The sequence below is a fragment of the Wyeomyia smithii genome, chromosome 3 (genome assembly GCF_029784165.1).
Source record: "Wyeomyia smithii strain HCP4-BCI-WySm-NY-G18 chromosome 3, ASM2978416v1, whole genome shotgun sequence".
Taxonomy (NCBI): domain Eukaryota; kingdom Metazoa; phylum Arthropoda; class Insecta; order Diptera; family Culicidae; genus Wyeomyia; species Wyeomyia smithii.
The window spans coordinates 101,831,621-102,100,664 of record NC_073696.1 but is presented as its reverse complement, the minus strand read 5'-3'; the positions used below and the strand labels follow the sequence as shown (position 1 = coordinate 102,100,664).

Below are 269,044 nucleotides of genomic sequence, written 5' to 3'. Positions count from 1 at the left end.
CCCAGGACTGATCGTGAACTGGAGGGTAGACGATGGCTACACCTATAGTGACCACCAGTCGGTCTGCTATAGCGTAGTCCAGAACGTGAGGCGGCAGGCGACGGGTAGAGCCAATACTCCGACCGTCCGCGGGTGGAAGACATCGCATTTCGATGCCGAGGTATTTGCAGAAGCAATGAGAAGAGAGCGCGAGGGGGGCAGTTGGCTCCGCCCGAGTGTTGGCCAATTAGTTGCCACATTATCGCGGGCGTGCGACGCCACCATGCCTAGGACCCGCCAACCTAGGAATGGTAAGTCACCGGTATACTGGTGGACCGACGCGATAGCGGACCTCCGTAGCGCGTGCCTCCGTGCAAGACGGATGTTGCAACGTGCACGTACCGATGCACAGAGGGTAGAGCGCCGTGTAGTATTCGGATCTGCAAGATCGGCGCTTAAAAGTGCGATAAAGGCGAGCAAAAGGGCCTGCTTCGATAGGTTATGCGCGAGTGCCAATACGAATCCGTGGGGCAACGCCTACAGAGTCGTAATGGCGAAGACCAAAGGCGTGTTGGCGCCTGCAGAGCGATCACCAGCGATGCTGGAGCGCATCATCGAGGGACTCTTTCCACGACACGAGCCAAATCCTTGGCCTCCGGTTGCTGAGTCTCACGTCCGACGTTCCAGTATCTCAGACACAGACCAGGGATGGTCGGCCAACCTGCCGGGCATCCAATCCGTGAGAGACGGCAGCCGTGCAGAGGTTGTGGAGGAGGTAAGGGTTACGAATGAGGAACTCATCGTGATCGCCAACTCCCTAAAGGTGAGCAAGGCACCGGGACCGGATGGAATCCCGAACTTGGCCATCAGGACGGCCATGAAAGTGGCCCCCGATTTATTTCGAGCAGTCATGCAGAAGTGCCTGGATGACTGCCTCTTTCCGGACAGGTGGAAGCGACAGAGATTGGTGCTGTTGCCGAAGGCTGGGAAACCGCCAGGGGACCCATCGGCATACAGACCTATCTGTCTGCTGGACACTACGGGCAAGGTGCTTGAGAGGATTATCCTCAACAGACTGGTGAAGTACACAGAGGGTGTAAACGGTCTGGCAAGTAACCAGTTCGGCTTCCGGAAAGGTAGATCCACGCTGGATGCTATTCTCTCTGTCACCAAGACGGCAGAGGTAGCACTCCAGCGTAAGAGTTGGGGCATTCGCTATTGCGCAATCGTCACGCTTGACGTGAAGAATGCATTCAATAGCGCCAGTTGGGACTCCATAGCGCTCGCGCTTAGGAGCATCTACGTACCGGTGTCGTTGTACAAGATTTTGGAAAATTATTTCCAGAATCGGGTACTAGTTTACAACACGGAGGAGGGTCAAAAGTGCGTCCCAATCACCGCAGGGGTACCGCAAGGTTCCATCCTGGGCCCGGTGTTGTGGAATGTCATGTATGACGGGGTGTTGAAACTAAAGTTCCCTGTAGGGGTTGTGATCGTCGGTTTCGCAGACGACATCACGCTAGAGGTCTACGGCGAGTCGATCGAAGAGGTCGAGTTGACGGCCGCGCACTGCATACGCAAGGTCGAAGACTGGATGCACTCTAGGAAACTGGAGTTAGCACACCATAAAACGGAGGTTACGGTTGTGAACAACCGCAAATTAGAGCAACAGGCGGTGGTCAGAGTCGGTGACTGCACCATTACCTCAAGGCGTTCCTTGAAGCATCGGCCGATGCAAGCCGGAAAGTGGCCACCTGGGTCCCCGCTGGACCCTTTCGGAGGCGAATTACCTCATATATATATATATACATATATATATATATATATATATATATATATATTTTTTTTTTTTTTTTTTTTTTTTTTTTTTTTCAGGTGGAGGGGAAATTTGCATCCAAACCCCGGAGGTGACCAACCTCAGGGAGTGTGGGGTTGGTTTGAATCAGTGACCGGACCCACTAAAACCACTCCAGTCTCCAGCCCATAATACTCCCCGGGACCACCGCTAGGTATTGCTTCGGGGAGCGGCTTTTGTGCTCTGTGCACCCTCTTGGTTCTTTAGGTCTCTTTGCTAACTTAGCTAACTAACCTGGAGACTGGCCGTTAGCTAACACTGGCGTGTCGGTGGTCAACCTGTCGCCTGTTTTGCAATTCTAAAACTTTTTGAGAGGTAGCTGTACAAACCGCCCTCCAAATGTTTGGGTCTTTACACATCCTCCGAACTAGGTTGTCCGGAGTGGTGTCTGGCCCGCTCACTACACTACTATATATATATATATATATATATATATATATATATATATATATATATATATATATATATATATATATATATATATATATATATATATATATATATATATATATATATATATATATATATATATATATATATATATATATATATATATATATATATATATATATATATATATTTCGCCTTTCGCCTCGAACAGTCATCGGGCGCGGACGCGTTTGCTTTTCGCTCCGCAATTAACTTGTATAGTATACATTTTTTTTTGTTTTTTTTTCACACCTTGACAACGTCGCGTGCTTTTTGCTGACCATCCGTGTCGTAACTCTTCCGCTTAGTGTATTAACGTGAAGAACCATACCGTGCGGTGTAAATTCGTGCAGCATAAACGACGGCCGCTTTCTTTGGAAGTGCGAGTTCTGCAGTAGAACTTACCATGCTGCGTGTATCGGCGTACAACGACACCGCGAACTTTTCATCACATCTTATATGGCGCCATTGTGTACGGAATGTCAAGAAATTCTCCGGAAGGAAGCTGACGTACGGAAGCTGCTTCATCAACAGGAGCAGCTTGTGGAGGCAATACATCGACAGACGGACGCCAATCATCGAATTGCCGCGGATATGGAAAAATTCTGCTTAGTGTCAGAATTGTTCGACAATATTGAGCACCTGCTTAATGATGTCAAAGAAACTTTGTCAGCGATTAACAAAAGCAATCAAAACATGTGCAGTGCGGTCGGGCAGCACATCAAGTCGTGTGACAATAAATTGCACACGACATTGACCGGCATCAGCGAGTCGTTTTCAAAAAATACATAAATATTTTGACGAACGGCTCTCAAGCCTGACTAGCAATTTTATTAGTTCAATCGCAGAGGCTGATTCATTGAAACCTCATACAAATAACGACTCAAAACTTACTGAAATACTCGAGGAGGTGAAAATTGTCTCAGGGACTGTCTCCAATCTTCAGGTGACCAACACATGCAGTGCAAAACCTCAAAAAAATCTTCAGGAAGAACTAGCTGAAAAATCTTTCTACCCGAAAGCGGACCATACATCTCCAGGATGGAGATTTCTGGGTAACAAATGGCAATGTAAGCAGGACTGGTCCACTTACGATGCCAAGCAACGGTCTCGAAGACTACAAGAAAAAGCTGCCGAAAAAGCCAAAAGAAACCGTAAAAAAGAAAACAACAAATCACTCATACCAGCAAACAAAACAACCAGCACAGCGGTACGGAAAACTATCAACGCATCAACGCATCAGACAAAGAATTACTAGCCACAGCAAAAGTTCAATTCGCCGGGCCACCCTCATCAACCGACCATCCGATAGCTGCACTTTCTGCTCCAAAACTCATCAACTTCAGGAAAGGAGAAACTATCAACCCGTATCGATCTGAAAAAGGTACAACACAGAAAAAGCTACTTCACAGTCAGAACCGGAAAATACTGCTATGCTGCTAGATCCTATGCGTCCACCGATTGTCAGACTAACGAAGCAATCCGCTGCTGGTGACTAACGCTATCTGAAAGCACGGCTACAGTACACGGATACGGTACGAACTTTCCTTGCTTTCCTGCATGATCAGCCAATAACAGTATGCATTCGAGGAATCACCAAAATTAGTGCATCGGTGATGCTGGCAGCTGAAGGACTACCATCTGACTTAAACCTGCCATGTGAAATTTTCCTGGACGTACATGAAAAACTGGGAATATCACGCGATGACGCTTTAGCAGACCTGCAGTCTCATCGGACATCGTTATCCAGTGAACGAACACACCGCCTACAACAACTAAGGGAAAGCACCGAAAAATTTTACAAACCGAGTTTTCGGAAATAACGACCCCTTTCGATGAGAAAGAAGAAGACTTACAGGTAACACTCACCAACCCTCAAACATCGTCAACCACCATATCTCCAAAAATTTCTTCACCAACACAAAATGCGACTGAAAGTTTGGTTTATTGTCAAAATTTCAATCGCATGCAAGGCCCAGCCAAAATGAAACAAATTTACAACAATCTTTTAGGCTCATCCTTTTCAGTCATATTGGCGACTGAAACAAACTGGGATGAAAGTGTCAAAGGTGAAGAACATTTTGGAAATATGTTTAATGTATTCAGGAATGACAGGAATCTTCAAGAATCCGAAAAGAAGTCAGGCGGAGGAGTCCTCATAGCGGTCTCTGTGAATTTTAATTCAGAAACTGTTGCTGCACCTAAATTCAAAGAATTCGAGCACATTTGGATAAAATCGCACATAGCAGGTGAAACACACGTATTCGCCTCTGTGTACTTTCCTCCACATAACGCTAATAAAACTACGTATGAAAAGTTTTTTAATTGCGCAGAAAAAAAAATTTCTGAACTACCTCCAGAAGTGAAATTTCACATCTATGGGGACTTCAATCAAAACACCGCTGACTTCATCTTGGACCCTGAAAACGAAAGCATCCTACTCCCAGTCGTTGGAGATAACATCACTTTGCACTTTATGTTTGACGAAATTGCTAAACTAGGTTTGAACCAGATTAGCCATGTAAGAAACCGTGAAAATTGCTATTTGGACCTACTCTTAACGAATATCCATGAAGATTTCTGTGTGACCGAATCAGTTAACCCACTGTGGAAAAACGAAAAGTTTCACACAGCAATTGAATATTCTTTATTTTTACATGAATATCAAAGACCCAACGACTGTGAGTATGAGGAAGTCCTTGATTTCAAACTCGCGAACTATGCAAATATTAAAAACAATTTAAACTGTGTCAATTGGCAACAAATTTTCAGAGATGAAGGAAATGTCGAATCATCTGTTAGCGTCTTTTACAAAGTTCTGTACAACATCATCTCTCAAGAGATTCCGTTGAAGAAAAAACGACGCCACGCTAACACTGAACATCCAGTCTGGTTTAACAAACAAATAAAAAATTTAAAAAACCGCAAACAAAAAGCCCACAAAATTTTCAAAAAACACAATAGCAGTGAAAATCTAGCAATTTACTTGGAAATATGTGATCAACTGAACTTTGCAATCAGTGATGCATTTGAATAATTCAATGCAAAAACTGAACTAGAAATTAAGTCTTGTCCAAAGAACTTCTTCAATTACGTTAAAACAAAACTAAAATCAGACAATTTTCCATCAATAATGCAACTCGATGAACATGTTGGTGATAACTCGGAGAAAAATTGCAATCTCTTTGCAAAATTTTTCCAGGAAATCTATACCACATTTTCCGAAGAAAATCGCGACCGCGATTATTTTGCATTTTATCCATAATATCCAAGAAACGTTGGTGTCAACCAACTTCAGGTACAGGATGTTTTGCAGGGTCTGAGAAATTTAGACCCTTCCAAAGGACCTGGACCTGACGGAATACTTCCAGCACTCATGAATAATCTGTCGAAGGAACTTACATCTCCTTTGTTCTGGTTGTTCAATATGTCGTTGGAAACTGGAGTCTTCCCAAATATATGGAAAAGCACATTTTTAGTGCCTATTTTCAAATCTGGGCATAAATCTGACATACGTAATTATCGTGGAATCGCTATTATCTCTCGCATTCCTAAACTCTTTGAGGCAATTGTCAATGAAAAGATATTTGCTCAAGTCAAAAATCGAATAACTGACAAACAACACTGCTTCTTTAAAGGCCGCTCTACATCCACAAATTTACTTGAATTCGTAGATTACTCATTGAATGCAATGGATAATGGGAACCATGTTGAAGCTCTTTATACAGACTTTAGCAAAGCATTTGATCGTATTGACATACCAATGCTACTTTTTAAACTGCAAAAAATTGGAATTGTGTCTGGTCTCCTGAAGTGGCTTGAATCATATTTAACAAACAGGCAACAAATAATAGAATTTAATGGAAAAAAGTCAAATCCAATTCAAGTTACTTCAGGTGTTCCCCAAGGCTCCCACTTAGGACTACTTCTTTTTATTTTGTACGTAAACGACATTTCCTTCATCCTCAAAAATATTAAAGTTCTAATATATGCCGCCGACATGAAGCTGTTTTTGTGAATAAAAAATCAAGAAGACATCAACGTATTTCAGAATGAAATCCACACATTTTACATCTGGTGTAAGAAAAGCCTACTTGAAGTAAATGTAAAAAAATGCAATGTAATATCCTTTAGCAGAAAATTAACAACGCCCAAAATTGTAATTGCATTAGGGGATCAGAATGTGAAGAAATGTGATAAAGTTAGGGATTTAGGAATAATCTTAGATTCTAAACTTAATTTCATCGACCACTATAACACTATCATACACAAGGCAAACAACATGTTAAAGTTTATCAAACGCTTCTGCTACAATTTTCAAGACCCGTACACTATCAAAACTTTGTATATTGCCTATGTGAGGTCAATACTGGAATACTGTAGCAGTGTGTGGTCTCCTCGTCCTGGCGTACATGAAGAAAGAATAGAATCAGTACAAAAGCAATTTCTACTATATGCTCTTCGTAAGCTAGGTTGGACCGCACACCGTCTTCCGTCATATGAAGCACGCTGCATGTTGATTGACATTCAAACATTAAAAGAACGGCGAGAGTACGCGATGGCTTCATTTGTAAACGATATCGTTTCGCAGAACGTTGACTCAGCAGTAAAACTTTCCAAATTGAACTTTTATGCACCCATTCGACAACTTCGACACCGTAGTTTATTTGCTCTTAACCATCATCGTACGGAATACGCAAAAAATGGACCTATAAATAGTATGATGAATTCTTATAATCAACACTGCGAAGCCATTGACTTTACGATGTCCCGGTATAAACTGAAACAGTATTTCAAGTCCTTGAGGCTGAGGACACAAAATTAATTTGTTTTATGTTCGTGTATAGTTTAGAAATTATTAGGGGTCTTCACATCGAGCTCGTATACGAATACCCAGCGGTAAACTGTGTATCTTCCATTACTCGTCAATGGAGGTGATTTTTTTTACGGCTGGGTATTTGTTTACGAGCTCTACATGAATACCCATTTTGTAACCAGTCTACATTTATGATTGACGAAATAAATAAATAAATAAATAAATATATATATATATATATATATATATATATATATATATATATATATATATATATATATATATATATATATATATATATATATATATCTATATATATATACAAAGGAGATGTAAGTTCCTTTGAGCTCTACATGAATACCCATATTGTAACCAGTCTACATTTATGATTGACGAAATAAATAAATATATATATATATATATATATATATATATATATATATATATATATATATATATATATATATATATGTATATATATATATATATATATATATATATATATATATATATATATATATATATATATATATATATATATATATATATATATATATCTATATATATATATATATATATATATATATATATATATATATATATATATATATATATATATATATATATATATATATATATATATATATATATTTATATATATATATATATATATATATATATATATATATATATTTATATATATATATATATATATATATATATATATATATATATATATATATAACTTGCTATTCACAAGCTTTCAATCCCAGCAAACCATCGCTAATAAAAGTTGCACATTCTCACGCAGCGTTGCCAACCCTCCAGTTTTTCCTAAATATCTCCAGTTTTTTTGAAGATCGTCAGCGAAACAGTTGAAGGTTGAATATTTCCAGTTTTTTTGAAAATTGTTCCAGTTTTATCCAGTTTTCTGTTCATCACCACATTTTTTGAACTCATTCCCATTACATGTATGGTCTTTTCAGTATTTTGTGCATACATACGCCTCGGTTGTAAGATTTTATTCGAAATCTACTCAATTTCAAGTACGCCAGTGACTATAATCTCCATGTGTAAACAATTTTCGTTCCAGCCTTGTTGGTTACATGCAATAATACGGTGCAGCATTTTTGAACCGAAAATCAAATAAATTTATGTAAAAGCTTCAAATTTATATATCCAGTTTTCTCCAGTTTTTTATTTTGAATTCTTCCAGCTTTTTATAAAAAAAGGTTGGCATCCCTGTTCTCACGCATACAAGAGACAACTTATAGCATTGTTTCGGTATTGCCTGCTTAAGGTGGAGCGAGCAACATATAGCGAGAGTTTCACGAAAGAATCGTAAACGATTGCACTCGAGAGATCGCAACGATTCTTTCAAATCTTGGTTGCTTGCAGGCGTAATTCGGCTACTCCACGTCGTGCTTTCACCGTGATATACCGCGATGGTTCTTAGTGATTTCCGTAAGCATTGATGATACCTACTTGCTCCGGTAAGCAAACAGTTGAACGCAATCTAACGTTCATTTGGATTCATAATCTTGTATCACTGGCGATAATATCTCAAAGATTCTCGCGATACCGTTGAATGCAAGTGAACTTGGATACAATAAACACTATCGTGTTTGTATCATTCAGTCTCCTTCTATGGTATTCGGAACTCTTATAAGCGAAAAACAATCAGCAGCGTTTCTATGGAAAACTTGTACGCGAGTGGAAACAATTGAACGATACCTGATGAATCAAAGAACACATTTGCATGAAATATTGCTGGTGAGTGAAAATTTCCATGCTTGGCTGGCAATAAGATCTTACTAGGGGGGGGGGGGGAGCAAAAAATCTTACGATGTCTTACAATGGAGGGAGGGGGGGTTGAAAAAGTAGAAAAATATGCTTACGTAAAAAAGTTCGTTTCTGTGTTTTTATTTATTGATAATAAAAATGTAAATCAACGAAGAACAGTAAACAGACCTATTAAAATCCACTCTATTTTGGTTTTGTTTAATTTAGTGTTAAAATAAAGCAATGATCTGTGGAACAGTAAAGTAAAGACCAGACTTTAAATTAAACTTCGAAAAGTAACGAAAAATTGAATAAATTAAAGCGTGAATTAACTTAAAGTGACTCAAAATTACATAAAAAACAGAGCAAGCAAACAAAGAGTAAGTCCCAAATTAGGGGCCATCCACATACCACGTGGACAGCTTTGGGAGGAGGGGGGTGGTTGACTAATGTCCACGGTCCATACATTTTTTTAAAATTTATATGGGCAGTTGTCCACTAAGGGAGGAGGGGGGGGGGGGGAATTAACGTGGGTTTGCAACCAAAAACGTCTAAAGGATCATTCAAATAATACATAACGCGCTCAGGGGTGGGGGTGTATTCAGCGAAGCGTTATATTGCATGTGGCAAACATGTAGAATTGCGTTTCATGGGGGTGGGTGGGTATTGAAAATTGTCAAATTCTGCGTTATGTAATATTTGAATGGTTCCTAAGTGATTATATAGACTTAGTCGAAAAACCCCTCCGCCATTCGAAAGATCCGGAATGACCGTCGAAGAGGACAATTTCAAATACTGGTTCTAGAGCGTCTCGGTTTTTCTAAAGGCCTTCTTGCTGGTTTACCTTACGAGGATTTTTGAATTAACGTGGTTTTTTTTCGTGGAATTTTGAATTAACGCGGTTTTCTTCACGCGGATTTTCAAAATTAATGCGGTTTTTTTTACGGGGAATTTCGAATTAACGCGGATTTTGTACACCATTTTTTTCACGAGGCACGTATCCCCCGCGTGAAAAAAACCTGACTGTACCTCAAAAACTGTTCACGTTAGATGGTTTCTCAAAGATTTATAATAAGAATAATTATTCCTAATTATAAAAATAGTTAATCTAAGACGTAGTATATCGTCTACGTCTGTGTATAATTGGATCTGTTTGGCAAAGTTATAAGCTATGTTTAGCCTAAATCGTCAATCTTTTAAGACAAATAACCTAAAAACAACAAATAACATAATAAATTGATGACTGCGAGCTAAAATTGTGATTTGTATGACTTTAAAGTTCGAAGGGCTTTTTGTCACTCTCAAGTTATCGTGAAACAGGGCGCATATATCGTCAGTTAAATTTATGATTGGCACAATTCAATTTTTTTTTTAATTTTTGGTGGCAAACCATGCCTCAAAAACCCATTCCAAAATTTGCAAAAAATCAGGAGTTATAAGTTGGTTTTGCACCTCGAATATCACAGAAAAGATGAAGAAATAGGTTTCAACTTGTACAACTTGCTTATAATATGTACATAATAGACCCAAAAATGTTCGTTAAGAACGGGAAGCCATGCAATTTGAAGTATTGCTGGCAATGAAAAAAGAAATTTTTCGACATAAATCTACCTACCTAATTTAATCTACCAGTTATGGCATGAATCAGTTATGGCCTATGGAGTTTAAATGGGGTATTGCCCTAACTGGTACCATTGCGCTTATGCGATATAGCTATAACTGGAGCACTTGCCAAAACTGGCTCACCTACCCTATACATTTCAATGTTGGAAGGATTTGTATGCTACTTTATCTTGTTTAATAACTAAACAAAAAATAAAAGCACAGACTAACAGACATAACATTTTGAACAAATTATCGATCAATCCATCGTTCGGATGATAACAGTAGTTTATGTAAGTAACACTAGCACCACCTACTGCCGTGTTCGCGCTGCGTCTAATATTTCGACAACAGCGCTAGCGTACGTGCATGTGTCAAATTGGGAACTAAGAAAAATGTATGAGATAACATGACAGCGCTTCAGACGGCGTTGTGGCGCGACGACTGTTATTTGAATGAAAATTTGAAATGATCGTTTTTTGTGGCGATGGAGCTTGGTTTCAGTGTTAAGTCTGTTACAGACTTGTAATAAAAGGGTTTACACAATATGTTTTTCATTCGATCCTGCTACTGCTTTTGAACCGAAGTTCGTGCATTGTTCGGAAAAACATAGCTTTTACCCGAATATCTCCACGAATGTACATAACAAAAAATATTGATAGTTTACTCACAGACAAACAGATGTGCCCTTTCGAAGAAAAAATCTTAAAAACCTACGTCTTTCTTCGAAACGTTTTTTTTATGCTCCACCATGTGAGCTCACTACCTTCTAACAAATTTTCGTAAAAACGGATTTTGTTTTTGCTTATAGCGACACTCGCTTCATTACTGATGATTCTTGTCTTTGCCAATGAGTGTACACACTTGCTTATAATGACACTAACGGCAATTTCGCCAACTAAACAAAACTTTGAAATAATCGTTATTTTTTTGGACGAAGAAATTATCATCGTGTGGCACGTTTGTTTGCCTGTGTATTTACTATAGGTCATTATAAGAACTGACAAACAGGTGTCACTGAACCTGCAGATCAACTTTTATGTGCGGTACGTCGGCGGTTCAGTGCTTCCTGTCAAAATTTCATTCATGAATTAAACTTTGAGAAGTCCCGTAAAATGGTCTATACACATAGATGTAGACGCAGTATAGAAAAATAAACAGTTTTTCGAGACACCATCTAACGTGGATAATTTTTAAAGTACAAGTTATTTTTGTGTAATTGATTCTTGTTTGAATTGAACTATTTTTGTTCTAGATAGGGGAACTGCTCCATTATTCATCTCATTAAGCCGATATTCACGAAGAATGCACGGATTAAACAACAAATTTTCATGAAATCATTGAACAAATAAACAAAATACGCTTACGTGCTCTTATAGAATCGTTCAGTATCGTATATTTAGTAAACTTAGCTATATTTATCCTGAATTTTGTAAAACAAACCATTTTGCACAACGCTTCCATATCCATTTCAAAACTTAAGGGGTTAAATACCTTTTTGGTTTTCAAAAAACCGAAAAAAAAATTATTGCTTTATCTTCAAATACAACATCTTGAGAACATTTTCACAAATTTTCATAAAGATCTGAGCAATAGGAAGAAAGTTAGAGCGATCTGCAGCGCGCCTCGCCACGGCCGCATAAGCTAAACTTAAAACTTTACACGCAATTATCTCGGAATAGTGTTTTCCGAAAAATGAATTTGCCGTGATCCTGATTGCGGGAAAACTACTGAACCGATTTCCTTCATCTTTTTTTTTAATTTTCGTTATTAAATTCGCCGGTCCTTGAACGATCGCTTTTTGAAACATACAGTTACATTTTGCCGCAAAAAAAATTTAATGCAATTTTTAGCGCTCAAAAGGTGCAAATATGAGTTTTTTAATTTCAGTTGACCCGCTGAGTCTCTATCAGGATCACCGCAAGCCTCTGCAAAAAAAATAGTGTTTCGGGGAAACGGCCATTACTCCAGTAATAATTGGTATATCTCAAAATCAAACGTATTTTGTTGTTGTTGATAAACTGTACTTTCAGAAAAATACCACTTTGATACAATGAAAATGGTGCTATGCACTTAAAAATAAATTCAAACTTCCCTCATTTTTTTCGACCAAGAAGGTATATAACCCCTTAAATCACTGCTCAATTATTCATCTCACGACGCCCCCATATTCATCACACTGCAATTCGCTGTTAATCATGAATAAATCACATTATCATGAATGAACGTAGCCTCAGCCCGTCGTAGTAGTTACCTAGATATCCGCTGTAGTTGTTTACGTGCAAATATTGTAACCTAGGTAACCATTGCAGTGCTGCCCATTTATGTCAATTATGTCGGAATAATTTAACATTTTCAGTATGATTTTTTCATATTAGTAGAAACTGATTTGGCAACTTTTTATTTTCTTCAAGGCAGTGAAAACAGATGGAAATACATACAGTTGAAATTTAGGAATTGTAGAAATCCATCTCATATGTTTCTGCTAATTCAAGCTGGTTTTAGAAATTTGAGGTGAACGTTTCAAAGATTAAAGTATTCTTAGTGTAGTGAGTGATTTTGTTTAGTGATTAAAATAAAAGTGGGCCGCTAGTGATGAGAAAAACTTTGGTTGGCTGCTAAACGAGTCCCGTTGTAGCCGCACAGAACAATGCGCGGATTTTGTTTTCTGAGGTAGGTGGTTGAAATAAATGAGTTTTCGAGTGCAGATGCCTGACTATTATATCAAATTAGAGCTTTTAAGTGAGTTTTTCAGGATTTTTCTTAATGAGAAATCTAAAGTGAACTGAGAAGAATCCATTCCATGGATTAGCAGATTGGTTTAAGAAGAAAATAAGCGCTTTTTCCTGTTTTCAATTGTGTTTACATGTTGAATGAGATGAATACACGGGCTGAGATGAATAATGGAGCAGTTCCCCTATAAGGTTTTAATTAGTCTAGTTTTAGAATTCCAGTGTAAATTGAGGTGTTAAATAAGGTTTTTTGGTTCAGGCTGAAAATTTGCCATTTTACCTGGGTTTTTTTAATCCGAACAATTGGCCGATGGTCCTGATACAGCTCAAATCTTCCAGGAAGGTCGTCAATGGGCATATGTTGCTTACAAAACAATACCTATTATGATTTACGTCTGTATTTTATTTTATAATAACGGTATTTGGAACACCGTGGTAAAATGTGGAAATGCCGATAGGTCAGGCGTGTCGCGATTTATGCGAATAATTATTTAAAAAATGACATAAAATGGTCAAGTAAACCTTGAATTAGTTGAAAGCGGTACTCTGAGCAGTCAGACGTCTACGAGAATCAGCTAGTCACCACCAGGGGTGCCACATTTATATCTGTATTTTTCTTCGAAAATATCTGTATATCTGTATCTCGGGCCAAATAATATGTATTAAAAATCTGTATCGAGCACACTAAGAATGTTGGATAGAAAAATTGTTACTCACAGAATATATTTAAACAAATTCAGGATTACTAGCCCCTGTCCCAGCTCATGACTTCGTGGCTCAGCAGACAAATCCATACATTCTGCATATTCATGGCCATTCGACGATTATCAGACGACCATCCATGCAAATGATCTCTAACGGAATCATAAATTTACCATCCCGCCTAGTGGTGTCCAACATCTCAGATCAAGTTAAGTCATTTGTTTCAATGAATCTTCCGTTAAAAAAGTTTGTTTTAAGCGTGCGAAATTCGTTATTCAACCGTTGTCGGTCAGTTGCTGATACGAATTTGGGGAATTGACGCATCAAATCGTTTAAATTTTCCAATTTTACGAACGATTTAAGATTATCTAAAGCTGCCGTTTTTACAACAGGATCGGTGAAATCGCACCTCTTTGCAATTTGTTTCACGAACTTTGCTTAGAAATCCCGACAAACATTTTTAATCATTAGTTTTCGCGTTGCGTCCAAGTCACATCCCACTTATTCTGCATCGATACCAACATAATCCTGATGTTTTTTTTCTACAAAACTTTGCAAATCGTATAATCAAATTTTAACTTTGAAATTGATTTTCAGTTCGTCGGAATAACAAAAAAATCTGTAAAATCTGTATTTTTGGGAATATTCTGTAATTCTGTTATACAGATTCTGTATTGCTTATTTAGTTAAAAAATCTGTAAAATACAGAAAAATCTGTATATGTGGCATCCCTGGTCACCAACAGGAGACGCACTCATTAAAACGAGGCTGTGGCGAAAAACCTTTGAAAATGGGGGCGGAATGAATGGGTGAACCGGTGAAGAGCGCCAAAAATTATTCGTCAATCATCTTTGGATTTGACTTACGTACAGAAACTCGAGGAGAAAGGTTGTACGGAAAACTGAATTAAAATAGAAGCGATATTGGCCATTGTGGGCTAAAATTACAAAAAAAAATTGAAAGCGGATAAAATTAGATAAAAGAGAAGTTCGGAAAATGAAGTAAAGTCATCGTGAAAAAAAAAGTCTGATCAGGACCTCATGTTCCTTTATGAAGGTTGCTTGAATCCAGCACTGTAACTTGGAGAATTACCTTGGCGGTTGGAGTGAACCTGTTCCACGGAGCGTCAGGATATTCTTTGGACCAGAAAGGAGAGTGGCAATGATCGCTTAGCGGTGGTGAAGAGAGGAAGGAGGAATTCAAAACAGTGAAGGGACGAGAGAGAAATTAGAGATTATCGGATTCGAGTTTGAAAATGATTGACAGTGTCGGGTACGGGTCGTGTTCGGGTTTGGGGGAAAAAATTCGGGTTCGGATCAGATTCGGGTTTGAAGATGTCGGGTTCAGATCGAGCTTGGGTTTGAAAACCCAAAAATCTTTAGAATCACGGGTTCGGGTTTCATAGAAATAAAATTTTCGGGTTCGGGCCTGGTTTTGGCTTCAACCGAAAAAAAAATCCTTTGGGTCGGGTACGGGTTTGAAAAACATCTCTAGTAGGATACAGAAAGTAAGAAAGTAGGAGTGCAGATAGACGAATAAGGCGGCATCCATAAATCACGTAACGCTCATAGGGGGGAGGGGTAGTATCCTTGGGCGTTACGATTTGTTACACATGGAAGGGGGGGAGGAAAGTTTAATGTTACGTAACAAAAAATGTCTGGAGAGACTCTCCAAAAACGAGTATTTTTATCAAGCAAATCCTTTCACAGCGCACAATGGTCCAGAAACCGAATTTAGTGGAAAATTTGGGTCTAGAGCTCTATAGCAACATTTTAGAGAAAAAGTTTCTTCTACAAAGTTGTTACATATGATAAATCGCTCATTGAAAAGTTATCAAAAATTAGGGTGACCAACATTTTCGTTGCAATCAAGTATCTAACTTTTTTATCTTTGTAGATAGAAGAAAAATTTGTTCTACAATGTAATAGCTCCATTAATTTTAAGTAACTTTGTAAAAAAAGTTTTTCTCTATCTTTGAAAACAACCGATTTATATTGAAAAAACATATTTTACGCTGTAACTTTTTTATTTCAAGTTTCATCTCAAAACTGTCTTTGAACGACTTTTAGAGCTTTTTAAGAGAAACAATTTGCAATGCTGACATCGTAATTATCTCAATTTTACTCAAAGTTATTATTATTTTTCATCAAAAAATATGCGTTTTTCATTTGTATGTCATTCATTTTGGGGCAAACATAAAAAATATCTCTTGGTCTCATTTTGAAGGGCATACTTGACTCTCTAAATGGAGGAACTTTTAGACATATGTTATTTTTTAAATTTGAGTAAATTCAATTTAAAAACAAGCCGAAAATTTCAATAATTTTATACATTATGCATATAAAAGCACCCAGATTTATTTTTGGTATTTTTTCTTATAGCTAGATGTAATTACCTTTAATTTGACCGAAAAAGATCGAAAATCGATCAACTGGTTCAAGGGTAATGATTTTTTTTTAAATAACATACATCGAATATAGCCGTTTTTTATGGTCACCCTATTTCGGAGCTGGTCCCCTTAACAACCCAACGAAACAATACGGGTTTGATTATTTTCAACATAGATGCATCCCTGCGATTTTGAGCACAATTGAAGCACTTTGCGTGATCAACTGCGAAATAGGGTGACCATAAAAAACGACTGTGTTCGATGTATTTAATTATAAAAAAATTCATAACTTTTGAACCAGTTGATCGATTTTCGATCTTTTTAGGTCAAATTAAAGGTGATTACGTCTAGTTATAAGAAAAAATACCAAAAAATAAATCTGGGTGCTTTTATTTGCATAATGTATAAAATTATTGAAATTTTCGGCTTGTTTTTAAATTGAATTTACTCAAATTTAAAAAATAACATATTTCTAAAAGTTCCTCCATTTATAGAGTCAAGTATGTCCTTCAAAATGAGACCAAGAGATATTTTTTATGTTTGCCCCAAAATGAATGACATACAAATGAAAAACTCATATTTTTTGATAAAAAATAATAATAACTTTGAGTAAAATTGAGATATTTACGACGTCAGCGTTGCAAATTGCTTATTTTGAAAAGCTCTAAAAGTCGTTCAAAGACAGTTTTGAGATGAAACTTGAAAAAAAAAAACATGATTGCATCGAAAATGTTGGTCACCCTGATTTTTGATAACTTTTCAATGAGCGCCTATCATATTTAACAACTTTGTAGAAGAAAGTTTTTCTCTAAAATGTTGCTATAGAGCTCTAGACTATCCCTTTTCATATCCCTTAATAATACCCATAAAAATATAAACTTCACAATTGGAAAAGAACTTAACAAGAGACTCCCTTTCTTGGACGTCGTTGTAGTCAGAAAGTCTACGGACTTGGAATTTGAAATTTATCGGAAACCCACGAATACAAAACGGGTAATACCTAACACTTCAAACCATCCCTTCCAGCATAAAATGGCATCCTTCCATCATATGATCCACCGCATGGAAACTTTACCTCTAAGTGAAGTAGCCAAGCAAAAGGAACTGGAATATATTTTCGAAATTGCTAAACTTAATGGCTACAATGAAAGTATCATTCAAGCCATTGTTGATAAAAAGAAGCGTGCTCAAATTCGGAAATCTTTTACAACACTCACCCCAATAACAGATGATCTGAAAAGGGTAGCCGTTGAATATGACGTTAACTTGACACGCCCACTTCGTTCAAAATTTAGGAAATTTGGGATGGATATTGTCTACACTAGTAGAAATACCCAACTCAGAACAAAATTGGGGCCTACCAAAGACCCTATTGATACCCTGAACAAAGCTGGAATTTATAAAATTGCATGCAGTCACTGTGACATGGTTTACATTGGACAAACTAAACGTAACCTAGGGATACGTTTCAAAGAACATTTCGCAGAAGTGACAAAAGCAAGTAATGTTTCAAAAAATGCCCCACCACACCTTTTCAAATCAAAAGTGGCTGAACATATTTTTAACGAGGAACATCCACTAACTTCGGATAACATTCACCTCCTACGCCCCGTTAATAATTTATGGAAATTAGACGTAGCTGAAAGTTTAGAAATTTATAAACAACACTCATGCACGCTTCTCAACAAAGACGCAGGTAATCACCCCTCATGGCTATTCAATCTGCTTCCCAAAAACCCCAGACATGGTACGGTAAACAATCGACCGCATGATTCCCTACCTAACTCCAATTAAGAGTGCTAAATTTTCATTTTTACCTACTAGGGGTAAGCGGGGTAAGATCGCCACCTTAAGCGATTTTGTTAATAGAAAAAAAAGTTGCGGCTGCAATTTCATTTTTTCTTCGCTAAGAGGTTCTTCTATTCAATACCTGCATTCAAAACATGAAGACTGAAATACTTATGCATATTTTCCAGCTTTTTTTTTTTCAATTTTGAAAAGTCATTGAAAATGTGCAGATCTATTTCATGCGGGGTAAGCCCGCCCACCAGCGGGGTAATGTCTCCCACCATTTTTTGAGGATAACAAATATTTTTAGAACCAAAACGGTTGATTTTATCGGTATAGTGTCTTTGGCAAAGTTGTAGATGGTATTTTTTTTTCTTTTTTAAAAAAATATACACTGTGAAAAATCTGAAAAAAATCTAAGTTTTAACTTTGTTTTATTTTTTGATTATCCAATTTCAAAACAATGTTTAGGTAACTTTTCGTGGTTTTCAAAATAAATATATTTTTCATAATTTTTCAATATATTCAATTTATAATATACCTGTCTTAAAGCTTAAAATAAATACTCATTAATCCTGTCTGTATGATTTTTTTGAAGACTTATTATGTATAGAGTAACATAAAAAAATCATAAAAATCTTAAAATTTATAAAAAAAAAATAACAAGTGTTATTTTTTTTATAAATTTTAAAATTTTTATGTTTTTATGTTTATGTTTTTTGTGAGCTATTAATATTTCTATTACTCCAAACAACAATCAAATTTTAGCTTACCTTTTGTAGATTTTGCAGGCAAAAACATGTTTTTTGAACTTTTAAAAAATTTGATTTTTGGTTCTATTTTTTATCATTTCTTTGAAATTTTTTACTGTGTATACTTTTTTCGTAAGGAGAAAACTACTATTTTTAACTCTGCCGGAGACGTCATACCGATCGAATAAACCGTCCTGGCTCTAAAATTATTTTTGTTCATTAATACCATTTTACACAAGATTTCTTTTTTCAGAAATAAGTCTTGTTAAAAAAAAGCTTCAACCAAATTGAAAACGGTCGATTAACATCGTTGTCTTATGTGGCTTGAAATTACTTTACTGATCCTGTAAAGTTCCCCTTTGTAGTGTCGAGGCATTTGGGTCTTGAAGTAAAACAACAAACAGTTGTATACGTGGCGGCTTTACCCCCAGTGGAACGTTTTCATATTCCACCGAAAAAGTAATCAAAATTACATGATTACTCACAACTTTCGATATTTACGAAAAAAGACAGGTTCAGGCAAGCGATTAAACGTATATTCACAAACAAAACAATAGATTTTCAGACAGAAAAACCTTAAGTCCCGTTGCCGCAAAACAATAGCGCATTGACTGGTTGCCAGCTAAAAGGTTGTTTTTGATTATTTCTGTGACCGTTCGCGCACTATCAAAACAGAAAGGGGTGCAAAATGTTATGTAATTATACTGTAAAAGACACGTTAAAGAAATTTTTCAATTATCATAAAACTTGGTAGTAAAACTACAGTGGGCGGTCTTACCCTGTTTACCCCTACAAATAAAAAAAAGGATTTACGCTTTGCTCTTTACCAGTCCACAAAAGCACTGAGGAAGACTGTATGTCACAGTCGAAATATATATTTGCGCGGACTGAATTTCAATATTTATTTCCAAAAAAATTTCTAGTAGAGTAAAACGGAAACCGATAACTATTTCTTTGATTTCTCAATCACTCTGCTAAGACGCTCGGTATAGATTTTCTAAAAAAATTCTTCCTATTATTGCAACATTTCGGTATAACGACAGTCCCTTGCGATGTCGCTATAAAGGGATTCGACTGTACATGAAAGATAGGGGTTCACGAGAAGACAGCGCTAACCTCCCACCCCGAGTTCAAGTTGGTGGTGATGAAATCGAGGTGGTCGACGAGTTCGTGTCTGGACTTACTGGTCACTGCCGACAACGACACCAGCAGTGCAATTTGGCAAGAAATCGTGCATACTTTGGTTTGGAAGACGCTTAAGTAGAATTCGCCCCGCACCAAGTTGACCATCTACGAGATGCTGATCAGACTGGTAGTCCTCTACGGGCATGAGACATGAACTATGCTTGTGGATGACCAACGCGCCCTTGCGGTCTTCGAGCGGGAGGTGTTGCGTACCATTTTCGGTAGACTGCAGATGGACTACGGAACGTGGAGAAGGCATATGAAACACGAACTGCAGAAGCTATTTGGGGAGCCATCTATCATCCACACCGCTAAGATTGGCAGGTTGCGGTGGGCTGGGCATGTTGTAAAGATGTCGGATGACAGCTCGGTTTAGATGGTCCTTACAACCAATCCGTCATGGACGAAGCGGAGAGGTGCACAGCGGGTAAGGTGGATCGATCAGGTGGAAGACGGTCTGCGGACCCTACGCAGACTGCCGAGCTGGCGAACTGCATTCATGGACCGAGCGGAATGGAAATGACTCCTACGTACAGCGAATGCCACACCAAGGCTTGGGACTAGTATTTGGAAAGGTAATGGTCTCGAGATACATGCTTGTCTAACAAGCCAGTTGTCGTTGGTTCGAATGTACACGAATGTCCACGCTTGTCCCCTTCCGTGGGAGGGGTAACGGAATGACCAAGTGGACACGAAATATAAAAAAATGGTAATCTGCCAAAAAAAATTGGCTTATGATGAAAATTCTACAGATATTTCGGTTTTGTTTAAAAATGTTATTGTGAAAGCCTTTCGTTTCGTTTCGAAATAATAGACAATAAAAACTTTACTACCCAGTATTTCATAAGTCAAAAGGGTTTAAACTAAACTGAGTCAAGCTTAAAAGTGAATTCTTCCAGAACACATACAAATTTTGATTACAGAAAAACGAGAATATTATAAAATTTGACAATTTTATTTTCCAGTTCAGATTAACGATAGCAGTTACAATTTTTATTGAAAATAATTGGAATAGCTCAGAATCAAGTACTCTCCTACTTAACGTGGAATTTTAGTTTCTTCGAAAAGGTACATATTTTCGCGTTTGTTTCGACCTTAAAAAATACTGCCTACGAACAAAAGCAATAATTAGTATTGTAGTAAAAACGTTATTTAACAAGTGGATTAAGTTGTGTGATCTGAAAAATAGGAGTATTTATAAATCTAGTAAATAAAGTAGTGTGTTTTACAAAAATTTAAGGAAAGAACTGAATATTTCGAAAGTTCGTTTGTAGTTAGCGTAGACGATATTCTGCGACTCGTAGTTTTCAACTGGGTTACATTGTGTGATTCCTCCAAATAACAGTGAGGAAATAAGTTTATCATACGTGCAATTGTGTTTTTCCGATTCGGGCTCATTGGAATAATTTTTGCTTGAATAAGCAGCACCAGATTCGAGATCGTCATCATCTTCATCAGTGCCGAATGTTGTTGGATACATAAATCGGTAATGCTTTCTGTTGACCGTAGATCCTAATTTCACAGCAGGTGAAAAGAACTGCACTACCGAAGGTGCAGAATAATCGGGTTTAGTGTGATGTGGTTCATACTTCGAATTGTTATTGGCGTAGTCATTGCCAAACTGCTTGGCAGCTTCCAATGCCATCTGTAATGAACATTGACAGTCTTCGAGGGAGAGTACTACCGACTGCGATTCAGGTTGAAGCCCCGAGCAGTTACTCAATAGCGAAGAGTCGGTTCCAGCGGCTGTTCCAGGTGTACATTCCGATGAAGAATGAGCCATTGATTGAGTTGGATCGCTGCGAAACAGAACATTTCCAGGTACGTTTATATTACTAGCTAGAAAAAAGGCCCCGGCAATCGTCATCACGCTGGCTGTATAGCTAAAAGCGATAACCGTACTGTAGTTGAGAATTTGTTTAGCCAATGCCAGCGTCGGAAGGAAGTTGATAAGCTCGGTGTAGGTTAGCCAACCTCTATTGAGACCCTGCCGTTTGGCAAGAACTTTCTCCACTGATTTGAGCTTCTCAAAAAAGTCTTGATTTGAAACATAAACATTCCAACCCTGCAAAAGGTAAAAAGTTGTAGAACTGTGTGTAGGGCTTTTATGAATATACTTACCATAGCATCGAGAAACTCTAACTCCAGTTCTTTAATATGATCGATGGACATATTGCCTGACTCGGCCCATACGCTTAGATAAATATCCTCATCGTAACCACAGTAAAACTTCGTAGAAACCATCTGAAAACCAGATTTATTTTTAGTAATAATTATAAATTAAAAAAAAAACGTCCTTTCCCAAAACACAAAGCAAAAATATACTATCAGTTATCAATAGTATAGTTACACATACCAGCACGAATTCGAGTTGCTTTCACAAGAGAAAGTGATTGATTAGACAGATAAACCTTTTGCTGTTTTAACTGATACACGTGCCACTATATAAGTGAAGCTTGACTTGTTTTCGTTTCGCGATTTGCAGTAAAGTATTCACAAAGACCTTTCGAATTATATGACGAGATAGGACGCGTACGGAAGCTTTTGTGATTATGCCGTCAAAAGCGACAGAAATATTAAATTCAAAGCCAAATCCGGTTTGCCACTAGCTACAAGATTGAAAAATGATAATTTTCTTCTATCACTGTGCAATAATATTGTCAGCGATTTACGTCAAATCAGTCACGTTTACATGAAAATTTTACAAGAAATCAATTCCTAATAACAGGAGCGCCAACTAACGTATGTTAGATAATAAGCGTTGATGATTACAAAGTCCAACTTACCATTGACACAATGAACAGCTCGGAAGGCGTAATTCGTCTAGCATAAGCCGGATCAAGGGTGTTTAGCCGATCCAGATAGATCATCGCCAGGATGAGAGAGCATGGAGTGACAGTCAAATTCCCAACCGTAACGAAATTTAGCCGACTCAGTGAATGGCCCCTATGCGATTCGGAGAAAATGTCGGCCGCATAGTCTGCTAAGGGTCGGCTGATTTTTGTACATTTGACAGTCGATGAGCCATAGTAGAGCGTTTTCTTAATGCGATTCAGGAATTCTTCATGCTCCGTCGCCTATAGAAATGAGCGTATGACATTTAACACCAATAAAATAAACCGCGGTTGATAGAACGTTGAAAACCACATAACATACTGAAGCAGATGTTTCTGGTTTGCTACGTAGTTTCCTTTTAAGGCATCACATTCACACTGACCTTATTGTCGGAGAGGTTTAAGGCGGATTGCTCGAATTCGATCATGTTTTCCCAAGTGTAGTTACTGCAGAAACATCACTAACCAATATTTATCGACAAAAGCGATATTAAAAGTTTATAATTTCGGCTGATCGTTGTGAAAGAAACTTTTACTAGATAAAAATACGCCACTCCGCAACTCGTGTTTTTTTTCGCTGTAACCGAGTTGAAATCACCACACTCTTCCGCTGTTATCTGATTACCTCAATCATACTGACGGTCAGAGCTGCCAGCTTTGTTTTGTCAAAATCCTGCTCTACTAAATTCAGGGGGAATCTATCTGTCAAATATCGTGAAACCGTGACCAACACATTTGGCAATTTTGTCGTTTTGATCGAAGTAAAATGGAACGTTCTCTTTTAACAAAACTCGAGAAATCACGAAAAACTTTTATTAATTAAGCGTTCCGTAGTGAAATTTTGGGACAGCAACAAGTTTTTGACAAAAATTGATGATGTTTTATCGTCACATTGGTAATTTATCAAACGTCATGGACCAACAAACTTCATGGACCAGAGTTGATCTGCGATAACGCACACATATATGAAATTTGACAGCGGTGAATCCCCCCTGACTAAATTTGAACTCATTTAAGAACAACTTTATTACTTATTATAAATATTGCCAATATGTATGCAGGTTTCTTTCGCCGTTCGATAAACAAATAAAATGTTATTGAGCTGCTGGAAAAATTATAACAAATACTCCTGTAATGCAAAATCTGCAAAATGAACTTCTCAGGTACTATATGAATCTGAATATCTGGCAATCTGGCCGATGGTCTGTCATTTGACATATAAAGGTTTCTCATTCCTTCATTCAATTGATGATGAATCGATGAACAGTATGCAACCCTCTGACATTGGCATCGCAGAGCAAATTTTTTCTAATAAATTGAGTTGATTAATTATAGGTACCAATTTGAATCATTTCAATATATGACCTGAAAGAACTGCTTTTTCTGAGCAAAACGTGATTTCGAAAAACTTTCTCCGCTGTCCTTCTGTTTTCAAATCACGAATTAATACCGCTCAAAATTCACTCGAAATCCATTGCATGACCGTTCGCCCACTTGCCTTAGGGGCCGTTCAATAATTACGTTAACAAATAGGGGAAAATGGGGGGTGTGCAATTTTCTTACATTATCTTATCATGATTATCTTACGTGAGGAAAACATTGATAATGCAGCTGTTTAAAAATTCATAATAGGAACGGTTGGACGATTAACTCGAATTAAGGGCAGAAGAGGAAACGAAGTATTGTGCTTGCTTCAGGGTGAGAAAACTGGAGCTCAAGACGTGGAGTGGATTAATGCAAAGGATATTGGTGCAGGAGAGACAACTGAGGTTATTGAGTTTCCTGAAGGTTTGGGCCATGCTGAGATCCATCCATCCATGAGTTTACCGTCAATGATGAGTAAGTTCATACTAATCTTTATTGATTTTAAGATGTTACTGTTTTGTTTTAACCTCTAATTCAGAAAATTTATGTTATGTTTACTTCTTTCAAACCATGGCTTGAATAAAAGCCCTTATTGATCTCTAATAGTGTATTTATAAACAAGATCAACTTAATAAACGCTATAACACATCAAGAAAACGCCTGCTTCTCACTACAGATTATTCTGGAACTCTGGGCATAATGGCTCAATTCCCGCCGATGTGTTGGTGGTTGGAGTCGTCTGGTGGGAGGTTGTGATTTGGTATGCCGACGTATAAAAATTTATATATGCTGGTAGTAAGATCTTACTAAGGGGAGGGAAGGTATCAAAAAATCTTACGATGTCTTACAAGTGATGGAGGGGGGTTTGAAAAATGAAAAAAATATGCTTACGTAATTATTGAACGGCCCGTTACCAATCAGCTCCAGGCCAAAGTTTCCCTGACTGTTCAAAGAAGTCGTCTCCATTCAATTTGGTTCATTTCATAACCCAAAAATAATATGTGACATCATGGGCCCTCGGTGGGTTTGAAATGGGAACGAACCCAAAATTATGTCGCATACAAACCGAGTGCAGTAGCATAGTCACATCCAAGGCCTGCTTCAAACGTTAACATCTAGACGAACTCAATGGTCAATGGTGGGCAAAATGGCTCTTTTCTAAGAGCTATGCTGAATAGTAAGCCTATACATAAGAGATAAGACATGCTGCTCAGCGTTATGGTAAATATCACATCAAAACGGGCGAGCTGTTTGCTTTTTTATGGCCCGTAATCACTTTACTAACTACCGACTCATAGCTCCCAAAGATTAACGTACCTACGGGTTGACTTGTGTTGTTTCGTAAACTTTCACTTTCTAACGAATCAGCAGTTGAGGCACAGAGAACAGACGTTCATCTTATTTTCAGAAGATGTGTAAAAACTTGCAACCGTCATTTAACAGTAAGTGGTAATGCTCCCGCTATGTGGCGCTCGCGTCACCTAAAAACCAACCACAGATATCGATAAAATATCGATACAGCAATATTAATGCAGTGCAACTGGGGCACCACAAGACAGATGTCGTTAGTGTATTAATGTATTTGGATTCGAATTTTTACACACGATTTTCAAATTTCTTTATATGAACATGAATGTCTGTTCTCTGTGGTTGAGGTGCGCTCAAAGAACCGTGGTTCATTTTTTGAGTCGCGCGAAAAAAATAATATCAAAAAAACCTTAAAAGTTGCAGTAATTGTACATAGTTATACCATAATAAATACATCAATTTTACATTAAATATCACTGTTCAGAACAATAAAAAACATTGTTGTTGTCATTTTTACCATGAAAAAGGGGTGTTGTTATGTATCTTAACAGCATTTTTTCAGGCATTTTCCCCATATATTGAGAAGTCACTAACAATGTTTTTCATGGTAAAAATATTGTCGGTGGTAGATGCAACAACGAAAAACGTTGTTAACTAGGTAATGATAAAAATCGTTTTCAAGCTTACAGTAAACATACCATGTCTTTGCCTTTCTGGTTCAAAAGTTATGGGAAGAAACGTGTTCTCGAGACTTTTTAATCTCACTCATGTTTCTCAGAGATGGCTGGACCGATTTTCATAAAATCGGTGTCAAATGGAAGGTCTAGTTGCCCCATAAGACCCTATTGATTTTTCTGCAATCGGATTATTACTTTGTCTGTTATGTTTAGAAATGTGAAATCCAGCTATGAAAAGTAAAATATTTACAAGACTATTTAAACTCACTCACTTTTCTCAGAGATGGCTTCACCGATTTTCACTAAATTAGTGTCGAATGAGAGGTCCAGCTGCCTCATAACATCCTATTGAATTTAACTATAATCGGACTGTAACTTCGTCTGTAATGTATCGATATGTGAAAGTCACGAAACTTCATTATCTCAGAAACTACACAACCGATTTGAACAATATTGATATCAGATGAGCGGGCTAGTTAAGGGTTAACTGATGAATTATGATTGAACAAGTGGTTTCATAATTCGGCTGCTCTATACGTTCTCATTTCATTCGATTATAAGCGAACTTAAGCAACCGTTATATATTAAATTGTTGAAACAACGAGTCTATTATCTCAAAGATTACACGACTTTTTCAACATAACTAGCGTCATACGTACGAGTTATCTCTTAAACTTACAAACAACTAACTTATGAAGTTGATATGTGGTACAAAAGTTATGAAACGAAAAGAAATTCAAAGACTATTTAAAACTATACCTGCTTTGATCAATATACGTGGACTCAACATAATTTAAATGCGGTTTCGTATTATTTAAACGTTCCATGTATCGCTCGTGATGAAATTCCCAGCAAACAATTTTGTTGATTTACAGCTTAATAAGCTATTATTCAGTGGATTTCGGCTGATCTATAGCTTAACAAGCTGTTATACAACAAAATTGTTTGTTGGGTTGTTAGAAATTAAAAGTCATTTCTTTTATTTCGCTATTTCTTAAGCACTAACATTACGTCAAATTTCATATTTTATACTTCAATTACAACATCAATATTTCAGAACCCAAAGAGTGAATATACTCTTATTGGATTGAAGCGTCCATGTAAATCTATATTTACAAATAATAAGTTTGAATGAGAAAGGCTGGGTATGACCGCTAGGTGGGTTGATTTAGGTTTTTTGGTTACAATAAAAAACATTGTCCGTTCACTGTTCTCACCGCAAAATACATCGTATATTTTTTCGGGCGTTCATTCGTTCGCTCTTTCCTATGAACCGGTTCATATGAACGGCTCGTATATTTGTGGCCAGTTCGCCCATCTTTAGGTCACATAATATATTTTTACAAAGAAGCTGGCACCTCTGATTCGCACGACATTCCGTCAAAATAAAACGAAGTGCTTATCTTGTTTACAACGTCGTTGTGTCCCCGAAAACAACTTTCTCTTAGAAAATGATGCGTATTACCAGTTTATTTAGCAATATTTATAAAGCTGTAAGTATTGCATATTTCTATTCTTCAGAGAAATACCTTAAGTACCCTCGTTGCAGAAACGATCGCTGCATACGTCGAGCAGCAACCTTCTCAATTTAGTTCCCATCGTTGTGGAGCAAACCGGCCGGGGGGAACGGGCATATGACATATTTTCAAGACTGCTGAAAGAACGCATCATTTGCTTAATGGGACCAATCCACGATGACCTCAGCTCCCTGATAGTGGCACAACTACTTTTCCTTCAATCAGAAAATGGTAACAAACCCATTCACATGTACATAAATTCACCGGGAGGTAGCGTGACGGCCGGCTTGGCAATCTATGACACTATGCAATATGTAAAACCTCCTGTTGCCACCTGGTGTGTTGGTCAGGCATGCTCCATGGGGTCATTGTTACTTGCGGCCGGTTCACCCGGTATGCGTCACTCACTGCCAAACGCAAGAATCATGATTCATCAACCCTCCGGTGGGGCGCAAGGTCAAGCGACGGATATACAAATACAAGCCGAGGAAATTCTCAAATTAAAAAGACAGCTCACGGAAATTTACGCCAAACATACGAATACGGCAGCGGATGTGTTATACGCTAAAATGGAACGAGATACGTTCCTCAATCCAGAAGAAGCTCAAAAGCTAGGAATCATTGATACTGTGTTAGAGCATCCGCCATCCTCAACAGAAGAGTCCTCGTGATTATGCTCAATTGACTATAATAGGGGTATATATAATTCCAGAATAAAACAGAGTTGTTTTTAGAATTCCGCACATGTAATTTTGCATTACTGAAGGTCGGCGAAATTTAAATTTATTAAATGTTGCATATCAAATGGCAATTTGCATATTAAAATCAATCATGACTTTCTTACCCAACTCACGATACACTGTGCATATAAACAGAATATATCCTTTTTAATTTTACCCTTCGACACTAACTTAATGCTTGCCGTCCAGCGATATCCTTCTAAGCGAAAGTTTGTAAAAAAGCTTAAATCGATGACTGAATCCCTAAATTCGTAAACGCCCGGTTTGAGTGGACAGTGAAAACGGGGTTCCACGCTATTGAAGAATAAAGCAAAGACGCCCTTCTCGTCATTGAGATAAGTGCAAATCCGTGGAAGTGTAAACTTGTTGAAGGGTTCACAGTTTTTCATATCCAGTGTGCAGCGATTCGAAATGATTATAAGCTGTGAGACAATAGAATGGGTTACTAATCAGTGCCGAACACCTCTCACCATCTGGATTGTCTTACATCAATTGGCTCTTCGATGACTTCTTTGATGATGAAGTTGCCGTAAAAGTTAGCTTTGTTACTACTGATGGAGTAGTTCCAGCCATTAGGAAATACGATGGAATAGTCGTCGGTGTTGGGCGTGACGCACGTGGCTACCTTCTCTCCTCGAAATTCTTTGACCCGCTGACGCAAGTGGTTTTCGTCAATGAACATCCAAAGATTAATATTAAATAGTTATACAAATTACCGCACAATAGTCAGATTCAATGAGTAGAAGTAGAACTAACGTTATTTGTGTAGAGCACTTGAACATGTTTCTGGATCGAAACTAATAGCGAAACTAACGGCTATTCGACGAAATATGTTCGCTTTTAAGCGGTACAAAAGTTCATGATGCGCAAAAATTGATGATTATTTTAATTGTGCATTTTTCGTCATACTAATGTGCAAAGGAAGAAAATTAAGAGTTTTAAATTAAGCGTTTTTTCAATAGACCCATGCAATGTTTTACTGTTTGATTTAAACATTCGACGTTGCTTCCGTATAAAACAATAGAATGTAGATAGGCGTATGAAACTGGTGATACCGACCAGTTAGGTATCGTAAACAAGTTTAAACGTATTAACAGTTTACGCACTGAACTCTGGATCTGGTTCTCCGTCAATTTACTTGGTTCATGATTGATTTTTTTCCTTGTCAAAATAATTTTCAAAATTTGACTTTATTTTATCAGAATCGTTCACTGACACCACCTACAAAAACCTTTTCTTGACTCCTGTTAGCGACACTAAAAATAGGGTTTTACCAAATTTTGAGCCCACTGCCGGCCCGTAGTTTATCCCCCACGCGCTTTGCATTGCATCGGCCCTGCATCCCTCGCGGAAACGGTAACTGGGTTGCAGATAAGTCCAGTATGGCAGCCGTATGGACTACGAGCAGGTTCCCGGTTCAGGAGGTTGTTTCAACCTCAAACGAAGGGAACGCGGTTGACAAGGTGAACGGATTGTTTCACTGCAGTTGGTCTCTGCCACGTTGGTCTACCGAAAGGTTCACCCAGATGGTCGACCCAGATGGTTATCCATGGAGCTAACAGGCCTAACACCGTTGGTGGAGACGAGCGATTTCATCACTTGGCCTGTTGAGTGGGGAAGTCACTCTACGAACCAGAGGGGTCAGAGCCTGTTGGAGGCTCTTTCAAAGCTCAACTTAGATTCGGCCAACGTTGGGACCAAATGTACATATAGCAGAAATGGTGCGGAGTTGATCATCGATGTGACGTTCTCCATCCCAGGACTGATCACGAACTGGAAGGTAGACGGCTACACCGCAATAGCGATAGCGACCACCAGTCGGTTTGCTACAGTGTAGACAACAACGCGAGGTGGCAAGTGACGGGTAGAACCAACACACGTACCGTCCGCGACTTGAAGACATCGCATTTCGAAGAGGCAATGACAAGAGAGCGCGATGGAGGCAATTGCCTGCAGAGTGTTCACGAGTGTATCATCGGTGGACTCTCCACGCCACGAAACCAGCTCTTGAACTTCGGCAATCGAGTCTCACGTCCAAAGTTCCAGCATTTCAAACACGGACCAGGGATGGTCGGCCAACCTGCCGAAATTCCAATCCGTGAGCGACGCCGGCCTTGTCCAGATCGAGAGAGAGGTAAGGATTACGAATGATCACCAACTCCCTGAAGGTGAGCAAAGCACCGGGACCAGATGGAATCCCTAACCTTGCAATCAGGTTTGCGATAAAAACGGTTCCCGGGCTATTTCGGGCAGTCATGCAGAGGTGCCTGAATGACTGCCTCTTCCCAGAGAGGTGGAAGCGGCAGAGATTGGTCTTTCTGCCTGCTGGACACTGCGGGCAAGGTGCTTGAGAGGATTATCCTCTACAGACTTGTGAAGTACACGGAGGGTGTAAGCGGTCTGACAAATAACTAGTTCGGTTTCCGGAAGGGCGGGTCCACGCTGGATGCTATCCTCTCCGTTCGACGGCGAAGGTAGCATTCCAGCGCAAGAGAACGGGCCTGCGCTATTGCGCAATCGTCACGCTTGACGTGAAGAATGCATTCAATAGCGCCAATTGGGACTACACAGCGCTTGCACTCAGGAGCATTTATGTCTGAAAGTTACTTCCAGAATCGAGTTTTTGTTTACAACACGGAGGAGGGACAGAAGTGCGTCCCAATTACCGCAGGAGTTCCGCAGAAACCTATCCTGGTAGCGGTGTTTTGGAATGTCATGTATGACGGGGTGTTGAAACTCAAGTTCCCTGCAGGGGTTGTGATCTTTGCAGACGACATAACGCTAGAGGTCTACGGCGAGTCGATCGAAGAGGTCAAGTTGACGGCCGCGCACAGTATACGCAAGATAAACTTACACGGTACCTACAGGCTACCGTATCATACGATGCAATCTGCGTCCTGTCCGGCATGATGCCTATCAGCATAGGAGGACGGACGCAGAATGCTTCGACCAACGTGACACAAGGGGCGTACGACTTACCAGAAGATCATTCTCGATGATCAGATGGCAGCAGGAATGATACAATTCCGCAAAGGGTAAATGGACGCATCGACTTATTCCGATGGTTTCCACATGGGTCGGAAGGCGCAATGGAAAAGTTAACTTCCACCTGACACAGATCCCCATGTGCCCCGAGGAAGAACAACCTAGTTCGGAGGATGTGTGAAGACCCGAACATCTGGAAGCGGTTTTTGCAGCCGCCTCTCATATAGTCCTAGACTTATTTGCAAACAAATTTTCTTCAGTATTCTCGGAAGCTGAAACACTCGAGCTCTCCTGGGCCCGACGGAATTCCTGCCACTTTGCTAAAAAAACTGTATTTTACCTCTTCTAGTGCCCCTGTCACCATGGGCGTAGCCAGAATTTCAAATAGGGGGGGGGCAAGCTCTCCAAAATTTTAGAAGTAAAAAAATGGTACACTAAGGTCGCTTTTTACGCGGCTTTTTACGTGGATTCCGAAATTTACGCTTTTTTTTACGCGGATTCCGGAATTCGCGTTTTTTTTTTTACGCGGCACGTATCCCCCGCGTAAAAAGCGACTTTAATGTGTTTTGAAAAATAGAATAAATACTAGTCTATAGTGATTGTTACATCAAGGCAACCAGTGAAAAGTTGTCCTTGACATCAGAGTGGAAAATTTGATAATTCTTTGTCCAACCTCAAATATAAATAGATGTTCTTTACTAAAAACTCTTAAGTTCATTTAAACCTTTGGACACATTATTTTGGCGACGAGGATCTCAAGAATCCACGAGCATGGCAGAAGATAGAGTTGATCAGCAGCCGCAACCGAGACTTCAAGATATGATTCACAAGATGGCCCAAATTTTACAGCGGATAGCGGTCCAGCAGCAGCATCAGTATCAAAACCCGGAGCAGATTTTGGAGTCCCTCTCTTCGAACATCATCGAGTTTGTCTTCGACGAAGAAAACGGAGTTACGTTCGGACGTTGTTGTTTAACCACTACCAGGACCTCTTCGAGAACGATGCAGGCCAGCTGAATGATGCGGCGAAGGTACGTTTACTTCTTCGGAAGCTGGACACCCATTCGCACAGCCGCTATCTCAGCTACATCCTGTCAAAGCTTCCCAAGGATGTGATTGAAGACACAGTCAAGATTCTCAATAAAATCCTCGGGCATCAAACGTCAAACGTTCCGGAAGCGGTTTATGTGTCTCTTCACGATTAATGTTGACCATCTACCGATGAACCCTCAGCAAGCAGAGAGCACTCAACCACTGTTCAAATATTGTTGACCTCAGCCAGGTTTTCACCCGACGTAATGTGCTGAACGAGCGTTCAATCGTGCATGTTTCCATGGTAGAACAAGTGCAATTTTAACTGCTTTCTCAGTCGCAGGGAAGAAAGAACGGACTTTAGCTAGCAGGTCTATGAGATCCAACTCTGCCAAGTTCTTACGACCTGCTTTCATGCTGCTGCAATGTTGATACAAAACTTTCACCTCTCCAACAAAATTGTCAACTTCATAAAAAATTACGAATTTTTCGGTTTTGCGCTTGAACTCTTCCAACGACATGCGTATTACGTTAGCGGGGTGCAGCAAGGACAACGCGTAGGCAGGTGCACTATCTTCATCGAACCGTGTTTCCAGTCAGGTTACAAGAGAATCAAGGTAAGGAATTGGCACAGCTCGGTTCCATACACTAAGCTAGTTGATGCAGGCGGATTTGCCGGTACTTTTACCGCTGCAATATCCTTGGTGGATCAACTGAAAAACCTGTGCAATTACACGCAACATAGCGCAGACATTTCAATCAATTATTTTTGAACTACCTGATACTTTACACAGATGTTTCTATGGGCTAAAGATGTCGTTTTGTGCTCTTAGAGTTATTGAAAACAAAATTCTGCACCAATGTCAACATTTAGGGGGGGCAACGGCCCCCCCTCTGGCTACGCCTATGCCTGTCACATTTGTTTCGCATATCACTGGCGAGTGGTAATTTTCCAAGCGGCTGGAAGCAGGCTTATATGTTTCCCGTGCACAAAAAAGGCGACAGGTTGAACGTGGAAAATTACAGAGGGATATCAGCTCTTTGTGCTGTATCGAAATTGTTTGAGCCGGTCATCATACAACCTATCTTTTCACATTGTCAGCACGCCATATCAGATGATCAGCACGGTTTTCTACCAAAACGCTCTACCGCCACAAATTTACTTTGTTTTACCGGCTACGTGGTCGAGAGCTTCAACGAACGGTCGCAGACAGACGCGATTTATACCGATCTTTCCGCTGCTTTCGATAAAGTTAATCATCGGATTACTGTCGCAAAGTTGGAACGCTATGGCTTCAGCGGCAGTCTATTGAGCTGGATAGAATCCTATTTAACGGGTCGAACAATCAGCGTTAAGCTTGGAGACGAACTCTTCAATTTCTTCCCTGCAACATCTGGAGTCGCTCAAGGTAGTCACTTGGGACCACTGATCTTTCTGCTGTATATCAACGACGTTAATAATTCGCTACGAGGCCCACGCCTTTCATTCGCAGACGACTTGAAATTATTTTTCAAAATTGTTAACACCTCAGACGCATCCTCTCTTCAGCAGCAATTAAATTTATTTGGGAATTGGTGTGCAATTAATCGTATGACGCTGAACCCCTCCAAATGCTCGGTTATAACCTTCACTCCAAGTTCGGCGTGAAACTGCTCGTGCTTTGACTGTGTCTAACGTGCTGACAGCACGGATCGATTGCCCTGACATTCTACGCCAGATCAATATAAATGCTCCATCCAAAACCCTGCGGAGAGTACCTGCAATGCACCTACCTTTTCGTCGTACAAACTACAGCTCCAATAGTGCAATCATTGGCCTTCAACGAGCGTTCAACAAAGTTTCGTCAATGTTGCTATGTTTAGACAATTGTTGTATTAATGTTTAGTGTAGTTAATTAGTCACCATTTGGACAATATATGTCTGTTGGTTGAGAGCAAATAAATAAATAAATAAACTTGCAAAGCAGGCGACAAGATGACCACCGACGCGCCAGTGTTCAGGTTAGGTAGCTAATTAGTTGGGAGACTTGATAACTGTCTGAGGCTTATCAACTTTACCGCGGCCAGAGGAATAGCTATATGTAGCTCATATTTTCCACCTAGATACCTAGATGCATGCAAATCGAGAAGCCTGCTCCCAGATCGATCACGTACTGATTGACGGTTGTCGTTTGTAAGACCCGCGGACGGTTTTTGAACGCGATGAAATCTCTTACAGAGAGGATGATGTGTTTTAACATACAACGGCTGAATGCATATGGCGTGGCAGAAGAATACGCCAGAGAGCTGGATCAACGGATCGCAGAACAACAGGAGGAACGAGACAACTTTGCTAGAAACGACGTAAGAAGCTACTACAGAACAGTCAACAGAGTCAGAAACAAGAATTTCTCATTGCTGGGGATTTGTAATGACAAGGACGGCAACCTGCTTACGAATAAACCGACTGTTGCGGCTAAATGGACAGAAGCACTTCAGACACTATTGAACGGTGAGAAGCAAGATGAGCAGAGCAGGAACAGGATAAGAAAGGATGTTGGGAAGGATGGTATCCCGGCCGAACTTCTAACAGCGGGAACCGAGCTGCTGTACCACACGATCCACCAGATCACACTGAATATCTAGGTGGATGAACAAACGCCGACTGACTGGTTGGAAGCCCTCATAAGCCCAATATACAAGCAGGGCCATCGACTGAATTGTAGAAGCTGTCGGACATTACGTTGCTCAACTCCGCGTGCAAAGTGCTCTTCCATATCTTGTTCTACAAATTAAGACTGTTAACGGACTCTTTCGTTGGCTACGAGGCTGGTTTTTCAACAGGTATAGACCCTAGGTAGGTTGGAGCTGTTAGTTTATCTTGATACGCTTGTGACAACGAAATGAGCCATAAAATGAAATGACGAGTTGCAGCTACGAACAGGGTTTTCTACGGACTACGTAACCAGCTAAAGTCCCGCCGATCCCGTGGCCCTTTACGGACGTGAAGCATGGAAGCTGAAGCAAGCTAATCGACAAGTGCTCGAAGTTTTTGAGCGTGAAACTCTGCAATGGATCGGCTTAACATTAATTGGGATTACATGATTTTATTCGCGTATTGTGTCTTTTGAAAAAAAAAAATGAATATAAAAGCAAAAACTTTCAGTTAAGCTCGTCATGCTTATGAAGTTCTTTATTATTTTTACTCAGTATGACAATTTAGTTTGCAATACAAAATTTGTCCTGTTTCATGACTTTCTCGCCCATCTCACATAAACTTGGGTATACAAGCAGTATATTTCCTTCTTTGGTTTTTCCGCTGAAATAAATTTTACGCTAGCCGTCCAGCGGTATCCTTCGATGGGCAAATTCGATATGAAATTCAGATTCATGATCGATTTTTCGAACTCGTAAGCACCGGGCTTGATCGGGCATCGAAAGTCCGGCTTTATTCCAGCAAGAAATGTAGTTAAGTAGTCCCTCTGGTTGATGTGGGAGCAAATTTTATTCAGCGTTAACTTGTTGAAGGGTTCACAGTTTTTCATGTCCAGCGTGCAACGATTCGCAGCGATTATGAGCTATGAATGAGGGAAAAAAATGTCAATGATTCGCACCTCACGTCTGTCGTTATCAATTTTACTTCCAGCGGATCCTGAATAGTTTCCTTGACGATGAAGCTGCCATGAAAGTGAACCTTATTGCCTTCTACAGTAAAATTCCATCCATTTGGGGACTCCAATAGATACTTGTCGGTAGTTGGGGTTGCACAGGTGGCCACTTTTTCCGCGATATACTCTCTGACGCGCTGGCATTCGAGGAGTGAGTAAATGTTATCAAATGTTAGCTAGCTAATAAACCAAACAAAATCACCGCGCAGTAGTAAGGTTCTATGAGTAGTGCAACTAAAATTGTTATGATGTAACAAACAGTAGGTTTGAGCATGGTTAGAAAGTTCAGCACAATCAGAAACTGATTGTGATGCAAATCCAAAACCTGCTCTTATATCTTTCGAAAAGTACTGATGCGTAAATACTGATGAGCGTTTTAATTACGCAATTTAGAGTGGAACAAAGGTATGAGCTATCAATAAACGTGGCTATCAGCGATGCGTAGGTTCGAGTTTAATTCGATTTAGACCACTATTCTGAACTGTTCTATACAATATTTGTATCCGGGTTCATTATTTAATTTTTTTGCTATAGTTGAAGGCAGAATGTGAAATGTGCAGGAATAATTAAACTGTATAGTTATTTCGCACTGAATAGTAAGTCTATATTAAAACAGTCACTTATTCACCTTTTTATTCTCATTTTAGAAATAAAAACACGCAAGCTTCCACACTTGTTAAGAGTTTTAATATTTATTCCATTATTACATTATCGCAAGTTTAGTATGCCACGTCTTTTCCGCCAATCACTAGAATCGGTTAGTTTGATTTTGTGTTTTTGTATCGTCAGTTTTAAAATGTTAGTTCAATTCTGTTTGAGTTTAACATTGCCTGTAGCTGTTGCTGCTGCAGAAGCTACTAAATAGTTGGTTGCTGTTGTCATTTGCTAAATGAACACACGGTACAATATGTTAATACTAAATAATGTTGCTTGGTTTGATCAATGCTTTGCAAAACCCGCATAATTACTAAAATTCCTGCCTCTAGTCTGTTGCTTTTCCGTTGAACGGTGAATGCTTTTTTTGTTGTCATGGAAGAACCGCATACAGTCAATTCATTCTACTATTCTACGTTATACTTAATACACGTATATATTTCATCGAAGAAAATTCTATGACTGATAAAAAATTATCTGTTACAAGCGACTGCTTTTCTACTTAAGTGAACATTTTTTCGAAATTTTGTAGTGTTTTTTATCTGTATCAACGATTCTACGATTCGATTCACGAGCACTACGACAAATAGTGGTATATAAAATAGATTTCTCTCAAAGAGTGTCAAACATGCCGAAATAGTTTTTTGTTTGTTTCCCAATAATTTACTCTATATATCTAAATCCGAGTTTTAGTTTTAACAGTAGGTGAGCATCTAATAGTTTCTTCTATTTGTAAGGCAGGGTGATATAAGAACGGGGTGTTTGTAGAACTAGATATTTGTTTTATTACTGCAGATGAGGACCCGCTTAGGAATGGAACCACAGTTTGTGGTTTGAGTGGTGGTTAGAACAAATATATTTCACGACTGCAGTCGCTGGTATTATAGGAAGCGTTGGTTTCAGATAGATTGTAAGCACCTCTTTCTGGTGTGACTGAGTTGAAACGATCAAATTGCAAGCCTGGCAAGTATTCTGAATTTTTGTTATTTTGTTTCCCGCAGAATCAGTAGAAAAAAAACTAAATCATTAGCGCTGGGAAAGGGATGAGAAATGAGGAACTTTACGCAAACTTATCTTAGTTCCATAGTTTTTTTCAACTCATTTTTCTGTTTCGACAAGATCAGCCAAGTTTATATTCCTTGATACCACAGACCCACTTTAAACTTTCAACATACCTCTGATTATTTAAATTATTTTTTGTCGAAAACAAAAAAAAAATAAAATTTACATATTTTTATAGAATAGTCAATAAAGTTTAAGATAGGACTATTTAATCGATTATTCTGTCTGTAAAAATATGTGAATTTTCTTGCAATGTATGAACAACATATAGAAGAAATATAGTTTATTTCAACTATGCAATTTACCGATTTTATCAAACTCACAAACCTTGGTAAATTGGCGTGAAATCCCTCGAATCAAGCAACAAGTGTTTATGACATTTACTTATGAGCACCTTAGTGGATTGTATAACTATATGATTTTCGTTATATTGTATATAGTTTTGGTGATTACATCTCAGTGTTTGTTGGTGTGCAGAAAAGCTCAACTCCTTTTTTTCTTCATTTGTTATTTCATTTTTTATCCCCGAGCAAGTAATACAAACTCCACGGCTAATATGAAAAAAAAGTTCGGTCCCTCTTGACGTATTAGGTGATGCTCGTCTTATTGAACTTGGAGATTCCTTTTTCGTAATTCAAATTTTTCGTATAGTTTCTCGATTTAATAATCCCACTCCCCGTCAATGACTTTCATATCTTGAAGAAATTTGGAAACAAAAAGGTTAGTGATCTTAACAATCACTTTGTTTTTGGTGTTTTATTTCTACAATATAATGGTCGGCTTTCTAAGTTTCAACAGTTTTTTCTTCCTGTTATGTTGAATAATATCTACCAAGCGGCAAAAAATGGTAATGATAACCGATTGAAAAATATTCAACAGCTCTACATCTACGGAAGAAGTGCGGTAGAGTTAATGGAGGCGCATGGTTTTTTATCAACAGGTAATAATAGTAGCATATAACTTTTAATATCAATTAATGGAAACAAACAGCTAGTTTGAGCACCTCTTGATAGCTTAAACGATACTTTTACTCGCTTCTAAAATTTGGATCAGTTTCATTTCTAATATGTACAATCACCTGCTGGCAACGCACAACTAAACCTAAAGTGTGCATAATAAATAACAATACATATCTAGGTAATTAGAACTCGAGTTAAAAGAGTGGCAGAGAACAACTGCGTATGTATACACTACATAGATTGAACAGATTATTTACATAATTTTATTATTGCGAACCGTAACTAAGTGCCGGCTAATCTACCAAGTTAACGTAACAAGTGGCCGTTTGTCGTTTCGTGTAAAACTTTAATCGATGAATCAGCAGTGCTAGAATAAATGACTAAATTCGAAGTTACCACTCTCCCTGCTCAGTGTAGCGCATGGAGAAGTACTTCACTTTGCAGCATCTGTGGTTTCGGATATTTTCTCCGTTTTGTCCTCCTTCGATTTTCCATCCTTCTCATCGTCACTTCTGAACAAAAGCGGACACATTCCCAACAGACAGCCGATGGTTATGCCTATGACACGTCCCTAACAAAATAAATATAATTAATAAAACCATATTATTCTGTTTGTCGAACAGTAGAATGGTCTCTATGGGAACCATTCAACAATTTAATCTTACCATATTGGCCGCTTGTCGGCTAGACTTCATCTCCAGCTGGATGGGGGATAGTTTCGGTGGATTAACGCCACTCATTTCCGCCAGCTTTTCCACGTAGAATGCCGAACCGATGCCAATCACGTCGCTAATTGTGTTACCCAAAGCGGCTGCTGCCATCGTCGAGAGGCACATAAACATACCAAGCGTATGCTCGATGTAGTCTCCCTGCCGAGAGAGAAACAATATTGGGATTTAATTTAATTGCATTCCGTGGGGTTGATCCACCAGCAGCAGACTAAGTAGGATTTGCAGAGAAGTGCATTGTGCATCGAAGATTGACGCGATGGAAATTTTCGAATATTCAGGGTTGATCGAAAAAGGTAGTATTTTGCATCACGATGATTGAAATGAATTATATAATGAATGCTTTGCACTTTTTTACTCATTGAGGCTTGGCGCTTCAATGTAAACTTATACAGCAAAAAATTGAGGTAATCTTTTCAAATATATACCCGATCCAAAAAAATAACGTTGCAACCCCGCAATTGAGGTCAGAGTCCAACATTTATTAGGTTATATCACATCTTCTACATTGATGTGAATTGCATAGTGCCATGTTTTTTTTTCTGCATGACCACTATCAAATGATTACACATACTTTCCGATCATAGTTTCTCACCAAAACGAGATTAACTCGAACGATACACGCTACCAATCGGAAAAGGCAACGAATAGGGTAACGGAGGTATTTTGGCCAGCTTTGGGAAGTGTTCGCACAGTTCATTACAAACAAACACAATTTTCCAACATAAATACTGCCGCTCATAGCAAGTCCGTCCCATTTGCGTTTTGGTGCTGATGAGAAAACAGCAATTAAAAATCGTAACACTTTAAGTGAAATTTTGCACTCAAATGCTTTTTCAATCTAAACCATCAACAGAATTTAGTACTGCAATGACAATCTAACACTTTTGCATCATAAAACTTGCATAAACACCGAAATTTGATAAAAATTTTTTGATAATCATAAGCTGGGACTCACATGCGATTACTTTTAGAGTACGTAGCCAGAATGATAGCAAGTCAGTCCCATAGCCAGCTACGACCGGTGATGAAAAACAAACTACTGCAAATCGATGGCGGTGCTATAGCTTGTGTTTGGAATGAATCCATCGCTGGTCAATTCATAAATGACCTTCTCTCGTGCTTCAATAAACAAGTTTTTTGTGAGAAGCATAACACAATGTACCAACTGCTCAAAATAAAATTAGATTTTGTTTTTACATTTGATACTACTGATAAATTCGAAATTAGTTTATGTGTAGGAACTTGTTCTAAATTTTCCTGAGAGCGGTCACACGTTCGTGACGGCGGACAGCTTCCACGTAGCAGTGGAAGCAAATATGAAAGAACACCTATAGGAAAATGTTTGCTTCGTTAAAAACAGCTAAGTAGCGTACTGAAGTATTTGAAATTACTGACAAATTCTTCAAAACGAAATTCACGCCAATTATTGAATAATTCTTGCCCACGTCTTTTCATAAAATACGGATAAAATACGAAAACTAGTATTTAATAGAGAATAATAATTAATAGAGAATGCTTTAACTAACAATACAGTGACACACCTGAAGCGTTCACTGTCAACAAACAACAGCTGAAAAAAGCTACTGGTGGAAACTTTGTCTTGAAGAAAACATTGTACTATCACCTAGAGCCACACGATGTAGAACGCGTAAAATTCAATCAAACCTCCTATCGAATATCATTTGGTACACCCAATTCTAAACCTGAAGACCATACGTTGTGGTAAATATCACATTTTTCATAATCATTATTGGCTGTGGGGTTAAATTGCAAAGATTTTAGCAATGGGACCGACTTGCGATCACTTTTGCTATGGGACAAACCGACTTGCTATTTTTTTCATAGTTCCTCAGAACAAAGTATTCAAAAATATTTGTTTCATCGAAAGTAGATATAAAAAGGAATTGATTCCATAAATAAACTCAAAATTGACAAAAATGCAATTGGGACGGACTTGCCATGAGCGGCAGAATACCTACTCTATTATACTATTGTTAATAGCTAAGTGTCTATTTTAATATACACCGTTCAACAATGCAATATAATGAAAAATATCCTAGAAATATCAAAATTTCTACGAAGTACTAAAAACATATTTTGGTCCATCAAATTTTTATCATGGCCCACCTTTATATCTACAGACGTGTATGGAAATAGTTCGGACAAATTATAATTAAGATCATCATCGGTATTTTTAGAGCAAAAATAGTGGGTTTGAGGAGAGTATCCTTCTGCTGTGAATTTCTGTAAATTTTAGGCATCTAAAAATGAAATGATTTGGCTTATAGCGGTTTTACAGGCATTCTCAACCAATTTCATATCGTTAATTGTGATAAATTATGAAGTAATTACCTGTAAATTGTCACAAGCTTCTTCTTTGTTCACGTGCAACGGCCGAACGGTAATCAAAGAGGTGTCAAAACTTGGCATGGCGAAAATATGTTTGCTTCAGAAAAAGGCAAACATATTTCGGCCATGCGTTTAACCACTTTTTCAACTTTTTCCAACATGTTAGAGTATACAAACTGTTTCTATGGCATTTTATTGATGTTACTACAACAACGAGTTGTTTCAAAAGCATACATATTTGTTACAATAGCTTCCGGACGTTGACTTGTATATTACCACTTCCTCTTGACTTTGGGTTGACTCAGCCATGACTTTGAATATGTATGAACTAATTCCAAAATAACACTACCTAAAGCCAGTTTTTCGCCGAAAATTATAGTGCAGTATTATTCTTAGGTGTGTTATTCAATGTTGCATGCATAGTTTTCTAATGTTCATTGAATTTATCAGATAAAATGCGTAAAATGTTACCGGGTGGGCCAAAATATGCATGTGGGCCAAAATACCCCCGTTACCCTAGTAGCACAAAAGCGAAACAATCCTGAATTATTTACAGCCTTCTCACAGGCATCCTTTCAGATGAACATGTAGGTAAGGATTCGCTGGGAATTCTGCTACCGGATATACGATAAATATCAAATATCTACTACGTACTTACCGCTATAATCATGGTGAAATTATCCAGGAAACCGAATCCGATGAACGGTAGAGCATTTACGAGTCCCACTGTAAGCAAGATAAGTGAAATTCGAACGGATAAGTTACGACATACAATTCCCAGCTGTATATAGTATATCTAGTTTAGTTTATATCTAGTTTATCATTTCCTTCAGCTGTAAAAAAGTACGAGCAAAACTTAGATACTAACATTCCGCTGTCGGAACTTGACCTTTCTGTTTATTGGACACACACTTGTGCAGCCAACAGAACCCTTTACTTCAATAAGTTTTTTTTTGTTTTGCTTTCAGAAACTGTTTCACGTTTGGCTTACTAAAGCAGGTATTAGACGACGCAAATATTTGCTATTTTTGGTACGATTTTTATTTGCACAAAATAAAATCTGTATTGAAAAATAGCAAATATTTGTTTCGTCTAATAACTGCTTAAGAACAAGCAAAACAGTTTGGTTCATTTGCTTCTTTGTGGGCGAATAGCTACGCTATTTGTTTTGGTTAATGGGTCAGCAGATAGCGGCACTAATTTTTCATTGGCGGTGTTCAGCATTGCTTTTGCGAATAAGAGACGAACGAATTAAATCGGTGCACGATTATTTCCTGTACTTTTCTGTGCTTCATTATCACGCTATTACCACACTCAACAGCAACATTATTCAATATAATGAACCTGGTTGATTTAGGCTAGTTTGAAAACAGCCTTACCAAGCATGTTGAGTGCGTCATATCAGAAGTATGTTGAACATTCAAAACGTTGTTTTCAAACAGTAAAAATTCAAAAACTCTACGCTTCTATACATCAGCTACACATTTGAAAAGTTTATTCACGGCACAAAAATACATAATTCCCATACAAGGTACAAACATCGACTATTTTTACTCAATTAGATTAGTTAGATAGAACCGCGCCTCAAACTTTTTAAACTGGTTATGGTTAGTCAAGCAAATAATTCGAGAAAAATCCATTCGGCATTAAAAATGTACTAGTAGTATACAGAAGAGTTACAAGCGTGTAGTGTGAAATTTCCATTTGAGGGCTAACACTACTTCAATCTTCAACTTCTAAACTTCAATGGTTTCATCAACCTAATATTAAAAAGACTGAATAAGCAGTTTAATGAAGCGTTGTTATTTGTAGTTCTTATTTATTCAAAAACAATGAAACATTCATGTAAAATGAAAAAAAAAAATTTTTTCTCTGATTCGGTTATATATAGTGAAAAAAAAACCCGGAGACTATATATAATCGAGTCCGATTTGTATTAACAATTAGATGATTGACGATTATCAGGGGCGACTCGTCCATAGGTGCAACCTGTGCAATGCACATGGGGGCTTCAGGCAAAAATGAATCTAAAATCCAAATTCATGCTCTTATTTTTTAGTTTTATTTTTAAATAGTAACAAAGGGAATTACTTGCTTTTATTCGCGGATAAAATTGTAATTACTTCCCAAACTCTGATTTTCAGAATTTTTAGTTGAACAGGTAGGTTCAACAGTCACGAGTCGCTCCTGATGATTATACAAAAATTAAGTCGGAAAGGTTTGATTAATTGGTATGATGTCTTTGACAAAGTTGTAGACTATATTTATTCCGTTCAAAATAAAAAAAAAACGAAACGCAAAGCATACTTGTCAAAATTCTCATAAAAAAAACAAAAATAATAAATTTATTATTCTTAAAAGCTCGCTTTTCAATCTGATTTTTTCCCACGAAAACTACATAATGTAAGCTGAACATTGATAATAAGTTATTATAAGTTGTAATAACTGTTTGAACTTGGAGAAATAAAAAATAAAAAAAAAGTGAAACTTTTTAATTGTTTTTCCGTATAATTTTTTTTTTTCAACATAAAAACTTTTATCTACATTTATGCCAAAAATACCATACCGATCAAACAAACCGTTTTGGCTCCAAACATTTTTTTTTATTAATTATAGACACTCGGCGCAAGAAATACTCCTAGAATTAGATTTCCCGTTTGCACAAAGGATTTTGTACTGACATATGAATCTAACCTACAAAGTTTTCGTGAAAAAAGTTCAGATTGTCGAAAAATTATTTCTTTAGATAATTTTCAAAATATTTTCATGTGTTTTTTTTATATTTTTTTCTGACGATGTATATTTTTTCTGAAAGGACAGTATTACTATCTACAACTTAGCTGAAGACATCATGTGTCCCAAGCAGGGGAAAAATGTACCGAGCGATGACATTTTTTTGATGACATCAGAGAGCGTCACTCTATGACAAAGCTGGTATTGGAAAAATAAAGACAGCCGACAGATAAAATATATTGCGACTATAACATTACCGGCTAGTTTCCCATACACGAATGTTTTTTTCTTTGCTGTACACCTTATTCCCATATCAACGATAGCATGTGTGGTTATATATAACATTCGGTATGCGATACACACATCCTTCATTGCACAGCCGCTCTATTGGCGAGTTTGCTTCTCTTTGCACTAGTCAGCCTATACACCAGAGAGACGCCGAGACACTCACCGTTAAGGCAACTGTCAACATCAAAACGGGCGAGCTGTATAATTTTGCATTGCCGTTATCCGTTTTGATGTTGACAGTTGCCTTAACGGTGAGTGTCTTGGCGTCTCTCTGGTGTATAGGCTGACTACTTTGCACGAAGGCTGTCGGTGAGTTGCCGAGCAGTCCTTACGCTTCTTCTTCCCACAGCCTTTTTTAACAGCCGTCACCCGACATCCATCATAGGCAAATAGAAAAAGAGAGGGAAAATGTCTCCGGTGGATTCGGTCTGTTACCGACACGCGTTGTTTGTGTAGTGCGGACACGACCGTCTGTATAAAAACAGCTTCTTCTCTTTTCTACATTCGCAAACACCGAAAACATCCTCAAATAATACCGAATCGAAACACGGAGCACATTTTTCGTTTCCTTTTGTTAAGCTCTGTTGCCAATACATTCTCAATGTAACTATCGGACTGCCAGCACGACAGGTATCACGAACAAACAGCAACAGGAAAGAAAACCCTTAGCAGACAGTGAAAAAAGCCTGTATCATTGACATGCCTGGTCCCAAGTACCTGCTGCAAAATTCATATATATATATATATATATATATATATATATATATATATATATATATATATATATATATATATATATATATATATATATATATATATATATATATATATATATATATATATATGTATATATATATATATATATATATATATATATATATATATATATATATATATATATATATATATATATATATATATATATATATATATATATATATATATAAATATATATATATATATATATATATATATATATATATATATATATATATATATATATATATATATATATATATATATTATATATATATATATATATATATATATATATATATATATATATATATATATATATATATATATATATATATATATATATATATATATATATAAATATATTTATATATATATATACTAGCTGACCCGGCAAACTTCGTCCCGCCTATTTTAGTGTTTAATTTAATAATTTTAAACATTTCAAACTTATTGATTCCTTGCGATTGGATTATATCGTTTAAAAATAATTGGTTTATCGGAATGGCAACATCCTCAACTTTTGGCTTTTGTACATGACCTCTATTCCGGATATCTATTGGGTTCATTTCAGTTATTTTCGTTGTTTTCCAGAAACTGAAAGTGGTCATCTTCTAACTCAAAATGGTGTCCAGGGCCAATGCTTGGCTTCTTTACATCATTTCGATTACGGACTTATCCATATGTAGTAGTATTCGGTTATTTTCGGCTGTTTCCCAGAAGTTGCCAGTTTTCAATTCAAACTGTTGTCTAAGGTCAATTTATAGCTTCTTGTATCATTCTGGATCCGGTGATCCGGAACTGCAGCCACAAATCGACCTCAGACAAAATTTCGAATTGTAAGATGGCGACTTCCGGTGCCTGGAAAACAGCCGAAAATGACCAAATAACACCCAATATGAGTGTTTCTTCAACCAGATTGACGCTAAGAGGCCAAAAATTGTCTCCTAATGCCAATGTGAAATCCAAGATGGCGACTTCCGGTTTCTGAAAATCAGCGGCAAATGACCAAATACCACCCAATATGGGTATTTCTGGGATTGTTATGATACACTGAAGCCACAAACCGACCTCTAACAACAATTTGAATTGTAAGATGGCGACTTCCGGTGTCTGGAAAACAGCCGAAAATGACCAAATACCACCCAATATGCATATTTCCGGGATTGTTATGATGCACTGAAGTCACAAATCGACCTCAGACAACATTTTGAATTGTAAGATGGCAACTTCCGGTGTCTGGAAAACAGCCGAAAATGATCAAATACCACTTAATATGAGCGTTTCTTTAACCAGATTGACGCACGTAGGCCAGAAATTGTTCCCAAATGCCATTTTGAAATTCAAGATGGCGACCTCCGGTTCCCGAAAAACAGCGGCAAATGACCAAATACCACCCAATATGGGTATTTCCGGGATTGCTATGATGCACTGAAGCCACAAATCGACCACTGAAGCCAAAAATCGACCTCAGACAATATTTTGGATTGTAAGATGGCGACTTCCGTTGTCTGGAAAACAGCCTAAAATGATCAAATACCACTCAATATGAGCGTTTCTTTAACCAGATTGACGCACGGAGGGCCGAAATTGTTTTTAAATCCAAGATGGCGACTTCCGGTGTCTGGGAAACAGCCTAAAGTGACCAAATACCACCCAATATGAGTATCTCTGGAACTAGAATGAAGCTGAAAATTGACCTCAGACACCATTATGAATTGTAAGATGGCAACTTCCGGTTTCTAAAAAACAGCCAAAAATGGCCGATTTCCATACAAAATAAGTATCTTCGGAACCAGAATGATACACAGGAGCTAGCATCGACCACACCATTTTGAATTCGAAGATGGTGACCTCCGGTTTCTGGAAAAACAGCCGAAAATGACCAAATAACACCCAATATGGGTGTTTCTTAAACCAGAATGACGCTCAGTGGCCAGAAATTGTCTCCAAATGCCATTTAAAAATCTAAGATGGCGACTTACGGTTCCGGATCACCGGATCCAGAATGATACAAGAAGCTATAAATTGACCTTAGACAACAGTTTGAATTGAAAACTGGCAACTTCTGGGAAACAGCCGAAAATAACCGAATACTACTACATATGGATAAGTCCGTAATCGAAATGATGTAAAGAAGCCAAGCATTGGCCCTGGACACCATTTTGAGTTAGAAGATGACCACTTTCAGTTTCTGGAAAACAACGAAAATAACTGAAATCGAGTCTCCGGATAATCGAGTCCGACCTGTACTTGTTACCTCTAAAAACATTCACATACCAAATTTGGTTGTATTTGGTTGATTGGTTCTCGAGCTGTGCGATATTCGTATTTTATTTGCATGGGACCCCTCCCTTGTAGAAGAGGGAGGGGTGTCAAACCATTATGGATATATTTGTTACCCCTAAAAACATCGACCTACCAAATTTGGTTCTATTTACTTGGATAGTTCTCGAGATGTGCAGAAATTTGTGTTTCATTTGTATGGGACCCCTTCCTTCCAGAAGAGGGAAGGGTGTCGAACCAACATGGACATATTTGTTACTCCTGAAAACATCCACATGCCAAATTTGGTTCCATTTGCTTGGTTAGTTTTCGAGATGTGCAGAAATTTGTGTTTCATTTGTATGGAACCCCTCCCTTGCAGAAGGGGGAGGGGTCTCGAACTATCTTAGTCACCTTTCCCGGCCCCTAAAAGCCCTATATCAAAATTTCACGCCGATCGGTTCGGTAGTTTCCAAGCCTAAATGAATCAGACAGACAGACAGAGCTGCTTTTATATATATATATATATATATATATATATATATATATATATATATATATATATATATATATATATATATATATATATATATATATATATATATATATATATATATATATATATATATATATATATATATATATATATATATATATATATATATAGTGAATTAGTGGATGAACTATTCGTAGGAATATAATGAAATGTTTTATAATTCAATAATTTATTAGAGTGGCAATGCAAAATTTGACCTTCAAATTACGTTTAGCAGTATAGTTCAAATGCTTTGCCTTCTCGAAAAAACTCTTCATGCAAAATTTTAGCTCAATCGGACTTTGGTCAGAAGAACCTAAAAACCTAAAAACGGTTTCTCGCTCTATTTCCCTATTCCTCTATTTCCCTATTCCTCTCTCTCTATCTCCCTTTTTTTCTCTCTCTATCTCCTTTTCTTTCTTTCTCTATCTCCCTCTTTTTCTCTCTCTATCTCCCTATCTTTTTCTCCCTCTTTATCTATTTTTGACGTGGGACTACGTCTTTGTTTTCTTTACTGGTATGCATTCTGTGAAAATGAAAATGAAACTGGCAAATGTTGCGTCGGATTTCAAAAGATAAAAACAGCATAACCACATGATGGATAACAATAACCAATATGTTGTTGGATAGATAAAATGTTCAACAATTTTGTAATACGCTATTAATCATTATTTTTTCGTTGCAAAGCGGTAAAAATCGATAAAAAGTGTCAAGGACAAATTTACGCGAACAATGAACCAATCACATGCGAGCATTCCTAGCACAGACGACATGAATAGACACCAGCCATTGCCTGTAATATTCTCTGTATCAATATTCAGAAAAAAAATCGGCAGAGTCTGCCCGTTCCAATAGGTCAATTTATGTTTGCTTCCATGAGCCTAGACTAATTTGATGTCTCGAAGGTAAAGGGTTTCCGAAAAGTTTGAAAAAAAGGGTTGCCTTTTCTTTAACAATTTCTAAACCTCCTGTTAGAGCGTTATGAAACCGATGTCTTGAAAGGAAACATGCTGGTAAAAGCAACAGTACCGTAGTGTATATGTGGAGCAGAGCGCAGCTTGTATGAACTTTACAAATTATATGATATACTCATATTAGCTGTCTTCGTAATACAGTGAATGTAATTGTTGGCAAATGAAACAAGCTTGTGAAGCAAAACTTTAACTTCGTTGTATTTGTTAAAAGTTGTTTGCACACAAAATAAACATTACAGACACAATATCACCAAGCGTGAATAAAGTTCTTTCGAGCGTTATTAAACATATTCCTGAAAAAATGAAGGGGAAGCTAAGAATTAAAATACGTAAATCACTGGACAAACGAATTAATTCTATCTGTAATTACAGTGTTTAGTCCCACGTCACCATTTCATACAACCTTAGGCCTGTATACCTTAAAATATTTATTTTATCTCTTTCTCTCTCTCTCTCTCTTCCCCTTTCTTTCTCTCTCTTCCTCCTTCTCTTTCTCTCTTCCACTCTCTCCCCCTCTCTCTATCTCTTTTTCTTCCTCTCTCTCTCTTTCTCTTTCTCTCTCTCTTTCTCTTTCTTGCTCACTCTCTCTTCCTCTCTCTCTTTTTTTTTCATTCTCTCTTTCTCTCTCTTTTTTTCTCTCTCTCTCAACTTGCCTCTGTCTTCAATGTTGTCAGATTCACATTTCCCCATTCTGGAAGAAATTTCTGACCACTGAACGGTTTCATTTATTTCAAAGGATAATATAAATGTAAACTAGCGCGGCAATGCGTTGTATGAAAAATTGAATTTAAAGAACCGACTATGTGCATTTTGTTTATTTGCTCGAAAAAATAACCTATGCAAAATTTCAGCTTAATCAGACATGATTTAGGGGTGCCTCAAAGCACTTACAATTTCAGTGTTTTGATTCTCGAAAATTAACATTTCTAATAGAAAATTGTGTTTAAGATGCCTAATAAACATCAAAATGATTTACATGTGGTTTGGTAAATCATTTTAACGTTTATTAGGCGTTTTGAACCAGATTTTTTATTAGGGATGTCCATTTTCGAGGGTCACAACATCAAAAATTTGAACACTTTGAGGCACCCCTAAATCATGTCCGATTGAGCTGAAATTTTACACAGATCATTTTTCTAGATCAATAAACAAAATGTACATGGTCGGTGAGACAAGATCATTTTCGCTGCCACCCTAATGGAAGCGTTACGTAATTATTAGTGCTTATTTCCACACCTACTGCCTAATTCAGCAATCCACCCCTGTTTTCTTGATCCGTATATGACTTATGGACTGCCACGGTGCTCCCACATCTAAACATATAAAAATGCAGCTCTGTCTGTCCGTCTGTCTGATCCATATAGGCTTGGAAACTACTTCACCGTGAAACTTTGTATATGGGTTTTTTTTTGTGTGTGAAAAATCTGTATATATGGGGGTTTTAGGGGTCGAGAAAGGTGACTAAGATAGTTCAAGACCACTCCCTCTTCTGGAAGGTAGTGGTCCCATACAAATGAAATACAATTATATGCACATCTCGAAAACTAACCCAGTAAAAGGAACCAAATTTGGCATGTGGATGTTTTTAGTAGTAACAAATATGCCCACATTGGTTTGACACCCTTCCCTTTTTCTGGAAGGGAGGGGTTCCATACAAATGAAACACAAATTTCTGCACATCTCAAAAACTAACCCAGTAAAAGGAACCAATTTTGCCAGGTGGATATTTTTAGGGGTAATAAATATATCAATAATAGTTTGACACCCCTCCCACTTTTATAAGGGAGGGGTTCCATACAAATGAAACACAAATTTATGCACATCTGAAGAACTAACCAAGTAAATGGAACCAAATTTGGCAGACGGATGTTTTTAGGGGTAACATATATATCCCAAAAGGTTTGACACCCCTCCCTCTTCTATAGGGGAGGGGTCTTATACGAATGAAACACAAATTTCGCACAGCTCGAGAACCAATCAACCAACTGTAACCAAATTTGGCAGCTGAATATTTTTAGGGGTAACAAACATATCCATAATGTTTCGACACCCCTCCTAAGTAACAACATTGGTTATAGCAGAATTTTTTAGCGTTTGATACAACCAAAACATAAAACCTTCAATGCCGACCACGCAGTTATAATAACCCACTAACAACAGCTATAAACACGTGTCATGACTAGTTGGCCCAGCTTTATTGAAGTTATCAAAACTTGATATGCGCTCCGTCATAGAACCAGATGTTTTTTACAACATCATGTGCTTGTCGTAGAATGGCTCCGGAATTTTAACTGCGATGAATTTTCCTAATTAAGTGTAATGCATTGAATTTTATCTTGGTTTTATTTTTCGATGAAAGTTTTCCGACTGTGTCGCGAAAAAAGAATTGTGTAAATCGTTGTGTTTCCATATCAACTGACTATTGAATATGTTATTGTCCTTAAAATCGTTTTCATTCAGGTAAAACACATGCCGTGAAAATTTATTGGTGAAACCGTCCACGAATTTTATCGTGGATACTACTCGCCGCTGAAATTCTGTAGAAAATCAATGTTTATTCAGTACTGAACTCATCCACGATCTGTTGCATTTTGTAAAATGTACGCCTTTATCAGAGTTTCGGAATCGGCAATATAGTAAAAGACGAACATGCTATGCAACGCTATCTACATACATGTGCAAATAGATGTAGATGAAACATAAACTTACGGCCCGTATAAATGCAATTAATAGTTTACCATTTGAAATAATTTATAATTTGCTGAAGAAAAGATGTTAAATAGGTTAAATTAATAACAAAAGTCATTATTCAATTCAAACCTGATCATAAACGTCTGTGCTTAGCGTACTAAAGAAACAATTTCAAAATTTCCAGAGGTTTATTCCTCCAGACATATGTTAATTAGTTGCAACCTGTCACATTCTCAAAATGTCTTAATATAATTTTATTTCCTGTTTTACGTTACTTTATGTTATATCAAAACCAGCAGCTGTTTCAAGAAATTTATTATTTCGCATTCAAACTTTAAAATTTTATAAAGGAAGTAGCTAGTTCGTTTTAAAACCCCGAAACTTTATCGAGCGTCGACTGCTGTGTACAAGCATCTCAATGTAAACTGGAGTTGCCGGTTATACAAGTTTATCGGTATTTCACTAAAGCTGTAATGCCGGTACAAATGTAATGCGTAAAATGAATCCATTTCAAAAAAAAATACTATCTTAGAACGTCTGTAATCAATATATATATATATATATATATATATATATATATATATATATATATATATATATATATATATATATATATATATATATATATATATATATATATATATATAATTTTTTTCGTTATTATCTGTGAAACTCCGGCGAAAGAAGAAACAGACATTTATAATTCTATATCCGGTAACAGCCTAGTTCCCTGAAGAAACCTGGCTACTCTGCTGAATGAACAGTTATTTTTCTTGACAACACGTTGACGAATGCGGGAGAATTTTGCACAAGTAAGTATGTTGTTCGAGATAATTAATTTTGTGTTGACAGCATTTACATTTTAGAATGCCTTTCAAAATTGTTCAAACTTGCGAAGAAGGAGAACTATGCCTAAGCATTGTACCTTCCGCCTGGGAAAGAGATGGTGTCTTATGGTGGCCGAAAACAACAGGTGTTGCAAAACTGCTGCGAGACAAGAATTCACATCCTACTTCGAAGTGGCAAACGATGCAATGCATCAAAAAACGGGTTTGCCGTTCAAGGGCAGAGGCTGAATCTGAACTCAACAAAATGGAGGCACTTTCGGACACTGAGACGGAAATGACGCTTACAGTTCCTGCTAAGCAAATACCCAAAAACATTGCATCGAACCTGAACATAACGAAGCGCGAACCAATAAATTTCATGAGTTTGTAACACTTCCGGGAAGAACCGAGTCCGTAGAGGATGTTGTCGAAAATACCGTGGTAAGTCAAACAAAAATATATTACAGGACATAAAACCCAGTTTTCTTTTAGGCTACAGAACTGCAACTGACAGATGAACACATCCAAAATGTTGTGTTTATTTCACAGTTAGATCAGTTATCTGGAAGCGATACACTCTTAGTGGAGTCCATTCAAGATAATCATCTAAAGTCGCTATCAGTGGAAACAGTTGCAACCAATCAAGCTAATATTATGGAAAATTTGACAAAAAATTTTTCTTGTCTCGCTCACATAAAGACAAGCATGGACTATCTCAACGAGAGAGTTTCACAAATTGATATGTTCACTCGTGAAAAGGCACCGCAGCGTGCACGATGGCTCGACCAGATCGAAAAAGACTTACGGGTGATGAGACGCCTGAGTAACTGGCAAAAAACAGCCCAAAACCGAGCAACATGGCGATAACTCTGAAGTACAACCCGAAGATTTGCTATTGCCTATTGACTCATTGAATATATTGGATGAACTTGAGCAAAATTTGAAGGATCAGGCAGTAGTGGCTAAATACATAACAACTCTGAGCCACATTTGTGGTACAAGTGGTAGAGAGAATGGTATAGACTGTTGCTATCGTCTCATCGACAACTTTATAACTCGACAGTTTCTGACAACTTGTACCTGCACAGGTATATCACGAGATAATAACGAAGCAGAAATGCTGAATGGAGAGTCTGATCGACAGTTGAAAGTTCCATTCGTAATGTACAAGAATATTCGCTGCCTGTTTTTGAAGCTTATTTAGCAAGCTGATAATAGCTTTACGGCGATTAAATGCGACGAGTTTTTTAAACGTGTGCTCAAAAACAGCAAGCAACGACTGTTGTCCAAAACAGTATCCAAACACAAGAACCGCCAAAAAAACTTTAAATACAAAGTTCGTCATGAGGAAAAATGAAAACCATACCAGTTAATACATGAATTTGCTTTGATTTTAAAATTTGATTTTGTATTCTTTGACTTTGTATTTTAGGAGAAGATATATTTTATGTTCTGATTTTTCATTTGATATGCAGAGAAAATAAAATTAACCTTTAAACGTTATAACGTTCTGTACTGTCTCTAAAAAGTCTACACTTCAATCCCCAAAAATATCCCCAACAAATTTGCTTTAACGTGAAATTTCTGACTCGAGTATATTTTATATTTGGAATAGATGAAACAATGTTGGGTACCGTTAGTTTGAATATCTTTTCACCCGCTTATGTTCTTCTCGATGCAATCATTTTACCGTTCTTTTAACATAATCATCATCTTAAAATCTCAGTCATTCGCAGGAATAACAGTTTTCAAAGAGATTTAAAAATACTTTTAATCTACTTGAAGGTTTACGATGGGCTTCGCGAAATCCAATGTAAATCTCAGATGGAAATTATGTTGTAGTTTTTTTTACTAGTTTTAAGAAAGTCTACAGTACCCTCTGAAATCTGACGTTAATGCTAAAGAAATCTAGTTTTGTTCTAAGGGCATTGATCGGTTTTATAGAATAACTGTACACTTAATTTCATGACTGACAATATAAAATATCTATAAGAAAGTAACAAATCCCGCAGGCATTTCAATTGTTACTTGGGCTCCTTATTCTGTAAGGGAGGGGTTCCACACAAATGCACATCTCGAGAAATAATCAAGTAAATGGAACCAAATTTGGCATGTGGAAGTTCTTGGGAGCAAGAAATATTTTCATGGTGATTCAACACGCCCCCTCCACTTCTTGATGGGAGGGCACTTATACGAATCAAATACAAATATCTATGGTGGTTTTTCACTCCCCCGGAAGGTGAGGTAGGATTCCCATACAAACTAAACAGAAATTTCAACCAGGTTTCCCGAAAAACAGCTTAAAATGATCGAGTCGATGCACAGAAGCCAAAACTCGACTCCAGATGCCATTGCACAATGGTCCAGAAACCAAATTTAGGGGGAAATTTGGGTCTAGAGCTCTATAGTTGTTACATATGATAAAAACGCTTATTAAAAAATTATCAAAAATGAGGGTGACCAACATTTTCAATGCAAAAAAGTATCTAACCTTTTTAACTTAGTAGATAGGAGAAAAATTGGTTCTACAATGTTATAGCTCCATTAATTTTAAGTAACTTTGTAAAAAAAAAGTTTTTCTCTATCTTTGAAAACAACCGATTTATATTGAAAAAACACATTTTACCCTCTAACTTTTCTGTTTCAAGTTTTATCTCAGAACTGTCTTTGAACGGCCTTTAGAGCTTTCTAAGAGAAACAATTTGCAATTTCTAAGAGAAACAATTTGCAATTTTCATCAAAAATATGCGTTTTTCATTTGGATGTCATTCTTTTTGGGCAAACATAAAAAATACCTCTTGGTCTCATTTTTAAGGGCATACTTGACTCTATAAATGGAGGAATTTTCAAAAATATGTTATTTTTTTAATTCGAGTAAATTCAATTTAAAAACAAGACGAAAATTTTAATAATTTTATACATTATGCAAATAAATGCACCCAGATTTATTTTTTGGTATTTTTTCTTATAACTAGACGTAATTACCCTAATTTGACCCGAAAAGGACGAAAATCGATCAACTGGTTCAAAAGTTATGATTTTTTTTAAATAAAATACATCGAATATAGCCGTTTTTTATGGTCACCCTATTTCGGGGCTAGTTCCCTTAACAACCCAACGAAACAATACGGGTTTGATTTTCAACATAGATGCATCCCAGCGATTTTGAGCACAATTGAAGCACTTTGCGAGACCAACTTCGAAATAGGGTGACCGTAAAAAACGAATGTGTTCAATGTATTTATATTTAAAAAAATTCATAACTTTTGAACCAGTTGATCGATTTTCAATCTTTTTGGATCCAATTGAAGGTAATCATTCCTACTTATGAGAAAAAATACCAAAAAATAAATCTGGGTATTTTTATATGCATAATGTATAAAATTATTGAAATTTTTGTCTTGTTTTTAAATTGAATTTACTCATATTTAAAAAATAACATATTTATCAAAATTCCTCCATTTATAGAGTAAAAGTATGCCCTTCAAAATGAGACCAAGAGATATTTTTTATGTTTGCCCAAAAAGAATGACATACAAATGAAAATCGCATATTTTTTGATGAAAAATATTAATAACTTTCTTATTTTTAATGACTATAATGCAAGTCAAGCTATTTTTATTTCTATTTCAAGCAGTAAATGTGGAGCCGACGATTGAAAAATGTACTAACTGGGAAAATAGTTATTTAGAAATTTACGAAAAATATAGTCGTGATATAGACGTATAAGTCGGCCTTTCTAAATAGCTATTTTGTATCGCTTGTACACTTTATCGCACGTCATCATTTACTCAGTAGAGAGTATTGTTTGGTGGCTGGCTTTTGTTTCGTAACTCTCACGTCGCAGTGGGGTTTACTGCATCAGTAAGAGACCGAAAAGCGCCAGTCTGTTGCCGTCTCTACCAACGGCAACATCTTGACGTGTTGGTCCGTAATATTAATAACTTTGAGTAAAATTGAGATATTTACGATATCAGCATTGCAAATTGTTTCTCTTAAAAAGCTCTAAAAGTCGTTCAAAGACAGTTTTGAGATGAAACTTGAAACAAAAAAGTTAGAGGGTAAAATGTGTTTTTTTTTTCAATATAAATCGATTGTTTTCAAAGATAGAGAAAAACTTTTTTTTTACAAAGTTACTCAAAATCAACTGAGCTATAACATCGTAGAACAAATTTTTCTTCTATCTACAAAGATAAAAAAGTTAGATACTTTTTGCATGGAAAATGTTGGTCACCCTAATTTTTGATAATTTTTCAATAAGCGCTTTACCATATGTAACAACTTTGTAGAAGACAGTTTTTCTCTAAAATGTTGATATAGAGCTCTAGACCCAAATTTCCCCCTGAATTTGGTTTCTGGACCATTGTGCATTGTTCAATTTAAGGAGTTATATACCTTTTTAGTTTTCAAAAAACCGAGAAAAATTTTATTGCATTATCTTCAAATACAACATCTTGAGAACATTTTCACAAATTTTCATAAAGATCTGAGCAATAGGAAGAAAGTTAGAGCGATTTTCAGCGCGCCTCGCCACGGCCGCCTAAGCTGAGCTTGAAACTTTACACGCGATTATCTCGGAATAGTATTTTCCGAAAAATGACTTTGCCGTGATCCTGATTGCGGGAAAACTACTGAACCGATTTCCTTCATCGCTTTTTGAAACACACAGCTACATTTTGCTACAAAAAAAATTTTAATGCAATTTTTGGCGCTCAAAACGTGCATTTTTTTGGGAAAAACGTTCCCGTTTGCACTGAAAACAAAATACTCATAAAAGCGATCGTTCAAGGACCCGGCACTTTTCTAAACTAATGAAATAATATGAGTTTTTTTTTATTTCGGTTGACCCGCTGAGTCTCTATCAGGATCACCGCAAGCCTCTGCAAAAAAGTAGCGTTTCGGGGAAACGGCCATTACTCCAGTAATAGTTGGTATATCTCAAAATCAAACGTATTTTTTTGTTGTTGATAAACTGATTGATAAACCCCTTTGATGCAATGAAAATGGTGCTATGCATCAAAAAATAGATTCAAACTTCCCTCATTTTTCTCGACCAAAAAGGTATATAACCCCTTAAGATGAAAACTTCCGGTTTCTATCCGGAATATGTCTCCAAATACCATTTTGAAATCCATGATAACGACTTCCGGTGTCTGGAAAACAGCCGAAGATGAACAAATACCACCCAATATGGGTGTTTCTTTAACCAGAATGACGCTCAGAGGCCAGAAATTGTCTCCAAATATCATTGTGAAATCCAAGATGGCGACTTCCGATTTCTGCAAACAGCGGCAAATGACCAAATACTACCCAATATTTCCTGAATTGTTATGATGCACTGGATCCAAAAATCGACCTGAGACAACATTTTGAATTGTAAGATGGCAACTTTCTGAAAATCAGCCAGAAATGGTCGATTTCCACCCAATATGAGTATCTCCGGAACCAGAGTGATGCACAGAAGCTGAAAATCGACCACAGACATCATTTTGAATTCGACGAAGGCGACTTCCAGTGTCTGAAAAACAGTCGATAATGACCATGTACCATTCAATATGAATGTTTTCGGAACCAGATTGACGCCCAGAGGTCAGAAATTGATTTCACAAGTCATTTTGAAGTCCAAGATGACGATTTTCGTTTTCTGGAAAACAGCCTAAAGTGACCAAATACTACTCAATATGAGTTTCCCTGGAACCACAATGATGCAAGAAGCTAGAAATTGACCTCACACAGCATTATGAGTTGTAAGATGGCAACTACCGGTTTCTGAGAAACAGCCGAAAATGACCAAATAACACTCAATATGGATGTTTCATAAACCAGAATGACGCTGAGGAGCCCGAAATTGTTTTCCAATGCCATTTTGAAATCCAAGATGGCGACAGCCTAAAGTGACCAAATACCACCCATGAGTATCCCTGGAACCAGAATGATGCAAGGAGTTAAAAATTGACCTCAAACACCATTTTGAATTGTAAGATGGCAACTTCTGGGAAGCAGCCTGACCCTGGACACCATTTTGAATTCAAGGACTGAATAACACCCAATACGGGTATGTACAGAATCCAAAAGTCGAGGATATCAGAATGACAATGATAAAACCAATAATTTCAAACGATTTGTCCTTTGACTTTGATCATATCCTATTACCGATTCGTCGTGCATTTGCAGACTATAAGCAAATCGCAAAGAGTTAATGAATTTGGAATATTTAAAATTATTTAGTTAAACACAAAAATGGGCGGGACGAAGCTCGTCGGGTCAGCTAGTACTGTTATAAATAAAACGCCAGTTTATTCGTTTTCTAGACAATTTTTAAAAAAATCGTTGGTAGCATTTTTGAGCTATGTACATTTTATGTTAAAATGACCGATAGTTTTAGGAAATTCATACAAACTCAACCAGTAATTGATCTTAGTCTCTCAGATTTCAACGGTTCTTTGCAGGTTCAGATATTTTACCTATCTATAAGCAATTTGCATAAGCAAAAAACAAGCCTAAGTAACTTAAGAACAAATGTCCCTTTCAAAACGGTACGTCGGGTAGTCTAATCCTAAACATATGATAATCAAAGTGATATTCAGATAATCAGAGTGCCATAAAAACATACAAAAGTTCAAGGTCAAAATGCTACTGATACAACGAAATTTCCTTGATTGAGCTTGAGCTTGGCGACCGCACATTTCGTAGTTGCTACTCGATGATCGATCTGAGCTAGTAAACTTGCACGGAGAACCACGTACATGGCAACTTGGGATTAATTTACCATCTTCAACAATTCACAATAGCACATAACGGCGCCGCTCACGTCCTTACGGTCGTTAAGATGAAGAAGAAGTTCGTAAGGAAGAAGTTGTAGTGATCGTTATTGTCTGAGACCGAGTTTACTCCTGCATCTCCACGACTGCGACGGAGAGGAAGCGTTGCGTCACCGTGGTAAGTGACGAAATCGAACGATGTTGCGCGCGAAATTAACCATTACGAAGGCGAACGATAAGTATTTTTTTTGTCGAAAACTTAGGACTGTGGAAGTTTTTTTTGAACAACGCACAGTACATGAGTTTAAATAAGTATTCTTGAAGGAATTTTAAGAGCGAATACTAAATTTCCGGTAAGTGGTGCCCAACACTGCATTTGCTCAGAACCAGAGATTAATGAATTAAAATTATACACGTTTATTTACACGTACAGGCCTCTATGTTCTTTATAATAATGTTGATCTTAAGCTCATCAATGAAAATTGTCACTTCAAAATCTTCGAAAAAACATCAACGAAAAAAATCAACCGTAATTGCAGTTATTCAGGCGCTATTCGGGTGCTGGAGAGAATTCCCTGCAAAACAGACCTGCTTGAAATAGGGAGGTTCGGGGTGATTGGAATAGTGTCCCTCGATGGGGAACTTCAATTGATTATTGTTGATGTTCGGTTTTAGAATCTAAAAACAATTGCTGACAGAGAAAAAGGTAAGAAACAATTTGATATACTTATTTTTGTATTTTACCCTAGGGGCCATCCACATACCACGTGGACAGCTTGGGGGGGGGGGGTTGGGTAACGTCCACGGTCCATACATTTTTTTTTAGAATTTATATGGGTAGTTGTCAAGGGAGGGGGAGGGGGGGTTCAAAATCGTTAAAAATATGTCCACGTGGTAAGTGGATGGCCCCTTACAGGTTTCGAGTATTTCGACTCAATACACATGTGGCTCCTTAAGCTGCTTAAAATATGTTCCCTACACTAGTTTCGAAATAGCTTTCTTGTAACTGTTGGAATTGTTCATAAACTTTTATAAGAGTAAAGCGCATAGCTGTATTGCAAATTTAAAATTAAATTTTCAATGCTCAGAGCAACTGCTTGGGATGTTACCACTTGCTGATAAAACATATCTAAACACGATTTCCAAATCCGCACAAGTGATTTCGGATGTGTATATATCAACAAATCTCTTCTTTATGAAATGTTAATCAAATCAGGGATTGTGTTCCTGTAAAAGGAGCCCTACAATAATGTTATTTAAAATAAAGATCACTACCACGATATTCTATTAGCGTTCACCCCCATTTTTGGTATAACCTTAAAGAGCAAACTCATACGTTGAAGATTCTTTAAGTAATGGATTAGGGCTTGCCACTATAAGCAATGGAGTCTAACGGCACTTTCTAGCATTGTTTTTTTTTCTGAACAGCCTGAGTGCAAACAACGACCGACGAATTGTACGTTTGCTGCTGCGTAACATAAAGCACAGTACTATATAGAATTGGCGCAAATAAGCTTACAATTCAATCTCTGTTAAAATACCATTTTCAGCCCATTCCAGAGTTTTCGCAAAACGAAAACCAAAAGAAAACGAGCTTCATTGCGAGTTACGCTGATATGGATGACGATGATACTGTAGAAGCATTGACGCAATTGAGCTTTAAGCATGCATAAACTCCTTCGGTACTAGTACTTGTTGGAAGGTGCTGTGACTGTGATAGAAGTGCACTCGACTGTACCTACATTCCGCTCTGGATACGCTGGGAAAACAGTAACGATGTCTACCCGTTCCATGTCATCGGGTGGGTGGGTAGCACGCGGGACGAGTTGGGATGGACAGGATTACTCGTTTAAACATTTTTCACCAAAAGCAAACATTATGATAAGCATCTGGGAACTGATTCCAGAGGTTAAATGTTAGGATTCAGGAAGTGATTTCGCGGCTTCTGCCCGAAGGGACTTTTGGGAATGGTAACGTCATCGTCAGCGTACGTATGTTTTTACAGCGTAGCGAAAAATATACCATTACTTTCGTGGTCTTTAGAAAAAGCCACGCCATGCTTTCATTAGGGCATACTGGCTCTGTCGCTGTCGGAGGGTTACATTCAACGGATGCCATTCTCAGCTGTGTCGAGCTGCCTCCGACTTTCAACATACGTTAAAGTTTTGTATTTATTTATGTTATGAAAACTGTGTTTTGCTTATGTGTGTGTACCGAAGTCAGGATATACGGTGGGTAAAAAATTACCTTCAGCTCTTTGTGGTTTTTCGCGTGTAGGTGGGTTTAAGAAGTTTACTTTTGGAACAACATACATTGTTACAAGTTAAATAAGTTTAGACTGAATAGCAACTACCTATGTCACTTAAAGCCACAGTGATAAGCTCGAAAGTACAAAATCAGTTTAAATCTATTGTAATGTTTAGTATGTTTTTTTTTTGTTCATCTATAATTTATTTGACACGGCACAAATACAATTTAATGTTTAACGGCGCCAATTATATCTGGTAGCTTACTTTCTAAAGTATCTTAATAACTAAAAGCAAATTTTTTATCCTCGCTGCCGACTACGAGCTGAAACTAAATCTAACTTAAAGCAATAATATTTTGCATTAAAAGCACTGGTTTGCTGTCTGATGGTTTTCATTGCCATAGGTAAGCAGCATATTGAATTTGTTCCGCTGCTGGGTCAAGATATTACGGACTGGCAAATTGGGTTGTCTCCCTCGGGCCTTGAGAGTATCATGCGGGTCTGATTGCTGTTTCCGGATCCGGGGTCTCAACGTGTTCTTGTCGTTAGGTTGGATGTAGGCGGAAGGGGATAGGACTAAACTGGGGCGTGGATGGATTTCAGGAAAACGTATATAAGGGACATGTAGGATAGGTCACGGCTCGCCAAGACATCACGAACAGGAACAGCCGACTGCCTACCTTCGGCCTGCAGGGAAGCTATTAATTCAGACCTGGCGTCACGGTGTACAGGGCATGACCAAACAACGTGCTCTATGTCGTGATAACCTTCACCACAGGCACAGACACCACTCTCTCCGAGCCCAACACGACGGAGATGCGCGTCAAATCTATAGTGATTGGACATAAGCCGGGACATCACGCAAATGAAATCCTGACCTACATCCAACCCCTTGAACCACGAGTTCGTCGACACCTTGGGGATTATGGAATGTAACCACCTTCCCAGTTCCCCTCTGGTCCAAGCATTTTGCCAACTGATGATCGTATTCTGACGTACAAATGAGAAAAATTCATTAAAGGCAATTGGTCTTTCATAAATTCCACCGTTTGTTGCGCCCACCTTAGCCAAAGAGTCCGCTTTCTCATAGCCCGGTATCGAGCAGTGAGAAGGGACCCACGCTAAGGTAATCTGATACGATTTTTCGGATGTTCCCGTATTTTCCCCAGGAAATACGGAGAGTGCTTAACATCTTTCATCGATCGGAGAGCCTCAATGGAACTGAGACTGTCCGTAAAGATGAAATAATGGTCCGTGGGCATTTTTTCGATAATCTCTAGGGTGTACTGAATTGCAGCTAATTCTGCGACGTAAACAGAAGCAGGATTATCGAGTTTATGGGAGACGGTTAAATTGTTATTGAAAATACCGAAGCCAGTGGACCCATCAAGAAGTAATCCGTCAGTGTAGAACATATTGTCGCAGTTGATGTTTCGATATTTATTGGAAAAAAATCACAGGAAGGTTGTATGCAAAGCCACGACCGCAAGGTTGAAGTAGAATACTTTTGCAAGAAAGATAACCCCGTTACTTGCGTGTCAGTCATTTTTTCTAGTAAATAAACGTTGACCGTTCATTGGCAGTATTGTAATTTCTCTTTGTTTGATATTATGAATGAAGTTTATTGAATATTTTTAAAATTTTGCGCAAATGAGAAGTTGAAGTACTGCCAAATTTCAATATGCACATTTAATACGACATCATTAAACGGGAACGGAACAAAAGCTACAGTTATGCAGAACGCGAATGGCGGCGCTATGCGATTCGCCTTACCGTGATGAAATGTACAGCTCTTTTTACGACGAAGTAGAGCTATACATTTCAACACATTTCGTCTTGCCGAATCACATCGCGCCGACATTTGCGTTCTGCATACTCGTAGCCAACCACTAAGCGACGCATACGTAGTCAGAGTATGCATGTGGATTAAGATAATTAACTTTGGATTATAGCGCAAAACGAGAAAATATTAACTCTTCAAATATTCATTTGTGTTCTTCAAATTTCAGTTGTTCAATTTAATATCTGATGAAATCTTTGTTTAATATCTGATGAAGCCTCTTATATAGGCCAAATAATGGGAAAGCAATCGTATAACGACCAATCAGAGGTCGAATTTTGTGTTTTGACAAGGCTTAAGAATTTTCAATAGTACAATAGTACGAATAATAAAATTGCAATTTCCTGCATTTGGTAGGAATCTTAGAAGATTTTCTAATCGATTGCTGCAATAACGAAGGAAATCCATCGAAAACTAACCGATTTATTAGCATTTGAAATTGGACATATTTTTCACTTTTTTCGGTTTTAGATTTTCATTTCACATCCCTATGTAGCCGAACTTCCCGAGAGAAGTATTCTACTTCAAAATGCACTCGTAGTCTCTTACCCGAGAATAATAAAACACTTCCAAGAAATGTTGCACTAGTGAAAAGACAATTTCCACGTGTTGTAATGTGCTGGAGCACGAAATCTATGTCTGTGATAGGGAACCTTCACGTTCACGAGGCATGACTGGAGAAACGCGTCCAATAATGCGGTAAAATTTTTAATGTCTTTTTGTGCAAATTATTGTACTCATACAAAAACCTGTTTTGAATTGGATGAATTTTTAGTGAATAAACGTTAACCGTTTGTTATTCAAAGTTGGTCATGCTGATCGCAGCCTTTACGCTGCCCCTACAGTGGGGGGTTTACTAAATAAAGTGAAAATTAGACAACTACAACAGAATTTGATTGCATCCCGCACAGAATGTCTGCTTGTGTTGATGCCAGAAAATTATTAACCTTCAATTATTTTTTTATTTGCCTTCAAAAAAGCATTTTGCTGTTCAAAATCAGTTGCTAATTACAACCTTTGAGCTGCCCTAACATTGGGGGAATTAAGATACACGGACAACATGCACTGTGGAAGCTATTTCACACTCAGTAAATTAGACGGGTGCGACAAATTTAAATTGCTAGGATGCAACACAGAATGCTTGCTTGCGTTGATAAAAATTATTAACTTTCAATGACTTGTTTATTTGCCTTCAAAAAGGCATTTTGATTTTCAAAATTGGATTTCCTGATGGCAATCTTCATGCTGCCCCAACACGGGGGGAATAATGGCTGTCTGGCGACACACGCTGAGAAAAACCGCGCTGCTCCTGAGACGTGGTGACCAACCACAGGGCTATTGCTGCTGCAAAGGAAGGACGACTGCTGTTGTCGCTGTACACACGCTGAGAAAAACTGCGCTGCTCCTGAGACGTGGTGACCAACCACAGGGCTAGTGCTGCTGCTAAGGAAGGACGACTGCTGTTGTCGCTGTCTGATGCTACGCTATGCATAGCCATGCCACAGTTGTGGCCGCTATACGCTGGCCTAACTGCTGAACAACTGCAACACTATCCGTAGCCATGCCACAGTTGTGGCCGCCATTGGTATCCACTGTACCTGCATCTGCTGGCCCTGCTGATATCGATGGTGAGATCCGCTGGAACTGCTACGCTTATCCACAGCCATGCCACAGTTGTGGCCGCTTTCCGCTATCGATGGTACCCACTGCTCGCTCCCGCTGCTGCTAAGGGAGGACTGCTGTCGTCGCTGTTCAGAACTGTTATGAGCGGCTCCGGCTGAAACAGGCTCTTATATAGGCCAAATAGCATGTTTTCAATTGCAAGGTATATGATTTTGTCGACCGTGCTTGGGAAGCAAGCATATAACGACCAATCAGGGGTCGAAATTTTCGTTTTGACAAGGCTTGACTATTTTCAATAGTATAATAGTGTGAATAATAAAATTACAATTATCTTGTTTTGGGAAGAATCTTAGAAGATTTTCCAATCTATTGCTGCAAGAACGAAGGAAATACATCGAATACTAACCGATTTATTAGCATTTGAAATTGGACATATTTTTCACTTTTTTCGGTTTTAGATTTTCATTTCACATCCCTATGTAGCCGAACTTCCTGAGAGAAGTATTCTACTTCAAAATTTTGGGGATCTGCTGCACGCGTAAATGATCCGGGATTCCACGAGTTTCTTCTATCATGGATGTATCGAAAAACACAGTAGAATCAGAAGTATTTGATAAGTCGACACGATTTGGAATATTCGAAGAAGGGTTAATATTTTGAGACATGTGATTGAAATACAATGTCATAAAACGGGTTTGAGAATTAAGTTCGATTAACCTTTCAAAATTTTCAATCACAGGACGGTTCAAGACCTTACATTTGATAAGAATACGAGAAGACAGGCTCCAGAAGCGGTTTTTCAATGGTAGTACTCCAGCTGAGACTTCCAAACTCATCGTATGGGTCGACTGCATGCAACCCAAGGCGATACGCAAACAACGATATTGTATTCGCTCCAGTTTGATCAAATGTGTGTTTGCTGCGGAGCGGAAGCAGAAACACCCGTACTCAATGACAGACAATATCGTTGTTTGGTAAAGCCTTATAAGGTCTCCTGGGTGGGCTCCCCACCATTGTCCGGTTATTGTACGAAGAAAATTCACTCTTTGTTGACATTTTTTCATCAGATACCTCACGTGACAACCCCAGGTGCCTTTAGAGTCGAACCAGACACCAAGATATTTGTGTACCAAAACCTGAGAAATCGTTTTACCCATTAATTGTGTTTGAAGCTGAGCAGGTTCATGCTTCCTAGAAAAAAACTATTATCTCAGTCTTCTCCGGAGAGAATTCGATACCTAGCTGTAAAGCCCAAGCAGACAAATTGTCCAAGGTATCTTGCAATGGTCCTTGCAATCGGCAGCTTTGGCTCCTGTAACAGAGATTACACTGTCGTCTGCAAGTTGTCTTATCGTGCATGAATTTGCCAGACATTCGTCGATGTCATTTACATAAAAGTTGTAAAGAAGGGGGCTTAAACATGAGCCCTGGGGAAGATCCATGTAGCTAATGCAAAAAGTTGCCAAATCGCCGTGCGTAAAATGCATATGCTTTTCGGACAACAAATTGTGCAAAAAATTGTTCAAAATTGGAGAAAATCCTTGTCGGTGAAGTTTACCCGAAAGACTGTCAATAGAAACGGAATCAAAAGCCCCCTTAATGTCCAAGAACGCAGACGCCATTTGTTCTTTGCGAGCATACGCCAGCTGAATATCTGTTGAGAGCAACGCAAGACAATCATTCGTACCTTTGGCACGGCGGAAGCCAAATTGAGTATCTAATAGTAGACAATTTGATTCGACCCAGTGGTCTAAACGACGGAGTATCATTTTTTTCATCTATTTCCGGATACAGGATAGCATTGCAATCGGCCTATAAGAGTTGTGATCAGAAGCTGGTTTCCCTGGTTTTTGGATGGCGATCACCTTCACTTGCCTCCAATCCTGCGGTACAATGTTTTGTTCCAGGAACTTATTGAACAAGTTCAACAAGCGCCTCTTGGCATTGCATTTGATTCTAGTTGAATTTGATTCTATCTAACCCAGGCGCGTTATTGTTACAGGACAGGAGGGCAACTGAAAATTCTGCCATCGTAAAAGGTGATTCTATCGCGTCGTGACCCGGAGACGTACCGCGAACAAAGTTTTGCGCAGGAACAGAGTCCGGACATACTTACCTGGCAAAATCAAATATCCACCGACTTGAAGACTCCTCGCTTTCGTTGACCGTTACGCGATTCCGCATTCTTCGGGCTGTGTTCCAAAGAGTGCTCATCGATGTCTCCCTCGACGTCTCGTTCACGAACCGACGCCAATATCCGCGTTTCTTTGCTTTAGCCAGGCTTTTAAGCTTGGTATCAAGCTCCGAATACCGTATATAGTCGCCAGGTATACCTCGCTTCTGGAAGGCCAAAAACGCGTCGGATCTTTGCGTGTAGACATCGGAGCACTCTTTGTCCCACCACGGAGTTGGAGGCCGCTCTTTGATCGTTACGCCGGGATATTTCTTCGTTTGGGCTTGCAACGCGGCGTCGAGAATCAAGCCCGTGAGGATGTTGTATTCTTCAAGTGGTGGATGATGTTGAATCGACTCGACCGCTTTTGAAATCATTCCCTCGTATAACTTCCAATCGACATTCCGTGTGAGGTCATACGGAATGTCAATTGGTCGCAAGCGAGTTGACCCGTTAGTAATTGAAATAAGAATAGGCAAATGGTCGCTACCGTGAGGATCGAGGATTACCTTCCATGTGCAATCCAATCGTAGCGACGTCGAACATAAGGATAGATCCAAAGCGCTTGGGCGCGCTGGAGGTTTCGGGATACGTGTCATTTCACCGTTGTTCAAAATAGTCATGTCGAAGTCATCGCAAAGGTTATAGATTAAAGAGGAGCGGTTATCATTGTAGGGGGAACCCCAAGCCACACCATGAGAGTTGAAGTCTCCCAAAATCAAACGTGGCGAGGGAAGAAGTTCTATTAAATCAAAGAGCAACTGTTGCCCAACCTGTGCTCTGGGAGGAATATATATTGAGGCAATACAAAGCTCTTTACCTTGTATTGTCATTTGACATGCGACAACTTCGATGCCTGGAATCGAGGGGAGGTTAATACGATAGAAAGAATAGCACTTTTTAATCCCTAAAAGTACTCTTCCATATGGGGTGCCTCGATCAAGGCGAATAATATTAAAATCATGGAAGTTGAGATCAATATTTGAAGTAAGCCAAGTTTCACAAAGGGAAAATGCATCGAATTTGTTTTTATTTATCAAAACTTTAAATGAATCCATTTTTGGAAAAATACTTCTACAATTCCACTGTAAGACAGAGATAGAATCCTTCATATATGCAGTTGAATTAGGCATCGAAGGATACAATCGCTGCAAGGAGGGGCCATTGGACAGTCAACTGCTTCAAAAATGTTCTAGCTGTTGGGAGGAATGCTGTAAGAAAAACTTTAATTGGATCGGGTATATTGAAATTTTCAAAAATCCAGTCCACAATGTCAGAGAATTTCACAAATCCAGAGTTTGTGTCATCAACTGGATGTGCAAAAGGAACAACTGGGGTTTTAGAAGTTCCTGGCAGTGCTGGGAACTCCTTCTGGGATTTTAAATTTGCAAGCCCAGGAGGAGTTTGCTTCGGTTTTTCCGCAGCACTGTTTGGTTTGTTTGTAACTTTCATTTCACTTTGGGAAATCTTAGGACCTTTTCGGGGAAGTTTAAAAGAGGAAATATTTTTCCTCTTTCTAGACGCCCCAGGATTGGCATAAGATGTCCCCGCTGGTGAATCGTCAGAATCGGTTTCATCAGAGGACAACAGATCAAAGGGGTTCGATGTTATGGTAGAAGTGGTCACGGTCTTCTTCAGCATCTCAGCGTAAGATCGCTTTGAACGCTCCTTAAGTGACCGCTTGATTTTATCTCTGCGCTGCATGTACACCGGGCATGTGGAGAGCTCATGCTGATTTTCCCCGCATTGAATACATTTTTCAGCATTTACACTGCAAGAATCGTCCGCATGAGTTTCTCCACACTTGCTACATCGTGCCTTATTGCAGCAGTAGGCGGCTGTGTGGCCTAGCTGCTTGCAATTGGTGCAATTCATAACACGGGATACATACAATCGCACAGGCAGACGAACCCGATCGATCGAGACGTGGCTAGGGAGAGCAGATCCGGCAAACGTAACACGAAACGAGTCTGACGGAGTGTACACTTTTGTGCCGTTGACAAGAGACACAGACCGCAATTGCTTGCAATCTATGATCTTTACTTTTACGTCGTGACACAAAGCATTTTTAAAGCAGCCAAAACCGCTTGCCAAAATACACTCGACCGACAGACTCGAATCGGTTATGACACCGTCGATCTCCACGTCTCGTGCGGGTATATAAACGCGATACTCGCGTGTGAAAAGCTCGGAGCGAGCAATAGCGTTGGCCTGTTCAAGGTCGCTGACCACGACACGGAGCTTGTTGGGTCTGACCTTGGAGATTTCGGTCACGGCCTGTACCACTTCGTCAGGTTATTCGAAATCTGCAGGATGTTCAACGGTTTCGATTTCGGTCCTGCTTTTGGCCGAAAGAAAACAGTTAAGCTGCCCTGAGATCCGTCCGGGTAAAGCCTGGGGCGAGTGGGGACTAGAGAATTAACAGAGGAAGGGTTGGCAGGAGGGACAGGGTCGGAGGGGCTCGGGGATGGTGGCGCGGGAGGCGAGGGATCTACATCCATCGCGCTAAATCTAGCGCACTAGCGCCGACAGAACACGTACCTCTTTACTTCTTCCTTTCAGCAGGGTTGGTTGTCCAATCGGTCGAAGCTGCAGCCGTTACAGCCAGCAGCACCAATACAGCAGCTCCAAACAGCCACCAGCAGCGAGCCGGGTGTGAGATCACTCTGCACAGCGACACAACTCGCTGTCAACTGTTGGCTTCTCCTTTTCCTCTTTTGTGTTCTTAATGATGATGATGATGGTCCCGCCACATACCCCTACAAAGGTTTGAGCTGGACGATTTATCTATAGATAATTAATGTAATCACAATTTCAATCAGTTATACAAAAAAAACGAACTGATTCCATTTCCAGATATAAACTTCTTCAAAAACTGTTTACTTGATTCACATCGGTAAAGACGTGAATTGCTGTAGAGCAACACAAAGCTAGCACAGGGTTTTCATGACCTTCAGTCAGACTAACCACAACTACTTCATGTATATTCTCTAAGCATTCAAATAACAATTAAGTTTAAATTGTAAAAGAATCTATTTATATCTGACTTCCGCGCGCGAGGCTCAAACTTATGTAGACACTTTCTATTATTTTTTAAGCTACAACAACATAAAGGAAAAAAAAATCCATCATCACCACCGCGACGAACACAGTAGTTTTGTCATTATATGTTAAAAAAAGATCCAATATAAAATATAAATAAAATTTTACAACACAATCATATCCGTTCGTATAAAACTTCGTCAGTTACAGGCTTCAATTAAACAATCAATAAATAAGAGGTTTAAAAAATAAATATTTCATCCAAAATAAATCCGTTGTTTAAACTTCGTCATATAAACTCTCGTCATTGTTAAAAGCTTTTAAATTTCGTTCTGTACAACAGAAACTTTCACGTGTGAAATACATTGTCTCTTGAACTCCGCAAGTGTTGGTGCACGTTTAACATGTCTTGGCATCGAATTGAAAAAAATTATACCTTTATAAAATAATGAATTCTGTGAAGCTCTGGTTAAAAAGAAAGGTGTTCTTATTTCATCCGCGTTTCTAGTGTTATATCTATGAAAATCACTTCCTCTTTCAATTCGATCACACAAATATTGAGGTAGCAAACCATTAATTATTTTAAAAATGAACACCATAGACAAATAAACAATTCGTTGCTTCACGGATAACCATTGCAAAGCGTCCAACATAAAATCAGAGGAAGTTAATCTATCACAATTTAAAATCAAACGCATAATTCTATTCTGCAAACGCTTTAACCTCAATAATTGTGTGTTATTGGCCAAATACAAAAAGGTAGGGCAAAAATCCAAATGGGGCGAGATGATTGACTTGTATAGCTGTATTTTACTACTAATTGTTAATTCGTTTTTCAAACGGCATAATATTCCATACTTCTTGGCAATTTTCTTGATAACATTGTCAATGTGAGCGTTGAACTTTAGGTTGTCATCAATAATCACGCCAAGATATTTAATCTCCCGAACGCGACCAATTGTCTCATTATCTATTATAACAGAGACATCGTCATTTACCACGGTGCGCGAGAAAATCATAAATTTAGTTTTATCAATATTCAATTTCAATTGCTTATACTTCAGCCATCTGCTTAGAGAACGTAAATCTTCATTCAAGTGTGAAACAGCTTCTTCTAAATTTTTAGCTGCAATGAACAACACGGTGTCATCGGCAAAAAGATTTATGTCACAGGAACGTAAAACTCGCCGCATGTCATTTATATACATAATAAATAAAAGGGGCCCTAATACACTTCCCTGTGGAACTCCAAGATCATTCTCCACGGGACCAGATACAGAATCATTAAAAACAGTCCGTTGAGTTCTGTCAGACAAATAGCTTTCAAACCATCTGATACAGAAGATACAGAATCATTAAAAACAGTCCGTTGAGTTCTGTCAGACAAATAGCTTTCAAACCATCTGAATGCAGTACTCGAAATTCCAAAGCGCTTGATTGTGTTCAACAATAAGGGCCTAGAAATTGTTTCAAAAGCGCGTTGCAGATCCAAAAATACAGCAACTATTGTGTCTCTATTTTCTAAGTTATCTTTCCATTTTGCAAGAACTAAATTCAACGCGGTTTCACACGAATGGCCTTCCCGGTAGCCAGATTGTTCCGGAATTAATAACGAGTTACTATTTAAATATTCTAACAGCTGACCTTTAACAACAAGTTCCAATATCTTTTCTAACGTGTGTAACATATTGAGGGGACGAAACTCTTCGGCTTTAATCGTTCCAGCAACCTTTTGAATCGGAACAACCAACGATTCTTTCCACACTTTAGGCACGTGCCCAGTTAGCAATGATTCATTAATAAGGTTCAGCAGAGTGTGACCAATAACATTAAAGCAATCTTGAATAACCCTAGCATTTACATTGTCTACGCCAGCCGTTTTACCTAATGAAAAACAAATATTTTTAAGGTCATCCATTGTGATTGGGTGAAAACCATCAAATCTACTATTAACGTCAGTCGGCTGTTTTATTTCATCCGGTTCATCGACCAGTTCAATTGATTGATTGATCAATGAAACACTATTGATGAAATAATCATTAAACTTACTAGCAATTATTTGTTCTGTTTGTTCTAATGTGCCATCAAAAGTTATGGACCGCGGTTTACAATTACTAGGTTTTAATAAAGATTTCAAAATTTTCCATAACTCTTTGCTGTTGTTTTGATGCTGAGTAATCTTTCTCTGGATATATTCACAACGCGTCTTTTTTAACGCTTGTGAATATTTATTACGCGCGATTGTGTACTCATTCCAATGACTCTGACTATTTGATCTACAAAACTTTTTGTACAATTTATCCCTCTTGCGCTTAAGACGCAAAAGATCCAAATTGTACCAGCTGTTCGCGTTCTTTAAGGTTACAAATTTATGTTCAACTAATTGATTCGTACACGTTTTCAAAATACTAGTAATAACAGCTGCAGAATCATCTAAATTACCGGACGCGATTGGAAAATCCAAGCTTCTTTCAACAAGATTCGAAACAGCCTGTTTCGAATATTTTCTCCAGCATCTCAATTTTTTTAAATCATTTTTCTCACTCAAGTTGTCTAATACAGTGATCACTAATGTCGCATGATCGGTTATTTTCATATCAGAATCCGTTACTGAACAAATGGAATCCAAATTGGAATAAACATGATCAATCAAAGCTCTACTTCGCTGGGAAATACGTGTAAATTCATTAACGCTTTGTTTTAAATTGAAAGATTCTACTAAACGCTTCAAATGTTTCGAATTTGTATTATCTCGCCAGTTGATATTAAAATCGCCAGTCAATATATTCAGTTTACTATAATCGAGAAATTCATCAAGCCAATTTTCCAATATTTCAAGGAAACGGTGATCACTAGCATTGGGAGAATGATACAAAACACCAAAATTACCCACCTTCATACCACGTACTACTGTTATGCCCAAGAACCAATTGCCATCCTTCGCTTCGTTTCGGCAAAGCTCGAATTGAACTGATTCTCTGACATAAATAGCAACACCGCCAGTTTGTCTAGAATGTGATAAACAAGCAGCCACATTATATCCAGGAATACTATATTGATCATATGCTTCAATATCGACAATATGAGTCTCTGATAAGAACACTAAAAGTGGACGTTTATCTTCAACAATCTGACGTAATGCAACGTAGTTTGTTGTCAACCCCGCAATATTCAAATACAAAAATTCAAACTTATTCACATTTTTCTTGGAACTTGTTTGCTATTTATTGAAACACAAGCTGCTTTTCTTTTGATTGAATAATCTTTTATATATCAAGCATTCTGAACTAAATGCGGCATGGTTGACGTCCAAATTCATGTTACGCTCTGTATTCGCCTATGAACAATTAACGCATTTCAAAACAGTAGACGTGCATTCAGATGTTTTGTGTTTTAGGCTACACCTGGAACACGTATCACAATTTTTGCAATCCATGCTCTTGTGCCCAAATTCTCCACATTTGAAGCATCTCAAAACATTTACCGCGGGAAATACTAAGCACCGATCAAATTCTTCATTTACTTGCTTAGCAGATAACAAGCTGTTATACGTTTCCAAATCAACCTCTATTACCGCGCTATACTTGTTATACCGAAAGCGTGGATTTTCATACGAGTTTATTACTTTTACATCATTAATTTTGATACCTTCATTTTGACTCTTTAAAAAGTCAATGAAAACATCAGGAGAAAGATTCTCGCTCATGCCCACTATTTTCAATCTCGGCACCGACGTGGGAACAACAGCACTGTAGTTTTCACCCAGATTGCTTTCAATGCCATTTTTCAACTTATCAATATTTTCGCCAACAGCGCATTCAACAATAATGGAACCATCTTTACCGTTCATAAAATTACTCACTTTGTGTGTTTTTGGATCTAATTTTGTTTTCAAAAACTTCCGAGTTTCCTCGCAAGCTTGTTTGGACTCTTTCGGTTTGATCACAATGACCGGACGAGTCTTATGTTTAACGGGCTTAAAACCATCATTAATATTATTATTATTACTAGTACTCGTTTTAATACTTTTACGGTGACCCTTCACGACTTGCGCAAAAGTCACGCCGTCATCAAAAACATCATCACTATTATCGTCATCAATTCTACGCTTTTTGCCGATTTGGTCCGATTTAGAAGGAACCGTCCCATTCCGCGCGAGGGCATCATTAATTGCAGCTTTATTTTGACGCGTATTTAATTACAAAACCGAATTGTTCAATTTATCAAATTTCTCACAAAATAATTTTTCAAGAGATTCATTTACATTTAATCTCAACTGTTCCATACCGAAATTCAACGCGCTGTTTATCTGGGCCGATATTTGATCCCGCATTTCAATGACCGAATCAGAGAGAGAAGATAATTTCTTCATCTCTTCTTCAATACGCTTGATGTCCGGTATCAAATGTTGCCCACCACAACACTGGTTTGATAAACATTCGTCACACTTGAAGCAAAGATTATCATTATCTGTAACTATCTTTGCCGTTGCATTGGTGAGTCCAGTACACTTGTAGTGAAACAAACGTGCACAGTTGAAGCCCACACATTTCAACGGCAAATCCGATAGGACAATTGCCGTACCACAGCCAGAGCAAATCATCGCACACAACACACGTTAACACGGGACGCTATACCAATAGACATGCAGAGAAACAAGAGACAGAGGCAAAAAAATGATCGCCACCACCGCTGCTTTGAAAGCGTCGGGGGGGGATTTTATTTTAACAAACTTTAACGCGAACTTGCTGCTTAAAGCAACTGTTCTTGTACTTAGCCTTTTGTAGATTCACTACCGACACACGTTAGAATATATCTACCGTGAATCACTTCACTATTTCACACGTAAATTAACAATTATATATCACCACAAAATAACATCAACTACTCTGTTCGCCATCAAAAGAGGTTTAATGTTGAGATTCTCGTCCACTGCTGTAGCACAAATCACTTAGCAGCCAAATCGGCTTACGCACCAGCAAACAGCCACGATGCGAAACAGTTGCACAAAGGCGGGCGACCTTGAACCTTCACTCGACCAGGCAAACAAAGCTAACACTTGCTCACGCGTCTTTTGTTTTCTATTCTATCGGAGCGTCCGATACTGATGCGTGTTCGGCACAGAATGATTAGTATAGACCGTTCCGATAATTATAAATACACTTACGATCAACCGTCATTTCAAATAACGTGCAGTATTCAACCAAACGTTGGATGCGTCCTGTTTTTTTTTTCCTCATCTATAGTTTATTTGACACGGCACAAATACAATTCAATGTTTAACGGCGCCAATTATATCTGGTAGCTTACTTTCTAAAGTATCTTAATAACTAAGAGCAAATTTTTTATCCTCGCTGCCGACTACGAGCTGAAACTAAATCTAACTTAAGCTAGAATGTTTTGCATGAAAAGCACTGATTTGTTGTTTGATGGTTTTCCATCGCCATAGGTAAGCAGCATATTGAATATGTTCCGCTGCTGGGCCAAGATATTACGGACTGGCATATTGGGTTGTCTCCCTCGGGGCCTGAGAGTATCGTGCGGGTCTAGTTGCTGATTCCGGATCCGGGGTCTTAACGTGTTCTTGTCGTTTGGTTGAATGTAGGCGGAAGGGGATAGGACTAAACTGGGGCGTGGATGAATTTCAGGAAAACGTATATAAGGGACATGTAGGATAGGTCACGGCTTGCCAAGACATCACGAACAGGAACAGCCGACTGCCTACCTTCGGCCTGCAGGGAAGCTATTAATCTAGACCTGGCGTCACGGTATACAGGGCATGACCAAACAACGTGCTCTATGTCGTGATAACCTTCACCACAGGCACAGATACCCAGAGCCGGATTTACGATTGTGGGGGCCCGGGGCCCAGTTTTCAGTGGGGGCCCCAAAATAAAATAAACCCGTTTTTTTATCGTACGAGTTAAAAACATTTATTTGTTATTGAAAAGTTACCAAAAATTTGCTAGATTTTTTTTTACGAGTTTTTTTTGCAGAGAACTTATTGATTGAATAATCAACATTCAGCTTCTTCAGAATATTGTACTCTCAACTTAACAATGCTAAGTTTGACAGCCTTCCACGCTTCATAGTCGTACGCAACCTATTTTCAATCGATTTCATCTTCGAAAAAGACCTTTCTCCAGTTGCGTTCGAGATCATTAGGCTCAAATAAATCCTTAAATAAAATAATTTTTGCAAGGCACTAACGAGTTTTTGATTTTTTTCTTCATGTAATCATCATTTTTGAGCTCCACTTTGATATACGCGAGGTTTTGTGGTGACAGCTCATTTTGAATAAATATAATAATAAATTCGGTTCTTGCTCACTGTTTATAGCTAGATCTAACTGATTTGGACCAGAGATGCCAGATGTTTTCGAAAGATGTCTGCAACTGCTCGAAATCCGGAAATTTTTTCTTGATACCTTAAAAAAACCTGCCGCAATTTGAAAAAAAATGCGATCCGCAGGCAAAAATTTGCACACAAATCGAGTAAGACTGCGCAAATATAAGGCTACGCTGGCAATAATTCACAGAAACTAGGAAAAAACTACACACATCTGCAGGTCAATAAAATCTGTACACGGACTCTGAACATTTGCATTTTACAACGCAAATCTGGTATCCCTGATTCGGACAAGTAAACTTATTTTCGGAATCAACAGCAATGCATTAAAAAAACTTGTGGATTATGTTTTTTTTTTCCTGCTTGATCTCCCATGCGCGCTGGTTCGATTCAAATGGTGTGTTAATGTGTGTAATTCCAAGAGAATCGAGGGTCTTGGATGTAGTTGTGATATTGGCGCTCGCGAAAAAATAACACTGAAGAAAAGTTTCAAATTGAATGGTCTGTTCAAATTTTCTTGCTGTAAATTGAACTTTTGATTGAATCTCATCTTTGATAGTGAAAAGAACTTTTTCTCGTTTTGTGGGGGCCCCAAAAATGTGGGGGCCCGGGGCCTGGGCCCCCTGGGCCCCCCCTTAAATCCGGCTCTGCAGATACCACTCTCCCCGAGCCCAACACGACGGAGATGCGCGTCAAATCTATAGTGATTGGACATAAGCCGGGACATCACGCAAATGAAATCCCGACCTACATCCAACCCCTTGAACCACGGGTTCGTCGATACCTTGGGGATTATGGAATGTAACCACCTTCCCAGTTCCCCCTTGGTCCAAGAATTTTGCCAACTGATGATCGTATTCTGACGTACAAATGCGAAAAATTCATTAAAGGCAATTGGTCTTTCATAAATATCACCGTTTGTTGCGCCCACCTTAGCCAAAGAGTCCGCTTTCTCATTACCCGGTATCGAGCAGTGAGAAGGGACCCACGCTAAGGTAATCTGATACGATTTTTCGGATAAAGCACTCAGATGTTCCCGTATTTTCCCCAGGAAATACGGAGAGTGCTTAACATCTTTCATCGATCGGAGAGCCTCAATGGAACTGAGACTGTCCGTAAAGATGAAATAATGGTCCGTGGGCAATTTTTCGATAATCCCTAGGGTGTACTGAATTGCAGCTAATTCTGCGACGTAAACAGAAGCAGGATTATCGAGCTTATGGGAGACGGTTAAATTGTTATTGAAGATACCGAAGCCAGTGGACCCATCAAGAAGTGATCCGTCAGTGTAGTACATATTGTCGCAGTTGATGTTTCGATATTTATTGGAAAAAATTTTGGGGATCTGCTGCACGCGTAAATGATCCGGGATTCCACGAGTTTCTTCTATCATGGATGTATCGAAAAACACAGTAGAATCAGAAGTATTTGATAAGTCGACACGATTTGGAATATTCGAAGAAGGGTTAATATTTTGGGACATGTGATTGAAATACAATGTCATAAAACGGGTTTGAGAATTAAGTTCGATTAACCTTTCAAAATTTTCAATCACGGGACGGTTCAAGACCTCACATTTGATAAGAATACGAGAAGACAGGCTCCAGAAGCGGTTTTTCAATGGTAGTACTCCAGCTAAGACCTCCAAACTCATCGTATGGGTCGACTGCATGCAACCTAAGGCGATACGCAAACAACGATATTGTATTCGCTCCAGTTTGATCAAATGTGTGTTTGCTGCGGAGCGGAAGCAGAAACACCCGTATTCAATAACAGACAATATCGTTGTTTGGTAAAGCCTTATAAGGTCTCCTGGGTGGGCTCCCCACCATTGTCCGGTTATTGTACGAAGAAAATTCACTCTTTGTTGACATTTTTTCATCAGATACCTCACGTGACAACCCCAGGTGCCTTTAGAGTCGAACCAGACACCAAGATATTTGTGTACCAAAACCTGAGAAATCGTTTTACCCATTAATTGTGTTTGAAGCTGAGCAGGTTCATGCTTCCTAGAAAAAACTACTATCTCAGTCTTCTCCGGAGAGAATTCGATACCTAGCTGTAAAGCCCAAGCAGACAAATTGTCCAAGGTATCTTGCAATGGTCCTTGCAAATCGGCAGCTTTGGCTCCTGTAACAGAGATTACACTGTCGTCTGCAAGTTGTCTTATCGTGCATGAGTTTGCCAGACATTCGTCGATGTCATTTACATAAAAGTTGTAAAGAAGGGGGCTTAAACATGAACCCTGGGGAAGACCCATGTAGCTAATGCGAAAAGTTGCCAAATCGCCGTGCGTAAAATGCATGTGCTTTTCGGACAACAAATTGTGCAAAAAATTGTTCAAAATTGGAGAAAATCCTTGTCGGTGAAGTTTACCCGAAAGAATGTCAATAGAAACGGAATCAAAAGCCCCCTTAATGTCCAAGAACGCAGACGCCATTTGTTCTTTGCGAGCATACGCCAGCTGAATATCTGTTGAAAGCAACGCAAGACAATCATTCGTCCCTTTGGCACGGCGGAAGCCAAATTGAGTATCTGATAGTAGACCATTTGATTCGACCCAATGGTCTAAACGACGGAGTATCATTTTTTCCATCAATTTCCGGATACAGGATAGCATTGCAATCGGCCTATAAGAGTTGTGATCAGAAGCTGGTTTCCCTGGTTTTTGGATGGCGATCACCTTCACTTGCCTCCAATCCTGCGGTACAATATTTTGCTCCAGGAACTTATTGAACAAGTTCAACAAGCGCCTCTTGGCATTGCCGGGTAGATTCTTCAACAAGTTGAATTTGATTCGTATCTAACCCAGGCGCGTTATTGTTACAGGACAGGAGGGCAACTGAAAATTCTGCCATCGTAAAAGGTGATTCAATCGCGTCGTGGCCCGGAGACGCATCGCGAACAATGTTTTGCTCAGGAACAGAGTCCGGACATACTTTCCTGGCAAAATCAAATATCCACCTACTTGAAGACTCCTCGCTTTCGTTGACCGTTACGCGATTCCGCATTCTTCGGGCTGTGTTCCAAAGAGTGCTCATTGATGTCTCCCTCGACGTCTCGTTTACGAACCGACGCCAATATCCGCGTTTCTTTGCCTTAGTCAAGCTTTTAAACTTGGTATCAAGCTCCGAATAACGTTTAAAGTCGTCGGCATCGTCTGTATCCCGGAAGGTCAGATACGCGTCGGATCTTTGCGTGTAGACATCGGAGCACTCTTGGTCCCACCACGGAGTGGGAGGCCGTTCTTTGATCGTCACGCCGGGATATTTCTTCGTTTGGGCTTGCAACGCGGCGTCGAGAATCAAGCCCGCGCGGAGGTTGTATTCTTCAAGTGGTGGATGATGTTGAATCGACTCGACCGCTTTTGAAATCATTTCCTCGTATAACTTCCAATCGACATTCCGTGTGAGGTCATACGGAATGTCAATTGGTCGCATGCGAGTTGACCCGTTATTATTTGAAATAAGAATAGGCAAATGGTCGCTACCGTGAGGATCAAGGATTACCTTCCATGTGCAATAGACTGGGACACAGTTGTATGGGAAAAAAGCGTTGGTGTAATTTTTTCGCTCCAATGCACTTTTCGTGTTCCTTATGGGTCCTGTAACAACTGTGTAACTTTTCAGATCGATCGGTGGAACCCCTGATTTGCGCCCGATTTTTAAAGTTTCCATACGATTATATATGGGAAAATCCACTTTTTCAAAACTTATCCTCTAGAAATTCCCGGTTGGCTCCTAAAAATATACCAATACATGATATTTGTAGGAAATTTTCCTGGGAATAATTCTTTTGAAGACTGTAAGGCGCTACAAAATTTGTAGAAAAAGTTATTCACCTTAAACTGATCGAATGTCTGACGAACGGCTCAACATTGAATTTTTCCAGCAACGCTGCTGCAGCATGCTGCTGTTGCAAACTCAACAACGTGATGAGAAACAGTTTCGCGTAGAATTAAGCTTGAAAGCGTGATTTTTTGCTCATAGTATCTTCGGAGAAAATGCTTAGAATATCAATCCCTATATTTGATAGTATTCGTTGTGTGATTCATACCCCTAAAAGTGAGAAATCAGCTTTCTAAACACCCCTACGTAGTGAAAAACATTTTCGTGTGGGATTAAGCTTGAAGGTATGATATTTTGCTCACGTTATCTTCATTATCGGAGAGCTTGCTTAAAATATTAATTATTAAGTTTTAATGTAGATTGATTACTCCCCCTAAAAAAGGGAAGTAAACTTTCTAAACACCCACCTCGTGTGACAACTTGGGTTCTGGTGCCAATTCAATAGATCATACCCTGGTGTCTTTCAGAAAGGAGTTTGGTAGATACATAGCTACAACTTGCGCAGATACATGGCCAGCAGGTCACTACGAACCAATGAGGTATACACAGGTGAGGAAAAAGAAGACATTCGTCTGTTCTAGTAGCGAAAAAAGGTAAACAGAAGCAAAAAAAACTTAAGAAGGCAAAACAACTTGAGAATGCTAAAGTCTTAGTAAAGGCTGATAACATTCAGAAAAACTCTACACTTTCTAACTTTGTAACAAAGGCAACGAAACGATTTTTCGAATTCATGAAAATCTCAACGGACTTTTTTAAAGAAAAACCTGAAAAATGGCTATCAAATAAAAAATATCTGGAAGCACAAGAACGCGTGAAGGCAATTGCAGTAGTGAATGATTTTGCAGAAAGGGCCGTGAAGCTTGTCAGCGACTACAACAACAAAATAACAAAAGATCCCGATCAACAGAATTATTTGCTACAAGTTGTCGAATCCCACAGACAACAAAAGCCTCTGAAATATTGAAAGGTGATAACTTTTTTGTTGAATTTTTGTATATGTTTTAATCAATATAAATTGCAATAATTATCAGTAATAAAAAATTAAGTTGGAGCCAAAGATGTTCCCATTTACAACAGACAGCGGTTTGCAATCAACACGGGGAGCTAAAGAAAAACTTTGAAAACCTACCCTTTTCCAGTTGTTTCGGATCTTTCAGCGGCCCACCTTGGTGCCCGCTCAACCAACATCCCGCCCAAAGATCAATACTCTCTTTTTCTCTTTTTCAATAGACTTCATTTACCGTGGTTCGTAGTGACCTGCTAGCCATGTATCTGCACAAATTGTAGCTATGTATCTACCAAACTCTTTTCTGAAAGACACCAGAGTCACACGACGTGGGTGTTTAGAAAGTTTACTTCCCTCTTCTAGGGGGAGTAATCAGTCTACATTAAAACTTAATAATTAATATTTTAAGCAAGCTCTCCGATAATGAAGATAACGAGAGCAAAATATCATACCTTCAAGCTTAATCCCATACGAAAATGTTTTTCACTACGTAGGGGTGTTTAGAAAGCTGATTTCTCACTTTTAGGGGTATGAATCACACAACGAATACTATCAAATATAGGGATTGATATTCTAAGCATTTTCTCCGAAGATACTATGAGCAAAAAATCACGCTTTCAAGCTTAATTCTACGCGAAACTGTTTCTCATCACGTTGTTGAGTTTGCAACAGCAGCATGCTGCAGCAGTGTTGCTGGAAAAATTCAATGTTGAGCCGTTCGTCAGACATTCGATCAGTTTAAGGTGAATAACTTTTTCTACAAATTTTGTAGCGCCTTACAGTCTTCAGAAGAATTATTCCCAGGAAAATTTCCTACAAATATCATGTATTGGTATATTTTTAGGAGCCAACTGGAAATTTCTAGAGGATAAGTTTTAAAAAGGTGGATTTTCCCATATAAAATCGTATGGAAACTTTAAAAATCGGGCGCAAATCAGGAGTTCCACCGATCGATCTGAAAAGTTACACAGTTGTTACAGGACCTATAAGGAACACGAAAAGTGCATTGGAGCTAGTACTTATTTTTTGTCCCACCCTAATGTGCAATCCAACCGTAGCGACGTCGAACATAAGGATAGATCCAAAGCGCTTGGGCGCGCTGGAGGTTTCGGGATACGTGTCATTTCACCGTTGTTTAGAATAGTCATGTCGAAGTCATCGCAAAGGTTATAGATTAAAGAGGAGCGGTTATCATTGTATGGGGAACCCCAAGCCACGCCATGAGAGTTGAAGTCTCTCAAAATCAAACGTGGCGAGGGAAGAAGTTCTATTAAATCAAAGAGCAGCCGTTGCCCAACCTGTGCTCTGGGAGGAATATATATTGAGGCAATACAAAGCTCTTTACCTTGTATTGTCATTTGACATGCGACAACTTCGATGCCTGGAATCGAGGGGAGGTTAATACGATAGAAAGAATAGCACTTTTTAATCCCTAAAAGTACTCCTCCATATGGGGTGTCTCGATCAAGGCGAATAATATTAAAATCATGGAAGCTGAGATCAATATTTGAAGTAAGCCAAGTTTCACAAAGGGAAAATGCATCGCATTTGTTTTTATTTATCAAAACTTTAAACGAATCAATTTTTGGTAAAATACTTCTACAATTCCACTGTAAGACAGAGATAGTATCCTTCATATACGCAGTTGAATTAGGCATCGAAGGATACAATCGCTGCAAGGAGGGGCCATTGGGCAGTCAACTGCTTCAAAAATGATCTAACTGTTGGGAGGAATGCTGTAAGAAAAATTTTAATTGGATCGGGTACATTGAAATTTTCAAAAATCCAGTCCACAATGTCAGAGAATTTCACTAATCCAGAGTTTGTTTCATCAACTGGATGTGCAAAAGGAACAACTGGGGTTTTAGATGTTCCTGGCAGTGCTGGGAACTCCTTCTGGGACTTTAAATTTGCAAGCCCAGGAGGAGTTTGCTTCGGTTTTTCCGCAGCACTGTTTGGTTTGTTCGTACTTTTCATTACACTTTGGGAAATCTTAGGACCTTTACGGGGAAGTTTAGGAGAAGAAACATTTTTCCTCTTCCTAGACTCCCCAGGATTGGCATAAGATGTTCCCGCTGATGAATCGTCAGAATCGGTTTCATCAGAGGGCAACAGATCAAAGGGGTTCGATGTTATGGTAGAAGTGGTCACGGTCTTCTTCAGCATCTCAGCGTAAGAACGCTTTGAACGCTCCTTAAGTGACCGCTTGATTTTATCTCTGCGCTGCATGTACACCGGGCATGTGGAGAGCTCATGCTGGTTTTCCCCACAGTGAATACATTTTTCAGCATTAACACTGCAAGAATCTTCCGCATGAGTCTCCCCACACTTGCTACATCGTGCCTTATTGCAGCAGTAGGCGGCTGTGTGGCCTAACTGCTTGCAATTGGTGCAATTCATAACACGGGGTACATACAATCGCACAGGCAGACGAACCCGGTCGATCGAGACGTGGCTAGGGAGTGCAGATCCGGCAAACGTAACGCGAAACGAGTCTGACGGAGTGTAAACTTTTTTTCCGCCGACGAGAGACATGGACCGCAATTGCTTACAATCCAAAATCTTCGCCTGTGTTTCGGTATTTTTGAAGCAACCGGTTGCGCTTTTTAGGATACACTCGACAGACAGACTCGAATCGGTTATGACACCGTCGATCTCCACGTCTCGTGCGGGTATGTAGACGCGATACTCGCGTGTGAAGAGCTCAGAGCAAGCGATAGCATTGGCCTGTGCCAGATCACTGACCACGACACGGAGCTTGTTAGGTCGGACCTTGGAAATTTCGGTCACGGCCTTGTACCCCTTCGTCAGGTCTTTAGCAATTTGCAGTATGTTTAAACGCTTTGAATTCACTCCTGCCTTTGGATGAAAATAAACAGTATAGCTGCCCTGTTGAGATCCGTCCGGGTAAAGCCTGGGGCGAGGGGGGACTGGAGAATGAACAGGGGAGGGGGTAACAGAAGGGTCAGGGTCAGGGGGGTTCGGGGATGGTGGCACGGGAGGCGAGGGATCTATATCCATTGCGCTAAATGTAGCGCACTAGCGCACTAGCGCCGACAAGAACACGTACCTCTTTACTTCTTCCTTCCAGCAGTGGTTGTCCGATCGTTCGAAGCTGCACCCAAAGCAGCCAACAGCACCAGTACAGCAGCACCAATACAGCCACCAGCAGTGAGCCGGGTGTGAGATCACTCAGCACAGCGACACGGACTCGACTGTCAACTGATGGGCTTGGATTAAAAAGATCTATTCACGGTGCACAGATCAAAACTGCAGCTGGTATTTTGCACCAATACAGCCAAAGTTGTGAGCCGGGTACAGAACGTATCGACACAACTCACAATCTAGTTGGCCTTTAGCGCGAATAATACACTCTTTTGTTTGGCTATTCGTACACACGGACCGGATTGTAATAGAACGACCACTTTGCACGTCCGTTTCTAACGAGTGTTCGACGCGGAATGGATGCGTCCTGTTGTTTACATCCAAAAGAAACAGATGCTGTCATTTTTTCTAATATTTAGTGCGAAATTATGAAAATGCGTGGCCTTTCTCCCGAGCAAAGAAAGCGAATTGTGCACAAATGGGGCACCGTGAGTGGTCTTTCTATAAGAAAATTAGCCAGAGAAGAAGGTATAAGTGTCGGAGCAGTTCAAACCGCATTGCGGAAGTATTGTGAAGAGTGCACATTTACTGATGCCCCAAGACGTAGTAAAAAACCCGGGCCTGTTGATCCCACAATGGACAAAAAGGTTAAGGAATACTACAAGCGGCATCCTTCAGTATCAGTACGAGATGTGGCGAGAAAGCTTGAAACCTCGGCGAATAACGTTATGCGTGCCAAGGGAAGAATGGGTCTGCAGACCCGTCGGAAGCAGAAGCAGCCAAAACGAAATCCAAAACAAGCTGAATCTGTGAAACCGAGAGCTCGGAAGCTTTATGACAAACTTCTGACCAAAAAAATGGGGTGTGTTATCATGGATGACGAAACCTACATAAAACTGGACTATAAGACTCTGCCAGGACCGCAATTTTATACATCACCGAAGGGAATGGACGTCCCTGGACCAGTGAAAGCCATTTACACCGAAAAATTCGGCAAGAAGGTTGAATGGTTTGGCAGGTCATTTGTGAATGTGGGAAAATATCTCGTCCATTCATTACGAATGACACAATTAATGGTAAAATTTACGTGAAAGAGTGTTTGCAGAAAAGGTTGTTTCCCATGGTCAAACAGCATAACAACCCTCCAATCTTTTGGCCCGATCTTGCTTTCTGCCATTACTCTAAGGATGCACTAGGGTGGTATAAAACAAATAATGTCACATGAGTCCCAAAGGAGATGAATCCTCCAAACTGCCCTGAAATTCGCCATATTGAAACTTTTTGGGCTTTGACCAAGGCGAAGCTGAGGAAATATGTCAAACCAGCGGACAATGTTGAAAAATTTAAAAAAGATTGGCTTAGAGTGGTAAAAATGGTCGGAGAACACACTGTGCAAAAGCTTATGAGTAGTGTTAAGAGAAAAGTTAGAGAACTCGCGTATCCTACGAAAAATAATCCCAACTTGAATTGAAACTGGAAAGAAAACACTTATTATCTATATTTTAGAATAAAATGACCCGAAAAATCCTGTATTTTTTGTTTTATTCAAGAAAGAAGATGTATTTATAATTTTCGGAACAGTCTATATGTTATTCGATATATTTCGAGATGTCCAATTATCGACAATCTAAGATTATGCTATGCTTAACGAACTCTTAACAAGTGAATCCTTATATATACCGTTCCTCATTACAAGCAACTTATATGACAGCGGAAATTGCAATAAACGTTAGTTTTAATTTTTTTTGCAACGAAAATCGCCATAAATAAATCACCTGTCGAAGCTATGTTACGGTGCTGCTAAATTTTGCTAATAAACTTTTTGCAGATTGGATAATTCAACATTTGCTCAAGTGTTGTACTTCGCTAGAAGGAACATTTTCAAGCGCTCGCGCTTGCAAGCTACTTATAAATGGGTACATCACATAGGGTAAGGAACGGATTAATCGGGATTCCAATGTTCTCATCAGTCCAAGAAGACGAGCCGATACAATTTTAATTACGGGAACGAAACTTCTGATTAATTATTGTTCACCACGGAAAAATCGTTGAACGAAAAAAATATTTAAAATACGTTCGGGGAGATTAGAATAGTCTCTCCCGATTGGGAATTTCAATCGATTATTTGTTATCAGATATTTAGAATCGTATGATAACTGCTGAAAAGATTTGTGAACAAATTGATATAACTAAGCTAGAATTTCACCTTACAAATCTTGAGTATTTCGTCTCAATGCAGAGGAGACTGCATAAACAAATTAATCCCATACCCTAGTTGTATTTGACGAATAATGTGCAATCCTGAGTTGGGCCAAACTTTATCTCAACTTTACCGTACGTTGATGTAATGACTACGGGAAACGTTTTGAACTTTGAACAAGTGTTATATATCACAGTGCCAGCATCAACTTTGAGAGTGAGTGAACTAAAAATCTCAACAATCCGGGAAAACCTTCCACGAGCTTAAGAAGGATTTATTCAGCTTCAATCAAGCTACTGTAGAGGCGTACCAGTTTTACAGCTGAGTAAAAAATAAAATGAAGTTTCTGAAGTAGCCTTAGAGCGTTTTAGTAGTGCATTGGAATACAATGTATATTTGTATACATGTATACATACATTGTTGATAATGTATATTTATTGCAGCGAAAATGACTTGGAAATTTGTTAAACCATATTAGTAAATAAAGCAGATCCTGGTGAAATGAGCAAGTCACCACAATTCAATATATAATATGAAAACATTCCGAGAGTTTATCGCTTTTTTTACTATGGAACAAAACCATTCTTTGAGATAAACTCGCGAAAGTAAAGCTATCACTTCAAACGAACTTTAAAATTACCTTCTCTATAACTGCAGTTTGTCACCAGTTCAATTGAAGGTTTTCAATTTAATAACACAATTTAACAATTTTCCATTGTTTTCACTCTGATCTAAGTTCAAAACTTAAGGCTCAAGATTAATTTGAGCTATCTGACGCCCGATTCAAAATACTCAATAATATACAGTAAATTTGGCTTTTTTTATTTTTTGATACTAGGTTTAGCTTAGTTTGACTGTTATTTTTAGCAGTACTTTAAAAACATCTTATTATTTTTTTATTCCGGCCATTTTAAACATTTCTTGCTTATAGCATAGTACGACTTCGTACGACTGAAACGACTTCGATCGGAAAGATCAATATTTAGAAAAACATATCTAGAAGTGTGGATATTCCCGATATTGCTTCTTCCTCCGTCTGAATATATTGGTAATATATCAAATCTATTCCGCTAGTACACCGCTCAAGCCAAGACCATTTCCTGGCTTATGTAGCACTCCCAGTTGGACGGTGCAATAACCTAAATAATGTCGCATCCATATCAAAAGTTGAACCATGATACATATAAGCTTCGTGAGGCTAATTGCACGCCGGACTTCGAGGCGCCAGTCATTTGTCAGATACGAGCAGGTGGCAGCACATTGAGCGAATAAAAAGTTTTATTTCAATGACATTTTATTCTGTTTCGTCGTAAAAGCTTTACTAAGAGAGGCTTCCAAAAATTGCACACCATTTGTTTTTTTTTTCGCCGTTTGTGTAAAAAATAAAAATAAAATTTAACAGCCATTTATCGGTACAGTGTAATCGCGAGGTGTTACTGAAGAGATGTTGAATAATATTTGAACCTCACAAAAAATTCAATCTTTCACAATTTCTGGCGAATTAGCATAAAAGCTTTTATCGCTTGGTGTTATTAAGCAACTATTTTCTTCTCGATTCAATTTCAATGCAACCAACAAAACCGATTTTTCATGGAATCACTAAGAGACACGAGAACGGGAATCATCGTTTTATGAAAAAAAAAATCGATTTAGCCCCGACATGAAATCAAGCACACCTGCTATGAATCGTATCTAGTAATGCAAAGTTTGCGTTATCCGGTTTCAACATAATCTACTGCATTTTGCAATTGATTTGTCTGCTACCACTTTACCGTATCCGTACGCGCGCGAAGGATTTTAGAAAGGGTAAAAATTGAAGGCACGATTGAAATGACGGTAACTGCAAATGTTCGACGTTTTTCAAGCTATCTATAACTGGTTCGAGATACCATGGGGTGAATTGAAGTGCATTATAAATACGTATGAATTTATTGGATTTGAATTTACCTGTCCTGACCCTGCGGGTACGTCAAAATCTTAACTTGATTACAAAAATAGCGGCAAAAATACCTCATTAATTTTGGCGTTACGAACATTTTTGGACAAAGCAGAAAAAAAACTTTTATGGGGAAAACTAGATATTTACGAGCCCGTCGAAATACTTTTTTTATTAATTTATGACGTTGATGATAAATAATCAAATGTGTTCTTAAATCAATACATGTGGAGGCTTCATTGATGGAAGATTTAGGATTCCGCTTTTGTAAGAAGATTTTGGTTACTTTCAATTTAAAAATTAATTTAAAATCATCACAGTTATAATCATACACAGTATTTTTTTTTTCAATGAATATATAAAGTTTATACAATCGATTTTTTGGAATTTCTACACAAAAATCAGCAACATTATAATGGAAAGTAAGAAGTGAGGGAATGAACGACAATAAAATTCAATCAACTGGAAATGTCTTCAACAAAATTATACAACATTACGAAATGGGCTAGAAAAAAATGTACACTAATTTTTAGAGTATTTTTGATGAACATTAAAAATCATGAAATCAATTCAATTTTCCAAAATATATTTTGTGAAACAGGAGCTGGTCTATAGAAGAGTTTACTTTCAACTCAAACAAATATCATATCAAATGTGCAACACGCATATTCTGCTACGCACACGCAACGGAAGATGACATCGAACCAGAGTGTAGGATTTATCACCTCTGAGACTTTAGAGCAAAGATAGCTGGTTTTCGGCCATCATCTTTTAGTGCAGCTAGTGTTACTGACGAGGATGTCTTACCCGAAGATTTTCGAGGGGGAAGGGGTTGTATTAGCTAGAAGCTAGTATATTTTCTTTCCCCTTCTGAAAGAAAACTAATATTCCCACAAAATTGCTTCACAGCGTTTCATAATAATTTATTGATTTATTTTTCTCAGTAATTCCAGTAATTCGATGTAGTCCCGTTATTGGTAGGGAAAGCCCTCACTCTACCACCAACGACAACGGCTTGAGGTTAGTGAACTTTGCCGCGGCCAGGGGAATGACCATCTGTAGTACCCATTTTGCACGTCTGAACATTCGGAAGCACATCTGGAGACACCCCAATGGAAAGGCGTGCTCCCAGATCGACTACATACTGACCGACGACCAGTCATAGATGTGCGGTCCTTTCGAGGGCCAAACATCGACTTGGATCACTATCTCGTGGTAGGCAAGATTCGCACCCGGTTGTCCAACGTATTTAATTCGAAATTGGCGAGGAAGATACGTCCGGACATTCAGAAGTTATCAGCGGAAGGAGTTGCTGCAGAGTATACTCGGAAAGTTGATAGACGGATCGGTGAACCAGCTGGAGTGGACCTGATCGAGCAGTGGAAGCACATTCATGATGCGGTCAGCGAAACAGCGCGAAAAGTGATATGCATGACAACGGGAACCACGCGTAGTGGGTGGTTCGATGCTGAATGTCTAGAGGTGACGGTAGAGAAGAATCGAACTCACGCCAACACGTTAGTAGCAGCTATTCGTGTGACGCGTCACATGCGGGAGAAATACCGGGAGGCAAGAGCTGCCGAAAAGAGGCGTTGAACGGTTAGGAGGACGGACAAGCTGTGGAGCCACCAACATTGAACGAGGTGAAGAATGTTTGCAAAGAGCTAAAGAACCACAAAGCCGTTGGGAAAGACGGCTTACCGGCCGAACTTTTCAAAGTTGCGAGCGAGCGGCTGTGTAATGTAACTCACCAGATTATCCTAAGGGTATAGTCTGAGGAACAACTACATACGGACTGGTTGGAAGGACTCATATGCCCTATTTACAAGAATTGACATAAACTCGACTGTTGTTATTATCGAGGCATAACCCTCCTCAATTCCGCTTACAAAAATTATCGACTGAGGCCGTTGCAGGAAGCCTTTGTTAAAGAATACCAATGCGGTTTTCGAGTAGGGCGATCTACAACGGACCAGATGTTTACCTCGAGACAGATTCTCGACAAGTTTCGAGAACACAACTTACAAACGCATAATCTGTTTATTGACTTCAAGGCGGCGTACGACAAAGTGAAATGCAACGAGCTGTGGCAAATAATGCTAGAACATGGTGTCCCAACAAAACTACTCAAACTGTTACGTACGACGCTTGACGGTTGTCCCGTCAGGACAGCGGGTGAATTTTCGAACGCGTTTGTGACGTTAGATGGTCTAAAGCAAGGTGACGGGCTCCTGAGCTTGCTGTTCAACATGGCTTTGGAAGGTGCAATACGAAGAACAGGTGTGCAGAGGAGCGGCACCATCTTCACTTAGTCTCACATGCCTCTGGGCTTCGCGGACGACATTGATATAATTGGTGTTAACCGTAGAGCAGTTGAGGAGGCCTTTACGGCTCTCAAAAGCGAAGTTGCGAGAATTGGACTCACCATAAACACTGCCAAAACGAAGTACATGGTGGCTGGCAGAGAGCGTGGTAGTTCTACGGGTGTTGGTGCTGCGGTGGAGATGGATGGGGATACTTTCGAAGTGGTCGACGAATTTGTTTATCTTGGTACTCTCTTGACATGTGACAACGAGGTGAGCCACGAGGTGAAGAGACGGATTGCGGCAGCGAATAGGGCTTATTACGGATTGCGTAGCTAGCTTACCTAACTAGAAACCATGAGTGGGACCAAAGAAGCAAACATTCTCATTTGCATCATTTAACCAACAATCATACATCTAAGGAGCTAGTTATGCCCAAAATGAATTGAAAATAGTAGGCGGTTGTATCCAAGACACGACCGCGTAACTGACGTACAACAAATGCAATGTTGAGAGTGTCATTAATGAGTCATAAAACCTACTATTGCTTGCTCAAATCAAGAAACTCTTCATTACATGTTTAGTTACTCTTAATAGAGCAAGTTTTCTGTTCAAAGTTGAATATGATGCTGATCGCAATTTTTGTGCTACTCCGATAGTGGGGGAATAAGGCACTCTGACAACACAACACACACTGAAAATGGCCGCGCTGCTGCTGAGACATGTGAACAACTGGGCAGATGATTTGTTTAAGCCGAAAGCAAATTCGGAAAGCCAGCTGATATTGCCGCAATACACCGCTGCTACTGTCACAACTTAATATTAGACCGTCCATCCTTCTCACCTTCCGCCAAAAGAACGTAACTTATTTGACCGAAAGCACTCTTTCATAGTCGAAAGGTGTCTGAAATAGGCGCCGCCTTTTTTTAAGTTTTACCTCATTCTCTCATCTTCTTCAGCCGAAAGATTCCAAAATTCGCATTTAATTCTCGTAACCAGCGTAAAAAAACGGATGGTGCACTTACTCACGCAACGAATACTCCGTTTCGTGTTGCGACTTGACAGTTCAAGCGATTTCGTCTGCTCGCTGTTGCGTGTTACTTCATGTTGCAACTGAGCGGTTGGGAGACAACAATTTTTGATGAATTGAGTTCAAATTATTTCTTTAATGTCGTTTCAACTGCCTTTGTTAAGGCGTTCTATTTTAAATGAATGGTAATATTTTCGATTTTTTGTGCAAACGAACAATTGTTGGGAGGCAGTCAGCTTCAAGACACGAGCGCGGTCGGTTGTGCTTTGGAAGTATAAGCAAAACAACTTGTTTTTTCGAGTGATTTGGAGGTCTAGCAGAAAAAAAAATTACAAATAAAAAGTGAGAGGTATTAGTAAAGGTGTTGAGGGAGGATCAAAGGTTATTATAGTGAAATATTTCTAGAAAAAAGTGTAATAATAAAGTTACAGAGGGAAGGTTAATAGTAGAGTTGCGGAAAGGTAGAGGAAGAGATCAGTGTCAGATGGTGGAAAGATAGGAAAATAGCCAAATAAATTTAAAAGAGCTAGAGGTGTTGTGTTGAAAAGTGAAATAAAGTTTGCTGTTTTAGTTAAATCTATTGAAAGTATAAAAGGCGCCATTTCAGGCGCTGTAGGAAGCCAAGCAAGCGGGAGAAAAGTGTTGAAGGTGTAGGTAAACAGCAAGCGAACGACAGCGAGTGTTACCAAACCACTAACACAGCAGAGCTGCACAGAGTAGTTGCACCAGTGTGGTAGTGGTTTTGCGCGAGAAGGTGACGGAGTGAACAAAAGAGAATAGGTATCAGCCTGGAGTAGGATTCTGGTAAGTCGACTTCTATGATCTCTGCATTTTGATTTTTTTGCCTTTTCTCTCCTCACATCATTGCATTACATTTATACACGATTGTACGCACTAACACTAACATTATGTCAGACAATAACTGTAAAAAAGTGTGCCTCGGGAACGGCTGGCATGTTGATGTGGTAGAATTTTCCGCTTGCTCGATAATGCCGCCGCTGATGCACCAAATTAAACTTAATAATGAGACCTTTCGCTCGCTGAACTTTTCTGAGAGAGAGTTCAGACCAATGGTAACGGATCATATACAAAATAATGTGGAGTTTTTTATCGGTTTATGGGGTAATGATTCAAACCAGATAATACAAAATATTAGTTGCAAGGACTCCGGTGAAGAGGTAGAAATACTCCAAGCCGTGATGAGTATATTTTGTGTCGATATTGAAATTTCAAGGCCGTATAATGAACCCGTTATTTTAGCACAATCAATAACGGACATTGACGAAAAATATCGACAGAAATTACATTTAAGGAATGGAACTGATTTTTTTGGAAGTGTGGTAGGGCGAAGTCAAACGGTGTCAGATGAAACGGGAAATAATTGCTGTATTAATTACACAATCGGAACGCACACTGAAATATTCCGACAGTATGAATGTCCGCTGAATAACAGGAAAGTTTTAGTGAGAGAACTAGAAGAGGGGAATACTGTTTTGCAGGCAGTTGAGCATCAACTACGGTGGATTAATATGTCGGAAGAAGACATTTTAAGGAGAATGGAGAATTTGAATGACATGTTTTCATGGATGGAAAGCGAAGTAAAAGATGGAAAAGAACGAGAATTTTGGGAAAAAATAGCGCAGAAGGTTGGAGTAAGCGTTAATGTGATGCAACAGGATGAGCTGATCAAATTGGAAAAACCGGAGCACAATGAATCAATAATTAATGTGGGGTGGAAGCAAGGAAAGGAAAATTATTTCGGAAGTATATTGGAGAAGGAAAACGATAGATCATGTACCGTAGAAGGATGGAAAGAAGTGGAAAACGGAGTGATAATAAGAATAGGAGCTGGAAAAAATAATTTAATAAAATGTTTAACGCACCAGCTCCAAGTTGTGAGTGAAACCGGATTGTGGAAAGACCGAGAGGAATGGATTACCCAGATGAATAGGAAGTTGGATGAATGGAAGAAAACCATACCATTAAATATGGAGGATTGGAGTACAAACGAGATATTTGGGAGTATCAATAAGACACTAGAAATACCGATGAGAATATGGAAAAAAGGTGGATGGTTCAATGAGACGGGAAATGCGACAAAAACAGGAGATAGATGTTTGCACATCTACTTCAACGAAATTAGCTACGACAGTTTTTACCTTTGTTATACTAAACAAAGGTTATAAAATCGGTCCAAAAACGCAAAATAGATCCAAGATCCGGAGGGCCGAATCGTATATACCATTCGACTCAGCTCGACGAACTGAGCAATGTCTGTTCGTGTGTATGTGTGTGTGTGTGTGTGTGTGTGTGTGTGTGTATGTTGTCTGTATGTATGTGCCGCAAAAAACTAACGCACCTTTCTTGCAGAACGCACTATCTGATTTTGATGATCTTATACGCAAACGAAAGCTGCTGTGCTCCCCCAGAATGCTACCGAGTGGATTTTTGATTAACGGCTCAGATTTTTAAATATTGATCAAAGAGTACTTTTTATATGCGATATTTAACTTTTAAGGCAAAATTAATGGCACGGAGAGCCATGTGTTATACACCAATCGACTTAGATCGACGAACTGAACAAATTCTGTATGTATGTGTATGTGTGCCTGTATGTATGTATGTGTAAATATGTTGTTTATATGTGTAGTGAATCAAAATCGAATCGAGAAAAAACACAAAAAAACACTTTATTTACAAAACGCATATTCCGATTTCGAGGTTAGCAGGCTTAAAAGACAGCCCCAGAGCTCTTTGGAAATCATACTGAGCAAGTTTTTTATATTGGTAGCTTGAACTTTAGAATATTGAACTTTCAGACATGGGATATTTTACTTTTAGGATCATTGCTCTCTCTACCTCTCTCTTTATTTTTTAATTCGTATCGCTATTCATTTCTCAAAGAAAAATAACGACCATCGACAACCTTGCATAATTTTTGAACCCTGCGTAGTGCGGCTTAACTGTTGTAAATAAATAAACCTTTTGTTTTTAATAGCTTTTTCTGAACAATTTCAAATAGATTTTAGAGGAAACTGCCATGCCTACTCAGCTCCTGTTCTCGCATGCGAAGCTTCCGGTCTTACTTCCTTGAAAATACATATAAAATTGTACGTAGAACCCAGATTTGCGAAGAACAAGAAGTATATACAGCTTTCTGTAATCAAGCATTGTAGCAAAATCGAACCCCACAGCATGCAAATGTAACACAATTAGCGATCCAGTTATTTCGGAAAGCTTTACTAAAGATTTATGATATGATACACTATGCTTATGTAACATATAAATATTGCTTCAAAAAAAAAAATCAAAAAGATTAATGTTCTCGACTACTCTCTTGAAAGCCAAAATTTTCAAATGTTGCAAAAACCTTCATTTTCAGATAAAACAATAAAAATAAAAATGAATTGACAACTTTCATCAGTAGTTATATGAATTTCAATAAAACATGATTCAAGTAACGTTTATATAATTGAGCGATTCTCGCTGGAACAAGGCCACTAGGTGCACAAGGTCTTTCGAATTCAATATAAATTCACATAGTTGTTAGAAATAGAGAAAAAGTGATAATGTCATTTTCGTTTGATCGAATTTGATGACCCCTCGGTCGCCAAGGAGTGAAACAGTTTCTAGAAAAGTTGAAATTCTAGCAAATCTTGATGTTTTATTTGAGTTATATCTCTGAATTTCGTTATGGAACCTAATACAAGAAGAACTTTTCTGTAAAAAGGAATGGTAGGGCTTTCATTTGGTGCGATCAGCCGCCATCTTGGATTATATCAGAAAAATACAATTTTGACCCTGTTCGCAACTACGATTTTCAATCTAAGACAAGCATTGCAGAGCTGAGAAAAATTTTTTAAGATGCAATTAAAAAATTAGGTGAGCATCGGTGTATTCCTATATATTTTTGAACTATAATTTTAGAGCCGATTTGTAGAAGTTTGTTGCAATTCGTGAAAAATATACGTTGCTGGTTTATAATTCTTGGTCCTGCGATTTCTAAAAACTAAACCATTACGAAATTTAAACTTGGATCTACATTGAATAAACATACATATTCGCAGTTTTAGTATGAAATCTGCATCATTTTTATCTATTACCATTTTCGCCAGTTCGATTATTTCAAAAGATTTCAAGTTTCTTCTAGCCGACATTCGAAAAATTGGCTTGTGATCGAAAAAATAATACTCTTATACATGCTCCAGTGATTCTATGATCGTATTTTATTCACCCTCTGGAATACTATCTTTTAAAATCATTTCATTTATTATTGAATATTCTTAAATCGATATACGTTTGGGGTAATAAGCGTATAGTAATAGATAGTGTAACAAAGGTTTCTGCACCACTAGGTAGATTAATTTAGGTTTTAACTAATAATCAAATGAAATTACTGAAAAAAATAGTAGAAGGGTGGTAACCAAGACACGACCGCATAGCTGACGTAGGACCACAATAATTTTATAATTTTATTTAGAAGTTATGTTTGATTTGAGCTCGTTTTACTTTTGTAGTTTGCTTGATTTGTTTTAACCAATTTAAGCTCAACATCTTCCAAAAGGAAGGTGTTTTGGTTCCGGTGGTAATATCAAGTATCTAGGTCGTCAGCCCAAATTCATCAAGCGACACCTCAAACGACTTGGAACTAAAACTAGTTCATTGGTGGCCATTTCTACTGTTAAGGTCGTCTTAGACCATTTAAAAAGTCAAAAAAGTCATGAAAAAAACCGTTCATTATTGGCATGGTTCGATTTTTGCAACAGAAAAAATTCTGAGGTGTTGCCAAAATCGAACGGGGTCTGTATTTTGTTTCTTTGCAGCACTCTATCTTAGAAGAAAAAATATTCTCTTTAACATTCACAATGGTCCAGAAACCAAATTTAGGAGAAAAGCTCTATAGCAATGTTTTAGAAAAAAACTTTATTTTACAAAGTTACTTAAAATTATTGGAGCTATAAAATTGTAAAACAAGGTTTTCTATCTACAAAAGTAAAAAAGTTAGATACTTGATTTTCCCCTAAATTTGGTTTCTGGGCCATTGATGAATACCTTTCATTCTAATACAGCGAATTTTCTTTAATGCGCGAAAAGGCAACCTTCTATAAAATATTTAATTGAGTACGATTTAGTAGAAATTAAACTTCCTTCTATATCTATTTGTCTTGTTGAAGTTGGCTCACTCACCGATCACAAAGCGGCAAAGATGTCACATAAATTTTTTTCCTGTAATTACAAGCTCGTGTAAAAAATATCGATAACGAATTACAGTTTTAGTAGAAAATGTATATTCACAGAAAATTTGAAATTAACATAGAATTTTATGAACATGTTAACATTCAATTCAGGTCAATTTAAACATTTTATCAGTATACAGGATCAATCAGAAAAAAATTTGATCAGTTTCAAGATACCAAAGAACAACGAAGATACCACATTTGAAAGTTATATGTCCGTTATCTTCGAAAATAAACTGGGCTAGAGTGATGCACAACATCAGTCTCAGCAATTAATGTTTGCATAGCGTTGTTCAATTACAAGTAAGGTTATGGAAAGTAATATTTTCTTGCAAATGCTAATTCAAAAAAATTTCAATTGAAAAATACAAACACTAACGTCGGAACTCTAATATAAAGATGAAATGAATTTGGTTTTTCTCTAAACCGCCACCGCGTGATGCAACTAGTATTGTCATATTGGACTAAATTCATTTAGCTAGTAAAATATAATCATCAGTACAGCTCGTTTAACTACATATTCAAAGATCTGTACGGAGCATTTTGGTTTTCTATTGTCTTTTAAATACCTTATATTTAGTTATTTAAATAAATCGAAAAAAAGGCAGAGTGTAGAGTTCGAAAATAAACAACGCATTTTGTTGTCCTCGGCGGCGCAGCCTATTTTGCGACATCCGAAAAATCGTATTGAATTCTGATATTTGCTGCTATACGAAACAAGAAGAAGAAGAAGACGATTCAAACGGCAATTCGATTGTGTTCCACGCCTCACTGCGAGTCAACAGCGGCAATGTAGTTTTCACTTGGCTTGACTGCACACAAATGAATATCGAGTTTTTCTGCACTGATAGACGACGAGTCACCAGCGCTCTGTTCATACATTGCTCGGTGCAGTACTGTTGCCTGTGCCATAATATTATCCTTCAAGACATCAGTTTCATTAACATTAACATATTTGTTAACAGCAGAACGTAAAACTGTCTGGTAGTGGAGGTGGTTACGAACTTTCCGAAAAAGCTTTACCTTCAAGACATCAATTTAGTCTAGGCTGATGGAAGCTAACATTAGTTGACCTATTGGGACGGGGAGGTTCTGTCAATTTTTTTTTGCCACTGCTATACAGGATATCACTGCAGGCAGTTGGTGTCTATTCATGAAGTCTGTGCTAGGCGTGCTCGCATATGATTGGTACATTGTTGGTGAACATTCGACCTTGAAACTTTTATTCAATTTTCACTGTTTAACAATGAAGTGATAATGAAAATTGAAGAATCACAAAATTGTCCATCATTTTATCAATCCAACGACATATCGATTATTGTGGTCCATCATGTGGTTACATCAGTATAACCGTTTGAAATCTTTCATTCCGTCGTTACATCTTGGTTTTAGTTTTCGCGGAATGTATCTCGGTATAGTGCGGTTAGACGTAGTCCTACGTCAAAAAAATCCAGAAACCAAATTGGATGTAGCAAACAAAATTGGAAGATTAAAAGAGAGAGAAAAAACGGAGGGCAACATAAGAAGCGAGGATAATAGACTATATGCAGTAACAGAATTCCGCTCCGATAACATCTTAAGAATAAAGAAAATCGATAAAGATGGAAATTGCTTGATCAGAGCAATTTTTGATCAAACAAAAAAAATAGCCCGTCAGAAATGAGTTTGGATGATATTCGGATGTTTAGGGAGTTGATCGTTAGTTATATTCGAGAAAATAGACAAAGGTTTGAACTGTTTTTAGTGGAAAGTCTTGAGCAAGGAGGATTCGAGAAATTTTTAGAAGAAGCTAGGCAAATGGGAACTTGGCTGGGACATGAAACATTAGTAGCAGTATCCGAAATTTCCGAGAAATATATAATTGTATACCAAGAAGATAATCAAAATATATATATTGGTTCCGAAAAGACAGAGGAAAGTTATATTATAAGAATTTTCTATACGGGTCACGGAGTGAAAAATCATTACGATAGTGTCATAAGCATTACTGATATTAACAATAACACGATAGAGGAGATGACATGGTCGCCGGAAATAAAGATAATTGCTTGAGGAAAGAAAAAATACTGAATAAATTATGGAACAGTGGGAAGTTAAATGAAATAGTTGGCGATAATGAGAAAAGGAAACAAGAAACACCAAAAGTAATCGAAAAAAGAATAGGAGACATGAGCATAGAGGAAGAGAATAACAAATCACAACACACAGGTAGCATAGAAAATACGAATGAGAAGGAAATTAGTGCGAAAGTAGGAAAACATGTAGGCGTTAAAAGGAACTTGTCCATTGAATTAGGAAATAGTAAGAAGCATATTAGAGTAGGATCGCTAAATGTTAGGGGGTGCAAGAAAGAAGAGAAAAGAAAGGAGATAGATGAGGTATTGAAGAGCATGGAAGTGGACATAGCTGCATTACAGGAAGTCAATACAGATGGAGAGCTAATTGATACCAAAAACTATCATTGGATTGTGGAAAAGGAAGGTCAAAATAAAGCAAGAGGACTAGCAGTATTGATTAGGAAAGAGACAGGATTCGAGATATCAAGACATAGAAGGATAGGAAAGGGAGCGATGTTAACTTACATAACGTGCAAGGGAGAATTAAAAATCATACTGATGAACGTACATGGACCGAACAAAAAAGCATATAATTTCTTATCACAAGTAGGGGCTACAGCAGATAAAACATGGATAAGAGATAGATTAATATTAGTAGGAGACTGGAATGCACAAATTGGGAAGGAAGCAGCAACAGAAGAAGACAAGACAGTATTAGGAGAGGAACTTGGATTTGAAAAGTGCAATGAAAATGGAGAAGAATTCAAACAATTCCGACATATTCACAAACTGCAGAATACGTCTTCTAAAATTGGAGATAACATCAAAGTAACATGGAAATGCGGAAACAAAAAAAGTCAAATAGATCATATTCTCAAACCAGTGGATGGGAGAATTTATATAAGACGCATCACAGGTATCTGGACGAGGATTGACACAGATCATAAATTGATAGTTGCAGATATTGATAGATGCAGAAACAAAACGGAAAACAACCCTATTGGATCCATCGGTTCTGAATAATAGAGAAGTGCAAAAGAAATACCATGATGCTGTCAAGAGGCATAAGTTGGAAATTAAAATGGAGGATTGCAGCGTTAACGAAGCATATGAAGCAGTAAGAGAGAAAATGCAAAAAGCAGCGAATGAAGCTTTGAAAGGAAATAAAACTCCATTAACGCCAAATAGAAAAGCAGCTTTGAACCGGCTAAACAAAGCATTGAAAACTGCGGATAAATTTCCAGATGTACAGCCTCTTAAATGGAAAGTAAGGACCTTAAAGAACGAGTTTTCAGTAGCGGTAAGACAAAATGAAGAAAGAACGATTCGAAATTTTTATAACAAGATGAATGATTATGATGTGAATGTACGAATAAGAAAATCATACCAGTTTTTAAAGAAATTTAAATCGAAGAAAAATTATAAACAGGCGTATATTTCGACGAGAACGTGGGAAGAAATTTTGAAGGAGAGCGAAGGACCTGAATTAAACTTTATAGAGAAAGGAGATACTTGTCCACTGATGGAGCCTCCGACGGTAGAAGAAATGAGTCAGATTATCCAGAGATCATTAACGGGAAATCTGCAGGTCCAGATGGGTTAAGAATGGAATTAATCAAATACGCGGACGAGGAAACAGTACAGCAACTAATGGAAATATGGAAAAAAATTTGGTTGACAAATGTACTACCAAGTAACATGGAAGAATCTATCCAAGTACCCATCCCAAAAATAAGCAGAACTAGAGAAGCGGATCACTTCAGAAGAATCAGTTTATGTTGCGTCGGATACAAGCCATATGCGAAATGGATTAAAAACCGACTTAAAAGGTTCACTGGAGAATTGGACAAATGTCAAGCAGCGTTTACTGAAGGAAGGTCTACCGCGGATCAAATTTTCATAGCTAGACGAATAATGGAGGAGTATTGGAACTCAGGAAAAAAGCTGGTGGCAGTTGCACTAGATATAAAAAAAAGCATTCGATAATGTAAAGTTAGAGCACCTGAAAGACGTATTATTACGGTTGGAGGTACCAACTCACATCATAAACCGGACACTGAGGTGCATTAAGGAAGAAAGGACTAGAGTGAGATGGCAAAATCAACTATCGAAGGAGGTCAAAAGGGGCAAGGGTATCAAGCAAGGATGCCCATTGTCCCCATTCTTGCTCAATTTGATTATGCAAAGCGTGCTTAGGAAAGTAGCAAAAAAAGTGCCAAGGTTAAAACCTATTAGTACAGGAATGCTCGAGCTTCCTTGTATACTGGCATTTGCAGATAACCTTTTAATACTAGCGGAAAAACAAGAGGATCTGGAACGAATAATTGAAGCAATTGAACAATGCTTAGGAGAAGTGGGACTTTAGATTAATAACAATAAAAGCCAAGTCTTATTAAGGATCCCAAAAAGTACAGGAAACGACGAACAGAAAATGATGCTTAATGGTAAACCATACAAAGTATGTGATATAATCAAGTACCTGGGAATATATCTAACTGACAAACTAAATCGACCGGCAGCGACAAGGCAGAGATGCGTTAACGCAACAAGAGCATCAAAGACAGTAGTCGGATTTTGCAGAAAATTCAATCCACCTTGGGATATTGGAAAACTAATATTCAATACGGTCATAGCACCAGCAATGGCATATGGAACTGAAGTAACTACCTTGACGAAAAGGAATAGGCAACAATACGAAAAAATGATTTTAAGGGATATTTGGAAGCACTGCAGAAAGGAAAAAGTAAGCGAACTAAATATGAAAAAGGCATTATCAGGTAGAACAATAAATCGAAGGATTAGAGTGGGTTGTATCAAATACTATGGTCACATTCAAAGGAGAGAAAACAACCATCCACTAAAGTTAGCATACAGACTAAACTTCAGAAAGAAAAAAAAGGGAGACCAAGTTTTACATGGAAAAACTCACTAGAACATGATTTGCAGCAATACAGCAGTGACACAGAATGGCACCAACTGGTAATAAACAAGGAGAGACTAAAAAATAAAGCGGAGGAAATATATGGAAATGAAAATAGCAAAATTTCAGACGGAGAGTTAGAAACGGACGAGAATGCAGGGATGTGAGAAGTGAGATCAGCAGCAAGGGAAAAAAATACATGTATAAAGTACATGCGTTTACATACAAAAAAAAAAACAAAAAAACAGTAACACACTAGGCCCGCAAAACGTGCACATACAGACAAGAACCTAAGCATTGCATACATACATTCATATACGGGACACACATATAATACATTCAGAAGCATACATTCACACAAACGCGTACAATCACAGACTTTAACACAAAACATTAGTAGAGATGCGTTTCGCGATTGGAAATTACAATAACGGAGTTTGGAAGTCGACTTAAGAAATAATAAGGAAAAAAAAAACAGATTAGTATAGAGTTACTGGAATAGACATCAGCACTGGTCGGTCAACGTAAACTCGATTACAATAAGTGTCTTGACGCTGGCTCAACACAATAAGAAAAATAAATATAATATTTGAACAAAAAGAATAAATTAAAAAAAACTGTGTAACTGTTTTTTTTTATATATAATGTAAATATTGGAAAAAAAAATCAGATTAATGATCATAAAAAACCAGTTTTCAACTACAAAACATTTAAGGAAGATGTAAAAAGTAATAGGCAACTGTCGTAGAAAAAAATACTTTTAATTTATTATTAAAAAAGGAAAAAATAATTAGAAATCAAAAGCAAAAAATATAAATAATCAGTAAGCAAAAGTTAAAAAAATAGTAGTAAAAAAATTAACAGAAATAATGTTCAAAGTTGAAGATTCAATATAAAAGTAAAAAGTAAAAGGTAAACCTAAGAAATTAAAAAAAATCAAAACTAAAAATCCGAAAATTAAGATTTAAAGGCAAAAAATAAAAGTTAAAAGATAAAAGTTAAGCTTTGAAATGAAAAATTAAACAAAAAAAAAAGTTTTTAACCTTTAAGGTTCGAAGTTTAGAGCTCAAAATAAAAAAAAATTAAAGTTGCAACCTAAAGCTAAAAGTAAATAGTTAAATGTAAAGAATGCAAGTCAAAAGTGAAAGCTAAAAATTCAAAGTAAATCAAATGAATACTATTAAAAGGCATATCCTTGTATATTTACATGAGAAGTGAGCATCGGAATCATAAAAGGCCAAGACAGCGGAGGATAAGTGTAGAAGAAGTTAAACGAGGGAACTAAAACAAGGCGAGAATGGTGAGTAGTATGGATACGGATACCTATGAAATACACGGAGCGTAGAATTCATGCAAGTAATTAATTAATCAATACTAAGGTATGTTGTTCTCGCTGAATTATCAATTTTTCATACTATATTATATTGTATAAAGCTAAAACATATTTCATACATCATATAACACGGGTGGGAGGGGCATCAGGGTATTAAACAAATTGATGGCTGGAGGACGGACGTGGTGTGACAGCCTGAATCACCTGGGAGAAACTGTTTTTCTCCCTAAAGGCCTGAGAAATGTTTAATGCACCCTTCTAACAAACAAACCATCAGGCAAGTTCAGTTTGTACGGCGAAGTTGTTGATTAAGTAACTGGATGTTTATGTTGGAGGGGAAGTCTTCACTAACCGTGGAAAGCGCGTAAGAGAATTTGCTTACGGGTCCACCCAATCCTTTTTGGCCCTTCGGAAAAACATCAACGTGAAGGTTGCCAGATTAGCAAATTCGATTCTACAGTCAATCTTCTTGCATCCGTAGGCATAGCCTTGAACTGATGGTGGCTACTATTTACATACATACATACAAACGAACAATTGTTGGGAGGCTATCGGCTTTTAATTCGCACATAAAAATACGATGTCACTGATTGAACAGAATAAATAAGCATTTACTTCCAAAGTCTAGCGCTCGGAACCTTTTGAAAAAATCATTAATCTTCAATTACTTGTTTGTTTGCCTTGAGAAAGACAGTATGCTGTTTAAAATCGGATATGTTGTTCGCAACCGTTGTGCTACCCCGACAGTGGGAGAATAAGGCAATCTGACAACACACACTGAAAAAGCTGTTTTCACTCTTAGTAAATTAAATGGCCGGGACAAATTTTAATTGCTAGGATCCATCACAGAATGCTAGCTTGTGTTGTTGCCAAAATAAGGCAGAGCTTCAGTGCGGGGGAGGAGGTCAAAGCCCTCAATCTGCAAATCGAAGCATTTGCTTCTATTACGCTGCTGCTGAGATGATTTGCGACAAGTGATTTGTTTAAGCCGAAAGCAAATTCGGAAAGCCAGCTGATACTGTCGTAATTCGCTACGCTACGGCTAGCTAGGTATACTGTTCTCTCGATCTTTATAGGGAAAACCAGCAAGCGTCGAAATTTTCGTTTCAACAAGGCTCGACAGTTTTCAATAGTACAATAGTTCGCATAATGAAACAACATTTTTCTGCCTTTGCAATCGATTGCTAAAAAAATGTCCCAGTTTTAATAATTTTTTTAATTGTTATTTTTGATTTGGTTGAAACTTTGCATAGACGTTTCTATAGGCCAAAAATGCCATTTTGTGCTATTGGTTCATTATTTGGAACACGACTCATTTTTGAGAAGCTATTGAAAAATGCTATTTTGGAAAGGTATTGATGATTGCAAATATTTTTAGAGCCAAAACAGTTTGGTTGAAAGTGGTAGATAATAATTTAGTCAATCCATAAAAAAAGTACCCTTTGGGAAAAATTTAATTTTTTTTTCAAAAAATCATGATTTTTTCCTGATTTCTCCATGATCGGACTGGTTTCATTGTTTAAGTAATCTTTTGCAGTTTTTATTAAAAATAAGCTCAGATTTTGAAAAATGAGCCTTTTTGGATAACTATTTTTAATTTTTCTCTTAACTTTTTTTCAAAAAATAAATAATTTTTCTTAGAGTATATATTTTTTCGGAAAAGTCAAATTACTATCTACAACTTTGTCGAAGACGTCACACCGATCAAATAAACCATCTGGCTCTATAAATATTTGAGATCATCAATACCTTTCCAAAATAGCATTTTTCAATAGCTTCCCAAAAATGAGTCGTGTTCCAAAAAATCAAATCAATAGCACAAAATGGCATCTTTTGCCTATGGAAACGTCTATGCGAAGTTTCAGCCAAATCAAAAATGGTCGAATAAATTGGTTGCCCGTTTTTGTGGAATTGCTCGTATGCCAAAAAAACGTAGTTCTACGTCAAAATAGAGCAAAAATCTATTTTATTAGAGACACTCTAAATAAGTATTTAAAGTAAAAGTATTTTTCTAGCATAAAATAACGTGATCTACAACTTCACTGAAAAAAATATAACATTATTAACACCAAAATTTTTAGTTTTTATTTCGCTAATTTATGGACCATTTTCACTTCAATTCAATTGTAGACCTTTTTGTTTAAAGCAACTTCTCCATAGAGGCTCTATGGCTCTAAAAAAATCGAAAACTCCATTTCCCACAGAATTGTCATTCTGTTCCAATGTGCAATGAGCGACTAACATTTATTCAATAGAAAATTCAATAGAAAAGTGGGTTCTTCTGAATACCATAATTTGTTTAAAAAGAGTTGAAAAATTTCTCCGCAGTCATGAATTGAATTTTCGTTCTTAGTGCGGATATTTGAAAATCAGCAAATCTTTAGTTATCTTTTAGCGCAGCGCAAGAACTAAATTTCTAATACAAAATCAATCACGAGCTCGCTTTCTAAGCTGAGAACAGGATGATATAGTGTAAAATGGTACGTGTCATGTGCCGTTTTGGATGCATGCATTGTTACTGTTACTAAAAAAATCTTAAACACTGATGTATTAATCGATTAAATTTCCTCCCAAACTTTTGTAATGACATATGGCATATCTTACAAACCAGCGGAAAAATGAACTGAATATTTGATTGGGCTTACCAATCACAAGCTCGCTTTCTGTTCGCGATGTTGTGATGGGCTCCAGCTCTTTTTCATTTCTTTCATTTCCCCAGATTCTAAAAAAACAAAAATTATTTATTGAAAAAAAATAGTATAATGAAAATATATCTTCTGTCCTATCTTAAATTTTACCATTTTACTATGTAGAACTAGAATCAGAATATGATGTTTCTATCAAAAATAGGTAAATACAAATTAAATCACAACCTGAAATGACGAGTGAAAAAAAAGTTTCGTCATTTCGCATAAAATCTATTTCTATTTCCCTCTTTCGCATATTATCTTTTTGCTATGAACGATAACTTATTCAGACACAAATCAAGCTGCAACCTAACGATTGTACAAACAATTGAAAGCATCGCTAATTAAAAATTTCGGATGTTATTTTTTCCTACTTTATGAAATCTTTCGCAAGAGTATTTTTCAAAAAAAAACTTTAAATGTATATACCTCCTGAAAAAAACTATAATGTTTAAAATCATACAATTGAGAACACAAATATTCACGCATAGTGCCATATTTTATGACAACAGAAACAGATTATAACAGTCGTTTGAAAGTATTGATTTTACTATTTTTATTTAGCCTTATCTCTATGCACGCCGGAAAATGTCCATAAAAAACATCTATAACCATTTTTAAAACAAATTAAATCGTGTTTCAGTAATTTAGAAAAAAATGATCTATAATTCCATTGAGTTTTTACCAGAACAATTTAATTCTGTTTACTCCTGGATTTCAAACGTTGATTTCAAAAATTTTCAAACAAGTTCAACGAATTTGTGTGATTTTAAACAGCAGTCGTTTTAAAGTTGTGCGCTTAGTTTGGTGCATATGTAAAGCAATCTTGACAAAAATATTTCGTTATAAATACTTTTTCAAACCTAAAAATTCATTAACAAGTATAAACACCAAAAAATCAATTCCAACAGTATAACGCAATTATAGCGATTTCACGTCAGAATTTTTCGCAATCGTTTATTCGCTAATCAAAGATTAGCATTGCTAATTATCGGTACATGAAGCTCCGTATTGTGTGGTTTTTTAAGGGACAACAAATATTTCCTTCATTCTTTCTTGTTCGCAATTCTAGTCTCATGATTTATCCTATGCTGACTATACGATATTATAATATATAATTTATACTCACATTGGAACAGATCTCTCGGGGGTGGAGCTGGTACCGTTGCCGCTGTACGTTTTGCGTGGGGGAGAAAAAACGAAAAAAAGCGTCAAGTAAATTATTGTTTGGTTTATTTTACACATTTTCATTTTATCGATTATTCTGTAACGTTAGAAGAAAATGTACAATGTGCGGACCACTAAGGTAAGTTAGAAAAGCACTCAACAACATGCATGGTATAAGAGTGATCAAAGAGAAGGAATTACAACATACCTGATGGGTTGTCAACAGCTAATAAGCGCTAGCGTATAAAATAAAGCTTTAACTCACCCTGTGATGCAGCCTACTTGCATCCATGATTCATCCATTCCGAAATTTGTGGCTGTGCAGGTTTATTTACAATTACAGAAAAAGAACGTATTCAGTATGAATGAGTATATGTAAGTATTTTTGTTACTTTTTTCTGTTTTTTAAAATCAACAAAAAATCAACCGGAATGGAAGTTTTTTTTAAATTAAGAACGATACATTTTTTTTGTAATTGAGGCTTTTGACCCTTTTTACAAAACCTAATAAGGCTTTTCGTTTGTTTTCATGGAAATTAAGAGCTATCTTATTTGAATAAACTTTCTTTTATGGTCAGATGCTGCTCGTTAAGGCCACATCTAAGAATGATTCTTGCGACCTTGACTCTAATACTCACAGCTCATTCGGTCATTCAGGAAAGGAGAAACTGTAGCAAGCGCATTACTACCTACAAGGATAAATTGACTGATCAACAAGTCGAAATAGAAATTAACATCCACAGCGAATCATAAAAACGAATAGCTTTTGTTTAGTTCACGTGAGACCAATATCTTGCTATCCCGATTCTTGTCACGTCGTGACATCGTCGAGTAGGTTGTATTGACAGTAACATGTTTTCCATTGGGAGTCATCAACGGGTGATAACAATCAAATTCCGATGTTTCCGCACTGAGAGACAGTCGTTCTGATGATTGATTTGCACCAGCATTTTTTCCTTTTTCGTCTTTTACCAATCAACTACGGATACGAGAACAAAACAATTCAAATTTATTGAGTTGTTAAAACTGAAGCATAACAAATCTTTTGGATGTCTGTAGTGTAGAAAAAAATCATGTAGTATACATGTAATGTAGAACTTCACTCCTGTACATTGGCAATTTATACGCATATAGAAAATAGGCTTTATATTTTATATATTCTGTAGTCCAAATTCAATATTTACTACAAACGTTAGGAGTATTATTTGGACATATTGAAGTAAAAAGTTTCAGTAAAAAGTTAAGTAAGTGAAGATGGGCTGTACATGCACAATCCACCAAGATGGAGATCCAAAGCATACATCACTGCGATTAGAAACATTGACCTTTCGGAGGTCTGCTGTATTCCGGACTTCTTTCATTAGCAATACATTATTTTTTCTGTCAATATTGTTGCCAATTAGAATTCCCTGGAAAGGTGTCAACCGAATGTAGCTGTTCAGACCAGTTTTTTTTTAGTTATTTTTGCCAAAAGCCATTGAAATTTTGTTAACGTGAAGGAAGGGTTAGTGGGGAATCTGAGAATAAACTCATGTTTAAGTGCGTTGGTACCGAATAGTCTGGATTGTACTGATTCAAAACCCACGACAACGGGTATGAAGCTCGCTGTCTTCAAAATTAGTTTCTCGAGTTTTTTGGTCGCCAAATAAAATATGTATTAGTAAAACATTTACGTACAATTTAACGTCTCTCATGTACAATTTTTTTTCCATTGTCACCGTCTTACCCTATTATTCGTGCTCCGCATTCAAGATTCAAGAATGAAAAACTGACTGTACGTCCACTTGACAAAAGCAGCAGTTCAGATAAATAGAGACTTTTTGCTTGTTAAGATAGACGTCGTCATGGTACTTTCCAATAAAAGAAATAAAACGTTTACCGGTGGAAGCAGGCATCGTTAGCTGGTGTCTTAAACATTTTCTAAAGAGAAAAGTCTATGATGACGCCTTCCAGAACAAGCGTAGTTTAAACGATACGGAATACACATAACAAACATTGTTAAAGACTCCATAGAAGAGCTGGAACTTTTGGTGTCCCGTAATTTGAATTTTCATTATAGTAGCACTAGGCTTAAAACTTTTTCATTTTTCGGTCCTTAAAATCATCTCAACAATACTTCTATTGTTTGTTGTACAACAAAATGAACAAACGTAAAACACCTTGCTTCTGTTCCAGTCATAAAAGAAAAAGTCATAATGACATAATAATTCTAGAATATTTTTGCCCCAATCAGGACCTATAACGTGATAACGACTAGCATCATTCGGTCCGTGCTAAACATGTGCTTTCATTTCGTAACTTTCGAAGGCAAAATCAATATTCTCGCAAACGGTGATAGTTTCTCGTACCTACGTTGCATGTCGTACAGCCATCGGCATTATCGCAACGAATACTAATATCTACAGCATATTTCAGTGCCTTCTCATGGACTTCTAGTGTAGCAGCTGGATGTAAATTAACAGCGGCGTCTGCAAAAAATATTACTTTACATAACAAGATGAAAATGAACTCCATGCCCCAGTCTAGTCCCGTTCCCCTCAGTCTACACCCAACAAAACGACAAGAACACGTTTGAACCTTAAGCAGAGATTTTGGAATCAACAACTGCACCCCACACTAATTCACCAGGACCTGAGAACCCGAGGCCTTCAGTGATATCTTGGCTCAGCGGCACATACCATAGGCCACTTGAACACCAGCGAACAACAACAACGAACCATAACCAGCAACTAGACCCCGCACAATACCTTCAGGACCCGAGAATTACAAGCCCCTCTTCCAGCTCATGACATCGTGGCTCAGCAGAACAAATCCATACATGCTGCATATTCATGGCCTTTTGAAGAGCATCAGACGACCATCAAACTACAAAACACTGATTGAAAAATACATCTTAGTTTTAAGATAGACTTAATTTCAGCTCGTAGTCGGCAGCGAGGATAAAAAATTTGCTTTAAGATTTTAAGTCATCAGATATAGTTGGCGCTGTTAAACATTAAATTGTATTTGTGCCGTGTCAAATAAATAATATGAGAAAAAAAAAGATGAAAATGCAAGTGCTTGTTAAAATAACTGAACAACTCAATATTCAAAAAATTTTGAGCTTGCATATTAAACACTTTCCACCCGTTACATGAACACTAAGTTGGAACGATCATAGTTTAACATGCAGCTGTAAAATGGGATGTCGAAATACAACAAACGAAACCCCCATCCGGCTGCTCGTCATCAAGTTGACGACGGTACAGAAAGTTTTTTAACAGAGGATGTAGCCCATTCAGAGAGCTATCTTCCGCCATGCCCACAGCCATGCGAACGTGACACGTTGCTATTAGAGCAATTAGAAATCCCTTTATGGGCGGAACTCACAAACGAATTATGTTCACGCTGTGGGGGCAGATTGTGGTTGTGGTAGCTACCTTGTTTTACGAGCGAAGTTAATGTTTCGACTTAGTAGAAATTATTTAAATATTGGGGTAAAATGTATTACTATAGATGTGAAGTGTTCAACTATGGATCATTTATCTTCTAAAGCCCCCACGCCTGACTGTTTGACTAACAAACCATAGTTTTATCCCCCGAGCACAGGTACCGATTTTGGCAAACGATTTTGGCAAACGTGCAGTGTCATATGAATCACAAATTTCACTCATACGTGACTAACAGCAGGCATGACATCGAGAACCATTTCTTCCCATAGGGATATACGATTTTTACTCTACTTTCACCATAGGCTATCGACACAGACTACACAAACATAGCACGAAAGACGATAAGTATAAATTCCCATGGACCATGTTCAACAAAAATTCATGCTATTCAACACTGTCGATGATTTGCATATAAGTAAATATCAGTAGAGAAATATTTTTGCGTTTGTCAACATTCGCGCGTTGGCGGTCGTGACGAAACGCTGGGAGACTTGGCAGCGTTTTGATGAGACTGCCTGTCTCCGTAGTCTGTGGCATCACAGAGAACACAGGATTGGGATCTCGAATATCATCGCAGGGTGCAAAAGGGTGCGATGCGGCTGGTGCTTCGATTTGATCATCAAAAGCTCAAAAGCACCGCTGTGATTTGTCGAATATTCGAATAAATCCCAACACGGCAAGCGGAGTAGCGGCGGTATTTTGGACTACCTCAGGAAGTGGTTGTACATTTTGATGAAAAACACGATTTATGCATAACTGTTCTCTCATATCATTGCAAAGAGCTGAATGTCTATTTTGAAGCACGTCGTTCAACCACGCGATTTATTGGGATAAAACCTAGAAATATCATACTTCCTACGGAGTACTGACAAAATATTTTGGACCACCAGGCCACTCTTGATGTTTTGGAGCGTAATTGAGAAAAGCAGTAGTCTATATTTGACTACTTGGAGCGTAACCTACGAGGCGTTGAAATTTCAGATAGCCTGTATTCAGCATAGAGGAAAATATAGCTCGAAAATCATCAGCTGTATAGTAAAACTATCTCTGAACGAGTTGCGTAGAGCGGTGTGTATAGACTGTATAGAAAATTGTAAAAAAAAATAAATATAATGGTGAGAAAAAATATAGTAAAACATGTTAATTTAAACGTGGGATTCTTCGATAAAAGCGAATAAAACGATTCATGTTCACCATGCATATTCCCAACTGTTTATAAATTCAAATTCTTTCTCCAGTTCTTTGAATATTATTAGTGGTTCGGGTTCCGGATAACTAAACAGTGTGGCCAGAGGAATCCCAATTTCATTGATAAGATATTTGTTTTGAACTACACCTGTTTGCTTCCAAAACATTTTGATTGCGGTAGAAGAAATGTTCAGCTAAGACTCGAAAAGGCAAAACTTATTCATATCTCTTATTCTTTGATTTGTAATCTTATGAAAACAAATCCGGTATGAATCATCTCTTTCACTTTGTCTATAAATATGCTCCTTAAGGCGTTGATGGAATGTATAGGGAAAAGTTGGCCTTCGAATTACGCTTAATGGTGAAGTTTCTTTCTCTCGAAAAAAGGCCCCATGCAAAGTTTGAGCTCAAATCGGACCTCGGAGAGTAAAGCCTTAAAGCGGTCAGAGTTTCAATTCTTTGACGATGAAAAAAATACATTTTTCATTAAATGTAGAAACAAAACTTTGTTTTTAGTGCCAAGTGTCTTTCACACCAGATCTCTATGTTTTATGCATTTCTAACCCCTTTGACATCAAATATCGATTTTGAAAGTTTCATAAACTTTAGGCTGTTTATTTTTTTTCAAATTTTTTTTCAAAAGCTCCCCTGTTCCTGGGTGACTATCCGTCTTTGCTTCCACAATTTTTATTTCCCAAATCCCGGAAGCTGTAAACCTTCGGAAAATGGACGCTTCACACGAAACAATTCTGGCATTGCTAACTAACGACTAAACGCGTGGACTCATTCCGTGTACCTTTCTGAGATCTGCGTAAGGGAAACAAGCTAATCGTATAAAAAAATTTATGGATATTTGATCCTGAAACTTTTCCGTAATTTTCACCATGAAATAAGAAAATGGTGGGTATACCTGTTATATTATAAAAAATCACGTATATGTTAGCTATCCGATGGCATATTAACATTTCAGTTTTCATAGAATGTATCCCAGTATAGACGTTGTGCTACGTCAAAAAATGCAAATGAAAATAAAGAACTAACAAATTATTGTTGCAAAAAAAAACAAAACCAGGAGACACTAAAAAGACAAAATCTGTGAATTAAATGACAACAGAAAAATACTAGAGATGGTCGGGTTTTGCTTTTTTCAAACCCGTACCCGACCTGTACCCGAATTTTTTTTCGGTTGAAACCCGAACCCGAAACTTTTTTTTCGATCAAACCCGAACCCGACCCGAATCCGGAAATTTTTATTTTTGTGAAACCCGAACCCGACCCGAACCCGAAACTGTGAAACCCGAACCCGAGATTTTTTTTGAGGAGTAGATTTTTTTTTGAGGTTGCCCTGAAGCTTTGAGCCTCGAATGGTATTGAAATGTTAGTGATTTTGCAGTTGCATGAAATAAGACATCATTATCTTACAAAAATACTTATTTGATATAGTCGGGTTTCGGGTTTTCAGACCTAAACCCGACCTTTTTTAAACCCGAACCTGACCCGAACCCGAAAATTTTTCGCCTACCAAACCCGAACCCGACCCGTACCCGACATCTCCAAAAATTTACAAACCCGAACCCGACGGGTACGGGTCGGGTTCGGGTTTCGGGTTTGAAAACCCGACCATCTCTAAAAAATACTACACTTTAAGGCTGTGCGAAATTTCGCAAAATTTCGAGATTCCCGAAACTAAACGAAATTTTTCTCGAAATTCATCCAAAAATGACTAGAATTTATAAATTTCAAGTAAATCTTTTTATTGATTCGTATTTAAACAGAAGGCTTAGAGATATTATGAGTTTATTTAAGTGGAAAATTTTCCAGACAATACCGGAAATCAGGAAAATTATAGTTAACTATAGATTTTTTTTCAAACTTTATACGGTCAAAGCTTTGAAGCATTTCCGGACCTTAATTAGAGTTTATAACAGTAGAAAAATTGGTTCAGAAATCATAATTTGTATCTATTTATTAAAAAAAATGTGTTCTCAATTTCGATAAATTTCGGTTAATTTCGTGAAACTCGAAATTTCGCACACCCTTACTACACTTACAGAAAAAGATAACGATAAAAGAAAAAAGAGATAATGATCAAGCAATTTTTTTACGTTATATCGTAATTCGGCAATACACGACTTAAGGGGAGCTTCAAAAAAGGTGGTTTTTCATTTATTTAGACGAAAAGTAGGCTGTCCCAAAAAAAATCGATGTTGAAAAAGTCAAGGTGCTCAGCCCTAAATTGAAAGATAATGTTATGTATAGCATTTTTGTAGAACATTTCGACTTTCTAAAAAAATGTTTTCAGATTGCCTAAATTTGATTTATGAAAAAATGACTTTTTTAAGCTACAAAACGACTTTTTGCACTTTTCTCAAATATGTTCGATTCCTAAATTTTTCCATATATTTTTTTTTTTTATTCTTGTTGAATTGTTTTTGAATATTTTGCATGGTTTAGTTCAGCATCGCATTCAGTTATTTGACTCACAGAGCTCATTGAACATCACAAAAAAGTGAATTTTTCTCATAATTCCTAGAAAAAACGTTTCAAAATACACATCAAAAATTGTTTTGTTCACGAACTGAAATTTTTACTGCAAGCGGGATTCAAGACGCACGCGTGTGATTGATTGAATAGTGATTCAAATGTTGATTATAGCCATAAGGTATGTTTGGAGAAGTTTCAGGGTATTCAAAAATACATCTTTTAATGTGGAAAGATGGGTGATCAATCCACCAATGAGTGAGATAAAAAAAAAACTTTTTAATCAGAATAAGATAGACGCTAGGTGTCTTTGACAAAGTTTTAGGTTATCTTAAAACAAGAAACTTTACCGAAGACATCATGTTTCTATCTCTCACATATTACGAGCAATACAGGCGAACTTCGATATAAGGAACCCTCGATATTAAGTACCTTCGATATAGCGTCACTCGATATAAGGTACATTTTACCTCGATATAAGGTACATATTTTTATTATGTTACAAATAACTCCGAAATTGGTATGGAAACTCCTATAAATAATATATTGGTTATCCTGTCAACGTCTCTGGTTACTATTGATCGTTTGGGGAGTGTCCATAAAATCCTCCACACTCAACGGAAGCTTGAAAACCCGTTCGAAAAACATGATATAGCGTGGTTTAACATGGATGGGAACGGAGGAGCTGATAGAATAAATTAACTTAAAGTTTGATCTCTGAAGATTTGTTTGTAATTTTAAAAGACAAAATTTTATTAAAACTCGAATAGCTAGAGATGTTTAAAAAAGTGCATTTTTTGATCAAAAACATTATAAAACTTATGAAAAAGTTGTAATTATGCTTAGGTGTCGTACACAAATTACGTAACGTAACGCATGAAGGAGGGGGGGGTAGGGGGGTTGAGTTTGCATTAATTGTTGTTACGTAGGGGGGGGGGAGGAAGGGGGGTGGTAGAGACATTTACGTAACTGTGATGTTTGCTCGAAATTGAAAACTTCGTAGAGGGGTCAAGCTGATCAGTGTTACGTAATTTTAGAGGGAGGAGTCATGCCGAACGATACCTATCGTTACATAGGGGGGAGGGAGGGTGTCTGAAATCTAGATTTTTAGCGTTACGTAATTTGTGTACGACGCCTTAGGGTATGTTCGGCAGAATGGTGTATTTCTCAAATATGAAAAAATGTGCACAATATAGTAGGCCTCTGAAATCACACCCAAAAAAGTTGATTGATATTTTTTTAATTTTCAAACATTTTAAGAATGTTTCTATAAAACCACTTGTATGTGGTCAATATTCAAGGGATAGAACCAAAGCGTCTTCAGCAAAATTTTCCTGCAAAAGATTACCTACAATTTTGTTAAAAACTTTACTTTGCTTTGATAAGTAATTAAAGAAAATAATTACATTTCACTTTTAGGCAGATTAATCAAAAATCTATTCGTATTAAAAGTTTCGCCTTAAGATAAACAGAAACTTTGTCGAATACACTATAGCATTTCAAAAGCATGTTTACGGTCAAAAGGTTCACGATCACGTTTTACACGTTTTAAACCAGTGTACAAAGTGCAACTTTAGGCCACACTTATGTGTAAAAAAAAGTTAGTTCAAACGGTCATATTGAAATGCAATGAAGAAAATGCAGATTCCGAATTCCTGAAGGACGAGGAAATTATTGAAAAAGTTATCAACCCGTAAGCAGATATTCTTGGTTTTTATTCATCGGACCAAAAAATACATAACAACGAGAAGAAAAAAAGCAGTTTTAATAAAAAGTCTGTATGAAGGTAAATAAATGTTTTTTACTGGATGACATACGTTTTGGAAACAAACTATCACACGCGGCTAAAGGTCTCCTAGAAAGCCAAAATAAACTATGTGTTTCAAATTGTACTTGGAACAAGTTGGTTCACACTTATAGTTGGATTCTATTTCCAAAATAAACTATACGTAGACAAATGACAACAAAATGAAGTATTTGAAGCCCTATTGTTAAAAATGTTTCATTATTCGATATAAGGTACAATTCGATATAAAGTACAACTTGAAAATCGAAATGTACCTTATATCGAAGTTTGCCTGTATTAAGTTTAGAAGGCACTAAAAATCACAATTTTGGTTTTAACTTTTTTCGCAGATTTTTTAGTTATCAGCCATCCAAAAATGCATTTGTTTTCTGAACATTGTTTTTTTTATCTCCCAAAATAAAACAGTTATTTAACATATTTGTTAAAATGCATACTTCTCCATCACACATAAAAATGCCAATATCTCAGCCCTCCGATAAGATATCAAAGATCTTTTTTCATGTAAATTTTTGTCATAAATCTCGCTTTGCAATGAAAATGTCAGTTGTTGATCAAAAAAGTTTTTTATTTGTGTTTTGAAGGGTTTTATCTAAAAATTATGGGAAAACGTAATTTTTCTGTGATGTTTAGTGGGCTCTGGGAGTTACATAATTGAATGCAATGCTAAACTAAACCATTCAAAACATTCAAAAACAACCTCGCAAAAATAAAAAAAATATTTGGACAAATTTAGGAATCGGACAGAATTGAAAGAAGTGCAAAAAGTGGGTTTGTAGCTTAAAAAAGTATTTTTTTCATAAATCACGTTTGGGCAATCTGAAAACAATTTTTTAGAAAGTCGGAATGTTCTACAAAAGTGCTATAAATAACAATATCTTTCAATATAGGGCTGAGCACCTTGACTTTTTCAACATCGATTTTTTTGGGACACCCTAATGAAAAGGCAACACTATATTTCAGAAGAAAAGTAATTCTCTTTATATAATGAATTCCTTTCATCCTAATATAGTTAATTATCTTTATTACACGAAAGGGTAACCTTCTATACCGATCTTAATTGAGACAATTTAGTAGATAGTAAACTTCCTTCTATATTAAATTGGAAAAAATCCCTTCACATTGATGAACTTCTTTCACCCTAATATAGTCAATTTTCTTCATTACGCGAGAAGGTAACCTTCTATACCGATAACACAGTGCAACAATTTTTTGGCCTTGACTTCTATGTATGATTTTTCCATGTATTTTAAAGCAAAAACAAATGTCCCTTAAGCTGGAAGTACAAAGTCAGCAGAACAAAGAGTTAAGAGCATGAAAATTTAGTGCTCATTCGATGCTCATTTAATGCCATATCGCCGAATTTAATGCTCCATCATTCCTTTGAAAAATGCATTTGTTTGCTAGCTTAAGAAAATAGCTAGCAGACAATATACAAAAATAGCATTTTTAGCCACAAAACAGTTCTATAACGGTCAAAAACATTTAATGCTCAATTTATGCTCTTTGAAAAACCTGATTTTCATGATAATTTTATTGATTTTGTATAAATTTTTAAATAATATTATAATAATATGATAATACATAAATAGCTTCAATTTTTTCAAATTTTCCTCTGAAAACAATCAGAATTCTTTTGATACGATTAGATACCAATTAAATGCTCCCATATGCGAGCAGTTTCAATAACTTAGGTGCAGTTTTCATTAAATACGTTTTTTTTCAAAAATATTGTTCTGCTAGCTTAAGAAAAAAGTTAGTAAAACATTCGCCAGAAACAGCATTTTCAAGCAATAAACTGTTGTAGAATGGTCATAATAATTAAATGCTCATTAAATGCTCTTGAAAAAACCTGATTTTCATGATAAATTTATTGATTTTGTATAAATTTTTCAAAAATATGATATTATATAAATAGCTTTAATTTTTACAAACATTTTCCTCTGAAAACAACCAGAATCCTTTTGATACGATTAGATACCAATTAAATGCTTCCGTATGCGAGCAGTTTCAATAACTTAGGTGCATTTTTCATTAAATGATAATTTCATTGATTTTTTCTAAATTTTCGAAAACATGATAAAAATATGATTTTCATCCTGTTTTTTGATTTTCGGATCAATTCTTTTGTCCTGAAAAAGTCGGAAATATCGTTTAATTTTTGATTTGTTTTTTTTTTCGATCTTTTAAAAAAATTATTTTTCAGCGTGCAGAACTTTTTTTTATGCAATTTCGAGTGATTGTCAGGTATCGTGTATCATTTCTAATGTTGTCTTATCGGCTTTTGAATGGTTGCGTGCGATTATGACATCATCATGCCTCCATTAAGTCCATTCCATTCCTGCCCATAATCCAACTGGTAATGCACTAGCAGTAATGAAATAATCGGAGTACAACCAGATCGAACCAATCTCCAAAAACAAGATTTCGAGTCATCGGTGTTCAATGTTCTAGGGATTTTTTTGTAATTGGGGCTAATTACAGAAAACGAGGCGAGCGGCGAGTTACTCGCCTGACCAATTTTGATATTGCAGATCGCTGGATTTTGGACAAGTAGCTGGTCTGCGAAACTGTTCGACTCAACTGTCACCAAACATGTTTCACTTGCATTCTCTAATACGCTTATCATTATGAACTATTTAAATGATTTCTATTCTTCATGAATGATAGATTATTCATTCTCACGTACACTGGTGTTAATAACTAACTCAATTAAAAAAAAATCACAGGAAGGTTGTATGCAAAGCCACGACCGCAAGGTTGAAGTAGAATACTTTTGCAAGAAAGATAACCCCGTTACTTGCGTGTCAGTCATTTTTTCTAGTAAATAAACGTTGACCGTTCATTGGCAGTATTGTAATTTCTCTTTGTTTGATATTATGAATGAAGTTTATTGAATATTTTTAAAATTTTGCGCAAATGAGAAGTTGAAGTACTGCCAAATTTCAATATGCACATTTAATACGACATCATTAAACGGGAACGGAACAAAAGCTACAGTTATGCAGAACGCGAATGGCGGCGCTATGCGATTCGCCTTACCGTGATGAAATGTACAGCTCTTTTTACGACGAAGTAGAGCTATACATTTCAACACATTTCGTCTTGCCGAATCACATCGCGCCGACATTTGCGTTCTGCATACTCGTAGCCAACCACTAAGCGACGCATACGTAGTCAGAGTATGCATGTGGATTAAGATAATTAACTTTGGATTATAGCGCAAAACGAGAAAATATTAACTCTTCAAATATTCATTTGTGTTCTTCAAATTTCAGTTGTTCAATTTAATATCTGATGAAATCTTTGTTTAATATCTGATGAAGCCTCTTATATAGGCCAAATAATGGGAAAGCAATCGTATAACGACCAATCAGAGGTCGAATTTTGTGTTTTGACAAGGCTTAAGAATTTTCAATAGTACAATAGTACGAATAATAAAATTGCAATTTCCTGCATTTGGTAGGAATCTTAGAAGATTTTCTAATCGATTGCTGCAATAACGAAGGAAATCCATCGAAAACTAACCGATTTATTAGCATTTGAAATTGGACATATTTTTCACTTTTTTCGGTTTTAGATTTTCATTTCACATCCCTATGTAGCCGAACTTCCCGAGAGAAGTATTCTACTTCAAAATGCACTCGTAGTCTCTTACCCGAGAATAATAAAACACTTCCAAGAAATGTTGCACTAGTGAAAAGACAATTTCCACGTGTTGTAATGTGCTGGAGCACGAAATCTATGTCTGTGATAGGGAACCTTCACGTTCACGAGGCATGACTGGAGAAACGCGTCCAATAATGCGGTAAAATTTTTAATGTCTTTTTGTGCAAATTATTGTACTCATACAAAAACCTGTTTTGAATTGGATGAATTTTTAGTGAATAAACGTTAACCGTTTGTTATTCAAAGTTGGTCATGCTGATCGCAGCCTTTACGCTGCCCCTACAGTGGGGGGTTTACTAAATAAAGTGAAAATTAGACAACTACAACAGAATTTGATTGCATCCCGCACAGAATGTCTGCTTGTGTTGATGCCAGAAAATTATTAACCTTCAATTATTTTTTTATTTGCCTTCAAAAAAGCATTTTGCTGTTCAAAATCAGTTGCTAATTACAACCTTTGAGCTGCCCTAACATTGGGGGAATTAAGATACACGGACAACATGCACTGTGGAAGCTATTTCACACTCAGTAAATTAGACGGGTGCGACAAATTTAAATTGCTAGGATGCAACACAGAATGCTTGCTTGCGTTGATAAAAATTATTAACTTTCAATGACTTGTTTATTTGCCTTCAAAAAGGCATTTTGATTTTCAAAATTGGATTTCCTGATGGCAATCTTCATGCTGCCCCAACACGGGGGGAATAATGGCTGTCTGGCGACACACGCTGAGAAAAACCGCGCTGCTCCTGAGACGTGGTGACCAACCACAGGGCTATTGCTGCTGCAAAGGAAGGACGACTGCTGTTGTCGCTGTACACACGCTGAGAAAAACTGCGCTGCTCCTGAGACGTGGTGACCAACCACAGGGCTAGTGCTGCTGCTAAGGAAGGACGACTGCTGTTGTCGCTGTCTGATGCTACGCTATGCATAGCCATGCCACAGTTGTGGCCGCTATACGCTGGCCTAACTGCTGAACAACTGCAACACTATCCGTAGCCATGCCACAGTTGTGGCCGCCATTGGTATCCACTGTACCTGCATCTGCTGGCCCTGCTGATATCGATGGTGAGATCCGCTGGAACTGCTACGCTTATCCACAGCCATGCCACAGTTGTGGCCGCTTTCCGCTATCGATGGTACCCACTGCTCGCTCCCGCTGCTGCTAAGGGAGGACTGCTGTCGTCGCTGTTCAGAACTGTTATGAGCGGCTCCGGCTGAAACAGGCTCTTATATAGGCCAAATAGCATGTTTTCAATTGCAAGGTATATGATTTTGTCGACCGTGCTTGGGAAGCAAGCATATAACGACCAATCAGGGGTCGAAATTTTCGTTTTGACAAGGCTTGACTATTTTCAATAGTATAATAGTGTGAATAATAAAATTACAATTATCTTGTTTTGGGAAGAATCTTAGAAGATTTTCCAATCTATTGCTGCAAGAACGAAGGAAATACATCGAATACTAACCGATTTATTAGCATTTGAAATTGGACATATTTTTCACTTTTTTCGGTTTTAGATTTTCATTTCACATCCCTATGTAGCCGAACTTCCTGAGAGAAGTATTCTACTTCAAAAATGGCGCTTGGTTCAGTGAATTTCACAGCGCCTCAAAAAAAATGCTTTGAAAGATCGATTCAACAGAGATAGATCCTGCAGCTCCGATTTTTAAGGTGAATCGATCCTGGGACCGCTCAGCTGAATCGATCCTGAAGATTGATTTTTCCCTGTAGATCGCCCTATCCCTTATTCCGTATCCTTTTCATAACAATAACTTCTCTGGCTATTTTCTTACAACTGTTGGTCCCTTTTTTCGATTTGTTATGTACTATTTGGTCACTTGTTCCATCAACTGCTTATGCTTATTTGCGGCGAATGCTTATTACCTGAGTCAATTAAAGGCCATAATCGTCTTTATTCAGTATTAAACTGATAAGATATACAAATTTTTAACCTATGACATCAAGAACGCCAAGCCGGACTTATCTCCCAGATGATCTCGTCGTATGATGCTGGCCTAACAAGTCAGTCGTCGTAAGTTTGAGTGTCGGTTTGGGAGAGACTGTTAGTGTCTGTAGGATCGTAGCGCTAGCCCCGCAACACTAGAACAGTCGGCTGCGAAGTCTTTGTTAAGTAAACAGAATGTCAAGTTCCGAATCGGAATGTAGCACCCAGGCTTTGCTTTGCTAACCGCACTGAGGTTAACAATTTGAATTTTTTTGACAAACCACATGCCATCCATAATGTTCAGGTAAAGTGGGAGTTATATAGAAAGTTTGGGGGAGGAGAAAAGCCCAATTGCGAATTTGCCAACTTTATTGCCATGGTTCAAAAATCTGTAACTTGGACCAAAAATGCCTCATTTGGGGAGACTCTTCTCACAAAAAGGCTATAGGTATGTCCTGTGAAAGAGAGTAAAAATTTTCGCTGTGCGAATTGTAACGGCAACCATATGTCAAATTTTTATTGATACCCAGTCCGTCTAGCAATTGTGAAGGCAAGGCAAGGTAACCAAATTTTAATTTCCCAATCAAAACAAAATTCTCCAAGCAGTACCGCTATACCGCCCATTTTTTTACTCTTTTGCACAGATAACAGGTTCGGAATAAAATTCTGAAATGATTTTGAAGCGTCTTGGTTTGGTACACTCGAATAACATAGACTTACTGGTGTTGAAACATGAAGCTATGTCAAATAAAAGTATTAACAATTTTCGACAAAAATCGTTGCAATCCTCAATTGCTACGATGAGCTCTCTTTTTAGTCAATAAGTTTTGAATTGAGTTAGTTGTCAGTTTATATTATTTTTTTTTGATAAGTAGGTTTAACTCCCTACGAATGATAAGTCCTAATTGAGACAGCAAACAAATCTCAATAAATTAAATTACATTTTTTAAATTCAATTTTAATTTTAATTTTAATTTAATTTAATTTTTTTAGTTATTGAAACTGCTCGTATATAGGAGCATTTAATTGGTATCTAATCGTATCAAAAGGATTCTGATTGTTTTCAGAGAAAAATGTTTGTAAAAATTAAAGCTATTCATATATTATCATAGTTTTGAATAATTTATACAAAATCAATAAAATTACCATGGAAATCAGGTTTTTTCAAGAGCATTCAATGAGCATTAAATTATTATGACCATTCTTCAACAGTTCATTGCTTGAAAATGCTGTTTCTGGCCAATGTTCTGCTAACTTTTTTCTTAAGCTAGCAGAACAATATTTTTGAAAAAAATATATTTGATGAAAAATGCACCTAAGTTATTGAAACTGCTCGCATATGGAAGCATTTAATTGGTATCTGATCCTATCAAAAGGATTCTGATTGTTTTCAGAGGAAAATATTTGGAAAAATTGAAGCTATTTATGTATTATCATATTATTATAATATTATTGAAAAATTCATACAAAATCAAAATTATCATGAAAATCAGGTTTTTTCAAGAGCATTTAATGAGCATTAAATAATTATGACCACTCTACAACAGTTTATTGCTTGAAAATGCTGTTTCTGGCCAATGTTCTGCTAACTTTTTTCTTAAGCTAGCAGAACAATATTTTTGAAAAAAATATATGTAATGAAAAATGCACCTAAGTTATTGAAACTGCTCGCATAAGGGAGCATTTAATTGGTGTCTAATCGTATCAAAAGGATTCTGATTGTTTTCAGAGGAAAATGTTTGAAAAAATTGAAGCTATTTATGTATTATCATATTATTATAATATTATTGAAAAATTTATACAAAATCAATAAAATTATCATGAAAATCAGGTTTTTTCAAGAGCATTAAATGAGCATTATATGTTTTTGACTGTTATATAACTGTTTTGTGGCTAAAAATGCTATTTTCGTATATTGTCTGCTAGCTATTTTCTTAAGCTAGCAAACAAATGCATTTTTCAAAGAAATGATGGAGCATTAAATTCGGCGATATGGCATTAAATGAGCATCGAATGAGCACTAAATTTTCATGCTATTAACTCTTTGTTCTGCTGACTTTGTACTTCCAGCTTAAGGGACATCAAAAACAAATGTCCCCGAGTTTGAACACATTTCACCTTCAGGGGCAACAGTGGCGCCATTTTGAATTTTTGAGAAATCGGAAGGTTTCGATATTTTTTCGACGCCATTCTGTTTTGAAGCCGAATATGAAAATTCTAAGAGTTTGTCCACATATTAGCATTTTCTAACCAATCTTTTAAAAGAAACCGATCTTAAATCAGGCAAAAACTGAGCTCAAAACGGTGATTCTACGAAAATGCTTTTGGTATGATTTCAATATATTTCACAAAGCAAAATGATATCGAGTATATCTGAGCAAGAATGGTAATGCGCTAATATCTAAAAGCGGTAGTTAAAACCTGTCTTATATTAAGTGAAAAGTCTAATAATAATGCTCACGTTGCGTGCCTGAGAGTGCACTGCTCCTCTGTCTCTACCGACACGTACAGAATTTTGCTGTTTCTCAGCAGCACAACTGCAATAGGCAACATTCAACAATAGACAACATTCAAGAGTGCGTAATTTTCTCGACACAAAAAGAAGCTTGGCTGCACACAAATGGAAATTAAATTCTACTCGATGGAATGCCTTTTGCTATCTCTCGTTGTACATTTGACAGAGTATAACATCGAAGATACGAAAATGTCAAACCTGATACAAAAACGTCAATATCGGTCGGATTGTTTTCATTACTTTGCTGTTTCGGCTGGGGCTTAGACATTGCGCTTCTTAAGTAGACACAGTGGATCTGGTTATTATCCAAAAAGTGATGTAATATAAGTAAAAACTCTTTATAATTTCTATATAAGCTTTCCGTTCAAAAATAAAGGAACGACGAGATTTTTTTTATCTATAGCAAACACATGCAAGAAAACAGACAAGAGCAAGAATATCAGAGTTTACAATCCTATGTTGTACTCGATGTTATAACCCATAGCACATTCCCTCGGTTCTACTGCACTGATAGACGATGAGTGGCCAGCGCTCTACTCATACATGGCTCGGCGCGGTACAACTGCTTGTGCTAGCATATTTTTTAAGACATCAACTTTAATAACATTTTAACAGCAGATCGGTAAATTGTCTGGTAGAGGAGCTTGTTACAAGCTTCCTGAAAAAGCTTTACCAGCGAAACTTCAAATTAGTCTAGACTCATGGAAGCAAACATTAGTTTACCTATTGGGACGGAGAGATTGTCATTAAGGATATATTTCAGCTGGCGGTTCGTGTCTACTCATAAAGTCTGTGCCAAACGTGCACGCATGTCGCTACATTGTTGCTACATTGCTCGTGGAAATTCAACCTTGAAACTTTTCATCAATTTTCGCTTCTAAACAATTAAGTAATAAAGATAACTGATAAATCACAAATCATTATCACAACGATATATTGGTTATTGTAATCCATCATGTGGTTACACTAGTATTGCCGTTTGAATTGAAAGTATTAAAAAAACGTACATAAAATTAGAATAAATTACAGACAAAAGGCTAGAATTACATTCAGTTGAAAAACTGTCGAGAATAATGATCATATAATCGGAAATCACATACAAACCAATAACAAACAATAAGATAAAGCAAAACAGCAATTGAAAACGATATTTTGTTTGTATATAAAAATAAGCTAAAACTAGACAAGATACGAAAATTTGGATAATTGAAAAAAATATCACAGGTTTGAAAGAACTTAATTATGACCAACAGCTTATAATATATAAGACCAGTAAATCAAGCTGACGATCACTTTGTTTCTCTCATATTTACACGGGTTTACATTGTGTAGTTTTTTATGATGCAATATCAAATTTAATAAAATAGTTTAGAACAAACTATCAATGTGAATCGCAAGTAATGCAGTATAAAATTGAAAAACGATTGGAAGCATAACGAATACATCAGAAGAATCAACCATCCGGATGTTCCATCCGCAAAAGTGATAAAATCTGTATTTACGTTTTGTGTGAGACATTTAATGCAACGGAAAGGAAATAAGATTCTGAACATTGCATTTTTTTTTTATTTTTTTATAGGGGGGGAATGTTTGTAATGATTTATTTATGTACTAATATCTATTCAGAATTAATATTGTGTGTTCTGCCACAAATGGTGACATTTCAACACTATTATATATATATATTTGTACGCTTTTTTTTATATTATTGAATGTTATTAGCTTTCGCAGTTAAGTTAATGTAATTGTAGGAAAATTATTAAACCTACTTGTCAAGAGAAAAAAAGGAATAAAACGAAACTTAAAATAAACTTAAAACTATCTTACTGACTATAAAGTGAGCTAATCGTTGCAATTGAGGATTGCAACGATTTTTGTCGGAATTTGTTGATAATTTGGCTTGACATATTTTCTAATGTTTCTACATTAGTGAGCCTTTGTAGCTCGTTCGTGCTTAACCAGGGAGGACGCTTCAAAATCATTTTCAAAAGTTTATTCTGAATCCTTTGAAGTATCTTCTTCCTGGTTGTACAACAACTTGTCCAGATGGGTACTGCATATAACATTGCTGGCCTAAAAACTTGTTTGTAAATTAACAGTTTATTCTTGAGACAAAGTCTAGAATTCCTGTTGATAAGAGGATATAAACATTTGATATACTTATTGCACTTTGACTGGATATTTTCAATGTGCTCCTTGAAAGTAAGATTCTTATCATAAATTAGCCCTAAGTATTTAACTTGATCAGACCAATTTACGACCACACCGTTCATCTTAATAACGTGCTTATGGGTGGGTTTGAGAAATGAAACTCTTGGCTTATGAGGAAAAATAATTAACTGTGTTTTAGAAGCATTAGGGGAAATCTTCCATTTCTGCAAGTATGAAGAAAATATATCTAAACTTTTTTGTAGCCGACTGCATATAACTCGAAGGCTTTTTCCTTTTGCGAAAATGCTTGTATCGTCACAAAACAGAGATTTCTCACAACCTGGTGGTAAATCAGGAAGATCAGAAGTAAAAATGTTATATAAGATTGGACCCAAAATACTCCCCTGAGGCACACCAGCTCTAACAGGCAATCTATTAGATTTACCATTTAGATAGTTAACTTGAAGAGTGCGGTCAGTTAAATAACTTTGTATCATTTTGGTAAGGTAAAGCGGAAAACTAAAATTTGACATTTTAGCTAATAAACCTTTATGCCAAACACTGTCGAATGCCTTTTCTATGTCTAGAAGAGCAGCTCCAGTCGAATAGCCTTCAGATTTATTAGTTCGAATCATATTTGTTACTCTAAGTAACTGATGAGTAGTGGAATTCCCATGGCGAAAACCAAACTGCTCATTTGCAAAAATTGAGTTCTCATTAATATGTGTTATCATTCTATTAAGAATTATTCTTTCAAAAAGTTTGCTAATAGAGGAAAGTGAACTAATTGGTCGATAACTTGATGCCTCAGCTGGATTCTTTTCGGGTTTTAAAATTGGAGTGACTTTGACATTTTTCCATTTCGTAGGAAAATGTGCTAATGCAAAGCATCTGTTGAAAATTTTTACCAAGAAATTTAAAGAGTTTTCGGGAAGTCTTTTGATGAGGATATAGAAAATCCCATCATCTCCTGGTGCTTTCATGTTTTTGAATTTTTTGAGAATAGTTCGCACCTCATTCAAGTTTGTTTCCAATACCTCTTCGGAAAGAAATTCTTGGGTGGTGATCTGATCATACTTTTGGTTTACTTCATATTCAATAGGACTTACTACGTTCAAATTGGAGTTATGAACACTCTCAAACTGCTGAGCAAGTTTTTGAGATTTTTGTTCATTCGTTAGAAAAATGCAATCACCATCTGTAAGGACTGGAATGGGCTTCGAAGGTTTCTTAAGAACCTTCGAAAGCCTCCAGAAAGGTTTTGAATAAGGTTTTAGTTGTACAACTTCTCTCATGAAACTCTCATTTCGCAAGAGAGTGAATTTAATTTCCTTTTGTAATTCTTGAAAACTAATTTTCAAAGCAGGATCACGAGATCTTTGGTATTGACGTCTCCGTATGTTCTTCAAACGTATAAGAAGTTGAAGTTCACTGTCAATAATTGGTGCATTAAATTTCACTCGAGCCTTAGGAACTGATAAATTCCGGGCATTGAGTATTAAGCTGCTAAAATTTTCTAATGCTCTGTCAATGTCAGCACTATTTTGTAAAATAATATCATCATTCAAATTTTCTTCGATCGTAGAACGATATCTATCCCAATTAGTCTTGTGATAAATTAACACAGATCTAGTGGGATTTAAAATAGTTTCATGGGAAATAGAAAATGTTATGGGAAGATGATCAGAATCAAAGTCAGCATGAGTTGATAAATCACTGCATGAATGACTTTGATTTGTTAGTACCAGATCAATTGTAGATGGATTCCTAATAGAAGAACAACATGTAGGACCATTTGGAAATAAAACTGAATAAATTCCAGCCGAGCAATCATTAAACAATATTTTTCCATTGGAATTGTTTTGAGCATTATTCCAAGATCGATGTTTCGCATTAAAATCACCGATGATTAAAAATTTAGATTTATTTCTTGTGAGTTTTTGCAAATCTCCCTTGAAATAATTTTTTCGCTCACCAGTGCGTTGAAAAGGCAAATACACTGCGGCTATAAATAAAATGCCAATACTTGTTTCAATTTCAATTCCCAAACTCTCGATAACTTTGGTTTCAAGATGGGGTAAAACACGATGTTTTATCCGACGGTGGATAACTATTGCAACTCCACCACCGGCAACATCAATTCTATCAAACCTATGAACCATGTAATTTGGGTTCTTTTTTAGTTTAATATTTGGCTTTAAAAGCGTTTCAGTCACAACTGCAATATGCACATCGTGGACTGTTAAAAAATTGCAAAATTCATCCTCTTTCGCTTTTAAAGAGCGAGCATTCCAATTTAGAAAATTTACAGCATTATTTAAAATCATTGCTGAATTTCAATTTCATAACAATATTAGTTGTAAATTTCATACCTTCTTGAACAGCCTCATACATCGAGTTACAGTTCAACAAAGCGGACATTAACTGCAGCATGGATTGTTGTAGGTAATCAATCTTTTCGGGTGTTGGAATACCTAAATCAATACTGGCTGACTTTTCAGCACCAAACACGAATGGTTCGTTACTGTTTGAATTTGAAATATTACCTGTAAGGACACTGGCATATGAACAGTGTTGCCTGAACAGGATTGCCTGAACAGGATTTTTTGTCTGAAATTTGTTAGCTGATTTTAAATTATTACCTACAGACACACCTGCTAATGAAAGTGCTGGTGATGCCTGAACAGTATTGAATGTCTTTTGTATACCCACATTGACAACAGGTTGCTTAGAATTCCTACGTTGTCTGGAAGCAATAATTTTTGACCTTACAGGACAATTAAAGAAATTAGATTTGTGACTTCCCCCACAATTTACACATTTGAAACTATTAGTGGTCTCTTTCACGGGGCAGATATCTTTCGTGTGACCAGTGTCACCACAAATCATACATTTTGCTGCCATATGGCAGTTTCGAGTTCCATGACCATAGGCATGACAATTCCGACATTGAGTAAGATTATGGATTTCTCCATGTCTCTTTAAATTTTCCCACTTTATTCGCACATTAAATAAAACACGTGCTTTTTCCAAACATTTCAAATTATTTACTTTGGTACGATCAAAATGTACTAAGAAATTTTCCTGGTGTATTCCAGTTTGATAATTTTGGCATTTGCCTTTCGTTTCATCAAAATAACTTGGTTGGGGGCAAAACCAAGTGATTCTGACAAACAATCTTTGATTTCCTCAATAGTTTGGTCATTTGAAAGACCTTTTAAAACAGCCTTAAACGGTCTCTCGTTTTTGGCATCAAAAGAATAAAATATATACATCTTTTCAGTCAAATACTGTAAAAGATGTTTATGGCCATCAAGAGATTCGGCCAAAATACGAATTTCGCCTTTGCGGGCAATTTGAAAATTAACTTTCACATCCGACAGAAATGATGAAAGTTCTGATCGAAATGCTTTTAAATTTGCTACAAATACCACAATAGGTGGAACTTTACCCTTCTTCATAACGGCTTTATGCTCAGTATGAGAAGTTTGGATTTCTTGATCCCCAACGGAAGAAAGAATATCATACCTGTTAGTCGAAATTTCAGTGTCACTTGGAGGAGATGCCTCACGTTTCCTTGAAGCCGCATCAAAGCGAGCTTTTTCATTTTTTCCAGGTATAACTGGAAAACCTCACTACACTTTCACTTCACTATAGAATTTAAGTAGAAATATCTCAAACCAAATTTACTCACTAAACACTCGTTAACGTTAAAAAACAAATTTATTACTTTGCGTTTCAACAGGTAGTCTTTTAAAAAGATTGCCTGTTGAAAACGAAAAGCAAAATTTTAATATCTCTCGGTAGTTTAAGACTTAGCCTCGAGCTGATGGTAAAATGCGACCGTACTGTAGGACAGCTCAAGTCGATCTCATTGCATTTTTTTCTATTTTTCATTACCGATAGCTATTTACGATTGCGGTAAATAATAAAAATCTTCATTCAGTTGGCCGTATCGACCAATACATTCATAGCTAGAGACTAGTCTGACTTCGTTTTCATTTCTTTGATTTGATTCTAGAATAAATAATGACGATAGTGATGCATTTTTCCAGCCACGTCTGTGCTCTACTCAATTTTTGCTCGCTTTTTTAACAAAAACAGTAACTCTGAAGAAGCAGCATTAAAGCATGCAACCGATCAACAAAATAAAATCTCGGGAGCTACAAATCGATAAGCTATCTTTTTGAAAGTGCGTGCGACTTTTTGTAGCATTCCAGGACACACAAGTGTCTTCTCTACGACTTGAAACGAATGGTTGAGCTTTTATAAATATTCATGACCATATCGGCTTATTTTGATATGAAAAGCATCTGAAGAATGGTAAAAAGGATATAAAACGTATCGAAGACGCTGCTCTGCTTCATGAAACAGAACCCTAGAATATAAAGTTTCAGACAATGCGAATAATACTGCGTATTCCGTTTTTGTTCATCTTAGAAATGATAAATTATTAATATCCGAATAGCGTAGCTTAATGCTACTCACTACTGTGCTTATTATTTGATACATGTGATCCCATTACATTAATAAACCCAACCAGAGAGAGAGGAAAACGATATAAGTGTTAACTATTCCTGCTTCTAAGGAAAACTCGGGAAAGTGTGAGCTTTAAATCGTAACACCAACAAATATCTCTGAATATAATTTCTGGTAAAATAAAAAAATATAATTAATGAAGATCACGCTGCTATATTAGATGGAATATAATTGATTACCTTGTTAATTAAACATGCCTACTTTTCTAAGCTCTTAATGCTATGTTAATGCCACACAACAAGCGATGATGATTACTGATTTCCAAACCAAACCAAAAAACTCCGTTACTGTCAAATGGATGTTACTATGGCAATAATATGCGTGCCGAATTAGCTAATGCTGCAACCAGAAACGATAAAAACAAAGTTTCATGCCGTACCAAATTTTTTCTGCAGCCAATCTTCCGGTACCGCACAGTAGGAACCGGTAGGATCTACATCCCCTAGTACCGGTTTCAATTTCGCTGGCCGACCGAACCTACTTCGCCAAACCGTTGCTGCCAGCTGTCCTGTGTGATGATACATAGAATCGGTTTGATAACAGAAAGTGCCATGCGTGCAAACAGCAAAGTATTAGAAAGTTGTGTTTAAGTATTAAAATATTACATTCTAAGGTCTTATCCTAAAGGAAACTATCTCGAAGCAAGTACTGCTATCAACAACTAATCGAATTATTCATAATATTCATTAAACATCAGTTAGATGTAATCGAAACAACAGTCGTATAATTCTGAAAATAATTGTAAAATTGTAATTCAAGAGCCTTCAGCTATGCAGCTTGGCTTTCCATTCAGCAACAATCAACAGAGCAACGAATTCCCATTTGAGGTGCATTAAAAAGCAATTTCCGGCATTTCTGTTTTTCCATCCCTTCAATGACCTACCAACAGTGCGACACAGACGAAACTAACAACCCTTCACTATGTTCACATCAAAACAGACAGATACCATCGAAATAGATAGCTTCTTTTTGGCTTCCCGCATATTACAATATTCTGTTTCATTCTAATTTGGGTTCCTATTCGATTGCATGATTTTCTCTCGTGATTGCATTTTTCTTTTCCTGATGCTGTGCCCATGTAGAAAGAGACAGCAGATCAAGATGATGATATTTAAAGGTCAAACGAGAAACATTATGTAAATGAACTGTGTTGACTAACCAAAAACCAAATTTTCCACCCGAAACAACGTTTGGGTATTTCCCAAAAATAGGACTCTCGTTGTCCGATTGCAACGGTTTACACCAGTAATGAAATGAATATACAAGATGTATATTTTCTGCTTCCAACAGTATGGTTTTGAATTAATGTTTACATTTGCACTTTCTCAGAACTTGCCGCGGCAAGCAACTCCATTCTTGAATTGAATATTTTTGGGTGCTCTCTACATGCAAGAAACTTCACAGATGTCCTAACAGATGTCCAAACTAGAAGAAATCATAAATATTCATCAAGCACTGGTACGTCCGTCATTCAAGGAGCCAGTTGCTGCTAGAGCTGCTTCTTGTCTAATCAAATTCAACTTACTGTTCATTACGCTCCCAGTGAACGTAGAATAGGAAACGAATCGACACAGACTGCACTACTGTTGTTTGCATAATTTCGCGTCTTTTGAAAATTTGACTAGAACAATAAACAAATTCAACTTGCTTGTAGACGTTGTAGTTTTATTTACAATTTGGAGTATTTATGGTTGCCGGAACAAACATTTTCATTCGGCCTTTTTTCATTTAAATTAAACTTCGCACGCGTATTTGGCTTAGCAAACCGAGTATTTTTTATTTTCTAAAAGAGAATATGCATTTTTTAGTATACACTTTATTTAAAGCACTGTTATTGAGGAACCCTTGGGTGTATGAGAAAACTTTCTAAGAATGAAACTTAGAAAGCTCATAATGCATTGCAAAAAATCCTGTGCACGTTCACCAGAATCAGTTCATTTTCAGAAAAAGTTGAGTAATCCAAAAAATGAGTCAGTTTGTAGTTATTCAGTTTTTGTATTACACTGGGGTCGCTTTTTACGCGGGTTGTTTTTATGCATTTTTTCAAACGGGATATTTTTTACGAAAACGCGGATTATTTTTACTCGATTCGGACGATCATTTGTACGCGGTATCAAAAAAGTTTAGTATAAGTATATATAATCTAATCTTTTAAATGCGGTACAACCAACCGCGCAAAAAGCGACCCCGGTGTACTTTAGCATGGACAAAAAACTGTGTAGTTATTTATTATTCAGCATGGTGTTTACAATTAAGCTCATTTCAATAAAATAAAACTCATTTAGTTGTTAAAAATAATAAGTTTCTGTGAACAAAACTATTATTTATTCAATCCAAAACTGTTTTGGAACTAAAACATACACAATTTTAAAATTTAAAACTGCACAGTTCAAGAATAAAAAACTATGCAGTTTTAGAATTTGAAAATATGTATTCCGTAGTTGAATTCTAAACAGTTCTTTTCCTAATTCAAAATTGCTGATTATAGTATCTATAACTCGGAGAAGTTGTGCGCTCTACAAGTCCAATTGAAATGGGTTCAATCTTGGACATCTAATTTTGGTTGTATTTATGCTGTGCCGCTGGCAACTGGTGAATTATGTTAGAAATATATAATTATGTTTCCATAGATCACTTGAAATTGAGTATAAATTAATTCAGTCTCAGTGTTACTTTTAACTAGTGTGTGTAATTTGTTATTAAAAGAAATAAAAATAAATATTGAGTTAATTTAAACACGAAATTTGAACTGTAAATTATATATATTTTGTGAAAACTTGAAAACAAATCAATACTTTTGATAAAAAGTCCACTATGAAGAAATATAAGTTTTCACACAAAGAAAAAAAAATAAACTGGTTGTTTTTCAATTCAAAGCCCGAAGTTTTTTTTTTTTTTTTGAATAACAAAAAGAATTCAAATAGATGAGGAAAAAAAAAGAATTCATTTTTTTCTCAGTGTGTATTTTACTAAGCATTTTTAGTTTTCTACGATACGTTCGTAGACAGTTTTTATCTACAACCAAAGGTTTCTGGAGTGCAGTGCTTTAAATGAAGTATGTGCTAAAATGCTTATACCCTTTCAAAAACAGGCGCTTAAAAATTGTTCACCCATGGAAAATATCCAATTTACTATGCCAAATACGTTTACATAGTTTTATTAATTTTATGCCACAAAATATCAAAACAATGGTCGCAGTGGTCCAAGCCTTGCAAAAAAAATGCCAAATACGTAAATTGGTCAATATGTCCCTTACTAACACGCAGAGAATCCTGAGTAAGAATCCCCAGGATACCTTTAACTCGGTGACGGAATCGTGAAAGGAATCGCAAACACGATCCGGAGGATTCCCACTCAGGATTCTTATTCAAGAATCCTAGAGCCTTATACAGGGCATTCCTGAGGATTCTTTTTTCAGGAATCCTTTTCAAGGACGCTCAGGAATCCAATGTGAAGAATCCTAGAGAATCTATGCGAATCGTATGTGTTCGTCCGGGGTGGCCTGGAAGCTCAAAAAATATTCATTTATAAAAAAATTATAAATTTATAAAAATGAGGAAAGAATGGGTAATCCTCAAAAAATACTGGATATCAACAACAATAATATCAAGATAAACCCTAGCCGTGCGTAAAGTTACGATTCGAAGGAAGAGGGTAACCCAAATAACTCTTTAGATCTTCAGGGTAAGCTGATAAATATTTGAGGCTCATTTTAGTTGAAAGATTTTTAACGCTCTAATTTTTTGTTTTAGTTTCCTGGGTGAATTTTTTTATGTGATCTAATTTTTTCCTATTTATATGTTTTCTTTTCATGTGGGTAACCATGAAATTTAACTATTTTCTAAGTTCTGTCCTTTAACATTCTGATATTTAAAAATTTAGCTTATCCTCAAAGCTTTCTTTTTTTGCGTATTCATTCACATTCGTGATGTTTTTTTTTTCTCAGTATAACTTTGTTAATGACTGGACCAAAGGCGCAAAACAGTTCCCACTAGTGAACCTCAGTCTTCCAGCTACCGAACCTCTACCGCGGTACCGAGCATTGTCAGGTAAATTTTTAAAAATTCTGGAAAGAGCAAAAACAAAACCTGGAAAAAATCTGGCAGTCATTTTGTGAGGCAAAAGGTAGCTTTTTCGAAAAAAATTCTTGGAGTATACAACATTTGAAGTAACAAAATTGCAAAATTTTGCGCCAAATTTGAAGTGATGACCTTTCTGCGAAACAGAGAAAATGAAATCTGGATAATTTATGAATACTCTGGATAATTGAGCATCAAATCTGTCTACCTGGATACATGTTTAAAAATCTGGATAATCCGCATAAATCTGGATACCTGGCAACGTTGGTTGAAAATGATAATTTCCAATACTTTTGAACAAGCACAAAGAGGAATAATGCCTCTGTAATTCTGTATACCGCGTTTGTCATCTTTTTTGTGAACAGGAAACATGGCCGACAATTTCCAACGGGTAGGAAAAGTACATCGCCAAGGCTACAAGTTGAACAGTAAATTAAGCGGGAGTAAAAAAACAGCTGCACTCTTTTTTCAAAACGCAGGAAGGCATTCCATCAGGGCCGTGAGCGAAAGAGGACTTCATTTTTTCTATTGCAGCTTCTACTTGGCGGTTGGTTATCAGGAATGGGCTAAAGTCAATTACGTCTCTGGGAATACAATAAAAGCTCAGCTTATCTCTGCGGTTGTAGCAGTAGAGCTACGAAAAATCTGCTGGAAGTGTAGGGCAAATAGTGCACACTTCTCTAGAGCCGTGTTACCATGACTATCACCCAAAAACATACAGGCCCACTTCTTTTCTCTTACTGTTGAAGAATGTCCAAAAAAGTCCAGGGTTCTGTCTTAGACAACTCTGCTTTGTTTGTACAGGAAGCGATTTAGAATACAGTAGGAGTTGCTTGCGTGAATAAATGTTTGGTTCGTTAGAGGGTCTCGGATCATCGGAGAATACAAAGCTCAGGTTGGCCAGGAGGAAGATTATAGACCAGCGTTTGAACGATTCAGTGTACACCAGCTGACGATATAAAATGGCCTCAGACTAATCGGCTTTGCCATCTCCAAGAACATAGCCATACGTAGCACCTTCTCCTAGCATAGATTCCACCACAGATTCACCCGAAGAGCACCAAATAAACAGAAAATGCGCTGCCAGAAGACGGTGAACCAGGAGAAGCCCCTCTAGAGGTTCGCTGGTACGCCGTTAATACATCTATCAGCAGTACTGCGGAGGGTGTCCTGGGACGCGTACAGCCAAAGCGACGTAAGGAGGGGTTTGACGAAGAATGCCGGCAGATATTGGACGAGGAGAATGCAGCTTGAGCAACAATGCTGTGTAGAGCCACCCGCCAGAATGTGGAGCGATATAGACTGAAACGGAGGCAGCAAGTCCAACTCTTCGAGGGAAAAAAGCGCCACCAGGAAGAATTCTACCGAAATGTGAAGAGATAAAAAGGGAGGCATTTTGACGGATAATCTGAGGTGATCGAAAGGTGAAAGCAGCATTACGATGAACTTCTGAATGGCGTGCAAGCAGGAGACCATAACATGAGCGGAAGAGACGTGATCGATGCAACGAACGACGAAGATGTGCTACCCCCAAAAATAAGCGAAGTTAAGGATGCGATCCGACAGCTCAAGAACAACTCGGCCGGAAAGGACGGCATCGGAGCGGAACCTAAACTGGACCTCGACAAATTGACCAGCACGCTGCATCGGCTAATCGAATAGATCTGGAAAACAGAACAGCTACCGGACGAGCGGACGTCAAACTAGTCAGCGAGAACTATCGAGCGATCACAGGTCGCCTACAACGTGTTTTCCAGGTCATCTTCCATCGCCTATCACAATTAGTTAGCAGATTTGTAGGAAGTTATCACGCCGGCTTCATGGAAGGATAATCTACGAACGACTAAATATCTACACTGCGGCAGATCCTCCAAAAGTGCCGCGAGTTTAGAGTCCCTAACACCACCTTTTCTTCTATTTCAAAGCTGCATATATGACACATTAGTCAGTTTAATGTGAGCTGTGGAAAATTCTCAAGGAAGCTGACAAGACTGATTAAGGCTACGACGAAGAATGTGAAGTGTTGTGTGAGGATTTCGGGTGGAATGTCAGACTTCTTCGAGTCCCACAGGAGGCTTCGACAAGGTGATGGTCTCACCAGCCTAATATTTACAACACGCTAGAGGGTGTTATGAGATGGGTGGGATTGAACGATTTTCAACAGATGAGACCAATTTAATTGATTTGCGGATGACGTATCCACGTCATGTCGGTAGAATTCATTGTCGGTAGAAAATTTGAGACAAAAGTTTGAATATAACATGGTGGCCAGCAGATTTCCAATTTCAAATTCCCGGTTTTTTCCCGGTTTTCCCGGTTAGAAATTGATATTTTTCCCGGTTTTGAAAAGCATAAATATATAAGTTCAACCACGTTTATTCATTGACAAAATAAATTTGTGAAAGAATTTTGATTTTAATATCATTATTTCATTTCAAAACTTGAAAAGAGCTAACTACTTCGACCCTCATCTATTTGCTGTTGATTTTTCGACTTTTCATGGCTGAGAAATGCAAATCGGCCCATCAAGTAAATCCTGAACGAGGTCTAATACAAAGGGCACACTTGGGGCTTTTTGAAACGTGTAGCGTGCAGAAAATATCATTCTCTCAAAATTTTCATTATTTCACCCAGCCTCAAGATATAATTTGGATTCAATGTGAGCTTCATGCTTCAGAATATTTTCACAAGAGTTTTAATTTTATTTCAAACCGTTCAATTTTCTGTCATTTGAGACTTACATAAATTAATTACTGGTTTAATTAAACTGTTCAACGAAAGCGATATTTGTAACTTTCTGCACTCTCTCGTTGAGTTTTTCGACGTTTTGTAGAGCTGGTTTTTGCTTTTTCAAAACTTTAATACATACATTTTCACAAATTTGGAATCTAAATTCAAAACTCATTTTCCACTAATTCTAAATTGAATTTTAGATATAATTGTGGATTTTATTGAATTCAATTTGAAATCTATTATAGGGTTTGTTTTTCTAATTTTTGGTCAGACTGAAATTCAGCAACTTTTCAACTAAATACCCCTTTTTGACATCATTATCTCATTTAAAATTTAATTTTAAATTCAATTGACTTAAAAAATTGTTTCCTAATAACTTTTTCATAGTCATTTTTAGTGAATGAGAGGAAACATTCTAGTTATTTTTCAGAGTTTTCAAAATAATTTGAGCACATTTTTTGACCCTGAACCGAGATAGTTTTTCGCCTTGCCTGAATCTGCAATAATAGCCGTTTTTTGGAAATTTTAAATTTGTTTGAGAACCAACTTTTTCCTTTTTTTAACCTTATTATTACCCATTTTCTGGTGTTCACCGACTTTGCTAGATTCAGTTTTAAAATTGATTATATTTGTGTTGTTTGTTTCATTCGGGCTTCAATACAATTTAATTGCTGCTTAGAAACAATATTTGCCTTTTCGAGCTAAATAAGAAGCTTGTTTTGTGTTTTCTGAATCCGCCTTCTAAATTTCAAAATTTTGAACAAAAATCTTTATCAAATTGAATTTTTTTACTTTTATAATAACATCAATTTTTTTATATTTTTGGTGTATTTCTGACATCAAATTAAAATCTGATTGCTGACCTTTATAGAAGAACTTTAGAAACATTTGAACATATTTTTTATCTTTTTCTAGTGTCTGTAAACGTTTCATGGCAATTGAGAGCTGACCAATTGTGTTTATTTCTGTCGTTCAAAATATTTTTTCCGTTTTCTTAAGGATCCCTTGAGGCTCAGTTATTGTCTCGATACTATAGAAAGGACTAATTTGATAACATTGTTATCCTTACGTAGTATTGTTCTAGGTTTATTTTGGGCGAATAATTTTCGCTATGGCCTTTATAGTTTTGACCTTTTTATTTAAAAAATATGTCTTTCTGATTTTGGAGGAGCATGCAAGCAATTTAAGGAAAAAATAAAGACAGTGCTTTGCCTCTAGAATACTATTTTATTAATTTTGAAAGGAGGCGGGGCTTCCTTTCTCGGAAGGGAGTTTCCTGGGATCGACACCAACAGAAGCGTTCTAAGTAACGCAGTGTCCTTCTCAAGTCCTGGTAGTGCCCGGGACTCTAAACGATGGCACTACGATGGCCCTCCTGCGACATAGTGGGGTTGGTCGCTGGCCTTGCAAGCCCGCACCATTAAAAAACAACAGCAACGAACGCAATAACGTTAAGTACGGACCGGAACAATCGGCTAAGACCTAGGCAACGAAAACGGATTAACGATTGGATTCTCGGAACATGGAAATGCCGATCTCTCAACTTCCTAGGAAGTACCCGCGTGCTTTCCGAGGAATTGAAGACCCGCAAGTTCAACATCGTAGCGCTGCAGGAGGAATGCTGGAAGGGGACGATGGTGCGTACGTACAGGGATGGTCACACCATCTACCAGAGTTGTGGAAGCACACATGAGCTGGGAACAGCTTTTATAGTGATGGGAGAGATGCAGAAGCGGGTGATCGGGTGGTGGCCAATCAGCCCTAGAATGTGAAGGTTGAGGATCAAAGGCCGTTTCTTCAACATTAGTATTATCAACGTGCATAGCCCACACCTCGGAAGTACCGATGACGACAAGGACGAATTCTACGCGCAGTTGGAGAGTGAATATGACCGCTGCCCAAAACATGATGTCAAGATCATCATCGGGGATTACAACGCTCAGGTTGGCCAGGAGGAGGAGTACAGACCGGTGATTGGACGATTCAGTGCACACCAGCTGACGAATGAAAATGGCCTCAGACTAATCGACTTCGCCACCTCCAAGAACATGGCCATACGTAGCACCTTCTTTCAGCATAGCCTCCACCATAGACTCACCTGGAGATCACCGAATAGAACAGAAACACAAATCGACCACGTTTTGATAGATGGTCGGCACTTCTCGGACATTATCGATGTCAGATCACATCGAGGCGCTAACATCGATTCGGATCTCTACCTAGTGATGGTTAAGATACGCCAAAAACTATCCGTTGTGAATAACATACAGTACCGTCGCCCGCAACGGTATAATCTCGCGCGACTGAAGCAACACGACATCGCAACACAGTACGCGTCATCGCTCGAAGCTGCACTGCCAGAAGAGGGAGAGCTTGAAGAAGCCCCTCTAGGGGATCGCTGGAATGCCGTGAAAACAGCTATCAGCAGTGCTGCGGAGGAAGTCCTGGGACACGTGCAACCGAATCGACGTAACGAGTGGTTTGACGAAGAATGTCGGCAGATTTTGGACGAAAAGAACGCAGCGCGGACAACAATGCTGCGTAGAGCCACCCGTCAGAATGTGGAGCGATATAGACTGAAACGGAGGCAGCAAGTCCAACTCTTCAAGGAAAAAAAGCGTCGCCAGGAAGAGGAGGAATGTGAAGAACTCGAGCAGCTGCACCGCACACACGAAACACGAAAGTTCTACCAAAAACTCAACGGATCCCGCAGAGGCTTTGTCCCACGAGCCGAAATGTGTAGGGATAAGAATGGAGGCATTTTGACGGATGATCGTGAGGTGATCGAAAGGTGGAAGCAGCACTACGATGAACCCCTGAATGGCGTGCAAGCAGGAGACCACAACAGAGCGGAGAAGACGTGGTCGGTGCAATGAACGACGAAGATGTGCCACCCCCCACAATAAGCAAAGTTAAGGATGCGATCTGGCAGCTCAAGAACAACAAAGCGGCCGGAAAAGACGGCATCGGAGCTGAGCTTATTAAGATGGGCCCCGACAAACTGGCTAGCTCGCTGCATCGGCTGATCGTCGAGATCTGGGAAACAGAACAGCTACCGGAGGAGTGGAAAAAAGGGGTTATCTGCCCCATATACAAAAAGGGCGACAAACTAGACTGCGAGAACTATCGAGCGATCACAGTCTTGAATGCCGCCTACAAAGTGTTTTCCCAGGTCATCTTCCAACGCCTGTCACCATTAGCCAGCAGGTTTGTAGAAAGCTATCAGGCCGGCTTCGTGGAAGGACGGTCTACAACTGACCAAATCTTTACACTGCGGCAGATCCTCCAAAAGTGCCGTGAGTTTAAAGTCCCTACACACCATCTTTTCGTCGATTTTAAAGCCGCATACGATTCAATAAACCGACAAGAGCTATGGAAAATTCTAGACGAAAACGGCTTCCCGGGGAAGCTGACAAGACTGATTAAGGCTACGATGGAGGATGTGAAGTGTTGTGTGAGAATATCGGGTGGAGAAAATTTGAGACGGTGGCAGACCAGTATACCCGACTGAAACGTGAAGCAGATAGGATCGGACTGAAGATTAATACGTCAAAAACTAAGTATATGCTTGCAGGTGGGTCCGAGCACGACAGGGCACGTCTAGGCAATACGGTAACAATCGACGGGGATGAGTTCGAGGTGGTCGACGAGTTTGTGTACCTCGGCTCTCTGGTAACTGAGAATAACGATACCAGCCGGGAGATAAGGAGACGTATTATCAGTGGAAGACGTGCCTACTATAAGCTCCATAAAAAACGACGGTCGCATAATCTGAGTCTTCGCACCAAGTGTATCCTGTACAAAACGCTAATAAGACCGGTCGTTCTCTACGGGCATGATACGTGGACAATGCTCGAGGAGGACTTGTGAGCACTCAGAGTTTTTGAACGTCGGGTGCTAAGAACCATCTTTGGCGGTGTGCAGGAGAACGGAGTGTGGAGGCGTAGGATGAACCACGAGCTTGCGCGCGTCTACGGTGAACCCAGTATTCAGAAAGTGGCTAAAGCTGGAAAGATACGCTGGGCAGGGCATGTAACTAGAATGCCGGATAGCTACCCTGCAAAATTGGTGTTCGCTTCAAATCCGGCGGGAACGAGAAGGCGAGGGGCGCAACGAGCGAGATGGGTGAACCAGATGGAGCACGATCTGCAAAGTACCGGGTGCCCGCGGAACTGGAGGCAGGCAGCCATGGACCGAGTGAATTGGCGGAACCACGTTATGCAGGCCATGTCTTAGGACGTACGGCCATCTAAGTGAAGTATTGCATATTAAACATCAATCTATTTTCTAACGATGCTGAATAGCATCGTCGTGCAAATTTTTGCTTATTTTCCGTCGGTCTATTCCCGCCACTATTGTGTCAATCGCCAACACCCGGGAATGCGACTTCAACTAGGATCCTAACTAACGACCCGTTGGTTAACGGACCGGCGCCAACGGCTTCACTTTCCCATGCGATTTAAAAACCCAGAGATTTTTCTCCTCAGAAAATCTCCGGAGGATTGAATCTAGATCAGTTTTGGTTGATTGTGAGTGGATCACGTCATCACACAACCATCGACACTTATGGTGTTGGGATTCGAACCCAGATCCAGCGTGGTTGGTGGAGGAGTTAATTGTTTTAGGCTTTAGATATTTTTTATCATAGTTTAGTTTTTGCCTATTTCAAGTTAACATATAAAGCCTGATTAGAGTCATTCTTGACTTCTCTGGCCTTCAAAATATTTTTTAGTAATTTGAAGTTTCAACATTCCCTGGGCTTTGTAAGTTTTTGTTGGCGATTTGTAACCTAAAATTCGAATCTTGTTTCATCAAATAAGTTATTATCATTATTATCAATTTCAACAAAAATTATGAATAATTTGGTACATAACTTTGAAACATACTCAGACATAAATAACATCAGACGCTGATCCTGTAAAGTGATGATTGTTTTGATGTTTGATCGGCACTTACTATTGAAATCCTAATAAGTGTGAATGAGAAGGAAGACAACTTAGAAAAAAAGAAATGGCAGCCAACTGTTAGTGTACAGAACAATTGCGGGGCTAGCGCTAGGATCCTATTGACTATAACGGTCATCTTTTTTAGCCGAGAATCTAACATATGACGACTGACTTGTTACTCCAGCATCTTACCCTGAGACCAACTAAATAGTTCCTTGTGTCTTCCAATGTTTGTGAGATGGCAGAAAATGTATAGTGCGTTGAACTAATACAACAGATCCCACGCATGTAGTAAATGAAAAAGAATGTTCAAAATAAACATGATAAATTTCCCGGTTTAGTATTGAAATTCCCGGGTTTTTCCCGGTTTTCCCGGTTCATTTTCGAATTCCCGGTTTTTCCCCGGTTTTCCCGGTTCGCTGGCCACCCTGATATAACCAACCAACTGAAGCGTAATGCAAATAGGATCGGATTGATAATTAATGCGTCTGAAACAAAGCACAATATGGTAACAATCGACGGGAATGAGTTCGATGTAGTCGACGACTTACGAGCGCTCGGAGTTTTTGAGCGTCGGGTGCCAAGAACCATCTTTGGCGGTATGCAGGAGAACGGTGTCTAGAGGCGTAGGATGAACCACGAGCTTGTGCGCCTCTTTGGTAAACACAGTATTCAAAAAGTGGCTAAGCTGAAAGGATACTCTGGGCAGGGCATGTTGTTTGAATGCCGGATAGCTACCTTGCAGCCATGGACCGAGTAAATTAGCGGAACTGCGTTATGCAGGCCATGTGCTAGGGCACATGGCTATTTATATAAGTAAGTAACTTTGTATATTTGTGTATTATGTCTGTCTATGTTCAATAACTATCAACTGTCACCGTTTTGTCGGTTTTTTGATTGATCTACTGGTTTTTTGCTCTCTTATTTGCTTTTATTTTAGGTTTAAGATATTTCCTGTTTTTGTACACACTGGTAATCCAAATCATTCTTTTCATCATTTTACGCAAGTGAGAAATTTTGATAAACAACATCTATATTTCATTATGATTCAAAAATAAGATCATTCTATAAAAATTACCATTTTGCAAACGCCCTATTAAGCAGAGCATCCTCGCATTTGAATAAATTTGCAAATTTATGTTTGTAAGCTAACTTTGCATAACTGAGCCTCAGCTGTCTCCTGCTTAGCTTTTTTGTTTCTCCCATCTCTGGAAAGATTTGAACTCCAACCCGCTCTTGCGCACGGCTATTAAGTTGACACCCCAGGAGCGAAACGACTTGAAATTTATCTAAAATTGAGTCAATTGAAATTTTCTCCACCCAATTCGTTATGTTAAATCTTCCAAACTTAGTTTCGAATTGAAGCGGAAAAAGTTCATGAATAAATGAAGCGCTAATGAAGACATGACATCAACTTTTTCCATCCTGTTTGAAAAGTGCCCATCAATACACCACAGTAACGGAAATTTGTTGCTCTCTTTTCTGTCTGTCTGCGAGAAAAGTCTGCCAAGACATAGCGCCAAATGAGCTACGTAATTAGACACATTTCTTGGGGATGCGGTAACCAAGAGTGATTGCCATTAAGAGAAGTGTTTAATTTACGAAGATAGCCTAGCCGCAACGGAGCAAAACAACATGTGGTAACTTCCAACCAGAAACAACACTCATGACATGGATAGGACGATATCAGTAAGGATAAAGGTAAGCAGTGATGCTATGAAAGCTCTGTTGGTTCACATGGCCCATCAATAGAATGATAGCTGTGACGGCGAGAATACACCTAGGCATGTGGTGGTCTTTAAGACCACAATATTTCAGTATCTCCTCACCATTGACTGAAGCATATTGAATGAGTTGATGTTGTAGATAGCGTTGTACGTTTGATAGAGATAGTGAAACGTGCAATTGTTACACTGCGCCATGGAGATTTATAATTTGCGGTTGCCGACAGATAACGAATAAACAAGATATCGAGGGATTTAGTGTAGAGTGGTCCTGAAATACAGCAACTTGTTACTGAAGCATTTGTACACAGCAGGGATGGCTACGTATATCTAAAAGATTACGAGCAAGCCGAGTGTGCAAGCAAAAGTGATGGGTTTTACGATGTTTCAGGTTTGAACCGGTTAATTCCACAAGAAGCCCGCAAAATATCTAACTGTTTCTTCAGCTCACAATTTCTCAGTAGATTGACAAATCAAAGGAACAATCAATAGCAAAGTTTCTCGCTAACCGTTTATTTATGCCAATGCCAGTACGATTTACAAACAAAAAAAAAATCCTGCCGTGACATTTGAATGCTGAAAGGCAAATGAAATATATCGCAAAACTTGCTACATGTGGCTATTAATAGCTGCTACTCGATAATTTCTCTCCTACAACGACACGTATGGTCAGGCTTTTTGTTTCCCCGCGAATTTTCCGCTCAACTGGGCGGAACAGTGCTGCTAGTTCGTGATCAGTAACGATTTACTACACCTATCTAATTACTGTTCTATTATTGAACTGGCATTAATGGAGTTGTAAAAATAAATTCAGCTTTCACATGTTGCCAATTGAACACAGTCTATTTTTGAAGTTTGAAATAAATGCAGACAAACAAATTAAAAATACCTGCATTCAAGATATACTGCATATTGAACACATATCGATAAGGGACAAGATTAAAAGGTACTCATTATAACCAGACTACACTAGATTTTGTCTGTTTCGACTCAAGTTCAACTAAACTGCGAAACAAAATGTACGTGTCAAAACTGCATGGAACCGGATTTGAAAGTATGAAATCGAATACAAACAAAAAGTTCGCATGTCAGCGAAAACTTATCTAGCCTTTGGTGGAATAAACTTCAAGTTCCATGTATGTTGATAGCAGGGGCGACTCGTGGCTGTTGAACCTACCTGTTCAACTAGAAGTTCTGAGAATCAGAGTTTGGGGAAGTAACTACAATTTTATCCGCGAATAAAAGCAAGTAATTCCCTTTGTTACTATTGTTACTATAAACTACAAAATAAGAAAATAAGAGCATGAATTTGGATTTTAGATTCATTTTTTGCCTGACGTCCCCATGCAACACTACATGGATGGTCATAATCCTGAAACATCGCAATGTTCCCCAAAATCGTATACGCTAGTGGACGTTCAAAATAGGTGACTACAAACATGTGGCGAGAAGTAATACTAGGAATCAACTTATAGTGGACTTTGATAGAAGCACTTTTAGAGGACATTTAGAATGCAGCCAGGATACGATACACATTACGCAGGTGTTTCACCTTCAAACTGGGCTTTCTGCTTGTTCGATTCAAATTGCTTCAGTGTATTCATTAGCAATTCCCTTTCATCTTCGTTGAGGCGATATACCAAGTCGTGGAGTTGCTCCCTTGTTAGTGTAGATGCGGCCTGTGTGTAAGCTCGCCTACTGCTGCCTAATCCTACGAACAGGGACGGAGACACCCTGTGGTCGGTGATGTTGTTCAGTTTGAAATTAAATTTACTCCTACAAGTGGTTCTGCCGGCACTTCTGCTTGCCACAGTATGACAACTCTTTCTCGGAGGTGACGAATCACAGAAAACTGTTCCTTTCAGCTGTTGTTCACATTTTCTGATTCCTACCACAGGCGGTACAGAGGCCCCAGAACTCCGGGCGCACTGTTGGAACATGACTCTAGATACTCGTGAAAACAATGATACATTTCCACTCATTTTTAATGAATTCCCTCAAACCTCGTTGCACACTAATCACTTTCAATTTTAAGTTTTTTCGCTACACGCAAAAGCACAGCTTCCCGGAACGATCTCACTGCCCCACTAAGCAACAATACAATTGCCTTTGCACCTGAGCTGCTCTCGGTTTGCTTTAAAAGCTCTCCAGCTGCAGTGCCAAGCTGGTCAGGTTTTTCTTATCACATCACACGACAGGCCTGCCTGATAACGCAACTGATGCCGTCACCGTATCCACTTGAACACTACAAAGAAGAGAACCGACTCCACGCTGCGAGAACAAGAACGCTACTAACAGAAAACTCGACTTTTCCTCACGGATTTTCCACCCGAGGTATGGTTTCTGTTATGAGATTGCTGGCAGAACTGTTCTGTTTTTGCTGTTTTTTTTTTTTGTTTTGGTTTACCTGGAGCTAAGACAAGACGCGACAGCTGGCTTCTTATTTTTCTTTTCGTAACGGCCGTCATCCCCATCGAAATTTTTTTGAACGTTCCATACCGTTGATGCCAGAATGATTATTTTTAACAACTTCTGCAGGTCAATGAAAATAAAACAAATTAAAATTGCAATATATAGACGAATAATACTCAATTTTTATTTATTATTCTATGTTTAATAAAGGCATACTTCTACTATCAATTTTTTTCTTCCTAAGTTTCTTGGTACTCAAATTTTTTCTTCCTAAGTTTCTTGGACGATCAATCAATGCATTTTGAAAGTTATAACAGTGAAATACATTACTCGGTAATATCATGTAACTTGCATACTTTTGCATCCTTATTTATGAACAATTACAATAGCTAAATTATGACTCTCCAGCATCACTGCTTTACAGTGAAAAGTAACCTCGTTGTATTTTCTACGTGACGATTGCGTTATCGGATTCAGCCAACCAGCAGCCGGTTCAAATTGGTTGAATGTAACGGTGACCAGCTGTCGCGTCTTGTCTTAGACCTGGAGCACATGCACATTGATGCGAGTATTCTGCTGTCAGAAATAAAATTTGCGCGAGTGTCCCTCTGGCGAGGACTGGCGGCGTCTGTTATACACGGAAACAAATATCAGTGATGGATTTCTTGAATAATTTTTTGTGTCTGTCTGGACCCGCATCGAAACAGTTTAACAGTATACCAAAGTTCAATGTTATCATTGTTTGTAATTGAAATAAAATTTATTCAATCCAAGACACATGATTTTTGTTTTTTCATTGATGATAATCTTGAACAAAATTACCAGGATTTTCGTAGCGCAAATACGGCTCACGGAACTGATCGATATTCAGCAGCAGCAGATTGCGGATCTCCAACGGACGAACGTCAATCTGGCTAGTGGTGAACGAATCATTGAGTCTCTCGCAACTAGAATCGACGAGTTTCGGTACGACCCTGAAGGCGGAATATATTTTGAATCATGGTACGCTCGTTTCGAAGACGTTTTTGAGAAAGACGAAAAGCAGATGGACGAACACGCGAAAGTGAGGTTACTTTTACGCAAGATTGGCACGCAGTTCGACGAACGTTGCGTGAACAGTATCCTGCCAAAGCCAAAAAGGACACGGTCAAGTCCAAAGGCATCTCATTTATTAAAAAAGTCGATTTCTCAAAGAAACGGATACTCAAGTCGAATCTCAACGGCTTCCCGGTCCAGTTGCAACTAGACTGTGCGTCGAACATCACAAAAATGTCCGAGCAAGTCTGGGAAACGATTGGCCAACCACCAACTCAAGAGACTGAAGTTGTAGCTGTCAGTGCATCAGGAGACGAGATTGGCATAATCGGTGAATTCCTAGCAAGAATCACTCTCCATGGCATCACCAGACATGACCGAGCTTACGTTTCAAGCAAACCGGATCTCGACGTCTTCGGTATCGAGACCATCGGTCAATTCGATCTCTGGTCAGTTCCGTTCAACACACTGATCCAGTCCGTACAGCAGAAGTTCGAGCCCTTGGTAGGGAAGCTCCGTTCCAGATTTCCTGACGTTTTTCTAAGTTCCCTTGGTCGTTGCACCAAAGCACAAGTGAAACTGTACCTCAAGCCCGAGTCACGCCCTGTGTATTGTACAAAGAAGCCGGTGGCCTACGCTGCACTTCCCAAAGTTGACGCTGAACTACAGAGATTGCTAGAAAAAGGTATCATTTCACCAATTCAACTCCGACTGGGCGCCCCCCATCGTGGTTGTTCGCAAGGCTGACAACGTCTCCGTTCGAGTCTGTGGTGATTACTCTACGGGTCTCAACGACGTGTTGGAATCCGATTGCCATCCTTCGCGCATCCGGAAGATATGTTCGCCGACCTAACTGGTTTCCGCTTTCTCTCGAAGAAGAACTCCGGTGATAGAAAAAAAACCAAGACAGATAACTGATTTTAATGAATTTCCCATGGAAGGTAATTAAATAGACTCACTTGCAAAATAAATTCCACTCCCATGCGAGCGGCTTTCTGGGAGTTTACCAGAACATTCGCCATGGTAGATGAAATCATGCGTGTAGGTATGTTTTTGAGTTCTTTCTTCGTTTTATTTGTCAATTCCTCCTCAATTTTCGTGTCAAAATTGTGGGAGTAGGTCTAACGCTTCTGGTTTGTCTCTGGATGGGACGCAGCTGGGGAACGTTGGGTGGATTGGGTGACCTGGGTGCCGCATCAAATTTCAGCCGCTTCATCTCCTCCAACGATTGCATCAAGTAGTCGACTCCAAATCCGGCCAGAGCACCTCGTCTTTGCCTCTATGGTATTTGTTGAAATTCCTAACTAGATTTCAACGAAGAACGATTTCCAAAACTATATTCTCAGCCGGTAATAAATAAAACGCAGTCTCCGGTCATAAGCGAATATAATTTACCTAAAATATGTATCATGATGACAAATAATAATACTGTTAGATTCAGCTTAATATAGGTTAATCTTTAGATCTTTTTCATTACTCACGTTTTGTCTTCTTTATATAAATTCTACGTGAATATTTGCCTCGAAGATTACTTTATAATAAGTGACTGTAAACCTATGGTAATGCAACTCATGAACGTTGAAGTAGAAGAGTAGAAAGCTGGATCAATACGATGTTTCCTAGTTTTTACAATTATTATTAGAGATTAGAACTTTCAGTTCTTATTTAGATTTTAGCTCACTTGCTTAATCAACCTTTAATTCAAAACAATTCTCCTTAAACCTTCACTTAGCGTTAGATGGTATGTAATAATTTTAATAATATTTTAATAAGAACTCAATAAATTTTAAGTAAACCTGTAGATCGTAGCGAAATCAACTTAGCGTTGCTTTTTGTGCTGATTCATTACACCTTTGACAAATATGTCATTCTACTGTCCGGTCGGTCAAGCAGCATACTGTCATACGTCGTTCGGCTGTCATGTCGGTACAGCAGCATTCTATAACCTATGTTCTTTATAGGAGGTGCGCACAGGCCGTCGTGGCCAACACTCCCCCGGGGTACGCCAGCCGTAGTGACTGGCTTACTTACCGTCGCACCGAACGTCTAACACGGCGAGCTTTGAAGATGGACGGTCGTAGACTCCATTCTTCGTCCTCACGGTTGCGGAGCGGACCTGGCCATCCTTGCTGACCTTGGTGTTGATGACCTTTCCCATCGGCCAACAGTTACGAGGCATGCTACGGTCGGTGATGACCGCTATGTCGCCAACGGTGATTGGTTTGGCGTGATGGAACCACTTGGTGCGGCGGGTTATCTCTGGCAGGTAGTCTGATAACCAACGTTTCCAGAACTGATTTGCTAGGATCTGTGACGTGTGCCAATTCTGTCGTAAGACCATGGCGCTATCGTCAAGAGTGCTGAGTGGTTTTAAGCCGTTTGATGAACCAAGCAGGAAGTGATTTAGGGTCAATGCTGGGGCCGAATCATCGTCAATCGGCACGTGCGTCAGCGGTCGAGAGTTTACCGTATTCTCCACTTCGGTCAGTAGGTTACGAAGAACTTCATCTATCGGCCTCCGCGAGGAGCAGACAGTCATCAGGTTATTCTTGACGGTCCGAATCAACCTCGTTGAATACCCATTCGACGCCATTTGTGGCGAACTCCGTCATTAGTTCACATTGATCGACTGCTTTGATGGCTTGCTTTAGCTCCCGATTGGCACTCACAAAGTTTGTACCACGGTCACTATATATTTTCTGTGGAATTCCACGACGTGCGATAAGGTTTCGGATGGTCATGACACACGAGCTAGTAGTTAGTGAATGCACGACCTCGATGTGAACGGCCCGAACCGTTAAGCAAGTGGCCAACATTCCCCACCGCATTTCTACTCTCCTTCCGACGACGACTTCAATCGGCCCGAAATAATCCACTCCCACGTGCGTGAACGGTCGTGAGAAAGCATCGAGGCGGGCTAAAGGAAGGTCGGCCATAAACGGTGGCTTAGGTGTGGCATGATGGATCTTGCATTGCTGACATTCCCTTCGCACTCGATTAAAACAGGCGCGTATTTGGGGGATACGGAATTTTTGCCTGATCTCGTTGATTACAGTCTCGTGGTTCTGGTGGTGGTACTTGGAGTGGTAGTGTGCTACAATCAGAATGGTGATGTGGTGTTTCCGGTTCAATATAATCGGTTGCCTGGCGTCTTCAGTGGCGTAATGACAAGCGGCGATGCAAGTTCTCATGCGCATGATCCCGTGTTCGTCTAGTTTTGGAGTTAACTGGTATAGCGAGCTGGTTTTAGGAATTCTGTTAGTAACAGACTCAGTCTGTGACAATTTCTGGAGAGCAGCAACTTCGTCGGGGTACGACTCCCGCTGCGCAAGTCGTATCAGCGCCCGCTCAGCGACCAGAAGGTCGTTTGCTGTTAGTGGTCCCATGAGAATAGATTTTTTGGCCCGCTTCCGAAGATAGTTATACGCGAGACGATAAACGAGCGCTACAATTCTGATCAACTTTTTCCAGTTAGAGTAGTCAATGACTCTGATGACAGGTTTCGATGGTACGTGATGCGCCATTAGTAAAGGACGAAGTTCGTTTTCTGTCGAGCCCTTCAGAGTTAGAGACGGTGGCCAGTTTTCTTCAGTGTGCCAGAGGAAGTTTGCTCCTTTAAACCATCTGTGATCGGAAGACATGTCTGGTAAGCTGTTCCACTTGGTTGCGTCGTCAGCACAGTTCAGTTTGCTCGGAACCCATCGCCATTCATGTGCTTCCGCAATCTCCAGAATCTCGCTAATTCGGTGGCCGACGTACTGGGTGTATCGACGATGATCCGAGTTGATCCAACATAGAACGTCTCTGGAATCTGACCAATACAGTTTGCTGGATATCCGAAATGACAGAGCTTCTTCAACGGTGCGAGCCAATCGAGCGCCAAGGACAGCAGCTGCCAGTTCCATTCTTGGAATCGATGTAAACTTTAGTGGTGCGACTCTTGTTTTGGCGGCAACGATGGAACAGCTAATGGCTCCGGACTTGATGAAACGCAGGTAGCAGACGACGGCCATGCCGTTCTCGCTGGCATCCACCATCGTATGGAGTTGGATTTCATCGGCCTCCGTCGGAGTGTATTTGGAGTTATAACACCGAGGAATTCGAACGTTTTCAACCCGAGGTAGAACTTGCAGCCATTTTATCCATTTGCCGTACGCATCATGGTCGATTTCATGGTCCCATTGTATACCGGATCGCCAGATTTGTTGGAGCAGAATCTTTAGGTATGACAGAAAGTGTGAGATCAGGCCAAGTGGGTCGAAGATTGTCATTAAGACACGCAGCACCTCTCGCTTAGTGGGACGGCGTTGACCTCCCAACAGAGCCGAGTCGTAACGGCTCCATCCCACCTTGTAGGTGAATACATCGTCAATCGTATTCCACCACATCCCTAACACCTTTTCGGTGGCCACCTCCAGTGACAAGTTGAGACTTTTTTCGTCAGTTTCTGCACCATGCAGCGCTGCCAGCACCTTTGGAGAATTGCAAACCCAGTTGCGAATATCAAACCCACCTTGCTTATACACATGCTTTACGTCCTTCGCCAGTTTAATAGCTTGCTCTTCAGTATCGACGCTGACTAGCATATCATCTACGTAGTGAGACTTGGTAATGGCGTCGTAAGCAGCTGGATACTTATCCGCGAATTGCTCGGCATTACTATTCTTCACGAATTGAGCTGTGCTAGGTGAGCAGCATGCCCCGAACGTCATCACCTGCATCGCATATACTATGGTAGTTCCCTTGGCGTCCACCCAGAAGAAGCACTGGCACATTTGGTCTTCAGTTCGTATTAAAACCTGGTGGAACATTTCTCTAATATCACCGGTCAGGCCGATGCGGCGTTCTCGAAACTGAAGAAGGATCATAAGTAGTGAGCTCAGCAGATCTGGACCTTTTAGCAGCGCCGAATTTAATGAAACACCGTGGGCGAATGCCGCTGCGTCCCATACAATCCGTACTTTTCCAGGTTTGTTAGGGTTGGTTACGGGAAATATTGGCAAATACCAGCGCCGCGGACTGATAACAGCACGTTATCCGGTTTAGTCACCCCTAGGCTGTCCAGCGAAAAGTAGTCCTTCATTGCTCGATGTAAGTCCTCATCTGGCTGCGCTATACAGGGACAAATATGGAAGGTATAATAATGAAAACTTGCATCGTTTTCAGAACTCCAACCACCACACACGGTCCATCCAAGGCGAGTTTTCACGGCTAACGGTTGCCCAATTTCTCCCTCGCGGCTCTTTAGTCCAAGGCTTAGTTGGCCATGCTTCATCCCTATTAGTATTCGTGGGCGAGCGTCGCGATACGATTCGATCGGTAAATCGTGGAGGTGAGGGTATAGCTTCGATAGCTCGGTCATGTCCATCGATTGCTGGGGCAGTAGCAGCTCCCTAACCGTCCTGACGTCGCTCATGAGGAATTTCTTGCTTTCGTTTTTGGCACCAGCAATGTGGAGACTGCAGATGCGAGAGCCAACCTCCTGCCGTTCGGTTCCTCCAGTCCAGCGAAGACACAAAGGGCTTCTAACACCATCAAGCTGCAGTTCGTTAGCAAGATCTTGGTCAAGCAAAGTAAGTGCGGAGCCCTCGTCCAAGAATGCGTACGTACGGATCGCTGTTTTATTCCCGTGAAGCACTACTGGCAGATAGCGGAACAAGACAGAACCGACGGTTGTCTGGTGAGTGTTGCAGCCGGACTTACTGGTTCCTGGTTGGGGAGATTTTTCGCGTTCAGCTGTAGTCCCAGTGCCCTTTGGCTTCACCTCCATATCGTTGTGCAGGAGCTCATGGTGTCGGTAAGTGCACCCATCCTTGCCGCACGGTTTGGCTTTGCAGTATCCTTTATGAATGCGTAAACAAGTGCGACAATACCCAAACTCTCTGATAGCAGCACATCGCGACTCCCTGGATAACCCCAGGAAGCGTTTGCATTTTTCGGCTGACTTGCAACTTTCTTTGCACAGCGGGCAAGTTTCGTTTAACAGCGGTGGTGCTATGCTGGATTGTTCCTCAGCGTCACCGCTATCGTCTTCTTTACAACGAACGGTTTCGGAATGAGTGTTGAGGTAGGCGTTTCCTTTCTTGGGACCTCGTGGATCTTGTCTAGTAGGCTTCCCATCACGTGTTGGAAATACAACAATGCTTGCTGCTTCTGCCAGGGTGTAAATCCATTCACTGAAGGTCGCCAGGTTGACCGTTGGTCTTGCCAGGCGATGTTGCGCCCAGTTGAGCTTGAGCGATGGCGATAGCTTACCAACGAGTTGGTGCAGTAGAGTTACATTGTACATGTATTCCTGCATTCCGCACGCAGTTACAGTAGCGCAGAAGTTTTTAACATGCACTGCAAAGTCCACTAACGTTTCTAGTCTGTCTTCTCGAATTGATGGTAAAGATTCCACTTTCCCTATCAGTGACTGTATGATGATTTCGGGTTGCCCAAACAGCATTTTCAGGGTTGACAGTATGCCAACAACGTTTTCGGCATGCATCAACCGACTTTTCACGGCATCGTAGGCTTTTCCTTTAAGACTTTTCTGGAGGCGAACTATGTTCTCATCCTCTGTAAACCCACACATCGTCGTTGTGCGATTGTACATTGATATAAAAACGGGCCACTCTTCAGGATCTCCAGAAAATATAGGTAAATCTTTTGAAACCGCTTGTCGAGCAGCAATCTGGGAGCGGGAGAGTTGAAGCTGATCATCGCCGTAGTCGTTTTCAATCGACGGATTTAGTGTTGACTGTCTACCTGTGTTCGCAGTAAGCCTTGGGGAAATATCTGAGTCTCTTGGATGAATCCGTGTTGTTTGTGGATGCCTCTGGTGTTCCAATTGCTGTTCCCATATCCGATGGATGGCATCTGATTCGGTTCGTAGCGCTTCTTGTTGCTCTTTTAGCTGCTTCTCCTGTGCCGCAAGCTTCTGCCGCTGTTGTTGCTCGTAGTCTCGAAATTGCTGTTCCCTCTCCAACTGTTTCTGCTGTTGCTGGTGTAATCGTTCCGCTCGCAACCGTTGTTGCTCCATCAACTGATCTTGACGCACTTGCTCTTGCGGGTCATGGGTATTTGTCTCTTTCGGTTACGAGATGTAGTTGGTTCCCGTTCGACTGAGTAAATGGTCTTTCCCGGCGCATCATTCGTTGTTTAAAGCCACTCTTCTGTCTGTCTCCGGGAAGCATCGGATCTTCGACTCGATCCTCTTTCACTTGCCAACTCCTCTAGGATTCTGTACTTGTTGTCTTGTCTTCGGCGATCTTCTTGTTGCTGCTGATAAGCTCGCTCCTCCTCCAACCTAAGTAGTTGAAGCCTGGCGCGATTTCGAGCAGACCTTTGCGAAGATGAGATAGACACTTCTGAAAGCGATTCCACTACGTCGATCACGGATAGGATACCCGACGGAATGTTTATATCTGCTGCAGGCTTTTCGTGCGCAGGATTTTGCCTGCTCGGCGGTACATCTGATAACTGTTGATTGGGTACTAGGATCGGAAGGACTAGCTGCTGATTGGTCGCCGAAACCTTTAGCGATTTGGATGATTTTTGTTGACTAACTTTCGGGCATCTCGACGGAACTGTTAGCAGTTCGGTGGTCTTTTGCATGAAGGATGGCATCACTGGATTGCTACGGGTACTTGTGACAATCTTCTCGATATTCAAACTGTGCAATGCTTTCTCGTCATCGGCGACGTCCTCTCTTATTGATGCTCCGTCTGAAGCTACCTTAGTTCGCTGGACCCATTTCGCAGTTACGCAGTTTGTGCAACTCCAGCTCTTATCTGCAACTTCCTCCGAAACACCTACACAGGAAAAATGGTGCCATCCGTCACACAGATCGCACTGAACCATCTCGTCGGTGTCAGGTTCATGACAAGTTCTGCAGGCATAACCTTCAAAGGTTTTCGCCAATGCTCCCACATTCAGATCACCATCACCAGCATCCGCCAAACCACACTGTAACGCGTTATCTGAGACATCGTTTTCACTTCTCGCTTTATCACCACGACCCGGCATTTCAAGGCAAACCGACGGTTTCGTACGAACCAAAAACGTAAATTATATGATGTTGAAATTCCTAACTAGATTTCAACGAAGAAGGATTTCCGAAACTATATTCTCAGCCGGTAATAAATAAAACGCAGTCTCCGGTCATAAGCGAATATAATTTACCTAAAATATGTATCATGATGACAAATAATAATACTGTTAGATTCAGCTTAATATAGGTTAACTTTTAGATCTTTTTCATTACTCACGTTTTGTCTTCTTTATATAAATTCTACGTGAATATTTGCCTCGAAGATTACTTTATAATAAGTGACTGTAAACCTATGGTAATGCAACTCATGAACGTTGAAGTAGAAAAGCAGAAAGCTGGATCATCACGATGTTTCCTAGTTTTTTCAATTATTATTAGAGATTAGAACTTTCAGTTTTTATTTAGATTTTAGCTTACTTGTTTAATCAACCTTTAATTCAACAATTCTCCTTAAACCTTCACTTAGCGTTAGATGGTAATAATTTTAAAAAAAATTTTAATAAGAACTCAATAAATTTTAAGTAAACCTGTAGATCGTAGCGAAATCAACTTAGCGTTGCTTTTTGTGCTGATTCATTACGCCTTTGACAAATATGTCATGCTACTGTCCGGTCGGTCAAGCAGCATACTGTCATACGTCGTTCTGCTGTCATGTCGGTACAGCAGCATTCTATAACCTATGTTCTTAACGACATCATGATTGCAGGAAAACTCAAGAGGCGCACGATCGCAGCCTATACACCGTCCTGGAACGAATTCAAGACTGTTGATTTTATCTCCGCATTGAGAAGTGCCGTTTCTCTCTTCCACAGATTAAATTCCTGGGTCACATTATTGAGAAGGATGTTCTTCACCCTCAGGGCCGGCGTCGCATTATTTTCCCGAGTGGGTAGTTACACGGAAGGTTCATGAATGACAAAGGCGTAGCCGAGGGGGGGGGGCGACCTGCTGATACCTGAACATAATTTTGCGAAAAATCTACACTGCAATAACAATAGGGTGCCGATGGAATGTTTAAGAGAAATTAGATTTTTGAATTTCGTGCAGTAGTAATGTTTGCATTAAAAAATGGACTTCTTTCGGTGATAGAAAAAAAAAACAAGACAGATAATTGATTTTAATGAATTTCCCATGGAAGGTAATTAAATAGGATCACTTGCAAAATAAATTCCACTCCCATGCGAGCGGCTTTCTGGAAGTTTACTAGAACATTCGCCATGGTAGATGAAATCTTGCGTGTAGGTATGTTTTTGAAATCTTTCTTCGTTTTATTTGTCAATTCCTTCTCAATTTTCGTGTCAAAATTGTGGGAGTAGGTCTAACGCTTCTGGTTTGTCTCTGGATGGGACGCAGCTGGGGAACGTTGGGTGGATTGGGCGACCTGGGTGCCACATCAAATTTCAGCCGCTTCATCTCCTCCAATGATTGCATCGAGTAGTCGACTCCAAATCCGGCCAGAGCACCTCGTCTTCGCCTCTATGGTATTTCTCAATGAACGACGCAACTTCCGGCAGGCACTTCGTAATATAGACTTCCCCGTTCACGGCCAGTACAGAGCTTCTCGCTGATTGTCAGCCATAGCAGCACCTTCTTTGGGAACTTGGTGTGTGAAATGAATTTTAACCCAGAGCTCACTTCCTTCGGGGGGAAGTAAAATACGGAGTGCCCTGCCAGTCGTTGCCATCCAGGGTGAGATAGGTCTCGGCGTCGACCACCACCATCACGTCGTGATTCGCCGGAAAAATCGACTCGACCATCTTATTCAGCCGCTGACACTGCGTCATTGCCTGCAGCTCCGAGACCAATGAACGGGACTGCCGCTTTCTGATGTCCATGTTCTCCAGGTATTTTTCCACTGTTTGGCCGGTTGCACCGACCACCCGATCAAGCGTACGCAGTGATGTAGCCACTTTTCTCTCAGTCTTTCTCTGCAGCTTTTTTTGGAGCTTCTTGTCGCTCAGGTTCGTCGGCCGTACGGAATCGGTCTTTCTTTCGATGCTCTGATTATAGTCCAACAGTGCCAAGATATTGTAGATACCGGAACAAGCGTCACTGGCGTCTCTTAACCGTACGATTTCCGCTTTCGACGCGGTGGGGTACCGTTCTTTGATCGTGCACACTTCTGAACGGAGTAGCTTCACTGTTTTCTCCATTACGGTTAGAGTTCCAGTCAATTTTATTCTGCTGACTCATGGGTTACTATGATTGATGCTGCATGGGTAGTTTCGTCAGTGCATGTAAAGGTAAACCCATGAAATATCGGCATTTTTGAGCAATTTTTCAATGCTAACGTTAGGGCTCAACAGTTTTGTCTTCTCGAAAAAAGTCTCCATCCAAAATTTGAGCTTAATCGGACTTCTGATGAGGTTTCCCTTAGAAACTTTACAACTGTACATAAATCTGTAGATTTATAACCTCTCGCTCAACGATATCCATCGAAAAATCTGTCGCTCGCAACATTACCTTTATTTTTGGTTTTGTCCGATAGTTTCGTGTGGGTAAGTACCCACATGGATATTTTCCGAGTGGGTACTACTACCCATACTACCCACATGAAACGCCGGCCCTGTTCACCCTGATCCTGAGAAGATGCGCGTCATTGACCAAATGCACCGCCCCGATGAACGTTTCGTAGCTGCGATCTTATTTGAGACTACGGACTACTGCGAAGAGGACTACTGCGATCTTATTTGGGACTACGGACTACTGCGAAGAAGTTCTGCGCCACTGGACGGTCTGCTGAAGAAAAACGCTCACTGGGATTGGACCGCCGGATGCCAGAGGTCTCTCGAACATTTCAAGACAATCCTCCTTTTCGATTAGTAGCTGACTCACTACGATCCAGATAAGCAAATCATCGTTGCAGGTGACGCTTCCAAGAGCGGTCTGGGTGCAGTGGTTTCCGAACGGCGCAGTCCGGGACATCGCACACGCTTCAAGGTCACTGACGCCAACTGAACAGAACTACGGACAGATTGAGAAGGAAGCTCTGGTGCTTATTTTTGCAGTTACCCGTTTTCGCAAAATGGTTTTCGGACACAGATGCATTCTTCAAACCGACCACAAGCCGTTGCTGAAAATATTTGGAAACACGAAGGGTATTCCAGTTTACACCGCAAATCGTCTACAACGCTGGGTACTCACGCTAAAGCTTCATAACTTTGACATCCAGTTCGAGCCGACTGCAAGATTTAGTCACGCTGATCTGCTGTCACACCTAATGAGTTCGAACAGTGGACCGGACGAAGACTACATCTTCGTTGCTTTGCAAATCGAATCGAATTTTAAAGTGATCCTCAACGACTCCATTTCTGCCTTACCGGTCACATCTGAAATGATAGTCAAGGAGACAAGCCGCGATTCAGTCCTACAAGGGGTGATCCAGCACATCAATCTAGGTTGGCCGCAAACTGCAACTCAACCACAACATCCAGATATTCGTCAGTTCTTCACCAGGCGAAATAGCCTGCAGATCGTTCAAGATTACATAATGTGTGGTGATCGGGTCGTCATTCCAGCACGTTTCCGGAAGCGACTTCATTTACTGGCTAAACATAGACGACGACGTAGAAACCTGTGTTTGACATTGCAGTTTCTGTGCAGACGCCGCCGAATCCCCGAGAAAACCAATCTGGAGTCCTGGCCGATTCCGTCGAAACCCTGTCCCGAAGTTTTCCGCACCCGCAATACAACAACGACAGCAACACTGGAAATTCTTGAAGAAACCTTCGCAAGGCGTGGCAATCCACGAACCCTAGTGTCAGCTCCGTATCACCCGCAGTTGAATGGTCAGGCGGAAAGTGGACAGGCGATCGTGGCGCTCCACCGGCCGAGTAAACTACAACGTTCTGTTGGATACTCATTACTCTCATTTGCTCGCACGCAAATCAACTGAAGCAACATCATGGCGATTGTGAAAGCTCTCCAGTAGTACCCAACCTGCCACTTTCTATGCTGTTGGATGAGTTAAACCTCCAACCAATGAAGTCAACTGTTTCTGAGATTCCACATGAACCAGCTGCCCCTGTAGTTGAAGAAGCTCTTCCAATCGTACCTGATGGTGAATCAGATGACGGTTTCCAGGATGCAGAATTAGCCAGTAGCCGTTTTCTGTCTCCTGCCCAGCCAGACCGTCCAATTCGAAATCGTAGAGTCCCAAATTGGCAAAACCCCCACAATCTCTTTTAGAAAGGGAGATTTAATGAAATAGTCAAGTAAGCCTTGACCTGTTGTCAAGGCTATGAAATAATAGCTGTGAAAAATCATAGTCATTTCGACCACCAAAGAAACTAGACTAATAAAGTAGCTCTTAAGAGTAAAGAACACAATAGATTTTTTGAACGTTGAGAAAAAGTCGAGCACTATTGAATAATTGATCGATCAGCCGTTTATAAAAAGGCATCTGGAAAAAGTGGTTATTTCGTAGTAAAATTAAAAGTACAAGTACAATCAAACTCATCTTATAACTTTATTTAAATCAGTTCTTTTCGTTGATTAGTATGGTAGCTTTTCTAAACGGGATAAACCATAGCATTAAATTAAGTACAGTTTTCCGGTCGTTTTGTAGTAATCCGGCCGAGCTCTTGATTCATGGTTCTGAGTAACGGATGTCTGCCGCATCCACAGCGACCTCTGAAATCGTCCAAATCTAAAGCCCAGATCATTCCACCTCCGAGATTCATTTGTTTCAGATACTGGGTTTTCCTTCGGATCTCCTCAACATCATCATAGGAGACCCACTGGTTTCCGTGATACGCATACGGACCAATTCTTCCTTCGTCATCACGCTGCACTGACCATCGAGCGAAATTGACCTTTTCGCATATTTCGTAAAAGGCAAGGAAACCGCCGGCACGAGTGAATTCACCTGCCTCACCTGGTCCATACGATTTCTCGTTCAAACCGTTTCGGGAAGAATCTGCTAGAGAGAATGATTGACCATACAAGGGCATACCCATCACCAACTTCCGCGATGGAGCCCCATTTTCAATCCAATAATTAATAGAGAAGTTTGCGTTGAAATAGTCGTACGTATCACCTGGATAGTAATACAGTGGAGCCACGTGGCCAGTCTGCTTATCCCAGTTTCCATGAAAGTCATAAGTCATGACGGCAATCCAATCGAAATATTCAGCCAAAACAGGCACGTCATAGCCGGCGTCTATGACCATTTTACTAGGAGATACAGCTGCCGACAGAAGCCATTTCCTTGGTCGAAACTCAACTGCCAATTCTTTCACTAAATCCGCAAATCCTTCTTTTTCATCGGGAAAACCTTTCTTACAGTCAACCTGCCAGCAAACCGGATATTCCCAGTCCAAATCCAGTCCATCGAAGTCGTATTTCTCTATAAACTCTACCGCTTGTTTCACAAACCTTGCCCGGGACGACGGGTTCCTAACTAGCTTACTGTATTTGTCTCCTAAGGAGTCATTCCATCCACCTAGTGCGAGCGTTACTTTTATCCCGTTACGCTTATGCTCAACCACCCTTTCATAGAATCGGTTATCAATATCGGCCCATGAATCATGCGTTTTGATGGTCATAGTTTCTCTATCCAAGACGGCAAACCCGTAAACGATGTGGGTACACAAGTTATCATCGATATCATCCGGTGTATACTTTCCATCCCCTTGCCGGTACCAGGCCCAGTTTGTGAAGTAACACACCACTTTGTAGTCGTTACTGCCGGTTAGTTCGAATTCCGCAGGCGGTCTGGTGGGTCGTTTCGTAGTTGTCGTTTCCGGAGACCACCAAACTGTAGTTGTGCGCGGCGTCGTTCGTTTTGGCGCTTCGGTAGTCGTTGTCCATATTGAAGGTGTTGTAGATCGCTGCGTTGTCGAATAGCTGGGGCGGTTCGTGGTAGACGAGGGTCGCGGTTGCTGGCTTTGACATTTGGTGTTTTGTGGCCAGTCACAATGATCACCACTCCAGTACAGCCCTCCAGGACAACTGAAAGAAGTATAGAGATTGCTCAGTGGTAGAGTTTGGATAATTATTTTTATTTAACCTACCGTTGCTCATATAGTTTACCGTACTGACAAATGTAATATTTTTCGCAGTCACTTGCGTGTGGTACAAAAAGTTGTCCGTCTGTACACATTTGCTGATTATTCACTTCGTTCCACGTTTCATCATAATCTGAAGCTTCAGTAGTAGTTGTGTAAGTTGGTTTCATTGAAGTTCTTTGCTTGGAAGTTGTTGGTCTTCTCGAAGCAGCTGTGGTAGTTATGCGCTCGGTAGCCGTTGTGGTCGGCTTCCGAGTTGAGCTTACTGGTACCATTGTTGCTTGCGTCGGTTGCGATTCAGATTTGAGAACACATTTAGGACCAGGTCCAGGATAATTTCTCAACACTCTGTTGATGGTTCGCAATAAAGTATACTCCTCACAACCGCAGGAGTTGCGGAAATCATCGAGATCGAGAGCCCAAATCATTGCACCGCCAAGGCCCATTGCTTGAACGTATTCGCTTTTATGCCGAACCATGAACTGATCATCAAACGACACCCACTGATCGCCTTTGTACGCATACGGACCCATTCGACCTTTGCGGTCACGCACCACCGTCCACTTTTTGTTTATTATTTTGTCACATATCTGTGAAATGATTTGGAAAATGAGACCAGAGCAAGATTATCAAAAAAATCTTTACGTACCTCATAGTATGAAAGAAATCCTCTTGCTCTAGTATACTCTCCAGCTTCTCCACCGCCATAAGTCTTTGCGTTAAGATCGTGTTGATTTCTATCTGCAAGAGAAAACGACTGCCCATACATTGGCATTCCCATTACCAATTTGCGAGGATCAGCTCCTTGTTGTATCCAATAATGAATTGTAAAGTTAGCATTGAAAGTTTTATCGAAGTCATCCGGATGCTCGTACATTGGTGCAACATGTCCAGTTTGCTTATCCCACTGACCATGATAATCATAAGCCATCACAGCCACCCAGTCCATATAATCAGAAAGTGTGGCAACCTCGTAGCCTGCATCGATAACTTTTTTGCTAGGTGACACAGCAGAGGAGAGAAGTAACCCCCTAGGCTTGAACTTTTTCGACAGTTCTACTACCAAACTGGCAAAGTCTTCCTTCTCATCCGCATAACCTTTCGTACAATCAACTTGCCAGCATACGGGATATTCCCAATCTAGATCCAAACCATCGAATCCATATTTCTCGATAAACGCTACAACATTAGCTATGAAATTTCTTCTTGCCGCTGGATTCCGAACCAATCGACTGTATTTATCTCCCGCCGAGTCGTTCCATCCTCCAATAGCTACCGTAACCTTTTTGCCTTTCTTTTTCCACTCTACGACGCGCTCGTAGAACCGATTGTCAATATCGGCCCAGGAGTCGTGAGGTTTAATAACGAGATTGTCACGATCTAGTACTGCGAAGCCGTACACAATATGCGTGCACAAGTCTGGATCAATATCTTCCGGAACATATTTTCCATTTCCCTGTCGATACCAAGCCCAATTGGTAAAGTAGCAAACAACTTTATAGTCATAATCCAAATCCGCTGCTTTCTCGTCCTGATCAAATGAATGTGTTGATTCGTGATGATGTTCATGACCCGAGTCACTATTAGCTTGTACCATATTTGGCCTTGCAGTGCTTTGAGGCTCTTGGTTGTCAGATTCGGAAACAACTGGTGCTGAAATTTGAAAAAAAATCTAGTTATTTGTGTTTGCGTTCAAAACAGTGCGAATAAGACTACGAACGCATCTCTTCATGATTGGTCGGAGGATCTCGAAGTCCCTCTCTGATTGCAGTCAATAATGGATGGTGTCCTTGTCCGCAACGATTTTTGAAGTCATCCAAGTCTAGTGCCCAAATCATACCACCACCAAGGTTCATTGCTCGAATGAAGCTCACTTTTCTGAGCAAAGACTCCTTGTCATCAAATGAGACCCATTGATTGGCATTGTAAGCGTAAGGTCCCATTCGTTTCAAGTCATCTTGTACAACCGTCCATCCTTTGTTTTGGATGCGGTCGCAGATCTGGATTTTGAAAATAAAAAAAAAAAGCTTAACATTTCAAATATTTTGTTTACGCTACTCATACCTCGTAATAAGCTAGAAAACCAGCTGCTCGCGTAAACTCTCCAGCTTGTCCTGGGCCGGGAGCTTTCGAGTTCAATCCGTTCTTTTTCGTATCAGCCAATCCAAACGATTGTCCGTAGAGTGGCATTCCCATGACGATCTTTCTTGCAGGTGCTCCTTGTTCTATCCAGTAGTTAATGGAATAGTTCTGTTTGCGAAAGAAAAACCTAAGATGGTTTCTTCCTTGTGGTATGAATTATAAAAAACCTTACCGAATTAAAGAAATCAATTTCATCAAGGGGATGATGATAGAGCGGAGCAACGTGTCCAGTTTTCTTATCCCACTGACCGTGGAAATCGTAGGTCATAACAGCAATCCAATCGAAGTACTTTGCCAGTTGCGGCACATCATAGCCAGCATCAATCACAGTCTTACTAGGCGACACGGCGGCCGACAGTAGCCATCCTCTGGGTTTGAAGGCTTCGGAAAGTTCGCGCACCAAGCTGGTAAATCCCTCCTTTTCATCAGCGAATCCTTTCTTGCAGTCCACCTGCCAACAGACCGGATACTCCCAATCAAGATCCAAACCGTCGAAGCCGTATTTCTCGAGGAATACGACGACGTGCTCGATAAACCTTGCCCGTGCAGATGCACTTCTGACCAGCCGACTGTACTTATCCCCCGCAGAGTCGTTCCATCCACCGATAGCTAACGTTACCTTTACGCCTTTCTCTTTGGCGGCAACGACTCTCGAATAAAACTTATTATCAATATCGGCCCATGAGTCATGCGTCTTGATAGTTAATGACGAGTAATCCAAAACCGCAAATCCATATACTATATGCGTACACAGATCTGTTCTGATGTGATCCGGAGTGTACTTTCCATAACCTTTACGATACCATGCCCAATTGGTGAAATAACAAACCATTTTGTAGTAACCGGAAAACGGTTCCAGTACAGGCATCTCGGTCGTGGTTGTAGTAGTAGTTGTCGTTGTAGTGGTAGGTTTAACAGATGGTCGCGGTCGGTCAATGTCCTGATCGATTTCCTGTAAAGATTCACCATCCTCTTCCGAACTATTCTCGGTGCTCTCCCCCGTAGGATTTTGAGTGCATTTAGCGTTAATGGGCCAGTCGCAATTCATTCGCTCCTGATTCCAATGCAATCCATTGGCGCAACTTGCCGCCTCCAGCCGCCCCCAGTTGCATATCAAATATTGTGTGCAGTCGCCTGGATATGGTACGTGCGTTTGACCATCGCAAGGATCATTTTCAGAAAGAACTTTCGATGATGCTGATTCGCTGAACTTCGCAAGCAGTTTGTAGTATTTCCACCGACTGACACAGTTAACATTGTCCTCCCAATCACAGCTCTTCTCCTCCTGATTCCAGAACAAACCGGGACCACATTGCTGTGATATCTTTTTCTCGTTGACACAAATGTAGAAACTGTCGCAACTTTTATGGGGGTAATATTCACCATTGATGCATTTTTCGTTTGGTTTCTGCAGAGGCTTTTTCGTAGTAGGTTTTTTCGTTGGCCGCGTATTGGTGGGGGATGGTTTTCTCGTCGGTGGTGTGAATGTTGTATGCGGTCGTGTTGTTGTCCATCTCGTAGCACTCGTGGTAGGCCTGGTAGTTCTACGACGTGTTGTCGTGGGAGCACCTGTGGTTGTTGTGAATTGCGGTTGTATTGCAATTGTTTGGTCTCTAGTGCATTTTGCTGACGAAGGCCAATCGCACAGCATGGCTGCTTCGTTCCAGTGGAGACCACCGGCGCAAAACTGCTGCCGTAACTCTCCATAAACACATCGGTAGTATGAGTTGCAACTGTGTGGATGCGCTTTGTACTGGTTCGGTTCGCACGGTTCTCCCTCGGAAAGTTCTGGTTGAACTAATCCTGGAGCTGGGATTGTTGTTCCAACTGTCGTTGGAGGAGCAAACGTAGTGGTGGTTGTAGTTCTTCTTGTAGTTGTTGGAGTGGTGGTGCTTCGGGTGGTGGTTCTGCGTGTTGTTGTAGTCGGTCTCTCAGTTGTTGTAGTAGTGGTAGTAGTAGTGGTGCTGCTAGGTTTTCTAGTAGTAGAAGGTTCTTGCCAAGATGGCCATGTAGTGGCAGATGTTGTAGGAGCTCCTCCTCCACTGTCCACGGCAACTGTCATTTCAACCGGTGGAGGAGTCACGGGTATTGGTGGTGGTGTACAATCAATCAAAGTCGGTTGTGGAGTGCTAAGTCGACCAAGGACTCGATTGATAGCACTCAACACAGGATATCTTTCTTCACAGCAGCTGTTCTGGAAGTCGTCAAGATCTATTGTCCAAACAGATACGCCCCCGTATCCGCCCTTCACCACATAATTTGCTTTGGATGCTACTGAGATCGGATCGTCGTATCCAACCCATTGATTTTTATAGGTAGCAAAGGGGCCAGTTCTGCGTTCTGAATCTCTACCAACTTTCCACTTCTGTTTACGTACTCTTTGACATATTTCGAAGTATGCCAACATGCCTGGCTGCTTAGTGTATTCACCAGCGTTGCCCGGTCCTGACGACGCAGTCCCAAATCCAGCTGCCTCATTCTGGTCTCTACTACGTGTTAAGGTGAAGCTCTGACCATACAAAGGAACACCCATAATCAATTTGTCCTTCTGTGCACCCATTTTTACTAACAGCTGCATTGTGTAGTCGACATTGTACTGTGGATATACGTCTCCAGAGCTCCCATACAGAGGACTAACATGGCCAGTTTGTGTCTCCCATGAGCCGTGATAATCATAGGACATGACAGTTATGAACTCCACAATACTCGACAGTTTGGCGATATCATAAGCGACAGTGATAACTTCTTTATACCCAGACACACTCATACTAACCAGCAGGCCTTCACGTGAGAATTCCCTCTGCAATTCCATAATAAATTGAGTAAGATTCGGTTTATCGCTTGACGGTCCCTTGGAACAATCGCTCTGCCAGCAAACTGGATAATTCCAGTCGAAATGTATCCCAGAAAATCCGTGAGTTCTAAGAAAGTACACAGCATTTTGGATGAAGTTTTTGCGATTTTGTGGTGAGCCGACCATCGAAGAATATTTGTCACCAACTGAATCCGTCCATCCGCCAATAGCTAACAGAACCGGTACACTAGACCCACCAGCTTGAATAGCGCGTCGATACATATCTAAAAAAGTATAACAAACATTATAAACAATGATCATAATAATAGGAAAACATAACTTACTATTGTCAATATCCGCCCAAGGATCGAATTCCTTCAAACGTAGAGTTGCAGGATCCAGTGTTGCAAACGAGTATACAATGTGCGTACACAATCGATTATCAATATGCTCCGGCACAAACTGAGCTTTATTCTGTCTATAAAAAGCCCAATTGGTCATGTGGCAAACAACTTTGTAATCCGCACGACCCTGTTTGAGCTGATTGTACTCCACTACGGGCAATCTATCCAAGGTACTTATGTCTACCAGCTGCTGGTACGGAGAACCAAATCGAAATGGCTGTGGATTTTCAGTATCATACTGGGTAGGAAATGAGTACGCTGCGTATCGGTTATGAAAGAATGGATTTGACGGCGCTCGATAGTTATTTCTTTCACCGGAATTGAATTCTTGCTTTTGCACAGTGACTACTGTCTTCACATCGCTCACGACATCTTCGATAGCATTATTCATGTCGATAATCCGAAACTCCACGGCATCTCTGAGCGGCACATGATCGTCAACCCTTGAAAACAACAAAATCTAATGACTATACTTTTTTCGGTTGAAGAATTTTACAACAAAACTCACAACAATGCTGGAGTACTTTCAACAGCACTCCTCAAAGGCAGTGATTTCGTTCCGAAAACTTCCTCCCCGGTGTATGCCGCTGTTTTCTCCATCCCATGCGAGGGAGTAGCTTCTACACTGTCTCGCCGGAATGTTCCGGTTTCCGGTTGTACATTTCTGTACGCACTGGTGCCCACCATTGTCCACAAAACCGCAAGGACAAACGTCGTCTGCAACGAGTGTTTAAATTATATGTTGTACGTGACTGGTCGGCAGCGAAAGTATAGAACAAAGCACTTACCATCTTGGAAGGTTTCCTTTTAGTCATCTTGTATGATAATCATTGGAGCTGGAACAATAAGGTTGGATTATAGTTTACGAAGTTAATTGAAAAAATTAAATTATTGAAAAAACAAAATCATTTCTAGGTGATAACTGCATGCTGTACAAAAAGCAGTTTCCAAATAACTCGCACTGATAAGAACAGCTAAAGTTGCCTCCTTGAATGGGTACAATAAATTTGACAAGTTATCTGTGTGTTGCAGCATCTGTTTTAATGCCAGTTCTTGCGCTATATTCTGCCAATTTCTAGACATAGTTTAACAAATTGAAGGAAAGTAAGTTTCTTATGTTAGGTTTATTTAACTGCAATTCATGATGTTTAATAAAATAAATCCAATTCTGCTGAGAGTCTATGACCTTCAATACAGGTGAGTATGTAAACTTCAAAGGCTAAACCAGATTAAATCTCGAGCCAGGTACCAAATAGAAAAAAAATCGATTTCTCCAAAAAGCAATGCTTCGAATCCTTCCTGAAAGTTGACCCTTCTCATCACAGTTGTTTCGGCCGGTCATACATGTTTGATTTCACCGTTGGTATTCAAGTCAAATGTATCTGTTTAATTTCAAAATTTATGTCTAGATCAGATTTAAATAATTGATAAGAAAAACCACCATCACATGAATAAGCTCATTGCGGGTGAAAACTCGTTCAATGTTTTAATCCATATTAAGAGCAGGTATTTTGTAAAAGTTTTTTTTTATAATTGTTGAATTGGATGACAACTTGTCTGTGTGCAAGTTTCATTAAATCTGAAGATCGAGAGAACATAAATATTTCACGTTATCAATGAATTTCAACGAAAGGTATCTCTATACGCTTTTTTTTATTTTTCCTCTTTAACCAATCACCGCTATAGCGCGTTTAAACCTACTACCCCCATTGCTGACCGTGAAATCATCACCCGAGATGCCACTTGATGCCGATGTCGGAGGGAAAAGGGGACGTGGGAAAACCAGTTTGAAAGAAGCACGTGCTGGATCTTTGCGGCCGGTTGTGTTGAACGCGCACCGACTAACATAAGCGCAGCAGTCATCGTTAGTCATCGGGAACGGGGAGCCGGTCTCTTGACAAGAACTCCACAACCGGTACCGCTATGTTTAGTCGTTTATATATATACGGTTGGGAGAAAGCAAAACATCAACAAAAACAGACACACCTCCCTGCTGATTGATTCATACTGTTTCGTTTGTGCGCCGTGTTTTGTCTCTGTCAACAACGGCTGGTTGGAGTATGCAACATATTTTTTGTGTGTGATGATGATACACTTAATGATTCATACTAATGACATATATGATTATTCAATGCCATTGTCACAAAAGAACCATGTCTTTTATTACAAAATAACAGAAGCCAGATCCCTGTGGAGATGAAAAAACCGATAAACTGAAAGTTCTTCAACTAACTTCACAGGAATTGTATGGTCAAATCTCTTTGATTTTTTTTATTTTAAATCTTTGGTTTATGATTTTTTTTTAAATCTTGCATGCATTTAAGGGTAAACAGGGTAAGACCGCCCACCGTAGTTTTACTACCAAGTTATAAAATAATTGAAAAATTACAGTGTAATTACATAACATTTTGCACGTTTTTCTGTTTTGATAGTGCACGAACAGTCGCAGAAATAATCAAAAACAACCTTTCAGCTGGCAACCAGTCAATGCGCTATTGTTTTGCGGCAACGGGACTTAAGGTTTTTCAGTCTAAAAATCTATTGTTTTGTTCGTGAATATACGTTTAATCGCTTGCCTGAATCTATCTTCTTTCGGAAATATCGAAGGCCGTGAGTAATCTTGTAATTTTGACTACTTTTTCGGTCAAATATGAAAATGTTCCACTGGGGGTAAAGTCGCCCACTATACAAGGGGTAAAACCGCCACGAATCCAACTGCTTGTTGTTTTACTTCAAGACCCAAATGCCTCGACACTACAAAAGGAATATTTACAGGATCAGTAAAGCAACTTCAAGCCACATAAGACATCGATGTTAATCGACCATTTTCGATTTGGTTTTCTAGTAATATATTTTAACAAGACTTATTTTTGAAAAAAGTAAACCTGTGTGAAAATGGTTTTAATGAACCAAAATAATTTTAGAGCCAGGACGGTGTGTTTGATAGGTATGACGTCTCCGGCAGAATTGAAAATAGTAGTTTTTTACTTTCGAAAAAAGTGCACACTCTAAAAAAATTTAAAGAAAAAATATAGAAATAGAATTAAAAATATATTTTTTTTTCAAATTTTTTTGAATAAAACATGTTTTTGCCTGTAAAATCTACAAAAGGTAAGCTAAAATTTTATGTTTGTTGGATCATGGAGTAATAGAAATATCAATAGCTCAATTTTTGTGAAGAATTTTTTTTTTCACGGTTTATTTGGTGTATAGAGTCGTTGGTAATTTTGTTCTTCAAAAAAAAAAAAATATAGAAAATTGAAAATATAAATAAAAGAAATAACAATTAATAGTATTTTTCTATACATAATAAGTCTTCAAAAGAATCATACAGATAGGTTTAATGAGTTTTAATTTTTAGCTTAAAGATAGGTATATTATGAATTCAATATCTTGAAAACCCCCAAAACCAAAAAAGTTACCTAAACATTGATTTGAACTTGAATAATCAGAAAACAAAATAAGCTAAAACTTAAAAAAAAAAAAATTTTTTTCTCAGATTTTTCACAGTGCATATTTTATTTAAAAAGAAAAAAAATACCATCTACAACTTTGTCAGAGACACTATACCGATAGAATAAACCGTTTCGGCCCTAAAAATATTGTTTATCCTCAAAAAATGGTGGGCGATCTTACCCCGCTGGTGGGCGGGCTTACCCCGCATGAAAAAGATCTGCACATTTTCAATGAATTTTTAAAATTTAAAAAAAAGCTGGAAAATAAACAAAAATATTTCAGTTCTTATTTTTTAAATGCGGGTATTGAATAGAAGAACCTCTTAGCGAAGAAAAAATGAAATTGCGGCCGCAACTTTTTTTTCTTTAAACAGAATTGCTTAAGGGGGCGGTCTTACCCTGCTTACCCCTACAGCTGTCTAAAGGATACACAATAGTGTGCCGATAAAAATCGATTTTTCAAATTCCGATTAGCGGTAGGGCTCAAAAGATTCGTTTTCTAGAAAAAGTCCCCATGCAAAATTTCAGCTCAATCGGACTTCAGAAACACGTGCCTCAAAGCGGTCAGAGTTCCAATATTTTGACCGATGAGAAAATTGCATATTTGAGCTGGGAAACTCCCTCACTTCAAAGTCCCAGAAAATCGATTTTTTTTAGATGTTTAGTGCATTTGTCAGACATTTGACATCAAAAAATTTTTTCAATATAAACGATTTCTTGAAATCACCATTTCCGCAAGTCCGATTGAGCTGAAATTTTGTGTGAGGTCACTTCTCGAGAAGACGAACCTTTTGAGCGGTAGCTTAGCAAAATTTGAAGGTCATTTTTTCTCATACGTTGGCTTAACCCTCTAGTGCCCAAGTTATTTTTCAGGCGGACCTCGGTAAAACACTATAAATTTTTATTAACATTTTCTACGTATTTATTGAAGCTTTTTAGAGGTTCAACTGAAACGTGTCTAAAGGCAACACTGGGCACTAGAGGGTTAAGAATTTCTGTCACGGTTTTTTTAAAATATTTTTATCAGATAACACAAGATCTCGACGTTTTACGTAATTCTAATACCGAATTCGTTTTTGCAACGGTGCACACTGCACATAATAGTATTTGAGTGCAAAAGTTGGAATCAATAGCAAAACTCAAAATTATTATTGAACCCTTTTAATCAATGCCACTAGACTCATAGATAGTGGGGGTATCCTGTATCCCATGGCAATTGTTTCAATTTGATTTGTTTTTGACTCACAATAACTCTCAAACTATAAGCCAAAAACAAAGTAGATTTTTGATACGCAATTTAATCATTTTGACGGTTATATTTTTGGATATTGAAGATTATAGTCTACCTGTTACAGATATGTATTTTGAAATGAATGTTATGCGGTTAATTTTTAACACTTTTGATAAGAGGTTCGATGTCTTGTTGACTATATATTTCAGATCGAACATTTTGGAAATTTATCTTCCGAATTAAGCTTCGAAAAGGGTTTTTCCAATGTTCTAGATGTTTCTCAGCACAAACAACCTCATTTCCAAATAGAAATAATTCCAGAAAGAAAAATCTGCGCATTTTTGCGCGTTTATGATGTATCACGATTTCATTCCTGTCAGTACATGAGTCACTTCCAGGCTTCTGAAAATGACTGTCCTTCCGTGACAGCAAATTTTAAACTGATTCGGCTCTCATTGTATAGCACAGCTCTCCTTGCTCACCGTACGTTCGGTACACAGCCCGACAGCCACTGACGACAGCACACACATGCAATGCCAAACAGGCTGTTATTTTTTATCTTCTTATGTCTGTTGGTTCTTCCAAGCTATCGCTAATGACTGCCTTTACAACCTGACATACTTCGGCACGAATCCGAACGAGATGTCAGGTGATCATGATTCACGAAAGTAAGGCCGATGCTATAATTAAAGCGAGGATCACCTCGGGAAAAACGTTTTAATGGTGGACAGCGCACGCAGCCCATTTTTACGTTTTTTGTAGGTCGGGTAGTTTTCATTCGTAGTAACGGAGTGAAAAACATTAAAATTTAACACCGCAGGCCAAACGAACAGGACATCCTCGAAATGAACAAACTAGGCTGTCATATCCAAAAGAAGAAAATACATGCGCAGATATGAGCTGTCATGTGCAACACAAAGCTCTCATGAATTGCTTATTCATGAGGCTGTTAGAGTAAGAAGAGAGAACAGTCGTCAGTATAGGGTTGCACCACAGTCATTCTCTAAAGCTTGGTCACTCCATACAAAGTTACCAAGAAAAAATACAAACTTGGCATCGACTGTCAAAGATTTTGCTCAAAGTTGGAACAATTATTAATCGAAAGTCACTTTGCAAAAAAAACAGGAGGGTTGTGTGCAAAGCCACGACCGCAAGGTTGAAGTAGAATACTTTTACAAGAAAGATAACCCGGCTGCTTGCGTGTCAGTTATTTTTTCTAAACGTTGACTAATCAGATCAATCGAATTTTGCGCTTCAACAAGGATTGACCATTTTCAATAATATAGTAAGTTGCTTGTCATGGTTGGGGCTTGACAATTTTAAAATTTTAAGATGAATTTTTTTCGGATGTATTCCTCATGACTGAAGGAAAAGATAGTTCAGTACGTTCTGTGACACGGAAATAAAGTAAAATTCATCACTTTTACAAATTTAAAAATGTAAATTAACTCCAGAGAAAACATTAACGCTTTAATCATCAGGTTTTTATTGCATCCTGAAAAGGACAATTTGTTGTTTAATTTAGTATCGGATAAGATGCCGATTACATCTTTGCGTTATCACTGACAGTGGGTACAAAGTAGTCGTTGTGATAAAGTAAACAGTGAAATGCTGATATAACACTCAAAACTAGACGGCTCACGTGTTGTCATAATGGGTCAACTTTTCATTGAATGCATTTACTAGTGTCCACTATCGCACAGAGACTGCATTTCACTAAAGTGCCTCACTGCATCAGCCGCTATCGATGCTGAGATCCGCTGCACAGTTGTGGCCGCTATACGCTGCCATTGGTATCCACTGTCCCTGCATCAGCTGGCCGAGCTGCTATCGTTGCTGGGATCCGCTGCAAATAGTGCGCTATCCATTGCTACGCCACAGCTGTTTTTTTTTCACATCGTTGGTATCCACAGCACTGCAAGTGCTGCTGCTAAGGGAGGACGACTGCTGTTGTCGCTGTCTAGAACTATTATGAGCGGCTTCGGCTGAAACAGTCTCTTTTATAGGCCAAATAGCATGTTTAAATTTGCAAGGTATATGATTCTGTCGACCGTGCTTGGGAAGTAATCATATAACGACCAATCAGAGATCGAATTTTTCGTTTTGACAAGGCTTGACTATTTTCAATAGTACAATAGTGTGAATAATAAAATTACAATTATCTTATTTTGGGAAGAATCTTAAAAGATTTTTCAATCTATTGCTGCAAGAACGAAGGAAATCCATCGAATACTAACCGATTTATTAGCATTTGAAATTGGACATATTTTTCACTTTTTTCGGTTTTAGATTTTCATTTCACATCCCTATGTAGCCGAACTTCCTGAGAGAAGTATTCTACTTCAAAAAAAGATTTTGGGTTGGTTGGAATACTCCTCGCTCATTTCTTATCAATGTCGCACGCTAGCCTGTGGGGCTAATGCGGCCTCGATCATTTCGTTCATCGTTATCGATATTGTTTTTTGGCACATTTTGCATGTTCTAGAATAAGTACAACGATACACCGATACACCGAGTCGAGAGAATTTTCAGCTCGAAAAGATCCTCGACCTGATCGGAAAACGAACCCGACATCACAGCCGTGTAGGAGAGCTAGCCGACCGACATCGCTAACCACAGAACAATTTTTTGTTCAACACCTCTTTATTTCTTTTTATTACAATTTATACGTATTTATTTCTACAAAGTACGTTCGAAAAATACTGATAAATGATTTCCAAAAAAAAAAACAAATCAAGGAATTAAAAAAAATTCCGGGAGTGTTGCCAGATAGATTATTTCTGTATATAACAACTAAATTTGCATTTTTCGGCAAATGTAATCAATTTTATTTAAAAATTCTATAGTTTACTGTGTTTTTCTTATAAAAAATCATCATGAATCAATACGAGTCAATGCAGAGATATAACATTTTCACGAAAACAGTTAACTTTGTGACCCAAATTCTTCACTAAACATCTTAAGCTATAGTTCAGCCTAAACCCACTTGTTAGTAACTTAATGAGCTGTAAATCTACAGAATTGTTTGTTGAGATGCTTAATTAAAATGGTTATTCCTCAAAAACTAAAGCTGATAGAGAGTTGGTGCCAAAGATGAATGGTAGAGCCGTTTCCAAGGTTTTATTTGATTAAACCTTTTGATTTGATTAAAAAACACAAATGTTAATTACGTGCTTTTGTGAAAAAACATAAAAATACAATTAAAACAACACTACTATTGAACATCTTTGCTATCAAAATTGTTGTTGCATATATTTGGACATGTAAAGGTTGTATCTTGTAGGAAATTTTCTCAGCTTTCGAATAAAATGGCTCTAAGTGATTTTCATTAAAAGTTAGAGTCACATTGAGGAATAGTAGAGTAAGAACTTTAAAAGTTGAACTACTCTGAGTAGATTTACATTAAAACATTTGCGCAGAAGAGTTTTTTTTTTCATTAACATAGGGGTCCTCATTGGTCCCTGGAATATTCCCAACGTAAGAACCTAACAATCTGTGAGAAAGTTGTATATCGCTGTTACGTAGATATTATCTATGTTTTAAATATTATGTTTATATTAGATACAAAAAACGGCTATAGGTATATAAATATTCCCGCGTGATTGCGCATAAAAATAATTGTCTTCAACTTTTTGATTCTGATAACAGCAATTCTAGTACCCACTTTTTGGTTGGTTTGCCCTAGAAAAACTGGAATAGAGTAAACGTTCTATTATGGCCATTGATTTATTTTTGAATAAACATGTTTATGAATGAAAAAAAAACGACTTAACGCTTATTTTCAGTGTAATGTGCACCTACAATGAATATCTTATATTGTGTGAAAGCATTGTTAATGAAATTTGGATGCCATAATGAGGTTATGATTGGTAAGCAAAATTTTGACGGCAGCACTCCTCTGATCGCAGCACCCTTATCTCATCGTCATTTCTACGCAAAATGGCGCTAACGTCACTTTTCATTTTGACGTTGAAATAACGTCTATATCGAAGTTAGGCGCCTGAATTTAAAAATCTAGTAATTCAACCTGGGAAAAGTGGCCATGTTTTGAGTGCCTTTATAACAGTCATTTCTCAGGAAGACTGAAAGTTTGCCTTCTGCGGGATGTGTCCAGTACATGTCGCACAAGTTTGTCATAACTATAATTTAAATACAACCGAAAGATATATTATACGTTGCGATGATATTTATGCATTAGTTGTTAACAAACAAACTTAGTCTCTGGCATTTGTTTCCAATATGGCCGATTCTGCTTTTGACATACTGTTATACCATGTCTATATACATCATGAAACGAACAGCCAAACGAAACTACACTCAGTTATCATGTTTTTCGTAAGGCATTCAGTAGCTTTTATATTTGTTGTTGGTATTTTCAAACGACATACACCCTATTTCTTTTAGGTTTAGTCCGGGACAGAAAAAGTGTGGTTTTGGTGTATTTTTCATACATCTCATTTCGAAAAAAAATTCAGCAGAGGGACGTAGGGTATCGAACGACATTGGCAGTAATCTTTTCCAGCAGGCAAAATCCTGCCGAAGAAAACCACTGCCAGATTTTCGATAAAATTTCTGAAATTTAATTTTTATTGCTTCCTAATTTGTAAGAAATGCCAGAAACGTCGTGATCTGGTGTTTTATCAAAAGAATGTAGTAATAACGACCAAAAATGATGTAGGATCTGTTCCTATACTAAATATTGTCATGAATAACTCGAATTCGAATTTTATATGGGGAATTTTTTCGGTAAGACATTAAATTCCAAAATTTTTTTTCGGCATTCTATTGAAATGAGTACTGGCATGTATTCGGCAAGATTCATTCATTACTTCGAAAGTTTAGTGATAGTAATAGTTTTAAGTTGTTTTTAAATTTGTACATCAATTGTTATTTCGGGTGCTTTTGATTATTTCATTGTGTTGATAAATTTGTAATGAAAACACATAGACCACTTAAACCATCTTATATGAGTTGCTAAATGCCATCTACACTCCACGTGAAAAATTTATAGTGCGAATGTTCACAACTTGCAAATTTATCATCTGCTTTTTAACTTTTGTGTGTCTCCGTTACTCTGTGGTTAGCAATGTCGATCGGCTAGCTTTCCCACATGGTTATGATATCGGGTGATCTTTTCGAGCTGGAAATTTTCTCGACTCAGCACTAGGGCACGGTGTATCATTGTACTTATCCTACACATACAAAATGTGTCAAAAACAATATCGACAACGAATTCTCTCAACTAATAATAATCGAGTTGATCGAGACCACAGGCTAGCGTGCGATATTGTTTTGTTTTTAACTTTTAACCAGCGTACGATTCAATTAGGTGCTACAAGTTGTGGCAAAATATGCTTGAACATGGTTATTCCATAAAGCTGACTAAGTTGAAAATGTAATTTGGTTGCGTGTGAAGAAGCGGTATCATTTTTTCCGAAGTCTCCTGTGCTTCTTAACATTCGTATTTCTTTTAAGAAAGAAACCAGCGATATTGGAGTCATCAACAACTCTCCCAAAATGAGCTACAAGCTGACTGATCGAGATCGTTAAGCCGAGCGGCAAGTTTTCGATTTATTTGAATTTTACGTTCAGTATTCTACAGCAAATTCGAAAAGAGAGTGCTTCACAGGTGTATGAACAATGAGTTGTACATCGCTAGGCTAATAATATACGGCTGCAGTAGATCAACCAATGACACAAATATGAATTGACGGAACAGTAAAGAATATATTCAAAGTCTTTACAGAAACTGATGACTGTGGGACAGACTCCGAACAAGCCACCCCATTCGAAAGTTGTTAAAGGCAGTTGTAAAGAAGTAAACTAAGTTTGATTGATGTTCAGACCCCTTCCGCCTTAGAAATGGCAAATAACAAATGATCACTAATTTACATTTGAAACGGTTGCAACGGTTTTTTCAAGCATTCTTATTTCAAAAGCAAAGCAATGTTGTAGATACGCATATGCCCTAACGTTAATCTATTCACAGTGATTCAACTTTGATGTTTCTTGAATATTTTCCCTCAAGTGGCTCAGCCTACTAGACACAGCCTTAACATGTATAAATGAATGTAATAAGCAATATTTTGGAAACTTAAAATACAAAGCCTTGGTGCTACCATCCGTATTGGACCTCGACCCTCTGTTTTATCATACACAGACTTCGCAGCCAACTGTCAAGTGTACAGGACAATTGTGGGATTGCGGGCGCTACGATCCTACTGACAATAACAGCCTCTCCCAAGGCATGACTCGAACCCACGACTGGCTTGTTAGGCCAGCATCGTATCTCTGGAATATTTTGTTAGCTAAAATGTTCAAAAGTAGTAGTTTCAAACAAATTCGGTGTTTCTTCAAAAAAACGTGCTTAACATTATTGTTTTCCCAGCTCAAATTGAGCTTTTTAAACCGCTCTACAGTTCGTTCTTTGCCACCAACTCTCTATCTGCTTAAGATTTTAAGAAATTACATTACATCACGTTTTTTTCATAACTTTTATGAGAAGCTTGTAGTAAACGTATTACTCATTAAGTTGACCACACAAAAAATTTCCACAAAATAGCTCGAACCATACACAAATTTCTAGGCTTCCAATGACACTTTGACAGCACAAATAAACCGCATGGTGACTGTGATTTGCACGCACCGCTTCAAATCCGAAGTCAACGCACTTTGTCATTTATTTGCAGCACTCGCGCAGACTTGGAACCTGTTTCATCCCAGTTCAAGTGGCCGCTCCGTTGTCGGGAGACAGACAGACGGGTTCGCGAAACAAGACGACGGAAACATTTTAATTTACGGTTTATAATTTTACATCCATCTCTCGATGTCTCCCTTTTCTCGAATCCTTCGCCTGTATTATTTTTGCTAAGGTTGTTCTCGTTCTTCAACCGGTGAGCATCGTGTCCACGGCGCAGAAACTGTGTCACCCGCGGTTTATAACGGTATTATCCTCGAGTAGCAGCGTATTGCCACACCTTATGTATCAACAAATCAACGATTCTGTCACCAGAAAACAAAATACAGTCACTATTTGGCACACTTTTCGCCAAAGTCTAACGGTACACTTCAATTCAATAAGTTGATTTTTTGACACTGAAAATTTCAGGGCTAGATGGATAGGTATAAAAATACAATAAGATAGCTTCCTGCATGTTTTGTCATTCAAGTACAATATTCAATCACACAGTAATTCTCCCTTGACGCGCACCAATAAAACGCCTCATTTGTAAGCCTCTAGCATTGCTTTCCTACGCTTTCCGCTCACTTCTGTTAGTGTAGCACGTGAACTCACTTCGTGTTGCAAACAAACTTTCGCGGTCACAAAGTATTCTATTCCAGCCGAACCCGGTTAATTTCAATAATATCTATGCTGTATGAATACAAATTTTCAAGCATTGCGATGGGCTTTCCTATTTGGAACAAAAAGTAATTACACGCATAAACTACGCTATTCATATGTTTGCATTACAACCTTCCGTTGGGTCACTTGATAGATATTTTAAAATCAATAAACTCTCCCGGAACATTTTTAGTCATAACAGAAGTCATAAGATACTAACATGTTTATATCACTGTAATCCAAAGCTGGCGTTCGTTTACTGCCTTTGAGATCCGCAATTTCTTCCGATTACATACATGTGAACTACGATAATAACGGCAACAACAATAACAGCAACGATGGTAAAGGCGACGATGACCACGGCGGAAGACGCAAGACTAATTCTCGTTCACTCCAGACACGCGCTTTTTATACCCGATCCTCCAGACCGCAAAGTAGGCAATCTCATGGGCACGCAGGGCAACCAGGATGGGAGACCAAACTCGTTCTGTGACAAATGGACTTTTTTTTTCAGGGGAATACACTTTTGGAAATAAGAACCGATTGATTCATGTTCCAGGGATATAAACTTTCTCACAAGGGAATGATCCTCTACAGCGCCAATTTCAATATTGAAGCGAAATTCAAGTTTTCAGAATATTTTGAAAATATTATTCACCAATCATTTACAATCAACTATTGGAAAAGGGAATTTGCAGTAACTGCCTAATTAAAAACAAACTCACGTTTTTCTGCTGCGACGTAGTTCGAGGATGATTGTTACTTCCTATATATACCTAATCCTTCAGTTCAGTTGCAAGGCATGATCGGAAGCAAACGACAAGTTTTCCTACAGACATTACTTTCCATTAGGTGTGAGAACAGTACGATTCTTGATCGCAGCCTCAAGTAATGTCATCCCAGTCCCAAAATACAATCATCCACATTCATTAGATCTACACCGGTAATCGAAAAGAAGCTCAAAAACAGGAGAAGGTGTGTTGTTCGCCCTTGATCTTCAATTATTGGCTTTAAACAGGATTTCTGTACCCACAAAGCCTAATCTTGGCGACACGACACCTTGACAAGTTTGTCACTGGTTCTTCAATTGTACGCAACAAATCACCTGCTTTTTCTGTGGGCTTCCAAACATGTGGCAGAGGAAACAGTACACTTTTACGAATATATTTTCAAGAGTCTTCATAACAGAGAAAAAATATTTTTTTTGGAAAGATAGCGTCAGCATCTTTGACACGAAGCATTAATAAGAATTTCGGTAAGAGCAGTATTCCGTTATGTGTCCTCACTGAATTCAAACCAGGGGAAGGAGGAGTAAGTGCACGTTATCTTTTTTTCATATTACCATTACACGAAACTATTGCTTACCATACTTTCGGACTGCACACACTCAGAAGAACATTGAAAACTGGTTGAATATACTAAAAATCATTTATAAAAAAGTTTTTAAGTGAAACATTTTCATATTTTCAATTTCACTAGATTGTATTGCTTTTTTACACAAACGGGAGAGCTATAAACTATTGTCGAATCTTGCTTGGTTGAACATAATTTGCTTATTTTAATATTCACAATTAGATAGAACCGGTTCACAATGTATGGTGACATGGATTTGGCACGGGCAATTAAATCTGGCTCAAGCTGGAAATATATTCCCCCTCCCTATCTACCAACGTAGTGTCAACAAATTTATGCAAATGAGATTGGAAAAAGAAACTTGATATTGCGATCATAAATGTTAGGTCAATGTACGGAAGGAACTACAGTTAAATGTATTTTTCAAAAATCTTCAGGCCAAGCAAGGGGATATAAACTGGTCGTAAGTATTGTTTATAATATTGTTTCAACAACAAATACACAGTGCATGCGAAAGTGCACAAAAATTCTTTGCCGATTGAGACACAAACGTGACTGATTTGTGGAGGCCAAGAATAATCCAATATTCAGCAAGTCAGCATTTCTTCATATCGCGACTTGTCTGTAAGCATATTGACTTTTATTGTTGAAATTGCATCTTCGGCGCAATCACATTACGTATACTGCAAGGAAGAGTTTTCTGTGATAAATAAACACTGGCGGAGAAGACAGCGAGACTGAAAATCAACAAATTCCTTTATTGAAGTTCTAGGTCAACGAGTTGATTAATTTGAAGAGACTAAAAGAAGATTTGGCACTTAGTCTCCACGTTTTTCCGACGTCTATATCAAAAAAGCATGTAAAGCAATAACCTCACTTTTTGGTAGCTAAGGCAGTTTATTTACGTAGTGGTCGTGGTAATCGGTTTTGTTTTATATTTGTTGTAATAATCTTGGATTTAAGCTGCAATTTCTACGTTGTTCTAAAACAGTTTTAACAATTGACTTTTAGGGGACTGTCAAACTATTTGGCCGAGAAAAAGGATGTTTTGGATATTTTTTAAGATGTGTTGCATTTTTTTATTACGTTGAGGTTTCTGAACGATTTTTATGAGAATTTTGTTTTTATTGCCAACGGGAACGTTTTTCCAATTTTTCACTGTGGAGAGTTGCATTACAATTTTTTTTCGGCGACGTAAAACTGATAAAAGCCTTGGTGCCACATTCCGATTCGGAACTTGACCTTCTGTTTATTTATACACAGACTTCGCAGCAAACTGTTTAGTGTACAGGACAATTGCGGGGCTAGCGCCACGATCCTACTGACACTAGCAGTCACTCCCAAGCCGAGACTCGAACCTACGACGACTGGCTTGTTAGGCCAGCATCGTACCTCGAGACCATCTGGAGAAAAGAAAAACTGGGAAGTAGAACTGATACATAAATCAAAAAGTGATCATCAATATCATCAATAACGAACATTTAAAAAAAATGAAGCAAATCGGTAGACTAGTTTGCGGTAGTTATTTTTAATGCTTAAACACAATTCCGAAATAAAGTTTCAAGTTTAGCTTATGCGACCGTGACGAGGCACGATTCAATTCGCTCTAACTCTCTCCCTATTGCTTAAGACCTGGTCGAGCCTTTGTGCAGGCTGCGCCAATCTGTTTCTGGTGCCTGCAAGGTTGCTGAAAAAAGTGATTCACAGGGTTGTCGTCTGGCATCCTTACGACGTGACCAGCCCACCGCAACCTATTGACTTTCGCCAGGTGTGCAATGGGGTTCACTCCAAGCAGCGTCTGCAGCTCACTGTCCATAGGCCGTCGACATTTTCCGTCGTCCGTCTGTACTCTACCGTAGATAGTCCGCAGAACCTTCCGTCAAAAAACTCCAAGAGGGTTAAGGTCCTCCGCGAAAAGCGTTGTTGTCTCGACTCCTTAGAGGACTATCGGTTTTATCAGGGTTTTGTACAGTATCAACATCGCACTCGACTCGATCGAAGTGTCTTCCGAAATGAAAAGTAGGCACGATTTCCAGTCTGAATGCGTCTCGGGATCTCTTTCCTGGTGTTATTGTCGGCGATCACTAGTGATCCCAAATCGCCAAATCGCCGTCTACAGAGACTTGAGTTAGGAGACTGATGTCTTGGAGCAGCTCACTCGCATGTATCTCGTTTTTTACGCATTTACTCGCAGTCCGATTCGTCCGGCTTCGGCTTTTAGTTGGGCGCAAGTTTCCTCCGCCATCGTAAAGCTACGTGTTATGATGTCAAAGTCATCCGCGAAGCCCAGAAGCAGAACAGTCCTTGTGAAAATCGTGCCCCTCTTGTCGATGCCCGCCTTCCAGGTCACTCTCTCAATGACGATGTTAAACAGCATACAGGAAAGTCTATCACCTTGTCTTAACCCGCTGCGATCCAAAGGGGTTCGAGAGTATCCCCGAAACACGCACGTAGCACATCACTTGTGCCATGGTGGCCTTAATCAATCGAGTCAGTTTATCCCGAAACCCATTGTCGTGCATGATCTGCCATAGCTGTTTTCGATCGACTTATCATAAGCCGCCGTGAAGTCGAAGGAAATGTGACGCGTAGGCACGTTGTACTCGCGACATTTCTATAAGATCTGTCGGATTGAGAAGATCTGGCCTGTGGTGGCACGCACTTCCATGGAGCCCGCGTGATACTGGCCCACGAACCTCCTGGTTAAAGTTGATAAACGACGGAACAGGTTCTGCGAGAGTACTTTGCAGGCGGCATTAATAAGCGAGATACGGCGGTAGTTGCGGCACTCCAGATTATCACCCTTCTTGCAGATGGGACAGACGACTCCCTCCATCCACACGTCTGGCAGTTTTTCCTCTAGCCAGTGCCTCTCTCCTATATTTAAAGAGCTCGCTCGGTACTCCGTCTTTGCATGCGGCTTTGTTGTTCTTCAGCTTTCCGATCTCACGGAGAAATTCATGAACATCGGAAGCTGGTACTCGGTCATCTGTTACTGGTGCTCTCAGGTCTGTTTCAGCTCCGCTTCTGTTTACTGTATCGCCATTTAGATATCCATCGAAGTACTCCTTACACCTGTCGATCACCGCGCTGACATTCGTGAGATTTCCCATCCGCTTCGTTGCTCATGTCGGCTTGCGGCACATAGCCATAGCCCGTGATAGAACTTCCGCATATCACTGGCACGGTACAGCTGCTCCAGCTCCTCAAGTCCACGATCCTTTTGCTCGCGCTATTTTTGTCTGAGAATCGTGGTCATGTCATATCGTGCCCGTTTGTAATTGTCATTGTACTCTTTCGTTGACCTGCCCAGGTATATTGCCCAGGTCCAGTTCTTCTCATTTACCGCAGCCTCCTTTTCCCCGTCATACCAAATGTTCCTGTCACCTGGTGCTTCCACACCAATTGTTCCTCTGCGAATGCTGCGGCATCAAGCCCCTCCGACGTAGTTAGTAACGCTTCGAGCTGTTGCGCGTATTCTTCCGCCGCCTGGGAGTCGCTTGGTATACGGTCGACAGTTTTGAGCGAACATCCGCACCGCGGTTAATGCGTACGTTTGTAATAATGTAATAATGTAATGATCTTCAGGTGGTTTCGTGGATGTCCTTACGGGGAAAGAATGTACTTTGGACTGCCAGTCCTCGTGAAGCTGCGAAGTTGACGCATCGCTGGCCGTTGTCGTTCGTCAGGCAGGCTGTGCGGGCCGTTCACCGGCTTGTATATGTCTTCCCTACCGATCTGCGCGCTCAAGTCCACAAATCCTCCGTACCATCTCTCCGATGTCAAAGTGGTGGGGTTTTAGCTGGTCCTGTCAAAATCCGGTCACCACCCGGGGCGTTCAGCGATCTACAGTTCCATGTACCAAGCTTCCAATCGTCGTCCTTATTTCGTCGCCTAGGTGATTGTTCCAGTTCGTATTCGATTGTTGATTGTTGTATTTCATGTTTCGGTATGCTGCCTTATTGGGGCTGCAGATGCCTAGTCTCGCGACGGGACTGCCTATTCTATGCCAATAGAACGGGTGTGCTTCTGGTACGCACTGCCCAGTCTTTTACCAGGGGTATAGAAATGGGTGTGAATCTTGATAGAAAGCCATTTGTTTGAATGATGAAAGAATTTCATTTACACTTAGCCTGTCGTATTTTGTTTTTGTTCACAGAGCACTAACTCGTTTTGCCTCAATAAGAGGGCAAAACCTGTGTTTACCAGTATTATTGTTCCATCGAAACGATCGCCTGCTTGGACTAATCAACATCTCCGTGAGCTGCACAACGAAACTTTAAAAAAAATTGCACGTGTCTAGCAAAGGTTCACCGGTTCAGACTCACTCACAAACAACACATAAAAACTTTACAGTCAGTTCTTGTACTCTCGTTACATTGAACGAACTCAAAGAAGTTTACGTCGGCATCCAAAAAAGTACTGGTTTTTTGTTCGTTATAAACTAAAGAAAAATAAATTACCACCTTCCATGTTCCTCGGTGATTTGAGCCGTTGAGAGCAAAAGTGGTACATGTGCCATTAAGTAAATTTTTCAGTAGACGCGGTAAACGAAAATACTCAAATAGTAAATTATTTGCAACAATTTTTTTCAACACAACTGCACTAAATCATTGCTGGAAAGGTTTTCAAAAGACGATACATGAAAGCATAACGAGTTCTGGTTGAGAAACTAACACAAACTTCAATGAAAAAACATGTACCACTTTTTTTTCCTCATCTATAGTTTATTTGACACGGCACAAATACAATTCAATGTTTAACGGCGCCAATTATATCTGGTAGCTTACTTTCTAAAGTATCTTAATAACTAAAAGCAAATTTTTTATCCTCGCTGCCGACTACGAGCTGAAACTAAATCTAACTTAAAGCTAGAATATTTTGCATCAAAAGCACAGGTTTGCTGTTTGATGGTTTTCATTGCCATAGGTGAGCAGCATATTGAATTTGTTCCGCTGCTGGGCCAAGATATTACGGACTGGTATATTGGGTTGTTTCCATCGGGTCTTGAGAGTACCGTGCGGGTCTGATTGCTGTTTCCGGATCCGGGGTCTTAACGTGTTCTTGTCGTTTGGTTGGATGTAGGCGGAAGGGGATAGGACTAAACTGGGGCGTGGATGGATTTCAGGAAAACGTATATAAGGGACATGTAGGATAGGTCACGGCTCGCCAAGACATCACGAACAGGAACAGCCGGCTGCCTACCTTCGGCCTGCAGGGAAGCTATTAATCTAGACCTGGCGTCACGGTGTACAGGGCATGACCAAACAACGTGCTCTATGTCGTGATAACCTTCACCACAGGCACAGATACCACTCTCCCCGAGCCCAACACGACGGAGATGCGCGTCAAATCTATAGTGATTGGACATAAGCCGGGACATCACGCAAATGAAATCCCGACTTACATCCAGCCCCTTGAACCACGGGTTCGTCGATACCTTGGGGATTATGGAATGTAACCACCTTCCCAGTTCCCCCTTGGTCCAAGAATTTTGCCAACTGATGATCGTATTCTGACGTACAAATGCGAAAAATTCATTAAAGGCAATTGGTCTTTCATAAATATCACCGTTTGTTGCGCCCACCTTAGCCAAAGAGTCCGCTTTCTCATTACCCGGTATCGAGCAGTGAGAAGGGACCCACGCTAAGGTAATCTGAGTAGATTTTTCGGATAAAGCACTCAGATGTTCCCGTATTTTCCCCAGGAAATACGGAGAATGCATAACATCTTTTATCGATCGGAGAGCCTCAATGGAACTGAGACTGTCCGTAAAGATGAAATTATGGTCCGTGGGCATTTTTTCGATAATCCCTAGGGTGTACTGAATTGCAGCTAATTCTGCGACGTAAACAGAAGCAGGATTATCGAGCTTATGGGAGACGGTTAAATTGTTATTGAAGATACCGAAGCCAGTGGACCCATCAAGGAGTGATCCGTCAGTGTAGTACATATTGTCGCAGTTGATGTTTCGATATTTATTGGAAAAAATTTTAGGGATCTGCTGCACGCGTAAATGATCCGGGATTCCACGAGTTTCTTCTATAATGGATGTATCGAAAAACACAGTAGAATCAGAAGTATTTGATAAGTCGACACGATTTGGAATATTCGAAGAAGGGTTAATATTTTGGGACATGTGATTGAAATACAATGTCATAAAACGGGTTTGAGAATTAAGTTCGATTAACCTTTCAAAATTTTCTATCACAGGACGGTTCAAGACCTTACATTTGATAAGAATACGAGAAGACAGGCTCCAGAAGCGGTTTTTCAATGGTAGTACTCCAGCTAAGATCTCCAAACTCATCGTATGGGTCGATTGCATGCAACCCAAGGCGATACGCAAACAACGATATTGTATTCGCTCCAGTTTGATCAAATGTGTGTTTGCTGCGGAGCGGAAGCAGAAACACCCGTACTCAATAACAGACAGTAGCGTTGTTTGGTAAAGCCTTATAAGGTCTCCTGGGTGGGCACCCCACCATTGTCCGGTTATTGTACGAAGAAAATTCACTCTTTGTTGACATTTTTTCATCAGATACCTCACGTGACAACCCCAGGTGCCTTTAGAGTCGAACCAGACACCAAGATATTTGTGTACCAAAACCTGAGAAATCGTTTTACCCATTAATTGTGTTTGAAGCTGAGCAGGTTCATGCTTCCTAGAAAAAACTACTATCTCAGTCTTCTCCGGAGAGAATTCGATACCTAGCTGTAAAGCCCAAGCAGACAAATTGTCCAAGGTATCTTGCAATGGTCCTTGCAAATCGGCCGCTTTAGCTCCTGTAACAGAGATTACACTGTCGTCTGCAAGTTGTTTTATCGTGCATGAATTCGCCAGACATTCGTCGATGTCATTTACATAAAAGTTGTAAAGAAGTTGAGCCCTGGGGAAGACCCATGTAGCTAATGCGAAAAGTTGCCAAATCGCCGTGCGTAAAATGCATGTGCTTTTCGGACAACAAATTGTGCAAAAAATTGTTCAAAATTGGAGAAAATCCTTGTCGGTGAAGTTTACCCGAAAGAATGTCAATAGAAACGAAATCAAAAGCCCCCTTAATGTCCAAGAACGCAGACGCCATTTGTTCTTTGCGAGCATACGCCAGCTGAATATCTGTTGAAAGCAACGCAAGACAATCATTCGTCCCTTTGGCACGGCGGAAGCCAAATTGAGTATCTGATAGTAGACCATTTGATTCGACCCAATGGTCTAAACGACGGAGTATCATTTTTTCCATCAATTTCCGGATACAGGATAGCATTGCAATCGGCCTATAAGAGTTGTGATCAGAAGCTGGTTTCCCCGGTTTTTGGATGGCGATCACCTTCACTTGCCTCCAATCCTGCGGTACAATGTTTTGCTCCAGGAACTTATTGAACAAGTTCAACAAGCGCCTCTTGGCATTGCCGGGTAGATTCTTCAACAAGTTGAATTTGATTCTATCTAACCCAGGCGCGTTATTGTTACAGGACAGAAGGGCAACTGAAAATTCTGCCATCGTAAAAGGTGATTCTATCGCGTCGTGGCCTGAAGACGCATCGCGAACAATGTTTTGCTCAGGAACAGAGTCCGGACATACTTTCCTGGCAAAATCAAATATCCACCGACTTGAAGACTCCTCGCTTTCGTTGACCGTTACGCGATTCCGCATTCTTCGGGCTGTGTTCCAAAGAGTGCTCATCGATGTCTCCCTCGACGTCTCGTTCACGAACCAACGCCAATATCCACGTTTCTTTGCTTTAGCCAGGCTTTTAAGCTTGGTATTAAGCTCCGAATACCGTATATAGTCGTCGGGTATACCTCCCTTCTGGAAGGCCAAAAACGCGTCGGATCTTTGCGTGTAGACATCGGAGCACTCTTTGTCCCACCACGGAGTTGGAGGCCGCTCTTTGATCGTTACGCCGGGATATTTCTTCGTTTGGGCTTGCAACGCGGCGTCGAGGATTAAGCCCGCGAGGAGGTTGTATTCTTCAAGTGGTGGGTGATGTTGAATCGACTCGACCGCTTTTGAGATCATTTCCTGGTATAACTTCCAATCGACATTCCGTGTGAGGTCATACGGAATGTCAATTGGTCGCATGCGAGTTGACCCGTTTGTAATTGAAATAAGAATAGGCAGATGGTAAACGAATCAATTTTTGGTAAAATACTTCTACAATTCCACTGTAAGACAGAGATAGAATCCTTCATATACGCAGTTGAATTAGGCATCGAAGGATACAATCGCTGCAAGAAGGGCCATTGGGCAGTCAACTGCTTCAAAAATGATCTAACTGTTGGGAGGAATGCTGTAAGAAAAATTTTAATTGGATCGGGTACATTGAAATTTTCAAAAATCCAGTCCACAATGTCAGAAAATTTCACTAATCCAGAGTTTGTTTCATCAACTGGATGTGCAAAAGAAACAACTGGGGTTTTAGATGTTCCTGGCAGTGCTGGGAACTCCTTCTGGGACTTTAAATTGGCAAGCCCAGGAGGAGTTTGCTTCGGTTTTTCCGCAGCACTGTTTGGTTTGTTCGTACTTTTCATTACACTTTGGGAAATCTTAGGACCTTTACGGGGAAGTTTAGGAGAAAAAACATTTTTCCTCTTCCTAGACTCCCCAGGATTGGCATAAGATGTTCCCGCTGATGAATCGTCAGAATCGGTTTCATCAGAGGACAACAGATCAAAGGGGTTCGATGTTATGGTAGAAGTGGTCACGGTCTTCTTCAGCATCTCAGCATAAGAACGCTTTGAACGCTCCTTAAGTGACCGCTTGATTTTATCTCTACGCTGCATGTACACCGGGCATGTGGAGAGCTCATGCTGGTTTTCCCTACAGTGAATACATTTTTCAGCATTAACACTGCAAGAATCTTCCGCATGAGTCTCCCCACACTTGCTACATCGTGCCTTATTGCAGCAGTAGGCGGCTGTGTGGCCTAACTGCTTGCAATTGGTGCAATTCATAACACGGGGTACAAACAATCGCACAGGCAGACGAACCCGATCGATCGAGACGTGGCTAGGGAGTGCAGATCCGGCAAACGTAACGCGAAACGAGTCTGACAGAGTGTAAACTTTTTTACCGCCGACGAGAGACATGGACCGCAATTGCTTACAATTCAAAATCTTCGCCTGTGTTTCGGTATTTTTGAAGCAACCGGTTGCGCTTTTTAGGATACACTCGACAGACAGACTCGAATCGGTTATAACACCGTCGATCTCCACGTCTCGTGCGGGTATGTAAACGCGATACTCGCGTGTTAAGAGCTCAGAGCAAGCGATAGCATTGGCCTGTGCCAGATCACTGACCACGACACGGAGCTTGTTAGGTCGGACCTTGGAAATTTCGGTCACGGCCTTGTACCCCTTCGTCAGGTCTTTAGAAATTTGCAGTATGTTTAATCGCTTTGAATTCACTCCTGCCTTTGGACGAAAATAAACAGTATAGCTGCCCTGTTGAGATCCGTCCGGGTAAAGCCTGGGGCGAGGGGGGACTGGAGAATGAACAGGGGAGGGGGTAACAGAAGGGTCAGGGTCAAGGGGGTTCGGGGATGGTGGCACGGGAGGCGAGGGATCTATATCCATCGCGCTAAATGTAGCGCACTAGCGCCGACAAGAACACGTACCTATTTACTTTTTCCTTCCAGCAGTGGTTGTCCGATCGTTCGAAGCTGCACCCAAAGCAGCCAGCAGCACCAATACAGCCACCAGCAGTGAGCCGGGTGTGAGATCACTCAGCACAGCGACACGACTCGACTGTCAAATGATGGCCTTGAATTAGAAAGATCTATTCACTGTGCACAGATCAAAACTGCAGCTGGTATTTTGCACCAATACAGCCAAAGTTGCGAGCCGGGTACAGAACGTATCGACACAACTCACAATCTAGTTGGCCTTTAGCGCGAATAATACACTCTTTTGTTTGGCTATTCGTACACACGGACCGGATTGTAATAGAACGACCACTTTGCACGTCCGTTTCTGTCGAGTGTTCGACGCGGAATGATGTACCACTTTTGTTCTATGGGAAAAATAATGACAACCAGAAAACGTTGAGAGCAAAAGTGGTACATGTCCAGTGTGAGCATGAAGGATGCATTATGGCTCTCTAATCTTAGGACATAGAACATTCATGTCTTCAGCAGAGTTGTCCAAGTGATTGAGTACTAAAGAATGATGATCTGTTTGTTGAGGAATTCTGTCTCTTCGTGGCGCTGGTGTATATGTATTTGGTAACAGCATACGATTTGATACTGAAATAGGTGAAATGCTTTCTGTTACAAAATAGTCACGGGTACACTAGCACCACGTAGTGAGAAAATTCCAAAGCAGACAGATCTTCATCTGAAAGTACTCAATCACTTGACCAACTTTGCTGAAGAAAACTGGAAATGTACCACTTTTGCTCTCAACGAAATGGTGATTATGTCAATTACCAAAAATTGTGTTGGCTAGAATTTTGGTTTAGGTTATCAGATCTCGGTTTTTCTTGGATATTCTAGTACATTATTGCGTTCTGCATCAATTTATGCAAAAAACCCAAAAAGTGTAAAAATGGCACATGTACCACTTTTGCTCTCAACGGCTCATTTGTCTGCTAACACAGCTTCTTCTAAATGCAAATTATTTGCTGAACATTTTAGAGCCGCTTTTTCGCCTATGCCTGATCAGATTCGAAAGCTGAAATATTTCACTTGTCCAGGACCAGAACGGAATCCCGCCATTTGAAGGGTGTCCCACATCAAATTGCATCACGCAAATAAACGCTGTAGGAGTAAATTTTCTACGGTCTACAGTTGACCAATTTTTTTTATACTTTTAGACAATAAAAATTAGTAGAAGACATTAGTAAGCTTTAAGCATATTGATTTTATTCAACTTTAACGCCATAACCGTACTATCAGTATCAGTTTTTTTGATCACCTTTGAAATTTGAAGCCAAATGGAATCTTCGAATATTCTGTCAAAAATTGTCGATAACACTTCTTCTCAAACTTAACGTTTATGCAGATTAAATAATACCTCCTCCTGATGATACCTCAATCATTCACATTCACCATTTTATGTTTAGCGCCGTGTTTAGCTTCTCTATATGATGATAGCTAGTGTGAAGAAACTCCTTCCTTTTGTTATTGTCACCCGAGTTGTCCAGAAAGGTGGTATAGACCATTTCAACCGTTTCGGTTTCTGGACTCGACTGCGGAAGCATTCTGTACATCTTCTCCAGATCAGCCGTTAACTCACGCTGCGTTTCTCCATGAAAAGGGCGAATTTGAGCACCCCCATTCAGACATCCCGACGGACAGGCCATAATTTCAATATAATGATAGTTGCATTTACCGCGCTTCATCTTTTGTACCATATTTTGAATATTCCGAAACCCATTCGCAATTGCAAATCTTAGTAATACTTCCCCGTTTTGCTCTAGAACTGCCTCACGCAGATCACTGTTGCGCAGGTTTTTAAATTCCACTTGGTCGATATTGATGTTGAATAGTTTTCGTGCAGCATACTTGAAGATGTATTCACTGTACCCACCAGACCCAGAACTCTCGTGAGCCCACACAAAAACGGGAGGTCGAGCTGTAGGCCAAGGCCAATCTACATCTTCCTTTTCGATAATTTGTAACGCCTGAACACCAGAATTTCCCAACATTTGTTCTATTTCAACTGAATAGAAAGAAATTTGATTAGTTATCCTGAATGCAAAACGTAGCCAACCTACTCGACGTAATTACACAATCGACATCACGACTATTATCAACTTCTGAGAAGAAATCCTCCCGCGATGCTTCTAGTTTTTTGTCATAACATGGCATGACAGTCACATGGTAGATGCGGTTACCATTTATACCTAACATACGGGCAAGATACTTTTTAATGAGAACGCCCATAATTTGTTGTGGCGATCTGAAATTTATCAAGATTGACACGTTTTAGTAGAATTAGAATAGAAGTTTAGATTAGAATAGTAGAATTTAATTTCAAAAATGCAAAACGCGTGTTTGAACTTTTAACTAGCTCAACTAACGAGCAAAGGTTTTTATCATACAAACGATTCACTCACCTCGTGCTTGCTATGTAGGGTAGGATTAAATTACCATGCGTTTTCTCCGCATAGCAAACCCAGCCTGGACACGCTGATGCAAGCATCGGTAAGGTCTGTCTGTTGGTATTGTATCTCTCCAGGAACTCATTCCGGCTTTCTATCAGTGCCAAATCATCCGCTATTTTGGTATCCACGATCATATCTGCACCAAGCTTTCTGAAGTACCCTGCAAAATAATCAGAAGCACATACTGTATTGCTTCAATAAGAACCCCCTGCATATAACTAGTGTTACCTGCAATGTGCATCAGCGTTTCCTCAGGTGGAAGATTATATCGCTTAGCTAGCGATAGTACGGGTTGTTGCGCAATGGTAAAGACAATAAACTTGACGTCTTCCAGGCGATTCTCTAATTTCGCCAAATTATTTTCGTTCATTACTTTCAGCAACTCTTCCTGACTTTGCTGCGTCACGAGCACCCCTTCCGCTGAAGTAATACAGCCAGAACATGCCAGACAATCTGCTAAGGTTATTTCAACCTTTTCTAGTTTCTGGAATCCACTCTGCTTGTTTAAAATTAGGTCAGTATTAATCATTTCGTTAAACACCGTTTACTCACGCTCGTCGCCTGCATATATGATCCATCATCTTGAATTGTGATTTTCGATCCCGTCTTTGTTTTGTTTGCTTTTATTTCGACTGGTTTTATGCATTCCTGTAAGAGAAAATTGATATTGCAGAATACTAATGAAACGTAAATATTATTACCTGCGACGGTGTAATGAAATCATCCAAATCTGTGAGTTGAAGTGCGCCACTGAAGCGTGACATGATTTAGCTGTACCTGCAACTTGATGATCTATCGGAAGATAACAAAAGGAGTAGAAGACTCAGTTCAATTTTCTTCGAATGATTACGAATCGTCTTCGTGCTTGCTGGCCAGCCGTTTGTTTTTGTTTTTATGGCAATGACAGCATGTCATACAGGGAACATAACAGAAAATGAAATCAAACTGAAATTCACCACGTTCACCGCTAGCAATTTATACACTGAAAGTTATTCATTCGTTCCTTTTGAATACCAGCAAATAATATATATATATATATATATATATATATATATATATATATATATATATATATATATATATATATATATATATATATATATATATATATATATATATATATATATATATATATATATATATATATATATATATATATATATATATATATATATATATATATATATATATATATATATATATATATATATATATACATATATATATATATATATATATATATATATATATATATATATACATATATATATATATATATATATATATATATATGAAAGATTATAAATATTTAAATATTCAAATTGTGTACATCAGCTCAAGTTTACAATTCACTTTTACAATTCACTTTATCATTATATTACTTTCCACATCTGCTTTAGCTTGAAACCTCTGTACTCGGGTGTCTTGTCTACCTGAAATGCGGAGAATCCGCGCGAACACTGAAAAAGGCTTCTAGTGATGATCCAAGTCGGATCTCGTACTACACCCGTATATGTACGCTTTGTACTTTATTTTGAATGCTCACTTGAAAATATTTTAGATAACAGGCGACATCATAAAAAAAATCAAAACAACGAAACATGTTGTTCAGCAACACTGCCAGCAAGCCTGATGATAAAATTTAAGGTGAAACGGGATTGTGGCCTTTTCCTATACAATTTTGAGGTTAGAGTCTTTTTACTTCTGTATTTTGATCGTAAAAAATTCTGCTTCCACTAAATAAACAGCACTCAAATCGCTACTTCAGGCATGCAACAGTTGTGAAAACAATTGATCAAAGTTTCATGTACGTAGTCTTCATAAATCAAGAAAAAATTAGATTGCAAAATTCGAGTTGATCACGACCGCGTCCCGTTTCACCTTAACGCACTCGGGGTTTTCAATTTCAACCAATCAGCGAGTGGTTCCAAAAGTGGATGCAAATCTATACCCAGTTGTCTCCCCTTAGGTCCACGCTACTTCGCAAATCGATTCTAATCGACCATTAGAACATTTCGCTGAAACTTTGCACAGTTGTTTCCAGTTAATAAAGAGATCATTCTATACTATCAGTAGACTGACGACTGCTGTTTCAAAAGGGCCTATCCAAAAATGTGACTGATGAATGAAATATTTGGTATCAGAAAAACGACTTGTTTGATTGAAAAGGTGTCTTCAGCAAAGTTGTAAGTAATAAAATTGCGATTTAAAAAAAAAATGTACATACACTGTAAAATTATTTTTTTCTGGGCCAAATATTCCAAATTGTCACAAAATCTAAAATATCTTAAAAAGTACCTTTTTACCTTTCTCCTAGAAAGGTATGGCAATCACTGAAAAAACTAAAGGTATAAAAGTGCTTAAAAGGGCCGAATGTTGTATATCACTCGACTCAGTTCGACGAGTTGAGCATGTTCTGTATGTGTGTGTGTGTGTGTAACGCTCTCCCAATCTCACTCGATTTTCTCAGAGATGGCAGAACCGATTTTCATGAGATTGATTGCAAATGAAAGGTCTTGTTGCCCCATAAGACCCTAAGACCCTATTGAATTTTATTGTAATAGGATTTCTAGTTTAGAGGTGAGGTTATGTATCAAAATGTAGAAATCACGAAACATCAATATCTCAGAAACTACACAACAAAATTGAACAAAATAATTTCAAATGAACGGGTTGCCTAAAAAACCCTTAACTTTCGAATTTTGTGGCGGTTGAACATGTGTTTTAAAAGATATGCAAAAAATCGTGTTCTGAAGACTGTTTAATCTCACTCATGTTTCTCAGAGATGGCTGGACCGATTTTCATAAAATCAGTGTCATATGGAAGGTCTTGTTGCCCCATAAGACCCTATTGATTTTTTTTGCAAACGGATAATTACTTTGCATGTTATGTTTAAAAATGTGAATCCAGCTATGAAAAGAATCATATTTCGACGACTGCATAAACTCACTTACTTTTCTCTCAGATGGTTGAACCGATCTTCACAAAATTAGTGTCAAATGAAAGGTCTAGCTGTCTCATAACACCCTATTGAATTTTGCTGTAATCTGACTGTAACTTTGTTTGTAATGTATCAAAATGTGAAAATCACGAAACTTCATTATTTTAGAAACTACACAACCAATTTGAACAATATTGATATCAAATGATTGGGCTAGTTAACGGTTAACTAGTTCAAAATTTGTGAAAAGAAACATGTTCCGATGACTTTTCAAATTCATTCGTTTTCCCAAAGATGGCTGATTTAATTTCAAAAATGTCAGTGTCAAATGAAAGGTTTAGTTGCCATTTCATTTTATTATAATCGGACTTTTATTTCAACCGTTATTTATTAAATTATAAAAACAACGTAAGTTTATTATCTCAAAAATTACACGACTTATTTGAACATAACTACGGACTGTCTCTCAAACTTACAAGTAACAAATTTCATTACAGTTTCGTATTTGTTTCATAAGCTAAGCAAAGAAATGAAATAGATTGATCAAAATATCTGACATCAACGTTATTCAAATTGGGTATTGTACTAATTAAGTGTGGAGTTGATTCCCGGCCTCTCAGCATTCTCCCGGTTCTTGAAAACTCACATTGGGTAATATTTGTCCTTTTTATGCTGTTCTCAGAATCCGGAAGCTACTACATATCTAAAAATTTTAAACGGCGTCTGAAGTTGATTACTGGCCTCTGGGTATCATAAGGTTCCACAAATACTGATATTTGGCCACTTAAGGCTGTTGTTCAGAAACAGAATGTCGTCACATTTTTTTCCAAAAAATGTAATTATGTCGTGTAGTTACTCTTTGTGTAAATGCAGTCAAACGTAAACAAAATTTTCTGATCAGTTTTTTTTTGTTTATTTTAAACTTCAGACGTAGACTATTTTTGCCTTTCTCCTAGAAAGGTACAGCAATTACTTGCAAAACCGAAGATATAAAAGTGCTCCAAAGGGCCGAATGGCATATATCACTAAGACCCTATTAAATTTCATTGTAATCAGTTTTTTAGTTTAGAGGTTATGTATCAAAAAGTAAAAATCACGAAACATCAATCAACTACGCAACCGATTTGAACAAAATTGGTTTTAAATGAACGGGCTACCTCAAAAAGCCTTTACTTTTTAATCTTATAAAGATTGAACATGTGGTTCAAAAGTTATGGAAAGAAACGTGTTCTGGAGACTGTTTAATCTCACTCATGTTTCTCAGAGATGGCTGAACCTATTTTCATAAAATCAGTGTCAAATGGAAGGTCTAGTTGCTTCATAAGACTCTATTGATTTGTTTTGCAATCCGACGCTTACTTTGTCTGTTATGTTTAAAAATGTGAAATCTAGCTTTAAAAAGAAGCATATTCCGAAGACTACTTGAACTCACTCACTTTTCTCAGAGATGGCTGAACCGATTCTTACAAAATTAGTGTCAAATAAAAGGTCTACCTGCCTCATAACACCATTGAATTTCATTGTAATCGGGCTGTAACTTTGTATGTAATGTATCAATATGTGAAAATCACATTCATTATCTCAGAAACTACAGAGATGATTTGAACAATATGAATATCAAATGAACAGGCTAGTTAAGCGTTAACTGATGAATTTTAATTGGACATTTGGTTTCAAAGTTTGGCTGCCCTATACGTTCCCATTTCATTTGATAATAATCGAATTTAAGCAACCGTTCTGTATTGATTTTTCAAAACAACGAAAGTCTATTATCTCAAAGGTTACACGACTTATTTGAACATAACTAGTGTCAAACGAACGAGTCATCTCTCACACTTACAAATAACGAACTTCATAACAATTTTAAATGTGGTTCAAAGGTTATGGAAAGAAGAGATATTCAAAGACTATTTAAAACTATACCTTCTCTGATCAATATATGTGGCCTAACATAATTTAAATGTGGTATCGTTCTGTTTGGACGTTTCCGGTATCGCTCGTGATTAAATTGTTCGAAATTTCTTTTATATCGCTATTTCATAAGCACTAACATTACGTCTAATTTCATATTTCATACTTCAATTACAACATCAATACTTCAGAACCCAAAGAGTGAATTTACTTTTATTGGATTGGAGCGTCCATGTAAATCTATTTTTACAAATAATAAGTTTGAATAAGAAAGGCTGGGTCTGACCGCTAGGTGGATTAATTTAGGTTTTTAAAAATCTAATTTTATTACACACTGATTGAATCGAAAAACGAAAAACTTTTTGATTTGGAATATATATGCCGTTGTCGTTGTAATAGTTTGACGGCTTGGTAACAATTAAATTAGGGTGCCAATCACTCATATGGGATAAAAAGAAACCAGAAATTATGAAAAATACCTACACAAAGTGTTCACCTACCCGAAAAAACACCCTGTGCAAAATTTTAGCTTGATCGGACTTAAAACGGGGTGGCAAAGCTTACCTTGAGAAATTCGAAAAACCACCAAAATCATGAATTTTTTCTTCACATTATACCAGATCTCGACGTTTCATGCCTTTTTAAGCCATCTAGCACCAATAACAAATTTCGAAAACCAAAATTTATGCACCCCTCTCCGTTGGGTTGATTTTTGGATTTTTTAAGGCCAAGATTCAATCGCTCTGCGCCACCTCAATTTAGGTCCGATTGTGCTGAAATTTTGCACAGGCTGTTTTTTCGGGCAGGTGAACATTTTGTATAGAGGTTCTCAAAATGACCATTTTGGTTGGCACCCTAATATATATATATTGCTGATTCAGATATCTCGTGCATTTTGTCATCAAACGAAACATCTAGTCCACTTTAGAGAAGGGAGATCACTCTGAAGTAGCTTAAGGTCTAAATCAACAGCTGCAATAGAGGATTTCCGTCAAACCCTACCCCTAGTTTTCATTTTTTTTTCTCTTCAAAGCACTTTGCATTGATGATTGATAGCTCTGAAAGCAATTCTTTCTATGAGTATCAAATTTACGATTTTTTGTATTACCTGGGTACTTCCAACAAGTTACAATTTAATTATCATCATACTCTTGTCCTTGTCATCATGCGAGATAAATTGTAAACAAAAACCAAGATCTGTTTAATCTGTTTAAATGGATGGAATCAATTTTTTTCAAGCTCATTGGTTCAATTTAAACAAGCAAGTGATAGGCCGCCAATAACTAATCGTTTGGCACTGTATTGTGCACTGTAAGAAACGACAAAGTTCTAAACTGTGATCCCGACTAGCACACAATTATGAAAGTAGTGTCTGGCTACGGCTCGATTGCAATAAAATTCACCGATTTTCAAACCATATCATCCCAATTATTATTATATAACAATTCTGCTAGGTCATCCCAAACGCGCGTTGAAAATTATCAATCATGACTTTTTTTAATATCAGCTGTTGATCAGGGGTTCAGTATTCCCATGAGTGAGTACCTTTATGTGTTTGTTTGCAGTGATACCTGCGAAAGAGGATCAGGGTTCAATCTAAGAATACACACACCGCCGTCAGGTGTTAAAAACAAAACATTACGAATTATGGTAAAACAAATCGTTACTGAGCACAAAATCGCACAAATGGCAAGCTGTGGATTTGCCTATTCAAGAAACTGGTTAAAGCTCTGTGTAAAGTGGGGTAAGAATACACACTTCGTATTATACTTACTATATCTATCCGAAACTAATAACATTCGTTCTATTAATTAACCCTCTCCTTAGCATGGTTACTCTAGAGCACCACAGGTTTTGATGCAAAAAACCTTTCGATATATTCACCAATTCTACTCAAAATGCATAATTTTATTCTTGAATCATCAGTATATTCTTCAAAAATAATTTTATGCATTTTAGGTAGGATTAGTGAATATTTCGAAGAATTTTCTGCATCAAAACATGTGGTGCTCTAGAGTAACCATGGTAGAGAGAGGGTTAAATCGGTTTAAAGTATGTTGGTATGTTTAAATCACTTTGAAGTATGTAAGAATAATTTTCCCTTCTTCTGATGACTATTGAATTCCGTGCTCTGTTCAATGCTCTGAAATGATTTGCGAAATTTAAAAACCGGATGATACCGTCCATGGCCTTGGGAACCAAATCCCAGGCCAAGGACAATCGATTGTCGAATCCTCGCGTTTTATGTATTCTCTAGATATAAGGGATAGATAATAAAGGTTAAAATGTACTTAAATACGGCTTTTATGAGATGCCAAACATACAAGTCTATTCCTATTACTTAAGGTCCAACATAAGGTTACCCTTTTATTGCTTCGATTGAGGAAGCAATAAATGTTACCTCTTTTTTACAAAACTGTTTCTGTTTCGTGTCAAAACACCACTAACAAGATTTAGCTCCTAACCTGTTTAGTTATACAACTCAAAACATCTGACGTAAACGAGGACAGGTCAATGACCATGCAAGAGTTTTAGGACAGGACTGTGAGATTGCATAATAAATCATGTAGGTAAAGCGAATTTTTATATTCAATTTGTTATTCAAATTACCGTTAAGTGCCATTGACCATTGTCTTAATGGATACTCGATAAGGAACCCCCGCGTTATTGCGGCAGAACAACACGCACTCTTACTCTCGTGCGAAAAATCTGAAGAAAAAACACCAAACCACGTTTTATCCACTGAATGTTTCTCGCATATCAATCGATCTTTCGAAAAAAGAGGTGTGGCGTTTCATCAGGAGTCCTGTAAAGTTCTAGCGAACAGATTCCCTATAAAATAAATGTTCGGTAAATTACTCACATCAGTCCCGAGCTGGAGGTTCAACGTGATGAGTGTTCTAGATGTTAGGTTTGTTCTACTAGTGTTGATTGCAGTTCGAAATGGTTTTGGTGCGGAAATGGCTCGATACGATAACTATCGAATTTATGTGGTTACCGCCAATAATGCGAAACATTTGGAAATGCTAGAGTTCCTGAAATCCTCGAGTGATAGTTACATTTTTCTCGAAAGTGGCAATAAAATAGGTGATAGTTTTAGTATCGTCGTTGCACCACACAAATTTGCCGACTTTGTTGTATCGTTGGAAAACGAAGGAATAAACCCACGTTTGATGTACAGAAATTTGCAACAAAGTATCGATGATGAGCGTAACCGAATACTTTCGAAAAGAACTAAGGGTATTTTTGATTGGACCGAGTATCGCGATTTAGATGAAATTAATAACTGGTTGGACAAGGTGGCAACAGAGTACAGTCAAGTAGAGATAATCAATGGTGGCCGGTCTTATGAAAATCGCACGATAACAGGGGTGAAGGTGTCCTACAAGGCCGGTAATCCAGGAATCTTCATCGAAGGTGGAATACATGCTCGGGAATGGATCTCGCCAGCAACGGTTACCTACATATTAAACGAACTATTAACTAGTGAAGATAAAAATGTGAGAAATTTGGCTAAAAATTACGATTGGTATATTTTCCCCAGTGTCAATCCGGACGGTTACGTTTACAGTCACCAGAAAGATCGATTGTGGCGTAAGACACGAACCCCGTTTCCCGGAGGTTGTTTCGGTGCCGACCCGAATAGAAACTGGGATTACTATTGGGCAGAAAAAGGTGCCAGTCATCGTTGTACTGCTGAATCCTTCGCAGGACCGTTTCCCTTTTCAGAAGTCGAAACCAAAACGCTCTCGGAATACATCAACTCACTGAGAGGCAAAATCCAATTGTACATAACATTCCATTCGTATTCTCAACTGTTGCTGTTTCCCTATGGTCACACAAGTCAGCATACAGAAAACCATCAGGATCTGAGTGAAATTGCAAAAGCAGCCGTGACGTCACTAGCACAGCGATACGGAACCAAGTACCGTTATGGTAATATCTACGATGCCATATATCCGGCAAGCGGTGGAAGTGGCGAGTGGGCCTATGGCGTTCAGGGCATCAAGCTGGTGTACACGTACGAACTACGCCCGGCACGCGGATGGGTCGGGTTTGTTCTGCCCCCAGAACAGATCATTCCCACCGGTGAGGAAACGCTAGACTCGTTGGTAACGCTGGTGAATGAAGCCAAAGATCGAGGATATTTTAAAGTTGGAATCGAAAGATTTCACGTGGTGGAGAAAAAATGTATTTGTACATGAAAAATAAAGGAATGAAAATAAAGATTGAATTAAAATCAAACTTATTTCCTGTATTAACGTCCTCCAACTTGATTTGTGTTGTAATCCACAATAATGAGAAATTTTCTTGAAAGTGAAAACCTCAGCACATCACTACCATCAAAGCTTTTGCTCCCGGATCATTGCGGAAATCGTGTCATTCGGTCCATCAAGATTAAATTTTTTTCATCCGAAAAATAAATATTACTGCACGAACAGCTGGTTTACTGCAATTATACGAATTTTTCCGGAGAGAGCTTTCACGTTTGTTGAGACGGTCAGGTAACTGGTAGGAATACACTTTTGTGTAATACATTTTTATGTAGCTTTTACCAGCCTTGAGTGCTTGATGAATTGTTTGTCCAATTTCTCTGTATGACAGGTGTGCATCCCAGAATTTATTTTAAACTTTTTCTCGAATGTAAGAAAGATAGAATCATCACACAGAAAACAACCAATTTTAATTTCTATTGTAACCAAAACAATGGGCTGTCAGATGTCTGCCTAGGTGAATGTTATTGAAGATATGTCTGGTGTCATTATATAATATCATTCAATATTAGTATTCTACATCAGAATCAGCCTAATGGTCCTAATGTTGGGAAAGTAAAACAGATGATAAGACACGTGCAAAAAAAAAATCATTGAATTAATGTCACGCCCATGGTGGTGTTAGTTTTATTCAAATCAGAGTATGCCCAATGCATTGCACATTCACCAACCTTGAAAAGTTTCGTAGAATTGTAAATATGACTTACTTATTTGTTTATGTGTTTATTTACTTTTAATTATCTGACAATAGTCTTAATAAATAACAGAATCAAGTACATATTGGTTGGTTTAACCTATGTACAAACAGCAAAAGGAAAGATATATTTTTGGGCGATCGTCCAGCTAACAGCACCTTATTTGCTCAACACTTTCAACAGATTTTTCGTAGCTCTACGGCTACAGCTGCAGAGATTGACTCAGCTTTAGATGGTATCCCTTTGCACTCACGCTCAAATAATCGTCTTCGCTCACTCGCTTCACAATTATGAGACGATTGCTAACGCCGGCTGGCAGGGGGGTCGCCTATTCCTTTAGCAACTCGGTGCTTACCCAGAAACGTCATTGACTTTAGCTTATTCATAATTACTTACCGCCAAGTGGAAGCTGCAATCGACAAAATGAATCTCTCTTACGCTCCTGGGCCTGATGGCATTGCTTCTTGCGTCCTGAAAAAATGTAAAGCTGTGTTCGTACGTCCACTATGCTTGCTATTTAACTTGTTGCTTCGACGATGTGTTTTCCTTACCAGCTGGAAATTATCGATTATGTTCCCTGTGCACAAAAAAGGTGACAAACGCAATGTGCAGAACTACAGCGGCATAACTTCTCTCTGCGCTTGCTCAAAAGTATTTCAGATAATCAGTTACGATGCACTTTTTGCTATCTGCAAGCAAATATATTACAATCGATCAGCACGGTTTTTATCCAAAGTGCTCTACTGCTACCAACCTCGTGCAATTCACTGCAATATGTTTACAAAACATGACCGAAGGTGCCCAAATCGATGCGGTTTATACTGATTTGAAAGCTGCATTTGACTGCGTCGACCACGGTATCCTGCTCGCTAAGATGGAGAAACTTGGATTGGCCCCTGCTCTTGTACAATGGCTGAGATCGTATTTGGTTAATCGTACACTTTACGTAAAGGTTGGATCACAGCATTCCTCTAATTTTTCGAATGTATCAGGCGTTCCGCAGGGCAGTAATTTAGGACCACTGCTCTTTGCATTGTATATAAATGACGTACTCTGATATTGCCAGACAACTGCCGTATGTTTTTTGCTGATGATGTTAAGTTGTACAAGATAATACGAAATATTGTAGACTGTCTCGAGCTCCAGCGACTAGTCGACCTTTTTCTTAAGTGGTGCTCCGAAAATCATTTGATAGTTAGTATTCAGAAATGTTGTGTGATTTCGTTCCATTGGAAAAAAATACAGAAGGGTTGTGTGCAAAGCCACGACCGCAAGGTTGAAGTAGAATACTTTTACAAGAAAGATAACCCGGCTGCTTGCGTGTCAGTCATTTATTCTAGTAAATAAACGTTGACTAATCAGATCAATCGAATTTTGCGCTTCAACAAGGATTGACCATTTTCAATAATATAGTAAGTTGCTTTTCATGATTGGGGCTTGACAATTTTTAAATTTTGAGATGAAATTTTTTCGGATGTCGTGTTCATGACTGAAGGAAAAGATAATTCAGTACGTTTTGAGACACGGAGATGAAGTTAAATTTATAACTTTTACACATTTAAAAATGTGAATTAACTCATTAGAAAATATCAACTCTTCAATCAAATTTTTATTTCATCCTGAAAAGGACAACTTGTTGTTCATTTTAGTATCGGATAAGATGCCGATTACATCTTTGCGTTATCACTGACAGTGCGAATAAAGTATTCCTTGTGATAGAGTAAACAATGAAATGCTGATATAACACTCAAAACTAGACGGCTCACGTGTTGTCAAAATGAGTCCACTTTTCATTGAATGCATTTACTAGTGCCCACTATCGCACAGAGACTACATTTCACTAAAGTGCCTCACTGCATCAGCCGCTATCAATGCTGAGATCCGCTGCAACTAGTTCGCTATCCATAGCCATGCCACAGTTGTGGCCGCTATACACTGCCATTGGTATCCACTGTCCCTGCATCAGCTGGCCCAGCTGCTATCGTTGCTGGAATCCGCTGCAACTAGTGCGCTATCCATTGCTACGCCACAGCTGTGGCCGCTATCCGCCTTCGCTGGTATCTACTGCACTGCTAGTGCTGCTGCTAAGGGAGGACGACTGCTGTTGTCGCTGTCTAGAACTATTATGAGCGGCTTCGACTGAAACAGGCTCTTATATAGGCCAAATAGCTTATTTATAATTCCAAGGTATATGATTCTGTCAACCGTGCTTGGGAAGCAATCATATAACGACCAGTCAGAGGTCGAATTTTTCGATTTGACAAGGCTTGACTATTTTAAATAGTACAATAGTTTGAATAATAAAATTACAATTATCTTCTTTTGGGAAGAATCTTAGAAGATTTTCCAATCTATTGCTGCAAGAACGAAGGAAATCCATCGAATACTAACCGATTTATTAGCATTTGAAATTGGACATATTTTTTACTTTTTTCGGTTTTAGATTTTCATTTCACATCCCTATGTAGCCGAACTTCCTGAGAGAAGTATTCTACTTCAATATAATCCGGAAACGTTCAGCTATACAATGGTTGGCCAAACTCTGACAAGAGTTAACCAGGTTCGAAATTTGGGAGTAACGTCGGATGCAGCTCTGTTCTTCAGGCCACACTACGATGAGATTATTGCAAAGGCGAATCGACAACTTGGTTTTATTTTCAAGATAGCCGCGGAATTTCATGATCCACTGTGCCCTCGATCAACTAATTCCGTAGTGTGGTGTCCATATAACGCAAACTGGATTACTAGAATCGAATCAGTGCAACGGAAATTTGTACGGTACACCCTTTGTTTTCTTCCGTGGCGTGATCCGAAGCAGCTACCGGCATATTCTGATCGCTGTCAGCTTTTAGGCATGGAAACACTGCAACAAAGACGTTTCGATTCACAGGCTTTATTTGTGTTCAAAATTTTAACTGGTGAAACCGATGCCCCGAGAACTTTGGAGCAGTTACATCTGTATGCTCCGTAGAGACCATTACGGCGAAGAAACTTCCTTTCGCTACCGCATCGTTCTGCATCATATGGGCAAACACGATCCCATCCGTTCAATGTCAGCTAGCTTCAACGTTGTAGCAGATCTAGCCGTTAAGTAGTTTTAAGTAGTTTATTTTATCATTAAGACCACCAATGAGTCAGATGATTCAAGACCAACAATAAACAACTTGCACGATGATTGGCCAAACTCAAAGAAATATTCAACACCCAGAAATGATCTTATTGCAGCGGTGACTGGCTCGTATGATGTGCGGTGAAAAGCGATTTGAAGCAGGCCAGTTGATCGTAAAGCACGTGAGGAATCGAATTCACCATTCAAAAGTTTCGCAACGAAAGCAGGTTGTTACACTTTTCGTCGGGTCTCAACGCCGCACACACGGTCAACCCTTTTTTGCTCAAGTTCATCAATACGGTATTCGAATATGATCGGGCCTAAAATACGGAGAAACCTTGTAACCTTTTTAAATGCTATTTATTAGCCAGTTCTTGTGGCACCGTTCGAGGAAAATATGTAGCAGAACTTGTAGACGGTGACAATCGTCAATTTTATGGACTACTAAATACAACTTTAAATCATTCGCGTACACCAACTTACAACCAACCTTAAGCAGCAGCATAGCATCATTAAATAAAAGCGCGTTAAGCAAAGACCCCATGTTGCTGCCTTGTGGAACTCTCGATATATTAGTGAACTGCAACGAAATACAGGAACCAAGTTTCACTCATAGAATCCGTCCAAATGAGTACGAACTCAGCTATTTGACGAGCGGACGTGATGCTCCTAGTCGTGTAATTTTATGCAACAATATGCGATGGTCAATACGACCGAAAGCTGCTGCTGAAATCGGTATGGATGACATCTATTTGCGGTCTCTATTCCATATTTGAGACACACGTTGATGTAAACTCCAGTAGGTTCGTACAAACTGAGAGGTTTAGCATAAATCCATGCTGCGTTGTGAAAATGTAATTCTCAGTACAATCAAGCAGAACATCGCTGACTAGTATCACGAACAATTTAGATCCCGCTGATTAACTAGTGATACCACGATAATTTCTGGCATTTTGTCGACCACCAGATAGAAAGCTAATATAACAAATAACATTACAAATAATTGATGAGTCATCTGGATAAAAAATGCATCCAAGTTTATTGATTGTGTCGGGAAGCGATTCAATATGAATCAATTTAATTTTCTGCTTCAAATCAACATCTGAACATTATCAAAAAAATATCCAAAGGAAAAAATATACTGTCGAGCGTCGACACGAGTGGCACGATACTCAGGAGGTCCGTTCAGCTCTCTGCCTTCACCGATGACGTACATCAGATTGAAGACTGAAACCGCACAAATTGGACTGGCCACAAACGCTTCGAAGACTGAGAGGAAGCGGTTCCAGAGAAGACAGTATCAACCTCCCACCACGAATTCATATTAGCGGTGATAAAATCGAGGTGATAGACGAGTTTGTGTACCTGAGCTCACTGGTGACTGCGACAACGACACCAGCAGAGAAATTCGTTGACGCCTTTTGGTAGGAAATCGTGCCTTCCGTAATGGGGGTTTACATTTTTTTAACCATTCCTTAGGGTTAGGAGTGCGTCAGTTTGATGCAGAGTAATTACTAATCGGGTTAGTCGCTTCTACGTTTACTTACGGGAAAACTCATTTAGGTCTCTGAAAAAGTTATCTTTTCTAGGACCATTAAAATAAATCTTTCGTTTTTTTCAGTTCAAGCTCTACGGCAAAACCTGTATTTACCGGTGTTATTGACAATACTTTGGTAGGAGGAACGATGCTCGGTATAGTAGACCAGAAAGCGTATAAGCTCTCCCAACTGGTCCCGAGGTACGATGCTGGCCTAACGAGCCAGTCGTGTAGGTTCGAGTCTCGGCTCTGGAGAAGACTGTTATTGTCAGTAGGATCGTAGCGCTAGCCCTGCCATTGTCCTGTACACTAAACAGTCGGTTGCGAAGTCTGTGTATTAATAAACAGAAGGTCGATTTCCGAATCGGAATGTAGCACCAAGGCTTTGCTTTTTTTTTCAAGCGTATAAGCAAGGATATAAGCATACACAATAGCACGTATCAATAACAAGCATGTCTCTTACTCTCCATAGCGGTATTGCTAATAATTGAAGTCACAATAGATCAACGTTTCTGGTCGCAGTGGTAAGCTCAAAAAAGGTTGTTAACCAATTTTCAGCGGGTGATGCCGAAGACACTGAAGAGCCAGATTGTCCCTAAAAAAGTTATAGCTGTTTCAAGTTAAGGTGAAACGGGACGTGGTCGCGATCAACTCGAATTCTGCAATCTAATTTTTTCTTGATTTATGAAGACTACGTACATGAAACTATGATTAATTGTTTTCACAACTGTTGCATGCCTGAAGTAGCAATTTGAGTGCTGTTTATTTAGTGGAAGCCGAATTTTTTACGATCAAAATACAGAAGTAAAAAGAACTCTAACCTCAAAATTGTATAGGAAAAGGTCACAATCCCGTTTAACCTTAAGTATGTCGAATTAAATGCTGAAAATCATTTTTTCTACCAACACCACCAGTGTACCAGCGTCAATAGGATTTATATCAGAAGGAACCTGTTGTATCGAGTTTATAAACTCAGCTGGATAAAGCAAACATATGTAGGTTAATTTTCTATGCGTAGGAAAGATATACAACTCTCCTGGGCCATATTCCGGATAACTGGCTGAAGGTGAAGGTAGTGTTTATCCCCAAAGTTGGAAGAAAGGATAAAACCCTACCTAAGACTTTCAGACCCATGAGTCTGACTTCATCACTCCTCAAGTTGATGGAGAAAATAATGGATAAATATATCCGTGATGAGTTTCTTAAAGACTCCCCGCTGAATAGGAACCAACATGCCTATCAAAGCGGCAAGTCAACAGAAACTGCTCTTCACAGCTTAGTGACGTTGATTGAAAAGTCCCTGAGTCATCAAGAGACGGCGCTTTGTGCCTTTCTTGATATTGAAGGGGCCTTCGATAACACGTCCTTTGCATCAATTAATACGGCTCCCCCAATAAGGGAATCGACCACACTTCAAGGAGCTGGATACACGCAATGCTCTCTAGCAGAGTGATCACAGCAACCTTGGGAGATTCGTCTGTGACAATGTCAGTAATCAAGGGATGCCCGCAAGGAGGAGTTCTCTCGCCCTTGTTATGGTTACTAGTTGTCGACGCACTTCTCAATAAGCTTCACAGCTTGGATACGAGGTCATTGGATACGCTGATGACATCGTCCTCATCGTCAGAGGTAAAGATGACGCAACTCTGTCGAGCCGAATGCAAGCGGCTCTGGATGCCACCACGTTATGGTGTCTACAGGAGGGTCTGAACATAAACCCCTTAAAAACAGTCCTAATTCCATTCAGTAGACGAAGGAAGATCTCCATCACTCCTCCAACACTGAATGGAGTCAGACTGGGCTTCAGCAATGAAGTCAAATACCTCGGAACTATTCTGGATAATAAACTGAACTGGTCTGCACAACTGGATCATGCCGCTAAGAAAGCGACCTTGGCGATCTGGGCCTGCAGAACTCTGTTCGGTAAGACCTGGGGACTGAAACCAGACTTGGCACTCTGGTCTTACAAGACCATTGCCCGACCAAGAATCACCTATGCTGCCCTTGTGTGGTGGCCTAAGGTGAACGAAAAGACTGCGCGAGCCAAACTCAAAAAAGTTCCGAAAGACTTGCATGTCTTTCGGTTACCAGCGCTATGCGAACAACTCCAACTGCAGCCATTGAAGCAATGATCTGCCTACTGCCTCTACATCTCCATGTGAAAAAGGAAGCAGAGCTTGGCGCTCTAAGGTTGCAAAGGAGGAAAACTATACTCGAAGGAAACCAAATCGGCCACCTTCACATATTTAGGGAGTTCAAACTAACTCCGCTATTAACCACAGTCTCCGACTGGATGGACGTTAGGACCAACATGGATATTCCATATAGAGTGATTGAAACAAACCGCTCTATGTGGAACAATGGAAGGCCTAATCTTCCACCTGGCATCGTCAGTTTTTATACGGATGGCTCGAAAATGAGATCCCCAACAGGATCCGGTTTATACGGACCCGGTATCAGGGAAACATTTTCCCTAGGCAAATGGTCCACCGTTTTTCAAGCAGAGGTATATGCCATATATATCTGCGCAAAAATATGTCTGAAACGCAACTACAGACATGCGAAAATCGGTATATTCTCGGACAGTCAAGCAGCACTACTAGCACTAAAGTCCGTCAAATGCGCTTCCAAACTTGTTTGGGAATGCATTGAAACTCTACGGGAGCTCTCCCGGCAGAACTCAGTTTTTCTATTTTGGGGGCCCGGACATTGCGGAGTCGAGGGTAATGAACAAGCTGACTACCTAGCAAGACAGGGATCAGCTCAGCGGTTTATTGGCCCCAAGTCGTTTCTGGGTACGTCCAATTCCGCTATCAAAAGCGAACTACTAACTTGGGAAAGGCTAGAAATAGCATCCCAATGGCAACAGGTACAGGGTTGTAGACAAGCTGAAAAGTTAATCTACCCGAACCCCGGAACCGCCAGAAAGTTACTTAGTCTAAATCGTAATGAACTACGGATAATCACGGGATTCCTTACTGGACACTGTCCCGCTTTTTATCATTTAAAGAAAATCGGTGTAGTGTTGAACGACACCCGACGATTCTGCGAATCTGAACCAGAGAGTTCAGAGCATTTGCTTTGCTCTTGCGGAGCTCTTGCTTCCTCTAGGTACAACTTCTTAGGAAGTTACCTTTTAACTCCATACCAAGTATGGAGCTCACGGTGCACCCACAGACCGTTATTATAAAAAAATGCACCATAGAATCTGAGTACACCATTCGATTCGTTATGACGTCCGGAATGTCTGGTCAAAATTTCAAAATCATCATACGGTATATTTTTGAGTAATGCCCTTTTGAAGGTTGTAAAGTACAAAATGGGATAGAAAAACGACGAAATACTTATTGTAAAGCACGTTTTTCAACCACCATTTTATGATACAACTTCCAAAATAGTTTCTACATATTCCAAGGGCTATATTTCAAGACAATAACAATTGGTGGAAAGATTTATTTGAAAATCCCACAGTGCACAGTGGTCTAAACTCGAAAAATCGTGATCGTCCTAGATTTGACTGTGAAAAATTGATTTCATGTACTCCATGTTTTCAGCAAAATTGTTTCATAGAACAAGGCCTTAAAATGTTCTAAGATTTTATTCATTCAACTAATATTCTCTCAAGACTTTTTATAAAATTTATTGTTTTGACAATCATGACAACCCTTGGAATGTGTAGAAACTATTTTGGAAGTTGTTTCATAAAATGGTGGTTGAAAAACGTGCTTTACAAAAAGTATTTCGTCGTTTTTATATCTCATTTTGTACTTTACAACCTTCAAAAGGGCATTACTCAAAAATGTACCGTACGATGATTTTGAAATTTTGACCAGACATTCTGGACGTCATAACGAATCGAATGGTGTACTCAGATCCTTTGGTGCATTTTTGAAGTAGAATACTTCTCTCAGGAAGTTCGGCTACATAGGGATGTGAAATGAAAATCTAAAACCGAAAAAAGTGAAAAATATGTTCAATTTCAAATGCTAATAAATCGGTTAGTATTCGATGAATTTCCTTCGTTCTTGTAGCAATAGATTGAAAGATCTTCTAAGATTCTTCCCAAATGCAGATAATTGTAATTTTATTTTTCAAACTATTGTACTATTGAAAATAGTCAAGCCTTGTCAAAACGAAAACTTCGGTTTCTGATTGGTCGTTATATGATTGGTTCCCAAGCACGGTCGACAGAATCATAGACCTTGCCATTTGAAATGTGCTATTTGGCCTATATAAGAGCCTGTTTTACCCGAAGCCGCTCATTATAATGCTAGACTGCAACAACAGCAGTCCTCCCTTAGCAGCAGCAGTGGATACAGCAGCAGTAGCAGTGCAGCGGACAACGGCCACAGCTGTGGTATGGCAACGGATAGCGGAGCGCCTCTCAGCATCGATAGCAGGACCAGGTGATGCAGGGCAGCGGATACCAATGGCAACGGAAGCGTCCACTACTGTGGCAATGGGGATAGCGCAGCGGTTGACGTTGGTCTCAGCTTCTATATAAGCAGGGCCAGCTTATGCAGTGTGGCATTAGTGAAATGCTGTCTCTGAGCGATAGCAGGCACACTAGCAGATGCATCCAATGGAAAAAACGTTCTGGGAAGCTTTTCAGTGTTTATTTTCCCCCGGAATACTTTATTTGCACTGCCAGTGATAACGCAAAGATGTGATCGGCATCAGACATTGAATTAAACAACAAATTGTCCTTTTCAGGATGAAATAAAAACATAATTGAAGAGTTAATATTTTCTCTTAAATCAATTTACACATTCAAGAAATTTGGAATAGATATATATTTGGTTTCATCTCCGTGTCTCAGAACGTACTGAATTATCTTTTCCTTTAGTCATGAGCACAACATCCGAAAAGCTTTCATTATCAGCATAGAAAATAATTTTTCGCATAATTAAAATTTAAAAATTATCAAGTCCAAATCATGACAAGCAACTATATTATTGAGAATGATCAATCCTTGTTGAAGCGCAAAATTCGATTGATCTGATTAGTCGTTAATATGATTGCTTCCCAAGCACGGTCGACAGAATCATAGACCTTGCCATTTCAAATTTGCTATTTGTCTGTATAAGAGTAAGGATGGGAATTATCGACTGAAATGGCTATCGATAGTTATCGATGATTTCCTAATTCCTACTACTATCGATAGGTTTTTCATCCCTATATAAGAGCCTGTTTCAGTCGAAGCCGCTCATAATAGTTCTAGACAGCGATAACAGCAGTCTTTCCTTCAAAGTTGCCAATGTTCCAGTTTAAACTGGATTCTTCCAGTTTTTTTCAGGTGATCCAGTCAAACAGTTTAATCCCAAAATCTTCCAGTTTTTTTGTATATCTGCCAGTTTTATCCAGATTTTTTGGACACTCAAGCTCCGACTGGTTTGGAAATTTTTTTAGAACGTAAATTTTGTGGATTGATAAGCAGCATTTTCAGTATTGTATCTTCTCGCACGAAACACGGCCTAATTAAGGATGTGTTGTGCATGGTTGAGATGAAAAGACAAGTAAGTTCAGCTTTATTCTAAAACTAACTAATAGGTGTTATCAGATCATGAAGAAAAAAAAATTGCAATGGTGGGTTAATGTTATATGAAAATAGAAACAATCTTTCTCAAAGATATTATATACAGGCGGCATTCTTCAAATTAATTTCAGTTGCGTAGCAGTTTGAAAATTGTTCGAATTCACAGAAGTAACGTAAGAAAATGTTGCATCAATTAAAAAAAGCTTTATTTTCATGATTTTGCGATAAACTGCTTGCGCAATTTAAATTTTTGCTCCTTTAAATGAAAATTTTCAGTTCATAATTTCAACAAAATGTAGCTGTATTTAAAACTTATATTGGATTCAATAACCATCACAGAGAAGCACTCTCACAATTTATTTTTTCGGTATTTTGTAATTTTTTTCGGAATCCAGTTTTTTCCAGTTTTTTCTTCAGCAATCTTCCAGTTCAATTAAAAATTTTGTAGGCAACTCTGCTTCCCTTAGCAGCAGCAGGCCGCGGATAGCGGCCACAGCTGTGGCATGGCAATGGATAGTGCACTAGTTGCAGCGGATCTCAGCATCGATAGCAGCTGGGCCAGCTGATGCAGGGACAGCGGATACCAATAGCAGCGTATAGCGGCCAAAACATTAGCATGGCTACGAATAGCGTAGCAGTTGCAGCGGGTTTAGCATCGATAGCAGCTGATGCAGTGAGGCACTTTAGTGAAATGCAGTCTCTGTGCGATAGCGGGCACTAGTAAATGCATTCAATGAGAAGGTGACTCATTTTGACAACACATGAGCCGTCTATTTTAGAGTGTTAAATCAGCTTTTCACTGTTTATTTTATCACAAGGAATACTTTTTTCGCACTGTCAATGATAACGCCAAGTTGTGATCGGTATCTTATCCGATATTGAGTTGAACAACAAATCAAAAAATAACTGACACGCAAGCAGCCGGGTTTTCTTGTAAAAGTATTCTACTTCATCCTTGCGGTCGTGGCTTTGCACACAGCCCTAATGTGATTTTTTTTATAATAACGGTCTGTGGGAGCACCGTGGAGCTCTAATCCCACCCAAGCAGGTCATTAGTTTCATCAACTATATTGTACCTAATTGGGGTACAGATTTACAACAAAACAGTTCTACTCCATCAATGAGTACGAGCAATCCGTAACCTGTGCACAGCAATCGGGGCCAGCCACAAAAGACAATCAGTAAGACTGTCGCAGTGGCATTTCAGTACCCAGTGCCCTTCAGGCATACATTGGAAGATATACAACACTGACGCGCGCCGGTACACTGGAAGTGTTGGTAGAAAAACTGATTTTCAGCATTTAATTAAACATTCTCAATTTTGAAAGGCTATAGAATTTTTAGGGACATCCTAGTTCATTGGTGTTTTCGGCAAAGTTTTTAAGCATGAAAAACCAGCCTTTGAAAATCATAAAACTCCAGAACCTGCTCTTGTAGGTGTAGGTGTATTTTTTCAAGGGAATGGTATCCAAATTTTGTAAATTAAAATGTGTTGGAGAAGATTTTCTTCAGCAGCATAAAAAAACTAAACTTATTGCAGCTGTACCTATTTCATTTTAAATTAAAACAAAACAATACTAAACTGTAAAATAACATAAAAGTATTCAAAAAAATCACTTGCCTTTTCAAAATTACATAAAAGATTCGTAAGAGCATTTATAAAAAGAAAAAAGAGAATAATCTTTCACGATTTATAGGAATCTTCAAAACGACATTAAAAATTGTGGGTTAAAGTGATTTTCACAATATACATGCAGTAAGCTGTACTCATAATATATAGTTTTTATTTGAAGTTTTTTATTTAGATAGCATACAAAACTAACAAGCTAAGTTTTAAAACAAATTCCGAATATCAAAATACATTGATACAACGTATCACTCTCTCAAACTCAACCATATTTTTTTTACTCTGACTTCGCACTTCATTAATCAGGGCTGATACTGTTAGAAACTTGAATGCATTCGATTTGTTTTGTCTAGGATATGTAATCTAAACCAAGCCGATTCTTCATCAGTAACAAACATTTTATAGACGTTATCTACAAGCACACACTTCAACCCTCCAATTAAGCCCGATCCGTATTTGCCTGCAGTTTCAAGTGGTTTAATCACCTTTATTGCTTTTCATTGTTCGGTTGATACACCATTCCATAGTCATCTTGTAAATCATTTGCAGAGTAAACGGCTTGGTTCAATTTTCATAATACCCCTTCTTGGCAGATTCTTCCACCAACGTCACTAGAGAATCGAGCGTTTCTTCACCGGTTGGAATGATTTGCTTCGGTGGAAGCACAAACCCATTCCAGGAGTTGCTACTTGGACGCAGCTCGTACGTGTAGGCAACTTTGACTCCCAGCGTGCCGTACACCCAATCAGCGCTGGCACCAGAGGCCGGGTAGATGGCATCGTAAATGTTTCCGTAGGTATATCTTGTTCCATATCGCTTGGCCAGCGATTTAACGGTTGCTTCCGCAATGTCATTCAGATCGTCGTGGTTGGGAGTGTGCTCACCCGTGTGTCCATAAGGAAACAGCAGTAATTGTGAGTAGGAATGGAAAGCGATGTAGGCTTGAATTTTTCCCTTCAGTGATTCGATGTACTTCGAAAGCGATTTAGTTTCTACTTCAGAGAAAGCGTGAGGTCCTCCATAGGTTTCCGAATTGCATCGGTTACTCGTTCCCTGCTCTGCCCAATGGAAATCCCAGTTGCGGTTTGGATCCGCTCCAAAACAACCTCCCTTATACGGAGTGCGGGTTTTACGCCAAAGACGATCCTTCTTATGTGTGTACACGTAGCCATCGGGATTCACACTCGGAAAAACATACCAATCGTAGTTTTCGGCAATATTCCTCACCGCTTGGTCTTCACTGGTAAGCAACTCGTTCAAAATATAAGTCACAGTGGCGGGAGAAATCCACTCACGAGCATGAATACCAGCTTCAAGGAAAATACCAGGATTTCCAGCCTTGTAGGAAACCTTTACACCTTTTATCGAACGATTCTCGTAAGAATGTCCACCTTCAATAACTTCCACGTGTTGGTACTCAGAAGCAAGACTATCCAACCAATCATGAATCTCGTTTAAATCGTGATAATCCGTCCAATCGAACACTCCTTTTGTTCGTTTCGTTTCTATTCTCGTGCGTTCTTCATCAATTGATTGCTGCAGATTTTCTTCAATCATACGAAATTTGATGTAGTCATTTTCAAGCGTTTCTGTGAAATCAGCCAATTTGTGGGGAGCCACCACCACATTAAACTTATCACCAATTTTACTGCCACCATGCAGGAAAATATAGCTGTCACTAGATTCTCGAAGCTCCTGCAACACTCGTAACTGATCAGCAGAACCGATGGTTACCTCATAAACGGGATAGTTGTCGTACCGCGCAACTTCAACGCAAAGCACTGCACTTATGCATAGCAACGCCACCAGGACACGACTAGTCTTCAGGAGATCCATCTTAGTGTGTCGTCTTCCCTCAACTAACAGGCTACTGAACGGTAGTCTGCATTTTATAGAATGATTTCCTATCGATCCAGAAGCGGGTTTACCACCTTATCTATCGCAGTTTTAAGCGAGTACCGCGAATCGATCTCTAATCACATTAAGTGGTTTACTGCTTTCCCAGGAATGTGTCCCCATGAAAACGCTACTTCAAAGTGCTTATATCGTAACAAATATGCAGCAAAGCGTTCAAAGCCACGGGAGGCTCCCGATGTTGATATTGAACCGCACCACGGTGCTTATGACCCACTTCGAATTTTGATTTGCATTTGCAGTGTCTAGTACCGTAACTAGTTGTGCGGTAATGAACTCGATCTTGATTCCGTGGCCTACATGTACGCCATTGGAACTACACATTGGACGGAGACAGCTGTTATCTGTATGCTATTTCCCGATCGATTCAAAATATCAGCCTCGAGGTGTAAAAATCACGCTTTATTTACGCGAATACTAATAATTCTAAAGGATGGTAGAACAACCAACACAACGTTTTTCGGTCTCAAACCAAAATGGGTTTTACCACCATCAAATACTTCACATAATTATTCTGCATAACGGCCAAGCTCTTGAAAAGTTTCCGTTCGGTGGCACACTCAACCCAAGAATAATCTTTATCTCTTCAAATACCACAAGAGGGGGAACGTTGAAGTCACTACATGTTGAATAATCCTTGTGAGAACCACTCAAAGCTACTGTTGCAGGATTATTAACTATGATCTCTTTTTTATCTAACATAAATAACAGTCGAATCATGTTATGACTCATTTTAAATCTTTAGTAGAATTATGTTACTGTACTCTACTATAAAAAAAGTAAATCTGTTATATCAAATTGACAGTAAATAAAATAATACATAATAAAATATGTTATATCAAATTGACAGTAAATAAAATTAATAAAATTATCTCAACGCACAGTGGTCTAAACTCGTGAAATCGTGATCGTTTTAGATTTGACTGTGACATATTGAAATAGCCATCTTTTGATGTTCACGTGTTTCCCATATAATTTTGTTCAATACTTCCTGCGCTTCTCCCGAGAGCTACCCTATCGGAACCAAAAAGTGGTCAGCAATCGGTGCACCGTGAATTAGTATTTTGTGTACTGACGCAGGTAGATAGTACCATGGATATAACTACACTAATTTTCGTACCGTGTCGATGCAATATCTATCGAATTTTTCTGTGTTCAACTTTCTACCAGAAGCAACAGCTTGAAGGATGGCTCCACAACGCTTCATTACATTTATATCAAGTCCTGTGGAAAAATACCGGATTATAAATGCAAGCAAATAATCTGCAATCTTCGGAGAAATATGGACTTGAAATATGGCTATTTTCAGCAAAACACTAGAAATACCTCTACAACAAATGAAAATATCAAACCAATATATTCTACAAAAATGCGAGGTTTAGCAGAATGAACAAAATCTTGGAAAATCTTGAATTGTTTCGACGATTACAGAAAAAGTTATGGACAAAAAACTGTTATCCTTTCATTCAGTACTCGGTTGGATACAACTAGAAACAGGTGAACTCTTTTGAGTAATGCAGTTCCTTTGACAAACTTTTAAATGCATACAGTCTGGTTTGCTACTATCTGCAACCTTCGGGGAAATATGGACTCAGAATATGGCTATTTTTAGCAAAAAACTAGAAATATCTTTGCAACAAATTAAAATATAAAACCAATATATTCTACAAAAATGCGAGGTTTAGCAGAATGAACAAAATCTTAGAACACCTTGAATTGTTTCGACGATTACCGAAAAAGTTAAGGAACGAAAAACTAATTTTGAGGAGTGTTCCTTGTAAAACTCTATTTCGTCATATCAGAAGTACAGATAGAAGATTACAGTGTTCAGCAATTCTTTTTCTTATAGATTTGCCCACTACTTTGCTGATGAAAGCAATCTGGTATTTTGAAAATTATGAAAAATAGTTTTTATATCTAACTACTAGGGGGATTGATTAAAAAACCAAAAACGCCGCTGGGTACATAAAATCATCATTTCACAGTCAAATAAAGAACGATCACAATTTTTCGAGTTTAGCCACTGTGCAACGGAGCAAAAAAAAAGTTACTGCCACTTTTTTTCAAAGTAAATATTTTTGATTTTTAAGGATATTTGTTTTTTTTTTAAATATCTTCCTTAACTGACTTCGAGACGAAAATCTCGAAGAGATTGAATATTTCTATCTGTTGACAAAAATCTTCTTCTAAAATAAATTTCTTTACTCTCAATACTTTTTTCACCGTCATGATGAAGTCAATACGTATAAAAACTTCCCGTTGGCTTGCTTTGCGCTTTTCAACCCAAACAACCGTCGAATACAAAATACAGTAACGGTACACATTTATCCTAACAAAGACAGAGATCTGATTTTTGACAAATTCTACAAATCCATGAAATAATTTTTCGGTTGAAGTTCATATTCCACTTGTCACTATTTTCCCACGTACAATTGTTAACAATTACCTAAAGCGAAAGCTTCACTTAACCATTGCGCCCTTAGTTATGCAAGCTACCGGGGCTTGTTCAACTGGCTTGTGGTGACGATTGTTCGGTTCGCAAAATACGTCGAACAGAACTCGGATGCTGAAGAAGTAAATCACTTCAAAACCAGTGATTATACTAAATCCCAGAAACAAGCTTAGTATACCTCCGAATGATGCTGTAATAATGAAATGGTTTGGATACTACCGTGTAGGAACTTTATTCAAAGTTATACCTAAAACATCAAGCCAATCTTGGTTAACTTTTTTCAAAAAACGTGTCGATACCAAATCGTTGTAATAAACATGAACAGCACTGTGGTCCTTAATCTTGATACCGGTGCTGAGGGAAACAGTCATGAAAAACAGGCAACAATCATTGGTAGCGCAACTTACTAAAAATCCTGAGCAGTATCTGAATACGATCTGTTCAACAGTCGGCTGCTCATCTCCGCAGGATATTGAACCGACGCACAGTTTGGTAAACAGCGGCACAACGTATAAGCTCTGTCTCTAATTTCCATGATAGACCAATTGAACATCGGTACTGCATTTTGGTAGAGATCAGCATTTTCCAGGATACATTTCATATCCTCCATCTGGCAGCAAGAAACAGTTCCGTTGTTGGGTAAATGATACGGTATGCAGCCACATCTCTCAAAGACACGCCTCGCACGGCATTCGACCATACAATTTTCGAATGAATAGCGCCGCATAACACTTAGCTTTGCCTCGTTATGAGCATAGCAAAACCGATCCCAAGGATCCATGCTTAAGACATCGTTTGTGGAGTAAGTTTCTTCTGCAGTGAAAAAAAAAAATAAAAATGCGTTACTGAACATAAAAACATCATTCCATTTAATAATTACTAGGCTGGATGGGTATGAGAGCCACCATCTGGGGTAGTATAATTTTCGCTTCAATATTCCCATTCGGATAATCATAAGGGTGATGAATCATAATCCGAACACCAGCGGTAGCCACGTCAGTGGTGTGATAGTCGTCTATTTCGGGATTCATCAACACCCGTAAGCCTGTGAAAAGACCACTTGCTGTGACGCGTCGTGGTTCATTCGGAACATTGCCAAAAGTTTGCCTAAGTAGAAAGAAAATGATAGACCACAAGGGGTTATCTGTTAATGCGAAAGGAATGTGTGTTGTTTGTTTTTTATACAACACACTGTCGAAACAATAACAAAAAAAAACTGCGTCGTTCGGCGTTTACTTTTAACACCATCTACAAAACAAATCGTTTATCTTTAACAAGCTACGAAGACAACTTCTGTACATGAATATGATTTTCTTAAGGTGCTTTGAATTACTTTTGAGAGGAACTGCTTCGTCTTCCATAGTAATTAAAAGAGCAGCACATCCCCTCGGTGCTGTTGATGGTCTGAAACAGATTTTCACATCTCCAGAGTGTTCCTTTCCACATACAGCGCGCCAGCAAGGACGAACACGGTTGAGCAATTTCTCCCATCAATTGGGCCACCTCGAGATTGTTAATCCGCAGAATGTTGTGCAACTCATAGTATTCTCTTTCGTTTGAGTCTGCCAAACCGTAAACATGGAGCAAAAGACGAAATTTCCAAGCCAACTCAACGGCGGTCATATTATCCGGGCGAGTCCTTCAAATAATGTTACATTTTTTTACGTTTCGGAATCAATATCGATAAGACATTTACTCACATTTGCTCGGCTTTATGTAGAGCGCTCTTGAACGAGATTTTATTCAAATTGCATACTGTTACCGCTGGAAACGGAATATTACTAACAGGATAGTTGGTAGTTTCCATCACAGATACAGTATGTGCTCCGGTATCAAACATCCAGGAGTACCTTAGTAATATAATGGATATTACTAAAGCCGAGCTAACGGCCACCGTCCAGAGGGCACGTTCGGTTGAAGTGTAATCCTTTCGTACCATGTGGTTATAACCATGCAAAGCCGTTTCACTACACAGCAGCTTCAGTTGGTTTTGAAACCAAGCGAAAACGCTCCAATCGGAGGCTTTAGTTTTTTTTGATTGATGCTTAGCCATCGTTGTGTTCCGGAACTTTCCGAAATTTAGTCCTACCAGGTGAGCAACTCACTACTGATCAACTGAGCTGTGTAATGAATTCACTAGCCAGCAGGAGAGTAGAATACGCTTGAACGAGTACATTCATCATATGCATTATGCATTTATGTCCTCATTAAGCATAACAACCGCTAATTTAGGGAAAATCAGAAATTCAAGAGTGGGCAGTTGAAACCACGAGCAATCCGAATAAATAAGTAGTCGGAAAATTGTTCATATCTGTTGTGATATGATGTGAAACACACAACAAGAACAAATAAAATAATTTATTCCATTAACTAATATAAAACTTTTAAAATGTGGTGGGCCTTGCACTAGACCGGTATTATCTTGAAGGGAAGTACAGTCCCTCTACAATTATGGGTCAGTCAACGTGTTGCCTAAATGTTGAAAAAATAAATATAAAATCGGAAAAGTTATCAACCACGAATGTTTTACTATCTATTTCTGTGTTCTGATGTTTACTTCCGATCGACAATTAGTTTCACTGCAGCTGATGTGTGTAAATCGGTTAAGAAGAAAAATAATACTTGCATAGCAAAAGACACAATTATGGGTCACTTTTGGCCTTCAAGATCATTAGGTTTATAAAATCATCAAAATCCATCATAAAAGTTATTTTATTGTTGTAAAAGCTTAATAATAAGTTATTTTATTAGGTTGTGATGTATTTTCAGGCAAAAGTAATAAAAATAGCCAAAATATGGACTGACCCACAATAGTGCACCGCAAAAACGTGACATTACTACAATTATGGGTCACTTCACTTATTGCACCGTACAGAGTTATTGTTTTCAATACATTTTCAACATTAAATCATTTCAATCTTATGAATGGGGTTACCATTGAGTTATAAAAAATACCACTGCCAATGAAAATAGTTCAGTTTCGTGAGAATAGACGTATTTGCGTAAAAGTGACCCATAATTGTAGCTGACCCATGATTGTGGAGGCACTGTACATCAGAAGTGACAAGCCTTTCGATGGCTGGCATGGTAGACGTCAGTCGTGTGACATAAGTCAGACGGTGAGCCAGTGCCAGTCGGTAGGGTAGTCCTACAACACTTCCCCTTTTTAGTAAGAAAGATATGCACAGTAAAATACTACAAGGTATACAGCCCTAGGGTTGTATGAAGTGGTGACCTGGGACTAAACACTGTAATTAGGGGATTTTTTGTTACAAAAAATACAGAGCCTGCAGACAGAATCAAGGTGTTTGCTCAGCGACTGTACATATTTTCATTTTCAGCTTACTTTCAAAATAATATAGAAGCCCTTACAAAGGTTCATTATTTGGAAAATATAAGAAGATATGTCTAACAAAATTATTAACAAGTTCCAGCAAAAAACCGTAACAATCAACAATTCCATTTTTGTTTTTTGCTTGACAATTTTTTTCATTTACCTACAACTGCATTCGCTGTATTACGAAGACTGCTAATATACATACGTTTATTATGGTAAAGCTTTGAATAATAATATATCATCTAACAATTTTGAAATGTAAAAAGAGATTCTAAATGAATCTTAGTAAATAAACCAAAAATTCACAAGTATTCGCAGGCTTTTACTCTTCTATAAATGTGTATATGTGGAATTTACTCTTTCGATACTATTCGGTCACGATTATTTAGTGAATATCGAAGATAAAATTGAAAAAATATCCGTTGCAAAAATTTACAATTCTTGTTGAGAAGTTTATGGTAATCATATTTATGAGATAAACTTTCAATCGCCATCAACAGCAGCATTGCAGTTTTTCCTCGATTGCACACGAATAGTACCACTGCAATACGAATAGTACCGCTGCAGTATGAATAGAAGTGTACCGCTTAAATGTACAAATAGAAGAGTACCGCTGCAATCATAGACGACGAGAGACCTGCAGTTCTTTACTCCACTGGTACTGCTTTTACCGGCATGTTTTCTTTCAAGACATCAGTTTTTATTAGGTTTTGAAAGCTGATTTAGAAATTGTTCAAGAACGGGGATTGTTTCAAACTTTTCGGAAAACTTTTACCTCCGAGACATCATTTTAGTCTAAGCTCATGGAAGCAAAAATAAATTGACCTATTGGGACGGGGAGACTCTGTCAATTTTTATATCGATATCGATACAGAGAATAACACGGGGAATGAATGGTGTCCATTCACGTCGTCTGTGCTAGGAATGCTCGCATGTAATTGGTTCATTGTTCGCGTAAGTTTCCCTGTAACTTTTTATCAATTTTCACCGTTGAGCAGTTAAATAATAATGATAACTAGCGTATTATAAAATTGTTACACATTTTATCTATCCAACGACATATTGGTTATTGTTATCCTCATGTGGTTATGCTGTTATTAACGTTTGAAATCTGACGCAACATTTGCCAGTTTCATTTCCAATTTTACAGAATGCATCCCACTATAGTAAACAAAGACGTAGTCCCACGTCAAAAAATTAACATTTGTTAAAATGCACATAAATGGAGCAGTGGAAACTGTGTAATATTCCGTGTGGCATTATATTCACATGCAATGACAAAAAAAATATATTTTTAATTTGCATGCATATTTATAGCCAAAGCTGTAAGTTTATATCACTTAACGTACAAATTTACATGGTTTATAACGATTCTGTATTGTGTATTATCAACGGCGTGCAATTGTATATGTTTTTCACTTTATGTGCTAGAAACCGTTATGTGCTTTCATTTGTATTAGCTGTAAATTTCGTTTTTTGGTACTGTGTGGGTCGTACCTCACTGGTGGTCTTCTGGTCCTCGAAGACAGGCGAGGTATTGGTTTTTGCTGGGAAATGGTTTCTGAACAACTACTTATGTTTTGCACTAGGTTTTTCACAGATTCATCTTCACATGAAGTTACGTTCTCGGATAATGGTTATTGTATTGGTAAATGGTGGTAGCCTGGTTGACTGTGGGTCAGGCCACAAGAATCTAGCAAAATATTAAACGGTATCTGGTACGAGTGCTGATTTACTGCATTATGTTTCTCAAACTCGAATCTTTTTCGCAGCTGATTGCCATGCGATCGGATGAGTTTCTGCTGTTCCACTGACCACACATTGTAAACAACTTTGCCAACTCGTTCAACTATTTTCCCTGACTCCCAAGTCCATGTGTTATTTCGATAAACATTCACCCAAACCAAATTCTTGGCATCATACCTGTATGCCTTTGCTCCATGTCTCCTGTTGAACTGTTCTGATTGATTTGAGCTCACTGGTTTATGATATGGTGTAGGTGGCTTCAAAAGATCAAGCGTCCTACTCAGCTTTCGGCCAAGTATCAATTCTGCTGATGACTTGCCCTCTTGTGCAAAATTAATCCACCTAGCGGTCAGACCCAGCCTTTCTCATTCAAACTTATATCAAATTGTTATGAAGTTTGTTATTTGTAAGCTTGAGAGATGACTCGTTCGTATGACACTATTTATGTTCAAATAAGTCGTGTAATCTTTGAGATGATAGAATTTCGTTGTTTTATTAACAATGTAATACATAACGGTTGCTTAGTTCGATTATAATCAAATGAAATAGGATCGTACAGGGCAGCCAAAATTTTTTGAAACCACGTGTTCAATCATAATTCATCAGTTAACTCTTAACTAGCCCGCTCATCTGATAATAATATTGATCAAATCGGTTGTGTACTTTCTGAGATAATGAAGTTTCGTGATTTTCACAATTCGGTACATTACAGACGAAGTTACAGTTCGATTACTATAAATTCAATAGGGTGTTGAGCAAAATCATTTCAAATCGCCTGGAAATACGCGAAAATTTAATCGACCATTTTTGATTTGTATGAAACTTTGCACACGTATTTGGCTTAGCAAACTGAGCATTTTTCACAGGTGGAGAGATTTTTTACACCCATGAGTTACATTCTAAAAAGGCGTATGCCTTTTGGCACAGGTTTTATTCGAAGCATTGTAGCTCAGAAACCGTTGGTTGTATAGAAAAACTGTCTGAGAATGAGTTGTAGGGAATTAAAAAAGCACCATAAAAAATATACACTGTACAAAAAAAAATTTTTTTGACCAAAAAAAGTTAAAAATAAACATTAAATTTCAATTTAAAAAAAAAAGAGGTGAATTTTTGTTTTATTTTTTTTTTAAAGGAACTGTGTGTGGAACCTATCTCTCTCCCACTGTCTGGCAGTGATAATGTGAAACAAAGACAGCTGCAGTATAATTTCATTTCTGCAATTTTCTTTGTTCCGGGATCAAGAAGGTGTTAGCTCTACCGATTTTCCAAAAATCCATGACAGAATGACTGAGTACTTGCAGCGCATTCCGAAATCCTTTTCCCGTCGGCAAGCCCCGCCCGAAAACAATAGTAGAGTCATTGGGATTCTGCTATTTTGTTCAGACTTTCGATTTATTTGATGTTACTTCCGTATCAAAGAAATCGACCCGTATATAATAATATTATGCAATGATGTTTGTATGGCGGTATATGAAAAATTTATCTAGTTTTGTTCAATGTATGGAAAGTGTCCGTTATGTTGTGCTTAAATAAAATGGATGAAATGAATATATAGAAATACACGACATATCATTGTCCAATATAAATCTTACCATATACATGTGTACCAAAATATAACCTATATTTTTGACACTCTTGCCAAACTAGTCAGAATCAGTTATGATCCCAATCAATAATAAAAATGTCCATATGAAACATCTGTTCAAAAGCTAGAAAAATCAAACAAGATAACAGCACAAAACGCGTTTGGCAGCAAACCTTATGATACTTGTGTCGTAAACATGAGCACCTACAATACAACAAAATTGAAACAATCATTTGTGCATCACGTCCATCATCTTTCACCAGCACCAATGCAACAAGTTAAAAGAAAAAAAAATCCTATTGGAAATCCCACAAGGAACTTTATGTCAACGCAAGCTATGTTGCCGGACTGCTGTCATTGTCATTTATTTTTTTTTAAAGGAACTTGACGTTAATTCACAACTTTTAAAAAAAAGTCCAGGATGGAGAATTGAAAAATATTTTTTTTTGTGGTAGATTAATTTTTTTATGAAAATTCTAATTCAAACATTTTTCAAAATATTTGTATTCTGATGATTTCAAAAGATGCAAAAAGTCATTTTGAATCAAAAAGCTCTTGGTAGTAAACATTCTAAAGGCATTGGTTTTCGAGTTATTTCTAATTTAAGCTCGAGAAATTATAATTATTTAGGAAAATACACGTTTTTCGTAATTTGTCCATAGTTCTCCAGCGAAAACCATACATTTATTGGAATACTTGATCAAAAATATACAATTCATTCTTTGACAACAAAACGATTGGGCGAACGGTTCTCAAGAAAAGAGTTAGATGTTCTAGGTAATATAAATATATATAAGTTTAGCGTTGTTTGACCAATAAATAGTTAATGGGTTCAATGATGGCAATTTCGGTCACGGCTTACTTTAAAACACGTTTTATTATGTCAAAGCCGACGTTTCAAGGATATATTTCCTCGTCCTCAGGGCAACTACGATTAACAATTTACAATTTACATAGATTAGTCACACGAATTAAGTTATTACATACACAAATTACAAACAAAACAAACAAGTTCTCGTCAAAATATGGTGCATTGGTGTTAAATTGCTGTTGGTTAACTACACTACACTGTGGATGTCAAATATGTAAAATAATTATTGGATTGTGACTTTTCAAAATTTAAAAATGCAAACGGATGAGCTACACTTACACAGTATCTTCCAGCACACATCACACACGATTAAAGCCGTCGGGGAATGTTGCGTCAAAACGGAGGGAAATAATGTTGCAAGACAGAGATAGAGAGTGCTAGAGACTGTAGTAGTCTGCATCAACATGTGAGAGATCGCAGCGTGCCGGAGTTAGCGATGCTTGAGAGCCAGTTCGCGAAGACCGCAGCTAGGTCTTGTTTCGAGGTTTTCCAATTGGACAGAAACTTTCAGGGTTTGTTTATCTATATAATAGAGCAATGTTTTGCATTTTATCAGATTTTTTGAAAAGGGGTGAGTGGGGTAAAATAACCCGCCAAAAATTAATGTCAAAAAACTGCTAAAAACGTAAAATTGCTATAACTTTGAGTAAACTGAACCGATTTTCATGAAAATTGGCACGTTTGTTTTACTCTATGAAAGGAACAAAAAGAAGGCTATTGGAAGTTGCTGTCGAGAATACATGCTGAGAAATTCGCATTTTTCTAAAAATAAATGGTGATTTTCACAGCTGTTTTTCTCTCACCAACAGATCTAGGATTAAAATCCGAACAATACGTTTTGTAGTGCAACTCAAGAGCTTTCATTTGATATATAAAGAAAATGCGCTGTTATAAAGATGCGTGAGAAAATCCAATTTTTCTATAACATGTTTTTGACCATTATTTTGTACGCATTGTGCGAGAAGCGTTACTCCGCTATAGTTTTAAGTTTTGTTGAAATTTGGCATGCTATGTTGAGTCCGACCCTGGACCAACATCAATAGTTACTAGAGCAACGTTTTCTTAGAAACCTAATATAATATTTGATCAGAATTAAGAGGAGATTTGATCATTTGTTATCAGTTGCTTGAAGAGCTAACACTCGTTAGTTTCTTGTTCTCCGAAATTCATGATTCGAGATCAAATACTTAGAACATGCTAATTATACTATATAAAATCTAAGAGAAGACAAACGAGGTACAATTGAATTCGCAGTGGATTATCACTTATCAGATTATTTCTTAATAAGTGAAGTGTCTGATTGAGTAAGTGAAAGTTTTGAGAATTTCTTAGTGCAATTTTAAAGAAAACAACAACTGCCGCATCTACAACGACTGAAACTGAACTGTATTGATTGTTTGCGTAGTTTTCAATTGGGTGAGTGAATTTTCAAATAATTAATTAGGGGCCATCCACATACCACGTGGACAGATTTTTAACGATTTCGACCCCCCCCCCTCCCCCTCCGTGGACAACTGCCCATATAAATTCTAAAAAAATTGTATGGACCGTGAACATTAGCCAAGCCACTCCCCCCTCAAATCTGTCCACGTGGTATGTGAATCTTTTTTCCACCAACTTACAGTAAAAATGGCTACAAAATGCGCACTGGAATCGGTTTCTGTTTGTGGTAAGCATCAGGGCCGGTGTAACACTATTTTCCCGAGTGGGTAGTAGGTTCCTGGGTGACAAAGGCATAGCCAGAAAGGTTGGGAGACGGGGGGGGGGGGGGGGGGGGAAGATAGTTGGGATTGTTAATTTTCCCATGGAAGGTAATTACACAGACACACAGACTCGATGACGATTTCATCGACCAGAAAAATAACGATTATTTTTAAATTTTGCTTAGTGAGCAGTAATGCCACTTGTGTTGCTATAAGCAAGCGTTCACATTCTTTTAAAAAGCAGAGCAAAGCCTTGGTGCTACATTCCGTATCGGAATTCGATCTCTGTTTTATTATACACAGACTTCGCAGTCAACTGTTAAGTATACAGGACAATTGCGGGGCTACACACTTAGATAATATCACCGAGTACGGTAAAATGAATTACCGAGATTTCAACAGCTGAGATCTCGGTAAAAATCTCGGTAATACATCAAAATACCGAGATTCTGTAAAATCAACAATTGACAACTTGTCAAACTTCAACGAGATTCTCGGTAATATTTCACCGGGACTCGGAAATTTCAACTGTCGAATTATTACGAAAATTTCGGTAAAAATTACTGAAGTACGCATTTTGCGATTTCTCAGATAAATCCAGGAAATGATGAAAACGATAAATTATCCATATAATTTTATTAATTATTATGTCAAATTATTCAACTTATTACAGCATTGGTAGAAACAGGAGAGTTGTGTTGCTTCCTGGAAATAAAACCACATCCACACTGCAACTTCCATCCTGCGAAGCGAGTCATTAACCTACAAAATTGAGTAAGGAAAGAATTAATTGTTTTCTTTTAGTATTATGTTTGCAATAAACACAAACAAGATCTGAGACATAATATTGTATACTTACTCAACATTTTAGGTTAATCTGAATAATACAGATTTCTCCGGAATGATGATTAACCGCGAAACCTGTTCCTTTTACATCCAAACCGAAACACGAACAAAACTGATAGTGAAGCTTTCGTTATCTTGACAGTTCTATTTTTCGGAATCTCGGTAAGTGCTTTTATGGTTCAACGAAATCTCGGTTGAATGATGTCAAGCTTCCGAGATTCGGTATTCTAGTTTACTGAACTCGGAAATTTGCTGTTTTACAGATTTTTTCGGCAATCAAATTTGCGGTACTCCGGTAAACACATTCGGTTTCCGATTTCTCAGTAATTTTGTTACGGAACAACGGTAAACGAAAATGTTTTCAAGTAGTTCGGTATTTTACTTTACCGAGAAAACATTATGCAGTTAAGTGTGTAGCGCTATGATTCTACTGACACTAACAGTCTCTCCCGAGCCGGGACTCGAACATACGACGACTGGCTTGTTAGGCCCTTTTTTTTCATTTTATCGTGTTACTTCGAGAGTAAGCCGAAAGTAATTACATATGTTACGATGTGAGCAGTTTTTGAACACAAGATTTTTGAGAGCTTGTTTACCCACTTACCCTTTTTTCCAAAAACCTCAAATTTCGATATAACATTGCATAAACAAACGTAACCTGAAAATTACAGCCCAATTGAAGAACAATGACACAAAACGGAGTAACGCTTCTCGCACAATGGGTACAAAATAATGGTCAAAAACATGTTATAGAAAAATTAGATTTTCTCACGCATCTTTATAACGGCGCATTTTCTTTATATATCAAATGAAAGCCCTTGAGTTGCACTACAAAACGTATTGTTCGGATTTTAATCCTAGATCTGTTGGTGGAAGAAAAACAGCTGTGAAAATCACCCTTTTTTTTTAGAAAAATGCAAATTTCTCAGCATGTATTCTCGACAGCAATTTCCAATAGCCTTCTTTTTGTTCCTTTTATAGAGTAAAACAAACATGCCAATTTTCATGAAAATCGGTTCAGTTTACTCAAAGTAATAGCAATTTTACGTTTTTAGCAGTTTTTTGACATTAATTTTTGGCGGGTTATTTTACCCCACTCACCCCTTTTCAAAAAATCTGAGAATATGCAAAACATTGCTCTATTATATAGATAAACAAACCCTGAAAGTTTCAGCCAAATCGGAGAACCTCGATACAAGACTCAATGTAGTGTTCCTGAAATCTTGGAAGAATTTCGAATAATTAGCAGCAGAATTTCTGAGTACACGCCAAGAATGATGCCCATCGAAAACAGCATTGGCTATCCAAGTGTGGCAGAGGAAATAACTATGGCCGGCCAGCCTTCAAATGATCTTCCAAACAGTGGATGGCGTTTCCTTGGCTCGAGAAAAGTTTGGAAACAGGACTAGACAGCGTACGATACAAAATTACACCGTATTATGCAGCAGCAAAAACAAGCTGACAAAGCAAGAAAACGGAGGGCCAGAAGACGAAATCATTATAGGCGAAATAATTACAACAGAATCAACAACCCTAAGCATAACCATATCATTCACAACAACAACAACGATAATAACAACAACTTTGTCAATAACAATAGAAATAACTACAACAGCAATTACTACAATAACAATAACAATTCCAACAACAACCGCAACAATAAGAACTACTTCAACAATAACAACAACAATCAGAATCAGAATCGCAACCTCAACTTTAACAGAAATCTCGATAATAACCATCAAAGTACCAATCGAAACAACTACAACTTCAACACCAATAGTAACCGTAGATATACCAACCACAACCGTCACGTCAACAACAGTTTTTGGAATAATAACAATAGCCCCAACTATAACATGGCCAACAGGCAACAGAATAACGTCACCAACTCCTACAATAATCAACAACACACCAACTCTAATCGTTTCCATGCAAATCAACTGTTACCACCTGACAGAGTGCTTCTTGCAGCAGCGAAAGACCGATTCTCCAGACCTCAATCTAACTTCATTCCTACGATTCAATTTCAAAGAGGCGAAACTCTTAACCCATACCCGGCGAACGACGAGTTTTCACTTTCTCAACCCCAGATGATCAGCGATCCTGCACACCTTCCTACTTCACAATGCATTGCGTGCTCATCTAGGCACTCGTGTCTTCAACGCAATTGACTCACTCATCAGAGGACCGTTGCTGGTGATAATTTTGTTCAACCTAGAGATGTAGGAAATGACGCGACCTGCTCTGCTCTGGTAAACACTTCTGTTAATAATGACTCTCATTCTTTAGCTTCTACACTCGAACACCCCATCACTACCGAGATCTCTGTATATTGCCAAAATTTTAACCGCATGCAGGCGCTCACAAAATTAACGAAATTCAAAAAAATGTACTGTTCATTTTCTGTTATTTTAGCAACCGAAACCAGCTGGGATGAGAGAGTTCGCAGCGAAGAAGTCTTCGGTTGCCGATATAATGTCTATAGAAATGACCGTAACTATCAATTATCTGAAATGAAATCCGGTGGTGGTGTGTTGATTGCGGTGTCAGTAGACTTTAATTCAGCGCTTATCGACACCATTCAGTTTAAAGAGTTCGAACATGTTTGGGTGAAAGCAGAACTAGCAGGAGAGACACACGTATTTGTCTCTGTCTATTTCCCTCCAAATAATGCGCGGAATGAAATCTTTGAAAAGTTTCTTCATGTTGTTGAAAATATTGCATCTAAGCTGTTACCTGAAGTAAAACTCCACATATACGGTGATTTCAACCAACGCAACATTGATTTTATTCCGGACATCGATAACCATAGCATTTTACTTCCTATTATTGGCGAAAATGAAACGCTGCAACTTCTTTTTGATAAAACCTCTAGTCTTGGTCTTAATCAAATAAATCATGTGAAAAATGGACAAAATTGTTATCTAGATCTGTTAATGTCCAACATTAGTGAAGACTTTTGTGTGACGAATTCATTACAACCATTATGGAAGAACGAAGTTTATCATACAGCAATAGAGTTTCTTTATTTGTGCATGTGAATAAAAGACCTGACGAATATGAATTCGAAGATGTTTTTGACTTTCAGTCAGCAAACTATGATGAATTAAAACATAAACTAAATAGTATCAACTGGCAAGATGTATTGTTTGAAGCCGGAAACGTCGATTCGGCTATAGAAAATTTTTATAACATATTATCTGATTTATTTATTAGCGAAATACCATTGAAAAGAATAAGACGTCATGGCAATTCCAAATACCCAGTCTGGTACATAGCATAGCATAGCATAGCATAGCATATTTGATCGCCCGTGTGTTGCCCGCGATTGACCAGAATCAGCTGAAATTGTACAAAGAACCGTCAAAATGGTGCCTAGGAGTAGCAAGCCATTTTCAGTGTACAATTCCTGGCGATCTTTCTTATCACTGGTCAATAACGTAGCTGGCCACGCCCAATGCAGATCAATAGAGGAAGGGATATCGGGAGTGTTAGTTCAATACTTGTTGCTACTAGAGACCGAGGAATCCTCTGCATCATCCACAAGTATCAAAGGAAGGAATTAGTGTTAGTGGAAAGGAATTGATCTGGATCCATCGAGGTTGATGGTGCGATCTTTTCTACCCCAATTCGCGCACGACATGGTTACTTCTCGGTCTCTGGGCAACCGGTCACCAGGAGACGATATACATAGAACCGCACCACGATCTAGTTATCTTCGGCAACCTACCAATCGTTGTCAGTCTGTATCACACCAATCTTCGCTTTTAATGCCGTGAACTCAATTCAAATTTACCTAGAAACGAATGGATTTCGTAAAACGCAACAACCGCACGCCGAACGCAAACTACTGGTACCAGCTCGAATAACCGATAGAGCGCTGTATTAAGATAGTCACACTGAGCGCAGTCAAAATAATGCGCGCGAAACTGAACTGCCTTCTCCGAAAGCAAACAAGAGCGTGTCGACCACTGGTATGACGAAAAAGCCAAAACACCCGTTTTATAAAAAAGAAAAAAAAGGAAAAAAAAGGGAACCGGCGAAACAGGAATAGATTTGGCATCCATGTAGGGTTTGTCTTTGTCGCGATTGAATAATTACAATATTTATCGAACGAACGAAACCTACTCTGAATCGTAACGTGCTAAAAAAGAACCAACGGGCGTACAGTCTCCGAAATAATGATTTGGTACATCTCGGAAATCACAATAAACCGATAATCCTTAAATGAGCAAAGCTCACCAAGGCCGAAGACACGTTTACACCGGAGCATTATGTACGACCGCTTTATTCCCTCTCACCGACGCATACGCGAGAGGACACGGTGCTTTGCCCCGATAATCTTTTGTTTCGTATTCAAGTTAAGATACCTACTGAGTATAAAAACTGGCAAAGTTTCATGCACTCATAGCTCAAATATTTAAAAAAATGCAATATGCATATCGAACAAGAATTTTAAGTTGATTGATAAAATGCCAAAGCAATCGCAATCAAAATTTAGTTGCTATTCCGACCAACAAGATTTTAATAAAAATTGTCTATGTGTTTCAATATTTGGTCAAAAGCTAGAAAAATCATAAAACAAGGGTATAAAACTGGGCCAAATGTTCGTAACCGTTCGGTCAGGCCGCGATAAGTTTCTGAATTATATTTTAATGCTACCAGTTCCGTGTTGTGAGAGCCAGCGTGTACAAAGGTTTAAAGCTCTCACCTACTGGGGCAATTCTGATTCCAGTTACAGTGTGAAAATTCTATAATAGCCACCAACTAAATGGCGTACAAACTCATCGCTAGAGGAATCATAAGGCATAACACACACTCACGATTATGAAAGAACAAAACCATTTTGTTGAGTCTGAAAATACCATAAACTTCATCTGACTTAAAAAGAAAGCTCCTGGAAAATGTATTCACTTATCTTAGATATCGAACAGGATTAAACAGATCAAACATTTCACCAGCGTTTTCTGCCACTCGACACGGACCGGCATGAACAAACCATTTCTTTGTTGATAATTGTCGCTCTCTCGTTTCTGCTTCTCAGCAGACCAGACAAAGAAGAAAAGGTTTCACTACTATTTCACACTGCGATAGACTCTCAGACACATTACGCTCTCCGCATGCACACAACCATGTCTGAGAAAGATCACCAACACAACACTACGATTCGAAGACAGCCATTTTGAGAGCAATAAATTGTAAGAACACCGGCAATAAAGTATCTATTTTTTTATTCGTAATACACTTTAAACACACTGGACCCTGAACAAAACATTCTCAACCATGACTACAACACGAATTACGCCCTCCACAAATTATAAATCACGACAAAACGCGACAACTCCGGACGCAATAAACGAAGACAAAATCCGCTGCAAACGACGGTGGCGTAGTACCATTCCTTATGCTAATTCAGCCATTTCATCGATTAATCTTCACGGCACTACGATACACATCAAGTGAGTATTTCGCAGCACACACAACACAACACACTTTCCCGAATAAACTCTTTTCGCGGTAACACCTGTAACTTACACGCACTATCACATTGAACCACCAAATACCCAGTCTGGTACAATAGACAAATTAAAAACTTAAAAAACAAAAAACAAAAAGCACATAAAAAATACAAAACTCATAAAAATCGTGATGCTTTAACAACTTATCTTAACATTTGCGGCGAATTAAACGATGCCATTAGTAACGCGTTTGAAGAGTTCACATTAAAGACTGAGCTTGAAATCAAATCCTGTCCAAAATTTTTTTTCAAATATGTTAAATCAAAGTTAAAATCTAAAAATTTTCCTTCAAAAATGCAACTGCATGACAAAGTTGAAGAGAACCCGGCATACATCTCTGATCTATTTGCTGATTTTTTTCAACAAAATTATACAACTTTCTCCGAATCTGATCGTGACTATACATTCTTCACCAACTTTCCTGAGTTTCCCAACTATTTCAATATTGAACATGTCAGCGCACGCGAAATTGAAGATACTTTAAAAGCTCTGGATGCGTCTAAAGGTCCGGGACCAGACGGAATTCCGCCAGCATTCATGAAACATTTAGCTAAAGAGCTAACTTCCCCACTGTTCTTGATTTTCAATATGTCGCTGGAATCCGGTTGCTTCCCGAAATTCTGGAAAAACTCATATCTAGTGCCTGTGTTCAAATCTGGTAAAAAAACCGACATTAGCAACTATCGAGGCATAGCCATTCTTTCCTGTATACCTAAGCTTTTTGAAGCAATAATAAACAAAAAGTTATTCCACCAAATAAAAAATAGAATTACCCCAACGCAACACGGTTTTTTCAAAGGGCGCTCAACAACAACTAACTTACTCGAGTTTATTAACTTCTCTTTGAACGGAATGGATAAAGGTAATTATGTTGAAACCTTATATACTGACTTCAGTAAAGCTTTCGATCGCATTGATATACCCCTGCTTCTCTTCAAGTTACGAAAAATTGGAATTCATCCACAATTACTCAAATGGATTGAATCGTATTTGACAGATCGTCAACAAACAGTCAAATTTAAAGGTAGAATATCGAAACCTATTCAGGTAACCTCAGGAGTTCCTCAAGGCTCTCACTTGGGCCCTCTACTATTTATATTATTTGTAAACGACATTTCCTTTATTCCAAAACATGTAAAAATTCTTATTTATGCCGACGATATTAAACTTTTCTTTAAAATAAAAACGCTGATGATGTAAATATTTTTCGTAACGAGATAAAATATTTTTACATTTGGTGTAAAAAAGCCTCCTTCAGCTAAACGTTAAAAAATGTAGTTCGATGGCTTTTGGCAGAAAAAGAAACATGCCAAGCAATATGATTTCCTTAGGAGATCAGGTAGTAGAGAAAAGTGAACGAGTTAGGGACCTAGGAGTCATACTCGACTCAAAATTAACATTCACTGATCACTACAATACAATTATTAATAAGGCTAGTAACATGCTCAGTTTTATAAAACGTTTCTGCTATAATTTCCAAGATCCATGCACAATAAAAACACTTTATAATTCCTATGTCAGGTCACTTTTAGAATACTGTAGCATTGTATGGTCTCCGTTTTCTGCAACACATGTAAACAGAATAGAATCAGTGCAAAAACAGTTCCTGTTATATGCACTTCGTAATCTACGATGGACGTCATTTCCCCTACCATCATATGACGAACGCTGCAGACTTATTGACATCCAATCATTAAAAGCCCGTCGTGAATTCGCAATGATGTCATTTGTTAACGATATCGTATCTCAACGTGTCGATTCACCCGAAATATTATCAAAACTCAATCTTTATGTACCTTCTAGAAATTTACGAACTCGGACTTTGTTTTCTTTAAATCATCAACGAAACAATTATGCTAAATACGGGCCAATTAATCAAATGATGTTAGTGTATAACCAACACTGTGAAGCAATTGACTTTTCTATGTCGAGAACTAAATTAAAACAATATTTCAACTCAACGCGCAATTTAAATCGATAGAAAACATTCATTGTAATAATCCGTCAAGTGAAGAAATTATTATTCAATTATGTATAAACTCTTTTTTTTTTTTGCTCCCACTAGTATAAATAGCATATAGCATGTAAGTTAGTTTTTAAACATATGTAGTCTACTTTTGTTTGACGAAATAAATAAATAAATAAATAAATAAACCTCCCTTGTAAAGGTGGTTGCGGTTCTCGCGAACTGGCTCTTAAGTTGTTCGTGTCCGTTCTATTGGCTCTGACGACTCTGTTGATATTGGTTTGGTTTTTACTTGCGAAAGTGAAGGAGGGAAATATTTTCGCTTTTGTTTTCACACATAAATTGACAATTGCATATGAGAGTTCGCGTAGGTGCGAACAGCCTTAAAAATCTCTTTTACTTGTGTCAGGGCCAATAATTTATTGCGGATCTGTCACATGCGATGTAGCACATTTCTAACACCTGTAATGCTTGAATCCTGTCATCCGAAGTTAAAATTCTAGTGTTGGCTATATTGAAACTGTGATTCTCTTCTATCGCATGCTTCATCAACGCCGTCTTCTTAAACTCATCTTCCCTTCTCTCCCTCTCAGTGCTAGAATCTTTATACTGTTCGTAGCGTTTCATAAAAGAGCGGTGCGCGGCAAGACGGTTCTTCAGTTGCTGTGTAGTCATACCAATGTATGAGCTATCGCAGTCTGCACACGGGATACGGTATATTACGTTTCTTTTTGAAAGATGCGAAGAAGAGTCTTTGAGTTTCGTGAAAAGTAGTCTGTTGGTTTTGACGCATTTGAAGCTCATACTGATGTTTTCATGGTTCTTTTTTATACTGCGTGCCAGTGCGGGTGTGAGGCCGTCAACATGGTGCAAAGATCGATATACTTTCGGTTCCGAGTTTACTTCCTCAACAAAGTTATTCGTGCTTCGGTTGATAAATCTGTTGATTAACCGATTTATCAGTGAGCTCGGATAGTTGTTGGTAAGCAAGTGCTCGCGCACTATCTGCTTATTTTCCGTGAGCGATTTGTTCGTCGATAATCGAAACACTCTCCCAATAAAACCGCGTGGGGCCTATTACCAGCAAAAGGAGGGGACAGCCATAGACCAATCATACAATTCTTTTACGCATGTAATGGGATGTTCATGTTCTTTAGCTAAACTTGCATTTCCTGCCATTCGTTTTAATATGCAACCAATTGCATCGTCTGGGCCTTTACCATGAGAAGTCGCAAAAAAATGCCACTCTGCATCGACGTTATATTTTGTTTCGAACTTGCAAAGACTTGCAAAGTTTTTCCTATTTTTGTATTGTGAGGCAGCTCCATCAGACATTAATATCGCTTTTTTTAACTGTATTGTTGTTTTCAAACAACTCATTAATTTGGCAATGAACACCTGAACCGCAACAGTATCATGATGGAGTACTTCCGATATCATGATGAAGCTGATATGGGACCATCCATCAATGATGTCACGCGTTTAGGGGGGGAGGGGGTTTCAATTATTGTGACATTTTGTGACATATGGGGGAGGGGAGGTTAGCTTGAGTGTGACATCACATTTAAACTCAAAAAAAAAAAGTCACATACCTAACCACAGAGTTCAACTCAGAACTATTTATGATATTTGCATCATTCATTCATAGTTCTACGATCCTTTTTTTTGCTTAAGATTTGCTTTAGATAAAATAAATAACACTTTTTTTTTCATGTTCAAAAGCATAATGTTCGTTAATTCTGTTTTACCGTGCATGTTCGTTTATGAATGACAGCGCAATTTCATTAATTTTTAGTGTCTCTCAATCCAATCAATAAATACAAAACTTTCAAAAATCAGCAATGATGCTGCTGTTACTGTCTCGGCTTTCTATGTCGTCGATATGCGACTCCATCAACAGCATCCTTGGACTTAGAACTAAACGCGTTCTAGCTATCTTCTCTTATCTTCTTTTCCTTTTAGTTTCAGTTTTTCCTTCAGTAAAATCCTCCTTATTGAAAAAATGCATTCCTAACAAATTTCTCGATTTTCAATCAATTATTACCAAAAAGGGGAAAGGGGGGGGGGGTTAAAAACGTGACGTAATTAAGGGGGGGGGGTTCAAGGAAGTTGTGACAGCTTGTGACAAGGGGGAGGGGGGGAGTTAATTTTTTCTTAATTTTGCGTGACATCATTAATGGATCGTCCCTATTCTTAAGTGTTCCAGATTCTGTATAGTAAACAACGAAGGGATGAATGGTGGCTTGACTATCATTCCAATAACTACACTAATCACAAATTGATAAAGACGTATTAAAATGAGCTTGACTGTTCAATATTTTTAATTTTGCAATAACGTTTTCGTTTAATATGCGTAAGCTTGATGACCACCGATGATCAGGAAAGGGTTTACAGCATTTGGGCTTGGTGTATTCCATTTTCACTTTATTCATCTTCACGAAATGCAAACTGTTACTAACACATCTGGAGTAGTGCAATCGTATTTATATACGAAAACAGATATTATAGGTAACCCAGTAGTTATTGGTTGCGTACTTTACAAACAGTTATTATTAGTAAACAAGTAGGTAGTGTTGCACGACGAACATATTTTTTTTTTGTTGTTGTTGTATTATTTTTTTTTAAAGGGGGGGATTTGTTAGTAGTTTAAGTATTTATGATAAATATTAGTAAATAATGAGTATGTGTGTCCAATCACAAATGGTGACTTCTCAACACTGTTAGAAATTTGTAATTTTAATTGTTAGGATTTGTTTGCTTTCGCAATTAGGACTTATCATTCGTAGGGATTCAAACCTACTTGTCAGAAAAGGGGAAGTAAACTTACAACTAACTTAATTGCTAACTTATTGGATATAAAGAGAGCTTATCGTAGCAATTGAGGACTGCAACGATTTTTGTCGAAAATTGTTAATAATTTTATTTGACATAGCTTCTAATGGTTCAGCACCAGTAAGTCTATGTAATTCGAGTGTACCAAACCAAGGAGGACGGCTCAAAATCATTTTCAGAATTTTATTTTGAATCCTTTGGAGTGTTTTCTTCCTTGTTGAACAGCAACTTGACCAGGTCGGTACAGCATAAAGCATTGCTGGTCTAAAAATTTGTTTGTAAATCAAAAGTTTGTTCTTTCAGCAAAGTTTAGAATTCCTGTTAATGAAAGGATATAAACATTTGTATATTTGATGCACTTGGCTTGTATACTCTCAATGTGCTCTTTGAAAATAAGTTTTTTATCATAAATTAGTCCCAAGGACTCAACCTTGTCAGACCAACTTAAAATAACCCCATTCATCTTGACAACGTGATCATTGTTTGGCTTGAGGAAAGAAGCCCTAGGCTTATGCGGAAAAATTATCATTTGAGTTTTAGAAGCATTGGGAGAGATTTTCCACTTTTGCAAGTAGGAAGAAAAAATATCTAAACTTTTCTGCAATCGACTGCATATGACACTAAGACTTTTTCCTTTTACGGAAATGCTTGTGTCATCGCAGAACAATGACTTTATGCATCCTGGAGGCAAATCAGGAAGATCTGAAGTGAATATGTTGTACAGGACTGGACCCAAGACTGAACCTTGAGGTACACCTGCTCTGACAGGAAATCTATCAGATTTTGAATTCTGATAGACAACCTGCAGAGTTCGATCAGTAAGATAATTTTTTAAAATTTTGATTAGGAAAATTGGAAAATTAAAAGTTTGCAATTTCGCAATCAAACCTTTATGCCAAACACTATCGAATGCTTTTTCTATGTCTAAAAGAGCAGCTCCAGTGGAATAACCTTCAGATTTGTTAGTTCGTATCATATTAGTAACTCTGAGCAATTGATGAGTTGTGGAATGCCCATGGCGAAATCCAAACTGTTCATTTGCAAAAATTGAGTTTTCGTTGATGTGCGACATCATTCTGTTAAGAATAATTCTCTCAAACTTCACTTGAAACTTCAGCTGGGTTCTTATCCGGTTTTAAAATTGGAGTAATTTTTGCATTTTTCCATAATTTGGGAAAATATGCAATTTTGAAGCAGCAATTGAAAATTTTCACTAAAAATTCCATTGTGCTCTCAGGGAGATGTGTTGCGACAGCAAACAAAGGCAACGAACTGATTTTCGTAGCAGGTTTTTTATTCGACCGCTTTAAAACTGCAACCATAATTTTAATTTTAATTTAGGCATAAATTTTAGTATTAAGACTACATCTTACGTATCAGTGGCCTTTTCACTCGCTAGTCTTTGCAGTTCACTGTCCAACTCGATAGGTTAGGTATGGAATCTAAGTGGTTTTTAGCAATAGTATCAATTAAGTATAGGTTTAGGAAATTAGATATAAAGCATCTACCTTTAGCAATCCTTTAGAATATTTTAGAATTACGAAATAGCATTAGATTCAACTTAGCTTAATAATTATATTATATTATATTTCACCGTAAGTATCTAACACGCGCTACTGGTTTGGGTTTCTACTATTGTCTCCCACTGACAGCTTATCATTCGCGTGACAAGGCTTATCAGTCAAGCGGGTGAACCGGTTATGGTAGGGTGACCGACTCGACGGTACCGGTGTCAACAGTCTCCCCCCGGTGCTTCCCACCATCTGTTGGGACAGCACCTGGATTATCTACGTCGAGTACGGCCAACCTCGATGTAGGTCGCCTGAAGGTTCCTTGTCGCGTCTGTACGGAAGCTTGTCGCATTCTACCGTCTGCACCCGTAAAGATCTGGACCACCTTGCCTCGGGTCCATTCGTTACGCCTGCCACTATCTGCAACCAGCACTAAGTCACCGACCTGCAAGGGTTTGGTTTTGGTAAACCATTTCGGTTGCCTTCTTATCACTGGCAGATACTCCATTAGAAAACGTTTCCAGAACATATCCAATTGTCGCTGGATTCCTTTCCAGGTGTCTTGCGGGTTCGTCTGGGATGCGCCTGTGTCCACGCCAGTCAGTTTCGCTCCGCTAGAGGTCCCCAAAAGGAAGTGATTAGGGGTTAAAGCTTCAGACTCCTCGGAGTCCAAAGGTAAATATGTCAGAGGCCTCGAGTTGACAATGCTCTCCGCCTCTACAACCAGTGTTAACAATTCTTCATCAGTTGTTTTCCCCTCTGTGTACGCATCTTTCATAGCCGATTTAACAGACCGTACCAACCTTTCCCAAGCACCCCCCATATGGGGTGCCCCCGGAGGTATGAAACTCCATTTTGTCGTGGTACTAGTGAATGTTACCGATAGTTCCTGGTCGATCTGATCACGCAGAATGCGTTCCGCTCCCTGAAAGTTGGTGCCATTATCGCTGAAGATTTCGATCGGCGACCCTCGTCTTCCGATGAATCGTCGCACACATGATATGCAGGAAGCAGTCGTCAAGCTGAAGGCAATCTCAAGGTGCACAGCTCTTACAGTGAGACATGTAAAGAGTGCAATCCATCTCTTCACATTTGATCTTCCCACTTTCGTTAAGAATGGACCGAAGTAGTCCAGACCCACAAAGGTGAATGGACGCATGTGTACTGCAAGGCGGGCTGGAGGAAGCGCAGCCATAGGTGGATTACCGGGACAGGCTTTACGAATCTTACACAATTGGCACTTGTATGCGACCGACTTCACCAATCTACGCAAATTCGGAATAGCGTAATGTTGACGAAGCTCGTTGACGATAGTTTCGTTATTCGCATGTCTAAAACGTTGATGATAATCAGCTACAAGAAGCTGTACTGCTCGGTGTTTCGATGGTAAGATCAGTGGAAACCGGGCATCATAGGTCGCAGCATTCGCAGCAATTATACGGCTCCGTTGTCTCAGCAAACCGGCTTCGTCTAATTCTGGCATCAGTTTGAACAACGAACTTTTTCGCTCGAGAAAAGCATGTTTGTGGTTCGGTTTAGTTCTGTTCTGTTCGAGAATGGCCATCTCATCCGGATAACTCTCACGTTGCACCAGTCTCACAATTGCTTGTTCCGCGCCGAGAAGCTCGCCCTGCGTAAGGGGTCCATTAATCTTTTGGGTCTGCTCAAAATAATTGAACAGGAAACGTAACGCGTACGCTGCCGTGCGTACCATTTTTCTCCATGAAGAAAATCGATTGTAATCCAGAACTGGAACGAAAACGAAGTGTAGTAACACTGAGGGTCTCATTCTGTGCCGAACACGCATCAGTACTGGACGTGTTTGGTGATCGGTCCGATAGAGTATAAAACAAAAGACGTGTGAACAAGTGTTGGCATTGTTTGCCTGGTCGAGTGAAATAAATCCGGGTTCAAGGTCGTTCCTTTGTGCAACTGTTTCGCATCGTGACTGCCAGCTGGTGCGTAAGCCGATTTGGCTGCTGGCTGGATTGTGCTACAGCAGTGGACGAGACACAAACGAGGAAAAAGAAGAAGCCATCAGTGTCAGCAAGTCGTATCGCTGTGTGGAGTGATCTCACACCTGGCTCGCTGCTGGTGGCTGTTTGGTGCTGCTGTATTGGTGCTGCTGGCTGTAACGGCTGCTACTTCGAACGATCGGACAACCAACCTTACTGGAAGGGAGAAATAAAAAGGTACGTGTTCTTGTCAGCGCTAGTGCGCTAAACATAGCGCGATGGATGTAGATCCCTCGCCTCCCGCGCCACCATCCCCGAACCCCTCTGACCCTGACCCTTCTGTTACCCCCTCCCCTGTTCATCCTTCAGTCCCCCCTCGCCCCAGGCTTTACCCAGACGGAGCCCAGGGCAGCTATACTGTTTATTTTCGGCCAAAGGCAGGACCGAAATCGAAAAAGTTGAACCTCTTGCAGATTTCTAAAGACCTGACGAAGGAGTACAAGGGCGTGACCGAAATTTCCAAGGTCCGGCCTAACAAGCTCCGTGTCGTGGTCGGTAACCTGAAAGAGGCCAACGATATAGCTTGCTCTGAGCTCTTCACACGCGAGTATCGCGTTTACATACCCGCACGAGACGTGGAGATCGACGGTGTCATAACCGATTCGAGTCTGTCCGTCGAGTGTATACTGCAAAGTGCCAAAGGGTGCTTTAAGAACAAAACGTGTCCCGAAGTAAAGGTGCTCGACTGCAAGCAATTGCGGTCAGCATCGATCATCGGTGGCAAAACAGTATACACTCCGTCAGACTCGTTTCGAGTTACGTTCGCCGGGTCTGCACTACCAAGCCACGTCTCGATCCACCGGGTTCGTCTCCCTGTGAGGCTCTACGTGCCCCGCGTCATGAACTGCCTGAATTGCAAGCAGTTAGGCCATACAGCTGCCTACTGCTGCAATAAGGCACGTTGTGGCAAGTGTGGGGAGTCTCATGCGGAAGATTCTTGCAGTGTTAACGCTGAAAAGTGTATTCACTGCGGAGAAAATCTGCATGAGCTCTCGACATGTGCGGTGTACATGCAGCGCAGGGATAAAATAAAACGGTCTCTCAAAGAGCGTTCAAAGCGTTCCTACGCTGACATGCTGAAGAAGACCGTTACCACTTCTCCCGTTACTTCGAACCCCTTCGATCTGTTGCCCTCTGAGGAAACCGATTCTGACGATTCACCAGCGGGAGCATCTTACGCCAATCCTGGGGAGTCTAGAAAGAGGAAAAGTGTTTCCTCTCCTAAACTTCCCAGAAAAGGTCCTAAGATTTCTCAAAGTGAAATGAAGGTTACAAACAAACCAAACAGTGCTGCGGAAAAACCGAAGCAAACTCCTCCTGGGCTGGCAAATTTAAAGTCCCAGAAGGAGTTCCCAGCACTGCCAGGAACATCTAAAACCCCAGTTGCTCCTTTTACACTCCCAGTTGATGAAACAAACTCTGGATTAGTGAAATTTTCTGACATTGTGGACTGGATTTTTGAAACTTTCAATGTACCCGATCCAATTAAAATTTTTCTTACAGCATTCCTCCCAACAGTTAGATCATTTTTGAAGCAGTTGACTGCCCAATGGCCTCTCCTTGCAGCGATTGTATCCTTCGATGCCTAATTCAACTGCGTATGTGAAGGATTCTATCTCTGTCTTACAGTGGAATTGTAGAAGTATTTTACCAAAAATTGATTCGTTTAAAGTTTTGATAAATAAAAACAAATGCGATGCATTTTCCCTTTGTGAAACTTGGCTTACTTCAAATATTGATCTCAACTTCCATGATTTTAATATTATTCGCCTTGATCGAGACACCCCATATGGAGGAGTACTTTTAGGGATTAAAAAGTGCTATTCTTTCTATCGTATTAACCTCCCCTCGATTCCAGGCATCGAAGTTGTCGCATGTCAAATGACAATACAAGGTAAAGAGCTTTGTATTGCCTCAATATATATTCCCCCCAGAGCACAGGTTGGGCAACGGCTGCTCTTTGATTTAATAGAACTTCTTCCCTCGCCACGTTTGATTTTGGGAGACTTCAACTCTCATGGCGTGGCTTGGGGTTCCCCATACAATGATAACCGCTCCTCTTTAATCTATAACCTTTGCGATGACTTCGACATGACTATTTTAAACAACGGTGAAATGACACGTATCCCGAAACCTCCAGCGCGCCCAAGCGCTTTGGATCTATCCTTATGTTCGACGTCGCTACGGTTGGATTGCACATGGAAGGTAATCCTCGATCCTCACGGTAGCGACCATCTGCCTATTCTTATTTCAATTACTAACGGGTCAACTCGCATGCGACCAATTGACATTCCGTATGACCTCACACGAAATGTCGATTGGAAGTTATACGAGGAAATGATTTCAAAAGCGGTCGAGTCGATTCAACATCATTCACCACTTGAAGAATACAACCTCCTCGCGGGCTTGATTCTCGACGCCGCGTTGCAAGCCCAAACGAAGAAATATCCCGGCGTAACGATCAAAGAACGGCCTCCCACTCCGTGGTGGGACCAAGAGTGCTCCGATGTCTACACGCAAAGATCCGACGCGTTTAAGGCCTACCAGACGGGAGGTATACCTGGCGACTATTTACGGTATTCGGAGCTTGATACCAAGCTTAAAAGCTTGGCTAAAGCAAAGAAACGTGGATATTGGCGTCGGTTCGTGAACGAGACGTCGAGGGAGACATCGATGAGCACTCTTTGGAACACAGCCCGAAGAATGCGGAATCGCGTAACGGTCAACGAAAGCGAGGAGTCTTCAAGTAGGTGGATATTTGATTTTGCCAGGAAAGTATGTCCGGACTCTGTTCCTGAGCAAAATATTGTTCGCGATGCGTCTCCGGGCCACGACGCGATAGAATCACCTTTTACGATGGCAGAATTTTCAGTTGCCCTCCTGTCCTGTAACAATAACGCGCCTGGATTAGATAGAATCAAATTCAACTTGTTGAAGAATCTACCCGGCAATGCCAAGAGGCGCTTGTTGAACTTGTTCAATAAGTTCCTGGAGCAAAACATTGTACCGCAGGATTGGAGGCAAGTGAAGGTGATCGCCATCCAAAAACCAGGGAAACCAGCTTCTAATCACAACTCTTATAGGCCGATTGCAATGCTATCCTGTATCCGGAAATTGATGGAAAAAATGATACTCCGTCGTTTAGACCACTGGGTCGAATCAAATGGTCTACTATCAGAAACTCAATTTGGCTTCCGCCGTGCCAAAGGGACGAATGATTGTCTTGCGTTGCTTTCAACAGATATTCAGCTGGCGTATGCTCGTAAAGAACAAATGGCGTCTGCGTTCTTGGACATTAAGGGGGCTTTTGATTCCGTTTCTATTGACATTCTTTCGGGTAAACTTCACCGACAAGGATTTTCTCCAATTTTGAACAATTTTTTGCACAACTTGTTGTCCGAAAAGCACATGCATTTTACGCATGGCGATTTGGCAACTTTTCGCATTAGCTACATGGGTCTTCCCCAGGGCTCATGTTTAAGCCCCCTTCTTTACAACTTTTATGTAAATGACATCGACGAATGTCTGGCAAATTCATGCACGATAAGACAACTTGCAGACGACAGTGTAATCTCTGTTACAGGAGCCAAAGCTGCCGATTTGCAAGGACCATTGCAAGATACCTTGGACAATTTGTCTGCTTGGGCTTTACAGCTAGGTATCGAATTCTCTCCGGAGAAGACTGAGATAGTAGTTTTTTCTAGGAAGCATGAACCTGCTCAGCTTCAAACACAATTAATGGGTAAAACGATTTCTCAGGTTTTGGTACACAAATATCTTGGTGTCTGGTTCGACTCTAAAGGCACCTGGGGTTGTCACGTGAGGTATCTGATGAAAAAATGTCAACAAAGAGTGAATTTTCTTCGTACAATAACCGGACAATGGTGGGGAGCCCATCCAGGAGACCTTATAAGGCTTTACCAAACAACGATATTGTCTGTTATTGAATACGGGTGTTTCTGCTTCCGCTCCGCAGCAAACACACATTTGATCAAACTGGAGCGAATACAATATCGTTGTTTGCGTATCGCCTTAGGTTGCATGCAGTCGACCCATACGATGAGTTTGGAGGTTTTAGCTGGAGTACTACCATTGAAAAACCGCTTCTGGAGCCTGTCTTCTCGTATTCTAATCAAATGTGAGGTCTTGAACCGTCCCGTGATTGAAAATTTTGAAAGGTTAATCGAACTTAATTCTCAAACCCGTTTTATGACATTGTATTTCAATCACATGTCCCAAAATATTAACCCTTCTTCGAATATTCCAAATCGTGTCGACTTATCAAATACTTCTGATTCTACTGTGTTTTTCGATACATCCATGATAGAAGAAACTCGTGGAATCCCGGATCATTTACGCGTGCAGCAGATCCCTAAAATTTTTTCCAATAAATATCGAAACATCAACTGCGACAATATGTACTACACTGACGGATCACTTCTTGATGGGTCCACTGGCTTCGGTATCTTCAATAACAATTTAACCGTCTCCCATAAGCTCGATAATCCTGCTTCTGTTTACGTCGCAGAATTAGCTGCAATTCAGTACACCCTAGGGATTATCGAAAAAATGCCCACGGACCATTCTTTCATCTTTACGGACAGTCTCAGTTCCATTGAGGCTCTCCGATCGATGAAAGATGTTAAGCACTCTCCGTATTTCCTGGGGAAAATACGGGAACATCTGAGTGCTTTATCCGAAAAATCTACTCAGATTACCTTAGCGTGGGTCCCTTCTCACTGCTCGATACCGGGTAATGAGAAAGCGGACTCTTTGGCTAAGGTGGGCGCAACAAACGGTGATATTTATGAAAGACCAATTGCCTTTAATGAATTTTTCGCACTTGTACGTCAGAATACGATCATCAGTTGGCAAAATGCTTGGACCAGAGGGGAATTGGGAAGGTGGTTACATTCCATAATCCCCAAAGTATCGACGAACCCGTGGTTCAAGGGGTTGGATGTAGGTCGGGATTTCATTTGCGTGATGTCCCGGCTTATGTCCAATCACTATAGATTTGACGCGCTCCTCCGTCGTGTTGGGCTCGGGGAAAGTGGTATCTGTGCCTGTGGTGAAGGTTATCACGACATAGAGCATGTGGTTTGGTCATGCCCTGTACACCGTGACGCCAGGTCTAAATTAATAGCTTCCCTGCAGGCCGAGGGTAGACAGCCGGCTGTTCCTGTTCGTGATGTCTTGGCGAGCCGTGACCTATCCTACATGTCCCTTATATACGTTTTCCTGAAATCCATCCACGCCCCAGTCTAGTCCCGTTCCCCTCCGTCTACACCCAACAAAACGACAAGAACACGTTTGAACCTTAAGCACAAAACCAGCAACCAGACCCCGCACAACAGAACCAGGACCCAAGGACTACGAGCCTCTGTCCCAACTCAAGACATCGTGGCTCAGCAGAACGAATCCATACATGCCATTCGACGATTATCAGACGACCATTGAACAACAAAACACTGATTGGAAATCCCATGCTAGTTTTAAGTTAGACTTAATTTCAGCTCGTAGTCGGCAGCGAGGATAAAAAATTTGCTTTAGTTTTTAAGTCATCAGATATAATTGGCGCCGTTAAACATTAAATTGTATTTGTGCCGTGTCAAATAAATGTTATGTGAAGAAAAAAAAAAAAAAAAAAACACTGAGGGTCTAACTTCTTCGGTTGTCGGTTCCGTTGGCTCGATAGTTTTTGGCCATTCTTCTTCTGGCAGTCGGAGGAATGCAGGTCCATGAAACCATTGGCTCTCCTGATTGAAATAAGGTCCCCGCCCCCACTTGGCTGCCTCGTCTGCTGGGTTTAGCTTGGATGGCACCCATCTCCAATCGCTAGTATCTGTACTTTCGGAAATTTCTCCCACCCGATAGGCCACAAATGGCTTGTATCGGCGCGGATCAGATTGGATCCATGTTTTCGCTGTTGTGGAATCTGTCCAAAGAAACCTTTTGGAGAACGCGACGGGATGGTGGTCCTGTACGAATTTGAGTAAACGTGTTCCGATAACGCAGCCTTGCAGCTCCAACCGTGGAATGGACATCGGTTTAAGCGGGGCCACTTTGGTTTTGCCGGAAACCAAGACACAATCGGAGGATCCATCGTTTGCGGTCGTTCGAATATAGGCGGCGCACGAGTAAGTGATTTCGCTGGCATCGACGAACACGTGAAGTTGGGCGTTCTTATAGGTCGCTTCAGTGGCTCGGGGAAAGTAGCATCTCGGTATTTTTACGGTTGATATGAACTCGATCATCTTTGTCCATCGGTTCCAGTGCTCGAACGCCTTATCGCCTATCACTTCATCCCACTCTGTCCCTGCACGCCACAACTCCTGAATTAGCACTTTACCGTGGATTATGAATGGGGCAAGGAGTCCCAACGGATCGAATAGAGACATGACACATCGCAGCACTTGGCGTTTGGTTGGTCTAGTGCCACTGTCCAGTAGATGTCTTACCTCTTCACTCATGCGAGTGGAAAAGCTCAATTCATCCAAACCTGTTGACCAGAGCATCCCGAGTACTCTATCCACATGTTCACTACGATCTAGGTACAAGTTCTTGATGTCTGCTGCCGCCGACTCTCCAAGACCTATCAAAACCCTTTCGCTGTTCGTTCTCCAGTTCCGCAGATGAAATCCTCCGTTACTGTGAACTAATCGTACCTCTGACGAGACCTTCTCCGCTTCAGATTCGCTGCCAAAGCTGTCGAGGTAATCGTCGACGTAATGGCAGTTCAGTATTCCCTCGACAGCCCTGGGATACTGCTGGATGTGCTGCATGGCATTAATATTTTTCACATACTGCGCAGAAGCAGGTGAGCAAGTAGCACCAAACGTTGCGACGTTCATAACGTAAATATCCGCTGGCCCACTGGGAGTGTCACTTCACAGGAAACGCTGAGAATTTCTATCGGATGGTTGTATAACCAATTGATGGAACATTTGTTCTATATCCGCACTAACAGCTATGGCATACAGGCGAAAGCGAAAGAGTATTGCCGGCAGCAGGGTTAGTTGATCTGGCCCCTTCAATAAAACACTGTTCAGCGATACACCGGAAACCTTCGCCGCCGCGTCCCATATAAGACGCACTTTGCCCGGTTTGTTGGGATTTTTAACTGCTCCCAACGGTAAGAACCAAATTTTCCTGGGATCCGCACTTTCCAAATCGGCTGTAGTCGCTCGCTGCGCGAAACCTTTTTGGACATACTCTTTGATTTGACGGCTTATATTCTTCCGTAGGACCGGATCGCGTTCCATTCTCCGTTGGAGGCATTGATGTCTTCGTAAGGCCATGCCATAGCTGTCGGGTAGTTCGATATCGTCCTCTTTCCATAGCAGACCCGTCTCGAAATGCCTGCCAACACGCTTCGTTGTTTTCTCCAACAGTGCTTGTGCTCGCTTCTCCTCCGCACTGAGTTTGGAATCATACTGTCCAACTCCGTTCTCTTCTACCGCAAAAAACTGTTTTACCGTCTCATGTAACGAATCATCTCTCGCACAGCCACAAATGTGGAAGCTGAATTCTTGGTTTGTTTCGGACGTCCGCCGCCCATAGACGCACCATCCCAGTCGCGTTTTAACGGCAATCGGACCGGATCCATCTCCTTCTCTTGTCTTCAACGGCACAGCAAGTTTAAAGTTGTCTATCCCGATTAATATAGCCGGTCTGGCATTACGGTAGCTTTTTATTGGCAGCTGTCTTAAATAAGCGAACTTGTTAGCTGCCTCCTCGAAATCGAAAGATTGCGACGGTAGGTCCAAATTATGCACGGTACGCGCGTTTACCAGTTTATACTGTCGCTGCTGTTCCGACCCCGAAATTGCAATGATTACAGCATGTGACTCCTTTTCCACCCTCGACGTGTTTCCGGTCCATCTGAGGCATAGAGGTTGTGGTTCTCCTACCAAACCAAGCTGGGCTACCAGATCGCCTTCGACTAAAGTCAGTGACGAACCCTCGTCTAGAAAGGCAAAGGTGTTTACTTTCCCAGATTTTCCGTACAACGTAACAGGTAGAATTCGGAACAAAACATCGGAATCCAAGAGCCGATGAGTGTGGTTATTGGCTACTTGCGCAGGCGGAGCTGTTGACTTCCCATGCAGAAGTGGGTGGTGTTTAAACTGACAGCCATTTACGTTGCATCGGTTATTACTACGGCAGGCTCTCCTACCATGAGCGTATAAGCAAATTTGACACACGCTTAATGCACGAATCCGTCGCCAGCGATCGTCAATGGATAGAGCTCTGAACGCTTGGCACTCTCGGAGCTTATGTCCTTCCTTGTCGCAATGTAAGCATCCGCTCCCCCTGTATTGTATCACCGGCGGTGTAGATGTGTCGATACCCTTAGCTTGATGCGAATTCACGTAAGCTTTCGTTTTTTCTCTCCCGCTGGTTTTTCGGGCGTCCGACTCGTATAGCACTACACTCGAGGCATCCTGCATCACCCCGGTCATGTATTCGCTGAATGTTTTCAAATCTACCCCAACACGATCTCGTTTGAATCCTGCCCACATCAGTTTCTGGTCGGCGGGCAATTTTCCGACGAGCTCTTGCAAGAGAGTGGGGTTTGACAAATGAGCTCGCTCGTTAGCCGCTTCTATGTGATCGCACAGTTCCTGTACAGCCATTACATATTCTATAAGGGCTTCCAACCTATCACCCCGAGGAGATGGCATTGCTCTTACTTTTTGTAACAAAACGTTTATTAACAACTCAGGACGCCCATATCTCAAGCGTAGAGTTTCTATCACTTGTGAAACCGCTGCCGGAAATACCAGTCGACTTCGAACACATTCCAACGCGCGTCCTCGTAAGCATTTTTGAAGGCGAACCATGTTCTCACCATTAGTATAGCCGCACGCTCTCGTTGTGTATTCATAATTTGAAATAAATATCGGCCAGTCCGCTGGATCCCCAGAAAATATTGGAAGATCGCGAGATAACGATTGACGCGACGTAAGCTGTTGTTGTGTTGGCATAGGGTCACTTTCCCTTTGGCTCAAGTTGGAAATCGTAGGTTCCAGTTCCGGCAGTTCCTGATAAGGTTCAGTCGATGAATGTTGCAGTAGTGGATGCTGCAAAAAGGAATCCTGTCTCGTGGGCATTGGAGCCAATTGAGGCTGTACAGCACCTGGGTACTGTACCAGAGGTGACGGCTGCGTTAGTTGGGGATATGCGGAAGCTTGCTGCATTGTAAACTGTTGCTGTACGAATGGCTGATGACCCAAAGATGACTGCACTGGCTGTACAGCAGGCTGCTGCAGAAACGGTTGCAAGGTGGACTGCATTACGGGCATGATCGACTGCACTAAAGGCTGCTGCACAGAAAGCTGTTGCACTAAAGGCTGCTGCACGAAAGGCTGCTGCACTGAAGGCTGCTGTACTGAAGGCTGCTGCACTGAAGGCTGCTGCACCGAAGGCTGCTGCACTGAAGGCTGCTGCACTGAAGGCTGCTGCGCTGAAAGCCGCTGCACCGTAGGCTGCTGCACTGTAGGCTGCTGCACTGTACGCTGTTTCGCAGTAGTCACAGGGGGAATAAAGGTACGAGGGCTACGAGTCTGTTTCAGCAATATTATTTTGTTATTTATTAAACGAGAGTGCGCGTGAGCTAAACGCTGCTGCTCATTTTGAGGGATTTGTGTGGTTGGAGGTAATATCGGTTGAGAAGCATCACTTTTATTCTCTCTATTAATATGGTTTTCAGAGGCATGACACTTACCTTTAGGAACTACATTTGTTTGCTTTGCAACCCCCTGCGTCCCTACACTTAATTGCACGGGAACGTCATTCCTGCTTCCAGCTAGCAGTGTTCTACCAGGGATAACTGTTGACGGCATTATCGATAAGCGATGCATAGTTGAATGCATCCCTTCGAGTTCCTTCTTGCATTGGTTCCACTGTTCTTGGAGGTCTACACGACGCTCCGATCCCGCTCGCATGCCGTGGATCATGTCCATTGTTTTCCCTTGACACTCATTCACTGCCGGAGCAGCCGGTCGTACATGGCTTATATTCCCAGTGGTAACAAACGTGGAGATACTACGCCCTTGAAGAGGAGAACTGTGCCGTTGAGTGTCTAAACTTGACGGTAATCCTTCAGTGAGACCGCCTACCGCTTCAGCTCCAAAGCTAATCTGTGTTGAATGCGGATCATGCCGCTGGAATGCTAAAGCTGCTGGCGTTTGTATTACCGCGCTAATTTGCAAATCCGCGCTGTCTCCGTTCCATTCACGGACTCTTCTCATGCTGGTATCGTGGCTTACACGGCTTCTTTTCTCTTCTTCGGCAGCAATCGCAGCCTCAAGTAGCTTTTGCTGCTCCTGTAGAAATCGTTTTTCCATTGCGATCTCCGTCCGTTGTCTCTCCAACTCTTGACGTTCTCGCAAGTTTGCCATACTATTGGATAAGTGTGACGACGATCGGCTCACGACACTCGCTCTCGTTGATACACGGGAGGATGGATGACTCATGTTGATACTTTTAAAGATTGTTGCGACAGCAAACAAAGGCAACGCACTGATTTTCGTAGCAGGTTTTTTATTCAACCGCTTTAAAACTGCAACCATAATTTTAATTTTAATTTAGGCATAAATTTTAGTATTAAGACTACATCTTACGTATCAGTGGCCTTTTCACTCGCTAGTCTTTGCAGTTCACTGTCCAACTCGATAGGTTAGGTATGGAATCTAAGTGGTTTTTAGCAATAGTATCAATTAAGTATAGGTTTAGGAAATTAGATATAAAGCATCTACCTTTAGCAATCCTTTAGAATATTTTAGAATTACGAAATAACATTAGATTCAACTTAGCTTAATAATTATATTATATTATATTTCACCGTAAGTATCTAACACGCGCTACTGGTTTGGGTTTCTACTATTGTCTCCCACTGACAGCTTATCATTCGCGTGACAAGGCTTATCAGTCAAGCGGGTGAACCGGTTATGGTAGGGTGACCGACTCGACGGTACCGGTGTCAACAAGATGTTTGATTAATATATTAAAGATTCCATCGTCACCAGGTGCTTTCATATTTTTGAAATTTTAAATAATTGATTCAATCTCATTCAAGTTAGTTTCAATTATTTCTGCAGGTAAAAAATTCTGGGAAGAAATTAAATCAAATTGACGTGTGATTTCATTTTCAATTGGACTCACAAAATTCAAATTTGAGTTATGAACACTCTCAAACTGCTGAGCAAGTCTTTAAGCCTTTTGTTCATTGGATACAAGAAAACGTTCACCATCTTTTAAAACTGGAATAGGCTTTGAAGGTTTCTTATGAATCTTCGACAGCTTCCAAAATGGTTTTGAATATGGTTTCAATTTTTCAACTTTAGTCTCAAAATTTTGATTTCTCAGAAGAGTAAATCTATATTTAATCTCTTTCTGTAAATCTTTATAAATAGTTTTAAAAACAGGGTCACGTGAACGTTGATATTGACGTCTGCGGACATTTTTCAAACGAATTAGAAGTTGAAGATTTTCGTCAATTATTGGTGAATCAAATTTCACTTGAGCCTTTGGAACAGAATAATTCCTGGCATCAACAATTGCACATTTTAATGCTTCCAAAGCGGATTCAATATTCACTTCGTTTTGCGAATCAAGCTCATTATTGGAATTTCTCTCAATATGAGTTTTGTATCTTTCCCAATTAGCCTTGTTATAATTAAAAACAGAGCTCATAGGGTTTAAAACTGATTCATTTGATAAAGAAAAAGTTATTGGAAGATTGTCAGAATCAAAGTCAGCATGTGTGATCAAATCACTACATACATGACTTTGATCTGTAAGCACCAAATCAATTGTTGAAGTGTTTCTTACAGAAGAAAAGCATGTAGGACTATTCGGGAACAAAATAGAATAGTATCCTGAAGAACAATCATTGAATAAAATTTTGCCATTGGAATTACTTTGAGAATTATTCCAAGATCGATGTTTAGCGTTAAAATCGCCGATTATAAAAAATTTCGAACGATTTCTGGTGAGTTTTTGTAAATCACCTTTAAAATAATTTTTGTGCTCGCGTGTGCATTGAAATGGTAAATATGCTGCGGCAATAAATAAAATCCCAAGTTCAGTTTGAACTTCGATTCCCAAAGTTTCAATAACTTTCGTCTCAAGATGGGGAAGAGCACGATGTTTGATTCGGCGATGAATAACAATTGCAACTCCACCGCCGGAACCCTGAATCCTATCATATCTATGAACCACGTAATTGCGATCATATTTTAATTTCATGTTAGGTTTCAAAAATGTTTCAGTAATAATTGCAATATGCACATTATTTACTGTTAAAAAATTAAAAAGCTCATTCTCATTGGCCTTCAATGAGCGAGCATTCCAATTTAATAATTTAATTGTTTTATTTAAAATCATTGCTAAATTTTAAATCAGAAACAATTTTAATAGTAAAATTTGTGCCTATTTGAATGGCTTCAAACATTGATTTTGCCTGCAACATGGCGTTCATAAGATCGAACATTGCCTGTTGCAAAAAAGAAAGTTTACCTGCCGTAATAGGCCCCAGGCAGTTGACATTAGAAAAAATATTTTCGGCAGCAATATTAGCTGGAGTAATAGGTGTACAATTATTTTCTAGCGTGTTTTGCTTAACCATATTAACGGTCATTTTCGAACTACCAACACTAGGCGGTATAATGTTCGAACTACCTGTAACCTGTGCATAAGTTAAACGGGTATGCAAAGGAGTAGGTAAACTATGCGTCACTGGTACGCTTGGAGAATTTTGTTTTGAAGTTGGTTTTAATTGTAAAATTGAATTTTGTTTACCTTGCCTTGCCTTAACAATTGCTAAACGGATAAAAATTTTACATATGGTTGCCGTTACAATTCGCACAGCGAAAATTTTTACTCTCTTTCACAGGACATGTGTCCTTTTTGTGAGAAGAGTCTCCACAATTAAAACATTTTTGGTCCATGTTACAGAATTTGGAACCATGGCCATAACGTTGGCAAGTACGGCATTGGGTGATATGCTTTTCACCTCCGCCATACTTCCTATAAATTTCCCACTTTACACGCACATTATACAAAGCATGTGCTTTTTCAAAAAAATTTAAGTTGTTAGTAAGTTTGATCTCATCAACGGTTTGATCGTTAGTGAGACCTTTCAATACGACCTTGAACGGCTTGGCGCTCTTCGTGTCATATGTAAAAAATTTATACATCTTTTCAGTTAAATACTGAATAAGACGATTACGACCCTTTATAGAGTCGACTAATAAGCGACATTCGCCTCTACGACTAATTTGATAGGTAACTTTAACGTCAGAAACAAACGTTGAAAGTTCCTTTTTGAAAATATTGAATTCAGAAGAAATAGTTACCACAATAGGTGGAACTTTTTCCTTTTTTAAAGAATTGACATTTTGTATAGTTTCATTACTAATTACTTCCATTTCACCAGCTTCTTGCTCAAGCAAAATATCAAAAGGATTGTCACTACAGACACTCGAAGTGTCAGAAAGAGATGCCTCTCTTTTCCTCCCCGCAGCGATGCGAGGTTTCTTTTTCCGTCCAACCATTTCAGGTGATACGAAAAAAGTTAAAACAAATGTTAAATTCAAAAGTAGGTAGTCTCGAGAAAGACTGATGGGAAATAACATTCAGGTAGTCTTTAAAAGACACACTGACAAAACACAAACTTTGAAGCTATAGGCAGTCAAAGACCAGTCCACAAGCAACCGAAAAAACGTCTGATCTGTAGGACAGTTCAAGACGCACTGACGACAAACATATTTTTTTATAAAACATTCGGCAAGGGGGAACGTGTAGGTAGGCTAAGGTTTAGCGCTTGAGTTATTTATCCAATCGTTTTGTTGTCAAAGAATGAATTGTATATTTTTGATCAAGCATTCCAATGAACGTATGGTTTTTGCTGGAGAACCATGGACAAATCAAGGAAAACGTGTATTTTCCGAAATATTAATAATTTTTCGAGTTTAAATTTGAAATAACTCGAAAACCGATGCCTTTAAAATGTTTACTACCAAGAGCTTTTTGATTCAAAATGACTCTCTGCATCCTTCAAAATCATCAGAATACAAATATTTTGAAAAATGTTTAAATTAGAATTTTTATAAAAAAGTTAATCTACCATAAAAAAAATATTTTTCATTTCTCCATCCTGGACTTTTTTTTAAAAAGTTGCGTATTAACGTCAAGTTTAAAAAAAATAAAGAGAAATTCAACTCTTTTTTTTAATTGAAATTTAATGTTTATTTTTAATTTTTTTTGTACAGTGTATATTTTTTATGGTGCATTTTTAATTCCCTACAACTCATTCTCAGACAGTTTTTCTATACAACCAACGGGCTACAATGCTTCGAATAAAACCTGTGCCAAAAGGCATACGCCCTTTTAGAATGTAACTCATGGGTGTAAAAAATCTCTCCAACTGTGAAAAATGCTCAGTTTGCTAAGCCAAATATGTGTGCAAAGTTTCATTCAAATCAAAAATGGTCGATATTCGACCATCGCGCGATTTGTCATTTGATCATTTCGCGCGATTTGTCTCTGTTATGAGTCAGCTAGACCTTTCATTTGACACTAATTTTGTGAAAGTCGGTTCAGCCATCTCTGAGAAAAGTGAGTGAGTTTATGTATTCTTCGGAATATGTTTCTTTTCATAGCTAGATTTCACAATTTTAAAAGTCCGATTCCAAAACAAATCAATAGGGTCTTATGGGGCAACTAGACCTTCCATTTGACACTGATTTTATGAAAATAGGTTCAGCCATCTCTGAGAAACATGATTTAGATTAGACAGTCTTCAGAACACGTTTCTTTCCATAACTTTTGAACCACAAGTTTAATCTTTATAAAACTCAAAAGTTAAGGGTATTTCAGGTAGCCCGTTCAGTTGAAATCAATTTTGTTCAAATCGGTTGTGTGGTTTCTGAGATATTGATGTTTCGTGATTTTTACATTTTCAAACATAACCTCTAAAATAAAAATCCAATTACAATAAAATTTAATAAGGTCTTATGGGGCAACTAGAACTTTCATTCGCATATAATTTCATTAAAATCGGTCTAGCCATCTCTGGGAAAAGTGAGTGAAAATAAAAATCTGCACATACACACAGACACACACACACACACACACACACACACACACACACACACACACACACACACACACACACACACACACACACACACACACACATACAAACAGAAAATGCTCAGCTCGTCGAACTGAGTTGAGTGATATATGCCATTCGGCCCTTTGGAGCACTTTCATATCTTCGGTTTTGCAAGTGATTGCTATACCTTTCTAGGAGAAAGGCAAAAAGTTAAAAAAATAATTAATTAGGAGTAAAATATTCGTGCTGAAGAAATAGCTTAATAAAAGAAATGACTTTGAATTTCGTACACTTCAATCACGAGCAATACCGGGAACGTACGAATAGCACAATACCAAATTTAAAGTTTGTTGAGGCCATATGTTTTGATCGAAGCAGTTACAGTTTTAAATAGTCTTTGAATTTCGTTTCTTTTCATAACTTTTGAACCACATATCAAATTGCTGTGGAATTTCTTACTTGTGAGTTTGAGAGACAACCCGTTCAAATGACACTAGATATGTTCAAATAAGTCGTGTGATCTTTGAGATAATAGACTTTCGTTGTTTTTATAATTTAAAACATAACGGCAAGTACAATACTTCGTTTCCTCTTCGGTCCTTATTCAAGTTAATCGTCCTTTTTATGAATTTTACCGTCCCCACTTAAATGAACATAGTTATTCGAACAGCAGCATTAACAACGTTTTTCTTACGTAAGATAAACAAGAAATTGCGCACCCAACTCTATTTGCTCACGTAACTATTGAACGGCCCCTTACGCATTTCTGGAATGAATCTAGCATAGTATTGCGGTGAGATTACGATCGTGCTCCTCTTGTGTACGACCACCAACCAGAATGTCGTCTAAATATCCACTTGCACCACTGAGGCCACCCAACATAGCGTCCATCAGCTGCTGAAAAGCACTCCCTTGATACCGGGAGTGAGCCGAGTGTATTGGAAGAGTCCCTTGTAGGTGTTGATGGTTAGCAGATGCTGAGACTGTTGATCGACTGCCACTTGTAAATAAACATTAGAGAGATCCAGATGACTGAAAATTATGCACCCTGCCATTTTCGTAAAAATATCCTCCGGCAGAGGCAAGGGGTACTGATTTGGCTCTAACACATTGTACAGGTCAGTAGAAAAATCGGCACAAATACGAATTTGTCCGTTTGGTTTCCGCACAGCAACGATAGGTGCGGCCCAATCCGAATGATCAACCGGCTTGAGAATGCCTAGGCTCAAAAGACGTTGAATTTCTTCCTCAACTGCCCCTTGTACACTGTAAGCTACGGGACGTTTGGGACGAAACACTGTTTTAGCATCTCCTCTCAACATCAACTGTACTTTCGTCTTGTTACTAATGCCCATTTTATCGACAAACACCTTTGGGAAATGGGCTTTTAAGGCTCTAACTTTGTGTTCCGACTGGTCGTTAATCCTGTGGCAAAACTGGTTGATTGGTATATCCCACAGATCGAACAACTCCATCCAATCGGAACCTTAAATATTCAGATCAAGGTTAGAAGAAGCAACACGACACAAACCTCGCTTCTTGATGCCATTGAGCTCTACGTTACACTAGAATTCCATATTGAGCTTGAGTTGTGACCCGGACCCTGTGGCAGACCAATCAGCTTCTAAGTTTTATGAGAAATAATAGTGATATCCGACGCTGAATCGACCTGCATTTTGATTGGCACCTGGTTGATATGTGGCTCACGCTTTTCACTGATACCACTTCACATGCCCTTTTCTTTTGCAATACTGACACTGGTGCTCACGATACTGACAGTCTCCCTTGAAAAATGCATGCTACCGCAGGTCCAACATGGTGTTCCGGGTTGTTCCATGCTTGATAAACTCCGGGGATTTGTTGTTTATATTTCTGCTTTCCAAATCGACTTTGTTGTACTGCTCGAACAGTTGATGCAGAATGTGCGTTTTCCACAAGACTATTATCCTGCTTCAGATTCACCAGCTGCTCACATTATTTCACAATTTTCTCCAGTGAAATATCTGCTGTCTCGTTCAGTCTAGTGGAGACTTTATTCCACATACGAAAATTACACTTTTAAACTGCTCCTCCGACAAATCACGAAGTTTAAAGTCCACGCATGACCTGTTAACTTTACAAGAGTTACAAAATCATCTGCATCTTCCTTGACTGTTTGAAGACACTGATATCGGCGGAGGAAAATTGATACTGGTGACCCAGAAATAGCTTTCAGCTTCTGAATGGTTTGGAAGAAGTAAACTGCTATACCGTTCATGCGCTGCTGGATTCAGTTTTCACATCATTAAACGGACTTTCGCGGCATCGTCCAACTTCCCGGCATCTTTGTCGAATAAATCAGCGTATCTTGTGTTGTTCGAAGTTGGGAGAGGTTTCGGTATGCTATCTTACCAAGGTCAGGACACATACAACCTGTCACGCAAATTTTGATCAAGTTAAGCACGAAAACCGATGGGAAATGTTGAAGTTGAGTTGGTCTCTAGTAGCGCCCCGTAGCGCCTCAGGAGTTTGTGTTATTGGTATTGGCGGTACCAAAAATTTCTTCGGCAGAACGGTACTTAGAGAGCTTCTCAATGGTGTACGGCATGTTCTGAAACAAAATAAATCAGGTTTTTAATTAACATATTATAAGAGTATTGCATTATTACCTATAGCTTTACGGAATAGCTTTACGTATTCAGCAACCGTAGGAAAATCATCGATGGATGGATCACTCCAAACTTTTGCTAAAATATTTCCTGCAGACCTGAAATATTACGCTTTACCTCGCTACCTGTTGTAACCGACGGTATCAGCTTGTGATGCTGAGCCACAACAACTCTCGCCTTGTCGTCCTGGCTTAGGAATGCCACTTCGTTCGGTCCGACCAATGAAGCAATCTGCTCTGAAGCTTTTATGGTGGCAGTGCAAAATCGTCCGTCTTAGTGGTCTTCATGTTTTACGTTACTGGCCCAAGGCAACTTTACTGATACAGTATTCACGTGTTGAAAATAGGTTGCCAATCTGCTCAGGTGGAACCCTTTTTCATGTAGTGCCAATACTAACTCATCTAGGGTTTTCACACTTCTCACGCTTTCGAATTGCCGTCTTGAGCTGCCGGGTCATGCAATGCAATGTCACAAATCGATTTAAGCTGTTCCGATTGTTGTTTTTCTAAACGTAGGCGACCAATTGTTGTCCTTGCGTTAATGAATTGAGTTGTAATTTTGTTTTCCAAATGACTGTTCAATTTTTTTTTGTTTCATATAAAATTAAATACCTGCTTCTGGAATTAAGTTAGTTCGAAGACTTCACCGGATCCGTTATTTTTTGTTATCTAACTTGTTCAGAATTCTGCTCTCAAATCTTTCTCCAGTTTGATTTTTTTAATCGTCAATCCACGAAGTACTGTGGTTTCTTCGCTCGTAATTAAACCAGCTGTATGACGTTCTTTGAGACTTGTTGCATCACATTATTCAACTCAGTTTTTAAAATTTTCTTGTACCGGTGCTAGCCGCTTCGAACATCTGAATGTACTAGAATGTGGTGAAACTTCTACCTAGATTTATATTGATCCGTATCGACCAAATCGATGACAGCAGTTCTTGATGGGTTTGCAGCAGTCTTACCCCAAAACTATGAAAGTTTTCCTCTCCGGTTCAACGAAACACTCAGATTCACGAATTTTTCACCGCACTAACATTTCCAAGTTTTCGGCAGATTCCTCGCCCTTCGCTTCATTCCAAAATTTGACAGCATTGGTTTGGCATACATTTGTTTCCGGATACGCTTTCAGAAAAACATTATACAAACAACGGAATAATTCATGTTCATCCATTGTGTTCACTTTACTTTACTATCCAACTGTTTGAATAACACAGCCTAAATGAATGAATGATTCATTAATCACCATAATGGACTGCTTGTGTCAGACAGAACGAAGAAGAGTCAAAGCGGCATTAGCAACAGCCAGTGAAACCAGATATGCAGATTTGCTTCCAAAATATAAATTTTTAGAGTAGATTTTTATTGATTTGCAGATACTTGCAGTTGTTTCTGTAGATTTTCGTACGAGTCTCTGATATGGGCGTAGATTTTCTTAAAATGTGTGCAGATTTTCACAGATTTTTGCCTGTGGGAGTGCTTTTTTCAGATTTCAAGCAAATTTTCCGAGCAGATTCAAACCATTTTCAAAAACATCCAGCATCTCTGACAACAACACACCAGTGCGAAGCAAAGCAAAAAAAGATAGAGATGGCAGTTAGCTGGTTTCACATTATTGGAATGAGATTCGTTTTACACAGATCTTTTTAAAAATAAACAGTTTTAATCGAAAACATCAAATTATCATATAATAAATATTACAGTTCAATTATACAAAAAGGAGGTGCAGGTGTTAAAAAATAAAGGTACACTGTTTAGTTTCAATCATTCTCCATGTGACGTCACAAAATTTCATACCCCCTCTCCCCTACGTGACAAATTGTCACGATTTTTTCAATAACTTAACGGAGCTTTATCAGGCGAAAGCTTCGTCAATGTATTAAGGTGAATTGATTTTAAACTTCGAGTTTTTTATAAGGATTTATTTTGCTAAAATGAAGGAGTCTTATCAAAACCTCGTTCCTCTTGCCAATACCGTGTAACAATCACAATTCCCTGAATAGCCCCTACTGCTAAACCTCTGGTCAGTTTTGTCAAGAGCAGAGAGTCTTGTCGAAACCAGCCTACGAAAAAGTACTGTTTTTTTCCTACTGTCGTTTTAAATGAGTATTAACTGCTGGTGACTAAACTCTACATCCATCAAAGTTAACTGTTACGAAACTGTGCAAAGCATATTGGCATTGGAGAAGTTGATAAACATGCTAACACTGTTCAACGCCTCCTTATTCGATATTTAATGAAAAGCGTTTCCGTAAACCGATCGTTGTAACCCCTTTGCTATTGTTCTGTTCTAAATTATGTATGTCTTTTTCCATAATCAGTTTGTAGCGGTCACAGCCGTTTTGCTATGATAACATCCTTCGGTTTGTCGATAGACGACTGTCATGAGCGGCTGTTATGAACTGTCATGTGTTTGATTTATATCGATTGAATTGTTGCAGATTGTGGATTCTTGATCATAAAACAAGCTGACACATCCTCTAAACCAAGGTATAAGGAAATTACTGTGATTATTGTTGTTTCATTTTCATTTTCTCGCCGTGTCAAATTGTAACTGGGAGCTGCGATGGCCATTTCACAAGGATATCTTGCCCAAAGATTGTCAAGAGTAGACAGCGGGAAGGCTTGCATTGACTTGCAAAATATAGTTTCGCTGGTGTGGAGAAAATTGGCTTCCCCCGGGGACCCCGGGGACTACCTTCCAGACCCGGAAACTTCAGGGGAAACCCAAAGAAGTTGCCCACCTTAAATCCTTCTATATGCTCTTGCGAATAAACACACAGCCGCTTGCAGTTGATTCATCTTACGCATCGCTAACATAAGCTTTGACAACGTTAAATGATAACGACAGGCATGCTATGATGAAAAGAAAAATCATTGACGAATTCGCTGTATCACGATGCATGTATCTAATGTCGTTTTCGTTTTTGCGGTGTAGCTACACCGCGGACTACCTTTGTCCTATTGCTGTTTTTTTGACGTGGGACTACGTCTTTGTTTACTATACTGAGGTGCATTCTGCAAAACTGGAAATGAAACTGACAAATGTTGCGTCAGATTTCAAACGTTAATAACAGTATAACCACATGATAGATAACAATAACCAATATGTTGTTGGATAGATAAAATGTATAACAATTTTTTAAGATGCTAATTATCACTCTAATTTCATTGCTAAGCGGTAAAATTGATAAAAAGTTTCAAGGACAAATTTACGCGAACAATGAACCAATTACATGCAAGTATTCCTAGCACAGACGACGTGAATGGACACCAACCGTTCCCTGTGATATTCTCTGTATCAATATCGAAAATAAATTGACAGAGTCTCCCCGTTCCAATAGGTCAAATAATTTTTGCTTCCATGAGCTTAGACTAATATGATGTCTCGAAGGTAAAAGTTTTCCGAAATGTTTGAAACAATCCCCATTCTTGAGCAATTTCTAAACCTGCTGTCAGAACGTAATAAAAACTGATGTCTTGAAAGAAAACATGCTGGTATAATCAACAGTACCAGTGGAGCAGAAAGCCGCAGGGCTCTCGTCGTCTATGATTGCAACGGTACTCTTTAATTCGTACATTTCAGCGGTACACTTTCATTCGTACTGCAGCACGCGGTACTATTCGTATTGCAGTGGTACACTTCTGTTCGTACATCTATTCGTGTGCAATCGAGGAAAAACTGCAATGCTGTTGCTGATGGTGATTGAATGTTTATCTCATAAATATGATTACCATAAATTACTCAACAAGAATTGTATATTTTTGCCACGGTTATAAGTTATATTTATTATATTTTATATTCGATATTCACTAAATAATCGTTACTGAAGAGTATCGAAGGATTGAATTCTCAAATATACAAATTTATAGAAGAGTAAGAGCCGGCGAATGCTTGTGAATTTTTGGTCCATTTACTGAGATTCATTCCGAATTTTTTCTTACATTTCAAAATTGATATTTCATTGTTTTAAAGTTTTCCATAATAAACCTTTATTAGCTGTCTTCGCAATACAGCGAATGTATTTGTAAGCAAATGAAAAAATTGTCAGGCAAAAAACAAAAATGGAATTGTTGATTGCTACGATTTTTTGTTGAAACTTGTTGATAGTTTTGTTTAACATATCTTTTTATGTTTGCCAATTAATGAACTTTCGTAAGGGCTACCATATTATTTTGAAATTAAGATACATATTATAAATTTGATTTAATCAGAGTTAAATAAGACAAAACCATTCATTAAGATAAGGCAAGTATAATTGGATTTGGTTTTTGAGGATATAGCGTCAATTCTGACTTTGACGCATTACGATAAATTCTTGGTGCTTCTTCAACAAGAACGATAATCTTATGCTTTGTCAAATACATGTTGTCTGCACAAAAAATTCTACAGGCATAATATCGCCAAATATAAACGATATTTTTTCGAGTGTTGTTGAATATATTTAAACGAAAAAATAATATAAATATATAAATCAATAGATTTCCATGGAAGGTTGAAAATAAATGTACGTAAGTCACCGAACAAACATTGCAAGTATTGATTCTGTCTGCGGACTCTGTATATTTTGGAATAAAAATCCCCTAACAACAGTGTTTAGTCCCACGTCACCATTTCATTCAACCCTAGGGCTGTATACCTTGTAGTATTTTTTCATTTTCCGGACTATCCTGGACTACCCTTTTTCTGTCCCGGACAGTCCGCGAAAGAAACAGAGTGCAGTTTTGAAGACACCAACACATTCACACATATGTGTCAAAATCAGTGGTGGGCACCGCTAACCGAAAATTAGCGACGCTAATCGCTAAGTCGCTAACCGGAAAATTTAGCTCGATAATCGCTAAACGCTAAACGCTAAACCCACATTAGCGGAACTTTCGCTAATCGCTAATCGCTAACTTTTTAATATGTAAATAATCATATCGCTATATTTATTGCTCATGTTTTGTAAGATTTGGACCACTTTGATCTGTTTTGGTTAAACAAACGAAAACAATTACTTTTTAAAGCTATTTACAGTAAGAGGTTCACGAAACGGTATTCATATTTAATTTTGTAAGAACAAGAATAACAAAAGTTATTTAGCTTGCATTGAAAATAGATACTCTTAGGAATGTTTTCATAAAAATTCAATTATTATCTGAATCGAAAAAGTAGAACCAAAGCTGTCATAATTTCAAGCGCATTGCAATTTGCCAAAGTTCTTGGTGTGCCGAAAATTCAATCTAGACCTTGTGCTTGTTCTTCAAAATGCTCCTGTGGCTTGTACGATAACTGTAACTCCATTTTAGGGTGAAAAAACTGACAAAAGTAACTTTCGCAGTAAAGTATGTTCATCTTTCGAAGCAATTTACGTACGCCATCAGCAATTCACAGTTTTTCTAAATATTTCTATTGTCGCTTCTCTACAAAATTTAGCGAATTAGCGATTACCGTTTCGAATTCAAAAATTAGCGAAATCGCTAACTGAATTTTAGCGTCGCTAATTAGCGAATTAGCGAATTAGCGGAATGGTGCCCACCACTGGTCAAAATAAAAAAAATTGGGCCAAAATCGGTTTGCTTTGATAATCGTTTTTTGCGTGCCAAACATCAGGTTGGTTTTATTTTGTTATTTTTTCATTTTCAGTAAATTGGCAAATTTCCGTACAGTAGCACAAACGCGACAAAAAGACAATGGCGATAATGACCAAAACAAAAGTGACAGCTACATCTGGTATTACGCACACCATTGCAACGAATTCGACATAAGTTCAAATGGAACACTACAAAACAGCATGCTTTGCATTGCACACAGGCAAGAAGCATAACAGTAGTATAATCACTGAAGTCCACGGCAAACGCAACGGCAACGCTGCAAGTCGCACAATTTTGTTTCCATGGACTGTTACGTTTTTACTGGTGCTACTACTGTTGCTGAGGAAGAAGCCCTCCTGTCGTCTAACGGCTGTCGTAGTACAGTACATTTTCTAAGGCTGGTCGAAACCTCATTTCTCCAGTCCATTTCACGTCATAACTAATTGCAATTTCCTAAAGAGGATTATCACCCGTGACTGGCCAGAGTAGTTCTATTGTAAAAATGACTTATTTTTGTTAAGAGGAAAGTCAACAGGAGTACTGCAGAATTCAACTTGAAAGGAGAAGGTGATATGAACCGCATGGTTCATAACGCTTACATTTAGTTTTCAAGTTAGAATTTGAGTTTAGAAAATTATAAAGTGAACACTAAATTTTAAATTAACAAAAAAGAGTTGAATTTTTTTTTCTCTTTTTATTGTGTATGACGCCATTTATGAATCCTTTTTTCTGTCAAAGAATAAATTGTGTTTTTATCGTGCATTACTTTAAATCTATGCTTGCTGCTGGCACGTATTGCGTTAAATAGATTGGAAAGATTATCATTGAGAGAAAAAATAAATGATACCTCTCAATCACTAACTAACTGTAACGAACTAAAGTGATGATTATATCAATTGGGTATTTCATTTTACATAAAATTGGAAAGAAGTTTGCATTTTCCTTGATTTAAAAGCCATGCGTAAATTTTACATCGAAATTTGATTATTTTTCCAAGGTTAAACGAGTAACAATTGCAAAACACAATATTTCATAGAACATAAAATGAAATCAAGGAAAGGTCCTATTCGAAAACATACCACCAGGATGAAACGTGTTATGAATCCCATGAAAACCCTCAGTCAGCACATACTAATCTAAGCCACGCTAATTGATACATGCATATCTTGCACATGAAAATACTTCATCATTTCTTTATCAATACTGGTCGTTAATTAAAACGCTACCGACACGAGCGTATTTCGTGCGTAATATTAAGTGACCCTGGCGTGCCTAGGTTGAAGCAGGATGGGGACTATTTTAATTTGAGGCTATAATTTATCAAAACGCAACCACTTTGACCAATTGCTTAAGCCTTATTACAAAAGCTTACTTTCCCACCGTTTCTCGAAAGCTGAATACGCCAATGTTTAGTATATTTTTCTTCAAAGAAAAAACACAATTATGCTCCGAAAACCACAAACGCAGAAGTCGGGCCCTCTTGTCTTTTTTGCTTATTTTATTTTATTACGATTGACGTCAATCCCATTCACTGGTTCGACGGAAACGATCCGCGCGATCGCGTGTTTCTGATGCAATTGTCTGAGCATAAAGCGAAAAAAAATAGTCCCAGAGAGATTAAAACCAAAACAGTGGGTTTTGTTTTGCTACTATTTCTGTATTAAAAATAAACCATATTCCCAACACCAGTTGATCTAGCTGATAATATTAAGCTGAAAGTACGTTTGCAGTTGGTAATCCCGCTGCTATACAATTGCGATGGTTGATACTCTATGATGTCGAGGTTAAGTAATGTGGGTTTTATTTGATCGCGATTGGTTTTGTCGTAACCGATAGCGAGTGCAATCATTTATTGTAATTACAGATGTGACAACGCGTAATCAATTCGAACTGCTACGTTAGGTAATACTGTAGCAATGATGATGCTTCTCGTGTATAACCTAAAAGTACAAAAAAAATATTTTAAACGAAATCCTTTTAAGGAGTGTTTTAATTTTGGCGTACATTTAATCTTTTTCAGGTTTCAAAAAAATACCGATGCCTGTTTCTGACCCTTCCGGGAAAGGAAGAGAGCTAATTCCTATTTTGTCTTAAAACCGCTAATTCAAACATTCCAAGCCACGACTCAGGTGTAACGGACTACTGATTTGCGTCACAATGAATCGAAACGACTCATTGGAGTAGATCTATAGATTACTTCTGCGAAGAAAGTTAACGCTCACTGACGCACTACTTGAGACACTTCATTGCCACGCAAGACACAGTGCTGCACTTCACATTGAAATCGGTCTCATTAAATTGTTTCCATTTGGCGGTACTTAGCAGTACTGTGGAGACAATAAACGGTATACCACAGGAAAGATAATGACGTACGAGCACCGCCGCAATGAATCACACATCATTAGAAAAGACCCAGTTTTGTGGAATGATGCAACAAAA

General features: G+C 38.9%; 12 protein-coding genes across 14 annotated transcripts; 3 read left to right on the top strand and 9 right to left on the bottom strand.

Annotated features, from left to right (window-relative positions):
• Positions 1–20,947: 20,947 nt before the first annotated feature.
• LOC129731485 (uncharacterized) lies at positions 20,948–23,492 on the bottom strand. The gene is made up of 4 exons (XM_055691539.1): positions 23,229–23,492; positions 22,798–23,088; positions 22,133–22,255; positions 20,948–22,076 (listed from the first exon to the last, which is right to left on the bottom strand). The coding sequence occupies exons 1-4, from the start codon at positions 23,271–23,273 to the stop codon at positions 21,237–21,239; spliced, it is 1,299 nt and encodes a 432-aa protein (XP_055547514.1). The 5' UTR covers positions 23,274–23,492; the 3' UTR covers positions 20,948–21,236.
• A 4,030-nt stretch (positions 23,493–27,522) lies between these two features.
• Positions 27,523–28,608, top strand: LOC129729568 (ATP-dependent Clp protease proteolytic subunit, mitochondrial). The gene is made up of 2 exons (XM_055688237.1): positions 27,523–27,688; positions 27,745–28,608. Exons 1-2 carry the CDS (start codon positions 27,647–27,649, stop codon positions 28,381–28,383), a joined length of 681 nt encoding a protein of 226 aa, XP_055544212.1. The 5' UTR covers positions 27,523–27,646; the 3' UTR covers positions 28,384–28,608.
• LOC129728453 (uncharacterized) lies at positions 28,122–29,234 on the bottom strand. The gene is made up of 3 exons (XM_055686897.1): positions 29,169–29,234; positions 28,940–29,104; positions 28,122–28,874 (listed from the first exon to the last, which is right to left on the bottom strand). The coding sequence occupies exons 1-3, from the start codon at positions 29,232–29,234 to the stop codon at positions 28,542–28,544; spliced, it is 564 nt and encodes a 187-aa protein (XP_055542872.1). The 3' UTR covers positions 28,122–28,541.
• Positions 29,235–36,781: 7,547 nt separating this feature from the next.
• Positions 36,782–147,391, bottom strand: LOC129733227 (transmembrane protein 65). 2 transcript variants are annotated; one of them, XM_055694902.1, is made up of 6 exons: positions 146,565–147,391; positions 131,910–132,038; positions 107,767–107,808; positions 42,530–42,597; positions 39,457–39,660; positions 36,782–39,362 (listed from the first exon to the last, which is right to left on the bottom strand). In XM_055694902.1, the coding sequence occupies exons 1-6, from the start codon at positions 146,992–146,994 to the stop codon at positions 39,225–39,227; spliced, it is 1,011 nt and encodes a 336-aa protein (XP_055550877.1). In that variant the 5' UTR covers positions 146,995–147,391; the 3' UTR covers positions 36,782–39,224. The 2 variants fall into 2 exon arrangements, with proteins under 2 accessions (XP_055550877.1, XP_055550878.1); XM_055694903.1 differs by lacking the exon at positions 131,910–132,038 and having other exon boundaries at positions 146,565–147,390.
• Positions 147,392–159,519: 12,128 nt separating this feature from the next.
• Positions 159,520–160,389, top strand: LOC129728452 (uncharacterized). The gene has a single exon (XM_055686896.1). The coding sequence runs from the start codon at positions 159,520–159,522 to the stop codon at positions 160,387–160,389; it is 870 nt and encodes a 289-aa protein (XP_055542871.1).
• Positions 160,390–160,954: 565 nt separating this feature from the next.
• On the bottom strand, positions 160,955–180,234 carry LOC129733226 (probable chitinase 10). The gene is made up of 10 exons (XM_055694901.1): positions 180,091–180,234; positions 168,631–168,678; positions 168,351–168,559; positions 167,783–168,285; positions 164,817–167,722; positions 164,567–164,752; positions 164,223–164,502; positions 163,152–164,155; positions 162,509–163,092; positions 160,955–162,446 (listed from the first exon to the last, which is right to left on the bottom strand). The coding sequence occupies exons 2-10, from the start codon at positions 168,655–168,657 to the stop codon at positions 161,033–161,035; spliced, it is 7,113 nt and encodes a 2,370-aa protein (XP_055550876.1). The 5' UTR covers positions 168,658–168,678; positions 180,091–180,234; the 3' UTR covers positions 160,955–161,032.
• Positions 180,235–192,064: 11,830 nt separating this feature from the next.
• On the bottom strand, positions 192,065–194,216 carry LOC129728118 (probable cytosolic Fe-S cluster assembly factor CPIJ010948). Of its 2 annotated transcripts, none has more exons than XM_055686520.1 (6): positions 194,032–194,216; positions 193,883–193,978; positions 193,559–193,826; positions 193,283–193,490; positions 192,941–193,125; positions 192,065–192,885 (listed from the first exon to the last, which is right to left on the bottom strand). In XM_055686520.1, exons 1-6 carry the CDS (start codon positions 194,092–194,094, stop codon positions 192,269–192,271), a joined length of 1,437 nt encoding a protein of 478 aa, XP_055542495.1. In that variant the 5' UTR covers positions 194,095–194,216; the 3' UTR covers positions 192,065–192,268. The 2 variants fall into 2 exon arrangements, with proteins under 2 accessions (XP_055542495.1, XP_055542496.1); XM_055686521.1 differs by having other exon boundaries at positions 194,036–194,175.
• A 6,847-nt stretch (positions 194,217–201,063) lies between these two features.
• On the top strand, positions 201,064–202,391 carry LOC129730486 (zinc carboxypeptidase-like). Its single transcript, XM_055689834.1, has one exon. It carries the CDS (start codon positions 201,075–201,077, stop codon positions 202,386–202,388), a length of 1,314 nt encoding a protein of 437 aa, XP_055545809.1. The 5' UTR covers positions 201,064–201,074; the 3' UTR covers positions 202,389–202,391.
• A 12,713-nt stretch (positions 202,392–215,104) lies between these two features.
• Positions 215,105–216,848, bottom strand: LOC129732074 (zinc carboxypeptidase A 1-like). Its single transcript, XM_055692566.1, has one exon. The coding sequence runs from the start codon at positions 216,795–216,797 to the stop codon at positions 215,526–215,528; it is 1,272 nt and encodes a 423-aa protein (XP_055548541.1). The 5' UTR covers positions 216,798–216,848; the 3' UTR covers positions 215,105–215,525.
• Positions 216,849–219,105: 2,257 nt separating this feature from the next.
• LOC129728451 (sodium channel protein Nach-like) lies at positions 219,106–221,380 on the bottom strand. Its single transcript, XM_055686895.1, has 6 exons — positions 221,028–221,380; positions 220,661–220,966; positions 220,208–220,434; positions 219,735–220,140; positions 219,575–219,681; positions 219,106–219,517 (listed from the first exon to the last, which is right to left on the bottom strand). The coding sequence occupies exons 1-6, from the start codon at positions 221,378–221,380 to the stop codon at positions 219,336–219,338; spliced, it is 1,581 nt and encodes a 526-aa protein (XP_055542870.1). The 3' UTR covers positions 219,106–219,335.
• A 20,609-nt stretch (positions 221,381–241,989) lies between these two features.
• LOC129728450 (uncharacterized) lies at positions 241,990–250,115 on the bottom strand. The gene is made up of 3 exons (XM_055686894.1): positions 248,928–250,115; positions 242,050–242,906; positions 241,990–242,005 (listed from the first exon to the last, which is right to left on the bottom strand). Exons 1-3 carry the CDS (start codon positions 250,113–250,115, stop codon positions 241,990–241,992), a joined length of 2,061 nt encoding a protein of 686 aa, XP_055542869.1.
• A 9,160-nt stretch (positions 250,116–259,275) lies between these two features.
• On the bottom strand, positions 259,276–259,740 carry LOC129728449 (uncharacterized protein K02A2.6-like). Its single transcript, XM_055686893.1, has one exon. It carries the CDS (start codon positions 259,738–259,740, stop codon positions 259,276–259,278), a length of 465 nt encoding a protein of 154 aa, XP_055542868.1.
• Between the last annotated feature and the right edge of the window lie 9,304 nt (positions 259,741–269,044).

What these genes read in the sequence shown, in the direction of transcription:
- LOC129731485 (XM_055691539.1), bottom strand. Translation starts at nt 23,273, where the DNA reads ATGATCGAATTCGAGCAATCCGCCTTAAACCTCTCCGACAATAAG. An exon ending in TAAACCTCTCCGACAATAAG is followed by an intron (nt 23,089 to 23,228) that starts GTCAGTGTGAAT and finishes TCATTTCTATAG; the next exon opens with GCGACGGAGCATGAAGAATT. An exon ending in TAGAGTTTCTCGATGCTATG is followed by an intron (nt 22,077 to 22,132) that starts GTAAGTATATTC and finishes TACCTTTTGCAG; the next exon opens with GGTTGGAATGTTTATGTTTC.
- LOC129729568 (XM_055688237.1), top strand. Translation starts at nt 27,647, where the DNA reads ATGATGCGTATTACCAGTTTATTTAGCAATATTTATAAAGCT. An exon ending in TTAGCAATATTTATAAAGCT is followed by an intron (nt 27,689 to 27,744) that starts GTAAGTATTGCA and finishes CCCTCGTTGCAG; the next exon opens with AAACGATCGCTGCATACGTC.
- LOC129728453 (XM_055686897.1), bottom strand. Translation starts at nt 29,234, where the DNA reads ATGTTCAAGTGCTCTACACAAATAACGTTAGTTCTACTTCTACTCATT. An exon ending in TTGAATCTGACTATTGTGCG is followed by an intron (nt 29,105 to 29,168) that starts GTAATTTGTATA and finishes CACTTGCGTCAG; the next exon opens with CGGGTCAAAGAATTTCGAGG. An exon ending in TCATCGAAGAGCCAATTGAT is followed by an intron (nt 28,875 to 28,939) that starts GTAAGACAATCC and finishes ATTGTCTCACAG; the next exon opens with CTTATAATCATTTCGAATCG.
- LOC129733227 (XM_055694902.1), bottom strand. Translation starts at nt 146,994, where the DNA reads ATGAGTGGAAATGTATCATTGTTTTCACGAGTATCTAGAGTCATGTTC. An exon ending in TTGGCTGCAGAAAAAATTTG is followed by an intron (nt 107,809 to 131,909) that starts GTACGGCATGAA and finishes CAAAACGTACAG; the next exon opens with CGGCAACGGTACCAGCTCCA. An exon ending in GCCGACAAGCGGCCAATATG is followed by an intron (nt 39,363 to 39,456) that starts GTAAGATTAAAT and finishes TTATTTTGTTAG; the next exon opens with GGACGTGTCATAGGCATAAC.
- LOC129728452 (XM_055686896.1), top strand. Translation starts at nt 159,520, where the DNA reads ATGGTTTTCGGACACAGATGCATTCTTCAAACCGACCACAAGCCGTTG.
- LOC129733226 (XM_055694901.1), bottom strand. Translation starts at nt 168,657, where the DNA reads ATGACTAAAAGGAAACCTTCCAAGATG. An exon ending in AAATTGATTTCTTTAATTCG is followed by an intron (nt 164,753 to 164,816) that starts GTAAGGTTTTTT and finishes TTTCGCAAACAG; the next exon opens with AACTATTCCATTAACTACTG. An exon ending in GACCAATCATGAAGAGATGC is followed by an intron (nt 164,156 to 164,222) that starts GTTCGTAGTCTT and finishes TTCAAATTTCAG; the next exon opens with CACCAGTTGTTTCCGAATCT.
- LOC129728118 (XM_055686520.1), bottom strand. Translation starts at nt 194,094, where the DNA reads ATGTCACGCTTCAGTGGCGCACTTCAACTCACAGATTTGGATGATTTC. An exon ending in CATATATGCAGGCGACGAGC is followed by an intron (nt 193,827 to 193,882) that starts GTGAGTAAACGG and finishes TTAAACAAGCAG; the next exon opens with AGTGGATTCCAGAAACTAGA. An exon ending in CCCTACATAGCAAGCACGAG is followed by an intron (nt 193,126 to 193,282) that starts GTGAGTGAATCG and finishes GATAAATTTCAG; the next exon opens with ATCGCCACAACAAATTATGG.
- LOC129730486 (XM_055689834.1), top strand. Translation starts at nt 201,075, where the DNA reads ATGAGTGTTCTAGATGTTAGGTTTGTTCTACTAGTGTTGATTGCAGTT.
- LOC129732074 (XM_055692566.1), bottom strand. Translation starts at nt 216,797, where the DNA reads ATGGATCTCCTGAAGACTAGTCGTGTCCTGGTGGCGTTGCTATGCATA.
- LOC129728451 (XM_055686895.1), bottom strand. Translation starts at nt 221,380, where the DNA reads ATGGCTAAGCATCAATCAAAAAAAACTAAAGCCTCCGATTGGAGCGTT. An exon ending in GATACTGCTCAGGATTTTTA is followed by an intron (nt 219,682 to 219,734) that starts GTAAGTTGCGCT and finishes TGTTTCCCTCAG; the next exon opens with CACCGGTATCAAGATTAAGG. An exon ending in AGATTGGCTTGATGTTTTAG is followed by an intron (nt 219,518 to 219,574) that starts GTATAACTTTGA and finishes TCATTATTACAG; the next exon opens with CATCATTCGGAGGTATACTA.
- LOC129728450 (XM_055686894.1), bottom strand. Translation starts at nt 250,115, where the DNA reads ATGAACGTCGCAACGTTTGGTGCTACTTGCTCACCTGCTTCTGCGCAG. An exon ending in CGGAACCGACAACCGAAGAA is followed by an intron (nt 242,907 to 248,927) that starts GTTAGACCCTCA and finishes TATTTTGAGCAG; the next exon opens with ACCCAAAAGATTAATGGACC.
- LOC129728449 (XM_055686893.1), bottom strand. Translation starts at nt 259,740, where the DNA reads ATGGGCATTAGTAACAAGACGAAAGTACAGTTGATGTTGAGAGGAGAT.